This window comes from Calypte anna, chromosome 1 (assembly GCF_003957555.1).
Source record: "Calypte anna isolate BGI_N300 chromosome 1, bCalAnn1_v1.p, whole genome shotgun sequence".
NCBI classification, from domain to species: domain Eukaryota; kingdom Metazoa; phylum Chordata; class Aves; order Apodiformes; family Trochilidae; genus Calypte; species Calypte anna.
This window is the reverse complement of record NC_044244.1, coordinates 105,028,560-105,316,917: the sequence shown is the minus strand read 5'-3', so window position 1 is coordinate 105,316,917 and position 288,358 is coordinate 105,028,560. Positions and strand designations below refer to the sequence as shown.

Genomic DNA, 288,358 nt, shown 5'->3' with positions numbered 1-288,358 from the left:
ATCAGCATTCTTTGTAGAAAAATGAAAGCAGCATAGATTTCTCTTAGGCGTTTACTGGTTTTGTTGCTCCATTTAACTTTTTAAAGAAGCAATATACAAATTGTCAGCTCGTTTTTAATTTTGTCTACTTCAGATATCGGTTTGCTATATAATTTTCTTCAGTACAGACACTGTAAATTTGATGGAAAATCATCTGCGAGATACACAGAATGCTACACCACGGGAAAAATCAGCGTACTACTAAATACTTCAGGGGATGTCTTTTGCATGCGTAGTTATAAAAATTAAGTCTCAGCAAGAAAGATTTGAAATGGCACACAACTGAAACCATCTTACAAATTACTCACATCCCCATTTTGCCACAAATTTTATTTTTGCTTACACAGAACTTATCAAGCACAGTGTACAAAACCAGCATTAAATTGAATGAGTCACGGAGAATTCAGGGAGGGACTTGCCCAATACTGCAGAAGAACTGATGAGCCTTCGGGTTTATTTTTTATTTGGTTTATAGCAGTCTAAATGCCACTGCCCATTTTTCTGTGTATGTGCTGGAAGTGTAAGTAAGAGACAGTTTTAGCTCAAACTGTTTATAGTTGCAGTTTCAGACAAGGAACATCAAATACAACAGAAAGGAGGCACATGAAATAGCAGGGAAGGAGCGGATGAGGCAACAGAGACACTTGTGTAGAGTAGCAAAGTCAAAGCTGTCCTGGTTCAAGGCACAGCAGATGCCTAATCATTATTTGTACCCTATGACCTGAAGGAGAGGTTAAAGAACGGTGAATGAGGGACCAAAGGCTATTGAAATGCAATTATCTTTACACTAGTTTTAATCTGCACACTTTAATCTGCATAAGCTTTCTAGCTAGTCCATCAGCACTTTGCAAGGCAGGGTCAGCCTTACTGGTTGGGTAACACAGCCAAATTAGAGGAAAGGGACAGAGAGATTGTGCTGGAGAAAAGGCATCATCTTACCTCCTTCAGCTGGGTCTGAGATAGGATTTCTTGTTTCCCTTTCTGCTCTTGAGGATCCTGGTACCATGAGAGGGAATCTTTGATGCCCATGGGCAGCTGTAATACACATTTGTCTGCAAGAGCAGAGGAACATCAAGGGAGGCCAAACACAGCAGATACTGTCCCAGGGACAGTGATGAGGTTGAAACCATTTCAGACAGGTCAGGTGGCATGGCCAAAGGACACAGGCAGGGAGAGTTTTGTGCAGACTGGAGATGAGCTGGGCCCTACATGTGGGCTGCTCTCTGATATCAATGCACATTCTGGGCCTTCCAGATGCATCATGAAAATGTGACATGGGGAAAGATTTCTGCCTGTTGAGAACTGGTGTGGAAATGCTGTTTCCAGCTGCCACAGTTGTCACAGGACTCATCACTTACTCTTTCTGTGTTGCCTTTTGGGAAGATTTTGTTTTCCACCTTCATCCTTGCAGAAATTAGAACTCTGTGGTCATGCTAGACATATAAATGTATCTGTCAGTGTTCCCTAACAAATGCTGAAAGAGCAAGCCAATTTCAACCAAATCTGACAGAGAGTTTTTTCAAGTTTTTTTAATTCCCAGTGGCTGGGTAGACAGAGAAGTTCTTATTAATTTTTTTTTTTTTTTTTTTTAATAAAAAAGGCAGCAGGATTAGATCAGTTATTTTAATCCACAACAGTTAGTCAGTATAAAAATAAGTGACTTAATGAATACTCCAGTTACAGCAAGGTTTTTTATCAGAGCTGGTGTTTAAGTCCCAGGAAATACAACCATGTCACAGGAGTTCATCTGGAAGCAGGCTTCATTAATTTAGATGCTTATGGGACTACTTATTTTCTTCACTGACTCACTGGTGCTTGTAAATTGAGAAGTGTTATGGTTTCAGAGTGCCCTAAGACAGCAAAAAAAAAGACATCTGAAGCCCTGGAAAGTCATGCGCTGGACACATTAGGCATTCTGCAAAATTAACATGAACAGGACAGCCAGTGGCACACTGAATTGTGAAGCTGTGACCTGACCAGAAAAATGAAAGGATGCTGAACTTCACTAGGTCAGCTGTAAAATATGCCATAAGCTAAAGATCTTGAAGAATAACTTACAAAAATCATAACTTTTTCAGACAGACACAACTGTGAGATGTGAAGACCTGATAGACAGCAAAGAAATAAAAGGAATGAGTATCAAGTAAGATAAACAGATAAATGAAATTATCTTTCTGCATTTGTTTACCATGGAGAAGCTCAAGGCATTTCCCAGGCTGAAAGCCTTTGCAGAGAATGAAGCAGAGGTTCTGCCTCAAATAAGAGCATTGGACAAGACCAGAAATGAAATGGATGAAAAAAGCAGACACAAATCTCTTAGACCAGGTGGAGTTTCTGTGGAAGTTAATGACCAAACTGTTATGTGAAAAGGTTTGCATGTGGCTATCTCCATACCACAGAACTGTAGGGTGACCAGCAAGTCCCAGTGTGAGAGGGGGGTGTGATGAGAAAGCCTGACACCTACCTCAGGCAACCCCATTGAGATAGACCAAAAAGGATCAGGGAATGAAAAAATACACATTGGGTATTGGAAAAGCTCAGCAGAGCTTTGGCAAAGGGAACTCAGGCCTTACAAAGCTTTTGGATGGGGAAGGAGCCAGTGAGCATGTACAGCAGGAACAGCCTGCTGATGAGGCTGGCACAGATTTACAATGAGAACAAATTTCCTTGCCAGATGCTCTTCAAGAAGCCAAGCAGCCACTGGATGGGAGGGGAAGTTTGCATGTCTGGAGATCCATTGAAAAATACCAGAAACTAAAGGCAGGAGCAAGTGGCTGGCTTCACTCTAGCAGATCATCAGTGGAGCAGTTCCTAAATTGGATGGAAAAGAAACAAAGAGATGGCAAAAGTTGCTGATACTGGTAGCTAGTTTTATAGTAGTGATACAAGTATTTACATCTCCTGGAAAGCTCCAATGTTACATTCTCCCATAACTGCCAAGTTACATTGAGCATACCTAGATGTCCCAAGAAATATAAGCAAAAACAAAGGCTTTTGAGGTACAATATTTTGTCCTTTCTCCAAGACAGTGCAGTCTCACTTGGAGGACTGTACAACAGGTGCTACGGACGTGTAGTAAGCAGAGACTTAGTGCTCCAGGGTGTAGAGAAAGAGAAATACTGGTTTTAGTCTGTGAGCACCAGCAGGATTATAACATATTGTGAAGATGGCTTTCAAATTATAGAATTTTAAGAAGCATAAGATGAAAGGGACTTCCAGAGGTCACCTGATCCAGCTTCCTCCTCAACACTAGATCAGGTTGGGTGCCTTTCTCTAGCCATATCTAGAAAGATGGATATTATACAAATCCTCCATTTCACTTCTATGTTACTTCTATCAGAGAAAAAATAAAAATGAAAGAAAGATGGCTGCATTAAGTTGTTTCTTCTCACTTTGGTTTGTGGTCCTTGAAGAATCTCATATTTAAGCATTTATTTGCAATGCTGAAGGCTAGAATCAGAATTCTCCTTCAGAAAAACCCTCAGCTTTTCCTGCAGAGAGGTGACTTCAAAAGCTGAGCATCTGAGAAGCACTCTTGTGACTACAAGACTCATGGAAAGCTGTGAGACATTGAAATGCCACTTTTATCAACCATTATTTTTATTCATACTTAACTGAAGCTATGTAAGTCTGGTAGAAACCTCTGCTGTTCTAAAACAGTCTGATCTAGAACTACACCTCTAAAGCCTCACCAGATAGACAGATGATGAATGACTGACAGATACCTCATGTCACAAGTAACACAGTGTTGGCATTGTATTAAAATAGTCTTGAGTTTTAAAGAGCCTTTTCCAAACATGAAGACAGTGGTTTGAAACTAAGAATATACCAATACAAATTAAATATTTGCATGACAAAGGTGATTTTAATTAAAAAGCTTTGGTATGATTTAGACCTCAGCCATGAAAATAGTCATTGAAGAATGCAATGTCTTATAGAAATTGATTCTAACAGTTCAACATAAGTGGAAGGGAGTGTCTGGAGCGTCACTCACTGTAGTGATTTTATATCTCTGTAGAAAAGCTGACTGTAAAAACCTTCTAATAAACAGTAAAGTATTTCAGCCAAAACTGAAATATAATTTTGAAAAGTAACAAATTCATATTTGCCTAAACTGAAAATTATTTTGATATGGTACAGGTGTATTTTTTGCACTTTAAATAAAAAGCCCTCAAGTGCATTAGCAGTTGCCATATTCCCCTAAGGTTTACAGGATGTTAAGGAACTCAGCTGGATGAAACTTGTGAATATGCACCAGTTCCCTTTGCTTCAGTCACAGTCCCCAAGAAGAAAGAATTTAAACATATTGCATTTCTTAACTGTCTCTCCCCCTGTTTTCTTCTCTGCACTATTGCCTTTAGAGGTGATATGTTACTGCATCAGCTGGAGCACATCACTTTTCCCTCCTAGAACTAATCAAGATCTGTCAGATCTATTTGGGAATATGGACAGGGGCAAAGGTCTTAGATCACATGCAGGAGCTGAACTACTCTTGTTTGCCATAATTCTGTTTTATAGCTAACAAACATCCTCCCGAGAGATAATATACATTCTCCTTTAAATTTTGGGCCAAAGACCTGCATTTTTAAAGCTGATTTTCTTCAGTATAATTCCCTACTGCCATCTGCAAAACCTCTGCAGTGAATGTGAGTGGAATTGAATAACAGGCGTGAAGCTGGTGTTGTTAAAATCATACACACAATTGTCGACTGTGTTGGAGGCCTGAAAAGGCCCTGCTTAAGCTCAGTGTGTCTTGAGAATTAGCTTAATGGTTATATATTCTTCAGTTAGTCATGAGGAGAGTGTTATTTACCCTTTACTCCTGTCTGACAAGCTACTGAATACTCAGAGAGAAGCAGGCTTTGGGAACTTGGACCATGTACCATAACTACAAAGCAGTGGTTTCTCTTAATCTTCCTTTCTCCTTTGCAGCCACAGCATTATCACCCTATTTCTGGCCTCCTGTGGCTCAAGAGGCTTTAAGACTTGAGCTGAGCACAATGGCTTGGAACATACAACCTGTCATCGGTGATGACAATGTAGAAGATGCCATAATACACAGGGGTAAAAAACAAAGCTGCATCTGGAATAACCCAGACTATTCAGGATGCAAATCAGGGAAGAAAAAGGATGATATGTCACTCTCAGAACTTTTTCAGCACTGTATGACTACAAGAAGTTATAATTATTTATCATTTTGCTTTTCACTTTCTGCATGCAGTAAAGCTCTTACTGACTAACCAGATGCCACAGCTCCACAGCAAGTTCCCCACAGCAAATTTCAACCTTTCTCAAGCAAGCAAAAACTGTGAAGGCACATGGTTATAATAAATTTTATTAATATACTTGCAAATCTCTGGATAGACTCAGAAACACGGGAGTATGGTTTGTGTGGAGACCATTTACATGCAAGCACACAAATATACAGGTTTTCCAGTACAGGCAGAGCACAGAAATTCTATTATGGGTGATTTTAAAGGTATTGAGGAACAGTTTTGAATCCTGCTGAGGTTGATGGAAATGGCAGAGCAAAGGCCTGTCCTGCATGGGGGGGAGCTGTCACTCTTTAGGATGCTGCTTTGGAGGTGGGGTAGAAGACTCAGAGCACCAGTTCTGCTGCTGAACTCCTGGTCAGCATTAAGCTGGTTGATAATGCCTGCAAAAGCACAAAAGTCTTTAATCTCCTAAGTTCAAGGGTAAGAGGAGGGCCTTGGTTTTGATTTTAGAAGTGGGATGTTAGTACTCTGAGGGTAAAGGCACTGAAGAATATGACATGGTCAAATACTGGTGTAAAAAGGACAGGATAAATACTTGAGATTGTCAGCATGCTGATATCTAAAATGGGTATTGGGTCATTAAGCTTTAGTCTGCAATCCTCCCTGGACAGCTGGCTGGAAACCATGTCTGATATAATTTACAAATATACAGAAGTATTTTTTTTTACTTTTCATGCAACAAGGGAACAGCATCAGTTACCTGAAGCAAAGAGGCAAACGGGGCAGTTTAGAAATGAAGGTCTCTGGCACATTTTAAGAATTAAAGAGGCATTCTTGTCAGAACAAGTCACGACTATACAATCTCATTTAGGAAGCTTTCCTATAAAGCCTTACAGAAAAAGTTGGTTCATATGACCAATAATTATTGCATTGCACTAACAGTGCAACCTCTGTCTTTCCCTTTGCTCAGACACATAGCTGATGGGAAAGGAAAATCCTTTTTCCCAAAGACTGCAGATAGGCTGTCTGCCTCCTTCAGAAAGGGAAAAGTTGTGTTTCTCATTTCTAGTCACTCAGCTGGGGCAACCCTGAAGTACACATCAGTCTTTCTTGGTTTAGATTTTCCATTTTTGAATAAATAACTGCAATTTTAATTGTCAGGAATAGGGCCTTAGGTCTTTCTTTCATTACAAACATTTCTAGAGCCCTGGTTGCATTTCTGAGGGTATGTGATCAGACAACCAACACGAGACATAAGATAATTTTGCTCAGTTGTTTTATCAGGCAAAATGACACTGATGTGGCTGACTCTTGCCAGTGGTACCATCGCAGTTCTCAGCATGTGATGAGGAGGACTCTGACTGAACCACGTATGTCCTCACAGTGGCCCTAACTGTATTGGCAAGCTTTGATTCTCTCACACCACAAACTGCATCTAATGCTTTGTAGCGGGGTCCTACAGGAGACCCCTGAAATCTTACAGAAAGTGTCCTTAATATGTAAACAGCCCAGTGCTAGCCCACATACTGTCACTCTCTGTGATCCCCTTTTTTAATGATGCTGCACCTTCCATGTAATCCAAGGGAAAAAAATGGGAAAAAAACCCCAACAAACAAACACCGAAAAAATACCCAAAATCCAGCAGCAAATGGGAAGCTTCCGAACCTGAATATTTTTCTTCCTTATCTTCTACCTTATTTTACCTGCCTACATGCCTACTTTTCTGATTTTCTTTTCCCTACATTTTAGCTAGTTAGGCTAGAAACATGGCTAAAAAGAAAAGTAGTTTCATCTATTGCACCTACAAGACCTAGCAGTGTTAAGATGCCTGTTGGAATAGTCTCCATTTGCTCAGCTAATCACCCATCCCAGTACACACATTTCTGCTGAGCTGTGAGAACTTCTGAGCAGTGTTCCCAGGTAGCAGAACTGCTGTGGCTGCCCTTGTACATGGTCCAGTTACAAACCTGGCACAGATTATGAGCTGAACAACATTAGGTTAAAGCTGTGTGCTACAGCTTCAAGCAAAGACATTTTAGCAGAAGTGGGACAGGCTAAGGCTGTAAGCACATACAGATACTGCTTGTTGGCTGAGAGGCAGCAAAGCAGGTAAGTGCTGTGACACCCATGGGAGGTATTGCTGTCCCCTTGCAGCACCCAGTGGACTTGGGACTTCATCATCACATGGCACTGCAGAGCCAGGTCTCATGCTGCTCATCCAGTTCAGTCCACTGACTTGTGGGCCACCAGTGGCCCTTCTCACTGGTGCGTATGGAAGGCAAGGGTTGCTAATCCTATTGTAATGGCATTCGTGTAGTAGTAAAGTAATTTAATTATCTGCTGCTGCAGCTGTGGCCAGTGTTCCCTTTCCAAATGCTCTCACCAGAGTGTGATGTGCTTCTTGACTGGGTTGGTACTAAAGGATGAGCTGCAATGCTGTTTGGTGCAGTATTATTTGAGCAGGAAGGTGGAAGGTTTTATTTTTCCTCCAAAACCTCAATTTGTGTTTTTTCTGGTGGATAAACAGTAGCTATGCATGAATGTACTTATTTATGTAAATGTATGCAAATATCTCACGTTTCTTTTTAACGAAAAGAACGTGAAACTTAAACAAAGGAATCTGCACTTCTGCATAGCTGTCAGGTCCCTTCCACAGGCACCGGCTGCCAGCCAACCTTCTCTCCCTGCTCCCCTGACTCTTTGGACTACCCTGATTTCTTCAGGGGAGGAATGAATCAAAGCTACTAGGCTAAACCTTGGGATGTGGCAAGGATGAGAGATAAAATGAGCATGTGTTAAAATTACTGGCTGTGAAGATGCCAGGAAAACAAATGTTGCCAGATTTTCCTAGAAGTGAACAAACTGAGCGTATTTTTCAGTGAGCTGTTCATAATCCCTTTCATTAAAAGACTTTCCCTGCAATCAAAAACAAAGCTTTATGGAAAGATTTTTACTGTTTTGTACCTTTATAGCACCCAGCAGATGGGCAACCTGAGCTCCATCTGGGAGCACTGGGTGCTATTATAACAGCCAGTAACATCATTGCCAAGATTTCTGTTGTCACACACATAGCAGAAAGATATCCAATGGAATGGTTTAGGCTACAAAGGAAATTTTACATCCTTTGAATGGGAGAAAAAGCTGAAAACATGACCATTGTCACCTAATAATTTATTTCTCTAAAATTGGTAAAGTTATCCTTTCACTTCTCCTAGGTGTCCTTCCACTTATAAATGGGCACCATTATGCATGAATTACTTTGGCTGCCCTTGTTGGACTGTAGGAAGCTTCAGCTGTGTCTGCATTTCAAGATTTGGTGATTTATTACCTATGCAACCCACACAACCCTCCCAGGCTTGCAGAAGTTATAATATTTTCAGAAGGAGGACAACATATTTTTCATTTTTGCTAAACTCTGAGCGTCAAGTTTGACAAATAGATCTTTTCTGAGGGAGTGGTTAGCCACTGTGAAAAACCACATTTCTCCTCAGTAAGAAGCTGTTGCTTAAAGACAGGCCAATATAAATCCATATGCATATTATGCAGCAATTCTGAACCATGTTAACTTCTGCATTTGCTGACCCAGCTGCTCACTTATTTTAAGTGACATCTAATCATTTCTTATATTTTTCCACTTTCATGTCATCTATTTAGGGCTGTGCATTTTTAATTATGTTTGTTTGTTTGTTTGTTTCGGGTTTTTTTGTTTTGGGTTAGGTTTTAGGTTTTTTCCTGTATGTTAGATGTGTCCTTGAAAACAACTACTAGACACAAGCAAAAAAGCATGACACAGGACATAAAAATATTTTTGTTGCTCTCTTTGTTCTATTTTTCTCTTGTACATGCATAGATGTGCTACAGTTCTGCAGTCTTGTTTGTCAGGAAAAGTAAATGCCTGTTTATTCATGGAACAATGCTGCTAACTTTAGCCTGGAAACTGGTATGTCCAGGATTAGCAATATCAAACTAAGCATGCCTGTTAGAAATAAGCCACTACTATTACCAGGAAGAACTTTGTGCTGCCTTGATCTGAAGAGATGGCTTGTGATGAGTCTGTGAGAGTGGCATTCCCTATGTCACCAAAATCCAAACAAACACACACAAAAGATTTGTTCACACGCACGTGCTGACAAATTGCTTTCCCACCCAAGCAGAGCTTAGTGACAAATTACCTGAAACTGATCAAGGGGAAGACCTGTGAGACCCAAGCGTTTTGCTGCCTGTTGGGGAGCTCTCTGCCTCACTGGCTTCATGGTGCAGCTCGACACTGACATCTGATGGTGGCTCCCAACAGCCCCAGCTCCAAAATCACTGAACAGCTCATTGGCAACAGATGTTAAGTACAGGTGACTTTTTTTTTTTTTTTGGTTTGTTTTTTCCTGTATAGGTTACTTTGGGATAACTTTTCTGTTCTGGCTGCTGTTTGAAGAGGCCACGCTTGCTTCTGGGTATATACTTACCCTAGAGTCTATATTATATAATACACCAGACACTTCAGGTTTAAACAGAATCCTTTTGGCCAAGAGAAGTAGGCCCAAGAGGAGGATGTCCTCCTTTTTGCATTTCCAGTATGGTCCTGAGTGGAGCTTGCAGCCATGCAGGAACGTGATTACCAGTTTCTACCAGGTCCTTTGGATGAAGGATCTGAAACAGGCTCAAGGATGCAAGCCTTGCAGAATGGATATATTTGGGAATATTTTGATGGTGATGAAGGTTGTTTCCTGAAGATACTTATTTTAAATGCTCCTTATGGGAATCTAAACAACCCATACAATATCTGGAAGATCTAAGTAAGAGAGTCATCAGCCTAAAGCACCTTTGAGAAAATGCAATAGCCTGTCATGTTTTCCACCTCTGTTTATAGTGTATTAAAACTTGAAATGTAGTGGAGGAACAGTGTGCCATTTTTTTTTTTTATGCAAAGTTGCTCTCTTGTTTGTCAAAGGAATACTGTATAGATACATAAGGGTAAAATGTTAATGAGGGAACTTTAGGAAGAACACGGACTCAGCTTTAAAAAGAAATTATAGACTAATTCAGAGTTCTAGAGAAAAAAAAGGGGAAGCTGACTTTTTTTTAAATTAGTGTGTCACATTTGCAGAAGAATTAGAAATGCAAAAGGATCTGACAATAGACTGGAGATGCTTATCAGCTGTCAGATTAACTCAGTGTTTTTCAGCTGTTAATTAAATATCTACAATTCCATGTGCTAGGACAAAACTTTCTCAAAAGCAGTCTAAAGCACTCAACAAAATGGAGATACAAGACTGAAAATAATTTATTCACATCCTAAAGATGTTAAGAGACATTTGGAACTCGCACGTTGGGCTGATTTCAGGTATGAACTTCGTAGCACTTAACCTAATTTAGTAATGTCAGGTTTTAAATGGATTTCTACAAGACGTATTGAGGGCTGCATGGCACCAAAGTGTCTTCATCTTCAGTTTTGATGCATACTGATGACATGCCTTAGAATGTAGAGTTTCTAGCAACCAGACATTGCACACATTTTGGGGATTCTGGTGAGACATGATGGGTGACTTCATATCCACTAATGGAATAACAACAGTAGTCCCCGGTCCCTTTAAATGCTCTCTTGTAATTTTCTTATCCGAGCCAGACCATAACTGGCATTTTCTGTTTAAAAGTCTGAGATGAAGTTATAAATATAACATCTGACAAATAAGTGCTAATCTGCTGCTTTAGAAATCATACAATAATGACCACGCAAGCAGCAGTTTTCACCATCAAGGAGATTACTTACACATCATATCTTCAAAGGAAAAAGTATAGCCAGTCCTGTTGCTGACAGTCTTAGTAAGTAGATATTACACATTGTGAAACTAACACATAAAATCTGCATTTTCCTCTTTTCTGTATATTTTCAGACATGAAAAGCCAGATATTCTGGGGCATCAAGCTCTTAAAACTCCAGTAAATTCTGTAGGTTTTTTGTAATCTCTGAGTCACCCACTGTCAAAATACTGGAAATCTGAGGTACCATGCTTGACGGTATTAGACAACAGTTTTGATTCCAGTACCTTCCATTTGTGGATTAATGGAAGACTTTTGTCTTTAGAAACTCCTAGCTGACCACAGACAACAAGATATGTGGGCTCATTGCTCTTCTAGTTCTCAAAAACACTTTCATTTTTTTAATAGTATCTGATAAAAATAAACATTTTGGTGTACCTGTTATATAACACTGGTACAGCAGACAGAATTACAGAAAGTGAAACATGCATCATCCAAAACATGGGCCCAGAATGCTGATATTTTCTCTGGTAACAGCTGAAACAAAGGAAGGGTCTCAAAGTCACCACAAAAAACACAAGGTAGACATTTTTTCACATTATCTAAGAAGAATTAATGGAAAAATCTAGAGGAGTTTTACTCTAATCAGGGTAAACAACCCTTGAAAAAGAAATTTGAGCTGCCTAAATGGTATTCTTGGCTGCCAAAAAGGAATCAATTGTGTTGACCACTTCTAACAAGCAAATTGATTCCTTTGCAGTTTCACCTTGGACTGGTCAGGAATGTGCAAGGCTGCCTCCTTCAGCAAGTTCTTCCCATGGGAAGTGCTCATGTACAGGGAGTAGTACCCAAATTACTGATCTGAACTTGTCTTGCCCCTGTTTCCAGAACTCACCTCTTACTAACCTTGGCTTTTGGTCAGAGCCCTTGTGTCTACAGACATCTTCTGGGGATGAACATTGAAAACAGCAATGAAAACCTTCTGGGAAGGTTTTCCCAGCTTGGGAACTTTTTGGACCAGTCTGCTCATGCCCTTAATGCACTGACAGCTTGGATGAGATCTTTGAATCCTATCACTGCACAGAAGTGTAATGAATCTTCTGGAGAGTGTTGTTTACAGAGGATTATCTATTCTATCTGAGTAAAAAGGAACTGAGATCATAAAAAAACCAACTTCAAATCACAGTAAACATTGGGTCATTAAAATGCTGCAATGAATTAAGAAATTGTTTGCTTAAATTTATTGAATTTTGTGGTTTACTAAACCAAGAATTGTTGTAGTCTCCGTGGAAAATCAAGCTCCATTTGTCAACCTTCATACTTATGTGCAAAATATTGGAAAGGCATCAAAACATTCTTTGCCTGTAATTCAAATTTTTCTCACTTTGAACTTTTACAAATGAAATACATTATTTTGACACCTTTTGTATTTATTGAGGTAGTGAGTCCTGCAAATCCCTTATGAGGTCATAAATTCAAGATACAATGCCTAAAGGCAAATACATTTCAGACAACTTCTGTTAAGGATCCTCGCACCTGAGACAAGCAAATATCTGTTCAGAAGAGATGGTGCTCATGACACTGTCAAAGGTACTGTCACCACCAACTCAGTTTGGGTTTAATTTCTGTTGAGGGAACTTTTTCATTTTAGTAGATTTTCATAGCAGACCTAACTGACTCAAGAGGAATCATCCCCAGGGACTGCAACCATACTCTTCCTCAGGAACAAGAGATATTTGGCTAGCTGCTCATGCCTGGGTGGAGAGACAGCCCTGTTTTGCACTGCATGTCTTCACCAATTCCTGCTGCAAAGGAATTTGGTCCCATGTCTCATTTTAAATGATTCCATCATCATGAACACCGAGTAGAGATTTTTTTTTTCCTCTTCTCAATGTTTTTTTTTTTTAAATTTACATCTTGGTTCATGCATGACTACCTTTGTTATATCAAAGCCTACAGACGAGTTCCCAAGGCAGGACCTGAGGCTATTCCTTCAAGTCTGAGTCTGAGATCTGAAATAAAGTTGCCTGCATGTACATGTTCACAGGTATAGACTGTATTCCATAGCTTTATCCATCATAGCCCTAAAATAAGCAGACAGTCCTCTAGGGAAACAAAAAGGCACTTTTCTACTGCTTTTCTTGTAATGTACAACATAGGGAAATATCCCCTAAATACAGGGTAAATATGTGACCCAGTCCCTATTTCTATTTCAGGTTACAACATTTGTTTCTTCTTACACAGTTGTGGTCTCTGATGACTGATTATTTTTTTCTTTTTCTGTTTTCTAGAGAGGCATATTGCATTTAACAGCAAGCCTCAATGGAAGAGCAACTTTAAACTGCCCCAGGGCCTTGCTGAGAAATTGAGTGGTTGCAAACCCAGCCTATTCCTTCAACTGCCAAAGTGCATTTTCTTCTTATTGCTTTGCCTGCAGAGGCATTTGTCTTCCTTGAAGGGAGAGTTTTTTCTCATCAGTATCAATGATTTGTTTCATCGTAGCCTTAGTAGTCAAAATAGAAAGAAAAGAGGGAAAGGATAGCTGCCTAATTCCTGCTTTTAAAAGTATTGGAAGACTTTTGTGCAGCTGGTCATGGCCCTGGGATACGGAGTAAGTGCAGATATTTCTAGCCACAGGTCAGTGGTGGAAATGCAGACCTGTGAGCAATAACAAGGATATCTTCTTTGGCTCAAGGCCTGTCTTTGCCTGCATGTGGATATTGGCAACTAGCACAGAAAATCTCTTTTTGTAAATAATACCATTTCCTAAGTAATGTGAGATAGCAGAGAGAAAACACTAAGTTCAAAGTTCTTAAGTTTGGCTTATTACTATCAGGCTTACAAGCTTCATATTTAAATTATAATTCAGTGCAGGAGCATTGGGGAGGAATAGAGACATTTAAATTTTGAAAGTATGGGCTACAACAGTTCAATATCTGCTGAATAAACTATTTTCACAGTTGCCCACAAATTCCACAATAAAAATTACTAAACCCCCATGATTAGGTTGCTCAGGTTGAGACTTAAAAAAGCCAAATAGTTGTCCTTGATGTAAGTTACAGGATGACACTCTGGGGAAAACATATCATTCAACACTTTGACAGAAGCATTAGTGTCATTTGTAGCACTAATTGCAAACAAAGGGCTATACCTGGTGGAAATAGTCAGGTTATTACTAAGGAAGCTGAAATTTGTTTCAGAACACAGTCTCTGCTCCCTGATAGCTTTAAGAAATTTGGATACCGTGCAGAATAATACTGGAATAAAAGCATTTATATTAATTGCAGCTTTTATATGAGCACTTAGACAATTAATTAAAATAATTATCTTCAGTGACTCAGCATTTAGCATATTTTTCACTTTTAGTTTTTGTGCTGAAAAAAATCATGCAGCTCACTGACAGCAGGCAATCAGAGCTCTTCATAGCACCATTTTCCTAAAAGCATGCAAAATAGTGGATGAAATTATTTTGAAAGGGTAGTTAGAGGAGGAAACTCTACTCATCTTTTGTGCTTTGAGGCCCACTTCAGCAAACATTTAACCACATTCTTAACTTTAAGTACGTGCTTGCATGCATTACTGAGCAGGCAGAGATTGCTTTTCAAGTGTGAAATGGATCAGGCAGGCTCTCAGCTGGTGTAAATCAGTGCAGTGTCACTGTCTGCAGTCAAGCTGAGAGCATGCCACAAGGTAGCTCCTGGCACAAAAGCCCTGCCTGTAGCCACTTAACAATATGATTCTCACCAACTTCAACAGGGCAAGAGTTTTGTCTGATGAGTCCAGCTCCTGAAAGTACCTTTTAGTCTCCAGGAGGCCTCCTACTCAATAAATAGTTTCGCCTCAGTCAAGACTCATAGTGGATTTTCAGGCAAATAGATGTATCAGTAAAGTATACATGAGACTCAGACCTACCTGGACACATATGAAAGGAATAATTACGTTTGTCATGAGGTAATCAGCCAAGTGAAGGAAAGTACTAAAAGCCATCTGAATGCAAAAAAGCACAAATTTTGTGCTCACACAAGGCTGCCAAGGAATTTGTCAGCTTCTTTGTCAACTGGGAATTTCACATCTTGATTTAAAACTGCAGACTATGAAGAAACAAGCTGTAGGGGCTTATATTTAATGAAACCACGAAACCCCAAATAGAAGATAATTTAGTTCATAAAAAAGTCAGCAGGAACAAAGTTTTGCCTATTGCCATCTGGGACCTCTTACGCAGTTTGTTGGGTTTTTTTTTTCCCCCAGGGTTATTGTTTTCAGGTTGCCTTTTTTCTTTGTTGAACTAGGAACTAATATTGGAATTAATTTGAGCTTCATTACTAGTGAGCAACGCAGAGCCCTCGTGGCTCTGCTGCTTTATTGAAAAAAAACATTGTGCTGGCAGCTTCAGTGAAGATTTTGGCTTGCAAATGGACAGGCTGCCCATCAGAGACCATCATCTGGGCAGGGAGGAGGGAGCTCACACACAGCCCCTCCACTCTTGTCTCCCCAAAACAGGGCACTTTCATATTTGCAGTCCTATGGTGGATTTATTAACTAATATGCTTTTCAGTGACAACTGATTAGAGTCCATGACTTTCCCTCAGGCAAAGTGAGTCCTAAGGGTGTGCTTGGAGATGCTGACTGAAGATGTGGCATGAATGGCAGGGGTGCAACAGTAGAATATTTCAGAGGTTCCTCCAAAGGATGTGTGTGACCCGGCCTGTCTGACAGTAGCTAGATCCCAATAAGCATCACTCTGGCATTTTGTGACTAATTTAACATGTTCTCCTAGCCTCACCTGCTGGTTCCAAACAGTGGAATGTGTGATGGAAAAGCAACTCAGTGAATCTTTTAAAGCCAAATTGCTCATTACTGTGATACAGATAACAGCTGAAAAAACCCAAAGCAAAATATATATATTTAAAAACAAGGTAAGATTAAAATTCCTTTTCTTTCCTTTTCCATGTACAAGATGTTTAGGATAAATGTTTTATGAACTACAAACCTAGCAGAGGAGATAAATGTCAGCCACCAGTACAGAATTTGTGTCAGCATATTTATTGTAGCTATGAATCTAGGCAACTTGCAAGCCATTCTCAGCTCACTGGTGCCCAAAAATATTTTACTAGCCATATTTACTAGAACTCAGGAGAATACAGCTTGGTTTAGCACCTTGGGATCTTAGGGAAGCTCTTGGGGTCATTAAGGAAGTGTTTGTGTGGCTCGGTACATGCACTTAAGTGGGCTAATGAGGCAGCTTTGAGTATCTATAGAAAATTACAAGTCAGCAATATGGTTAAAGTCACAGTTGTGTTGAATTCAAAGGGAATGTTGACTCCTATCAGGGGAAGGTACTGCTTAGTATGCTTTTGCTAGCTTGAGTACAGCTGTGGTATCTCAAATATTTTTATTTCAGAAAAGATAAAAATAAAGAAATGTTAATATTTTCCCCTCTTCAGAAGCATTCTGTTCACATCTCTTAATTTTCTCACATTTCTTCACAGATGGCTGTGAAACTACTCTTTATTTTAAAACTAGCTTGTTTGTTTTTGGTTTTGTTTTGGTTTTTTTGATTGTTTTATTAAAGCACTTCCTTTGGTTCTACCATGTTACATCTATTTCACTATCTTTTAAAAGTATATTTTTAATTAGGTGCAGACAGATATAAACTAGAGGGCAGGATAACTCTTAATCCCTGAAACATTCAGGTTTTGCAAATGGTCATGAATGGCAGAACTCCAGAATTACCAATGGGATCTGAGGCATGTGCAACATGTACTAATTTGTGATGCTCATACAGAGGCACAAGTAGCCTGCTGCATCCCCAAATAGGTCCTCCAAACTGGTACTGACTGGAAGTGGTCACTCACATTGTACACAAGAATAGGCAGTGTCAGACCTGCAGCTAGGGAAATCTGATATACTTCTTTGAGGCTGAGGGAGCTGTGCACATTTACCAGGAGAGAATAGCTGGTTTTTTTGATAGGAGCATTTATTCTTTCAATGACCAAAGATTTGCCATCGTATATGATTCCATTACATGCAAAGCTAGCATTCATAGCTGATATGAGCACCTGTTAGCATAAATAACCCATGATCAAAGCCTCCAAAAGAATGAGAAAAGTGGCTGCTGCTGTGATTTTGGACCCCTTAAGCAGAGCAGAATAGAAAGTAAAATGTTGTCATCAAGACAAAAACACCAAAGTACTCTCTTAGTTATAAGTGGACAATCACTAATGGAAGATGTAGCAATACTTTCTAAAGAGTCTTTCATATGCCCACTGCTTCCTGCTCTATGAATATTCTGACAGGCATTTTTACTGTCTTACACTAAATTTTTGCTTTTATTTCTTGGCTAATGGTAAATTCATTTTGTAACCCTTTGCTCTTAAACCCTCAAAGCTCTCTCTCTATCTCTGCTCTTCAGTTCACAGCCTGTGCTTTTGTTTTGAATCCTAAACTCCATGAGGCCACATGGATGTTCCATGCTACCCCTCTGATCTAGGAACACAAGTCCTTCTAGTTCATTTTCAACTGCTTTCTCCTTCAACCTTGAGGATGCCATGAATCACAGAATCAGAGTGGTTGATGTTCAAAGCAAGCTCTGGGGATCCTTTTGTCCAAACACTCTGCTCAAGCAGGGTCATCTGCAGTTGCTTTCCCAGGATGATATCCAGATAGCTTTTGAATACCTCTAGGGAGGGAGAATACACAGCCTTACTGAGCAGCCTATGGCAGTGCTCAGTCTCTCTCACAGTGAAAAAGTGTTTCCTGACGTTTAGAGGAAACCTCCTGTGTTTTGCTTTGTGCCAATGCATCTGGCCCTGTCACTGGGCACCACTGAACAGAGCCTGGCTCTGTCCTCTTTGCACCCTCCCCTTGGACATTTGTATATATAAGATCCCCCTGAGCCTTCTCTTCTCCAGGACAAACAATACCAACTGCTTCATATGTGGTTTGCTCTTTGCTTTAGTCCCTTACTGTCCTTTTACTGTCCCTTTTACTGTCCCTTTGCTAGACTCTTTCTTTTCATGTCTCTTTTGTGCTGAGGAACACAGAGCTGAACAGAGTATTCCAGATGTGACCTCAAGATGTGAATAAAGGGGAAGGATCACCTTCTTTGATCTTCTGGCAATGTTTTGTTTAATGCAGCCCAAGATACCATTTCCCACCTTTGCTGCACTGGCACACTGCTCCATCCTGCTCAGCTTGGTGTGCACAAGGGCCCCCAGGTCCTGTTCCACAAGATGAAATACTCCTGAACAGCTGAACTTCAGCATCCCCTTCCTGTTATTGTCAAACTGCAATGTATTGTAATTTCTCCTTCTAAAACCTAGGAATCTTTCTTGTTCTACGCTAGAATTACACATTATACTCTAATATATATTCAGTGTGCAGAACACCTCGTGCTTAGCATGCAGCTTCTAAGAATACCCTTCACATTTGTGTGTATAATGGGAAAATATCTATTGTTTGTGTCACTGCAACAAAAAATTAATCAGGAGTGTAAAAATATCACTTTCAGGTCGATGCTGAATCATTGCAGGAACACACTTGCTTTTGTTATTGAAAAAAAGTCCACAAAATACTGTACAATTTTTCATGTCTCATATTATACCTTTTTTTTGTTATTTACAGTTAGTAGGGAGTACAACACATCATATCCCTCTTTGTCCCAACCACAAGTCTTACAAATACATTTGAGAGTTGATTACAAGTATGATACAATATTGAATCACTTGGTTCAATCGTGTAAAATTATGTCTATAGCAATGACAGTTACAAGGAAAAGATTTACACAGAGGACATTTCTCCTTCCTAGGTTATTAAAAGTCATTTCTAGATGGAAAATATTTTTGCCATATAAGCTATAATCCATACGAATGGTTAGAAGCTTGTTTACTACCCATTTTTTTCATAGAATAATATTGTAGCATATAGAAAGCAGTAAAAGGAAAACAATAAAACCCTAGTAAGTGCATTTGTCCAGCAGTGTAATAGAGAGATGCCAAGAACTGATTCCTCATTTTCAGCATTCATTATTCTGAATAGCTACAGTTTTAAAGGACCTTATAAGACTTAACTATGGCATCAGACCAAAGTTATTGCTTCCCCTTCTCTGTTTCTGATGCAACCACCAAGAACACACTTAAAGAAGGAGTATCATAGCAAGTGTAGGATAATATTTCCTGCAGTTTGCTCTCCCCATTTTCAATTGTCTACATTTTAGAGGTTTCTTCAGCCAGAGATTGTAACTAAAGCCTCTTGCTTAACTTCCTCTCTGGATTTGCCTGGTCACAACCTGCAAATGAGCTCCACAGTTTGTGCTCTTTGTGAAAAAGTGCTTCTTGAGCACAGTGCTTGTCTTAACATGCCACCTGATGGTTTCTTCTGTCAAGTGTTAGTTTTTGTGTGTACAGAAGTAAAGGAATAATTATTTCTCATTTACCTCCTTCCCACCATTCATTATTTCTGTTCCCTTTATTTTTGCCTCTTTTCCAAAGGAAAATATCCTGCTAAACTAAATGTCCTTTACAAACTAAAGTGTTTATTCTTCCTTTCTTCTTCCTTCTTCAAATCATTTCTCTTCCTTTGAGCTTGCCTAATCCTGTTGCATACTCTCAAGGTGACAGGATTGTTATATGATATTCAAGACATTGGGTGAGCTGCTTATTTTCCAAGTGACTTGATGACGTTTTCTATTTTCTTCTCTTGGACTTTTTAAATACTTCCTAAAGACCCCATCTGAGCAGTAAATCTAGTTTTTCACTACATTTCACATGGTGATTCCAAGATGATGTGCTGGTGCATTTAGAACTGATAATCTGTGTGCTTGGGTCTGCAGCCATTTAGGCCGAGGCAAGAGCACAGAAAGAGAGAGCGTGTTTGTAAAAGCTGCTTTTATTTTGCATTTTCTCCCTAGTTCCTGTCAGATGTCTTTTCAGCATTTGGTCAATAACATGAAGGGTTGCAATTACCTGACAGCTAAATATCTAGTCTTGTGATCACTACAGTGGCACTTCCATGGAAGCTGAGACCTGCTCTGGCCTATGAAGTATGAAAGTAGCAGACCTCATGAAGCACATAAATGCTCTCTTCAAAAATGATAGGGATAAATGTCAGCAATGTTGCCATGTATGTTGTGGAGATGAAATCTAAGTGTAGGCAGGGAGAGGTGTTTAGGCTTACCAGACCTACATCCAGCAGATAGAGAGGCAGAGACTCAGTGCTACAGGGAAAACATGGGGCAGGGAAGGGCAGGGAAGGTTTATTGCTATCTGGGGAGCCCAGGGTCTGCATAAACCAAAATTGAACCTGGTAACTGATAATTAAAATTTAAAAGTTATGGGGGAATTTTTAAGCTAAGACTGGGTGAAAGTCAAGACACAAGAACACAGTCAAGACACAGAAACTTCATAATGGTGCATTTGACAAGGATAAAGTACAAAAATGCTGTATTCTCCAATAAAGGATAGGGTGGAAACAGATAAAATGCAACAAAGCAATAGCAAATCACAGCTTACAAGTAAATCCCCATTTCAGCAGAGACATAAAAATTGGAGGCAGACCAGAACAGTGTATATTTGTCTTTACTACTGCTACAGCTCTGAACCATACTAAGGACAGAGAAAATGAACCATCTGGTGATATAATGAATAAATTAATATCTCAGAAACTCAATAGAAGGAACTGTTCCGATTTAAGTGAGTAAAATAATTATTTAAGGAGTGGCCGTATTCAAATAAGGTAAATATACTAATGTTGTGTACTGGTTGTGACTGGGGTGGAATCAGTTTCCTTAATAGCAGCTTGCCTGGTGCTACATTTTGGATTTGTGATTAAACCAGTGTTGATACGAGGTGTTGTAGCTGTTGCTGATCAGTGTTTATACAGTGCCAAGGCTTTATCTGCTTCCCACACCATCCCATCAGCAAGCAAACTGAGAGTACAAGAGAAACTGGGGGACAGCTGACCCCAGGGATATTCCATTTTGTATGATGTGCTCAGCAATAAAGGCTGAGGGAAGAAGAAGGAAGAGGGGATACTTCCTAAGCATCTTCCTAAGCAAGTGGTGTGGATGTGGAGCCTGGTTATCCTTGAGGTGACTGAACACTCCCCTGCTGATGGGAAGTGCTGAATGATTTCCTTGTTTTGCATTGTTTCCACACTCAGATTTTGCTTTACCTGTTAAATTGTCTGTCCCAGCCTATGATTTTTCTCACTTCTACCCTCCCAATTCTGTCCCCACGGTCCCACTGCAGGGTGGGAATGAGCCAGCGTTTGTGGGGTGCTCAGCACCTGGCAGGGTTAATCTACAACACTGTGTGAATCATTGCAGAATCCCTTTGGGCTTTAATTCTTTGGCAGTACAGAAAGAGCACAGTCACAGGTCTACACTACTGAGAATCCCACCAAGGTGGGACAGTGGCCATAAAATGGTAAAGAAGACCAAGAGGTTAAAAGATGAGAAATCACAGTAGTAATAGGGGACTTCAAATCTTCCAGATAGACTGCTGCCTGTTGTGACAGAGCATATTGTAGACAATGTTACTTTAACTGCTGTAAAAGATTGGATTGCTTTTTCAATTAATTGGTCAGAAACTCCACAAAAGAAAAGAAAACCATTCCTGGTTTAGTTTCAAGCAAAGTATTTGATCTGTTTTGATCTGCAGCAACTAAAGTTCTTGTTGGTAAAAGAGGACGTGTTCAAATTTTACTTTCTTGTAGGATTCAAAAGTCAAAACGCAAATGCACAATAGTAACATTAAAATTCAGAAGTATAGCTATAATCAAATAAATAATTTTATTGAGAATAAGTTAAAAAGAACCGTTAAAAGCTAAAATATTTTCAGGTAACTTAAAGGCCTCTTCAGAACATCAGCATATTGCAGGCTGACAATAAAACTTTGAAATTGCTTTCAGAGGTGAAAAAAACTCTAAAACATCCCAGGCAAGTATAACCAACAATTCAGTGAAAGAGTTAAAAAAATGTTTTCAGAAATGGGAGTTATATCATCATTTGGGAAGTAGACCAATTAATTCTTGGCATCCAGAATTACACATTTGAAAGAAACTTTCAGAATTTTTCAGACTTCCCAGGAGGGCCACTGTGTGAGCAGTCTGAGGCACTAAAGGAGATCAGTATGAGAAAAAGATGCAATTGGGATTCAGATATGCAGCTGATAGCCCACTAACTGTAGCTGTTAACCTATTCCCTGAAGTAGCCCTGATGCCAGCAGGAGAGACAGTAATACTGGTACAGACAATTTTCTGAGCAAAGTTCCTGGCTAGGAGAAATTGAGGAATGGCAAACAAATAATTCACTTTTTAACAGTGGTAAACTGATCAGAACAACAATAAAACCCAAATTGCTGCATGCATAAATAGATAATAGGCACGTATCCACGTGATTTCTGTGGAGGGAAGAAATGCCTTGTCAATCTGTTAGATTGTTTTCAAATTAGCAGTGAGACTAGTACCTGATAATAAAAGACAGAGGCTGAATATATGTATATCTGATTTAATTTGGAACTGTTTCTAAAAGAGCTCAGCATTTTGGAACTGCCCCAGTGTACCTCAAGCTGACAACAAAAACCTGACACATCACAAGCAAACATATGTCGTCTCTGAAAAACTGCATTTGAGTGTCTAGATACAGCCTACATCTTCTAAAATGCACCACTGAAGTGATGTTAATGTCTTTTAGAAAACACAAAGAATAAAAAATATACCTGAGCAATTTTAAGGTTTGAAAAATTTTCAGTGATAAACTTAGAACTCATCATCAGTTTCAACCTCTCTTTTTTTTTTAAAAAAAAAACAAACCAACTGCACTTTGTAGTTGTTCACTTTTACTATTTTATACCGTAGAGTTTGATTTTATTTTCTTTGTATGTCTGAACTTATCTTCTGACCTTTGTTTAGATCAGGACTTTGAAGAATTCCCATTGTGGCTGAACATTCCTGGAGCTGATTCTTTTTAATTTCCTTGAGAAGACTACAGACTGTTACTCATTGTTTTAATTTGAGGTTTCTGTAATTCCAAATCAAACCTAACTAGACCCTTTAATCAAGGGAAAACAAGAACATCATTCAAAAAGTAAAGTGAATAATGGCAAAAGCAACCAATTGTTTCGTAAGGGGCTTTAAATACTTATTTCAAAGTATGCTGATTGTGCCTCAGAGCAGCAAAATGTAAATTAAATTAGTACTCAAGCTTATCATTAGGAAACAAGCATTAAAAAAAAAAAAAGAAAAAAAGGAGAAAACCCCCTAAATTAAGCCCAATGTGGGTTAGGCCCACAAGTTACATAAGCCACTAATCCACATCAAAAACCTTTTTAGTAACATATGGGCCATAATAATTTCCGGTGCTCTTTACTTCTTAAGCATAACAAGCTGTTAAATGAGAGGGACTTATATTTGCATTTGTAGCTACTAAAGAGATCAAAACTGGAATTTTCCCATAGGGATCATTAGAGCCCATTAAAAAGTCTGAGATTCACAGTTAATGGTACTAGTTAGGAAAGAGCAGTAGTAACACAACAGGAATAAGCAATCCAAATCACAGTCCTGGGTGGAGATGCAATGGCAGATTCAGTGTGTGAGCAGGATGTTTTGGGGGGCCTAGAAAAATACATCTGGGCTGGCTGTGGTAGCATCTGCCTAAGAAGTGCAGTGGTGAGAGGTACTTCCTTCCTCTTGTTTTTAAAACAAGGAAGCATTATGTGAGAGTATTTTTGTAGCACCTAATAACCAGTTTATTTCTTTAGAATGCAACCTTTGTTATTACAAACAATACTTGATGATAGAGTGCCCGATTAATCGCCAGCTTTATATACACACAGCACATAATGAATTTACACGAGTGTAGAAAAACAAAGCAATATTCATCCTTAGTGTAATCTCCCTAATTATGGATGTATTTTTCAGTTCTCATCTGCTGCATCATTCAGAGCATCCATTCTCCTTCCATTCATTCTTTTGGATCTCTCAAACCTTCCATGGTTATTCTGCCCCTTAAAAGCAGCCTCTTGTTAAGACATAACTAATCTTGGAGGCCAAACGACTGAACGAACCACTGTTCCTTATAAGTGCCTAGGATATACTTTAAACTTGGAATACTTGCAAGTAAGGTTTGAACAATTTACCTTTCTTTCAGGCTGTTCACGGATATATAGGTATGTCACTGAAATATACATATATATATAGCTGCAGGAAAGAGAGTACAAGATTGCCTCTTTTCTTTTCATGGTATAATACAGGTCTGAAAATACAGAATTGAGGCTTTAAACTGAAATGTTAAGCTCTGCAGAAAAGGACATGGTCTTTTTATTTGCCTGCAAAGGGCCATGCCCACCTACAGTGCTGCAGGAACCAGAATAATAATAATAATGTTTTTGAAAAAGTAGATGTAGGCTAAAAATTTACTTTAACTAAACTCTAATAGCTGCTGCACTGACTGGAATCCAGACAAAAGAAGTTTAAAACTACTCCTTTTACTGAAGACGAGGAGAGGACATACAAGCACAAGCACTTTTACCCTTTATTGGTATTTAGCTCATTTAAAAGCAAGCTGAAAATAAATAAAAAAACATTTTTTAAAGTTGAAAATTATTCCTTTGCCTCAACAGTATTTTCTAATCTTGTTCAGTTTACTTTGAAACATGGTGAAAAAACAGAAAGAACGGTATGGAAAGTACTTCTTCAAGTGGAAGGGAGATAAACAGGATTGTTTTGTGTACTTGTGTGCCACAGAGAGGTGGTGGAAGAGCCTTTCCTCCTCCATCAGAAGAAGCAAGAAACTCCCAAATGACAGCACTGGTCACATCCTTCCAGAACTTGCTGGGGTCCTCTAGCATCAAGTTGAGCAAGAGGCTTCTTTTCCTCCTTTCCAAAGTATAAACAAAACTCCAGAGACAGTTGATTTATAATTCTGACTAGAAGGGTCTTCATTACTTATCAGAAGTTACACAAAAGCCTTTTTATATATATATTTCACCTCTAATTTGGAGTACTCAGTGTCCCTCTAACCTTCCTTTAGCACCTTAGGAATCCCCTATGGAAACCACAGCACTGTCTAAATAAATATCAGCACACAGAGTGTGGAAATTCGGAAAGAAGAAAAGGTTATGTGCAGTCAGGGAGCACACACACTGCAGCCTACTGTTGCCAGCAACAGTTATTTCCTATGAATTCCTCCAGAACTCTTGTCCCCTCTTCCAAGGCAGGCCTCCTCTTTGAGGTAAGCAAATCCAACGTTACAGGCTCTTCTTGGAGTGATTTCTCAGAGCAGGCAGCATCCTTCTCCAGTCAGAAAGCGTGAACATTGATGCATGGACTGAACTAGCTCCCACAGACTTGATGGATAGAACCTCCATGAGGAACCTCCTTTCATTGAGTTTGTCATTGGCATGAATCAATGCATAATTTATGCTAAAGATGAGTAGCTTGAGGGAGGGAGAAAAACCTGCTTGGCCTGCAGAAACTAAAATCAATAATGGTTAAACTCACTATTTTAATGTACAAGATTTAACATGCTAGTAATCAAATTTACAGTTTTGCAGAATGAGCTCCATCCATTAAGAGTGCGACCATTCTTTCTAGGAGTAAGATTACTTAAATGCAACAATCCACCAAAATTTCCTGACAGCAAATGAGCCAGTGTCTACTCATGACCAGGTAATCAGTGTGAGGATACTGCAGCTCCTATTTAAAAATTTAGGAAGATAATTGTCTCTCCAGATTTTGCATGAAACTGCTGAAGTTATCCTTGCAGAGAGAGGTCTTGCCTTGCAGGGATGCTCCTAACTTTCTCCTGACTTCCTAGGCCTCAGGTGCCACTGAGCAGTAGTGTACTCTGTAAAAACCCTGTTCTGCTTTTCCTTCCGCTCCTGATGGTCTCTCAGAGAAATGCTGAGAGAACCAAAAAGAGGGAGTAAAGTTTTGCCACTGCGTGGCCAAGTGATGACCAGCTGCCACAGAAATAAGACATCTAAATAAAAGTAGGATAAATAACCACGTAAAGTCTTAAGTACAGAAAGTCTTTTAGGAGGATAAAAGAAGCTTTATCTTTTCCCTGAAGTGGTTTATGAGAGCAGCCTGTAGCCTTTAAAGCTACAAAACAGATAACTATCTGAGAAACACTTAATTCAGAAGAAAACTAATCAAAATCAAGCTCTCTGACAAATGTATTCTCCTAGGAGAAGGAAATCACAGTTACTCTCCATTTTAAAGGCTATTTATTGAGCACATAAGTCTTCCTCTCACATATGCTCTCTCAGCACATAAAGGAAAAAACCTAGATACATCAAAACAAATATAATCTGCTCCTTATATATCTACAGCCATGGAAGCAAAATGCTGTGGCTAACCATCTAGCTCAGGATCATAGTGATGTTAAAGGCTTTTGAGCCTGGAAGATTGACAGGCAGATATGAACAAGGTCAAGAACAGTGTGCTTATCTCACTTATACAATGATTTGCAATCAGGTCTTCATCCAAGCAGATGCATTATCACTATTTGGGGAATACTGCTGCTCTCTGCAATGTGTCTTAACAAATTAACACTTGCCAAGTGCTTTGAAGAGAGTTCTCCCACAAGGACTGTCTGGCTGTTTCTTGCTGCTGACACATACCTTATGTCCAATCTCAGGAAAAAACGGGGAGGAGCACTGTCTCATTCTCCTTGTGACTTGGCTTCTCAGCTTCACAGCTCCATTTTCACCACTGAAGAGTGCTGCAGGACAGAGGGTTGGATGGCACTGGTCCAGCTTGTGCAGGAGCTTTCTTCTGATAGCAGTGGTACAGTGCTGGTCAAAAGCACTGGGGACAAGCTGGGGACAGAGTGGTTGGAGAGCAGCCAGGCAGAAAGGGACCTGGGAGTCTGGATTGACAGGAAGCTGAACATGAGCCAGCAGTGTGCCCAGGTGGCCAAGAAGGCCAATGGCATCCTGGCATGTATCAGAAACAGCGTCACCAGCAGGTCCAAGGAGGTGATTCTGCCCCTATACTCAGCCCTGGTAAGGCCACACCTTGAGTACTGTGTTCAGTTTTGGGCCCCTCAGTTCAAGAAGGAGATTGAGGTCCTTGAACAGGTCCAAAGGAGGGCAACCAAGCTGGTGAAGGGACTCGAACACAGATCCTATGAGGAGAGGCTGAGGGAGCTGGGGCTGTTCAGCCTGAGGAAGAGGAGGCTCAGGGGAGACCTCATTGCTCTCTACAACTCCCTGAAAGGAGGATGGAGCCAGGCAGGGGTTGGTCTCTTTTCCCAGGCAACTCTCAGTAAGACAAGAGGGCATGGTCTTAAATTGTGCCGGGGGAAGTTCAGATTGGCTATTAGAAAGAATTTTTTCACGGAAAGGGTGATCAGACATTGGAACGGGCTGCCTGGGGAGGTGGTGGACTCTTCGTCCCTGGAGACATTTAAAAAGCGACTCGATATGGCACTCAGTGCCATGGTCTAGTGACTGTGGCGGTAGCTGATCAAGGGTTGGACTCGATGATCTCTGAGGTCCCTTCCAACCCAGCCTATTCTATGATTCTATGATTCTATGAAAAGGTTGACCTTCTCTTTCTGCAATTTCCAAACCACTTGCCCACAGCTACCAACACATTACCTCAAATCACTTTGGAATGAATGAGTGCATCAGCAGATTGTTAAGTGCCCATGGTACACTGGGAGCCACAAATATGGGTACAGGCTTCTCTCACTGCCTACACTGGCTTGTGATCCTGTCCTAAAAATAAACATATCTATTAGAACAAACTGACTTAATTCACTATAGACTTCTGCATAAATCAAAGCCTAACTGATCTATTTATCAGAAGCTTTTAGTTTATTCCATCTAGATATGGAAAGATTATATATTTAAACTATCTAGGTACACTAATAATAGCCTTTTTGTCTGGAGCAGTGACAGCATCAGCAGTTAACATCCCAAAATTTTTCAATTAGAGGTTACAGAGTCATGTGTCCCATCAGACAAATCTAACTGAGCACCATACACACCTACAAAAAGTCAACAAACCCAGTTTTGTTCCAAGCTTGTTTGGATTTCAGTTGAAGTCGCAAGCCTAATACTTCCCATGACACAACTGCCATTTTAATACATCAAAAGGACATAACTGAATTGAAAGCAAGTAATTATGACATGCAGATAAAATGTATTTTAAAGCATGCAAATCTACTGAAGTTTGATTTTAATGTATGGCATTGACTGAAACAAATTCTGGGAGCATCTATCTGTATTCCCTTCTGCCCTTGCCTTCTGTGTACAACTTTTCCTTTCCCTTGTACACTTCAAACTGAGAAAACTCTAATGAGTAAAATACACCGAATCATTATGATAACATGGTTCATATTTCATTGATTTTTCTACTTGCACTGTAAGAACCACTGTGCTCAAGAATTCAGACAAGAAGAAAACTGAAGGACATATAAAGAAATTTTGTGTATTTCAGTCATTTAGTGCATGAGCATCCTCCTAATAAAATTAAATGATCTCTCTTATCCCTCCTGCTGCAATTTTATTTCTCAGCACAGAATTTGAGATTTCTCAGTCACAGTAAAAATGTCTAGTTTCTGTCTTAACAGTAATGTTGAACTTTAATAGTGATGATATTAACAATTTACACTTTTTTGTTATTGTTTTTGTTTCTAGAGAAATGCTGTTAATCCCCTGTTAACTGAAAATTTGCTTTAAGGGTGGAGTTTGAAAAGACAGCTACTGTATATTATAGATTTTGAGAATAGAAACATATGGTGTGACAATGAAGAATGCTGAGACCAGAGGTATTTATCTCCCCAAAGTAAAAAAAGACTGTGCAGTTTTTAAAAAGTGTCATTGGCCTGATGCCTGCTAGTCAAAAAAAAGGAAATAATTAAATCAACAATGTGAGTTCAGGAGATTTTTTTATTTGGATTTTGGTTTTGCTGCTGGGTTCCTTTCAACTTGATGCTGGACCTATATACTTGATCCCTGTTTGCTTTACATTCTGCCTTATAAAACTAAAATAATAATACTTTCTGCCATGACACCTTTCTTGTCCTGCTCTGTAAACTCTCTGGGACAGGTACTGTCTCCTGCTCTGTATGTGTGTGGTGCCTAAATGTGGGACTCTGAATGAGACTGATGTTATAATAAAATAAAAATTTCTATCACTGCTTTTCTGTAGAGGTTGCTCCTGCCAATAAGATCTGAGGACTTAGTCAATTCATCCTAATCTGTGTCACTCACTGGGGTATTAAAATAACATCTTGCAGTAGATGACTTTAAGTAAACATGTTCAGAGGTATTACAATGCATGTATATTATCCCTAACATTGACTCCTACAAAGACAGATGAACATTGTGTACATACACTGAAGAGCAATTGGTAAATTTAATTTGCAAGTCTGGCTCTTTCATGTAATAGAGAGCTTAAGGCTGACAAAGACCTGTTGGACCAAGAGTGCCTTATGCAGCTGTGGTTTCTGCTGAATGTTGTTTTGATGATGGGGTAAAATCAAATTCTAATTGCAATAGCTGAGCATGTTTGGTGGATGCTTGCTGACTGACTTTGGGTACCTAATTACTAAATTCATCTCCTAGGCTCCTTTTCTGCTGAGAAAGGGCATTTCAGAGTACCTGAAAGAGGTTTCTGTTTTGAGCTGCCCCTTGGGAGAACATGTTTATATGGACTAGCTGCAGAGGGAACCTACTTAATAGTTTAGATATTTCAAGGTCAATTCCACAAGTTATTCAGTTTGAATGCCACAATTCTACCCCTACTCTATATTTGAGTTTTTATGGTTTTGGTTTGTTTTTTTATTTTTTGTTCTGTATCAATCTAAAAATGTATTCTTAGCCAAAAATCTTCACAGTGGTAAACTAAATGCTCACCACTTGGAGTATGAAATATGGATATTTATATAAAGGCTCCAATACCAAGAGACTTACTTTATCAGGATGGCTTTTAATTTTGCAATTAAAGTGCAGCATCACTCTTTCAGGTGTGCTACAGCTATTTTGTGCCAAACACATGATATTAAATGGTGGGTATTCCCTGCATAGCCATCTGGTGGTGGTAGGAAAGTGTCACAGAGCACAGCTGTCATCCTGAGGAGCATGTTGGAGATCTGAAACCATCCCTGCCTTCTCCAAGAATCATGGACCAGTAGGGGTTGGAAGGGACCTCTGAAGGGACTTGGGGTCATCATTCAAACCCCCCTCCTGGAGCAGAATGATCTAGAGTAGATCACACAGGAACAAGTCCAGATGGGTACTGAATGTCCCCAGATATGGAGACTCCACAGCCTCTCTGGTCATCTTGTTCCAGTGCTCTGTTATCCTCACAGTGAAGGTTTCCCTTATGTTTAGGTCTCTGCTGTCGTGAACTTTTAGTCAAAGTCAAGGTTGACAGGTAACATTTATGAGACTCCTGTTCTTAGGTTGCCATAAATATGCAGCTGCTATCGTGGCTGTTGCTCTTCATTACTCTGCTTTCTCAGTGGGACCAGTCTGATATCAGTATTCCTGTAGACTACTAACTCCAGCCAGGGTGTTTTTCTGGCTTTCAACAAGTCTGTTTTGTGAGTAACATGCTCTATGGAACAGTCTTGGCTGTTGACATCTGCTGTGCTTTGTCCAGTAGACTTCCTTTATTTTATATGTTTCAACCTTACTATTAGTTTCACTTAATCATAGAATCATAGAATTGGCTGGGTTGGAAGGGACCTCAGAGATCATCGAGTCCAACCCTTGATCCACTATCACTGCAGTTACTAGACCATGGCACTGAGTGCCACATCCAGTCTCTTTTTAAATATCTCCAGAGACAGAGAATCCACTACTTCCCTGGGCAGCCCATTCCAATGCCTGATCACCCTCTCTGTAAAGAAATTCTTTCTAATATCCAACCTAAACCTCCCCTGGCAGAGCCTAAGTCCGTGCCCTCTTGTCTTATTGATGGCTGGCAGGGAGAAGAGACTGACCCCCCACTGGCTACCCCCTCCTTTCAGGGAGTTGTAGAGAGTGATGAGGTCTCCCCTGAGCCTCCTCTTCTCCAGACTGAACAGCCCCAGCTCCCTCAGCCCTTCCTCACAGGACTTGTGCTGGATCTCTTCACCAGCCTAGTTGCCCTCCTTTGGACCCACTCCAGGACCTCAATCTCCTTCCTGAACTGAGGTGTCCATATAGATTCAGCTCTGTGTTGAAAGCATTGTTAGAAGGACCCAGTGCTATTTGAACATTATTAAGTAACATAAATGACTACATTATAAATGGCCATGGCCTTCCAATAAAGAAAGTGCAGAATAAATTGCAGAATACAGCATTTTAATAAGGTTCTGTGATAAAAAGCAAAGTTTCTTCACTGTCTTAATTTCTTGCAATGCCACCTGCCACTGACATTGAAGTACTCTAAAATAAAGGATCTAACATATTATTTTGAAACTTCCCCCCCAAAATGGGAATTTCACTTGGCTGACAAAACATGAGTTGTCTCATTTCTAGTATTTCTATGGCATGTTGCTACTGACCACTTTTGAGAAAGAAAATATTTCCTTTGACATTTTAGATAAAAATAATGCATTCTGTTTTGTTCTCCAGGTATTTCATGTAAGGGCAGAGTACTGTTATATTCACAAAGACAGAGTTAGATGGGGGCTTACCTTTTATATCTGAAGACAATGACACTATTGCAACAGCATCCAGATTCAAAGAGAATAGTCCTTCTGACATTGCTTCAGATAAAAATAGGCTTATTTATTGAAAAAGTTACAAGTTCTTTTCCTTGGCAGGTTATTCATATAAAAGCACTAAGTATCCTGTAGTGTTTTCATTGAAAAAGGGAAAGGGCAAGTTTTTGAAGCAAGATAATGGAATTACCACTCTAAACTTCTCTTGAGATGGACCAAGAGAGTGAAGAACGGTGTTCACAAAGTAATCAAAGGAGGAGCTTCTAACTCCAGTGCCAACAAAAGTAGCTCTTAGGATGCTATGTGGGAATATAATGGGCTTGGCATGAGCTAATCTAAAAGTCAGAGCATGCTTAGCTTCCTGGCATTAAAAAATCAGGCTCCAAATAATGTCTGACTAGTCATAAGGCCACGTCAAAACCAGTATCTGTCTTGTGGACAAATGAGAAAACATTGAGTGTGATGCTTCAAAAACCTGATAGCAAAAAATATGAATTCTGCACACATATTCTGCCACTCAGTTCTACAAAATTATCCCCAAACTGAAACTGGGAGTAGATAAAGATATCAGTATACTTCAAATTTAGGAAAGGAGATTGAACAGCAATACTTTCTGTTAAGAAAATGACACACCTTTAGTGGCAGATGTAAATACTCATAGGAGCCATCTCTAGAAAAGACAGAATCATCACTTATGCTGCAAGAGAGCACATCTAAGATCAGGAACTGGAGTGGCCCCACAACATGAAGGACAGGGAATTGCACAGTCTGTTAATACATTTACTTGAACTTTGCATTTAACCAGACTGCTATATAAGTAGGCATTGAGGCATAACTATATAATTTCACACCAGTAAATGACTAATAGCATAATATTAGATGACTGCTGTCTGTGAGCAATTAAACATGGGAAACTGTTAAACTCTGAAAACTGGCTTATTAGTTCAGTAAACACCAGATGCTGAACTCATTGGTTTCCCACATACTTCTGTGCAGACATCATGTGCAGAGCAAGTGATGCAGAAGATGAGAGAACTTCATACATTCCTCAAGGACATTGGTTGTACAGCACTGACTGAGCTGGGAGACTGAGGATAGGATTTAAAATAGAGTAAAAGCAAATTGAATTCATCTTTGGATGCAATGTGCTTTGTCCTGCATATGATTTAGGAAAGAGCTACCTGAATAGTCCTGGCAAGAACCCTGATCCTTAGTTACAGGAGCTGAAGAAACCCACCACATCTTCCAGGGGAAGGAGGTCTGAGATGTAATAAATAAAGCATACCATACTACAACAATGGTATCTAGTATAAAATATTCTTTTTTTCTCCTATCAGAAAAAGAAGCATGCACATTTAAATTAGTGGCCCATATGTGTAGACAAATATGGCATTTTTTCGTATAAAAAGGAATCCCAACATCCCAGCAATTTTAGAGGTCCATTTCTCTTCTGCTGCTGCTGCTTACTTTAAAGTGGCTCAGTATTTTATTTTGAAGGTCAACATTCAAATACTTTTTTAAAAAATCTGCAATTTCCTGATCTAGTGGGAGGTGTCCCTACCCATTCAGGGAGGTTGGGACTATAAGGTCTCTTCCAATCCAAACCATTCTGTGTTTCTATGAAATAGTGACCACTCATATCTTAAGGCTTAGCCAAGGGTGTTTCATAGTGAGGCTATGGACATTACAGATCTGTATGCAGACTTAGTTCCTTTCCTTTCTTACTCCTTCCCTGTGAAGGTAACAAGAGCAGACTGATGAGACCAAGCACTGCAAAGCTTGTGGTCTGAAACATGATTGAGCTCTTCAAAGAAATATTTATGAGGTTTGTTTGCTGTTTTATAACCTTGGGAAAATATAATTCTTTTCTCCTGGAAATGGCCAGATTGCTTCTTGATAACATTTCAAGAAACATGAACTTAAAAAAGAGGCAAGACATCTTTTGAAATGTAGTGAAGTCCTAAGAAAATTCATTTTAAGTTCTCTCAGTATTAATACAAGACCATCAGTAGTAACAAAATTAATCTTTACTGTTTCCTGAATCTCTGTTGAAGTTATGAAAATCTGCTCAAATAAAAAAAAAAAGCAAAAATGTGCAATATGCAATGAAATATATGTTTGAAAAGGGATATGAAAAAACAGGAATCTAAGCAATAATTTTTGTTTTCTCCTCAATTTAAGACAGAGAATCACCACACTATAATGATTTTTAGGTACACCTCTGCCTGAAAAACTTTTAACTATGGCTGTTACAATTAGAAATTAAAAAAGAATGTGAATGTTTTTCATATTTTTTTTACAATCTACACTACAGCACACAGTGAATTCCTTTGTTGTATGTGTAAACTGATGGGGTTTTTTACTCAGTCCCTTGTCAATCAATCTTCTTTTCCTTTTCAAGTGTTCATAAGAAGGAGAGACAAGTACGCACCATAAGAAATACTCTTCACTTGCAGGTTATTCCACTGAGATATTTGTCTCCACCACCTTCAGCAAATGAAGAGATTTTGAGATTTGTTATAAATACACTGCATTTATTTGTTATCACTGATGTGTTTTTTTCTGGAACTAGAGTATCAAAGTGATGTTTTAAAGCTATGTACAACATTCTGGCAAACCACTCCCCCAAGGCAGAAAGATGTTTTTCACATCTAGGTCTTTTTTTTCTAGAAAATGTCTTTACTCTTCAAGCTTTCCATGACCTATTTCTGTAGCTGGATGTGGAAGGTGTAACATATTTATGTGTAGCATTTTATGCATGCCTATATCAGATAGTGGGCTTCACATTGGATTAAATCAACCCAACTCCAATGAACTTGGTGCTGATTCTCTGAGATACCCCTGGTCCACAGATGGAAAGGGCGGAGAGGGTGGGGTGGAGGAAATTACCAAACAACATCTTCTCTTACACTTCTTCTGACACTCCTTCCCCATGGGCCTGCTGCTGGTCTTGCTCAAGACAAAACAGTGTTCACAAACCTTTAGTTCCAGTCCTGGAAGTTCATCCCATAATTTTTTCCCTAGTGTGACTTCAAAAGAACGTCAAACTCCCCTGCTTCCACATACAAAGTCTCTGACTTTGTCTCAGAATACCTTTGGGACAGGGAATTTCTGTTTCTTGTACTTTTCTGCAGTTAAAAGCTAGAGAAAAAGAGATTTGTAAAGTCTAATTTTACACAGGACGCTTATTCTGTAAAGACAGGAATAGCCCTTATTCCAGATTTGGTCTTTTAATATGAACGCTTTCCACAAGGTTGTGGTGTTCCCCCCCTGCCACTGTCAAACGCACATATATAATATATAACTGGTAGATAAATTATATCTATAAATTATGTCTATATGTTATAATTGTATATATTTATATTATATTTGTATATGTATATGTAAAATATAATTTAATGTTGATATTTAAGGAAAACACAGTGAATGAACCATTTCTACAATGTGAGGAAAAGTTTTCAGCTCAACAAACAAGTGCCTATGTAGGTCACCTCTTGTCTGGCTCACAATTTTCCTTCTGCATGAAGTAAGAAATGGAAGATTTTTTTGTTTTTACTTTATTTTGCTGTTGCACAGAGGAAGTTCTTTACATATGTCAAAGATTTTGCAGACAAACCTTTTGCCTCGTTATTAATCTTGTTTCAGATGGCTTCTCACTTGGAATCTGATTTCTGAACAGAAGAAAACATTTTTTTTACCGTAAGGCTCATCAAATACTGGCACAGGTTGCCCAGAGGAGTCTCTGTAGATCCTCAGAAGCAGACTGGACATGACCCTGAGCACATTGAGCAAGGTGGTCCTGCTTGAGTAGGTGGAGGTAAACCAAATGATTTAATAGAATCATAGAATCATAGAATTGGCTGGGTTGGAAGGGACCTCAGAGATCATCGAGTCTAACCCTTCAAGGAATTCCTTCCAGTCTCAGCTATTTGATGATTCAGAGAGAGATGCTGCTTGGTTTCAAATGTGGTACACACATCCTAGAACATGTTGCAAACTCTTATTAATTATATAATTAAAAATAAATGGGTTTGAAAGTCTGGTAGAAATACAAATGGGAAAAACACAGCAGTGTATACGCTCTTTAGGTATTTTATTTTCTATATATGATAGTCACTAACATTTTTCTGAATTAAAGTTTTCAACTAAAAGCTCTGCAAATTCCACATGTGGAAAATAAAGCACTGATTTGCTTTTAGGTGGTAAAAGGATGAAGATTTGCTCATGTTCTGGGAACGCTTTCAAGTGTTGGGGACTTGTAATGCCTCTGGAACTGAGAAGTCTCTAACAGTTTCACAAAACAAACATTTCTTCATTTTAATTCTTAGGATTGCCTCAAGCAGAGGGGTTACCCTGGATCTATCGGCCTGCCCCAGCCTTCCCAAAGCAGCTTCTTCTCCTCCAAGAAATCCCAGGTGATCTTCAGAAGTGGACACTAGGAGGACAAAGTAGCTAGAATATTTTAACAATACCATTCCTTTCATCCCTTCCTGTCAATGTTTTTAATCAGTAATTCCTAAAATATTTACACATGAAGGTGGTCCAGCAAGGTTATCAGAAAATTAGTAAAGGTAATAAAAAGCCTTGTGCTGGAGCTAATGCAATCATAAGTAGTATCAAGGGACATGTGCACATTAATCAGCTAATGTGAATAAAACCAGGTCCACTGATGTTGAAATCTGGTTGAGTTAACACCAGCTGAGGATCATGACCATAACAATACCATAAGAATAAGGAAAGATCTTTGGCCTCTGCATGCTTTCTGTACTATATCTCATCTGAGAAGAAAATGAGATTTTTGGAGCCCGGTGTCAGCAAGTTAATCCCAAACCCACAAATGCAAATACCTCATTGATACTACTGTAAGATGTATTTATTTAGGCTGTTTATTGCTCCACAGACACTTCAGCTAAACTTTACAACTATATTAAGGAGCCTGACAATATACAAAATGTGCCATGCACTTAGTAGAATAGACTGACATACATCCATCAAAAACAAAGAGATATACTGAATTATCTTATGCTAGGCTTTATGTACAGTTTTAATACTATCAATGTGGATAATCAAGGAGACTTGCAAGAATATCCACTTTTAAGCATAAAATCAAGCTTTCTCTACTATGATGTTCTTTTGTTACTTGTTTTTTTTCCGCCCAATGTTTTGTTTATAGTGGTGAAAGAGCTGTTCATTCTTCTTTTCACCTCAGTCAAATGTGCAAAAGCAGAATTAATAAAAAAAATTAAAATCTATTTATCACTTATAAATTCATTCATGTATCATTTTATTTATTTTATAATCTATACAATCAACATTATATTGATTACATATGTAGGAAAGAAGCAGGAATTAGTGTTGTGAAGGAAGTAGTGTTGTTAAGTTATCCAAGTAGTAAAAATAAAAGTCCTGATTAATTTCTCATCTTGTGAAAGCATTTTATTCATTCCTAAAAGACACTGCACAAAAGTATCATAGTCAAAGCTATAGTTGTCCTGCATCAGCTGGGTTGCTTTAATTAACCTGTACTTCAAGCTAATTAGGAACAATAACAAGCCAAAAGAGATCTAGTAAGGCTGGCAGTGGATTTCTCAATTACAACATTGTTGTTTCAGGTACAATCATCCTGTCCTGACCCTGTCTTTGATTTGCACAGTGAGCTATCAGTGTCATGGGGAGAAAGGAAAAAGATACAATTGAAGCCAATTTGGGTCTTGCTACATACAGTGCTTTTTCCAAAGGGGCATTTTAGCAGTTGGAGATGTTGACACTAATTTTTTGACACACCACTGAAAAAAGGATTTTGGCTTAGGTGTATTACGTTATGTTATACCAGGTTTCCTACAGAAAAGGGAGAAAAGTGTTTCTAATGGATCAAATAATGGGGTAGTCATCAGTTAGTTGCAGAGAGCGTTCATGCAACAACACATTAGAATGGATAGAATGTGAATTAGGCAGTACAAAACAAAGAACCAGGCAGGAATGGAGAATATAGGGAATGACAGTTTTCAATTCTTCAGCATCCTTAGCTATAAGAGAGGCAAAAAACCAAAACGTGAAAAAATTTGGTTTACAGATGCAACAGAGCAGGTTCATTTGAACACTGCAGAGGACAGTGACTTCAAAAATATATACAAGTCCCTTGCAGAAATGCAGTTTGTGCAAGCTTTGGATTATTAAAACAGCCATAAAGTAATATCACATTAAGTAATAGGTTTTAGAATAGCACAATTTGTTTGTACATCAGAATTTCAGGCTAACTCTGAAAGACCATTTCTTCTTAACTTGATTGCATTTGACATAGAATTGTTTTCAAGCACAATTCCTTTTTTAATTATAGGAAGCATATTATGTGAGAAGCTTACTTCAAACCTTAGAATATTACAAACTCAACCCAAACCTTAAAGTCAATGGAACAGGCTGCCCCCTGGGGAGCCAGACACAGCTGGAAATGAAATGTTCAATCTCAGTCCCAGCAAGAAATTTTAGCTTCAAGGGAAGGACCAGTCGAGAGCAAGCTCCAGACACTGTTCAATTTATCATTAGAGTACAGGGTAAATACCTGCACTGCAGAACCTACCAACATGTAGCCACATGGCATGGGCAGGGAGCTCATGCACCTCAATACCAGACATATGACACATCACATTGCCCCAGCTTTTATGCACTCCTAGGAAATAACCTGAGCAGAGCACTGTGTGATGCTAGACAGAGTGACACAAAGGTGTCTTTACGTGGCCCAGTCTTCATGACAGAGGAGCATGAGTGGTTGTAGTATATCCTGCCTTTTCCATCCACCTTAGCTGGAGCTGTGTCCTCCACCACCCTCTGGGTATGTTACACTGAGGGCTGAGAGGTGGGAGCTGTGTGCAGGGATGGTTCATGTGGACCATTCTGAGGTGGCTGGGTGATGATGATCTTGTACTATTATATTTGCGGATATAAAACTATACGTACACAAATGCATATTGATGTCTGAACATGGAGAAATCCACAAAAAGAAAGTTTCTCCAAGTCCATGTAAGACCCAGTGATGCTGCATCACTGCTGTCTATCTATAGACACTCATCTTGGTGCTGAGATCTGGTCCTGCTGAAAACCCAGTATCGATTAAAAATATTAATAAAGCTGTAGCATAGGGAGAGGCCCAGGTGAGTCCTCATGTTTCCCTAGAAGTAGCACTGTGGGAAGTACAAACAGGATTGCTAATGGAAGCTCCCTCTACAGTCTTCAGGGAATAAAATCCTTCCCCTTTCTATCTGCCACATGCCAGCCTTTCTTCTACTAATTTATGGGCTTTTACATCCCTAGGGTGCAGCCATAAGAACGTAACATTTCCAAAATATATGAACTCGACACATTTTCAGTCTGTTTCTTAGTGCCTCCACTCCAGCCCATAATAAAAATGCCCATAATAAAAATTAAGCATGATCAATATCAAGACCAAAATCAAGCACAAGCTGCTTCTTCATGTTCTCCTTGACTGTGCAGGTGAAGTATGGCACCTGCTTTGCTGCTCACCCAGATACTTGTTCTAATATAAGCTTTTCATAGAGTGGAAAAGATCTCCCTGAGGATAGTGATTGAAGAGGAGAAGCAGCACAAACCATCTAGCATTCAAACAATTCCTCTAACATATAAAGGGAGGAGATGAAAGTCAGCTAATACATAATTATGGAGTTCTGAGCAGGGTTGGTGTGACACAGCTATGTACACTGCAATAATGGAACTTCTGTCTGGGCTGGAAGAGCACTGCATTGACACAAAATAAAAAATAAATATGGATTAGTAACACCCAGGTGATAAAAACCATACACATATATATAATATATGCATATATTACATTATATGCAAGTATGTGATATACAGCTATCAAAATATTCTAGTTTTTAAAATTATGTGTTGATAGCTATATATATATATATATATATATATAAAAACCTGTTTATATATACATATCATCAAAATCCAGTATATATGTAGGTATGTAAAATAGATGATGCAAATGTCAAGTCAAAAATAAAAAAAACACAAAGCAAACACAGTGTCTGTGATCCTTAGAATGCAGAACCTGAAAGACAAAAACTAAATCTCTCTGTGAATTTAATTTTTCCAGGTGCTACATAAATTATGATTTCAGCTATCGAAATATAAATCATACATGTTTAGAATTAAATATTCATTGTTATGGGCAAATTTACAGTCTTTCTTAAGCAGTGGAAGATTTTTTCCAAAATCTTGTTTCGTGTCTGTTGATAAGTGGGAAAAGCCTTAGAAATGCCACTGCTTCTGGCATTACCAGTCCATCTACCATGGGAGTGGGGACATTTTGGGTCTGGGCTGGACTGAGCTTTTTGGACACAAAAAATGAGATGCAGAAAGGAGCAGGATACTTCTGAGGGACCTCCCAAGCCCTCACTAACCCTTAGGGTCTGCTGAGGCATGGAGTTATCTACCGCCCCAGAGCTGCTCCAGTTCATACAAGGAGGTGAATCCTTGCTGCTGGAATCCTTGAGAGAGCAAGCAGAAACTCTCCTGCCTCCTCCTGTGCTGCTGACTGCATCAGAACAGGGGAAAAAATATGAACAAACAAGCAAACAAAAAACAACAACAACAAAAAATATTTCTGGAGAATTTCCCCGATCTTGTCAATTAAAGAAGAAAAGGGCAGAAAATAGCAGGTAGATAGTATCCTTTCTCTCTCAAGTCTATTTTTTGTCAGTGCTGGAGTACTGCAATAATAAAGTGAAATAGTCTCTTTTTGACATTTAAACCTCTCTTTTGATGTAAGTCTGGAAGGGGAAAAATTAGTTAGGACGTATTTAAATAACAATGGGTAGAGATTCGGAACAGTCATTAATTTACCCCACCAGCTTACTCATAATTAATATCTCAATGGCAAAAAAGGGGAAAGAGTGCAGTTTAATAATAAAAAAATAGCATTCATTCATATCTTCTCTGCACTCTCTGCTAAAAGGCTTTTTTCTATAAAAAGGAAATATGACAAGAGCTTCTCAGGGCAAAAACATTGCTCTTCATGAAATGCTGGAAGCTCACACTGACTCCACTCATTTTAGTGGAACTTTCTAGATTCCTACTCATGTGATTAAGCAGAAATTGATAAAAGTTCCTTCTTCAATGTGAAATCTGCTGGATGTTCAATGTAGATACAGTAGAAGATTTCTGTTTCAAAAAGTCTCTAGTGTACCATATATAGGAGAAAATTGTAATAGGTCTTTGGCTGAGAAAGGTTTTCAATGGGTTGCATTTGAGTTGCATGTTATTTATGTCTTCTAGCTAAATAATATGGTGGATAAAAGTATCTACTACTCAGGGAAAAGAAGTTTTGCAGATAAATGCTAGACCAGTTCAATGGACTGGATCAATGTTAGTTTGTTAAGAGATTCGTTGTATCGTTTTTAGTGTGAAGAGTTTAGAAAGAGGAGGACTGCATTTATGGGTTTAGGAACTTAAAGAGAGGACTTAAATCAAGGGGAGTTTTTAAAAATGTGATGTTTAAACTTGGTGTAGTCTTGGTGCTGTTTTTATTGGGGAAATAGTTTATATTAACTTTCATATGCTCCAGTAAAAATACCTGTGTTTTAATATTTTTAAGTTTAAAAATTAATTTAACCTGTTCGCTCAAATGAAATATAGTGGTTTGGTAACATGATATCAAAGAGAGAGGGAAAATATATCAAGTGATGCAAAACTGAGGGCATATCAGGAGAATAAGTCCACTTAAAGAAGTTCTCTCTTCTCCCCTCTAACACCAGCCCAGTGCTCCATCACTCACATCCACCAACTCTGCTCTACAGACTGGATTTCTTGTCTCATCATGTTGCCTTTCACAGATCTCCATAGCTGCTTTCCCAGGACAGCTGCTCTTCACTGGCAACAGCACCCTCAGAGGCATAAAGGTTATGGGTGCTCCTCTCCTCTCCTCTCCTCTCCTCTCCTCTCCTCTCCTCTCCTCTCCTCTCCTCTCCTCTCCTCTCCTCTCCTCTCCTCTCCTCTCCTCCTCTCCTCTCCTCTCCTCTCCTCTCCTCTCCTCTCCTCTCCTCTCCTCTCCTCTCCTCTCCTCTCCTCTCCTCTCCTCTCCTCTCCTCTCCTCTCCTCTCCTCTCCTCTCCTCTCCTCTCCTCTCCTCTCCTCTCCTCTCCTCTCCTCTCCTCTCCCTCTCCTCTCCTCTCCTCTCCTCTCCTCTCCTCTCCTCTCTTCTTCCCTCTACAAGGTTTCCTTCTCAAATACTGATGAAGTGTCAGGACTAGAAGCAAGACATTTGGACACACAGAAACTAATTTTGTAAGGTGAAATACAGGGAGTGTTAACAGTAAGGAGGTGAGGAAGTAACAATAGAAAGTGCTGAAGAGGTCAGTAGACAGATGACAGGAGTAGAGGGTGGGAGATACCAGGATATTTTCTTCAGTCTTAGAGGAAGACAGTGGTCAAGAATGAAAATCTAAGCTGATGAACTGTCTTTAAAAAGTTCATCAGATGAACAGAGTCTTTGTCAGTAGCAGAATTTTTTGGGGTGTATGAGATGGGTTCACTGCCATGACAGCACTGGTTGACCCAAGATCTCTGTGGTGGGGCAGCACCATGGTTGGGCAGAGAAGGTGTGAGGAGGCAGGATGGAGAGGGGAAGTGAGAATGCTGATGGAGCAGCCAAACCCAAGTCTGCAAACAAAGGAGCTGCAAAGGATGCTGAGGCTCAGGAGATGAAGAAAAGTAAAAAAAAAAATCACCTGGGATTTCAGCTACTATCTCCTTTGGAGCAATATTTTTAATTTGCATATGAATGTGAAAGAAAATATTTGATAAAGTGGAAAGAGAAAAGAACAAGGGATGTTTTCGTCTCTTCTTTCAAACCTCAGTTACTTTTTTTTTTTTCTCTAAGGTACATTCAGAGTGAAATATTTTTTTAAGATCCCAGCTATTCATTGGAAGAGAAGAACAATTATTTGGTATGGTGTTTTTTTTTTTTTAGATTATGCTATCGATTTCTGTACTATCAGGTGTTGCACGTAGGTTATGAAAGACCTGAGGAAGTTTGATTTATTATGTTTCCATTTTTCATTTGGAGCTTTTACTACTGCCATATTCTACAGTCTGTTGCTGAATCTTGTACTGCGTGGTAGAAGGCCATTGGGAGGCAAACGTTGAAAACAACCTTCCCAAATGAATCCCAGCTGCATTGTGAGGTCTCAACTCAGTAAGAAAGTGGCTTAGATTGGAAAGGGTCTGGCTAAAGTCCTGAGAACAATGCAACACAGCTAAAATCTCTCAGGACTTGACCAAGAAATTGGAACAAGTTTCAGATTTTCTGAAAACTTCCAGATTTTGTGTACACCTGTCCTTCTGGTATTTTGATCACGTTCAAACTCAAAACCAGAATTCTGACATGGATGCAAGATGTGAGGGGGTAGTTTATATCCCCAGACTCCATCGTGAGGACTTGATCAAACAAGGTTTTAGCCATTATCTCAATAGCCTTACACTGCAAATTGCATAGTAATTGCACATTGTATATAACAAGAATTTGATGTTGTGAAATAAGAATAAAGATTTCAAATTCCTGTCTAAAGGTCTCTGTGTTACCATTAATGTGCTATGTGATAAGAACAGACTTTGATTACACTCAATACCTTTCATTCTCAAGGTATTTCAACACTTTTACTAATAATGTAATCTAAATGTTGGCAATGCAATGAACAAGTAAGCTGCACAACAGCTCACATGTTAAGGGTCTAGTCATTCAAATCTGATTAGATGGGAGAAAAAAGATTGGAAGAGACACAGTCCTTTTTTCCCTACTCTTTCTGATTTAAGTCCAAAAAGAGATTATTGATAACTGGAGATGGGCAAGATGAACTGTATTGAGACTTCTCATTGTAAAATGTCAAACAGAAATAAAAAAACACTTCCTATGTGTTTTTCGTGCTGTGATTTTGTAGGATTGAGTTTGCTGGATGATTTGCTTCATTTCAGGCTACAAGAGAGCTGTATGACTTAGAGCTTACTGTGAAATTAGAAACCTGGAGGATACTTCTAGGGAAATTTCAGGCAGTTTAAATTTTTCCTATTCTTTTGTGTTTCAAAATGGCATCTTTCTAATTCTAAAATTTTTTTTCAAAACTATTTTAAGAAACGTAAATGTTATAAATCTCAAAATTTGTGTTTTCAGAGTCCCTCCATCAGTTCCCCATGAAAACACAACCTTTCACTTCATGTGTGCTCAGATAGATAACCAGAAAAAAATACCAGAAAAACTGAGAAAAAAAAAAAGATTTTCCACGTGAGCAAATGTACATTTTAAAGTCTGCCCAGTTTTTTAAGTGTTACAACCAATTTGAATTTTTTCATACCCATCTGTTGTTTTCTTAAGGTCATCATTCTTTATGTACAAAGCTGGGGAATACAACCTAGGTAACACTTAGCTATATCCTGAAGCAGCAGCTGATACCTCTTTCAAGTCTCCTTTGAGCCACTCCTGACAGCAGGAGATAGAGGAGTTTGAGTTGTTCAAGTTTTTACTAATGGCAGCAAGTGTCCACACAGCTCTGCCACCTTCATGGGGAGAGCATCCACATTCTGCAGACATTCTCTGCAAAGAAGCAGAAGACTAAAACCAGTGGCATTTTCAAAAACCTACAGTGGTTGACTTCTTACTGAAAGGAATGCTGAAGTGTCTGTGACTTTTGCAGGAACCCATTTAGATTGAAGCTGGGTGGTTCTGAAAATATCACTGGGTGTATTTTCCAGGAGAAATATTTTCTCTTTTTTTTCTCTTTTTTTTTTTTTTTTTTTTTTTTTTTCTTTTAAAATACTACCATTTCTCAGTCAAGTGGAACTAATACAATTTCCCTTTAGAAACCAGGACTTGATGTTGTATCGTTGCTATTTGCTATTTGCCATGCTGGTGTGACTATAAAAATAAAACGTGTGGCTCCAGTCAGAGCTAATTCCACTGCACAGTTTTATACGGTGGATGAATGTGTACCTGGAGGGGAGCTGTTATTGGCCATTGCTCAGTGGCTGAGTTTCTTAGATTGGGAGATGTACTCCTTTTCTCATGTATGGAGATCTGAAAGGAAACGAAAGGTTATAAAACTGTGCCGAAGTTACTGAGCCACGCTCTGTAGTCTGGGGTGTGTGTGTGTTTGGGGGGGGGGAGGGAGGGCGGATCTGAAGGATTCTTTTTCTGCTTCCTCCACGAGATTGTACACTGTAGTTATTAACCGTGAGAACGACTTAATTTAATTGTCACCTTTAGCTGGAGATGCGCAGCGGCGGTGGCCCCGGAGGAGGCAGGGGCAGAGCTGCTCTTCGGCACCGTGGCAGAGCAGCAGGAGACGGGGCGTGAAAGCCAAAGGGAAATGTGGCTGCATCACCCTGGGGGACAGCAGGGAGGCTGTGCCTGCCGGTGGATTTTCCTCTTGTTCCAAAGGAAGGATGTCTCTTAGGTAAACAAACAAACAATAAACACCACAGGCGAAAATTCTCCAAGACGTGTGTAAAGCACGCCGTAAGAAATGTAAAGTGGGGCACTAACTAGTATCCTGGCTGGGAATCTCGGTAGTGAGAAGTCATGAATAGCCTAAATTGCTCTGTAAACAGCAGAGGCAGGCTTTTCAAGGGAACCTTTGAGACTGACGGGGAGATATAATGTAGACACTTGCATTTCTATTGCACTTCAGACTGTGACTGCTCCGAGGATTTAATTTCTGGAACAACAGTTAGACATACAAGAGAGGAATACAAAATAAACAAATTTAAATTATTTCCATTTTGGATCTCCACTATGAAATTTTAGTTCTGTTGTTTTAGGTGCCAGCCATTCCATTCTCCTACTGTTTGATTTTTTTTTTTTTGGTTGTTTTTTGTTTGGTTGTTTTTTTTTTTTTTTTTGTTTTTTTTTTTTTTTTTTTTTTTGTTGGGTTTTTTTTTTTTTTTTTTTTCAGATTAGCCCAGAACACATACAAGTGAAGCACTTTGAGTTTCAGGGAACCATAAAAATGAGATTTTAAAAATAATTTGAGAACATCAGGTCATGGAGGAAAGCCATCCACTGGCCAAGACAAGGACAGGGACTGGTATGGTCCCTGTGTCCAGGTGTTCAAAACTTGCCTTAAGGTTTCATCACTTTAACTTTGATCACAGGTGAGCAGCCTTGCAGTCCCCTTGCTGAAGCTCCTGATGTGCCTGGGGAGATGTACTCTGGGGACTTGTCTTCTGACCTTCACTTGGTTGCAGCGGTCCAGGATGGCAAACGCCCCATAGAAAGTACTGCCTTCTCTTCACTTTATCCCTACAACCCCTGGTCCTCAGCCTCCAGATATTGTGCACTGTTGTCTTTTCCCTTGTCTGGCCCCTAGGAGAGAGCTGTGCAAACACAGGGGCCTTCTGCCCCAGCTTCACCTCTTGTCCACATTTCAAACCCCAGTACTACCAGGAGGTAAAAAAAAAAAGCAGGACCTGTGGAGCTGACAGGCACAGGTCAGGGAGGAAACTTCTGTCAGGCCAAGGAGGGACCTCCATCCTTGTTGAAGAAGCATGTGGCATCTGGAACAGCGTGGAACACAACGTGGTGTGAGTGAGCTGGTGGGACTGGTGGCAGGAGGACTCTGGAGTACTGTTTTGGGAACCCCAACATAAGAAAGACATGGAGTTGTTGGCACAAGTCCAGAGGAGGGCCATGAAGATAATCAGAAGGATGGAGCACATCTCCCATGAAGACAGGCTGAGAGAGTTTGGGGCTATTCAGCCTGGAGAAGAGAAGTCTCTGGGTGGACCTTAGCAGGCTTCTAGTACCTGACGTGTAGCAGCTACAGGAAAGCCGGGGAGGGACTTTTTCTTGAAGAGACAGGACAAGGACCAATGGCTTTAAATTGGAAGAAGGTAGATTTGAGTTAGACATTAGGAAGAAATTCTTTCCTGTGAGGGTGGTGAGACGATGGCACAGGTTGCCCAGGGCAGTTGTGGCTGCTGCTTCCCCGGCAGTGTTCAAGGCCAGATTGAAGGGGATGGGGCTTGGAGCAACCTGGTCTGGTGGGAGGTGTCCCTGCCCATGCAGGGGAGTTGGAACTGGGTGATCTTTGAGATCCCTTCCCACTCAAGCGGTTCTGTGATTCTGTGATCTCTGCCCCGTCCCTGCCCCGGGAGGGTCCGGCCGTGCGGGGATCAGCAGGACAGTTTCGCGTGCGTGTGCGACTGTATCCCTATATGCCCGGCGCCCAACCACACCGCCCGTCCCGGCCAGCCCCCGGAGCTCTGGGCTACACCGGAGCCGCCCCGCCTCGCCCGGGGCCGCCCCGCCGGAGGAGCCGCCCCCTCCCTGCCGTCCCCTCCCCTCCCTCCGCTCCCGGCGGGGGCGGAGGGGGCCAGGGCAGCGGGAGCCGCGGGCGGCGGCGCAGCGCGGCAGCTGCGGGAGCGCGGGCGGCGGGCGCGGAGCCCCCGCGCCATGGGCGGGCGGCGCGGAGCGGCGGCGCGCAGCCGGCCCCGCCGGGGGTAGCCGCCCGCGCTCCGCACTCGCGCAACCCGGCATGAACTGAGGCGGGCAAGGAGGATGGCGAGCGTCCTCGGCCCGCGGTGGCCCCGGCGCCCGGCCCAGGGCGGCAGCGGCGGTGGCGGCGGGGGGCTCCTCTTCGTGATGCTCTGCGCCTGGGCCGGCCTGCCCCGGAGCGGCCAGCAAGTGCTGCGGATCGGTGAGTGACGACCCCCGGGCCCTGCGCGTCCCGCTCCTCCGGCTCCCCTTGCCGGGGCCCAGGACTATGTAGGGGACTTCTCTCTCCTGGGCTCTTCCCCTCCCTCCTGCCCCGGGGCGCTGTGGCGAGGGCAGAGAGCCCCGTAACTCCCGCTGGGCTCGGCGCAGCCCGCGGAGAGCCGCCGCTTGTGCTGGGGCAGAGGCTGCGGGCGGCAGCGGCTGGGATGCCCTCAGCCCGTGGTTTTGCTTAGCGGGGCATTTGTCAGGAGAGCAGAGAGCATCCCGCCCCGTTTGCTCCGCTGCCAGGCTCTGCGGGACTCCGCGGGTGCCGCTCCCGAAAGTTTGCCCCGGTGCGCGGCAGCGGGACGCGGGGAAGTTAGGTGTGACGATCGCGGCAGAGGGGAGCGGTGACGGGAACGGGGCCAGGCTCGGGGCGAGCATCCCCGGAGCCGCTCGGGGCTGGCGGCGGCGAGGAGGGTGTCACCCATCGCGGCGGCGGGTGTGGGGAGAGCCCGAACCCGGTCGAACACCACTCTCCCCGCCGCGCAGAGGGGAAGGCAGAGAAGGATCCGCAACCTTAAAATGTATGCCGAAAAGTGATGAGGGGTCCTGAGTGGGATCGGAGAACAAACAAGCTGTAGCATGCGATGGCAGCCTTTTAGGATTTGGGACGTGTTTGCCCTCTTTTGTTTTCTGCCTCTAACCCCTTGGGGTGGGGGGAGCTCCGGAGTCCTGACCATAAGTGTAGCCCCAGAAAACAGGAATTTATTTTTAAGCAGAAAACTCTGCACCATGGAAACGGGGCTCAGTTCACAGGAAGCCTCTCTCCCTACAGTGGGTTTCTTGTGTCAGTCAAGTGAGACAGTGAATACAAAGTATCAAAAGAGTTAGGGGTTAGGAAAAACTGTGGAAAGATGTAGGCAGAATCAGCCACACTTTTGTTTCGGATCTTTCCACTTTCGGATCAAGCCTATCTTTTGCTTAAAAAACGTTGAACATGAAGAGAAAAACAAACAAACCCCCCCTCCCACACAACAATTAAAAAAAAATGTTTATCCTACCCAAGGAGATGCTTTCCTAAAAGCGTGTTCCTGTGAGAAGTAAAAGATTGATGCCTTTTAACCCGACAAGTGTTAATCCTACTCAGCTTTCCTCACACGAGTGTTCCTTTAAATATCGAGTGGAAGGCTTCTCATATGCTTAGAGAGAAAGAGATCCGATGTCTGAAAAACTTAAATGAATTAAGTCCGTCCAAGTGCTGAGCAAAGGCAAGGTGGAGTGTGTGTGTGAGAAAAGCCATAGGCACTCGGCACCTTGTAAGTGAAAATCTTGCAGTACAGTAATAACTTTCCATATTCAGTGTATGCTTGCTTTTTTTCTCATGGGATGCAGGTAAAGTTTGCTGTTTCTCTGCTCACCACTGCGATGTAACCTTGCCCCATTTGGAGCGGTGGGGAATGTCCATGCTTATACATAGAGCTCATGAAACACTTGGCTTTGTGATCTCAATGATGGGTGAATTCAGGACCAAAGAAACTCGTGGAAGCAAGTAAAGCTGTTCATATAACTTAGCCACATAATACAACAGAATGCTTTGGAAATTCACAAGCATCATCACTGCTGCTAGGCAGCCTTAACTTGCTTAGCTTTAAGGAGAATAGCCTCTGAAGTTAAAAGTAGCATGCCAGAGTTTAGACTAGGTTCGAGCAAGTAAGTTTCTCTGTGAACACTTAGCTCTGTGTGGAATGAAACCTGGGGTACACAGCAGACATCAGCATCACAGCGACCCAAGCAGAGATTTAGGGTGTGCGCTCCTCCCTTTGCCAACTTCCCCACTGCATAACTTGCTTTGCTGCTTCTCTTTGACCTAGCAAGGCTCCCCAGCAATTGCCCCTGTTGCTTTTCCCTAAAATTGCTCTGAGTTGTTTGTAGACTCTTTGCTGCAAGATCTGTGCATCTCTGGTGTGGATTCACTCCTTTAGAGCATGCAGTGATCCTAGCACTGGTTAGGCTCTGTTACTTTCACCACAAAGCACACAATTATAAGTGTGACAAAACTGCTCAGCTTTCAAATACGGCAGCCAAACAGACATCCAAAGAGATGCTGCTGAAGAGCAAATTCTCCTTATCTCCTTATCTTACATGGTTGTGAATGCATAAAATATTAAGTGTATTCTTATTACTATGGTTATCCTGCCTATAAATTAATAAAACTGTTCTAAAATATTAATCCTTCACATCCGTTAACAGCAGCAAGCTTCTCAGTGGAATCTGTCACTTCTTCGAGGTGACAAACAGAATTAATGGCAATAGCACCTCCAATACTCTTTGTGGTAACATAATGAAATCATGCCAAAGCTTTTCTTATAGTGGAGAAAATGCTATTAAAGCATCAGATTTTTCTTCTTCATGTTTTAATTAATTAAAGAAAGAAAATCACTGCTCTACAGTGGTGCAGCTGTTTGCACCTGAATTAATACATCAGTAGTTTAATTGCATTTTCCACTGTTAGCGAGATTCTGGGTTTTTATTTCTTTATTTTTTTATTTTTATTTTTTTCCTTAATTACAAATGCTTGGATTCTCTTGCTGGTATTTAGTTAGTTGAGAAAGGATATGTGAGCAAGAGAAGTGCCAGGTATTTCTCAGCATCTAGATAATGTTTACTTTTCTAGTCCTCTAAACAAGAAAATGAGTAATATGCCCAGTAAAACTAACTCATTAATATAAGAATAATGAATTTTGAGATAAGATAGAGTTTTCAGTCTCAGCTAATATAATAATTGAGTTTTAGTGTGTTACTGAGCATTTCTGTAATGTTCACATTGTAAAGCTTTTCCCTTGATATATGAACTAATAGAGCTGTCCAAGGAAATATCTTTGTACATTGCCCACTAGATTATATTATATAAATGTATATTAAAGTTCATGACCCTAGTATGTTTTGATTTACTACCAAGGAATTTCTAATTTTTATACCAACTCAGCCTAACCTTCTTATCTATCCTACTTGTACCACTTGTATAAAATCAGTGAACTCAAGTAACAGAAGGACAAATAAAATTGGGACAAGCAGGCACTAGGTTGCAGAAATGGCCTCCAGGAAGCTCAGCAGCAACAAATTTTGTTAGTCCCAAATGTAGAGCTTTCTAATTTCTTACTGTATCCTTAAAGCCATTACAACTTTTAGCCAGGTTATAAGAATACATTTAGCAATATTACATGGAAACATAAAGTTAAGCTACACTCTGGATTAGAACTAATCAATAGTTGAGAGACTATGCAAGTTATTAACATATCACTGGAGTTAATTAAAAAGACAATGTGGTAGTTTTCAACAAATACTTGTAGGAAGTAATACTTAAATGAATCTTGGAATTAATATCTGAAATTAACAGCTCCTGAAAATGAGCAAATGAGTAAATTTTAGGTTTCATAGAAATTGATTTAGGTAATGAAACTGATACCTTTTAGTTAGTACCAGAAGTAATTTTCAGTAATTTGTGTATTTCTGTAGTTAAATGGAATATTTCAGTACAGTTTCATACTCTGCACTCATTTGTTTCTCACTTGAGCAAAATTCCCAATGGTTTAGTAAACTGTGTTTTCAAAGATGCAGGATTAGCTTCACAGTGTTTCTCTCCAGTGGAGAAATATGGATTTAAAACAGAGGCGTGTAAGTCAACCTGTCCTACAAAATATTATTTTCTAATAGGTTGAAATTTTCAGTACGAATTTCATAAGGAGTGTCTATATTTCTCCAAGTAGAGCTAGGGTTGTGAGGTTTTTTCCTGTGTGATATTACCATTCCCACACTGTGAGACAAACAAGGACAAAAGCCTAATTAATTTCACTGCAAATCTGCTACTTTTGTCAGCCTCTTTCAAGATTTTGTTTGTGAAGAGCATGATATTAATATGCATTTGAACTTCATCTGTGTAACATGGGAAAAACTTTGCTTGCAAAGTCTCTATCATATTTGAATCTAACTTAAAATGGTATTTTTTGGAAGTATTTCTTACTAGGTGTCTACACATTATTCTGTTCCATAATGTTCTAGGAAGTAGGACTACATTTTCTATCATTACATGATTAGGCATTGCTACATTTTTTTTTTCACCAGATCCAGAATACTCAGTGGTTTATCATTTCACTATAATACAATTTGCTCAAATTTCCTCATTCTACACTTATCAGGGAACTGTTTCACTACAAATATTTCCAAAGGATTGCTACCAAAATGTCCAGGCATCAATTTTCATTCATCTCCCTCTTCACTGATTTTGTCAGTATTGCACAAGTGTGAGACAGCACAACATTTGGCTTGCATGCTTTAAATGCTTATTCAAGTTAAAAACACCTGATAAAAGACAGATGAGCAGCCTCAGTATATACAGGGATAATGCTTGGCTGTCTAATGTTTTGCATGGTTTCACCTTAAGTAATTAAAATAAAAACCTCTTTGTTGATTCCTTTGCGTTCTGCCATTCAGGCTTGATGATACAGGGATGGATTACTTTCGGTTCCATACCATTGTATTTCCAGGCTTTTATACCATGGAAGACATTTGCCATGGCGGGTTGCTTCACTGGGGAGTGTTAAAAAGTAGTGAATCCAGTGCTCACCAGATGTAAATTGGATTCTTTGTATTGAACTCTAGGGAGCTATGCAGGTTTAAATTGCCTGAAGAGCTTCCTGGACACAGTTTATATGTTGAGAATGGGGAAACTTTTGTGATTCATTTTCCAGAAAAGTGGCATTTTGTATTTCTGTTGTCAGAGTATACCAACCTCCTAAATATCTGCTTTATCATGAAACAGATGAACTGTAAAGGGGCATGATTGTTTCCAAATAGTCCGAGATACTGATGGTGATGGAGGAGGCAGCCAACTGCTCAAGACTGTATTAAAACCACTGAGCTTGAGTTGCTTCTGTCCATGATGCCTTGTCAACGGATGGTTGGTGGAGAACAGCAAAGAAAAGGTCCTGAGACCAGAAAAATTAAACCTGCAGGAAGCAAAGCTGAATTTGCCTAGCTTGGACCAGAGCTAGAATGGTTCAGACAATAGTGAGGAAGAGAAAAACATTTTAAAAGTACATCATGAATGCATGTTAGTCCTGCATGTCACATTTTGGGAGATTTAACTATGCATTTAACTATGACAAAATTCACGTAGCTACCTCGGTGAAAAGATGGGTTATAGGAAAATGAAATGGGAGGCAATTCAGGGCATTGATATCTGTGCTGTAGCTTTTTATTATTTTCTCTTAACTTATGCAAGATGTATCCTAATGTGCCCCTATGCAAAACAGATCCATAGTGCTGCAGTGAGCTCCAGGTGGGTAGATAAATAGGACATCATGCTGTGGTATAGCAAGGCTTCGAACACATTTATGTAACACATGTGCAACAGTTCAGAGAGTTAAGGTTTTGGTAAAATACAGAATGAAATCTTAAGCATAAGAGCATTGAGGAAATTTTGCCAAAGGATAAGAATTTTTCATCAAGTATTTGTAATTCAAAATGGTTGATACTTAACCCAGCATTTTTTCAATTAACAATTCATGGGCAGTACAGTGATTATTGTACGAGGAATAATCCTTATAAATAAAATAAATTTTATTTGAATTCCCTTTCCTGCTTAATAGCTGATTTGTACTGTTCAGATGTAAGAGTTTTGGTTTTTTTTTGATTCCTGCAACTTTCCCATAATGTCTAATTTCACCTATTCAGAGGACATTTGCCCCTTGCTGTAACTATAAGCTCCTCTGTGTGGCCCTGACTTTAACATTTTCCATTCAGACTGCAAGCACAGTCTCAATATTGTTTTTTCATTACAGTCTGTTTTGTATATCCTTGTCTGTAATAAAGCTTAAATCCTGCTCCCCCCCACCCCAACATTTAAAACAACTGCCTCTAATCCTCTTTTCTCAGAAAGGCTTGATTTGACCAACTAGACTATAGATTGTACTGCAGTAAAAGAAAAAAAAAATCCTCTCCAAGAACTGATTAGTTTTACTCCACAGCTTTGGATCTGTAACCCGCAAGCCCAGTACGTCCTAGTTTTTGGTTGACTTTAGATTTTAGTTCGCAGTAATGATTTTACAATTTTGGGAAAGCTTTGCTGTGGGAATGTTATTACCCTTCCCTCTATATCTGCTGAAGGTGTTACAGTATTATCTAGAAAAGGATTAACTTTCAAATGATGAATTTGCTTTCACTAACCAAAATAAAAATTTGAAATTAAAACTGTTACTTTATTCCAAATAGACATCTTTTTCATTTCAGATGAAAAAGCAGTGAATATCCGTGAGGGCTATTAAGTATCTTTTCTTCTCTCTCCCTCCTCTCCTCCCCCCAATCCTGTGACAGAGCAGAAGGTTCCTTGTGTTTTATCTCTACAGCTTCACCTGTACAAAGACATTAAATTAGGGAGGCACAAACACAGAGAAATGTGAATCATTTATATGGCCCAGCAGTATGGGCAACCAATTAGAAAAGGCCTCAAAGACTCAGTTTGGAGCTTCTTTTGTTTTCTTGGGTCCATCAGGCTCTTTACAATTACACCTTCTAGTTTGGGTTTTTTTTTCCTTCAGCCTTTCAGACCGCATCACCACAAGTTTAAAAGAGAAGCATTACACATTCTGTTAGCACTGAAGTTGTTCCCACATTCTGCCATCAGATCTGCACATGCAACCTTGGCCTGTTTCTAGGAAAATTATGTTTACAGCACATGGATTCTGGCTGGGGTTCAAGACCAGCCGTCCTTCCTTCCATATTGCTAAATGGCATAGAGCAATGGTGCAATGCTGAGTAGGTGGAAGTGCCAGTCAGAGTGCAGCAGTGCTTCCAGAAATATGAGTGAGAAAACTCACTTGTTTTGAGTGAGCAAATGTGCAAAACTCATTGTTCTACCTACACATGAAGGAGCAGAAGAGCTTCCCACAGCCATGGTGTCCAAGAAAAACCTCCGTTAGATGACTTATCACAGATGCTGAGGCTTTGCTTTGGCTCTCAGATGGAGAAGGAGCAGAGGTCTCCCTGAATTCAGTGGTATACCACTGAGACCTTAAGATAACTGTGATTTTGCATGTTTTCCTACAGAGAGAGAAAAAAAAAACCAACAAACAAACCAATAAACTAAACCCAATGAAAGTCCAACATTTTATTTTATTTTCTTAAAGATGTAGGAAAAGCCATTCACTACACTGTAAGTAATACAGGCTTTTAAGTTCTAAATGTTTTGAACTAAATAAGCAGAAAAAAACACTACTGTATGCTGTGGATCAAAGGGTTTGGAAAAAAAAATCTGTTTTAAAAGAACATTATGTAGCTATAAAAAAAAGGAGAAATGTTTGAAAATATGAGTGTATTCTCCCCTTCCCCTGGGATAAGTGATGGAGTAGAATCCTGCCCACATGTTTTTATGCCCCTCACTGCCACTCACTTCTACTAAAGATCACCTCCCCTTTCCCTCCCAGGGAGAGAGGTGTCATTTATGTCCTCAGCATGCAAGCCAGCCCCCCAGGTGAGTAATTAGGCTTGCCTAATCTGCCACTGCTGTTTCTGCAGTTAATGACAGTCTGTGTGTCAGCCTAACATATCCGAAGTATTACTTTAGTTGCTTATTTCTTTAATGCTAAGCATCTTCTACCAAAGAACTTTGGCCTTTGTGGACCATGAAGGCATGCCCCGAAGTCAGTAGGTTTCTAACTCTCTGGATTCTAACAGCAAACAACAAGAGCAGTCCACACATCTGGGCTTACAGCTGTGTCTAAACAGGTAAATCAAATTATGATACTTCTCTTAATGACCCTTGCCTCTCTATAGCTTTGCCAGCTATAGTAACACTACTACTATATATTGCAATGCAGCAGAACAATTAAACAATTAGCAACTACTTTTAATTGTGCTATCTTTAGGGGAAGCTGGATTATAGAAATTGAGTTTAGCATAATTCTGCAAGACACTACTTGGAAGAAAAGCTGATGTACCTTACATTCTTGGATCAAATAATTAGAAGGCAAATCCATGGAAATTGGTGCTTTTGAGGTCTACCATGTGATGAAATGTTGTATTGAATTTGTTTCCTTACTGCTTTGTTGCAAGTAGTGTGAACTGTGTCATATTTCAACAAGAATTGTAATGAACAATAACAGAGCTCTGAGTATTTCACAAAGCACATACAATTTGTTTTACTTTAGGACCAGGGAAGCCAAGGCCTGAGAACTGGTGTGTTTTGTTGGCAAGCTTGTGGCAAATCTGGGAGACACTCCAGGTCTTTCGAAAACCAGCACCCCAGACCTCTGCCCACTGGATCATAGCTTTGACATTCCTTATAATTTGTAGATTAGGTGAAAATTTGCCTAGATTCTTTGGAAATTAGTAGTATGAAGTGCCAAGTGTTGCTACAACAACGGCCTAATTATGTTTAGCTATATAATCTATAGGTAGGTGTTTTATGCCCTGGACAGTTTGCACACTCCTGAATGTGCAGAGCAAAGCAGAAAACCCTGAAGATTTTTCCTGACCCTGGAGTGTACTCTGAAGAAGCAAAGCATGTGCCTTCCTCTACCAATCTGGGTGGCTGGCAAAATTTTATGTTTTGTATCTGACCTTAGCCAGAAGACCCTCAGAGGCCACCAATATCCATGGCCCTTGGAAATATCTTTTTACTGCTCAGATTTCTTCTGTGCTGAAGATTCTTCCAGATTCTTGTGAGATCATCGGTGGTGTTCTGCTAAAGATCAGACATGGGAAGTCTTAGCTAGAGATACAGAAAAGTTTCAGTTTTTCCATCCCATTTTGACACTCCCATGGATTATACGACTGTGGCACACAGGCTCTCTGTAACTAAACATGTTTTGTATACAAAACCACTTTGTTATTTCTGCCCTTTCTAGAAAGCATTTATGTACATTGGTAAGGTAGTTAAATTTTTTACTGGGCTGTAACTCCCAGGTGAATACCATAACCTGTGTGAATTGGCCCGACTTCTTCTCTTGTATAATGTTTGTTTCAGCACCTAGTTTCCCCCTTTTTCCCCAAGAAAGGGTATAAGCAGTTGGAAAGATGCTTTCCTCCACAACTATGCTAGCAAAACAAGAGGGTACGGTCTTGGGTTGTGTTGGGGGAGGTTTAGATTGGACATTAGAAAGAATTTCTTTACCGAGGGTGATCAAGCATTGGAATGGGCTGCCCTGGGAAGTAGTGGATTCTCCATCCCTGGAGATATTTAAAAAGAGACTGGATGTGGCACTCAGTGCCGTGGTCTGGTAACTGCAGTGACAGTGGATCAAGGGTTGGACTTGATGACCTCAGAGGTCCCTTCCAACCCGGCTGATTCTATGATTCTATGAACTTTGGCTTAAAGAACTACACATCTCTGCCTACAGTCCTTTGCTTTCATTGTCGCGGTCTCACCCCTGACAAAGATGTGGAGAGCTGAAAATTACATGCACTGAGATGTAAACATCCAAAGGAAAAAAATCCAGAAAACACAATTTTGCTTTCACAAAAATAATCTTTTCTCTGCTTGTATTCAAGAAAAATACAAGAGAAGCCAAAGCCATTTTAATCCTCCTTCCTGTGGTGCAGATGACTTTCTCCCAAATGTCTTGGGGGCCCTGTGCCAACGCAGTCATTTCTGTAAAGGTTATGAATAGAAAGCTCAGGCCTGACAGAATGTGAAAAGTAGTTTGCGTGAGATAGTTACTTCATTTTTGAGGAACTGCAAATTAATCCTGATTTCTCTGGAATGGTCCCAAGAGATTAATCTCAAGACATCTGAGTCCATATCAAGCTTAGAGGCTCCCATTCAGTAGTCAGAGGAGAGGCCAGGTTACTGCAGCAACAGCATGACATATGTAAAACTCTATTTGATTATGTCAGTATCACAGAGAAATCTGTTTAAAAGTTAGGTCAGGTTTTTTAGCTGGGCTATACTTTTCCAGAGACTGTCAGTCACTGTTAGATTGGCCAATGAGTCAAAAGGCACGCTGTATAACTTCAGTAGTCTCATGAGGATAGCAAGTTTGATGTCCATATAACATATTTTAGTAATAAGCTATTAAGATGTATTAAAGGAACTACTAGTAAGGCACTTAAGAATTCTTCCCTGTAATCTGGAGATAAATAAAATTGCAACTTCTGATTAAAGTATTTTCATGTTTTGTTCTTGAATGCTTTTATTCATTTTAGAATTCAGAAAGAGTCTAGGAAATTACTTAAAAATCAAACAGATGTCTTTGATAGTCTGTTGGAATGGAAGATGAATGAGTAAGTGTTTTGTGCAGGGAGCAAGAAGGACATAGGGTCACTGCTGTTCTATTTTCCCTTATTATTGTTCAAATGCATTTTGTATGATAAACCACTCTCATGCTAAACAAAATGGTTTGTTGATAGAATGCTATATCCCCAATTTATTCATCCATACTTAAAAATATTAAATGCAAAATGTAAAAGTGCAGTAAATGAGGCAGAAATTTTTAAGAATAATGTAAGTAGTTAGGTAACAAGAGATGGGATTTTGAAGTTACTCTGTCAAAATTAGTTTGATATTTTCTGGGCTTTTCCTTTCTAATTTTACATATTTATAGAATAAGATAATTATCTATCACTGTAAAGACTAATCAGAAATGCCAACAATGGTCCCCTCATGTGCTATGGGTCCAGCAAAAATTGCTAGGGCAATGTAGGATGGAGACATGTGCCACTCAGCACCAGTACATGTCACTGATCTCCGTATGGATGTGTCTCTAGAGAGAAGGATGAGATGCCTTCTGTTGGTGTTGTTTCAGAGGTGCTGGCAGCACAGCAAAGGAGCAGTGTAGACTCTGGGGTCAAGGCACCAAAGCAGCCAAGAGAGTGTTACAACCACCTAAAGACAAGGTAGCATAGTTGGGCAGTGTCTGGAGTCCTTTCTTACTGAGAGCTGCTGCAAGATCTTACTGACAATGCTTACAAAAGATGATGTGGAGCTCCCTTCTGGGAAAGCTCTTTTGTCTTTTCTGGGCTGAAGCCCTTTTAGTGCCTATGTCATCAGCCAGCATGAGCCATGCCAGCCTCATAGGTCTGATTTGTGTGGTCCAAGTTTCAGATCTGTTGCCTGGTGAAGGGACATGGAAACTCCAAGTACAGTGACAGGATGGTGGCCTGCAGCAGTCGTGACAGTGGTGACAGTGGAGTCTGGCTTGTCTGAAACAGACTTGCTAGGACAAGCCAACATGGGCTGTTCTTCTTGTGACATGTTACACAGTGAACTACTGTGATCTTTACAGCAATGTGCTGTTGTCTTCACTGGAGCTCCCACTTCTAATGGCCAAGTAGTCCACAAAGGAGAAGTGCAACATTCCCTGCTTCTCCATTTGGAAGATGTTTGGTGAAAATCTCTCAGAGGATGCACAGCACACTCTTGTCCTTATCATGGGTTCCCTAAGCCTGGTGGCAGGGATCTGGGCAGAGGGAGTTTGCTGCAGAGAAAGGCTTAATATTCAGTGTGTATACGCCAGCAGGGGAAGGATGACTTGAAAATGAGATCTATCAGCCTGTGACTACATTGAGCTTCACCCGGGGTGGCTTTGCCAGCCTGTGATCTAGCTCTAAGCCATTGCAGTGGTGGTGCTGGGGTGGCTTCAGCACTGACCCACAGGTTGGTGCTGCACACAAAGCCCCATGGGGCAGAGCAGGCACCATCAGATGTGAAGTTCAGTGTGAACATAAGTAAGGATTTTGTCCACAAAGCCAAAGGAGTCTGGGGTGGTAAGGAAACTGAATGTCAATGCAACTCAATGCATTGAGTGGATTGCTTCTCTGTGGAGCAGCCTTTAAGCTTTGTAGCCTTGCCCCGTCTGTTTCTGTTTCCCCTCTCTAGGAGCTTGGCGATGCTCAGGTCACTTCAGCCATGGCCTCTGGAGTAGGATTTGATCCTGCCACTGAGGCCATTTTCAGAATTTCCATGTAAGAATGATGTCTTTCTTCTTGCTATTTCTGATCCAACAACTTGTATACAAAAAGCTTGTTATTCTTCCAAAGCTGCTTCCTTTCAACTATACGAAACCACCCCAAAAACTTATCAGTGGGGCACTGCAGCTGAAGTCTAATATGAACTGATGCCTTTCTGACTGTAACTATCTTGAAAATTTTCATTTCACATCCAAATTGTTTACTTATCTGCCAGAAACATATGTTAGAGAAGTTAAGGCTCTGTTGCCCAAGGTGTATTTTAATGCGGGGGAAGAACTGCTTCAGATATTCCACATTGCATCTGCTATCTGGTGCTGTAAATTATAAAGCTGCTCCATTGAACTGAAGGAAGATTAAATTTTTTAACACTGTTTTCTGAAGAATGTAGATTTTTCTCTTTGAAATGAAGAATCTGTCCTGCATCAATGTGACTCACTGCATACTTTGCTGCCCAAGCCTTTCTTTTTTCTATTAGGGTACCAGGCTGTTCCCTGAGGACCATGTCCTGTTGTTGATCCATGTACTGACATTAAAAAGCATCTGCAGATGGAGTGAGTGTGGGATGCGTCCTGAACAGCAAGTGGTCTGGGAAACTGTAATCCTTATGCTCTCATCTTGAAATTAGAACTGATATGACGGAAAACCAGCAAGAAACGTTTATCTTCTTGTCTGCATAGACATTTTCTAGTAGATGCCCAATGTATATATGATAGACAAATGTTTTTTAAAAAAAACAGTCCCTTTCAGCGCCCAAATGAAATATTTATGCACTGCTGCTTTACTTAGTTGCATTCCTCTATTAGGCTGAATTCCTGGTTTACAGCTCTCTTCTCTTTACTCTCCCAGTGTGGGGATATCTCATATATGTTTGTTTTCTTTTGTGCTTAACCCAAGCCCCTAGGAGGAAGCTGAGTGGGTGCCTCCTTTAATGCAGCACAATACCAATAGGATCAAATGTTGCAAGAAGTTCTGCTGCCTCTTCAAAAGGATGAATTTAGTCCTGTTTCCTCCTATGAATTGTCAATGAATGTGTGCACACATGCACGTAAAAACTAGGCATTACAGTTGCCCAGAAGTCGGGCTGCTTGCTCCAAATTGCAAGGTGACTCTATGATACAAACACTTGAGGCCAGAGGAACCAACGTGAGAAAAGCAGCAGCAATGGACTTCCCCAGAGCCTCTTCTCTGTGTCATACTCACTGCCTTCATAGGGAGAGCAGAGGGAGAGACATGGTGGCATGGCTTCTCATTTTCAGCCCCCGTGGTGTTGCCCTCCCCACCTTTTGGTAGCAGTGCATGGGGTTGCAACAGGATCTCCTTCCCTCTGAGGAGAAGCCAGTGGTGGCCAGTATGCCCAGGGCTGCCACAGGCAGTGTTTTTCCTGGGTGAGTGGGTTAAGGTCATGTCCACCTTAAAATCATAGAATCACAGAATCATCTGTGTTGGAAGGGACCTCTGAGATCATCAAGTCCAACCCTTGAGCCACTACCGCTGTGATTACCAGACCATGGCACTGAGTGCCACATTCAGTCTCTTCTTAAAAACCTCCAGGGATGCAGAATCTACCACCTCCCTGGGCAGCCCATTCCATTGCCTGATCACCCTCTCTGTAAAGAATTTCTCCCTAATATCCAACCTAAACCTCCCCTGGCAGAGCTTAAGTCCATGCCCTCTTGTCTTACTGGTGGCTGCCTGGGAGAAGAGGCCAACCCCCCCTGGCTACCCCCTCCTTTCAGGGAGTTGTAGAGAGTGATGAGGTTTCCCCTGAGCCTTCTCTTCTTCAGACTGAACACCCCCAGCTCCCTCAGCCCTTCCTCACAGGACTTGTGCTGGATCCCTTCACAGCCTCCTTGCTCTTCTCTGGACCTGCTCCAGCACCCCAATCTCCTTCCTGAACTGAGGGGCCCAGAACTGGACACAGAACTCAAGCTGTGGCCTCACCAGCGCTGAGTAGAGGGGAAGAATCTTGTCAGATTCTCCATCAGCTCAGGGTGTGCAGTGTACATCTCAGCCTTTTCAGGAGCACTGGAGTTAGCACAAAAATCAGAGGAAGAGAACGAAAGTGTTTTCTACTAATTAGATGGCTATATGCTTTGTGTCCTCTGGTTCTTTGCTTTAAATGGGAACATTTCTGTGTGTAAGCAGATTAGTTCTGTGTTAATCAGGGTGTGTCATATCCCATTTTATGTGGGCAAAAGTCCACTTTTCTGTAACATATTGAAATAACGCAGCAAGATAATGAGAAAGTGTGATGACACTTGTCCTTTTTAAATCTGGTGTAATTAATATGGCAACTACTGTTTTAAGATGACTTGTGTACTAATTTAGTTATACAAATCGGTAAGTGATAAGATCCCTCCTTTTCTTTCTCTTACAAAGGTAGCTACAGGAATACATTGTATAAATCTTTGTCTTGAATATTTCTGTGAATGCTAAATTGCTATTATAGGTTGTAAGTAAACAGGTGAATCTTCTTTCTGGGCAGTTGTACTTAACCTTAGCACTTTCTTCCCTGTGAAAAAATTCATCAGAGCCAGTTTTGATCTGTATTCTGGGTTACATATTGTTTTACAAGTATCAGACTTTAGAAATAATGCTTATGACTTACTGAACCTGCTTCCAGAAACAAACATTCAGGCTGCCTGGTAGTGAGTGATGAGAGGAAAGTTGTGAGGAACAGCCCTGACAACACCCATGTGAGGGAAAGAGGAGAGGACGAGCTGCTCCTTATGCCCCAGGATGATGTGGTGGAGCAGCCATGGAGGACTTCAAGGCTGGATATGGATGAGCATGATGTTATGGAGAGCCCACAGTGGGGCAGGTTCATCCTGGAAGATTTCAGCCCATTGAGAAGACCCATGCAGAGGAAACAGTGGCAGAAAGGAGCTGCTGTGGACTGGCCATGTCCCCCCATTCCCTGTCATCCCCGTCCTGCTCAGGGGGAAGAGATAGAGGAGCTGGGAATGCAGCTGAACCTGGGGTAAGGGGGAGATGTGCTTTGTAATTTGTTTCTCACTATCCAAATCTATTTTAGATGGCAATAAATGAAATTAATTTTCACTGAGCTGAGTCTGTTATGCCCATTACAGTAACTGTTAAACAGTCTCTCTGTCTTTTCCTTGACCCATGAGCTTTTTAATCTTAGTTTTCTCACTCTATCTTTGTTGAGGAGGGGGAGGTCTGGCAGCAAGCCAACTCAACTTACCACAACCAGGATGTGGAAAAAGTGAAAAGTATTATTTCTATAGATCTATTTTGGAATTGCTCCGTTTTAGCAACTTCTAGTAAAAATGTTGTGAAGCTCCTTCTCTCCAATGGCTTTTTAATTGCTGTTGTAAAGGCTGAGTTTCTTAGGTGGGAGGCTGGGCTGCTCAGTGATACCAGATAACTATGCATTTGCAGAGTTAGAAACGAGATTTTAAAACAATTTAAAATACTAAGATAGTTTGAAAGATGCAGATCAAACTTTGCTGGGGAGCTTTAATTAATGCTAGAATTCCTGGCTTTTGTATTTGCAACTCAGCTGTTTGCAGTGCCAGGGGCATAGTGTACTACAATTCTTAGAATGATGCAACAATTCATGGTATTTTATAATGAAGTATAATTTATATTAGTAAAGTCTCTTCATTGATTTTTTGACCCCAAATCCCAAATCCACAGGAAAAATCTGAATGAAATGTAGTTGCTGCTCATGCCAAATTGACAGGTTTTATATCTTATCGCTGCTGAATCAATCCATTGGAGAATTAACAAGAATCAAAAAAGCATTTTGAAAGGAATATACAACATATTTAAATGCATATTTTACAATTTTAATACACAGAAGTCTGTTCCTTCATTACTCTTTCAAGTTAAAACAGAGTTAGGTGGGATACAAAGAGATGATGGTCAGCTGTACTTCCAATTTAACCCTTTGAAATCGAGACTTATAATTAAAATGTTGATTCCTGCTAAGTAAAGTAGTGCTGATAAGGTCCTTCAATATGCATTATATATAAAAGGCTGAAGGAAGTGGGAACAGACTTTTTTAAAGATTCAAAACTCAATTCTTCTTGCATAGTGATCAGTTTTAATGAACTTCATTAGCAACAGGTAAAGCCTAATGATTGCACATACAGCTTCTCCAGGAACTGATATGAGCTTTAGACTGCAGAACTTCTTTGAAAACCAAGCCCTTGCTTTTACCTTTACAGAAACCTTACAGTTCTTACAGAAAATCTGTGACAAAATGGGGTACAAAATCATCTCTTGAATCTCTGTCCTTTTTTTTAAGTGTCAGGCCACTTTTCTTAGGAAAAAAAGAAAAAAAACCAAGAACCCAAAGACTACTTCAACTCTGCCTCTCTCAGAGTAAATGGAGATCCAGCAGTTTATAGTGATGAGGTTCTAGCTAGTATATTATTCTGACAGAAAAGAACAATTGGGCAATTTACTGTGTCTCATCCAAACTGCAAATGAAGGATCTGGATTCTGATAGTTTGAGGCAATCAATGTTAGAAGGGCTCCTCCTACTTCCTTTATCTTCAGCTGCTGATTTTGTCTAGGTTTCACTTTTGTGAAAAATTTCCTTCTCTGGTCTAGCTGTTCTCACCAAAGCCAAGGAAAGAATGCCAGAATTCACTAGTTTGTTGTAAGAATAGTTGATATCAGGGGTAAGTTATTCCAGCTTCTGATGGTGCTGGAAGCAGGTTTGATTAAGAAGAGAGATGGAATGTCTTCTAGCCACAGAGTCTAGAAATAATATTATTATTTACAGTCTCGTTGTTGGAGCTAGCACAGCAAACACCAAAAGCATAAACCTTTATTTATATATCAGAATGTCTTATTGGAAAAGAATCTTCCCTTGCTTTGTGCAGCTTAGCACAGAGCTTCGGATTCAGTACACGAATATATCAAATAAGGTCAAGTATGATACAATTTTGGTGTCACACTGAATTCATGGTAGAGCTAATATTGTTACAGTCCTGTTGTGACTGACATAAAGCTGTCACATATTCAATAGGGTGATTCATGAAAGAGACAGAAGAATCGATGGAGACAAAAATAGGTAATGCAATAACAGCATCCATCTCATCATAATTTTGCTTGTATTATACTGAGTAACCTAATTAAAAGGGTCATATTTAAACGTACGCTGGCAAAACTCCTTATAAAAATGAGAGGGAGAGAGAAGGCACCCAAACTGGTGAGCCTTGCAGGTAAGCCAAGGTATAATACATCAATCTTCACAGGGGACATGGGCTCCCTCACTGGCAGTGAGCTCCTTCTGTGAAGTTTGGCAGCATGCAGCCCCCATCAGTTGTAAAACCTGACCTCAACTGGACATCCGCAAGCAGCCTGGCACATTTCTACCTGAGAGCAAAAGTGATATTAAAAGACCCCAAATGATATGCTACAAAGTTAAAAATCTCTTTGTAGTCACACCTGGGATGTTGCAGGGGTCTCTGGGTCCCTGTGGCTGGTGATTCTGCTTGAATATTTTGGGGACATTCTAATAAAGTTGATGGGATTCTGCAGGAGTGCATTCTGCATTTTATGATGGATTACCTTCTGCTCTTCATGATGTGCTTAGTGGACTCTGGAGTGTGTTACTCAAAAAAGACAGCTATGAACATGTAAAACAGCATTACAACCTAGTTATAATTTATATTATAATTATATTTTTTATAATTTATATTATAATTTTTTCCCCACAAGATTAATCTCTAAATGCACAGGAGTACTTCGGGTGAGGCCTGATACAAATCTAGAGCTAGCTAATCTCCAAAGAGCCACAGAGACTTTTCCAAGGATCAGTATCTTAATTTGTTTGTTCTGGGTGCTGAAAAAACTAACATTGCTGCTGGATTTTGCTGGATAATGCTTTTATTTAGAGACACACTAATGCTTATATTAAAATAAAATAAAGAAGAAAATGGGGGGAAAAGAAAAAATGAAAAGAAAATTTAAATAAAAGATGGAGAGGAGAGGAGAGGAGAGGAGAGGAGAGGAGAGGAGAGGAGAGGAGAGGAGAGGAGAGGAGAGGAGAGGAGAGGAGAGGAGAGGAGAGGAGAGGAGAGGAGAGGAGAGGAAAGGAACTTGGTCAGAAGAGTGATCTAATGAAGCCCAGATTTCTCTTCTGCTTCTCCCAGTCCTTCAGTTACTGTAACCTCAGCAGGCTTTCTTGTTCCCCCTTTACATCCTTCCCTGCAGCAGCACGTGTGTTTCTCCTCTTCCTCCAAAATCTTCCTGCTTGTCCCCAAATGACAGGCTGCCACATGGCAGTAGTGTTTTTTCCAAGAGCCACACAGCCAACACAGCAAACCTGCAGGTGACTTGAGAGGCCTTGCTGAGACCATTTACTACATTCCTTAAACTGGTTTTCAAAAAAATTTGTCAGAACTGCATGACTTTGAGACCTCTGACACTTGTCAAACTTGGCTAAAGGTGGTGTAATTATTGGTGCTAACAGGACAGAAACAGATGAGCAGATAGAATGATTTTGTAGAACTTGTTTCCTTAGAAAGTCTGTCTGAAAAAATGACTTTAATTCTTTTTGGCTTAAGAAATTGGATGTGCCTGTTACCCACACACTAGTTATGTCTGGGATAACCAAAATGCAGGTTTCCTCTATTCTACACTCTGTGAAGATATGTAATTAAAGTGTTGCTACTCTTGCTGTGAAACTTGTGCTTTTTTAAAAGATTAGATCTGAGATTTGTGGGTTTTGTGGGACTAGAGTGGATTAAGAAGTGATACTAGTTCCATTCAAGCCATCCTGCATTAGGACAAAAATATCTTTCCTTCCTCTCAAGCCTGGGAGGCAGTGCATTCGAGGTGTAGACAGACATCAAGAGGAAAAGCTTTGATAGCAATTTCTGGAATATCAGGCTCTCAGTGAAGCTCAGCTTTTTCTTCACTACAGGGAAACATGTTTCAAGAAATCAAGGAGCATAGGAAGTTCAGAAGGATGGTAATGTTTGTCACTCAGGAAGTGTGATATACATCCTTCATGCATCTCAAAATTTACACTGTGCTTCTGTGCTGTGGATGATAAGTAAAACAAAAAATCAAAGAGAGACATTTTCATCTTGCTGTAAAAGCCTTTTAGCTGGAGACAGAATAGTCATCGTATACATCTAGGTTTGAATTAGAAGGAAGAGAAAAAAAATCAAACTCACAAAGAGAGCAGAGAACAATTGAGAGATGGTGGCCTTTGCTAACTGAAGAGGTAGAAGAGGAGCTGGAACTTGAGTGTTGTATCCTCAGTGACTCAGACTGCTGCAATATGCAGAAAGGACACAGGGACATTAGGAGAGCAGATGATATATTTGTACAGTGATACCTGCTATGGTGTTACAGCTTGTATGTATGGACCATGCATGGTAACAGGAACAGCAGTCCTTCTGAAGCAGTACTGTACTGTTTGGCTGTAGTCTTTTATTGACACAGGTTATAGCCCTCCAAAGTCCTGCCTGTCACAGTCGTTCAGTCAGTGCTTCTTTCCCCTGCCCTTACAGTCCTCAAAATTGGAGCTGGGGGCTGATTCTGAAGCCTGCAGGCTTGCCTTGTAATGGTGATAATTTTTATGAGATTTAGTGATTGGAGTTCCTCTATAATAGTTCTTTATTGCAGTCTTGCTATCTCCTGTCATCATGAGCTCAAGCACCAGTACACAAAGAGGATAAAGAAAAGGAAATGGAATGAGAAAATCTTAGATAAGAGCAAATTGTCAGGTTAGTGATAATCTTAAGTATGTGGAACTGTGTTTATGCACATTTTCTAGTTAAACTCAAGCATTTTCCAGCATGCAACATGCTTAAGAGATTATGGAGTGAAGGGTTTATTGCAAAAACTGTCATGAAATCCTTAAAACCACTTCTTTTATCCTGTCATATTGCATTGTACCCCAAACTTGAAAGAACATCTCAGTGTAAACTCAAGCATTCAGCAAGTCACATGAATGTGCTGATAGAACTACTAAGACTGGATAAGGATGTGCTTGTAGCTAATGAGGAATAAGGGATTTATTATTTTTTCTTCCAGTAGGGATGCCTTTGTATTAAGTCTCAAGGATGTTCAGTATTTCTGACAGGGTAAGTTAAAAAAAATAAAATGACCAAATGTTAAGAAAGGCAGCAAGTCTCCTGGCTTTGTAAGTCTTAAAAATTTAAATAACTGGCAATGACAAGCCAACAACAACTCTGACTGCTTCTGACAGTCTGTTACTTATACAGTCACCTTCCAGAGCTTGATTGCTTATCATCAGATAGCTCTGTTGGCCCCAGTGGAACAGACAGGTTGCTACAGATGACAGAATCTTTACAATGGGCAATCATGATGGCATTAGTGTTTGTCTGCTGCAGTAAGTGCATAAATCACAGCAAATGGGCTTCCCCTTGGAGTCGGAATCTGTTGTGTTGTTTTTGCCCAGTCACAAGTATTTCATCACCAAATGCTGAAATTGTGAGACAAGCTCCAGACCTACTCCAGTGAGATTACTCTGAGCACCCAGTACCAGGGTGCCACTTGGAGACACAGATGTTAAATTAAAGGTAATTTTTTTATTTATTAAAGAGCTCTCCCTACTATCTGTGAGCTAGAGGTGTTTTGAAATTTGCCAGTGTAAATGAATACAAGGTTTAACTGGGTCCTTTTCCTCTTTGAGGTCTGCAGTGGGGAAGTGAGGTAACCTGTTGTGGGCATGGGGCTGCCTGCTGGCCCCACTTGACTGTTGTCAGCAGCTTAGAGGCAGAAGGTTAATTTTACCTAGGGAAATATTGATATGCAGTTTTAGCTCCACAGTTTATTTTTATAGAACAGGCATTTCCCAGAAAACGTTACATAAATCAGAGGAATTACAATATAAGCATCCTCTGGAGCTTTTTTCATTCCACTTTTCAATGTCAGACAGTTTCCAGAGTTAAAGGTTTGAAAGGAAGAAATTAGAAATCCTGTAATGGAAAATTAAGGAAAAATATCCCTCTAGAAAGCTTTTTCCAAGCTTCTTACCTTTTGTTGTTTCACCTATTATGAACATGAATGAATTTGGCATTTACTCTTATCTGTTGTAATTATAACTCTTCTTATTCTCCGTCTCATCTTTTCTTGAATACCATTGCACTCCCTGTGTAGCAAAACATTCACCAAGTTAGTTATTCTTGGTATCAAACAGCATTTTCTTTCACCCCTTTCAAATTTGGTGCTTTGTTTCAGTATCTGCATGTATCCATACAAGTGAAAAAGATGAACTGAGGAAGATAATCTTTCTCCTCTATCCTGCTTGCTATTTTCTGTGTCTTCATCAAATTTTCTCTGCATGGTTCCATCTGTTGGCTGCTCCATCCCCAAAGGCAGAGCCTGAGCTGTGAGCTAGTCTTCATTCCCCTTAGTATAAACAGTCAAATCCAAATTTTAGTTGTGGTTAAACACGGTGCTGTCTTTTTGAGGAGGAAGGAAAGGAACAGATAAGAAAACAGAGTGCAATTACTTTTCCTTCTGGAGGCAACCTAATGAGAAACTGGTCCTGAGAGGAGAATTCCAAGGTCAAACAACAGCAGAAATTTCACAGCTTGGAACATGCATATGTGCTCTCTTCTCCCTTTGTCAGAAAAGGATGCCTAGAGAGGAGCAGCATCTTCTGATCTCCCAAAAAAGCCTTCCTGTTTCCCTGACTGCCCTGGAGAGGTGAGCTCTCTCCTATAAAATGCTGCTGTGGCATTGTATTGTTTTACATGGCACTCGGAGGTCACCCAAAAGTACTTTTTATAGTGCTCCTCCCTCTGCCCCTGGAGAAGGCTTTCTTGTACAGAGTAAAGCTTAACTTCTCTCCTGTAGAGAGGCTGTGATATTAGCCTCTAGAGATCCAGCTATAGATAGGTATTAACTCATGTATAGGCACTGATGTAAAGGAAAGGGTAATTTTTCCTAATGTAAATTATAACATCAGGTATAACACCTGATAGAGACATGAATGACTGCACAAAAAAATAAAAATGAGGGGTTTCTTTAAGTTCAAAACTGGTACTGGTGCACAAGTAAGAGGCAGGCATGAGTGACCACAAAAGGCTGAGTCTGTCGTCTTATTCAAAACACATGAAAGCTATCGATGAAAATGAGAAAGAAAATCTCTTGTCCAGCTCAGTGCAAAGGAGGTATCACTGAATTATTGCAGAACACAGCAGCCTGTGCTAGCGTGCTGCATCAAGGGAGCACTAGCTCCACAGTTTCAACTCCAGTTCTTGCTTTTATTCACTCACCTTGGGATGCTGATAATATGCTTAATATCTGTGTAGACATGCCTGAACAGAATGTCTACAGAATGTCTGTGCAAGGTGCTATACAAGCACACATTTCCCAGAGAAGCAAATGTGAAATATAATTCAAAATGGGAGTGAAATCCTACAGTATCACATTTGTATGTATCAGGCTGAAATACAAGACATGAGTTCTAGAGGATAACAGGGTGACTATGAGCCACCAATGTGAGCTTGTGGCCAAGAAGGCCAATATAAGCCTGGGGTGCATCAAGAAAAGTGTGGCAAGCAGGTGAAGGGAGGTTGTCCCTCTAATCTGCCCTTGTGAGTCTGCATCTGGAGTACTGTGGCCAGTTCTGGGCTCCCAGGATCAAGGACAGAGAACTGCTGGAGGGGGTACAGCAAAGGGGTACAAAAATTGTTAGGGGACAAGGCTGAGGGACTTGAGTCTTTCTGATCTGGAGAAAACTGAGGTGGACTCTTATCATGCTTATAAATCCTTAAAGGGTAGGTGTCAGGGGGATGGGACCAGTCTTTTTTCAGTAATGCCCAGTGACAGGACAAGAGGTAATGGGTACAAACTTCAGCACAGGAAATTATGCCTAAACGTGAGAAGGAACCCTTTTACTTTGAGGGTGGCAGAGCACTGGAACAGTCTGCCCAGAGAGGTGGTGGAGTCTCTGTCTCTGTATTCAAAACTAGTGTGGATGCTATCCTGTGCTGTAGGTGAACCTGCTCTGGCAGGGGGGTTGGACTAGATGATCTCCAGAGGTTCCTTCCACCCTCTGACATTCTGTGATTCTGTGACTAAATAGTCTAAAAAGTGCAAATCAATAGAAACAGAGAAGCTCATTATCATTTAGGGGCCTTGACCCATGCTATCACAGTGTTATTTGTCATAGAGGGAGTATTGTGAAGTTGCGTAATTTATATCCACAGTAAACAGAATTAACCTTTTACTGCCTAGGTCAAAACTGTTCATTTTGTATGGAAACCCCCCCCATCTTTATATTCTTTCTGTGATGAGGATCTTGTCCTCATAATCAGTGGAAAATGATGCAGGCCTGAGAACATACAAGTTCTAGTGCTGAGAGGCTACCCCCTTGTTAGTTATGGTGTTTTTGGATATGTCTGGACAGGAACCTCTCCCTGCATTAGCAGACAAGGCTGTAGACCCATCTACCCACACAGCTGATAGCCTCTCTTGAGTGGCTGAAAGCATTTCTGGTGGCTGAGCTCTGCTGTGCTCTCCTGAAGATGCCTGCTGGTGGTGGGCTTGCATGCAATTAGGCTTCTGGAGCACATCTTTCCCAGATGCAACTTAGGTTGTGTGCCCCAAAACTGCTCCAAGATGTAAGAAAAACTCTGATAACTAGGAGCAATTAGAAGATGAACTTCACAAACACACTCTGAGCTTTGACTGAGGTAAAAAGCTACACACATGTGCTCCATAAGGAGCTTTTCATTCAAGACCTAATAGCAACAGCTGTGTCATGACTTCTGACTAAGCTGTGTATACCACCTGCATGTCCTTTATCTTAAAAAAGATTATGCTATAGGTTTGTGTGCTCCAAATTTTCTTTCTGCACTAGATCTGTTGCTCACAAGCTTGTGTGCCAAACAATTGATTGGGCAGCTGCTTTATTTTGGCCATCCCACAAACCCTGGTTGTGCTAATAGCAGGACAAAACCTCTGTCATTTGTGACATTTCATACTGCAGGTTTTAACGGAAGCATGGGCAAATCTTTATGGGAGTGCACACATCATCAGCATCATCCTAGCAGCCGGTCCTGCTGAGGAGGATGTGTGACTGTAAATTGGGGACATTGACAAAAGTGCCAGTAAGAGCAGTCAAAGGAAGTGTGAAAAATTGCACACTGGCTGTGATAATGTTAGATAAGGAAAACAGCAAATGAACAAAGTAAATGTACTGTCAGGAGAATAATGTTGTACACAGTGAAAAAGTATAGATGCCATAAAGCAGGGATGGGTTAGAGCCCCCAGGAAAAGAATCTCCAGGGGACTATGGCCTAATTTAGTAAACAGCATTTAAAATAATTCAGCTTTGTTATAACAGGAGCCATTAAAAAGAAACTGTAATTCCTTAGAAGTTTCTGTCCAATTTGAGAGGTGGCAAATGAATCATAGAATTTTCAGGGTTGGAAGGGACCTTTAAGATCAGCAGTCCCAGCCCCTGTCAGAATGAAGCCATTAAGTCCTTCTCTCCTTCTTGTCTGGGCTGGCTGCTTCTGAGGAACCCAGGGAGATGGTTCTACCTATTCACTTTCCAAAGGCCAGCCCTTTTCCAGAAACCTGACAGTAATTCCAGCTGAACAGCTTTGTTCACAATGCCCCTGTGGTATTTTACATACAGTGTGTGACTGAGCACATACCTTCTGCAGCATAATGAAATTCTTGCTAGATTGACACCCCCTTCCCCTCCTCCCATTAATTTCCCTGCAGTCTGAATGATAAAGTTCTTCCTGGAAGATTTTGCTTTATATTTGGATGTCAAGAATAACACAAAAATCGTCATTCCATGGGAAATTTTACTATGTTGAAATTTAGTGTTCTTAAAAAGATGTTTGGTAACTGCTTAAACATCTGTAAGGGAGGCTGTTCATAAGGGTGGGGGAAATTCCTTTCCAAATAATTCCCTATGAAGGCTGAAAGAGAAAGAAGACACTGTTTATTTTTGGTTTAGGGATTAATTTAATACTGCATAGCAGAATAATTGTGAACCAGGGACCCAATTCTGAATCCAATATAGATTTCCTTTCTTTACAATAAACATAAAATACCATAAATTAGTCAGAAGAGACAAAATTGTGTAACTTAGCTTCAGAACCAGTCTGGTTCTTGAAGTGCTTACTTATCATCAGACTTTGAATGTAAGCTCTATCAGTAGAAATTATATTTTTGGCTGTGGACAGGAAACATAAAGTAAAAAGAAACTCCTAGACAGAGTACACGTGATGACACTGAGAACATGGGCTTCGCTTTCTGAGTTCACTCGTTAAAGCAAGTGCAACATCAGACTGCCCCAGGGTGTGCAGAGATGTCACACTCAGCCCCTCTGGAATGGGAGATTTCTTGGGAATTTGCAGCTGAACAGGAGGAATGTGGGTGCATGTCATGACCATGATTCAGCTGCTGTTTGAGAGCTAAGTGTAGGTCAGGGCAAATGGCTTTATATTAGAGCATCCATGCAACAGTAAAACTTCAAATTAATTTCTCCCCCAGCCTGTTCCTACAGGTAACATCTGATAGAAGGGAAGAAACACACCAGTCTACTTGTCTTCATTCACATCACAGACTTCAGTAGTTTTCCATAGGTATTCTTTTCATGTTTAGGGTATTTTAAAAAAATCCTTGTTGGTTTGTTTTTTTCTTGTCACAATGTGTGATGCTGTTTTGGATGCTTTGTGCTTCCTCCCTAAAATAAGTTCATAAACAGATGGGAAATCTCACACACTGAAAATGTAGTGAAATTTTAATACTGATGCAGTTTTTCCTCAGGTCATGTGGTCTTAACTCCCCAGGAAGCCTACTTGAAGTACCATTTCCTGACATGCCATTTGCTGCTCTCTATCTGCTTTCTTTGGTTTAGCCATACAGAAGCTGAAGAAATGATCTAATTGGAAGTTTTATTCATGCTTAAAAGATTAAACCCCTATTTATATATTTCAATCCTGCAAGCTATAAATCTCATTTTGGTTATTTTTTTTGTTTTTTTTTCTCTCATCACCTTTGGTTTTGTCTTATTTTGTGGTGGCAGGCACAAAGGTTTTGATGAGGTGTCATTCAGATTGGAAAGATGTGCAAGAATTATTTGGTGTGTAAGTGAAACGGTTGTGGGGAAATTATGAGATGAGATGAGAAGCTTCAGACAGAAGCACCGTACCAGTGCTTTTTGCACTGTGCAAACATATTTCCCACCGAACCTTTCCTGTATATAGAGCAACAAAATAATAAATAAATAAATTAATAAAAAAAACACTCAGTGAACCTATAGATAACAACCTTTACGTGAAGCCTCCACTGGATGGCTCATCATCATTTGGCCTGATACATTTTTAAGTACTAAAATGTCACATTTTCTTAAAGGTTACCAATTTTTCAAAGCAGAGATCTATGGAACAGAGAGAAGAATGAATTCATGCAAGTGCTGTGTGTGAATCAGGTAATTTGATGACTCTGATCCGTGTTAGTAGGATTGGGGTAAAGAAGAAGTGGACTCAAAAACACCTCTGCTCATGTCCCACTCTTGGCTGTCTATTTTTAAAAAGTTCCTCTAGGAGCCATGAATGAGTGTTTGTGCCTGGTTTATAAGGAGGAACATTGGGGCATAGTGATTTTCCTAAAAAATTGCAACAGAGGTGGGTCGATAACTGAGATGTTGCCTGCTGCCTCAGTGCTGAAACCTCTGTGGTTATAACAATTCACCCTACAAGGTGGATTTATTTTCTTTTTGTGTGTGGTTAGAGATGTATGTAATTATACACTCCTTGTTTTAACACAATTTTTTTCATAAACACAAATATTCTGCCATGGGATATCAATCTACTAAAAGCAGAATTTGTTACATGTTTTATTTACACAGGAATAAATAATGCATTTTATAGTTAAGTTTCCATTTGAGCCAATACCTCATATTTTTATTCCTGAATCAAAGGAAGGTGAAGGGTAAACTATGGTTTTATCTGATGGAGATAAACATGATCCAATGAGGCATTTTCCTAGAGGCCATGTCAGCCTCAAGAGCTAAACTGATCACAAAGGAAGTTCATGGGGGAAAAAAGTCAATTTGACAGGATTCATTTGTCAAGACCAATGGTGTGCAACCTTGATGAAAAAATAGTAACTTCATATTGTCCATGTGGCATTGCAGTGATTTTTCTACTGCTCTCAAAAGAAATATGAAGACTGCCACCGGTACCTGTCCAGGCTGAGGGTTGTTTTAAGTGGCAAATAAAACTTAATTCTCTGAAGAGATTTTTTCATAAAAATATTTGACTTAATATCTTGAATGTTGGAAAATTACTTCAAATTGCATTTCATGCTTATATTCCCTTCCAGATTTTTCTAAACAGATGTGATGTTCAAGCAAAAAATTAGTTGTTTACTCTATGCTGTGTTTATTTATTTATTGTTGTTTCCTTTTTGATACTGTTACAAGGAACTGGCATTTTAAAAATTAATGCAGCTTCTTTTCAGATACACATGCAAGTTAGATACTTCATACCAAGTATGGTGTGTGTATATATATATATATCTGTATACATATATATATATACACCATATATATATGTGGCTATAACTGAATTGTCAGACATTTTCTGCTATAGATGAAAATTTCTTTCTACTTTGGGATTTAAATGGCCAAGGCAGCATGATGGAGTTTCTAAAGGATGCATGATTTTGCTTGGATTTATGGGATTGCCTCCTGCTGCCTTCTGCTTGCAGCTCTCTAGCTGATCCATAGGTAGATTCTCATGAATTGTTTGGTTTCCTTTGTATGAATCTCATCTTTCAGATTATGAAAGCTTCAGGCATCCTATTATAGGCTGCAAACCCAAGCAGAATATTCTGCAAAATTGCATCTATGTATATATACAGCATAAGAAGTTATGAAAATATTGGTTGTCTTCTGTAAGGAAGCTGCTCTGCAGGACCATGCAGGACACCCAGACTGATAAGGAAATTTGGTACCAGTGAGTTAAATCATTTCTTAGCTACATGAAAGCCACCTCAGTAATTTCCTTCCCTTTCTCTTTGCCTCAGCAGGCATAGACACTATGGTATTTATATTAGAGAGGTGATTATCCCGTTTTACTCTGCTCTGGTAGGATCTCACCTGGAGTACTGGAGCTCTGGAGCCCTCAGTACAGGAAGGACATGGACCTGATGGAGTGGGTCCAGAGAAGAGACACAAAACCGATCAGGGGGCTGGAACACTTCTCCTGTGAAGACAGTCTGAGGGAGCTGGGGTTGTTCTGCCTGGAGAAAAGAAGGCTCTGGGGAGACCTAATAGGGACCTTCTTGTATCGGAAGGGCACCTATAGAAAAGCTGGCGATGAACTGTTTGCAAGGGCCTGTAGTGATGGTTTTACATCAGAGAAGAGTAGATTTAGATTGGATGTTAGGAAAACGTTCTTTTCCATGAAGTTAGTGGAAAAATAGAACAGGTTGCCCAGGGAGGTAGTTGAGGCCTCATCCCTGGAGATATTCAAGGTGAGGATTGATGAAGCTCTGAGCAACCTGATCTAGTTGAGGATGTCCCTGCTTTATGCAGGAGCATTGGACTAGATGGCCTATAGAGGTCCCTTCCAATTCAAATTATTCTATGATTTTAAATATACAGTGTTAGTTAATACATTCTTATCCTGAGTTTACATACCATATTGGTTTTGTCTCAGAGAACTATATTATAAGTTTAGCCATATTTTCCTAATCTTTTCTCTTCCTTAGGCACAAGGTCTTTGTAGAACTGGCAGTTTGCTTAACTAGCAGTAGAGGTACTAGCATCATTGACATATCCTGTGATGTGTGTCCCGTTCTTTCCAAAGCTGCAATCTATTTTAAGGAATTAATTTTCTTTTGGGATAGTCAGTAGATTTTTAGTGCTTTTTAATTACACCTACTTGCTTTTTAGACAGTGCTCTCTAATCACTGTACCACTGTCCTTTGTATGAGAATTAGATGTGCTTCTGAAAGAATTTAATATCCTATTCTCAACTTTACTTCTCTTATTTTCCTCTTCCCTGCTTTTGTTTCTTCTATCTCAGCTATCATGACACTTTCATTTTACCAGCTTTTGTTTGCTATTGTATCTATTTGATTGTTTTCAGATTTTTTGCTGAATTTTACTTCCTTTAGTACAATTGTACTGCTCCCCCCTTCTCCCTGCTACACATCCATTTCCCCACATTCAATCTGTTGGCTTCCAAGTGCTGTTTAGTAAAGTTCTGACCACTGCACTAAGTGTTTGAGATAATAAATTTCCTTTGCCTGCCAAAACAGTCCATGAAGAGCAGAGTGGAAGAGAGGAAAAAGATGCAGTAAGCCTTGCAGCTGCAAGCCTCCTCCCCTACACAGCTGCCTCTGCAGAGCTCAGTTGCCCCTCAAGTACAGTATGGAGGAGAAGGGAGCTCTCAGAGGGGGAATGCCACCCCCATCCTTTGCTGATGCATGAAAGCAAGACTTAGGAGACCAAAGACCTTCTTGTTATGGAGCAAAGCATTTTTCCAAAGGTATTTTCTATCATTTGCTAGTTTTCACTACGGGGCTGGTGAACGACTGGGGCAAAGCTTGAATCCGGAATATAATTATATAGATGAATATCTAACATAAAGAAAAAAGAGCCCTTCTGAGAAATCAGACTTTTCTTCAATACCAGTGTGCATGCTTGCAGAAACATGAAAATTAATGTATTAAAGTACCTGAAGACACATAAAACATCTCTTAGTTTTCTTCCCAGAGATGCAATATTAATTCAGGGGAAATGGGAGTAATAGCATAGCTAAGAAAAAAATTATGCAGAGCTAAGATTCCTGCTCATTCTGTCTTTCTAAATGATACAAACTTCTTTCAAAATAGGTTCTCCTCCCTGGTCCTGAATTCCTTCTGGGTCCAAATTCAGTGAAGCATGCTCAGTCTCATAAGAAGCCTCCCTCCTTTAGGGTGACCCCAAGAAATTCTGCCTCCAGCTTGCTTTGAGCCTTGTGCCTTGTCAGGGCCAAAGGTGTGGGGGATAAACAGTGCTCAGGGCAAACTCACCAGCTTCCTATGAGAAGTAGAGATCCGTCTATACTGCTACAACTCACTAGAAAAATATTGTTTTGAATACAGAACTATTTTGACCAGCTTGACCTGCAAGGTAAAAGAGAAAATTAAATCCTTTTGGTAGGCATCATTCAACAGCACCACTGCCTCTGTTTTAAATGATGACTGCTGCAGAAAACACTGATAAAATAAAAAATTATTAGAACTATTCCTTAGTATATTAACCTGTAGTATTTTGCTATGAGAGCTGCCTCAGAGATCTGGAATATTAATGCTAGTTAACACTGGGCACCTAATCTGATGTGGATTAGACTACAAACATAAAGGACACATTGTCAGTGAAGACATTTCTCCTATTACCTGTTATCCACTTAGGTAGCTGCCTCTTTCTATTGACTTTTTAGACTGCTAATTTAAACACCTTAATTAGATGTCTGAAATGCAATGGTGTGAATTTTCCACTTGATCGCTGTGATCCTATTTTTGCATCTATTATGTTCAGACAACACTTTGCTGTTTTGATCTTGTTTAGCAGAGACTACAGGAAGAAATATAAAATCACAGCCAACCTAATCTCTGAGTTTTGAAAGGAAAATGAAAATAGTGACCAAAACATTATTTTTTCTCACACAAACTTCTTATCTGATTTTGTTCCTTTCCTTAAGGAACATGAAAAAAAAAATGAATAAACCGCAAATTCAATCTCTCCTTGTGTTCTTATCACAGACATCTCAATACATAGTGTGTTTTTTCTCACCCTGTGTTTGCTATAAAAAGTGGAAAATTGAAAAGTGGAAGTATCAGATCTATCTGTACTCAAAAGTTCTGTTGACCCAAAAAATAGAAATTTAACATAAAAAAATGAATTAATTGCTGTTGTAGCAAGATAAGGAAATTTTTGTGTAAATAAATCCATGATTTTACATCATGCTTAATAATTAGATAAAATAAAAAACAGTTTCTAAATTAGCAGAATTAATTGAAATGTAATTATGTGTGAACTACCCTGAACTGATGTTCCCGATGAGCTGAGCTAATCCTGCAATACTTTCAACCTGAATGGAATTAAAATGTAAAAGTCAAAACTCTAGGAAGCTGAGTACTTGGTGAATTTTGAGTAGATGTAACCAGTGAAATGATAAAACATTTCCTGAAGTGTTATTGGCCTAACCAAGAGGCTACAGGAATCTTTATCTTAGTAACTCCAATATAGCTTTTGAACACCTAAAAATTAAAGTCTCTTTTGGCTGGAAACTCAGTGTGACTTTGTTAGGTGGCTTACTTCAGAAGGACTTGGGCATGGATCTGAGATCTTACTGTGGAATTGTCACTATTTCTGTGGACAGTTCTCTGAGGGACAGGTATCTGTAATCACACTTTGCATCCTTTCCCAGTGCCTGCAAAAGTTTCTGCAGACAGAGTATATAAAGAATATAATTTCTGTTTCCAGAATCAGTTTGTTGGTTTTTTTTTTTTTTGTCTCCTCACAATCCTGGAATGAACAAGAAAGGTAAAGGTCAGAGTTCAGGCCAAATTAAATAATGTTATTCTTAAATGATGATGGATTGTTATCCTAATAGAGAGGCTGTGTTTTCTCCCCCTCTGTGTAGGAATTCCTTTTTAAACCTTTGTGTTTCTTTATCCAGACTGTCAGAAAGCTCCTCTTTTAGGCGTATTGATAGAAGAGAATTGATCATTAATCCTAGCTTAACATCTCATTCAGGTATTTGTGCCAGTGTGCCTGATAGGCATTTTGGATCCTCTCTTGTGTGTGAAGGTGAGAGATGTAACAGGCTGAGAGATGTAACATCCTGAGGCAAAAAAACAGGCCAGATTATTTTTCAGTGCCTATGCTCTGGGTGATCCTGCTTTAGTAGAAGAGTTGGACTAGATGATCTCTAGAGGCCCCTTCCAACTCTGAAAATTCTGTGATTCTGTGTGGTTCTTTTCTGAAAAACAATACCCTGTGCTACAGGCACATAATGACACTGCTGATATGCAACATTTTTGTTCTGATTAATGTAGTGCATGGATTAGATCATTCTGTATTGCAAGATGTCCTAAATGATAGTTCTGAATGTTTGGCAGGGCTGTTATAAAACATTGTTCTGAAGAGCAGTATATTCAAAATTCACAAAACGTTTTTTTTTCCACTCTTGCTAGACCATATGCAAGTAGACAGTTTGCATCAGGCCCCCAGTGCCTACTTCTGAATTACTGCCTATATGGGGAATATTTTGATAAAAGCAAAAAGTTTTCTGCTGGCATTTTCATGCCCCATTAGAAACTCGAGGACCAATCACTAATAAGGTTATACCAAATGTGTACTTATTAATCTTCTTTTTTCTCACTGTGTGAACGTTTCCAGCCTTCACCCATTATGAACATTACAGTGTACTATGTGGTGAATCAATCCTATCTGTGCAGACACAGCAGAATGAAAGGTATAATGATGTGGGAGTGAAGTGTCAATGCATAATTCATATCTGACAGCGTGCTCTGTGCAGTGCTATCCGGCAGCCTTCCATGGCAGAGAGGTTCTTAAGTGCTCAGGAAATTCATCTGCATCAGCTCATTGTATTTCTGCTTGGGTGGCAAGCTCCTCATTTAGGATGACTGAGATGCCATTCAGAGGCACAGCCATAGTGAAAAATAAGGCCAATGGAGTTCTGCACTACCCTGTTGGGGCCTTTTAGCCCCAAAAACTCTCTACCAGAGTATTTGTACTGTAGCACGGAACAACCCATCTGCAGCAAAGACTCAACTCCCTTCCACACAGTAATTAAGTGCTACCAAATTACAGAATATAATATAATATTTGACTTGGAATGGACCTAAAAGGATCACCTGGTCCAACTGCCTGACCACTTCAGGGTGGACCAGAAATTAAAGCGTGTTGTTAAAGGACATTGCCCAAATGTCTCTTAAGCCCTGACAGGTTGGGTCACCTCACACTGTTCCAGTGTTTGACCATTCACGCAGTAGAGAAATGCTTACTTACTAACTATAAACAAACGAACACCCTTGCTGATCTACCCTGCAAGTGCTATCACCCTGACTTGCTGGTCAAAGGGGCTGCCACAGAGAGGATGTAAAGTTCGCTTTATTGGGTGTCTTCAACCTTCAGCAAAGCAGAAAATTAATGAGCTGAAGTTCTTTCCTCAGCTCACCTGAGTGTGTCCAGGTATTATCTTAGGACCATCCAAATGTCAGCACATTTAAACCAACAATGCGCTGAAGCTAATGGAGCTGTGCCAGTTTGCACCTCGGTGATGATCTCCTGAGCAGTATTGGTGTAAGATTAGGACCTAGAGCTTTGTCTTGTGCTATGAGGCAGCTGGAGCAGATTCTCATTTTGAACCAGAAGATTCGTTTGCAACTGAGTGCATTTTCTGAGTCTCTTTGAGTCTGAAACTTAATTTTATCTATGTTTTTTTTAAACCTTCACTTTTCTGAGTGAATGCTTTTCTGTACCATGTTTAGTGAGTCCTTCAATCGTAATAAAAAGGTTTATTATGTTCTAACCCATCGTGTTTTGACTATATTGCAAAATTATTGTTTTGTTTCTCCTAAAATCAAGACTTTTTGTAACAGTAATAATAATAAAAGACATACAGACTGATGAATTATCTACCATATCAGACTGCATCACAACGGAATCTGAAGTAGGTGAGAGAGTAAAACTGAAAAATATCCCAGTCTCCAAGTGAAACACTAAGACACACTGAACCTCTGCTACAGTGTTCCTTATCTGGTTTTAAGTTGTCTTCACAAGCAGACAAGACTCACACTGCTCAGGTGATGAACTGCAAGTAGATTGTAGGGATATTCAGTGCAGGCTTTCACTGGGATGCGTAAATTGCAATCTTTGTGCAATTTCAGGCTCAGAGGAAAGTGGTATTTCTCAGTCCTGTAAGAGATGTATTTCCAAATGAATAAATAATCACTATTAGTGCACAGCTAGATAACAGCTAGGTTCTTATATAGTATATCAGGTAGAATAAGTTGAAATGAAATTGCTGCTGCTGGCCATACATCATTAACATTTTTCCAGCTGTAATTCTTGTGACGTTTACAACTTCAGTCACAGGAGCTGGGGTGGACATTATTTGTTTTGATTTACACCAGTGGGTAACTGGATCATCTGAAGGCACAGCAGGATATATACACTAGTGTGGCTTTTTTCACCTAATTTAAAGCTTGCTTCCTCCTGAGCTCTTGAGAAGGAAGAGAAACAGAGAGAGACACAGGGCTCCAAGCCTAGATGTGCTCTAGTTTTTGTGGCTGCTGTCACACCTAACTTACTGTGGCCTCCATTGAGGGAAATTCCCCACCTGGGATTCCAGTAATTCTTGGGCAGGAAGCCCAGCTGTTCTGGAATTTTTGAAAGCAGAAACTGTCAGCTGTGCAGTTTTGAGGGATGGTTGGCCTCAAACCCTTAATATGCTTTCTACTAGTGAGAGGATTTAAATCTGAGTCTCCATGTCAGGCCCTGTGGTATAGTGCATCATCTGCCTTCCTCCTCTGAGGTAAAATTCTCATGAACTTGAGGAGCATGGGTAACAGTTATTTGAAGAAACTCAGGTAAAGGTAGTGATATTAATTTTCTGTCACTGTAGCAAATATTTATGTCTTACAAAAGGCTTGTATCTGCTTTGGGAGATAGGACATGCTATTTAACATCTGTTAAATTCTCTGAAATACTTTGTGTTATACTCCACACACCTTTTAAATTTAACCAGTTCTAGGGCACGTTAAAGATGTCAGGCTTTGTTTGCAGTGGACTTGGAGGCAGTCAGCATGTAGGAAACTGTTTCATTTGAAAGAGTTTTCACAACAAAACATGAAGCCTCCAAATAGGACCCTGATGTGATTTTTAAATGCATGTATGAGTCTTTGCTGGTCCTCTGCATGAGGTAAGCTGCAAAAAAAAAAAAAAAAAAAGGCCAGGCTGAGTGGTTATCTACCTCTCAGTTCCTCACACAAGTCAGTGGGTCAACAGTGGGCTTTTAATGCTTTCAGAATTCCATTTCAGCAAGCAAATATATGGATGATAGCATTAAGTGCATTGTGAGTGCAGAGTATAAACCTGGAGACAGTGAGGAACTCATCTCTGATGGACTTTCTGGGACTGTCACTGCCTGGGAGGGTGGCTGCCACTAGTTCAGGCAAAGTAAACGAAGAAAGAGAACATTTAATAGGAAAGGAAAATGACAGAAGAGTTGGTCAAGGGACATTTAAAGAACCAGTCCCACACAGCTGGCCATAAAAAAATAACTTACACAAACCGTTTGCCTTTCCTTTCTATTCATCTGCCATGTTCCCTGTATCCTCACTGGATTCTTTTCATGCTTTTCTGTGTGCAGAATTAACATGAATCCTCACTTTGTACTTCAAAGTTGTGAAGACAATTTAGCTTTGATTAATTCTACTTGCAAGTGAATGTGAACAGACATGAGGGACAGCTACCCTTTAATCTCTCTTAAATCCCAACATTATTATTATGAAAAAATTAATCATTATCTTCCCAGTTGCAGATAAAATATAGCACTCACTGATTATGGAAGAAACCATTTTATCAGTAGCAATTGAGAAAGTAATGCGCAATGTTACTACACTGAGGATACCTAGAATGAAAAAGTACCTTTCTGTGCAAACGCTTTTGAGGAACGTCAGAGAAAAAGCCAGGAAAACCTACAGGATTTTTCTTCCTTTCATCTCTCTCCTCTTTCCAGCTCATTTGGTCTCACAGAAGGCTGTGGAGAGGTGGTGTCTTTGATTTCATCTCCTGTGCTCCTGGGAAAAATAGTTGAGCTCTTAAATGCACAGTCCCTTCCATGTGATTTCATAGTGTGACCATCTCTGCTGTGCCTCTCAACACATCCTTCTTCTAAGTTTGAGCAATAAGGCACCCTGCTAATGAGTTTCATTCCTTAATAAAAATTATTGCAGTTAATTTGAATATGAATTAAATTGTCATTAATTTTCTGATAATGTAAGCAGATTCAAAGTGAAGCTTTGCCAAAAGAAGATGTGATGAAGAGTCACTGCAGGGATCCATACTTACTGTGCCCTCCTGATTCTGTATCAGATTTACCCAGAATAAAAAAGCATTTTCCTGTCCTAACCTCCAGGTTCTCTGTGGATTCTCATGGGGGTTTCTTTCTTCTCACCCATCATCATTATAAGTAGCCAAATTATGCCCTCAGGTCACTTTGTGCAACCCTATTACCTTCAAAGTGAATCCCATGATGTACAGCCTCATTAGATTTGAGGGAGTTTGCATAGGTTTCTCCAAAGGCACAGTCTGAAAGTAATGGAGTTATAGAATATTACATTAACAGCAGAATAGCTTTTTGCTGATGCCGGGAAGGACCCCAGCTATACTAGCAAAGCCCTGGCTGAACTTTCAAGGCAGAAGAAAATATTTAGAAGAAAAATATAATACGAAGTGGGATACAGTAATTATGTGGGTTTGGACCACTTTTATAGCCCATTTGAAGATGCTAATAATTTTCTCTATGTTAGTTAAACATTTCTGTTTAACTAAGGTGAGTAATCTAAGGATTTGAGTAACTAGAGCTTCTGGTGATCTGTGTTTGCGTCTTTTATGTGTCTCTACCACAGAGGGCATTTAGAAGCACTACATCCCAAATGATTCAGGCATTAAATTAAAGAGCTATATAGAAGCACTAAGCAAAAGTAAACATCAGAAGTCACATGTCACAGAGGAAAATGAAGGATATATTGAAGGCAGCTTACTTTTTAATAAGAGTTCTAATTTTTCTTACATTATGTCAACATTGTCATAGGAAATTGAAAGCCTCATCACTTCACGCGTCCTATTAAAAAATGGCCTTTTTGCTTTGTCTTTTCAAACATTTTCTGGAAAGGAAATGCTCAGTAACTTCTTAAAGCCAGCAGAGCTTCCACGGCTGTTCTTTCTCAGTGCAGCCATCACATTGCATGATGCCATTTTGAGCATCTGTTCAGAGGAGCTCCAGTTACGACCCTTGTGGCCATGATGTCCAGTGGAACCAGGTATTGGTTGGTGTCTCAGGAGATTTACATCCATGCCAAGCTGACTGAAGCACCATTTGTTTTTGTTCTTTGAGCTTCCATTCTGTGCCATATCTATTTTTTCTGTGACTAGATGATAAATTCTTTTGTTTCTCTCACATGGAATTTGCAGCGCCTGGTGCATGGAGCTTCAAGGCTTGGCTGGAGTAGTAAGGTAATAGTTAACTTCACTCCAGAGACAAGTACTGGCAAAGTTTGGACACGACCCTAGTTTTGCAAATTTAAATTTTCAGTAAATATTTCAAAAGCTTCAAATTTACTAAACACTCATGTTTATTTAACTTAATCTAATTTCCAAGTAGAATTAAACATGCATATCAATTAATTATTGCCCATTTTTAATGGAGAGATGCAAAATATGAAATGAAAAAAAGGACAGTAATAGCCAGATAGCTGTGTCTCAGATTCAACCCATGTGCAATTTAGAAAGATCTACAAAGAATCATTCTTCTTCTTTTCTGGGAGAATGGAGTAAATACCGATCAAGTTCACTAAAACTTGTCGCTAATCAGACTGAAATAATTTCTCCAAATGGCTCTATAAATTAAAGTATTTGCTCTGTCTTGAGCACCAGGGGAAGACAAATTGTAGCACATTCGCCATTGAAGGTCAGCAGTCCTAAATGAAAATGAAGAAACATCAATTGTTTCCATTCACTAATCATATATAATTGGTCTGGCTCACCTGAACTAGAACACATTTGTTATTATAAAGCATAATTAAAGTTCTTTTCATTTTTCTGCTTTCCAGTTGCAATTATCTTTCTTTTAACAAATGGATGAAAAGAAAACTTCTTGTAAAATTGAAGATACCTTTGATAAATTAGTACAATTAAAATGTTCCTGAAAGAGATAAAAGAATGCAAGTGTGAACATTTTCAGTTCCAAAATACGTATTGACTGTCCTCTGTGAGTTCCATGAGACAGAAGAACTTATGACTTTGTCTCCCCTGGATGCGTTTAGTTTTCTCTTTGATTTTAACGTGCAGTCAGGTGTATTGGGGGATCAGCATTCTGGATGAAATCATTAAAGCACAGGGCTGAGTCTGATTATGACTGAGAAGTTCAGCATTAAAATGACATGTAAAGACAGCAATATACAGTATAAAGACATAATTCCCTTGAGTAACTTGAGAAGATATCATAAAGCAACTGAGCACTAAATGCTTTTGTGTTCAGCAGCATTAGGAGGCCTATTACATGCTGTGCCACAAATAGGATGTTTTATGTTGTCCACTGCTGTGTGATATCTTTTTGAAGCTACACATTTTCTCTTAAGAGGAAGATTACAAAGCTCCTTTGCTGCACCTTACCAGGTCTTTTTTTTTTTTTTTTTTTTTTTTCCTCAGCAGATAATTATGAGAATTAAAACTTTTCTGTGGTTTCACTTGCACAGCAGAGTGACAAAATTGCATAGAAAGGATGAAATTGTAGGAATACCAGTGGTTAAAACATTCACAATATGAAACATTTGGTTTTGTTTTTCACTTTTAAACTTTCTCATGCTTTGGTTTTTCCCTAAGTAAAGTAGACATTCCCCCCCTTTTTCTTGTATTAAAATGTCCTACAAGCACAGTCTCCCCTCATCCCCTGATTTTTACCAGTCCCACATCCTCCTTTCCAGTTCCCTGGCCAAGCCATGTCAATATCTGTCTTCTTATCCATTGAACCCAGACAAAATGGGTTAAACATGACATAATACATTTTGGGGGAAAAATAATCCTTTCAAACTGAACCTCTAAAGCGAGATAATACTTTAAGGCAAAGCTAAAATGATCAGAGGGATGGAGCACCTCCCCTGTGAAGGAAGTTGGGGTTGTTCACCCTGGAGAAGAGGAGGCTGAGAGGTGACCTCATTGCAACTTTCCAGTATCTGAAGGGGCCCTACAAGAAAGCTGGGGTAGGGCTTTCTACATGGGTGTTAAGCGAGAGGACAGGAGAAAGTGTTTTTAAACATCAAGAGGGGAGATTTAGGCTAGACATTAGGAAGAAAATAATTTCCTGTGAGGGTGGTGAGATGCTGGAACAGGTTGTTCAAAGAAGTTGTGGCTGCCCCCTCCCTGGAAGTGTTCAGGACCAGGTTGGATGAGGCCTTGAGCAGCCTGCTCTAGTCCAAGGTGTCCCTGCCCATGCAGGGGGGCTGGAACTGGGTGACCTTTAAGGTCCTTTCCAATCCAAGCCATTGTGTGATTATATGATTAAAGGTATTGCTTTCAGGAGGAGGATAGTGACAGTGAGAGATACTGCATTTTAGCCTTGGAATCACAACTCTTCAGAGCAGCCCCAGCCCACTGTAGCAATGCAAGCTCCCCAGCAGGCCTCTGGGCATCCTTGCACTTTAGGATTAGGATGAGGGCAGCCAGTGTCAAGGCTTTGAATCCAGCTTTCATAGGGGGCTGAGGATGCTCAGCATCACCTGTCAGCCAGTGCTTTAAAGCATGTGCAACGTGGGCTGGGCTTTAACTGCTGAACCAAAGACTCATTATCTAAATCAAATACTCCAGGCTATTTTTAGCTCCTATGCAGCCTTCTGGAGACTTGTGCTTGTGTTTGATACAATAGATTTAATAATTTCTTGAGCAAATAAATCTGAGACTATGGATGCAGATTAGCCAGAAAAAGACCCTTATCATCTATCATTTCACTGCATCTCTGGTGAGATATAGTGAGGTCTGGAAGGAAACCCTGAAAACAAGACCTTTTTCCAAAAGGCACTTGTTCATCAAAGCTGGGAGGAAACTTGGATGTGTCCCTACAAAAGCAGGTGGCTGAGGGGAAAGGAATATGGACACCTCTCTCCAAAACTTGTCTGTGAAGTCAAGACTAAAGGTGAAGAACTCTGACTTACTCAGACCTTGCTAGTCTCAGTCTGTGAGAAACAGTAACTAAATAGTGCTGTGTCCTCTACTCCTTGAGTTGTTTCAGGCTTACCCTTCCCAGGCATGAAAGAATGAAGGCCCCACTCAGAATGATTGGTATGTGCTGGTCTCAAGCTCTGCTATTACTTGAACAAAGGTTCTGCCTGAGGTCTTATTCCCCCCACTTTGTCAGTTTGCTAGTTACCACTGCACACTTCTTTCAAGTCAGCATTTTCTGCCAATATGAAATGATTACATGGCACTAACAGCTACCTGAGTCTGCCAAGCCCATCTCCAGAGGTGAATAAGCTAAATTTGAACAAAACATCCTCTTTTAAGCTAGACCAAAGGAAGAAACCACTGGAGCTGGTCCCAGTTAACCATGTATGCAACACAGGCAATTCATTAACAAATAAGTTTAAGTGAAATCTCAGATTTTGAATGATCTGAATCTTGTCTTTTTGTGATGTATAGCTAGTTCCTGTAACTTAAAGCTAAAGGTAAAATTTTAGAAGTTATTATAGCTTTAAATAGTGATGTTAAAATCAGCGATGGGCTAGAGAATTATTAGTATCTTTGGAGATCTAAGATTAAAGATTATAGTATTAAGAAAATGTATGCAGTCATTAATGTAATTTTGATGTGCAGTTTGTCTAATCTAATTTACCATATTACAGCATGATATATAATTTTCCTTAATTAAATATCTCTAATCTTTTTGCAAGCTTAAGCTTCAATTAACCAATATTTACAAGATTGAAAACCTCAGTGTTTAAGAAAAATCTTTGAAAAGTCTAGCATCTCAATTTAAGCTGTGGCAATGCAGTGCAGAAATACCCAGAACTGTATTAGAGAATCAAAATGCATTCCATGATTGAGTATAGCATTTACCTAAGGGGGAACTATTAAACTGGTAAAATTAATTTAACAGAATGTTATAATAATAATACTGTGGCTGCATGGGTATCCAGAATTTAGGACCTAGAAAAAGAAAATTACTTTATTCTTGTCTGTGCAGCACACAATATAAGCAGGCCTAAGCTCATTAGCAAGACGTGCTCAGGTTCACCTTCCATAGGTATTCACTGCAAAACGATTTCTGTGTGCAAAAGAGGAGGCACTGCAGAAAGAAAATGCAGCATGGCTGGAGGGCAATTTGTTAAATCCTCAGCACTGTTAACTGGAGAATGAAAGTTACATTTACAAACTGTGGAATGCATCAGGCGAGACGATATAATAATGATAAACAAACTAGAAAGCAGAAAACTTCTTAGCGGGAAGAAACAGAGGCATCACAGCAAAACACTGTTTAAAAACGTCTCTGCTATCAGATATTTCATGCAGTGAAGCAGCAATTCATATTTAAGGCTTGTCAAGTATACCTATTCTCTGTATAATAAAATATCCCCAAACCAACACAAACAGTTTTTAAACAGTCACCGAAGGAGAAGCAAGAGCCTGGAAATCATTGCCTGTCATTTGCAGCTGAATGATGACACCACATAAACACAGCTTTTCTTTCCCTGAAGAGTGGCCGGCAATCCTGAGCAGTCACTCTTTTCTGCTCCCTCCCTCCTTCCCTCCCTTCCTCCCTCCTTCAGTCCTATCTTGCCCAGCACTATTTTTAGGAAGGGGAGGAGGTGAGGTGGTGGAAGGGGAGAGAGTTGATTTTTTTTACACTCCCCTCTAAGACCTTATCTTTTAATTTGTGAACAAGAGAGAAACTGATGGGATGGGATGCAGCTCCAGAATCTCATTTCCCTTACCCCGTTTCATTCATTCATGACTACTTCATATCCACATCGCCATGTGCTGCTTGTGTCCTTCAGCTTTTCCCTCCCTATATATCAGACCTCTCTGCCACCAAAAACTGGTCTTAGACACACAAGCCTTGCTCTCTTGCAGGCTTTATTTTGGTCTATGATCAAGCCTTTCTCATCTATCTCCCTTACAGAAGATGGATTTTCCACTTGCTGAGCATTCTGGCAGGCAACCTCTGCACAGCTTTTTGGAATATAAGCCATCCTCCTAGTGAGCTTTCACCAATTCCTAGAGCAATCACACCAGTATTTTACCTCTCTAAGGGACAGAGTTTAACAGATGCATCCAAAGATTTAGTTTTCCTTGCACAGTCATTCAAGAAAAAAAAAAATTCTGCATAAACACCAGTCTATTGCAATTTTGCCACTTTATTGTGAGCCCCAGAAACGGCTCTCATTCAAAAGGGAACATTCCCTTTCAGTAGCATCTGCGGAAGTTCAGTAGTACTCCGAGGTAAATCAGGATGCTTCTTGTCCAGTCACCATCTGGCTACTGATTGCATAAAACAGAATCAGAGGTTCATTTTGTAAGAGCTACAGACAAGAGAGAAGCTTGTACGGAGGAACGGAAGGGAGGATGACTCAGTTATTCATTGAAAAACAAGGTTTCAGGAAAGGCAAAATTGTCAGTAAGTTGGGTTCTATGGTTTTGCAGCATGTTCATTTTAGTATTTTCAGAATTGGGGTAGATTCATAAATTACAACACTGCTAAAAGGAAAGTAAGGCAAGTGCTCTCCCTAGGCTGTCTAGGGCTTGCAGGTGCTGGGCTAGAACCCAATTCTGCCCCAAGTGCAGGATCTCAGCTTGCATCTCCCCCAGAACTGCTCTAGAATCTTCATCCTCAGGAGCATCTCTCAGCAGCTGCCCACAATTCATGTACAGATCCCATTAAAAAGCAAATAAACAAACACTTCTGGTCCATCAGTCAGATCCTAGGTCTCCAGAGAGACTTTGCTGTTATTTAAGAAGTACTTGAAAATGCTTCAGACTATTTTCTTTTGGTTGTTTAAAACGTGTTTCAAAACTGCACTGACAGTATTTGTTTTGTTTTGGTGTTCTTTGCAAGTCCTAGCCCCAAAAGACACATAGTGAAATGCATTTAAACACAACCTATATAAATAAACTCTCTTTGGAAATTTATTATGGAATAACACTTTTTTCTTTGGTTTTTCTCTAAAGCTTACTATATGTATTCCTTTCAGTTTTAACTTACTGACCTAAGTCAGGCTGTGAAGCACAGAACAAGTACAAACAAACCAAAATAAATACTTTTTTAATTTGAAAGTAACATGGTTTAAAAAACACTTTTTAACACTTTGCACTGTAAAATGTACCATTTAATGTGTGCTTAAAATAATTGCTTTTATTTGGATGCTTGATTTAGTAAGGTGTAATGAATGGTAACATGAAGTATTGGGTTGCCTGTTTTGATCACTGCAGTGGAACATAAATTATCAAATTAAATGGATATGATTGCACTTAATATTGCCGTGAAGGAAATAGAACTTAGAGCAATTATTGTAAAATTAAATGAAACCAGGAATAGAATAATTTCTTTACCACAACAAGATTTCCATAAAGTAACCCAGATCTTACACAGGACTTGTGCATAATTTGCAATAGCTGTATCTCACTTTAAAAATGTTGCTTTCACTCCAAAGCACTGTTTAAGAAGTCTTTGTTCATTTCCAAGTTAAACACCTGTGATAAAATGCAAGAGTGACTTGGGTTGGCTGGAGGGAGAAAAAAGATACTGTATCTAATAAAAATGGCCTGGGAAGATGTGGGTGAGAAAAAAACTCACCCATGAATTGAATCTGACCACAGCTTTGAGTTTAATGCTCCTTCAATGAAGATAAGGGACAAATAGCCTTTATTTTTCTTGACCAGTCAGGAGTACTGATATTTTTTGTTTTATGCAAGACTTACCACTACAGAAGGATTCAGTCCTAAATGAGAACAATGTCAGCTCCTGAGTCATCACCACTTCTGAGGAATTGACCTGTAGGGAAGTGAGAAAGGTGTTGGGCCTTTAAAAGAATTTTTGGACATTGCATAGGTCAAAAGTTTCCTGTGGGTAGAAGTCTTGCAGTAACATACTGTGGCTGATAAAGCATATATTTGGGGGAATTATCACTTCCTAATAACAATACATGAAGAAATATGTTTATATGTCATAACGTCAGAAATATTTCTAAATATATTTAAAAAGCAGAAAGGGATAGAGCAGGCAATTTTGCTTCCAGAACGTAAGTCAAGTGTGTGTTATTAAATCTAAATAGGCTGGATTAATAAAATGTCATACTAGCACCTCTAATAATGATTTTACATTGCTTATTCCATTACTTTACCTGACAGGAGAAAAGTTACAGAAGATCAATTAAACAAACAAGAAATTACCTTTTTTCTTTATAGTCCTGACTTCCAGCTCTTACAATAGTGCCAAGATCCCTGAAAATTTAACAGGCATTTGCATCAGATTAATAAGTCACTTGCTTTCCACCCAAGTCACTATAGCTCATTTAGGACCCCAGAGTTATCTAATGACTACTAGAGAGGCAGGAGATGATGAGAGCAAATTAAAACTGTCTTAATATGTCAGAAAGGATCACAGGATTTTAAAATGGGGCTCTCACATTAATAAATGCAGGTGCAACATCCCAGAGCATAATGAGTAAGATCTCAGCTGAATTAATTTAAGTAGGACACTGCCTGCAAGTCCTCACTGATACATTTGCCAGCCCTGAAACAGGCAGTGGGGTCCTGGGAATGGGTAGGAATGACCTTTTTAGAGGCAGGCCCTCTCTGTAAGGAAGGAACCTTAAATTTGGAACTGGGGGACACATCTAATTTTAGGAGGAGCACGAGGCTTACTGTTTTTAGAGGTGATGTACCCTTCCCTATCAGCAGGGAGCTCTGGTTTGAAGCCCAAGCGACCAAGCTGAGTGAGATGGTACATATTAATGTAGGACTCATTTACCTCATTGTATTCTGAGTGTGTTTTAAAGGATGCCACTTGGAATAATTTCTTCTCCTCCTCAGAAGAAAGAGAGGGGTGTATTTTCCAGCCCCCAGTTATCCCTGCCTTCCTGACATCTCGTGATGCTGAGGGCAGGCTGGGACTTCTTGCCACTGGTTACGTGGCACAGGAGGTGGCACTGGGGTACACCTGAGCTGTGCGAGCTCTGAGTTTGGATGAGATTGGGTGGAGAGCAGATTTTAGGATCCTAGATGGCCTCATTTCACTGCCACATCTCTCCAATGACCATCTATGTTCACCTGTCTGGCTAAAAAAATCCTTGCATTTGGGAAGAGAGTGTCAAGCAGCATGAAACTGGTTCTGTCACTGGCACAGGATCCCTTTTATGATAACTGGGCTTATGGAAGATAACTAACTAAATAATTGCTACAGAGGAAAAAAAAGAGAGAAATAGGTTGGCTTGACAATTGGAGCAGAGGGAAATAAACCTTTCTTGTCACTTATTTGACAGTCCTGGGTGCATAATTACACCCCAGAGGTGACTAGGGGATCTTGCTGGACCCACATTAACACAGACTGAGTAAATTATGTAGTTTTTGCTACTTGAGGTGCTTAGCAACCATTTGGGGAAGAGAGTACTTCCTCCTCCTTTCAGAGGCTGGGTCCTAACAGGATGTTTAGCCAGATGGTGTACATAAGATTACTGGAAAATGATTTTTCAGATAAACCATGAGCCTGAACAAACTAATGTAGTTCCAGGTGCATTATCTGGTAATCCATAGCAGAAGATCATTTCAGAGGAAAGCACTACTGAATCAGTCCCTGAAAAACCTGCAGGTTTCTTTTTGTGGCCCTATCTACCTGTATTACAGAGCCCCACCAGAACTCATCCTTCAAAAGTGAGTATGGATAGACCTGGAAGGAGGCACAATTTTCCTCTAGTGGCAGTTCTTTCAAAAGAGGCAGAGAGTGTGGGAAAACAGGGTACATGGGGATGAGGGCAGCAATCCTCTTTAATGAGTCTGAATAAGAATTAAGCTTCATTTAGGGTGAAGAATTGTGGGTAGCTTAATCAAAAAAATAAAAAACCACAAACCTATCATTCTTTCTTTCAGTACATGAAATGAATATACTTTAAAAGAAAAAACAAACAAAACCCCAAATAAAGCAGGATTTGGCAGTTAATTCCTCTATGATTAAAGGATGCAGAAACATATGAGGCAAAAAACAGCTTTTGAGGGTGATTAAATGCTGAAATGAATCCAAAGACATTTGCAAACTGCAGAAGCAATTTACTGAGAATGTTTCTTCTATTTTTGACAGTAGCCATAGTCTTCATTGAAAGAAAATACGCTCAAGAGAACACAAAGCACAGACTATATATAGATATATGTATACAGAACTTGTAAAAGCGGAAGTTCAAAAGTTTTTATTGCTGCTGAGGTTTGGGTTTGGTTTATTTGCATTTTGCCTGTTTGCTACACTGAGATCAGACTCAGCTGAGTATTTATTTGACTGGAGCTCACCAAATGGGTAGCCCTTGAGAATGGGATTAAAAAGCCAAATAACATTCAGAGAGTGATGCTGGAAATGTGCAAGCAACTGTATTGGCAAGCTGCTTTTACAAAGGTCATTTGATCCCAGCATGTGCAGAATGTATGCACATACTAATTGAGAGGCATATCTGAAAATGTGACAGCCTGTTATTTGTGAGAGCTTTGCTTGTATCTTTCAGGAATAGGGGAGGTTCAGGCTAGGGCAATAAAAATAGCTTGAAGCATGACAGGAAAGCGTATGGAGCCAGCCTGCAGAGATGAGGGTGCTGAGACAGAGGGTGTGAAATTGCCAGGGTGGTGGAGAAGGTGAATCAGGAATAAGGTTTCCCTGCTTTTCTGAATAAAAGGACTAAGGGTCATGAAATGAAACTAGGAAAGGCTAAATTTACAAGTGATGTAAAGTGGTTCCTCACACAATGTGCACTTAAACTCTGAAACTCCTTGCCATGGGGCAATGAGGGAGCTAACAGCCTTTCATAGGTTCAAAAAGGAACCGGAAAAATCCCTGTAAAATAATCCAGTGAAGCTTACTAAATGCCCAGACATCACCTCTGGCTCTGGAGCTGAGTGAGCTACAGGCAACCAGATACTGAGTACTCAGGGAAAAAGAAAAATATTCCATTCTAGTAGTAATGCTGATATACCTGAGACTCATGCTGTTTCCTAAACATGCACAGTTTGCCACAGCTGGAGATGGGAGAGCCTGCCCTCTGGTCTGAGCCTGCACAGCTGCCTGGTGTTTCTCTTCTCTAGATTTCTCTAGATTCTCTCTTCTCTCACAAGCAACTAACCACCAGGAGAGTACTGATAGGGTAGTACAGCATAACTGGCAGCAATAAAACCAGATCTTTCTGTCCCTTTCATGCACCCTGATCACAAGAGAGGAGAGCCAGAGGCCCTTGGGTGGGCTGTCATCAGCCTCCAGAGACAACCAGCACAGACCTGGAAAAAGGAGAGGTAGGCTATGAACAGAAAAGGCCAAATCAGAAGCATCTTTTCTTGGAGGGTAGCAATGGTGTGATCATTGCAAATATAAACTGTCCTCCTTTTGCTGAAGCTGAGGGTAAGCTCAGTGGTAGTAGGGATGCCTACACCTTACTCACCATTGGATAATGCCCTGAGCACCAGGTGAATGAGGCCTAAAGATACTTGAAGCAACTCAGCAACAAAGTGACATCAGGCAGGGAAAGACCATGTCTAAAATAATTAATACAAGCAACGCAAGTCCAGAGACTCCATTCATAAATTTGCATGAAACTCCTTTTACTATATTAAGCCATTGACCAAATCCCAGTGTCAAATCACAAAACAAAATGCTGGGGTGTGAAATCAACACAGTGAGGGAGGAGGATTGCAAACCCACTATATTTCACCTGTAGTTTTCTTAGCCCTAAATTCTCTGTCCTTGGACTAGGGACTAGTTATTGTAGGATTTCCAGCTATACTGAAGCATGATGTAGAATAATACAACATCATACTCTTGTACAGAAGTCAGTTTGTCATAGTATTTTAAAACTCTCCTACTTTCCTTTGAACCATTTGATGTTAGTTTGTGTTTGAGAAGGATTTCAGTGCAGGCTAACTGCTCATCTTCTTTGAAAGATTATTACTAATGAAAGCAGGCCTTCACTCTCCCAAACTGCTTATACTTACATTTGGGCATCCATACTACACAGAACCTGCACACTCAAAGAGCAAATGTTAAAGTTACCGTCAATTTTATAGAGAAAATTTTCCAAAACAGTCTTGCTAGCATACATGGGTTTTTTTCTGCAACAGCAGAACAGTTCAGTTCAGTATCACTACTCATGAAGCCATTGGTGCTTTTGTTTATGCTGTCAGAGGAAGGTGTTGACTGCATATGATTCTGTCATATACAGCCTATGAATGACCCACCAACACACTTTGTGTCAACCTGTGTAAAGCTACTGATGACAGAGCCTCGGATCATTTGGTCTGAATTTCAATAGATTCTTAATCAAAGCATGGAATTATCTTACTGTACCTTTCCCAATGCATTTCTCTTACTTCTGTATTTTTGGGTAAATAAAATGTATTTAACCACTGCTTATATTTTTAAGGTTTTTCTTTTGCTTGGGAAAACTTAATGTCATTCTCAAGCTGTACGAGAATTGACAAGAAAGAAAACCCAAAGACATTTTTGAAAACATTTATATGTGATGCTTTGTTTAACCAAAACCCCTCATTCAGCTACAGTTACCCTGAATAATATCTACTTCTGGGGCACCCCTGTGCTGACAGACCAGAACAGATTCTTCAGTTGGATACACCAGGCACAGTGTGCAAATACTCTGCACATTCTCAAAGCAACCCAGGAGCATATTGACTACTACACTGGCAAATTAACTAGAATAAATAGCAATATACACATAGATACTCAAGGGCTTAACAGAAAATCTCAGTTTGATTGTTCGTAGATGAAGAGTGCATTCTCTAACAGTTTTTTTAGAAAATGATCTGAAATCATTCTAGAATGTTTTGTTGAGGGCTAAATCAACTTGGAAATAAAAGAAACCAGGTTCCAACTGAGTGTACCTCATAGCTATAAATTACTCTATAAAGTGATAGCTTATATTTAGATAGGAAGCAGATAGGAACTATAGCTCAATCATATCCTGCTTTGTTAGATGGAGAATGAAAAAAAAGCAAAAAAACTGCACAAACCCAACCATCCACCACCAAAAATCAAACACCAACCCCCTAAACACAAGCGCAAGAAGTCTGAAAAATTTCCTTTGATCTTAATTTTGTTAAGTTTCTATCTTAAACACTTGACTTCTACATAAACTTGTCTCCTTGAGCTCATTCTGCCTTATTTACTGAAAGTGTAGAGATTAGATTAGATTACATTACACACATTACCAAAGAAAACTACACAGAGCTGGGATTTGCTGTACATCTCATGTATCAGAACTGGTAATATACAAAACAAGTAGTGGGTAACATATAGGAATAATTCATATACATTCAGACTTCCATTGGTACTAAACATTTGAAACATATTGTATTCAGAATTGCAAATGCATTCCGAATTAATATATGAATGTTCATATTTGGAAAAGTACAATTAAGTCATTCTAATAAACATCTTGTCTGTTTTAAGATTAATGATATATATACACAACTTTTATGTCATCTTAATACACTTTTGTCCTAACAGCTCCTTGGTTTTATTAAAATTTTAATAACTTCTTAAGCAAGGGAATTATGTCTGATATTGGCTAAGTTATAACTAAATTAGAAGCTAGCAGCTTTATCAACATCTGAAATTATTTCCCCTTGAAATCTGACAGTTTTTGTAATTCACAGTTACATACTAGATTGTCCTAGATTGTCTTTCTTCTCCCTAAAGGTATAAAATTACTTTTATATTTATAGATGTATATTATATCTATTTATATATATAGCTGATTTTAAAAATAATACCAAATAAGAATGCCATCTGATCCCAGTGTTTTTCTAGCACAAGCCCCTGATAGCAAGATGTAAAACTACAAACACATCTGCAAATGTAGCATGTGAATAGGGCTGCTGCAGTAATTTTAAAGTTACTATTAATAAACCTTTTTTAAAAAAATAATAATCAGTGCATTGGTGATAAGATAGAAACTGCAATATCTTTGAAATCTCTCAGTGCTATCAATTTTGATGCTATCAATTTTGACACAGCATTAAACTTTGTTTTTTAATGTAAACTTGACATCTTTGTGTGAAAGCCTGAGGCCATTAAGCATGAAAAACAGTGGCTGAAGGCAGCACCAATGGAGATTTAGTAATTTAGTTTTTGATTACCAGCTCATACCAAAAAATTTTAGTCCAACATCCAAAGGAATACTGTGATGCGAGCAGACATTTAGCTGTTATGTTCTCTATGCTACATATCTCAGGTGCCTTCTAGTTGTCCAAAGATATTCCTTTATCTGACAACAGTCCTTTAGTTTTAATCTGAGACCAAATCATTGCATTTGCTTCCTTGTCACCTAGCAAAACCAAACAAGCTTCTCATGAGAGACAATTACTGATGTTTTCAGGGAACAAAACAACTGATTACTGCAATTTTCTTTTCTATGTAGGGTGGTGGGTTCACAAGTGCTGGCAGGTATTGCTGAACTCAATTGCTGAACCAGACAGTGCCCTCTTCACCTGAGACAGAACCCCTACCCCCAAACTAACTATGTGGCTCCATGCAGAACCAGGTGAGGAACTCATTTAATGAAGTCATAGAATCATAGAATGGTTGTAAGGGACTGTAAAGATCATCTAGTTCCAACCTCTCTGCCATAGGCAGGGTCACCATAGACCAGGCTGCTCAAAGCTCTATCCAACATTGACTTCCAGGAAGGGAGCAGCCACAGCTGCTTTGGGCAACTTGTTTCAGTTTCTTAGTACCCTCACACTAAAGAATTCCATCTTGCTTTTTAATCTAAATCTATCCCCTTGCAGCTTAAAACCATTAACCCTTGTCCTATTGTTCCATGACCCTGTAAAAAGTCCTTCCCCAGCTTTCCTGTACCTCTGTTTAACACTGGCCCAGCAATTAAACCGAAAGACAGATGCTCTCTATTAATGCCCCTCCTCTCCCTGACAAAGAAAGGAGAGAGAATAAGGGAGAGAGACTTATGGGCTGGAAACTAAACTACACAGCTTTAATGAAACAGTAATGATAAAAAGGAAAAATTACTAAATATCTACAAATATACAGGAAAATGGAAACCACATTCCTCCCGCTTTTTCCCCCAATAACTCTCACGTCACCACCGAGGCTGCAGGGCAGCCCTGCAAAAGTCCAGGCTGGACTCCTGGAGTCGGCAGCAGTCGGGAGCTGGAGGCAGGAACACACAGATATGGGCTGGCACGGATCAGGAGCACAGGCAGAGGAATGGATGGAATCCTCCCAGGATGCTGAAGCAAACAGGGAGAGGCGAAGAAGAGGAGGAAAGGAAGGGGTTTGACCCTTGTGATCCCTCAGATTTATACTGAGTATGACGTGTATGGGATGGAATCCTCTATTTGGTCAATTTTGGTCAGGCTTTTTAGTAGAGAAAACTCAATCATATGCAAGAACAAAATATACAATATAAGACCCAATGTGTTGATTAATATTGATTTGGATGGGCTGAAAACTGGAATAAAGTGATTTGGAAGGAAAATGTTGGCAAGGAAAGTAAATAAGTATAAAAGAACAGATTTGAGAATACTCCTCATGGAGAATGAATAAAAGTAAGGATGAAAAGCAAGCTGTTGCACAAAGGGAAGCTAAATGGCTGATGTTGAAAATAATGACCACAACACTGGCAGGAAGGAATGAGAGCACCAGCAAAAAGGAAACATAACTAACGACCACAGATTTGGATATTATTTTGGTAGATATTGAAAAATAAGTGATGGGCTGGGAGGAAGGCTGTGAGAAGCAGTTCAGAGGAGGAGAAGTCTGAGAGGAACCTATATTCAGCTTTACCAGAGTGATGGTGTGAAGGGCAGGGGTGAGGTGATGTAAAGACAGCTACTAAATTCCTGCAAGCACTTGTCTTCTACTTTCCTCCTTCTTGTGGGGGACCTCATTCTGAAGATACTTAACTGGGAAGAGGAGGGCCATAAAAGGAGGCCCAGAGAAGGAAAAGAGCTGTATCAGGTAACATACACTATATGAGAAGAACATTGTCACTGCTCAAACAAACCCAAGAGACAGCTTGAGACCCATAAAAGCTCACCACCTAATGGGAAGTAATATCTCATGTTATATGGGGTAGAAGCTGCAGCTAGGACTCAACTGATTTTATGGCTGCTGAACTCCTAGCACTTGGAGGCCATTTTCAGCTCTTGCAAGGTGAGGCAGGATCACAGTCATGATTTCTGAGAAAAGGTTCAATAGCTCATTAGCTACGTGAGCGCTTATATTATACCTTTGAGAATAAGGTTTATTTTCCAGAAAGATAAGGCTGCTAAATCAGCTTCTGACCTCCCTGAGGCTTACACAGATGAGATTATCTACTGCTTGGAAGCAAACACACTCTGAAAATTCTGACCTGCCACATCTTATACAAGGGACAACTCACTTTAAATACAGCAGCACAGCCTTAAACAGCCCATTCTGGTCCAGGCACAAGTTCACACAAGTTTTTTTTTGAGATGTGGATCTACAAACTCTTACAAAATTCCAGCACTGAACTTCTGTATTTTCTTTTTCAATAAAGCACTGTAAGTCACTAGTGAAACTTGAACATGTGAATCTGTGTCAGACTCAAAAGACAAACTTTCTTCCATGGACACTACATGGATATGCTGAGGGAGAAACTACCCAGTAAAGGTAGATGGAACATTCCAACATTTTTCCATGGGCTAGAGGCCATCTTTCTTATTTTCTCCTTCTGTCTATGAAAACAGAACACAGACCGGTAACAGCAGAATACACAGTTAAATGTATCAAGACTCATTTGATCTGTCTCTCTATCAAAATTTATGAGTTTTTTTTTTTGGTGTCCAAAAGATGTGTAGATGTGGCACTAAGGGACATGGTTTAGTGGTGGAACTGGCAGTGCTTGGTCAATGGTTGGACTTGAAGGTCTTGAAGGTCTTTTCCAACCAAAAAAATTCCATGGTTTTATCAAAACACAAACCTCTATCACTTATGATCAAGATGAGGAGAGGCTAGTGTGAACAGTCTACTTTTTCCTGTGTGCATAGTCACTGGAATAACAGTTTCATTTTGTTCACATGATTTACATAAACTTGGAGTTAGCCTTACATACTGTAGCAATGGATTAGACTTTACTTTCTTATATTTCAGCTGCCCCCCCAGATCTACCTGAAATGATCTTTCCGTGATTTTAGGAAATGTCCATATTAAGGTGTGGAGATCCGTCCACACAAAGCTTGCTCTGATGGTATGTTTCAATAAATATTAATCAAGGGTTAAACTGATATTGAGGACAGATATTAGTTATAATTTTGTCATTTTTACTGGTAGTCTGCTGACAGTCTGGTGGTGTAAGTAGCATTTACTGTATTGCTGCCTCCTTAGAAAAGGGATGTCTGTGTGTTTGAAGAATGTCTGGAAAATGGAAGAGAGTATCAGACTAAAATACCTAACCAGGACAAACTTAGTGTTGCTTTTATTATAGGGACTTCTTTCTGACAAAGGGAACTCAGAGCAATGCTCAGGAGACGTTCTGGGTTGATGTGGTGCCATTTTTGGTAGCAGGGAAGGGGTATTCTAGGGGTGTATCTCATGTAAGTAGCTCCGATTAGCTTTCCCTGCTCCAAAATGCCTGGCCTGCCTTGGGCAGACAGTGAAAAAAATATTTTGCCTCTGAGATTATCATATTCAAGAAGGGGAGATACGTGGTGATTAAGAGCAGGGCAGGGAAGATGGGGAGGTGGGAGAAAGCAACACGTGGAGAGAGGGAGCACCACCAGAAGAGAGAACAACACCAGAAGAGAGAACAACACCAGAGGAGAGCAATGCCAGAGCAGAGAGAACAAGATGGGTAAGGAGGGACTGGAAGAAAGTGCCTGAAGAGCTTTTCCTCTGCATCCCATGGTGAGAAGGCAGACTGACCCCAGCACTCCATGAAGACTCACGGTGAAGCAGCCCCTGAAGGATCACGGCAGAGCAGGAGTTGTGAACCTGGAGCCTGAGAAGGATCATGGAGCAGATGTTGTGGGTCTGCAGCCATGGAGGGGCTGTTCCTGAAGCAGTCCCTGGCTCTGTGGTCTGCCCGCACCAAAGCAGTTTGCTCCTGAGGGACTGTCTTGCAGGAGGGACTTGTGTTGGAGAGGTTTGTGAAGGGTTTTTTCCCTTGGGAGGGACCTCATGTTGAAATAGGGAAAGACTGTGAGGAATACTTCCCCCTGAAGAGGAAGGAGTGGCAGAAAAAAACCAGTGACATCCAGACTGTAAACCCCACTCCCTGTCACGCCGCTGGGGAAAAGAGGCAGAGATACTGAGAACAAAGCACTTTAGGCTCAGAAAAAAGGGAGGGAAAAGTATTTAAGATCTGGTTTGTGTTTTCTCTTTGCCCTATTTTGATTTGATTAATGGTGAATTAAACTAATTTTTCCCCCAAGCTGAGTCTGTTTAGCTCGTGAGCATAATCAGTGAAAATCTCATAACCCTTGTCTTGACCCACAAGATTCTACATGGATTTCGTCCTCGCCATCCTGTAATGGGGAAAGGGAATGAGTGGACCTGTGGTCCTTTCTCATCAGCCAGGCTTAAACCTCTACAGGAGAAAATAACCATCATAAGCAGTTACAGTGGGAAGTGCACAGCAGAATGTCATTACTGTGACGTTGCACATGTAAAAGAATATTACTCAGAGTCACTGTAATTACATTTAAAAAAAAAAAAAAGCAAAAAAAAAAAAAAAAAGCAAAAAACAAGATTCTATTTCTGCTGCTAGAATTTTACTCCCTTTTAATATTCTACAGTTTTCTTCATGTGCTTTTCCCACAACTGCAGCAGCTGCCCTGTCAGTGAGTGAAAAGTGGGCAATGATTATGTGACAGCTTTAGGGTCTTTGCAAGCATAAAATATTTTATAGATGCTTTTATGACCTTTGCAGGAAAAAGGCTGAAGTCACAAGAATAAAACTTGCTGTTAAAAGCCTTTCCTCTTCCCTACCTCACAGGAGAAAGCTAGCACCTCCAACAAGCATGTTAAGGCTCTGCAGAAAATAGAGCAGCAGCCTCATTGCAGGAAGACATATGTCTGCCACAAGGTTATTATGGCTGTAGACACAATCTGTCACAGTAAAAATGTGGAAGCCTTGGTAGCCTTCTACAAACCTGAAGGATCTCATTTCCAGATACTGCCAACCAGGTGCTTGCCTTGTAATGACCCCATCAGGGACAGCGTTGGGGTGCTTGTGGACCACACTGGCACATTATTATCTTGCTCACAAAAGTAGGCAACATTGCTGAAGGAACTGTAACCACATTTGCAAATTTCCATACATCCTTTCCCTTTATGTTCATGTCAGTATGAGCTTTCTGAAATTTCATCTCTGAAGGAAGTTTAGCCTGTAGTTTAAAATTATTTCTTAGAGGTCTGAATAAAACATCAATTCACTCTCCTTCCTGGATGGAATTCCTAATTATTTTACACATTTTTTATTGATTTCAGAAGTATTGCCCAGAAGTTTCTCCTGTCTGGCATTCTCTGGAAGTACCAAATGGAAGACATGGTGAAAAATGTTAGTGAAGTCCTACTCCAAATATTTCTGAGAGATTAGTCAGAATACATCCAGTAAATCCTGCCTTAAAATAAGCTGTTCCAGCAAATGCACAGTATATTTATGGTACGTGACATTATGCAAGCTTACGTATACTACAATGTCTTTATCAGTACCATGATATTTGCATTGAATTTCACAGTAGCCACAACTTCTTCTGGAAAAAAAAGTCACCCACTTTGAAATCAAAGACAGGGCCAAGTTTCAGAATGGAAGCACAGTAGGAAATAAAATTCTTATTTGCATAATTTAATTAACCTGTAAACGTGGACCCTTGTCATTACCAGTAGTTTGCAGATATCAGGACAGAGGATCTGTCAGGAAATAAAAGGTGATTTTGACCAGATAACATTTTTCTGCATCTGAAAGAATGCTGCATCACTTTGGGTTGAGAGTATCTCTGTACCTCCAGTCCTTTAGTGTTTCTTCTGAAGCATCCTCTTGCTAACCTCTTAACTTACTGTCTGCAAACTTGAATGATTGAACCCACCTGAATGATTAAGAATCTGATAATTAACAGCCCTGACAAGTTTTTTTCCGCTACATGGTGTCTCCATACTGCAGGGTAAACTTTAGCTCCCTTTTTCAATTTCCTGACTCTTTTGGTTATTAAACACTGCTGCTTTGAAGGGAGGCACAGACAGTCTCTACTCCTATGCAGAAAGAAGACAGACATTTTCAAGTCACAGCTGCAGCTGCTAAACCTGGCTGGCCATAAAATACAGTGGGAGGTCTGGTTGCCCTAACCACTTACCTGCCATCATCTAAGGTTACAATTACAGTCTGCCATGAAATACCTTTTACCTACTGCCAAAACCAACCAAACACAAAGGAGATGTCAATGAGCAGAAATGGGAATAGCCCTGGTCCAATGGCTCATAACCAAGAAATCTGAACCTTGTAATTTCTTGAGCCACCAGCTGGTCCTAATTTTGAGGACAGTGGTAAATGTTCTGTTTCACAAGTTCTTGACAAAGTCTCTCCTTGTGAAACTTTATGATGAAGGTGACATCAGTAGGAACATTAACTAGGAGTGGGAAGACCCAGTGTGGAGGCCCTGCTGCATCTACCTAAGTCTCTGGAGCCTCACACTCTGGGTGATGGGAGTCTGTGGGCTACTGGACATGCTAAGTGTTTTTTAACTCCTGAATTTCCCTGATGGTATAATCCACTAAAATATTTGCCAAAGAGATGTTTGGATTACTGGTACAGAGGAACATTTTTCTCTAAGACTGCTTTAGATGGTACTTGAGAGGCACACAGCAGCCTGATGGGTTTTGTGCTGCCTAGGTGTGAACCATGGCTGCCAGGGTAGAATCAGGCACTCTTTGGGATGAGTTGACCCTGGCTGGATGCCACTAAAGCTGCTCTGTCACTCCCCTTCTCATATGGACAGGGGTGAGAAAATATAATGAAAGGTTTGTGAGTCAAGATAAGTACAGGGAAAGATCACACACACACACATTACTGTCACGGGCAAAACAGATGCCATTTGGTGAAATGAATTTATCAATAAAAATAGAGTAGGGTAATGAGAAATAAAAATTAAGTCTTAAAACACCTTCCCCCACCCTCTCTTCTTCCTGGGCTCAAATTGATTTTCTCCCAGTTTCTCTACCTCCTCCTCACCAGTGGCACAGGGGGTCAGGGAATGGAGGTTGCATCAGTTCATTACATGTTGTCTATGCTATGCCCTTGGTTTGCAGTTCTTCACAAACTGGTTCTTTCCATGGGATGAAGTCCTTCAGGAACAGACTGCTCCAGTGTGGATCCCCCATGGGATCATAAGTCCTGCCAGAAAACCTTCTCCAGTGTGGGTTCCTCTTTCCATGGGCTGACAGGCCACATGTTGAGTGCCAAAAAAATGACTGTGGTAGGTTGGTTGACCTCGTCTGGATGCCATATGCCCACAAAGCCATGCTATCACTCCCCTCTTCAGCAGGACAGTGGGGAGAAGACAACAAGATGGAGAAAAACTTGTGGATCGAAATAAAGGCCACAAAGAAAGGAAAGGAAAGGAAAGGAAAGGAAAGGAAAGGAAAGGAAAGGAAAGGAAAGGAAAGGAAAGGAAAGGAAAGGAAAGGAAAGGAAAGGAAAGGAAAGGAAAGGAAAGGAAAGGAAAGGAAAGGAAAGGAAAGGAAAGGAAAGGAAAGGAAAAATTTGTTCTCTACTTCCCATCAGTGGGTGATGTCCTGTCAGTTTCCAGGAAGCATGACTTTAGCATGCATAACGCTTGCTTCAGAAAACAACATCTCAATGACAGCTGCTCCCTCTCCCCTCTTTTTTTCTTAGCATTTACTGCTTTGCAAACATCATATGCTGTGGAATGTAGCTTTGGTCAGCTTGGGTCAGATCTTCTGGATATGGTCCCTCTCACAACCTTGCCCACCACCAGCTTACTTGATGAGGGGGGGGCAGAATGTTGGACAGTCAGTCTGAATGCTGGATGAGCACTGCTCAGCAGCTGCCAAAAAGCTGATGTCTTACAAACACTTTTCTAGCTAACAATATGAGTTTAGCACTATGAGGGCTGATATGGGGAGAACTGACCTCATCTCAGTAGGACCCAATGAGCTTTTGCAGATATTGCAGTTCTAGATGGAAAAATGTCTTCATCAAAATCATTAGAAATCTGACTGGAACTCACTTGCAGCTGTGGTCTTCAGTAATAGGGATCAAGAAGCACACACTTTTTATAAGCAGCTAAAGGAAGAGATAAAACAGTAAGATAGTAATAGGTAGTAAAAATTACTTGCAGATATTTATATATAAAACTCTCAGCTTTATTAGTTCATCAGCTGTTCCACAACATACCCGAGTCTGACTGGTTCAGCTGCTCACACCCACATACCCACTACTTCCAGAGTATCTCATCCATATCTTTACTTCCAGAGAGCACACTGCTTTAGCTGTGGCTCATTTTAAGTACAAATATGGAATTAATCAAAATAACCTCTTCACCCTAGTACTCCTGAGATTTAGATGTAAGCTGTCTCAAGCTCAGGGAGAGGAGTGGAAATTAAGCCTTATAAAATCCCTGATGTTTTGCTAACATTTTTTTTTTTTCAGTACTTGATGGTAGCCTATTTACCTTTTTTTGTCTACCACCTATAAAAAATATATAATACATATACACTATGCATCATAAATCCAAATGCTGGAACACAAAAATAGTTTTTATAACAACATTAAGGAAGATCTATCTTTCTTATGTGTATGAAAACCATCACACTGACATTTTTAGGTGATGGACCATAAGTTTGCCAGTGCAGCAGACCCCAGGGAAATTATGATAACAATAAAGCACATATTTAAAGAAAGATTTTAGAGATTTTAAAAGCTGTGTTCTACAAAGATATGCAGTAATCATATAATTACTTTTTAACTTTGGTTTTTTTGAGAGGACTTCAACTTGGGATCCAATTTCATGGAAGCAATTTGCCAGATACAGATTACTCTGGGAACACTTTACAGCACATAGCCATCTTTTTGGGGGTAATCAGGTAGGCAGAGGTCTACATATCACAAAATGTCCTTGCATCTATTTGCTATAAATTGTACCTGTAATTATTTGGAGATACAGAACCGGAGCCTAGTTCTGAAGAAGAGCTTTAGTATCTCAAATAATTTATAGCAAATGAGTCTGGATAATCCGCAAGTTGTAATGCATCATAAAATCTAAGTCATTTCCTATATCCATCTGGCATATTGTTTAATATGGGCCAGCTTTGTCAGGGTGTAAAACCAATTTCAACACTAAAGAGGCAAGGGGACTTTTCCTATTTTTATCAAAGCCACACCAAGTCCCCTAGGCCTGCTCTTTACTGACACTAGATAACTATAGCATTTAACTATTGTAATAATGGGTGACATGCATAAACAATATCAAAGGGTAGCTCTTTCTTCGTGCATAATTCTCTTCCCTTCAGAGCATATACAGCTTCAGTTTCATCATTGCTCTTGTCAGTCAGCCATATATGGTGGAAGCTCAGCTACAATGGCTTATGAATAATAGAGAAAATTCTGTACAGATGCACACAGTACTAGCACAGACAGTTAAACAGCAGTTTTAAGGACTTTAATTATAATGAGTTTCACTCATCAATATTTACGTGAAACTGCAGGTCCTTCCATGAAACAAAAGCTGGTGTGCATGGCAATGCTTAAAATACATGATGGGAAACTAGCCATGAACAGGTATGAACTAGCTGTGAATATGTTTTATGTAGGACAGGAGATTAACACCTTGGAAGGCTTCTGCAACACGTACAAAGAGTCTGAACACGGCAGTCTGTCTGCAGTATCCTGATGCACCATCGGAGCTGATCTGGGACAGTTAGTTGCTATAAAATCTGAATTTAGCAACTGCATGATTTGCATCTCCCCATTGCATGTCATAGCAAAGCAAGGTGCCTCATGTGTGCAGTTGCACACACAGTTGGTCTGTATCTCAGCAGGCATAACCCTCCTCCTTACAGAAACAAAACCCAGTGACTGTAATTCCACATACAGAACTGTCTGCTTGTCCAAGTCAGAGCAGTGCCTACAACCTAACCTCAATACTCAAAAAATTCTCATTTGCTGTCTCTAGCAGATTACTTTCCCCACTCCCAGCAAGTTAATGCCTCCCAGCCCTTGTCCTGGTGTGCTGATGCCCAAACCAACATCAGAGCAAAAGGTTAATGAGGCACTTCTGAATACCCAGGGCAAAGTTTCCTATCTCTCATGACCACCTGTCACAAGCTGAAAAGAAACATTTGGTCCAATAGTGAGAATATCTATGCCTACACTATGAATTATTTGCCATTAAGAACTTTACAGCCCAGTGTTTAAGCTCCTGGCACTGTAAGGCAGCACTGTCCAGCTTGGTTTGTTACATTTTTCTTAGCTATGCTGAAACAGAAGGAACTGTTTAAGTCTTGTATGTTATGCTATTTGACACAGCTTTATGTAATCTGCATGACTGTGTAGAACAACAAAAAAGAAAAAAAAAAGCTTCTGAGATGAGATAACATGCTGGAGGCAAATTTCAACTTGTCTTCCAGGAGGTGTTACAGTAAATTACCAGCTGGGTGCTTCTACCTTCTTCAGGTACCTATAGCAGGAAAGAGTTAGGAAATCCAAGTTTTTTTCTTCTTCCTTAAGCCATGAATGTGACGATATCCACTTAAATGCCAAGTTCATACTTTTTCTCCAAAAATTCAATGCAAATGAATGGAACAGACAAATACGGAGGTTAATATTTGAATCTGTAAATGGAAATGAGTCACTGCAATTCTTCCCACTTTCCTGCTTCTTTCCTGATGTTACAAATGGCAATACCAGCCTTGTCAAAAATCATAAGCTAGCCACAATGCAAAAGCAAAAAATAGAATAAATAAAATATGTAAAACACATATTCCCATTTCAGAACTGAACTATGCATTGAGATAGATCCTCAAAGAATATATCTGTGATTAACTAATCTGCAAAAACTATTCTGCTTTCTGTTTACTCCTTGCATAGTGAGGAGGTGCTAGATACTGCAGGGAATTGCAGAGCCAGATTCACAGCACAAACTAGCCAAACTTTGCTATAAATGTTCTCGTATTACGAGAATCAATCAAACCAGCACTCTATTTGCTTTGTACCACCAAAGGAGTGCAGAAGCATGAGCAAGCATGCAAAAATGGAAGAAGAGCTTAAGCAGTAAACTAGAAGAGAACATCATCTGCATTATTTTGGCTAAAGGCCACTTTCCCAAATTGTGCTGGCTTGCTTCTGTCCTAGAAAAACTATCCAGTTCATACAACAATAGGATAATTCTGGGATCAGAGCAGGCTGCTCAGGGACTGTCTCCAGGGAGGTCCTGAAAACCTCCAAGGACAGGATGGATTTCTTTCCTGGATGGTACACAGTACTCATCCATAGGCAAGAGTAGTAGTTGAGGCCATTGCCACAGGACAGCTATGCCTTGGGCCACTTATGTCCACCAGATATGAGCCAATTTCCATTCACTTGCCCCAAAACTTATGGAACCTCATCCCTCAAACACATGGGCTTAGAAACTGATGCAGCAGGACTGTGGCAGGACATGCCGTATTTTTGCATGAGGATTATTCCAGTTGGATCCCATCATCCCAAGTATTAAAAATGCAAAGCCTGGACTGACTGTTTTCCTCTTTGTTTCAAATGCTTCTCAAACATGTTTCTGGGTGTTGAATAAGCAACTACCAGATGCTGCAACATTAGAAATACACAGTTTTATATTCATAGCAGAGTCTGAAATGTAGGTCTCTTCCTCATAAGCGAGACTGATTTTTCTTTCCTTTTCTGCCCAGTTTGTTGGAGAAGAGTGCAACAACAATCTTCTCAGGAGAATTTCTGAATGCTGCTTTGCAGCAAGTTTTAACTTCAATTTAATTCTCATAGTCATACCTAAAGCTTTTAATGAAAACAGAACTGTTTTCTGTTGTATTCTCTGTGGTGAACATCCTCCCATAGAGCACAGCTCATCCTTCTGCATGTCCCTGTACTTACTGGAACTTGAGAGTGTCTTTTAAGTTTAAAAATAAGAAGAAAATCGAAGTGTCTAGCTCTGTGTCTACCTTATCAGTGATGTACAGTAATACAGTACTGTCTAAGGTCTTTTTCTGTGACTTTTTAAGAAGCCCTTCTCCCACCTTTCATTTGTGAACTTTGAATGATTTTAGCTCTTTTGTGGAATAAGTACTCTTTGGCAGTTATCATAAGATCAATGGCAGTCAGCTGCTTCTACCCATTAAAATCTACTACTCATGAAAGGCCTTCTGCTGCCCTAATCCCACTCATAAATCCTCACAGGAAGGGGCAAGTGGACATTGGCATGTGGCGCACTGTGTCTCTAAGCCATTTCATCACGAGGGAAATTTTGAACAATGGGCACTATTCTGGGTGTGACAATTTTGCAATTAATTATCACCAGTTCTGAATAATCCAAAGGAATTTCTTTCATAACAAAAATCCTAAAAAGAATAAAAACTTGGTTTCTTTTTTTTTTTTTTTTTTAAATCTTTAATCAAGAAACCCCAGTTGCCTCTAGCAGATGATCCAGATACAAGCAACCAACTCCAACACATGCATGATTCAAATACCCTTTTCAAAGAAAATCTTTTTGATGAAATAAGGGATTTAAACCTCAAAACCAGTGTCTGCCAATTGCAGAAGACAGTTCTTGGTGTGACAGCTGGTCAGTTAAGGAGAAGACAGATGAAAGCTCTGTAACACAGTTCATTATCCAAATGTTTCAGAACGTGAGGTTATTTTATTAAAACTTTGATGTCTAAGGGTTATTCAGAAGAGTGAGCAGAAAATGGTCCTTGAAAGAGAAAAAGAAAACATCAAAATGTGTTTATCAGGTTGAATGGAGCTAAGCTTTGCTACCAGCCCACAGGAGCAAAAAGCATGGTGCAGGCAGAATGGTGAACCTCTTGGTACTTTTTGTAATTGTACTCACAAGCATTCTCCTTTGAGCAGAAACCCAGTCATCTGCAGGTTCCTGCAGCTTTCTGAAACCCAGTTATCTAATGAAACCTGGTTGTATATAGACACAGAACCTGTTTGGCTCAAAACCCTCCCTGGTTCAATAACCTTCACCCTGGCAGTGGCAGGGCTGGGCCAAGAGATTGGCAGCAATCTTCAGCTGGGACAGGCAGAACCTGGCCTGCCAGCTCACCTGGGACTCAGGTCTACCTTGCCTGCTCTGCCTGTTCAGCCTGGCCCTGCCTGGCCCTCTCTCTGCTCCTCTCTCCCTGCCAGCTGCTCCTGACAAAGTTCACAGGAGAAAAACTTATCTTTGGGAAAGCTGCTGTTTATTTTGCTGGGACAGATTGAAATGACTACAGATGGACAGAGGGCTGGTTGGTGTCATCTTGTCCTCAGAGAGAAGCTAAAAAGTCTTAGTTTTGCATGGTGCATGCAAGATAAATATCAGCAAGTGGGATACTGGTGGAACAGGCACATCTGTGTGAATTTATATGAGCAGGACATATTGCCCCCATCTACTTACTGTAGCTGGCTGCAGCATTCAAGTCTGTGTGGCATTAGGTGCTGGGCAGAGGGGGTTAGCAGGTATCAGCATCAGCAGAGCTCTCCCTAAGTAAGGGCTGAGGAAGACTGCACTTCCTCATCCCCCACCCAGTATGAACATTTGCAGTATTCTGTGTCTTGCACATTTCTGAAAGCTTTCAGGTGACACTTGCAGCAGAAAAACCAGATGAAGGGGCAGGAAAAATAGATGCAGTGTCATCTATCAGGAAGGCAGGCAGGCACAGTATGACAGTGAGCCCCACAGACTGGTTTCTCCCTTCTTCACATCTGTGAGCACTCTGCAGTTGCCTGGTCACCAAGAGATTAGGTTAATTTATTTGGTTGTTCATTTGGTTCATATTGCAGTAAATTGAATAAAATTGCATTCTTAGTTGGTAAAAGTTTTTGTGTTCCCTTTTAAACCCCAACTGTGCTATGCTGTTAGCTGCCCTTCAGAACACAGCTCATTCTCACCACATGGGCTGAGGAGTATTTCAGCCCCTGAGGCTGCCAGCAGATGGGAAGCTCTGCAAGCTACTTTGGGAAGGAGAGACTCCCTGGGTGCAGGAGGAGCAGGTAGAGCCCTGGCACTTGCTTTCCCAGATGCAGGTTTGTGTCCTGCAAAGGAAGATCTAGCTCCAAAGGTTCATGGAGGTTGATGCACACCCCCCGGGTTGTGTGGTAGCCACTACTCCTGTGGGGACCTGGCAGAACCTTCCTGTGCTTTGCTCACCCCTGTCCTGTAATTATTGGAGGGGAAATTCCCAAGGGCATTTCCAACTGCAATGACCTCTCTAGCTCTTAAGACTGTTTGAGAAGTGGGAAATCAGACACATGGGGGCTACTGCCACTAACGCCATTAAGTTACTTTTCCTGGCTGCCGAGTGACCTTCCTTTGCAAAGTGGTTGGGAAGCTGGAAAATGAGGATGCTCTGCTTAGGAAGAGCATGCTGTGCAGTATGCACCAGCCACCCTCTGAGCTGAGCAGATGTGAGCAAGCAGGGAGAGACAAGCATGAGAAGACAAAAAAAGGGAGAGTTGGAAAGGCATTTTAATTAAAAACTCCAAACAAGGGGTCAGGAAAATCCGCCCGTGTGACTTTGGATCATCACACAGAGACATATTTGTGCCCCACAGTGCACAAGCAAAGCCTGTGCTAATGCCACAAAGCTGGGTTTTGGGACCAGGTGGGGTAGAGCTGTGTCAATGAGGTGCTGCAGGCGATGGGCACACTGGAGTTCATATCCTGCAACTGTGAGCCAAAGCTGTCATCCTGCCCAGCACCCACCTCTGCAGAGCAGCAAACAGCAAAAATCTGACAGAGCTAAGCAAGGAAGCCTTTAGCGTCGTTCTCAGATTTGTACCTCCATAAAATGAACTTCATCCAGACCAAGCTACACTTTCTGTCTTTGTTTTGCTGTGGTTTTGTTTTTTTCCTAGTACTGGTAACACAATTTCATGTTCTAAGGGCATAAAATAGTCTCACTAATAAGATATCAAAGCAAACCCAGGCCATGCTGTGTTTTGAATAAAAAGGCAAAGCAGTAGTTTCTCCATGTAATTTTCTTCTTTGCTGTGAATCTACATCAGCAATATTCAAAAGGTGGGAAACTTGGAAAACTCTGGGTTTTTTGTGGGTTTTTTTTCATCAAACCACCATAATTCATTTATAATGCTGCTGTAATATTAAATTATGCATATGGAAAATGTGAGACCATCAAGGTCAAGACTGAGCCCCTGCCTTCATTCCCAGCTATGTTACCCTGCATTCCCAGTAGGAGATCCAGAGAATCAATAGGAAGGTGCCATATCTTTTAAAAGCTCCCTGTGGTTTACGTTGAAGTACACCTAGTTCCTTAGTGCTCTACTTGTGTTTGTTTTTTAAAGATCTTAATGGTGACTTTAAGTTTCTGTCAAAGCCACTATTCTCTTCAGTGAAGTGAGTTCCTAATTTGTAGAAAGGCCCTTTGATCATTGAGGCATCAAGCAAGCCAAAAATAAATAAAAAAATAAAAATTGCTTGTAATGCAAAAAACTTTGCTATAATTTATAAATGGAAAAAAAAACAAGTGTCCAGCATCTGTGCCCTTTTTTCCAGGCAGCCCTGATCCAAAACTGAAACTCTGTGCAAAGTATTGAGAGTAAATTGAATTTCACATGCAAGTCCAAGAGGACTGTCTCCAATCTCCATCATGGTTTTAGTTGTATTTGCAGCCCTTCTTGTCCGGTTATTGTCTTGATTTGAGATGCATATGGTATCATACCTCCAAAGTTCTTGACTCTCTTTGGTTCTCTTTTTGTATTTAGAATGAAGTAATTGCTTTCTTCATCAATCTCCTTCCTAATCTTAAGTCTACAGTCAGTGTTCTAGAAAATTAGGTCTGGAGTTATGTCTAACTTTCAGAATGCTCATTTTTTAAGATAGATTATTATTTCCATCAAACTGTGAATCTCTTGTAATAGCCATTTATAAAGACCTGAAAAAAGTGAGAATTTTCTTCTACTGCTGAGAAAATAAATGTAGCTGATTTTACACACACATATAACTTCCAAGATCTGGAGAGTCACACTGGACATTCATCCGCACAGAAATCTCTACCACGAGGAGAATATTTTAGCTCCATAACACTTATCATGCAAAGAAGTGTGCACTGGCATAGTTTTAGCTTTAGTCCCATTGAGCTCAGCAGGAGTGGTTATATACATAAATTTAGACATATGAGTCTTAGCATAATGAGACAAAACATTGCTGAAGAAACCACATATGAAACTTTCACTCATTTGGATGTCAGTTACGAAGTCTTCATGAGACAGGATTTCAACCAGTGTGATTCAGGCTTATTCTGCAAGAAATTTATAAGTATGTCATCTGTCTTGTCTTACTAAGAATTAAAATCTGAAAACATGAAAAGACTATCCCACCATTTTTCAGATAGTTCCCACATCTCTCTATTTTCAGTGAAAAAACAAAGAGAAAAAAAAGTCTGTTTGCATCCCTTTCATACAAACTCTTGATATTCAATTTTTAATTTAATGAATGTCATAGAGAAAGGTAGGTAAAATTCATGTCACTATTTCCTAAACTCATTTGGTTTTATATATGACATACGGCAAGATGCCTTCCAAGACAAATGACATGAAAGTGGATTTTACATGTTTTTGTAAAAAATACACCACCTCCATTCTAAAACATTTACAAACACTATGTGCAGTTTTCAGAAAGAGAGATTATTTTTCTAGAAAATGCCATAATAAGGATGCTATTCATTCATAGGCTACACATGGAAAAGTTAAAGAAGTCACTGCTGAAATAAACCATTTGCCACATTAAGCAAGGAGAAATCAGCTTTCTCACATCTTGAATGAGATGGACATGATGAAAAGTGCAGACTCCTCACACTGCTTTCAAGAAGTCCTCTTGGGTAGCCCAAGTGTGATTCTTACATATCCAGAAATGGGAAAGAGGGATTGTGCAGCTTTGTTCTCCTTGGAAGACAACTCCTCAGGATACCTTGTCTCTGACATGCTGCCTCCTCCTTGCTCATTGCTTCAGAGAGAAAGCCGTCCAAATGCCCTCATCTAGGGAGCCCAGTTGGCCTATAGCTAATGGGTTGCAATGCTGCAACTTTTTCACTTTTCGTCTGACTTTTTTCCCTTTAAACATTTTTCCTTTTCATGTTTTTTCTTTTTGCTAGAACCATAGAATGGTTTGGGTTGGAAGGGACTTTTATAGATCATCTAGTCCAACCTCCTTTCAGTGAGCAGGGACATCTTCAACTAAATCAGGTTGGTCAGAGCCTTGTCCAACCTGACATTGGATGTTTGCAGGGATGAGACATCCACCATCTCTCTGATAAATTGCTTAGTTTTTCACCATCCTCATCAATAAACCTTTACCATCTTTGTCCCCATTTTGTTTTCTTTTCCCTTCTTCCCCTTCCTCTTTGGTTTTTCCCTTTTCCCCCTCTTTCCCCTTTCCCACTGCCTTTGGCAGAGGGCATGTTGGTAGGAGATGAAGCTGCAGTGCCTCTGCAGCTGGCAGATAACTTGCTCCTGGCTGTCACCAGCTGGCACAAAGTACTGCAGAGGGCTGGCATGTGATGCAGATCTGGAGCCTGTGTCACACCAGGAGCAGCCACATGTGCTGCCCTGGCTCCCCCTGTCTGCATCTTCCTCCAGTGGCAGGAGTATGGGCAGAATAAAAGCAAACTCCAACACAGTAAGACCCTGGTTTTCAAGGCTGAGCAAGGGTTTTCAAGGTCTTTCAAGGTCTGCTCAAGAAGTGTAAGGAAGGACTCTGTCAAATAGGGAAAATTTTTCATCTAGGGGAACTGGTGGATGGAAAGCTGAATGTGAGCTGGCAATGCATGCTGGCAGCCCAGAAAACCAACCATATCCTGTGCTGAATCAAAAGAAGTGTGTCCAGCAGGTTGTCCCCTTCTATGCTGCTCTTGTGAGGCCCCACTCTGAGTACTCTGTCCAGTTCTGGGGCCCCCAACATAAGACACACACTAGAAATTGTCCAGAGGAAGGGTCACAAGGATGATCAGAGGGCTGGACCACCTCTCTTATGAAGACAGGCTGAGAGAGTTGGAGTCATTCAGGCTGTGGCAGAGAAGAGACCTTGTAGTGGTCTTCCAGTACCTGAAAGGGGCCCACAGGAAAGCTGAGCAGGGACATTTTACAAGGACATGTGGAGATAGGACAAGGGGGGAATTGTTTCCAATAGAACAAGGGTATATTTAGATTAGGAAGAAATTCTTCACTATGAGGATGGTGAGACACTGGCACAGGTTGCCCAGGGAAGTTGTGGCTGCTTCCACCCTGGAAGTGTTCAGGGCCAGGAGGGACGGGGCTTTGAGCAACCTGGAGGTGTCCCCCCCCATGCAGGGGGTGATCTTTAAGGTCCCTTCCAACCCAAACCATTCTGTGATTCTCATTGGCAAGAGCAGGACTCTCCTCATGGCAGCTGAGCACATGGTACACCTCAGGCCATAGCAAGCACAGCCGCACCAGGTGCTTTCTGTGTCTTCTGCATGTGGATGACAGCAAAATTGTCAGGCTGGAGATGGTGTCCTGAAACATGAGGCTTTCCCTTCTAAAGAAAGTGTGTGTCCCCTCTAGTAAGCAGGAGGGCTGCTGCTTTTGATCTACACCAACTAGGCCAGCCCCAAGTACTGCAGAGAGGTGTCCTGCAGGAGGGCAGCACAGGGTGCCCAACAGGCTGCAGGGCTGGCATCTGCTGCTCTGAGTCAAAACAGGGCTGCTGTTTGGTAATGATGCTCAAAGTTGGACCTTAGATACATTTAGAGGGATCTGACATTGTTTTTCTTCATCTAAATGGACAGGGGCCATGGAGAAAATGTTTGTCCTGCTATTGTTGTCTGTTCTGGTCTGTATTGCTTGGTCTGTATTGCTTCTCTAAAACTCTGACTTGTTATTCTGTATTGCTTCTCTAGAACTCTGACTTGTTATTTGTCTTTTTGACCTTTGCTGTGTGCTACACCAATATTTTCAAGAAGCTATTCACAGGAGTTTTGAGGTGCCCTTTCTGAATAGCAAGAGTTAATGTAATTAGTTTAATTTTTAAATTAATTATGTATAACTCAGGCTGTTCTCATCAGTCATCTTATAAATTCCATATTGGGATTTATTCTTTCAATCGATCTTCCAGGTAATCAATTTGCTAGGAGTTCTCAACATCTGTCCCAAACCCCTTTTTCTAAAAGCTATTAAAACAATGTTTGCTGCTTCTGAATCCTCTGGTAATGGTTCCTAATCCTAATGTATTTTTTAGCAGCTCAGCTACTTCACTTTTCTGCTGTTCTGTTATTTTTTTCTCCAGGACTTCTTGAATACATGCCATCTGGGCTCATTTTCTATTTAAAAAATGTCTAGTTACCATAAAAGATTTTACAGGTACCTTTGAAAAGATCCAAATTCTGCTCTAATAAGCTTAGCAGCTATAGATATCATTTGAAAAAAATAAACCAAATATTAAGGAAACAGGAATTTCTCAGTTGGGAAAAAAAACTGTGATCTTTGTCTTTCTCACTTTCTTTTATTTTCTCCTACCTTTCATTTTTGCAAGTTCTTAAACACTGAGTGAAATGTAGCAAGGACCAGCAACTTCTTGTATCAATAAACTTAATCAGGTTACTGCTGAAACTTTATTGAATGAAAATTAATTCTAAATGCCTAACAATACATTTTTACTGCCTTTTCCAAAATTCACATATTCAGTCTACCTGCACTCACAAAATAACGCATATGACAAAATTTTAGCTACAATAGAGAAAAACTATCTGTCAGAGTTCACAAAGGACAAATTTAAGAAAACATTTCTTGTCACGCTAGAAGTACGTTTGAAATCATGTCAAGATAAACTGGTATTATTTTTGGTAGGATTAACCATATGAAGATATAGATTGAAAGGTAGAATATCTCATGATTATTTATTTAGCAAAAGATCTGAGATAGGTATAATTTTATTTTAGTGGAACTATTTATTATACACTTGCTTGTATAATATAATCCTGCACTTTGGCCACAACAACCCCATGGGGAGCTCCAGGCTGGGCACAGTGGCTGAGAGCAGCCAGGCAGAAAGGGACCTGGGAGTCTGGATCGACAGGAAGCTGAACATGAGCCAGCAGTGTGCCCAGGTGGCCAAGAAGGCCAATGGCATCCTGGCCTGTATCCGGAACAGCGTCGCCAGCAGGTCCAGGGAAGGGATTCTGCCCCTGTACTCAGCGCTGGTGAGGCCACACCTGGAGTCCTGTGTCCAGTTCTGGGCCCCCCAGTTCAGGAAGGATATCGAGATCCTGGAGCAGGTCCAAAGGAGGGCAACCAGGCTGGTGAAAGGACTCAAGCACAGATCCTATAAGGAGAGGCTGAGGGAGCTGGGGCTGTTCAGCCTGGAGAAGAGGAGGCTCAGGGGAGACCTCATCGCTCTCTACAACTCCCTGAAAGGAGGGTGTAGCCAGGTGGGGGTTGGGCTCTTTTGCCAAACGACTTTCAACAAGACAAGAGGGCATGGTCTTAAGTTGTGCCAGGGGAAGTTTAGGTTAGATATTAGAAAGAATTTCTTTACGGAGAGGGTGATCAAGCATTGGAATGGGCTGCCCAGGGAAGTAGTGGATTCTCCGTCCCTGGAGATATTTAAAAAGAGACTGGATGTGGCACTCAGTGCCATGGTCTGGTAACTGCAGTGACAGTGGATCAAGGGTTGGACTTGATGATCTCAGAGGTCCCTTCCAACCCAGCCAGTTCTATGATTCTATGATTCTATGATTCTATGCTATTGACACTTCCGTAATACCAGTTCTTGGTATTATTTCATGACACTCCTGTTTTCTTGAAAGTCAGTGGTTATCCCCAGAATGACCAGTTACTTTTCCAGGACCAGAACTGAGCAAAGGATCACCTAAAGAGGTGTCTCCAAAGTCCTCAAAGGGAGTTGTTCTGGCAGCCACTGTTCAGGAGGTGCTGTAATTTGATAACTCTTATTTCTTTTTAGCTTATAGTTAGTACCATAAAACTATAGGCTATAGTTTAACTGTCTGAAACATAATATTTCAAATATTGTATTTGTTACAGTAATTATAAAGTCAAAGCTGTGTCCAGGAAGTACTCTAGTTTTTGTGAAAGGGGAATGTAATAAACATTAGGGAGCAAAATAAAATAAAAAGTAAGGTTCACAAGATATCCACAGACTAAATACCATGAAATTTCACATGTAATGTGTGCAAACTGCTATGGTTGTTCCTTAAAAACAGTTAATGTTTCCTCTCCTCTAAAACTTTTTCAGCTAATTACTATTTAATACTCTTAAATCACAGGCTTTCTTTTAGTTTTTCACCATGCATTCAACCTATATTTTACATCTGCTTTAGCCAGATGTACCTTCTCTTCCTGCAAGAAATGTAATGTACCCAGAAGCCATGTATAATTAGTACCAAGTCATCGGAGGGAACATCCCAGTTCTGAATCTATGGAGTCTCAGGCAATCTGCTGGTGCTTGGTCTCAGACTGCAGCGATGGCTCTGGGTGTGGAATCTCAGTTACCTGCAGTGGGGTAGTGCCAGTTCATCATGTTGTCTGTAAAGGCTTTATATGATGCACAGGGTTTAAGCTAGCTCACTTCCCGTGGGGAAAAAGGGTGTTTTCAGGATGTTTCTAGGCTAGTAAAGAGACCAAGTCTCTCAGTGGCTGAGTATTATAAGTAAAATAGTCATTGGCACAAACAATGGGATTTAGAACCAAAGTTCTTGAGTCCTTGTTTGGTCAAGACTCAGTGCAGCAGCTTAAGTTTCCATGTTGCACTCTTCCCCAGTGCCATCACCCGATGACAACTGCTACTGTTTTCATTGTATACAAGCAGCCAAAAACTGGTTTTTTTTTTTCCCTCTGTGCATCGAGGGACTAATTAATACCATTAGCCATTCAGTTTTCAAACATTATTGAAAACACCATTGCTTCAGTTACCCTCAGTCTTTTCCAAGCCAGCTGGCATAATGCTGCAGGGAAATGACACATTTGTTTTGATTATTTATTCTTTGCACTCTGTATTCCCCACCCACCACCTAGATTTAACAATCATTAGTATTAATAGGGGCCATCCCATTTAGTGCTGAGGGGCCAATCCAAAGGCCAAAAAAGTTAACGGGAAAACTTACATTTCAGATAAAAATCACACATTCACAGTCTGACAACTTCAGTGAAAGCTATGCACTCAGCTCCCTTATAATTTCACCAGATGATGTGCATCTGGAGATGTTTTATGGAGACCATGTGGCTGCAAAACACTACTTAGTGAAATTATTCAGCACGGGGAGATAATATCATAATGCATAGGGAAAGTTAGTGGTAGCTGCAAACCTCAGATTAAGTCTATATTACTGCCAAATTTTACAGTGGCACTTCTGGATCCACAGGTTCCTAATGTCAGCAGTTCATTGATGATCAGTTATATAGGTAGACAGAAAAGTGGAGAATTTTAAAGCTTTTTAAGGAGCTGAATGACCAGTTCCTGCTAATTTGTGTTAGACATCCAGAACCTGTTGCTGGGGGAAATAGACGGGGAGGCCTTAAAATTCGCAGGACTAATATTTAAATAAACAATAAAAACAGGTACAGGAATTCAGAAATTATGTTGTTCTCACACCTGCTTTTACAGCACTGGCTGATTGTGATGGAAACTGTTTAAACAGTCTGTGTGGAGAGAGAAAACAGTGGCAAAAGTCCACAGCTGAGATCCTGTAAGAGAGTAATGAAATGTACTCAGCAGATGATCCTTAGCTGAACACAAGCTACAGCATAAAATATAAGCTTCAATCAACTCTTGCAAATAATTCGAGCCCAATGCCATAAGTGCCTTAAATTAAATCCCTCTCAACAGGAGCCAATCTAAATCATTAAACATATGTCATATAGAGAGCTATAATCACTTGAAGTGTCATCTACATGGCATTTAATTTACATAGGAAATGTATTGCAGTTGTTAATTTGACCATTTTTCATTGCTCAGTATCTCACAGAAAACATACATAGTTAGAAGCAATGCTTGTTTTGTCACCAGGCAAAAAACACATGTGCACATAATTCTGTTACCCAGTTGGTTGTGACATACAGAACTGTGAAAGAAAGCCATCCTGCCACATAGGAGCATCCCCCCTTTTGTTTGAGACCTCCAGCATGATTTTTTCCTGCCCTTAGAGTTTCATTAAGTTTTGGGCCAGGCAGGATCATTAGAGGATCCACATCTACCTTTCATCATAAACAAGCAGTGGAATTTTGTCCCCTTACCTCAAAACTGAGACCAGTAACTTCTAGGTGACTGTGGCACATCTTTCAGAAAGGCAATCAGGGTTGATTTGAATAAATGACAACCGGTTATGGAATATCATTAAAGCTGATGGTCTTTAAGCTGTATTTGCTTTTTAAAATCGTACAGCACTCTGCCAAGTGTCACATCCTTGGGATAAATCCCTCCCTCTGTATATATGACGTTCCATATGAAACTTCCACAAATCTATGGGCAGCCGGGTCTTTGGAGGCCTGTCCATCCCTGGGTGGCATGTGCATTGGTGTTGTTCCAGGTCTGTGTGTTAGGGAAAATAATAACTAGATACTACACATCCTGTACCAATTGTATCTTTTAATATACGTCAATATTTTCGCTCACTTACTTGAAGTAAGTCATCTGGGACAGTGACTGGAGGTAGTCTAAGAAACCTCAGTGATGCTGAGATCAGCAGGCACCAGCATTTTATAAACACAAAATAAAGAAGCCAAACATGAAAAGGAGAAAGAATGTGTAAATAGAAGTCACTTTACTACATCTGTACCACTCAGCAAGGGTTTAAACAGGAGGATTTCCCTGTAGTAACTTTGTTCTTGAATTAATGAGACCGATGCGATGATACTAAAGAATGTGCGTAGGGGGTTAATCCCTCATTGTATTGAATGAAGGGGAAAAAGTTGCATTCACATCATGAATTGCATACTCCAAGAGATACAGTTCTTTTCTTCCTATGAGTGCAAGCCTGAAACTGATGAGTTCATATGACAATCTGCAGGACAGGGATGTTCCATTTCAAAGCCCCTTTTGTCAGCTTCTCTTTTATACCCTGCTTTCCCCAAGCTCTGCTACCTTCCCCTCAGAAAGCTTCTTAAGTGACACTGGACATCTGAAAACCTTAGTCCAAGATCTCTTTTAGAACTGCAGTTCATGCTTGACAGGAACTGGTGAAGTCACTCAGGCATTTCTGTTTCTGCAGTTTCCACAGCTGCAAACTGCAGCATCTTTAGCAATCTGAAACAACCCCCATCCTCTTGTTATAGTAGTCCTCCCTCCTCCCTGAGGTTTTCAAATGCATCAACATAAGGAGCTCAATTCAAGCTCTGTTTGATTTTCAGGGGAAGACCAACCTTGGTGTTACTTTGAAAAAAGACGTAATGCAGAGGTTCCAAAAAAACTGTAAGCCTGTTCACATGTAGAAAATGTCAAGAAAAATCTAAGTAACACACTGTATAGGAAATTTTAGATACAGAAAAGAAAAGTGAATCACTGAGCAAGAAAAATAATTCTCGTGTCTCCTGAGCTGGATTTAATTTTGTTTTGAAACTTCAGTTTTTTCTCTCCTGATTGATGGTAACACACTGAAATTATGGCTGTGTGTAATGGATTTCAAGCCATACTTTATGCACTATACTAATTATAAGGAATTACAGTTTCCTGTTCATGGCAAGGTTATTTTATGGATTTTTGATTGAAATTTCTGACAATGAAACTGTGAGGCTAAAAATCCCCACATAATGGCTATGCTTAGTCATATCAGCTTTTAGATTTTAAAAAAGTGAGGAATGATTTAGTAACTTTGACATTTACCTCCTGAACTCTGGAGATGTTGTATCCATGATTTTTTTAGAGAACTGTACCTTCCCTTCCCTTCCCTTCTCTTCCCTTCCCTTTTTCATATTAATTTAATATTATGCCACAGTTTTAAGCAATTGATAACATTTTCTGCAATAAAATTTTCCCATCTTTTTTCTTTAAAAGGACATATCTAACTTTCCTATTAATAACTATGATAATTACAACTAAACATAACTATAATACAATAAATAAATGTAATATTATAATAAATAGTGTCTCTGACTGAATTTCTTACGAAGCTATTCCCACTAAGGAGATCGAGTAGCTAATGCCCTACCACAGCCTATAAGAATTATTCTTGCAAAATCTGAACTTGATCCATGGCTCAGATAAGTAAATGGAAAGAGCTGGACTTCAATCACACTGATTGCCTATGACAGTTAAGGCTATAAAATGGGAAATAGAAATTTTAAAAGGAAAACAATAGTCCTGCAGAATGTTGGATCAAACAACCTAGAGATCTAGAAGTGTATTTTCAGAATAGCACAATTTTAAGTGTGCGCTGCCTGTGTGTGCACAACTGCTAACATACCCCTTGCACATAACAAGCAAATATTTTCAAGAATGTAAAATATGCATATGTACAGGACATAGTCTTTGAACAGGATACATCATTACCCTGTGGGCTTGTAGAGGTGCCTGGTGTTTCCGTTTTGGGGTGGGGAGAGGTGGTTTTGAGTCCATCTGAATTATCAGTTGGTATCAGCTGAGACTCCAGTCCAGAGGAGATCATCCTGCAGGTCTTTCTAGCCCATCATTCCTCATTGTTCACACAGGATCATAGAATCAGATGGGTTGGAAAGGACCTCTGAGATCATCAAGTCCAACCCTTCATGTCCCTGTCCATGGCAGAGATAGATGATCTCTAAGGCCCCTTCCAACCTAAACGGTTCTGTGATTCTATGAAATATATACCAGCCTGTGCACTTTGCATGTTTGTGTTGTTTCAGCCAAATCACTGCTCCTGAAATCTTGTCTAATCCAAGACAGACTACTAGACCAGACTATTAGACTTTGCAGTGAAAATGGAAGGATCACCATAATTTCATTTGTAACCAAATATATACTAGGGTACATTTTGAATTTTCACTTAGGGCTTGCTGATAAGCAGGGATGTGTGCACATAAGAGGGGGTTTGTTGTTAAGAATTTTATGAGTCTTTTACAAACCCAGTTCAGACTTATCACATCAGTTGCAAGAAGTTCTTGTAACACATAAAGAAGTGCTATCTGCAAAAACACTGTGGAGAAGAAACAAGAAAAATAGATGTGATTACTAAATTTTTTAAACTCAGTTGTATATGGAATTCATCCCTGCAAATCAGGTAGTAAGTCCCAGAACAGGAATGCCTCATTCTGAGCATAATTCTTATTGAAAATCATTTCTATGTATGCACAAGGTATGAATGTTAAACATTTCATGTCTGGGTTTTCATCTGTTTATATCATTGCTGGCACAAGTATCCTTACATTTGCCTAAGGAGCATGAAGGTGACTTACCTAGAAGATACCACTTCTACAGATTTCTTCAGTGATTTGAGTAGGAGCATCTGAAGTCCCCAGATTCATGTGCAAACAAAAAATTTGGCTTCAAAGAACCCCTAGGGATATTCAGCATTAAAAAAATTCACATTACCAGTTCCCCCAAAAGGAAGAATTTCTGGAGTTCGACCCCATCATGCACAGGAATTTCAATACCATATGCTTGTCCATCAGACTGTTCATCACTCCTGGGAAGTCTTGATTTCCTCTGTGCATTCTAAGTATTTTCAAATCAATCTTGCTGGAATAGAGGTTTTATGAAGAATATATGTTCTTTTTTGGGGAGGAAAAAAACCACAAGCAAACAATATTACATGAAAACAGCATTCCAATAGTTGTTTAAGTTAAAATCCAAATTTATGTTGAAGTTGTATGATTTAATACTTAATGTAAAATTGGGATTAGGTGCAGATGCATTCTGTTTATACTTTTTACTTTAACATTTGCAAATGTAGATGTGAATAAGATATTTTTCAGACACAAATGGCCCTCAGTAGATTGAGGAATAGAATGTTCCAGATTGATAATTACCAATAAAGCTTTAAATTGCAGGCACCTCAACTAAGTGTCTTTTCAAGAGCCAACCATCATTATTATAAAGAAATATGGCAACTCAAAGTGTAGGTGCTGATAAAACATTACTTGCAAGAGTGGATTGGTTGCAAAATCTTCAACCCCTCCCTTAAAAGCATAAACCTAAATGAGTCTACTTAGATATTATACTTTCCAAGACTGAAAATGGGTCTTGCTATTTTTCTTTAAAGCACCTGCTATGCTGAGGCTGCAATATAAATAATACCTTGTTAGAAAAATGTCAGCTCATTTTCTTGTCCTCCTTTTTTTGTAACTTGAGGATTTAAGGATGAAACTACATTAATGGTAGAAAGAGAGCCATAGAATAATCTAGCAGGATGAAAGAAAATATATTTATATAAAGTTTAAAGAAAAACAGGTAAATTCTGAGCAAAATGTGCTGATTTCCTTCCATCTCACAAACTGTGGGGGATCGTCACTGAAGTACCCCATTCCAGTGGTGTGCTTGGAGTTTCAGCAGAATTTATCCAGTGGGAAATCTGCCAAGATTTTATTTATTTATTTATTTTATTCACTTATTTATTTTAATAAATGTCAATTAAAACACTTAGGTCTTTATTTTATTTTCTATTTTTAAACTTCAGGTTTATACTAACTTAATTACATACCTGACATGATCTGAATGCCTTTTGGTAATCTTACCTATTTTTTTGTCACTCTTTGTAGAAGGCTGTGATTCTTGCTATCACATTACAACAGGTTCAGCTGTACCTAAGAGCAGTAAAAGAGGCCTGGGAAAATCTTCCACTGGTTTAGCTGCAGCAGGAATATACAACATTCACAAAGGGGTTGTGTGGGGTACTGGAGCTTAGCTTTTTTTTTTCTTTTTGTCAAAGGAGTGCAAGGACTTCTTCAGCAGAATAATCTTTTCCTAATAGACATATTACATAGTTATTCTGTAAGCCAAGACAAGCTCAGCACGAAATACTTCAAGCTAGCTATGTTTTATTAATGCACATCTTTTGGGTCCTGAGCATCCCCCTTTATCTACTCCCTATAAAGCATAGCTGATGCTCCCCTTTGCTGAGACATTACAAGAAATGCCATCATTTCAGTCTGATGAGGACTGAAGCACACTTGGCTCAATGATCTATTTCAGTAATAGCTGTGTTTAAATGTCTGTTGGGCCAAACCCAGTTTGAATCTAAATGAAGCTGAGCAGATCTGAGGATAAAAAAGGCAGTGAGGCTGGGGCCACATATTGGGAAGGTGCAAGTTCAGGCATAGAGGAGTCTACTGTGAGCAGTTGTTGCATAGTAATAGGAAAGCAAAGTAAACGTTCACTATTACTTCATGCACAGAGTATGGCAGCAGAGGCTAATGTAATCTTTGAAACCTTAATGTTTACACTCATAATTAGAATATTATTTTTTGCTCGCTCAAAAGTGCAGCATGTCCATAATAATCTACAAAAGGGGATCTCTGCTGTGGTTTGCAAGCTGTGGGCTTAAGTCATCCCTAGATTGAAAGGTAAATCTGCCTTAAGGGAATTCCTAACAGATAGATTTTAGAAAGAGTGGCTGACTAAAGTTGAAGTGTACAATGCCCTCCCTAGCAACTTCAACCTCCTTCTACTGCCACCTCTTTTCTGAAAGGATGTACTTTTGGATAGTTTGTGATCTGAGTTTATCCATGCTTTTCCAGGATAAACTCAGATTTCTTCAGCTTTAGTAAAGACCTTATGTTCCTAAGCATCTTACAAATAATAGTGCTTAATGGGCACTCACGAAAAGAAAGAGTATGTAATTTTTATAGATGTAACCCTCATGTTTATGCATAAAAATGCTGTTTACTGAATAATGCACATTTCAAACTACAGGCTAGAATTCTGAAATGTCTTTCTATTTCTGTCGAACAGCTTGAGAAAAATGGCTAATCCTGAAGCAGTTTTATTGCATATGCAAACTCACAATTGCTTTATAGCAAAACTACATTCTCACATCTCAGGACTGCTCTCCTGTTAGAATAACCTATTTCAGACTTGCAGTCATATGAAGCTCTGCATCTTTCCGTGGGTCATCTGCTGTCACAGTGCAGGAAAAACAAGTTAAATGGATGCACATAGTGCACTGATTGCTACTTTCTGGGAGATGTAAAATCTTGTAGTCACTGCAAAGGAAGGTAGTGAAGGGCTTTTTCTACACATATACCTCCTGCTTTAACTAGGTGCCCGCATAAAAGCAGGTGGTAAACCCCCTCTGAATTAGATTTTCCTTACTATTGTTTTTAGATAGGGACTCCATTGCTTTATTTCGTTCAAGGTTTCCTCAAATGAAAGATACAACTACTTTGTATCTGCAGCAAATCTTACTATATTTTTAAGCAGTCTAATGTTTCTGAAATGTAACCAAATAAAATCAGTAAAAAAGGTCCAAGTTCCACAGCTCACTGTCATCAGTCTTTTAATCATCATTCAACCAAGTTTTTCCTGTTCTCCACATCTCCTTTTTATTTACGTGAAATTCTTTTTCCTTTCCTTCCTGTATTCTTTAATATAAACATTAATTTTTTCTATAATTTTTCTGTAATTCCTTCTTCTCTATTTTCGTGTTGCTTTTCCATCCCTTTCCATTTTTTTAGAAGTGCATTGTAGCCCAGATTATGATCAGCAATTAATATATCGATTTGTCTGGAAGTTTCAGAAAAAAATTCTCTGACACAGACAGATATGTAGGAAAAACATATCTGTGAAATAGTGCTTAGAAAGATTTAAAAATACACCAGAAAAATAAATTTCTCTTCCAGTGGGACTACTTAAATTATTACAGAATGGTGGGAGAGATTCTCATCCATAAGAGAATTTAATCAAAACCTATTGAAACTGGGGAAACGTTTACTTCTTTCGGTAAGGTTACTGGGGAGCTCTGAGGATGGCAGCTCCTCTCATACACCACATTCTGATTGGAACATGGTTCTGTTGTAGCTGGAAGCATGATCTGCCACATACATGGCAGAGCCATGCAAAGCTTGGCATGCAAGCAATACTTGTCCAAGCAGGCAGGATTGTTATAGCAGGTGGAGAGGAAAATCTGTGTATGCTACTTTATAGTCAGTGCCCTGATCCTCTGAAAAACATCTCACACAGACTCTGAGCCTGGTCTCTGCAATGCTCATCTGCATAATGCTAACTCCAAGAAGAACAGAAAACCAATTCTTATTCCCTTTCCTTGCTGCATGACCAAAAATAGCATCAGATGGGGCCCAGTGTTGCGTGTATAACTGGGTAATTAGAACTAGTTATATCCCTCTTCTGCTTTTTTTTGTTTTGTTTTGTTTGAAATTAGTGCTTCAATTCACAGATAGATAGTTCTTCCCAAAAGGTATGGTTATGTGGGGGGAAGAATAGTGAACAATATAAATAATATATGTATTACACTACATTTTTAGTTCCTCCTGACTAGACTCTGCATCAAGTGAAAACAATAAAATACAGGCAGCAAAACAATAGTTTTTTGAATATCTATCAGACAGAGAGTTTGCATCTCTAAAATGATCCTTTAGTTGCTGGCTAGTACTGACACTGTATTGCAAGAGATACCTAAATCAGGTCAACCATTTTAAAGAAGTTAAAAAAAGAAGTTGTTCATTACTTAGAAATTCTATAACATGAATCATGCCAACTGAGCCTATGGGAAATATCTCCAAACTCATAGTCTGAATTCAAATAAATCCCATTTGAAAAAACCAATTGTTGTATCTTAATAAACTCAAACTTTTATAAATGTACATATATACACATGTATTTTTACCCCTTTTCTGTCTGCAGAAAAAAAGCACTGCTGAATGAAGCACCTTGCTAGTGTGCAGATAATTATAAATCTCCAACCTGGCTCCCATAGACACGATTTTGGATAGAAAAAATTTTAACATTTTTCTGTGTAATATCCTTTCCCTCTTTTGTAGTCTTCACCACAATCTTTAACTAAACCTTCTTTCCAGCGAGTTATGTATTCAGACCCAGTAGAAGGGCCTGCAGCCCTTTGGCAATTGCAGAACTCGCACCTGTCCACACAAGGGCTGAAACTAAGATGTTATATCTACCAGTTTCATCACTGTGTAATTAGGCACTAACCAGGTTGCATGGAAATAATAGAATAGCTGAGCCCCTGTGAGGGTTTAATCTGAATCAAGGAAATGCTGAACCTAACTGCAAAGTTGACTACAATCCCTATGTCATCTCTTGTTAAATCAGAGCAAATACATGCAGAGATGGGGTTGAGGGAGGCAGGAAATCCAGGGGAGCACCAAACCAAGGTATTTGTCTCTTATTTTATTTTAAAATAACATGGCTGAAAATGTTGAGGGTAGAGTGCAGAATAGGCAAGGTTTTGTGCCCCAAGTTTTGTTTGAAGTGGCTCCTGAAAGAGGAGCCCAGAGATAGATGATGAGTTACAGAGGGGAAGTAATCCGGCTACAAGATGTGGCATAGGCAATGAAACGGCAGTGACATTTGGCAGGGTACAACAATGAGGAATAAAATCAAATGCACGCTGGACAAGAGTCAGGTTTGGTGAATACAAAGGTGAAGAATGAAAAAGTGGTGAATGCAAAGGTAGTGAATGCTGAGATAAAGACAAGGGCTTGAAAAAGAGCAGGAATAGCCTGAAAGAGAGCACAATGTATGGAAAGCTTCCAAAACAGCTACTGAAGAGTTCGAAGAGAGAGCGATGGTTGGAAAGTCACTCTGAGTTTCACTGTCTATAAAATGAAGATGATAATAGCTGCCTAAATCAGAGGTCCCTGTAGCAAAGCTAAATTCACCAGTGCGAAGAATGCTAATGTGTTCCTGTTGCATTCTGTGAGCCAAATACCAAACCCGTGCACCTAATTTCACAAAGACCTAGGGGAGTATACCCACCTCAATCTGGCTGTGTAAATGTAAAATGTAATTACTGTTTGTTATAAGATTGTGTTCGTTAATGGTTCTTCCTGAGAAACTTTTTTTTTTTTTTAAAGTACACTCAATGTAACAGAGTAGTTTATGTCATGTATAAATTAGAGATAACAGCCAATTTCTAGAATCATCTTACAGTCAGTGAGCTATCTTTAAAAAGAAAGATACTGCTAAACTGTCTAAAGGTAAGATTTTATGTAACAATTCCTTTGATTATTCTTTTCTGTTAAGATGAACACCCAGACCTAGCTCTGTAATGAGTGTACTTACAGTGGTTCTCAGACACCTCTTGGTGCACCTCTGCTGAGAGGCAAGGATGGAAAGAAATGCTTGGAGAGGGTTTTCAGTAGCAGGTGCTTTCACTCCAAGTGGAATATTCTTTAACTCTGTAAGTGGACATTATCTTGAGATAAACAAAAATCTTCATAAGCACTGTTTTGCTCTGCCCTGTTCCTTTTTGAGCCATCAGGTCTACCCTTATGGTGTTGCCAGCCTCACTGAGCTGCAGAGGGGTGTGTTGTGTGTCCACCAGCAGTGTGGTGTGAGTCCCTATTCACACAGACAGAGAGAAAGGGTGAACTGCATGCTAATTTGTCTTTATGAATCTCTTACACTAACTTGGCATCAGCAGCAGCTTCTCTTTTTGGAAAACAGTGGCACATAGCTGCATAGTCATTAAGATTTAACTCTTTTCCCTTCAGTGATTGACAGATGGGTTTTAATGAGGTCTCATGGACCTCCCGGTTGTCAGACGGTGCTGTGGAAAGGAGGGGAGGCTTCCCAAAGCATAACCCCCTCCAGAAGATAGATGTTCAGATGTTTCTGGAAATTCTGCTAGCAAATCACCAGCATGTCATGACACTGGATTGCCTTTGAAAGCCATTGGTGGCTCACATCCAGTGAGCCCTCTGCTTCCACAATGCCTCCTCCTTGTGTTATCCAGAGCAACAAATGCCAGGTGGATGAGAGTATGAAACTAGGATATTCTTTGAGCAAGGAAGGAAACCTGGATATCAGTGTTGTAGAAGTAAAGTTTCATCCTCAGCTGGAAAGAGTGTGAACCATAGAAAGTCCCCCTTTTCTCTAGTAAAGGGGAAAACACCTGTGTCTTTATGAGAATAAATCTTAGTTGTCAATCTTAACTATATTTTTCTCTGTCATTCCTCTTAGTCTGCATGTTTTAGTATTTCGTATGTTTCTAACTGTGTGGTCAGCATGTTTGTTTTCAAACAGCATTCTTCTGAAGTATAGAACCTGACCAAAACCATAATGCACAGATTTCAGATTTTTTAACACCTTATGTTTCTCAATCAAATTTCTGCCAGAATATCAAAATACATGATTTTGGTAATATTATGGCTACTCCTGTAGTCATATGTATATATCAAGAGCTAAGCTATTGTCTTTAAATTGCTGGGATTGTTGCTATAGGAAAGAGATGATACACTTTGGGGTGAAAATCTGGCTGCAAGTTACAATCTGAGCAATATATCTTTTAAATTTCATTCTATCTGGTGGCTTGATTTATGGTCCTTGAACACTGTATCTAGTATTCAGCAACACTCTCCTCTGTTTTAACAGTACAAGCAAATGACTTCCCTACATTGCCAGTGCTTTCCACTGTCAAAGAGCAGAGAGAATGATGTTAGTGATAAAGAATTTTTTTAAATCTCTGGAGGACAGTCAAATAGCTGATACACAGTGACTCCTGATGTGCATGGGAGGTCATCTGTGTAAGTAGGACATGGACTAAGGCAGCCTCACACGGTCACCAGTGAGCTGGAGTAACTTTTAACAAAATTAATTGAAAAATATGACATTTATGCCTAGAGATAATGAGCCCAAAAATGTCTCAGAGCAACACCTGAGAAATAACTGCTTTTTTTGACATGTCTGTGGTGACCACTCTTTTCTCAGACTGGTATAAGAAAACATGTTTTTTCCCTGTCAGTCTCCTTTAGGTGTTAGAAAGAGATACAGACCACCCTCAAAAAGCATAGCACTTTCACACCTCTGTTTTGCAGGCTGTCAGTACCATCTTTTTCTGTAAACCTGCCTCCATTTCATCTGGCTTTCTGTAGTATTTTACAAGTAACAAATAACAAAAAAAATCCCAAACAAATAAAAAAAATTACCAACCAACCAAACCCAACAAAATAAACAAAATAACCCTCAACAATAATGCAGTAAGAATCTTATGTTTGCTACAGATTAGGTAAGGAAAATTTCATTGCAAGTGGGATATAGCTTTTTAAATATAAAGTTAAGATTTTACTCTGAAAGCATCAAAGTGATACTACTGACTGAATCACAGAAATTCTTTCAAGGCTTCTCAGGCAATTTTACATACACATGGCTAAAAAATTATACTACATCCACTGTATTGGGACTGAAATATATTAGTGAGAGATTTTGCACTGAGATAACTTGACCAAAGAAGCCCAGGCAGACAGGTTGATTAATGCCATCAGAAAGGTCAACAGTTTTTAACTGTTGTGGTTTATGACTCGTTTTAAAACAGGGACAGAGAATTTTCCCAATAACAAGCTTTAGAACTCTGCCTTGTCTTGAAGTGAAATGGTCAGACCCATTGAGAGAGATGAAAATTGATTCAGCCATGACCTTTTCTAAAAGTCTTTCAGTCTGTGATGACACCTTTAAATGGAAACATTTGCTGGCTCCGATGGGCTGGAGATGCTTTTTCAGGTGTTTCTACAGAGGTGTGCATTTATATTTTTGACATTTTACTTGCTGTAGGATTTTTTTATCTTCATTTGATGAATGGGGCTGATGCTTTGTCATAACTGTCAGTTTGACTCTTATCCCTCACTCCTCTCTGCAGAGCAGTCACTCCTGTGGCTCATCCCTGATTTCTGACAGAACAACATCAGCCAGGCAGTCAGTCTCCTCTTACTTTCCACAGCTAAATTCAAAGTAGGGGCAGACGCAGCTTTTTTCCTTCATCCTAAGAGACATCACTTTATAAAATAAATGCTGAAAGCAAAAGGCTTCCTCACACATCTGCTGGAGCATGATTATTTGTGAAGTGAATGTGACTGCCAATGATGTGCCACAGATATGGCTGGTGGAGAGTTACCCCCTGCATGCAGTAGGATCAGGGAACCCAGGTCTGTCATTGCTTCTCAGCTGCATCTGATAAGACAGCTTTTGGGAGTCGCTGACATCTGTGTGAAACTCCTGACTCGGGTGGGAATCATAGGGATTTGTAGGATCCCACTCATCAAAAGCCTGTGTGGAAGAAAGGGCAGATCTGTTTCTGACCAGGACTAAGTAGCCTTGGGTTGTCTGAAGCTGCTGCCATGGATTCCCTGTCTAACTGAATAACTGGAGAGGGGAGAAGGGAGGTGAAAAGAAGGACTCAAGTTTAAGTTTTGTCTTATGTAAGTGCTACCAGCAGCCTACTTTATAAGCCAGTGCTTTTCTTTTTTTGCTTTTTTTGTTTGTTTGTTTTTCATGTTTTTGTTTGATTTTTTTTTCTGTGCTCAGCAACAGAGTAGTCTCGTTTCTGGAGCATCATTTATATCTTGAGTTAATGTGTTTGTTTTTTTTTTCTTCCATTGTAGAAACCTGTGGTTAATTTGTTTTTAAAATGTTGTACAGTAATTACTTTATTGAAATGAACCATCTAATAAACCAGTTTTTCATCTAATTTGTCCCTTCATCTGCTAATTCTCTTTTAACCTGGACCTTGCAATAAATTCTAAGCTTGGCTTTAAGTCCCAACAGAAAAATCAAGCTCAAATTCAAGTTTTTCACAATGCAGCTATCCCAATCTTTACTCATAGTAAGCAACAATTTATTCCATAAGCTCTCTTGGACTTTGCTCATGGGCAGCAAGGAATCACGCTTTTTGCTCACTTTGGGGTTTAATCAAGAGAACATTCAGAGTAAACATTTAATGACTTGAAATAAAGACTTCTGTGGTCTGAATATTTCCCTGTTCTATTGGAGGGTAGAAATGGGGTGGACTGCTTGTCCTGTTCTTACACTGGACCTATCCAGAGTATTGTACCTGGAAATGAAAGTCTGTAGACAAAATTCTCTGCAACTGCTTTACTGCTATGTGAATGTATGCAAAAGAAAAATAGAAAATATGTTGAAGAGATAGTAACATATTGATTATACAGCTGGCTTTCAGAGAGACATATCTGAATACATTTGAAGTGTACGTGATAGTGCATTTGCAGTTTTGATTAGTTTGCTTAGCACAGGCATCCATGCAAAACTTTCAGACTTCTCATCCCTCTTCCTTTCCCTCCACTCCTTCTATCTGCCCAGTGAGATTCTACTGTTTCTTAAAGGGTACAAAGAAATCTGAAAAATTCTGCTAATGAATTATAAACAGTTCATGGAAATGCATCAGTTAAAATTAAATTCTATTTAATAGTCAATTGGTTAGAAGTCTGGAAAAATTTCTAGTCCTAAAATGAGAAAGTGCATGTGTATGTATAGGTATCAAGGGTTTCGAAGCTGTTTTCAGTTATGGAAAAAAAAAAAAATTAGCCACAAGAAACAAACAAACAATCCTACCAAAGCACAATAGTAGTTTTGAAGACAGAGAGGATTTTTTGTCATGACCAAATGGTAAAGACCTATCCTATTGGAATTGGAGATAGTTGGTGGTCACCCTGCCTTATCAGAAACATGTCTCAGGTTATTTATTATACCCAGTGACATCCACCTTGTCCTATGAAACAACATTTTGCTAATTCTGCCAGGGGTCCAAGCAACACAGAGCAGTCTCAGTGATTCAAGCACAAGCTGGCATTATAGCTAACTGAAAATACTTGTCTTCCTCAGGTAAAAAGAGGGAAAGCAAATTTTATTTAACTTGAAAAGTAGTCAAGTTGTTGGTATCATCATTGGCATGATGAGTTATAGGATCTGAAAGAAAAGACATTACATTTTTTTCCTTCTGGAAATGCTATAGCTCTCCAATCTGAAAAATCCTGCTGACTCACAGCATTCCATTTGAGGTTTAACATTTGAATTCAAAACCAGCACTTAAACTTTTTCCCAGCTGTTTCCATGTGTCATAGTCTCCTGTAATCACTTTTATGTTTTATGGCGGAGGAGAAAAAAATAATATCAGAAAGTCCTTAAGGGTCTAATACATGCATGTAATAAATGAGAAATATATATATATACAGAAGACAATTTCTCAAGTTGGCAAAATTTTTTGTCATTTTAAGGTATTGTTATATATAGGTTTGAGAGGTAATATAATGTTGCATATTCAAGAGTAGCTAGCGACTACATTGCCAACTTGGGTTTGATAGTCTTCAGAGTTTTTATTGCTGAGTTAAAATTCAAAACAGGTTTTAATTCCACAGTGTTCCCATTTCCTGATTGTCAGCTAATGACTGCACTATTCCTCCACTGGTGACATCAAAATTGCAAGAGATTGCAGTGCATTAGCTGTATGCATTCTCATGCTCAGAAAATATAAAGCAATAGCTGGGGCTCAAATTTCACGTGGAGAAATGTGAAAATATGTAACTGAGAAATCCGAAGTATTCTCCAGTGACTTGCACTAAATGAGGAAATTATACTTGCAAAATCAAGCACTGAAGCTGGAGATTGCTGTTTAAAGGAGCTATTTTTTTTTTCCAAATTAGCTGTGTTTTTATACATTCATCAAATCCCAGTGCTCTTAGACAGCCTGAATGTGTTGTTGGCATAATAAAGTCTCTAGAGGCTGGAGGGAGTTGACATTCCAGTGTAAGTGGGACAGCCACCTTCCCCATGGCAGAGTGTGTGCCGAAGAAATCCAGAATGCTTACAGAATTCAGATGGGTTCTTTACAAAGCATCCACTGGAAAACTTGATTCCAGTTTAAGGAAAAGCTCATATTTACTGCAGTTGTTTTATAAAGGAGCAAGAAGTGTATACAATTACAGTTTGAAAGGTAGAAAACAAGTTTTGACAAATTGAACGATACTCAAAGAGTAGGTGCCCAGCTGGGATTGCACTGAGGGGTTTGGGACATTGGGCTTGGAATTACCTCTTCATTCAAATAGATTAAAACAGATGTTGGAAGGAGAGACAATGATAGGAGGTTGAGAGCAACTGTGCTAGACACAGCACTGTCCTTTCAAGGAGACTTTTAAACTAGTGCCATGGTGGTACTGATAGGTACTGTACCACTGGAGACAGCACTCAACACAGAAGTTTTGACACAGAAGTTAAATATTTGATGGGAGCAGCTTGTGGCTCATCTGTGTTCTATATCAACAAGGTTAATTCATTTAGCAATGAGCTCTGAAAAACTAAAAATACTCACCTTTCCCTGGCCAAATTGAGAAATGGCCAAGAATGTTGCCTAAGTTTTATTGAAAACCAAAACCCCACTACAACACAGACCTTGCTTGTAAACTTTCAGTCCATTTCTACTTAAACTCCTAAATTGCTTCTGAATAGGGAACTTTCCTGCCAAGATCTGAAGCAACACTTTAGAAAATGTCCCCCAAAACACATCCAGGTTTCATCTCTAAACAGATTAGACTGGAGCAAGTGAATGAGACCTCTTAATATCAGTACTTTCATTAGTTGAGAGCTTGATAGAAGTTTTAACAAGCTTTTAAAATTTTATTTTGAAAATCCTGAGTAATAAACATGTATCACCTTTCACAGATGTTTGTCTCAGCAGCATTCATAATATTGAGTTAACCTATAGTGACACTGCAGATAAAAACTAATGATCCAATATGCTTCTGCTGTAGTGCTTTTAACAGTGATTTTAACTGTTTTCCTTTATGAACACTCAGATTATTGTTGCTATAATTTATTTTTCTCTTTTTATGAACTGTAATGAAGAGGTGAATAGTAATTCTCATTTATCTCTGTTTCAACAGGAGGGATATTCGAAACTGTGGAAAATGAACCTGTTAATATTGAAGAATTGGCTTTCAAGTTTGCCGTCACCAACATTAATAGAAACAGAACACTGATGCCTAATACCACATTAACCTATGACATCCAGAGAATTAACCTTTTTGATAGTTTTGAAGCCTCAAGAAGAGGTAATTATCTCAATTACTCTGTCAGTAGCATACATGTTCTATACTACCTTTCCCCAGCCTGATCTTGCCCTGATTGTAAAGTATATATGAATGGTAACGTAAAATTCATCTTTCAAAGTTAATTCAAATGAAGAATGAAGTTGGACTTGGACTTGTCATCTAGTTCCTGATAGAACACCTACATACTGTCGGCATGCTAAGAGCCCCAGATGGAAGGTGGCAAGTCCCAGCCCATTTTTCTTTCCAAAAAATAGATTTGCCACCTGGAATTCTGCAGAATATGATCACTGACTAACAGGGAGCACAGCGGGACATCACAACCCATAATTAGCACATGCACACAGATATCCATTATTCATAACAAATTATTCTACTGTACTCTAGAGAAGGGAGGCCAGTAGTCTCCCTGTTCTGAAATATAAATTCTTCAGTGGGTTAGAGACAGAAATTCCTCTATTATAAGCAACTCCAGGAATTGGTGTGGACAAATTTGGAAATTTTTTGCCTATTATTAAATCTTTCTAAGAGGGAAAATTATGGTCCAGTTTACTTGCATCTAGTTTACCTGGAGACCAAAACAGGAAGGGTAAAAAGGTCACAACTCTCCTAACCATTGTGCATTTCTTCATCTCTAGGAGGCAATCTTCAAGTTTGCTAAAATATTATGTACAGCAGTCTGATTCCTGGAATGCCAGGGCATGCACACATTCTCATGCAAACAGGTCTGCAGGTAGATCCATAAGTCCCTAAGACTTTGCAGATGTGTTTTGCAGTTCACTGTAACATCTATCAGTGTAAATGATACAGGGTAGGCTTGCAATAAAGAAAAAGATTTGTGTGCTATAAGACAAATGAAGGCTGGAAAATAAACATGTTTCTCATCATGGACTGTGCTAGAATGCTGGTGACCTTCCAAACATACAACTTATTAAATGCTCTTTGTAGTACTCTAGTTTTTATGAAAGACTGAGAAAAAGAAACACCAAAAATAGCTTAAAAATCTCTTTATTTTTCAAGTACCAGATATATGCTGGAACTATATGCTATATTCTATAAAACTATATGGTCTAGAAAATCAGGTATACTGGATTTATAATCCACGTAATCCAGACTGAAGTAGGTTTTTAGATTCCCTGTAGAGTAAAAATCTGTTCTGTGATTATTGTGTACGTATCTGAATCTGTAGGAAAGAATTAATTATATTTTTGTAAGTCTATGTGCAAGGAATCCATGTAGACAGTAGTAATTTCTTCTCACCATTAATTATTATTTATGCAATTTATAAATTAAAAGCTGTGATCCTTTGCAAAGGTTTCTGAATTAAACTTTGAAATCTTTTGCACTTTGTGCTGCCTTTAAATCACTCACAGTAGACTGAAAACATGATTTTTTGTCATAGTCTATAACTCTCAGAGAACTAAATATTAATTTAAAACATTTGAGCTCATTGTGGTTGTTTCTGTACTCAATTTTTCATCCAGTCACAGTAATTTCTATATTTCCCTCAAATAAGACCTTGCAAAAATACATTGCAACTCAGTGCATGCCTTTGTCCCAATTGATAAAGAAAGACCTTATTAGAAACGTTTGCAGTAAATTTTACCAATGGACAAAACTAATTAATATTACTTCATCTTCCATCTGTTTGCCTGGAAAGACATGGGAGGGAAAGAAAAATGAAAAAAATACCTACAGGTGGTATTCTTTTGGCTGAGATTTAGGCACAAAGAGAAAAAAACCTGTATTGATACTAGCACTTGAATAGTTTGGAAAGGTATTAAAATGTTGGGGTTCTTTATTTCACTTTGTTGTTAGTGAGGACTTTAGGGTTTACTGCCTGTGTTGTAAACACGGATTATGGATCACCAAGAATCATAGTGCCCTTTACTGTTTATGTTACTTCAGTAGCCTGAAATTAAAGCAATACACATATAGTAGAAGCTTGCCAGTCATGAAGGGATTTCATATAGTGTCTGTTGTGACTCCATGAATATATTTCCTGACATGCTGCCATGAAATCTAATTAATGAGATGCCCCTTTGGCAAGCCTTTAGTCAGAAAGCCCCTGGTTTCTCTAGGATAATGCCATTCTGAGAAAAGTAATTTAGGAATCAACATGATCTGAAGGTAATAAGCAGAGAAGTTGCTTTGTTTTTTATTTGTAGCAAGCGGGTTCTAGGATATAATGCTTATTATTAAAGCCATTTTCAGGAACCAATTGCAAATCTCCCAGTGGGCTTTGGAGTAGCATGATTATCCATTAGCACTTTGAAATTATGGAGATGGAAGGAGAATAAATTATCTCAGTAAACATCAGAAGTTACTTGCTTTTGGTGACTAACAGCTTCTTCCTCTCTGTTCCTCTCCCCACCAGCATGTGACCAGCTTGCCCTTGGTGTAGCTGCTCTGTTTGGACCTTCCCACAGCTCCTCCGTTAGTGCAGTGCAGTCCATTTGCAATGCACTTGAGGTCCCACATATTCAGACCCGATGGAAGCACCCTACAGTGGATAATAAAGATGCATTTTATATCAACCTCTATCCAGACTATGCAGCCATCAGCAGAGCAGTTTTGGATCTTGTACTATACTACAAATGGAAAATAGTGACAGTAGTCTACGAAGACAGCACAGGTAAGTAGCACCGGTGTGCTGCAGGTCATGCGCTTCTATCAATGAACACATCTGAATAAATTCTGAGAGGGTGTCTGTGATAGTTCAGTTTTGAATGCTTACAGTATTTTTCCCCAGAATATGAAGAAAAAGGTCTCATAAGGTGAAGCTATCCTGCTGCTATGGCATTTGGAAAGTTGTTTATTTCCTCAGGCCTTAAGAAGTCACCAGGAGGTAGCTCTCAGAGTCTGAATACTAAGCTACATATTCTGCTTATTTGTGGAACCAACAACACAGCTTCAAACTGATAAATATTCTAGTGTAGGGTTGATTAGGGACTCCTTCTGTCAATGAGAGGTTGATCCTGAGAGGAAACACATCTATAACCTGAAAGTTCAAACTGCAGCAATTTTAACATAAAGACTGCTCTCTTCTTGAAATTGTCTCAGAAACAGTCAACACACTTGTCAGATGGGTACCAAAGACTGAGTCTGAAAGTTGCAGTTAGTGTAAATGTTTCCAGCCTGGAACTATTAACTCAGATATCATTCCCTCTTTGGGAGGAGAACCCTCCTCTGGGCAATACAGTAGTCATAGATGTCCAGCGACATACCATGGACAACCAATATGTGTAACACAGATACTACTCACACAACAACAACAGCAAAGAAGAGAATAATAAAATTGTTCCTGGGAACAAGTGATTTAAGAGCTTATCAGAGAGTAGGATTTAATTTTTTTTTTAATACAAAGAGACTTTGGAAAAGTATTAGTTGAAGTCCAAGACACAGTCTGACATCTTTACAAATCTAGGCTTTACTACCCCTGTGGCTGATACTATATATACTATCACCTCCATCCTTCAACACTGTCTTTTTATGGTGAAGGTGTATCTGAACCACATGAATTTCTGAAAACTTGTGTTAGGCTTTGGTGGCCATTAATACGAATGAAGTACTTTGCTGTCAAAGCCACCCTGAGGCTGCATTGCTCAGAGAACTAAAGAGCCATCTAGAACTCTCCACATGTTCAGGTAACATTTACCTTGATTCTTTGATAATCGCATAAACCAAAATTAGATGAGCCATGAGCTGTCTAAGCTGTTAAAGGGAATATGCAAAAGAGTAAGTATGTCTATTAACATAATTTTGTAAAAACATGTCTGAAAAGCAGAGCTCTGCTAAAGAAAAATTCTCAAAACTTCAATTATAACGCTAAAAATGTTCCATTTATTTCTACTCTCTTGACAGTACAACTCATGTCCTCCTGGATCCAAGAGGAGGACAATGCCTCAGTGCCAATATTCTGTTCATCTTGGACTCAGAGAGTTTGAGGGCTGGAGGCAGAAGGAAAGGAACAAGTCAGGCTGGGTTTACTGTAGTGGCTTTCTTGGTTTTTTTCCATTGCTGTGCTTTAGTTCAGCAGGATTTCTTCTGGCTTCCGAGCACCATATGACAAAAAAATACTTGTGGGTGAATTAACAGAGGTCTTTTCCAGCCTACCCTGTTATCAAAATAGGGTTTCCAAACACTAAGTGCTGGGTACATGTTTGGATACAAAACCAACTGATATTAAAGAGACTTCATTTGCAGAGATTTTACAAAGTAATTCAGTCATTAATCATCTTATTAACTTGGAGTCATTAATTTAAACAGGTCAGTTTTCATCAGTATATTAAGTCTTTGGATTTTGGGTTGGAATGACACCATTTAGCTCAAACTCTTTTTATTTTTGATGCCGCACGTTTGACATTGTTGCACTACAAGAAACAAAAAACTTAGTAACTTTTATTTTTCTTAGAGGCTAATTTTATGTGAAGAGCAGCTTCGTTCCTAAACAAACAATGAAATCATAGCTGTAACAATAAATTTACAGTGATCCATGCCCGGATTATTCAGGTTGAGATTAGCCCTCCTCCAGGTTAAGAGACTACTTGGAAGATTAAGCATGGAAAATCCTGGTTTCATCCTCCACACTACCCTAACCCTCCACACTCCTCCTAGCCCCTGTGCCATCATGGCCAGCTCCTGCACAGAGACCACAGAGAGTGCCAAGCTGAGCTTTGCCCCACCTCCTATGGTTATGGTTTTCACTGCTGCATTGACACCTCCATCAACAGAAATGCAGCTACGAGTCTGGACTGTGCAATGTTAAAAAAATCGGTTCATCTGAGTGAGTTTATGTTTCCAAATTATCCAAATCACTTGTGCCTACCCTCCTTATCTCAAACACCATTTACCTTGCTGCCAGCTTTTGTAATCCGAATGTTTTTTCAGCCATAACTTTTTTCCAGTCAATGATTTTGGAGTGCATATAGAGACAAGAGCACTACAGATGTCTGAATGGCTTAGTATCAGCCTTCACAGACCTTTGCTGTTTAACAAGTTGTTTTTTTTTTTTAACTGACATCTCTTTTTTTAAATCTACCAAATTATTATTTTATAGTCCCATGTTTTTCATGAGCAGGTTGTATGACATATGAAGATAGACACTTCCAGGGGCCAAGTGCTTTACATCCAGGAAGTGACCTGTGTCAACAGAACTTGTAACACCAAAGGCACTTTGTGTGATACAGAACTATTTTCCCTTCATGGATTAGCATCTCTTAACTAATAGTCCCAAGTTATATTTTTTCAGCATTTTACCACTATACAAGCTTTACTCTTAGCTTGTCCAGTACTTCCACTTCCATGGTAAAGCTTCCATGGTAAGCCATATATCCCTTCTGAAATCAACAAAAACATTATCTTTTTTTTCCAGTCTTCTAGAATTCATTCAGGGTTCCAATATTTATCAAATTAGTTGTTGAGTGTTAGTAATCCAGTGAATGCATTCTATAGGACTGTCATTAATAAACAAATTTTATATATGCAGGTCTAGAAAACCTGCAACCTATAGTGCTAAAATTACATTTGGAATAGGAAGTACTTAGTTATCCTGCTTTTTATTGAATGTCATGTTAAGCAGTACCAAGGGCACCATGTTAAACAACCTTACTGTCTTCTTCAAAGGGACCTGCAACAGCTATAAAACTTGGATTTTGTTCCTAAAATACATTTGCAAAATTTATTCATGTTCCCTGAGTTCAACTGGTAAGATTTTCACCCTCTTGTCTCTTAGACTTCAGTATAAATAGGTATTCTAAAGCACACGAGAGCTGGTTTTTTTCTAATTCCTTTTTTTACTGTACCACTGATAGATGTACTTTCAGCAAAGTAATTGTTATTGATATTAAATTAATAGCTTCTGGCTATAGAGTAAATATTTATCTAAATATCTCATACTTTTTTCTTTCTGAAATTCTCATTGAGTTTATTAATGCCTAGAGCTTTCCAGTGCCAGGGAAAAATAAGACTAAGCAACTGTATTTATTTTTCAGGTTGACACTGCTCCTTTTTTCCATATCAAGCATAATCAACAGTATGCTCAAAGTCCCGAGGCCATAATCACCCTTCATTCTGATTATTAATTCCTCTCTATTTTTGATCAAGATGTTTAAAAAAAGAGTGTATATCAAGTGCAATGTGTAAGGCAAGATACTTGTCTCCTGAAATTTAAAAATAATCTAAAGAAGTCTTGCGATAGGTGTCATGACACATTGAGCATGCATTTCCCAAACACAGGAACCATAAATTGTAGTTTATCTTTTCACATGCTAGAACTAAGTAGGCATGTTGTTCTTTGATTCAATTTGATGGTTTGCGACAGATTTCTTCCAATATCCCACTTTTTCACCTTTTTTATTTGGCACATTCATCTATAGCAGACACGTGACATTGTGTCAGGTACCAACAAGTCAACCAAAAGCAATAACACTGCCTTCAGTGCAGGGTTGGCTCTGCTTTACATCTACTTTGTCTTCCCTGAATTCAATAAGTTTAACCTACCAGGTGCTGAGAAAGGAAACTACATCACATTCCTCATCTTCTTTGAGAATTCCATGCTTTCCCCACTTCATAGCCAGCTCTCCCAGCATTTGTTGAAATTCAGGGAAACCAGATATTTTCATCAGACCAGTTCAATTAGTTTGCAGAGGGCAGAATTTGAATTCTTAACAGAATTTTCTTTCTTTGAACTTGGAGTTACAAGAGACATCTAGCTTTACTAACTCTTACACTGTTTTCTAATAAAAATTACTTTTCCCAAAGCAGTAGCAGAAGCATTCTTCAATTTTAAGTCAGAATGAATCAACTATAAAAACTTTAATTAAAAATAAAATGGAAATGAGTAGGTGAATACTTTCTACTGATGCACACTACCACATTTACTGTGAATGTGCTTAGGGGTTTTTTTTGCCTGTTGTAATACTGTGTTTGTGATCTTGTGAGTTTGCTACAAAGGATTTGCAGTAATTCTAGATATCTCAAAGGAATATGAAATATTGAGAATCTTTCAAGTATTTAAACACTTTTACTCAAGTGCTGAAGAAAACTATCTTGATCAAACCACTACTTGTGATTGGAGATCCAGCTCCAAAGCTTACTGAATCCATCAAGGTTAGAGACCACAAGATACTTCCTCAATAACGCAGAACATTCCCAACTTTTTTTTTTTTTTTTTTTTTTGAAGGAAAAGGGGAAAGTGCTTAGATGTTGGGGTAAAAAGCAGCAGAACATAGACTGTAGGACAAGGAGGTTAGGGATGCAAGTCTAGTTTCCATCCTTACAGATTTTGTTTCAAAGACCAAGGTTAAGCCTTTCCTCTCAGTAGGTCTGGCTAATACTCTTGAGGCATTTTACAGTTCAGACTCAGCCACTGCAGCTGCCACCTGGCCGGACTCTACAACATCTTTCCTACTCAAGTCCCTGCTCCATCACAATCCTGTGTCAACATGCAGGTTAAATCACCCACTTAGCAGAGAAGGGGATGATCATAGTATCACAGAATTACAGAATGGTTTGGGTTGGAAGGGACCTTAAATATCATCTACTTCCAACCCTCTGCCATGGGCAGGGACACCTCCCACTAGACCAGGTTGATGAAAGCCCCATCCAGCCTGGCCTTGAACACTTCCAGGGATGAGGCATTCACCATCTCCCTGAGAAACCTGCTCCAGTGTCTCACCACTGTAGTGAAATGAGGCAACCAGGCGCCACTAATTGCCAGGGAGTGAGCATGAGCTTGTGTCAAGCCCACCCTAATTAGGTACAGGTGGGCTTGACACAAGCTCATGCCCACTCCCTGGCAATTAGTGGCACCTGGTTGCCTCATTTCACTACACACCATCCTCACAAAGAATTTCTTCCTAATATCTAACATAAATCTTCCTTCTCCTAGTTTATAGCCATTGCCCTTTGCCCTGTTGCTACACACCCTTTTAAGAAGTTCCTTTCCAGCTTTTCTGTAGCCCCTTCAGGTACTGGAAGGTGCTCTAAGGTCTCTTAGGGAGAAATACTTTCCTCTGTACTTGCTCCAACAGCTCCATGTCCTTCCTGTGGTAGGACTCCAAGGATACGTCACTTCTGGGCACTTCCCAACTTGGATAACTAGCTCCCTGACCTTGTGGAAAGTCAGCAATGCCCCCTCCCTTCTGCAGCCTGATCTCCAGATGGTCTCACCAAGTGAAAGAAAAGCAACTGCTGTACAAACTTGCCCAGGCCTTCCCCACCCTCCAGGAGTCAGACTAAGCCCTTCACATTTAAGATTTATTCCCCCCCAAAAATTGCTGATATCATGTCTGATGGTCTGGGGTTGTCAATCAGGAGGAAGAGGAAGGATAGTTATTCCCCTGTGTTATTAAATATTCAGGGAGATAGTTGACTCAGGCTTTTGCCTGTTCCTCTAAACAAAATATATAATGCTTCTTTAATTTCTTCAGTAAACTATAGCCAGGCTTTGTCTTCATTTCATGTCACAATAGAAACTGATGGACAAGGTCCAAGTCTCATGCAACTGAAGTAGGTGTTTTAAGGTACACATCATTTTCCTTGCCTGGAAAAGGAGATGAGAGTGCATGTGCAAATCTTTTTCTTTTGCTCATGCAACTCACCACACTTGCATTTAAGCACTTTTTGTTTCTGGAGAGAGAAACAATACTCGGTCTCAGGCTGTGGGTAGTATGCAGGATTCCACTCATGCCGGGCTCTTCATCCCAAATCTCAGTTTTCCCTCTTACAGTTGCCATTCATTACAGTGGTCAAGGCACAGCAGTCAAGAGATGAGAATTTCAGTGCATGGTACAAACAAGCTGGAGCTTTAGAGTAAGATAAGATTTTTAGTCAGTGCTGGACTAGTTGGCACTGTTGGACAGTGTTGGAATCATGTGTCCCCTTCTCAAAATAATGAGTTTAAATTGTTTCATATTTACACAGACTGGCTTCCAGCCAGCCTCTGATCTCACAGCACGTGCCACAATTTACATTTGAATACTCATAATGCTTAATATTATATATCAATTGTTGATACTTGAAAATCTGCAAACAACAGACCCAGCATTGCAGTGAGAGGGAAAGATAATGTTTTTCAAAACACATTGCCAGTCCTTGGGTGAAAGCCAACAGCCCTCAACATAGCAATCACTTCCAAACCTCAGAAGAAGTAGGGATGCTTCATCTTGCTTTACCCATACCACTGAACCACTCAACCAAGGATACTCAGACAAAAGAGAAATATATACCCACTCCCAGCAGGAGTGTGATGAGGGTTTTCATATTAATAATTTGCATGATTTTTGTTTAAGAAGTGCTTCTAGCCTGTATTCCCTCTCTTTATGCGTATTTTTAAGTCAGTGTTTTACTTTCACTCAGCAGGTGATCAGGAGTTTTTTGTGGGTAAATTACATTCATGGATAATGAGAAAGAGATTGTAATGAGACACCTCAAAGAACTCTTAACAATCTTACTTAGTTCTTGCAGGCAATACAAATGACATAGGAGTGATGAATTAGTAGAATTGCACTGTGTTTAAAAATCTAGGCAAATCTTCAACTGGTTGAGCTCCACTGACTTCAAAGAAGCCATGTGGATTTGTACCAGTTGAAGATATGGTCTTAGAAATCATATACTTGTGTTGATAAAGATAGAGCCAAATCTCAAAATATTTTGATTATTTATAAGATCTGAGAATTGCTGGGTGACCTTAGGCAAGTCATTTAATTTCACTATGCCTTCAATCTTCTTTTTTCTAAACCAATTATAAGAAAAAATTAAGGCTCCTCTTCCAGAGTATTGAAACATATCCTGGAATGAGGACAATGAGAGCCATATGGATGGATATAAAGAATAGTTATTGGTAAGTGCCACTCAAGATAACCACTGGTTTATAAGTGAGCCATCATGGGGGTGCTGGCCATTGAACCTTTTTTTCTTTTTATCTCCCCACATCTGCTCACACTTAACATTAGATAGGAAAGGTGGTAAAGAAGTTTCTTCAAATCTATGTTCTTGCTGTTTAATATTGAAATAATAATTAGCTGCCAGGGAAGAAACATGGTATCATTTTCTGCAATAAACTGTAGCAATATAGCATTAATAAAAATGTATCCTGTAGTCAACCAAACAAAATATGCTTCAGAATATTTATACCTTGAAGCCAAGCATAACCAGGAAAAGCTATAAGAAAATTAGGAGGCTGGCAAATATAAAGCCAACAACTAACCTTTGGGTATGTGAAATATGTTGGAACTGATAAGAGACCCTGTTTAATAGATACTCAATTCACAGAATGGTTTGTTCTTTAATTGCATATCATTTTTCAGGTCTGATTCGCCTGCAAGAGCTCATCAAAGCTCCTTCTAGATACAACATTAAAATCAAAATCCGCCAACTGCCCTCTGGGAATAAAGATGCCAGGCCTTTACTCAAGGAGATGAAGAAAGGCAAGGAGTTCTATGTGATATTCGATTGCTCACATGAAACAGCAGCAGAAATCCTCAAGCAGGTAAGGGGAAGGGTTGGAAGAGCATGACAGTCATTTTATGTCCTGAAGGATGCTATCCCCTCTGTTTTAGCAGTTGAGGCCATAGACTGGTGATGCTAGGGCACAGAAAGTGTTACAGAATGTGTAGCAGCAGCTGAACACTCAAGAGGAATCCAGGGCTTCACAGAACCATACCGATATCTGAAGGGAATCCAACAGATGCCCTGCAGAAGGAAATATGCATTTCTTTTTAATATGTCAGGTTCTGCTTGACTGGAAAGATTGTTGCATTTATTTCAGCTTGCTCTGGTTTAATCAATAGAGTTGATATGTTTCCCCCCCCAAAAAAAAGAAAAAAAAACCCGAAAAAAAAAGAGGAGCCTGTTTCGGAGTGTTTAGGGAGCAGCCATTGAGCTGTTGTCTCCACAAAGGCTGTGTCAGTAACACCAGGGTGTTCCAGGGTGATCCACTGTGGTCAAGGGCATAACTCTGTGTTCATGTCCCTCTAGCAAAGCAGGATTTGGTCAGCTGGCACTGACTCATTGGATTTTAAACTCCAGTACATCAAGAAGGTGGAAAAGAGAAAGTATGAGAAGAAAACCACATACTTTAAAACAGGAAGTGAGTCTATTGTGCAAGGGTTGACATAGTGCTGACCTAAGCTTGAGAGTTGGACAGCCACACAGGCAAGGATAAAAGTCACAAAGCCTGATGTTAATATGCTGGGACATTACCAGGGGCACACAAAGAGTGGTGTAAATTAGAATTTACTGTTGTCACTTTCTATATAGTTCAAGACAATCAAAGACTAAAGCACTTGCTCCTGTAATTTATTGACCTATAAGCAATAATATCAAGAAAGTAATATATTGTGTATGGCATTTTCCTTTTTGCTGCAATTGTACCTATAAGACATTTTGGGTTTACTGTTAGTCTAATGGGAAACACTGAGCCCAGAAGGTCATCAGAGAGGTTCCACTGATCTAAATATACAGATATGGACTGTTCCATAAAGGTTAAAACCTATGCTTTCATCACAGAATATTTTGCTGAAATATTTGTTATGTAGAGCAGCATTCTGTACCAAAGTAAGACAATTTACTGGTTGCATTAGTCTGTGGAGCCTGAATTTGCCCTCTTCAGACTGGAAAATCTTGGACTTTGAATGCACACATGCAGGATGCAGTATGCAGGTTTAGAACATCTAGTGTCCTAAACTACATGCACCGCAGATGTTAGGAAAGTAGGAGTTTACTAAATTTTAGTATTTTTTCTGGGTACAGAAAAGTCCCAAGTCCCCAAGTTATATATTTAAGCTACAGCAGGGCCAGATGCAGGCATGATACTAGGAATGTGAAGGAAGAGCAAGAAGAGGGTGTGCTGTCATGTAGCCTTCTCACATAAAGGTGAGAGCACTGCAGCAAATGGCAGTAACTGGGAAGGAGGGTGAACAGGAGATCTGCTGTCCCCTCTCTCTGCTCCCTGTGGGGCTGTCCAAAAGCATTAAAACAGGACAGCAGGAACAAGCTGCTCCAAAATGAAATTTGTGGGGGAAGAGTTAAACTGACAACAGAAATTTTCAAGGCTCTGGAAGAAGAAAGTGTAAATGTCTGGCACACTGCAGGAGGCACAAAACTTAAAAAAATAGCATGCAGAGTGTGGGAGGTAAAAAAAAAAAACAACAAAAAAACCCCCAAAAAACCCAGAACCGTAGTGTTAAAAGGAGAGGAAGTACTAAAAGATGCACTAAGACAGGGCAAAGTGGCAGAATATGCTTTTGTGGGAAATGGATCAGGGTAAAAACTAACAGGCAGCAGGTACAGGTAATGCTTTCCTCAAAAACTCAGAGGAATGCTGAATGGCCATGTGGGAGAAAACAGGAATATTAAGAGAGGTACACCTGTGGGTCAGAGCTTCAGGAAAGGAAGCAACATCAATATAGGTTAGAAAGAAAGAGAAAATGATTTTTGCATGAGATAGCTCTATGGCTGAATCTAGATACTGGCAGCAGTAACTGAGCTGCTGAAGCTCCTCACTGTCAAAGGCATCTGTGAAAAATGGGAAGGTGCAGAGGGCTCTGACTTCACATGTGATTCACCTGATTGTAGGTTAGCGACATGAAGTATCATGGTTTGCATTCTCATCACTGCACACAGAAACCTCTATATTTATATAATTTTACACTGAATGAAAACAAGATATTAAAGGGAATACAGTAGAAATTACTTTACAAAAACATTGAAAGGTTAGTAGAGAATATTTTTTACTTTATAAATGATCCAACAGATATTACAGGAAAAACCATTATCATTAAATAACATATGACTTCTAATAAAAGCAGGAATTAGAGCCAACAATCACCTAAAATTGTTCCCAAAGAAAGATTTTCTTGTCTGCTTACTGTACTTACAATAATGGAGCAGGTAGTTAGTAGACCATGAAGGAGAAGATAAATAAAGGAAGTGGAGATTCATAGTGGCTTGGGTGGTGGAAGGTATTTTACAGATTAAAACTTCATTAGGGTTACACAAGCATAGACCATGAGTGCCTATGCTGTTTCTGTGCCCTCCTCGCCCTCTGAGCTTGCACAGGTTCCTGCCAAAAAGCTTTACACAAGGGTTTGCATTTGCCCTTTTCCAAGCCCAGGGATGTCTCCTCTGTACCAGGAGCAAGAGGCCACCTTCTCACCTGCTCTGGCCACATTTCCCTGTTGTGGGGCAGTGAGTCAGATCACCAGCAGCATTTCTTCTGCCTGCCACCAGCTTGCCTTGGAGTTGAAGGCACAGGCAAGACGGAAAATCTGCTGCCCTTTTTCTTCCAGCAGTGCCTGTGGTGCCAGGGCTGGTGGTGTCACCGATGGCTCTGCAAGAAGGGGATGCTCATGCCAGCACTCAGGGGACACAATCTGAAGCACAGTTTTTTTCCCAGGAAGGGAGGACAAGGGGTGCCTAAAAGTTTTTTGTGAGAGCAAAAGGACTAACACATCTGAAATTATGTCCTGAAAGAGTCATCAAATGGAGCTGGTCTTAGGACTGCAGAGCCCATTCTGCAGCCCATTACTGAGCTGTGGGACTAGGGGAAGTAACTTCTTTACTTGCCTCCTTCAACCTCTTGTTTACAGAAGGCACAAAAGATATATTTCTTCTAAATGAGGCTATCTTTTCCTTACTTATTGCTTCCACTAAAATACCACTGAGCCACGCTTCTTCCTTGTGCACAACAAGAATGGGTGAATCAATAATCTAATTTAAACAAAATGCGAAGCCTGCACACAGCTGAATATCCTATTACCTAAACTCACATATTTCCCCTTTTCTCTGAAATGCCACAGAAAGTACAGGCTTTTTTTTTTTCATATTCCAAATCCCAGTTCAGCTTAATGAAGACTGGTCCTCTGATCACTCAGATCTGGAAAGAGCAAGAGGAAATTGTGGTTATTAGTTGCTGCTTTCTCCAATAGTCACTGAATTTTCTGTCTATATTCCCCCACAAGGGTTGGTGACCTCATGCACATGACCACTACATGGTGGCTAAAGGAGTTTTCCAGCTCTGTTGTGTGTCGCAGGTAACCACCTCAACTCGCAGTTCTGCTGCCCAAAGTGACCCATCCCACAGGGATCAGGAAATTCTGAAATTAGTCGGATGGGGAGGTTATGCCAGCAGGGTTTTCAAACCAGACACACACCACCAGAAGCGAAGGAAAATGTTTCAGCTGATCTGACACTCCCATAGTCTACCTGAAAATCTTGGCTGTTGGAACTTTAAACCTCATGAAAGCTGGACAAATCACCTGACAAAGAGAGAGATCTAATAAAAATTAGATGCCAAAAATAGGAGCTAGGTGAAACTGTGGCATCTTAGAGTAAAAATGTCAACTCCAAAGTCTCAAGATCTGTTAAGCTTTGTAGGAGCCTCCCTTTTTCACTTCAACAGTACCTGTCCTGCTGTGTTCCAAGGGTGCTTAACATCTCTTTCCCTTCCAAACATAAAAATAGACATCCCTGGGAGAGGTTGAGAAAACCAGGCACTCTCCAAACTTGCTAAAGTTCAGCAGGACTGGTTCCCTAACACAGGAAAGCTGGAAACATTTCCTGACAGAAAAACCCGGTGGTTATCATATTAACTAATAGTTTGTAAACAGAGATTTGGTGTTACATTTGATTAAATACTACTATGTTTAGTCCAGCATTACCTTTTTATATGTTGAACTTATTACAAGAAGTTTAGTTGTTATAGTGAGCCTTCAGTTTATTCTTCTAACACACAAATATCTGACGTGTTTTGTTGCTTATATTATGTTGTTACTAGCCTTAAATTACCCATGTGTCCCTCCACACCTTTAAAATAAACTTTATGAAATATACTGTATATTTAATCAGGTGTAGGACTCTGATAAAGCATCTGAAAAGTCTAATGTGTTCACTTTCAGTATTTGGCACAAAAGTACAAAAGCTAAGTGTCATTGTAGTATACATTCAGGTACAATAATAAATGTGAGAATATAAATACAAAACCTCATTTCTTGAGTATGCTCCCTTTAGTGACTCAACATGTAGGCTGAAGCCCACTCTCCTTCTGGGGAAATACCAGTAACAAAACCTCTCAGATCCCCAGGTGCCAGATTGAGAAGCATTCAGCTCACTGATTTTATCTCTTGCTCATTTATAAAAGTGTTTTGCAAGGGAAATATTATCTTTTAATCACCTGGTTTCTGCTGACCAGCATCAGGTGAGCAGAGCAGTGGATTAAGGCAGTAGTGAAGACACAGGATTCAGAAATGGTGTGGCAGGGGTAATTCACCCTGAAATCTGGCAGTCTACTTCAGTTCCTAAGTCTAGCTGTGGGTTTCCGCAGAATAAAGCTGGTCATTGCCTCAGAAACTTAATTTTGATCTTGGAAGATACTGGAACAACAGGCTATGAGTCAGAGTACAGTTTTTTGGGGTCCTGCCTGTGTAATGTCACAGCCGAGCCATGCTGAGACCTCTGCTTCTCTGTTCTTGCAGGCTGTGCTGTTTAGATGAAAGCTAAACTAGTTACATAAACTGGTGTGTTTAGTTGTTCTTTCCTGCCTTGGAGCATTCACTTGGTGGTGCAAATGCAAGGAGATTTTCAAGCTGAGAGAGTTCTTTTGGTCTTGGTACTGTGAGATAATGTCCAAGCTGGAGTTTGAAAGATAGGGCTGCTTTCCTAGCTTCCTGGGATGTCTTCAGGAAGCAGAAAGACACAATTACAGCTGGCTAGGGCCCTGGGCCAACTCATTCATCCTGCCCAGTTGCCATGGACCTCTTTCCAGCTGGGCTGCAATACAAGCAAAATATTTACAGAATATATCTTATTTCTTGGTATGGCACAGGCCCATGTTGGAGGAACTCTACAACACTCCAATGGGACTGTTACTGTGACTGAGTGTAATGCACATTTCCAGTGGGCTGTCACATCCCAGTAAGGCTGCCTATACAGAGTCCAGAGATCCACTGTAACCACAATATAAACCTCTTATATAGCACACTTGAGAGGCAAGGAGGCAGAGAGACTTTTCTTAACAGTGCGTCTTGCTGGTCTTACAACAAAAACAATGTTTGTGCCAACTAACTGGATAATTAAATGCATTTATTTAATGCTCATGAAATAAAAAAATAGCATGAGTGAGGAAAATGCAAAGCAACAACAAGCAAAATATTTGATGCAGTTCCTGCTGATATGTTTCATCATCATTTTTATTTCAACCTGTCTTGAAAGAGGACTGACAGTAGCTCTAAATGAGGTAGTGATTTTTCTACATGATGAACAAATGTAGGCTGAAACCGGAATGTGATGCGAGCCAGCAATAGTGCACTCAGAAAGATTTGCAGATGTAAGAGTGAGTACTTTTATACAGTGTCTCTCCACTTGGCATATATATTTTGACCACTGATACTTTTCAGATTCACATTTCAGTTCATGACCATGAAAGTACAGTTCTGTGAAAGGCATAATCAACTCATATCTGAGTTTGACTGAAGAATAGGATTCTATGCAAGACAGGAAAAGTAGATGTACAAGGAAAATGTAGAATATATTAGCATGATTTCAGTAGTTTACATTCATCTAAGCTCAACATTAAGTAAAGCTGTTATTATTTAAATAGGGTATTTATGTCAGATGTATAATTATTTAAATAATTGCATGCAAAATTATTTAGATAGAAATGTGCGATGAAATACCATTCTGTTTTCTTATGAGCAGCTATATACACATAAACCAATCTTGTTGCCTTCCCTTCTCTCTCCTGGTCTGTTCTGCTCATTTTGTGGAGTGGGGAAGATACTTGCTCTATGGGAGGAGCTGGTGCAGCTACTTTGATAGGTACTTCAGAGGCATCCCAACGTGAAAGGAGTCTTTGCTTTTATTATTGTCTCTTTCCTGGTAGTGTCTATAATATGCTTTCCTATTATCTGCTATGTTGCAAACACACAGCAGAAGATGAGTCCTTGCTGGTGAGAGGGCAAAAGTGCAACTGTCCCCTTTCTACTTAAGCTTCTGAGTAATTAACACTTTGGGGTCTCCTGCATGATCCTTAGCATTCCTCTTGCTTTTGCTTTAACTTTTCTTCATCTTCTGTTTTCCTAATGCCATCCTCTAGAGTAGTCATTTGGTAATCAAATCTTCCTTCATTGGGAATTTTATTTAGTGACCATGTTACCCCCAAACATAATGAATTTATTATTATAAAATCTTTACAGTCCATAAATGAACATCACTCTAAGTTAACCTACAGATCTAACATGTCACAGCAATGTCTAAGTGCCATATAATTGTTAAATAGTTGCCTTTATGACTAAAGAGTGAGAACAACCAGTTAAGACTGGTCTTGTGATCAATAATAAATGAGAGGGCAGCGGCAGCCCAAGGCCCAGATTGGGACAGATCCAGCATCACATCTTATTCCTTAATCAGACAAGGACATGAGTAATGTGTGCATGACACTTACAAACTCTCTTCCAGCTGTCTGCAACTTCATATCTTAATTGAGCCATCACTAAGAGGGAAAATACAAAAGTACCACATTGATTAAGCCTTCCTGGCCTACTGCAATACTTTCTTTGGAAGAATTTCAGCAAGCATTTCTCATGGAGCCCTCAGGTGCAGGGTCCTTGGCAAACCCATGGCAACTTTCCAGCAGCTGCCATCTTCAACTCTCTGTGTTACGGCAGATAAATTGCTGGCTGAACCTTGCTTTTCACTTGAAACTGCCTTTGCTTTCCAGGGGGGTTGGTTCTTGTTTCTTTTCTAAGACAGTCCTGTAGAGTGACTTTTAAAATCATTATTATTCACAGGTCTGTGTGTTTATTTTATTGCCATCTCTGTTTATAGCACAATATCTGGGAATCAATATTCTCATAAAAACTTTTAATGAAAACTGGGTTCAGGAGGCAAACACTCCTCTCAAGCCACTGCCATTGGATTTGTGAGGAAAGCAGTAATGGGGCTACCTAGGATTAGCTAGCAGGATTTCCAGTAGCAGTGTAGCTGCAACACAGCTTAGTCAATGCTTCCCAATCATCCAGGCTACACTCATTTAAATCATTCTATGTAATGTATCTGTCTAGTTAAATGTTGTATTTTAAGGCATTATGTGGTTCTCCAGTGTCTTACAACCTCTACACAGGCAGATTGCAGTTTATTTCTTCTGATAACACAAGTGCAATAACTTGATGCCATCTCTTCTATCTCAAGTTGTAATTAAGACTGTGATGGTTCAATAATTTTAACCTTGGTATTTGAGTCCTCTTCCATTTATTAGTATAATTTTGTGTTCCTACTAATGTAAAACCATGGACTAGATGAAGACATCCTGCAGAGGACCAAATAAATTTAGGCATACAGAGGCTTACCTCAGCTCAAACCACATTTGTATAAGCTCACAGATGCTCTGTTACCCATGTGAAATAATTGGGTTATTTCAATACAGCCCCAGCTCAAAGGAGACCTGCAACATAAAAATCCTGAGCAGTACCTCCTTCATATAGGAGAGACCTTAGACATAGAAATTCAGCATCTTCAGGGAGTAGAACTGAGCCCAGCCAGGTCAGCTGAGAAACACAGCACGCAAAAGTTTCCCTTGATACTAACATATCATTTTCTGTGTGTAAATAGGGAATGAATATAAGTCGCCAGGACTGCTAGGTTGCTCATTTCTGCAGGTAATAAAATCACTCTAAGAAACTGGATAAAAGATGTTTAATAAAACAGGAAATAAAAAAGGCAAATTTGACATATAAATCCAGTGGAGCATTTCAATAAAAAACATACCTCCTGGCTTGATTTTTGTTTGGTGGCTGGAAATGGATTAGTTGTTTGTGATTAACACTGTGAATTTTTTTATTATATACTGCAGCACTTTAGAAAGTTCAGGTTCTTTTTTTTTTTTTTTTTTTTTTTTTGGTGAGAAATTGCCATATACAGTCACAAAACTCTCAAGGGCTTTTGACTAGAGAGAGGATTTTGGCAAGCCAAACCAAACAGCTCTTCACTGTCTTCCAAACAGCTATTAAGGAACTGCTAAAAGTGTCCTAAAATACTTATCATATCATATGCTTATGCTACTGTGATCAAGACTGACTAACATATAACCTTTGTCAGTGTTACTGTCATGGTAATGAATTCTTCGGTGATTTCCTAGCTCATAACTCTTCCTCCTCTTCACAATATCCCAGAGAGGGCAAAATGCTTGCATCATGGTAACAGCATGTGTGGAAGAGTAGGTTATGCTGGGCTGGAGCTCAAGAGCATCCTGTTCTCTATCACAGGGGATGACAGAAGCCTTCCAAACGCTTTTTGGAAAGGAAGTGAGAGTACAAAACACAACCCTCTGAAAGGTTTCTGCAACATGGGGGCTAGGAAATAAAACATCATCCTCTTCCACCTGTGGTGACCAGTCAATGTGCATTTAACTGTCATCCTTACCCTGCAGACCTTAAAAAAGTGTGACTTTGGAAAATTAATCCAGACCAGAAATTCTTTTCTACTGGTTGTTTTGACAACCCCCTGCTGACTTCTATTCCCCATGTGGAGCAGAAGGAATTTATAGAAGCTTTCTTTTTGTTTTTCTTATTTACTTCAGTGAGCACTCACCAAGTGTCTTCTTCTCAATGGTAATGCAGAATAAAAAACTCTTCACCTAAGCACTTTTCCCTAAAAATTCTATTGTCTGTTAATAAATTCCTTTTTAGCACTTTTAAACTGCCAACTAAAGAATTTCACTTTTTAAAAAAATAAGTTTCTACTTATCACCAGTAATTTTTCTTGTCCTGGAAGTTTTGAAATCTTTAATCTCTTTGCTGAGCAGAGGTGATAAAAACATAGTTTAAGTACAATAGGCTATATTTCTCTTCTAAAGAAAAATGTAGGTTGCATTGTAATCGGGTTTCGATGACCTGTAACATATTGTTCTAGATTCACCCATACTTTCATTAAGACAGTGCAGAACACTGAAAGAATTCAGAGTGAAGTACATTCACCTTTCAATCTCTTTCAACAGATTCTTTCTATGGGGATGATGACTGAATACTACCACTACTTTTTTACAACACTGGTAAGGAACACTGATGATTTTTTGATTAATTTTCTCTGTTACAGAAAGGACAACTAAATGTTTCTGCTTTAGCTAGATCAAGAGAAACTCATGGAAGACGAGTATCAACATTTCTTGGTAATATCAGGAGTCAGAATTTTTTAGGGAATCTGTTTCACAGTATCTGTGGCACTGGCTAGCACTTTATTACAATGAAAATTAATTGTAATATTGTGTTTAAGGAAGAAACATCAGTATGGATTGGTCAGAGTGAAACAAAATAATGAATGAGCTGACATCAAGCACTGCTGGTGGTGCAGCTCATTGCGAAAAGGTTTATTTTTAACAATGGAAAATAACATGTATAAAATCACTTGGGAATTTTATAGTAGAAAAAACCCCTAAATTTTCTTTTACAGTGCAAATCTACAAATACTTATTTCAGCACATTTTTTTAACTTATATCCAATATATAAATATATCTCAATCACTGCTTAAGCTCCATTTGCATCATAGACTGAAAAGAAAGCAAAGAACCAATATTACTAGAACAGTCCTAGAGGGCTAGGTTATATCATGTACATCAGTTTATCCTTTATTTGCTTTCCATATATACGATTTTATGTGGAAGTGAAAAATTGCTGTGAATTCAATTGTCAATAAATTAGTCAGAAAAAACTCTCTCGATGTTTGGAACTTGAAGTAGTTTTATTCCAGGCCATTTTAACATTAGGTGAAGCATGAAAATTATCAGATCCACTGTGGAGTTTACAGTTTTATACAATAAACAGTCTAACATAAAATGGTAAGCACTACCAATAGTATGAATGAGACAGTACAGATCATATATTAAACAAGAAGTATGCAGTGCTGGTGGTATCTCATCATTGTGGTATTTTAAATGTTGACATTTTGGTGGTACTCTGGTATTAAACAATGACCAACACATTTGTCATTTTACTGGCTAGCTGGGATCAGCAAAAGGTTATTCTGAATAACAGCCTTTAGCAGTTATCATATTCCCACTGCCTGATAAATAAAGCTGTGGAGCGTGGTACACAATTATACCACTTGGAATACCCATTATTTTCCTGCACTGTAAACGTGGAGCCCTAAAGCACATGGCCTTACTGTGCACTGTCCTGGAATTAAAATTAGATACTGCTGTGCAGTTTTGTTGCAAAACAGTGTTGTTTTGAGGAACTGATTTTTATGTTCCTAAATGTGGATGCATGGTTTGTCATAAATTTCAAAAAGCTTTGGTTTATTCGATTTTATAACAGAAGCAGTCGTGACCAGGCTTTGAGGACATGCAGAGCATTCACAGGGAAAACAAACAAACAACAAATGGAAATGATGTTTGGATTGAAAATGAAATACAACTTCGGCCTAATTGTACCTTCTGAACATTTTGCTTTAAAAATACTACATCTGGTGTTTTGGGTTTTTTTCTTACTGGTGATTTAGGATCTATTTGCATTAGACCTGGAACCCTACAGATACAGTGGAGTGAATATGACAGGGTTTCGCCTGCTCAACATCGAGAACCCTCAGGTTTCATCAGTCATTGAGAAATGGTCCATGGAGCGTCTGCAGGCACCACCAAAACCAGAGACTGGGCTCCTCGATGGCATGATGACAGTAAGTGAACAACAACAATGATGTAACACTGCTTTGCACTGTTGTACTGGCAGATGTGAACCCATCCAATTACTGCTTTATTTCACAATGCAAATGCTGAAGCAGCATCCCCAGAATAGAATTCCTTTTACATGCTTCCACGGGGAAATGTGTTTGCCCTTGAAACAATGTTTTACTCATCTGTGTTACAAACCTCTCCTGGGCAGCTTTAGAGGTGGGTGACAATCCTCCATCGTGGTTCTGTCCAGGTGACATCATTCATCCTATTGTTGCCAAATGTATACACTGCTGCTTCATTTTTCTAATATGTTCTGCATGGAGTGAAGAACATAACAGGATATAAAAACTTTCAGAGAAGATATGTGATTTATAACCTGCAGGGAAAGATATTATACATGTGGACAGGTAATAGCATTTTTAAATTGGAAAAGTGCCCTTTCTCTTCTCTTCCATCATCTAGAGCAGCCCAGGCTTTTAAGATATAATTTAAAGATAAATGAAAAGTATCATCAAGGCAGGAAATTAGGATTTCCTCCCTACCACTCCCTCATAAAGTAAAGGAAAGAACAGGAACAGTTACATGGACAGTGTGACTCCATACACTTTGGTGAGGTGAAGAGCTGTCATTTTTTTGCAATATGAGATAATGTATCTTATATATTGAATGGAGTTAAAGTGATATGAAATAGCCTTTATTGCAGATGATTGCAGGGAAAATTCTGAAACATCCTAATATCCTGAAGAGAAATGCATTATGTGTGCTATCTCTAGCACTTCAAAAAAGTGTTGCTTGTTTGGGTAGTGCCGTTCTTACTCATATACAAAGCAGGAGAGAAACCTGTCCCTGAAACTTCTGATATGAATACCCAAGGCCTGCAAAGGTAGCTATTCACACGTAAGCTGTTCATCTCCAGCACTCAAGTGTAAAACTAGAGAAAAAAAAGTTCTCATTGGATTTCATGCTCTCCTTAGTATCTGTGACTCTTATCCCTTCCTATGCATCTCCATAGTCTCTCGATGTCTTCAAAGCTCTGAAATGGCATGAGTACCAAGGAAAGAATCTTTCTAGTTGGCTGTGATCATTTAAGTATTCACAGCAGGTTCTGCTTATTTGGTTTGATGGAGAGCTGTGATACTGCTATATTTCATTAGACAATGAAGCTATGACAGGCTGCACAGTATAAGGGGATAAGGATTACATGCCTTGTTGTTAACTCAGGATTTCTCCCTTCTGGTTCATGCTATATTGTTTGCTAGCTTGTTTCCATAAGCTGAAGACAGATTGTGGAAGGTCAGCAAGGCATGACCAAGACAGTTTGGAGTTCACATACCACTGTATGCCCAAATTTCACACAGAGGCATGGTTGTTCTAATGAGATCTTTGGCTTTCTTTGCAACAATAGGATACAAAAATCAGAAAAAAAAAAACAAGTTCAAGGACCAAGCCTTAGTCCCTTTCTTCACAAGTACAGATATCAATGTAAGGTGGTTTGCTTCAGAAAACAAGGTGATCTTTCTTCCTCCATGCAACCGCAAGCCCTAAAACAGGGCAGTAAGGGGAGAAATAAAAGACTAAGCAAGGTAATATAATCTCCCGGTTGCTGGATGCTGCATGGCAGGATGGATGTGTAACAAATGATACAAACAGGAGAATCAAACAGCCAAGTCTGGCAATGCTGCCAGCATACAAACACTGCAGGCTGTGCTATGTTATGTAAAAGCATCGGTGGTCCCAGACAGTAGTGCAGTGAAGTCCACTGGAGTGTTTTCCCCAAGTATCTCCAGAGTCTCTAAGACTGGGACATAGGCAGACTGCTCAACTTTATCAGGATCCCAGTGATGAAGTAAAATTCAGTCCTGAGTGTACATGTCCTCAGTCTAAAGTAAACACCAATCTAAAGTCCATTGACATTGATGGGAATCTTTTCATTGATTTTGAGTGATTTCACATCAGGCCTTTAATCTTCAGGTCTGCTTGGAACAACTATGTGTTTCAGGTCACTTAACACTGAGAATATCTGCTACTGTCTCCTCCTGCTTGCCTCACCATTTATCTTGTCTTCAATTTGCTCTGATTGTGGAGCATTGTTTTGGGCAGATCCCAACTCGTGTGTCAAGAACAATTCCTCATCTGTGGTGTATTAAAATTAGTTGATAAATTCAGATCAGTTTTGATTGCCAGCAAAAATCTCCAATGCTGATAACACTGATGCTCTTGTAATTTACTTAGGTAAATGAAACAGGCAAAGAATCAAAGCTATTAATTTCCCAAAGGTATTGAATGAGAAAGGAATAAAAAATGGATTATCTTTGCAGTTCATATAAATTAGTTGAGTTTCTCATCTGCAGAGTTAGTACTTGTTTTCAAGGCCATACTGAATTATTCAGTAACTTTACAAGAAAGGTAAGCACTTCATTGTTACAGCATCCCTGTGCATTAGGTGAAACATGGCTATTCCCCCTCACAGATGAGAGCACTGAGAAATTGTGTAGGTGAAGGTGAGATTTTTCTAAAACTTCCCAGTAATAACGGACGACAATGTGCCATTTGACTCTGAGGCTTACTGTGCATGCTTTTAAACCAACAAACGTATTCTCAAAAGAAGCACAAATCCACAACCAGCGTTTTAGTAGTATTTAAGTATATAAGGGTTCATAATATCAAGGAGTAGTCTGGGTTGGAAGGGACCCATCTGGTTACAACAATCTTGCATGGGCAGAGGCACCTCCCACTAGACAAGGCTACTCAAAGCCCCATCCAACCTGGCTTTGAAAAATTCCAGGCAGGGGGCATCCACCACTTCCCTGGGCAACCTGTGACAGTATCTCACCATAATCACACTGAAGAGTTTCTTCTCAATGTCAAACCTAAATCTACCCTTTTCCAATTTAAGTTAGATGAGTAAGTCCAACATAAACACCAGAAAAAACACCTTGAAAGGACAGTTCACTTCTTCCTAAGATGTCATGAGAAGTATGGCAGCCATATGCTTGCCAAATCACAGTGAGGCCATTTTACATGTTTGTACCAAAATCCAATATCCTTGAGAGCAGCAGATCCTTAAGAAATAGGAGATACTTCTCACATGGGATAGGTCCCATGTACTCAGTGGCGCTGATTTCCCTGAAAAGCAGGGCCTGCCTCTCCCTTGGAAAAGAAAGCAATCCCACAAGTGCCATAAGAAGAGCTTTGATGAGGACATAGCACAGGCTTCAGTCAGGTAGCCATTCCACATGTCACCATGATGTGCCAACCTGCAGTGTGGGCAGCTGTAGTGAAATGAGGCAACCAGGTGCCACTAATTCCCAGGGAGGGGCATGAGCTTGGATTGGTGCTGTCGCTCCAAGAGCAACTGACCTCTCTGCTGGCTTGCTCAGGACTGAGCTGAGCCTGTGGGTTTGAGCCCCACCTTTTATTGGCCCCCTGGTCCTGCTCATGCACAGTGGGGGCCCACCCTAATTAGCCACAGATGGGCTTAACACAAGCTCATGCCCACTACCTGGCAATTAGTGGCACCTGGTTGCCTCGTTACACTAGAGGCAGCAACTGGCTTGAGAAACTGCATGGTGCTTTCATGTGGCACACCTCAAGGTGCTGAAAGTCTCTGACAAATCTCATGAGGAAGCTATGGAAGGCTGAGCACTACAAAGTGCTTGGCCTTAGGACATGACTGGAGGACAGGACTTGGGCTGCTGTATCACCTGGGGCTTCTTAAAACTCCTCTCCATGTCACAGAGCTGCCTGTACACTGCTTCCTATGCTGGACCCACCAGCCTTTCCTATGTACCTACCCAATGTAGTTTCCTTCCCAATAATCTGAAATTAATGTAAACTGCAAATGTAATAATATAAACAATTAATGTATGAGTAATATGTATATGTATAATATGTATATGTATAATACGTATAATAATGTACAAGGTATAAATAATCTGAAATTAATGTAAGCTGGGCTCTCTTCCATGGAGAGCCCAGTAGTGGCCTTTTCCATAACAACATCCCAGGGAAATGCTTCTCACTATATAAAAGGAGGGACCATGCACAGAGATGTATATTAAAGAAAGCCTTTGTTTTTTTTTCATGCAGACTGAAGCAGCTCTGATGTATGATGCTGTTTACATGGTAGCAGTGGCCTCCCAGCGTGCCTCCCAAATGACTGTCAGCTCCCTGCAGTGCCACAGACACAAGCCGTGGCGTTTTGGACCCAGATTTATGAACCTGATAAAAGAGGCAAGTGTAGACCATCTGCTTATGGTCCACATAATCCTTCCTTTAATCTTTACCTCCCTGGATTGTGTTGTTGCTCCCTGATCTTTGTCATATGCTATGCTCTGGTTTCTGGCACTTGGATATCCAATTCTTCCTCACCTTCCCAACAAAGTAATATTGATTTACAGACACAAGGTTCCATTTTGGTAGAGACTGAATCTGATCTTGCAGAAAAGAAACAGCTAAATGCTAGGTGTGATGAAATCTCAAACTAACACATTACAAGATTTCCCAGGCTGCTTCTTCATGTTTATCATGGATGGTTCTGATTTTTAAAAACATGAGGTAACTAATGGCCATTCTGTAACTTGAAAAAAAAGTGAGTCTGTAGCTCTGACCTTTTTTGCAACTTAATTCCAATTTTTTTGCAAATGGTTAGATCAGTAATCAATGTCCAGAAAACATTGCAGCCAATATTTCTAAGGAAGTAACTTGCTTCATGCAGCTATGCACTATCTCATAAGAATATATGTTTGAGCTATATTGATCCATAAATGTTGTAAAAAAATAAACATTTCATCTGATATGCCTTCACTCTTCCAAAAATTCAGTCAATTATAAGTTTCAAATGGAAACTTTTCCTTTAGGGAAGTATATGGAAATGTACAGTGAAAATTACGTGGAGTTTCCTGTATGTATTTCATCTTTTCCCCAGTTCTTGTCCATGACAGTGTGACTCCTATCAAGTCACATTCATTAAGGTTTGTGTAGGTGGAACAGGACCTGTAGGCTGAGGTACAAGGTAAGTGGTAGCAGCACATAGAGGCAGACACCTGAACCCAGGAATATATTAGGAGCAAGCTGAAAGACAAGACATGTGGTGGTTACAGAACATGTCAAAGAGCTGTCATCACCTTCTCCAAACCTAAGTACATATTTTTAGAATTGCCATAAGCAGATATGGTATTCTGATTCACCTACCTAGAAAGCACTGAAAGTTATTGAAAATGTACTCCCCACACCAGATGTTTTCTGAATTTTAATGTTTCCTCGTAAGCTTCTGTCTCTGAAAGTATAAAGAAAAGACAAGAGTTACCCCAATACCCAGAGACCTGACTTAGGAATTAAGGAAGATTTCAGATGTTTTCCTTACTGCAACACAATCATGGGTACTCCCAGAAGAGACAGGGAAGCAGCAATGGTAAGGATTCTTTCTCTCAAACTGACATCATCCATGCTGCACCCAGCTCCCCTGCTGAGGGGGAGGTAGGAAAGTTGTAGCAGGAATGGTAAAGGACAGGAGAAAATTGTCTGACAGGTGTCTGTAATGAAGATGAACTTCTTCCTTCCTCCCTTCTGATTTGATCTAAGTGTGAACATCTCCTCTTGTATTTCTCAACCCCAGTGCTCCTCGTACAGTTTCTGGTGCATTTTGAGAATAAATATAATGAAACTGGAAGCTGGAAAAAAATATTGTGTCAGTGAGTGCACATTCATAACTCTACAGTGATTAAATGCTTATTTTGATCTACATACCATAAGAGTCCTGAATCCTAAGGCAGAAGTTCTTTGATCAGGAGCATCAGACATATCCCAGAAGATCAAATTCAAAGTTTAAACAGTTATACAGTTCACATTTATCATGTACAGCTAGCTTTTCTTGCATGGAGGGAGATATGTGAGCAAATTACTGATTGCTTTGCAGATAGTGTCATTCATGATCAGTAAAACACTGATTTAAATACTCCAGAAGTCTTATCTTCCTGTTCCTGTTCTAATAAAAAAATATCGTTGTTAAAAGTATAGGATATGGTTTAATAAGTCAGTATTGTGTTTCCCCTGGAGGCTATAAAAGATGCTGGAAATTAAACAGAAAATATCTTTGGACCTCCTCAGCTCATGTTGGGATTAGGTTTGTGCAGCAAGGATAGGCAAACTCTATAAATTAGGACTCAAGTGAATAGTTATGGAGGATAAAGGTCAAGGAGGCAGAATGATAGTTTGGGCTCACTATAAATGAAATTTAATTTTACTGGTATTGTGATATGGAACTGACAGTCTGCAAAGGCATTTATAGACTGGTCTGAAGAAAGATATTCTGTACTGTAGACTAAACAACTCTCAAAGAGGTTGTCTGTAATGACTTGCAAGTACTGCAATGGCTCTGCAGTGGATTTTTGTGCTTTATTTTAGTGGTAATGAGAACTGAAACCATCTCATTCACTTGTGGTTCCATTCTAAAAAATGCCAGGTTTATGGTAATACAAAGGGCCTCAGAACCTGCAGGGACATGAGCAGAGGCTAAGGTGTAAAACCACTGACTTGTATAGCAATGTACAGGCTGCTTCTTTCTTGACTCAGTAGATGGTAAATTAGGTTTTTTCAGCCTGTCTATGTCCTGTTGGGAAGTCAAGGTTCAGGTCATATCTAGTTTTAAGGAACATGCAAGTTAGTTTCTTCTTGAAAGCAACTGGAAAATGGAAAGCCTAGGGACAAATACTGCCTTTTGATTTATGCCAGTCTGAATACATGTACACTGGAGTCAGTTTCTGAATTTTCAGAGCATGTGAAAACAAAAGATTACTAGTTTATTGTAAGAATATTCCTTTCTTGTCCCTAGGACTTCAGGTAAAAGTACCAGGTAACAGCAATAGCAGATCCACTCCCTATTTTTCTTAATGACCAAGACTTGAAATGCTACCAGAGAGAGTATAAGAGAAAAGCACTAGCAATAATGTTTGGGGCTACAGAATAATCAATTACAGTGACAAAGAGCATAATCTGCTATGCTCTAAAGATCTTAGGAGCTAATGCTGATTGTAGTAAGCATTTGGAAATTTGCAGGCAGAAGCAAGCCTGAGCAAAAGCCCCCAGCCCTGAAGATGGCTTGAGGGTCAGAGAGGTCATCAGCTGGTTCCTGCAAAGGAGCATATTACATAAAATACACTGCCTGGGATCAAGACACTTCTGCAATAGCTCATGAAGATCTTTTTAATGAAAAGTAAATCCTTGTCAGAAACTTGACTTTCTCAGTGACCTAATGTCACTGATATCCAAATGATTTTTTAATCTTTTAGTCCCTGTGGAAGTATTTGCAGGGAGTACATCTTACCCATGGCTAGAAAGAAAAAGGAGGTCATTCTCTCTCTTCAGAGGGAGAATATGGAGAGAAAGCATAATTCCACTTCTCCTTAAAGAAAAATATGCCTAAACATTAAATAGGTGTTTATAACTGAATTATCAAATTTCTTGGTCATGTCCCCTTTAGAGCATGCAACAAACCCCAAATAATGATTGTTTGTTACTCAATTATCACCTAAATCAGTGTGAGCCGCCCTCACTTTGATCCAGTAACAATGAGAACTACTTACAGAGAAGTGTTGCAGAAAGCAGAGATGCAAACGAGAGATGCAGACTTTGTCTTTAGTGACTTTGTTAAATCCTCTTAAACAGAATCTCACACACACAATATGAAACATTTACTTCTAAAAAGAAGTTTATATTGTATTTTCTACAAGATGTATTTCAAGCATGCCTGGTTTGTAGAGACCAGGAGTGAAAGCAATCTGCTTAGATTCTGCATTCATTGAACATAACATTCCTTTACAGAATCATAGAATCACAGAATTGCCACAATTGGAAAAGACCTCTAAGATTACTGCATCCAACAGTCAACCTTCTCCCCCACCCTGAATAAAATATGTATATCGATATCTGTATCACCTACTACAGCATATCCTGAAGTGCCTCACCTACATGGTTTTTAAATATTTCCAGGGATGGTGATTCCACCACCTCCCTGGGCAGCCCATTCCAACACCTAACTACTCTCTCAGTAAAGAAATTCTTCCTCAGATCTAGTCTAAACATCCTCTCTTCCAGCTTCAGGTCATTTCCTCTCGTCCTATCATTGTGCACTTGAGAGAAGAGTCCAGCACCCACCTCCATACAACCTGAGAGAATGTCTCCTCTCAGTCTCCTCTTTTCCAAACTAAACATTCCCAATTCCCTCAGTCTCTTCTATTCCCAATTCTCCTCCAGCCTTTAGTGGCATGACATTAAAAGCTCTTGAGAACCCTCTGAGCTGAACCAATTCTTTGTGTCAGTGAATGCACTGACCTCAGAAAGCAACAAGATAAGTGGCATTGGTCATACAGGCACTGCCATGACTGTAAAACTTTTAAGCCTCTGTCTGAACTTACCCATAATAATTATTCTTAGTGGGGATGTCCCCGTTATATTGGAACGCCAGCCAGACTTAAATGCCTTAAAGCTCAAGAAACTCTTTCCTTATAATTTATAAAGGTTTTCCAGCTCTCTGTTAGCTGATTTTCTTTTCTACAAATAATAAATCATACATCTTATAGAATGTCTCAGCCTGCAACAAAGACTACAATTTGTAAAATTAGTCTCCAAAGAAGCCTTTTATAATTATCACACTTTTTCATTCTTAAAGACTTTAAAAAAGACTTCCATAGTCAAGGACCTTAATTTAGCTTATTTGTATATGGGAAGAAGACCGTAAATGTTGAAGGCATTCTACAGTTTTTAAAGCATCTAACATTGTGTGACTCTGGTCTATGGATGCCACTCGGCTTCAGGAGCAAAATTAATTAACAAAAGGAATTTTCCAGTCCTTCCCTGTACGAGAGGGCGGCAACTGGCTCAGCATCAAGAAATGAAAGTATGCTGTAAGGACATCTTTATTATCTTAGGTTGTTATTTTATCTGCTTTTTGAAATCATTATGATAATTCAGAATCTTTTCTTCCAAACAAGGCATTTAAGCAAAAGATAGACTTTCTCTGTAAAGAAAGAAGCCTTTCCATCAGCATAATTAGGGAGACTGGGAAACAAGAAGGCATTAAATTTTCCAGTCACCACAAGAAGAGGTGGGAAGACCTGTGCCACAGGAAAAAATATTTGAGAATTCTTCATATAGACTAATGACCATAGAAAGCAAGATGATGAATGGACTTGGTCACTTTGGGACTATCATGACTGCTTATCTTTCAAGCCTCTAGCTGAAATGATTTTTAATAATTCTTCTGAGTGAAAATGACTCAGTACATTAGTCACTTGGTAGCCTATATGGCCTCAAAAATCAGCTGCATGTCTCCTTCACCTGTGCTGAAAGTGGACAAATGATTTAGAAACTCATGTTTGTCCTGAGCTACCTCTTATATATATGCTTCGTTTAGACTGGTTGTTATCCAAAAAGAAAGCAGTAGATTTCTCTATTTTCCCCTATTTTAATGCTGTTATGCAGCTCTCAGATACTGGCTTTCTTCCAGTACTTAAATACTGGAAAGTTTATATCCTTTAAGTTTTTTTGATGTTTACCCAACACTTTAGATGGGTGGCGAGTTCCTACTCTCTCATTCTTGTTCACCAGTGCAGGCGAGATCCTGCCAGTTTGTTTTTCTCTTGGCATGTAGGAAGCAAGCAACCATCCTCAGGACTTCTAGATTTCCTGGGAAGCTCTGGTGCAGGGAACAGAAGACACAACTAATGAGTTGGCAATGTCACAACCATATGCGGATTGATTTTGTCCAAATGTGATGAGCTGACTAACATTTTGAGAAAGGGACAGGAATGCACAAAGTCTTGATTAGCTGGTATCAAATCACAGGACGCAATTTTCAGAGGATAACTAAACCTAAAACAAACTCAGAACATCATTGGAAGAAGAAGGAACTGAATATTTTTCATTACAGGAAAAGTACAAATTTAAGATAAAACAGAAGGAAAAACAATCCATCTGGGGTTCTATTAATCAATTTTTTTTTGTTAAAATTGGCAGCATCTCCAAACAGAGGAACACAAAACATATTGTAAAAGAACAGAACATTTCTTTTTGTTTCATGGTCTTTTATTACTATCAAAGCCAACATATATGAATGCTTTCATCAGACTAAAAGTCTACAGGGTGGAACAAAAAATAAGTGAGCAGTACAAGACTCTGAATATCAGAAGGCTGAAGAACTCCTCATTTACCATGCTGTCTGAGGAAGGAACTGTGTGTCAGTCATTCAGTCTTCCACAAAAATCTCCATGCCCATAACTGGGCAAAGATTACAGTATTTCGGCTCTAAAACATAAATTAGCATCTCTTCTGCATCTTTGTCATTGTGTTTTACTGTTTGGTTAATACAGCATCTATAGATAATGTTTGCAGTTATTGTCTGGGCTCTGGTGCTGCAATATTTAGTTTACTCAAATAAAAACAGTCAATTACTTAGGCAGGACTTCTCTCACCAAATAGTTCAATATTAGGATTTGGTTCACTGTCATTAAAACAAACATTTTTTTTTGTTTTACTTTTTGAAAACTTACTTCTTGTCAATTAAGTAACGGATGCATTTTCGATATAAAAGCTTTTGCACAGACTGCAAGATAATGGTCCCAGAACTTGCATAATAAGAAAAAATACGTATTGAATTTATAAAAAATACCTGCATGGTTCTGATAGTGTGAAATTGAAAATCAAAACAGGATATCTGACAAAAATATGATGTATATTTTGTTCCATTCTGGGTTTACTTTCTTAAATATTACCTGGAAAGTAGATTTTTATAATAAAAATTATCTAAAATTACTATAAAGTGATTTTATCTGAATATATGGAGGATATTTTGTTATTTGCTAAACAGAACCTTTTTTCAGAACACACTTTATATATCCTGGCCTACTAAAAGTGCTTGTTATTTACTCCACACTGGTATTTTGATTTAAGTATTAGTGCATGACCTAAACTGGATGACACTTATTTGCACTGTAAAATCTCCCTACTCACACCACCATTGAGCCATTGACTGTGCAGAGTTTTTGGTCCAAAGAATTCATGAGATAACTGCTCAATTCATGTGATTTATGTTTTGGAGAGGTGTTCTCTCACTGGAACAATCTGCTCCTCAACTACACAGCCTCCTACTTACTCTGAGATTTGCCAGCACTCAGGTCCCATTATCTCCGATGGAAATGAAACACTGCTTTGCACTGCACTAGGCCTTCACACACTCCTTGGCATCCCTGTTGTTCAGTGTGTTGATGTCACTGTAACAGGACAACACTTCAGCTGGGGAGGACATTTCACACTCAAGATGATGGGTGGGAATGCCAGAGCATTGGCTTTGGCTCCTGCCATGGACTCTGTGCAACCATGAACAAATCATTTCAGGACAGCTCTGAATCCTGTGGTGCTGTGGTTGCCTGATAAGGAAAAATTTCTTGTTGCTTGATAGGCACTTCCAACAGGCTGACATGATAAAGCTGTTCACCATCCACACTTGTAGCTACCACATCACTCTGAAACAAAAGCAGCAAGATCTAAAATCTAGGTGAAGAAGTCCTGCAGCTGGGAATGCTGTGATTTGCCTCTGCAAAAGATGGATGGGGGCTTTTGTCTGGTCAGTGTATTAGTGTGTTAGCTGTATGGAACAGGAGTTCTCTATGCACTGTCTCACCTATGCAAGCAGGGTCAAACATACGCTCTCAAATGAATCCACATAAGTCATCATTCTCAAATATTAATTTGTTAAATTTATCAGACCAAAAATCTTTCATATGACTGTCCCTGGACATCATTAAGCTCAAACACTGCTCTGGAAGCAGTGCTCTCGATAAGATTGCAGAACAGCCTGTGGCTTTCCTAAGACAACCTCCTTCTTTGTTTCTTCTTCATCTTAATCTCTTGTTTCAAGGCAGGAGTGTGCTCAGTCTTACAGCAGCTGCCTAAACCCCTTTCTAAGAATACATCTCTCCCACACCCTCTTTTTTTTCCATTAAAGGGCTGCTTAGTAAAAGCAGTCCTGGACTGTTCCAGTCCTGGACTTTTTCTGAGCAAAGAGATTATGAAACATCCTGATTTTCAGTGCAGTAGATGAAACTCAGTAATGGTGAAAGTTGAAATTCTTTTTATTACATCTGTTATGGTAGGTTTGGACCAGGATAATGGAAAAGTCATGCACTAGCACACTATATTCCGTAATCCTTGAGGATCTCTTTTAATAAGAGGATTAATTGTAGGAGCTGGTAAGTCCATGTGTGGCTCAGAGCACATTATGATTTCCACTGTAACCAGAAGCATTTAAATCTATAAACTGTCTTTGCAATTCCAATAATGCAGGAGCTTTCTTTTCCTAAAGGAAAGAAAACCGAAGGAAAATTAAACTTTTCCTTATTCGTTACCATTTTGGTTTGTGTATAGTGGTATTGTGATTTACACTATTGGAGGATTTCATTGTAAGAAAGTGATCTGGGGTACTCTGTGTGTGTGACCACAGTAGGTTTAGGTATGCCCATGTCTTATGAGTTTTTCAGATTTTTGATTTTGGAGTCAAAATGCAAAAGTTGGGAGAGAAAAAAAAAAGTGTCCATTGCCACCAATCAACACAATCAATATCCTCTGCATGTGTGCATTAATCATGTTCAGTAATTCTGTTACCAGCAGAATTTTCTATTAATCTAAGACCCAAAGCAGGAGATCTCATCACCCACCTTTGCATTTGGATCTCAGTTAGCACACCACAGCCCTTATCAGAAATTGTGGATTTGGTAGATGTTGACCTTCTCTAGAAGCAGTTTGTGCTGACCACACAAGCAAATCTGTCACTCTTGTATGCCTGATTTGCTGCTTGAACTTCCTAAATGTATTCATCTGCAACCATTGCTTAAAAACTATAGGATGCCATACATGTAGTAGCATGGAGACACTAGGACATACAGAGGTTCCTTTGCTGTCACTCACTCTATGTTGTAAATGTTTTGCTGAAGTAAAATGTTCTAGTGAGGTGGTGCTAAAGGAAATGAGAATGTAAAATCTCTTTTCAGAACAAGACTGGTTTCCTTTTAAGTTGTTTATTTTGATAAACCAGCACAGGAGCAGAATGAATTTCCTAATCTCAGTCTGAACACACAATGCATTCATCTTAGATGATATTTAGTTCCAAAAAGACTATGATGGTAGCAATTGCCAATATGCAATGCTGAATGAGCAAATGTGATTTGAGGAATATATACTAATAGCTTCCTGAATTCCAGGTCATATGATTGCTAATAGTTTTTTTCTAATGATTCATTCATCATTACAAAAAGAAAGAAAAGTAATGACATCATGGTGGTGTAAGTTAATAGCTTTTACTTCACAACTGTTGTTAATTAGAAACGTGCATTAATTCAATAACTGATGTTCAATTTTCATAGAATCATAGAAGGGTTTGGGTTGTAAGGGCCCTTAAAGAACATCTAGTTCTGGCCACCCTGCATAGGCAGAGACACCTCCCACTAGACCGGTTGCTCAAAGCCCCATCCAGCCTGCCTTGAGCATCGCCAGGGATGAGATATCTCCCACTGCCCTGAGCAACCTGTGCCACTGTCTCACCACCCTCACACTAAAGAATCTCTTCATAACATCTAATCTAAATCTACCCCCTTCCAGTTTAAAGCCATTACCCTTTGTCCTATATCTACATGCCTTTGTAAAAAGTCCTTCTCCAGCATTCCTATAGGCCTCACTCAGTTACTGGAAGGCCACTATGAGATCTCCTTGGAGCCTCCCCTTCTCTGGGCTGAACAACCCTAACTCTCTCAGTCTGTCCTCATAGGAGAGGTGCTCCAGCTCCTGTGTCATCTTCATAGCCATCCTCTGGATTTGTTCCAACAGGTCCAAGTCCTTCTTGTGTTGGGGGCCCAAGAACTGGACACAGTACTCCAGATGTGGTCTCACCAGAGTGGAGTAGAGGGGACAATCACCTTCCTCGACCTTCTGGCCACGCTTCTTTTGATGCAGCCCAGGATATGGTTGGTTTTCTGGGCTGCAAGCATCCATTGCTGGCTCATGTTGAGCTTCTCCCCAGCCAACACCCCCAAGTCCTCCTCTCCTCAGAGTTGTTCTCAATCCATTCTCCACCAAGCCTGTACTTGTGCTTGGGATTGCCCTGACCCATGTGCAGGACCTTGTGCTTTGTAAATTTCATGAAGTTTGAACTGCCCCACCTCTGGATCCTCTCAACATCCTTCTGGGTGGCATACTAGTAACTTCTGATAATACATAAATAGTGTATAATGGTAGGAATTAAATATATAAGTATACTTGGCCTATATATATATCATTTTTAAAAAATCCATTTGATTACTATCCTTTGTAGGTTACCTTTGACATCCTTGTGAAAGCAATCTATCATAGGTCAACATAAGCTCACTGAAAAAAACCTAGGTGGTCAAGAAAATATCTTTATCTTCTAGTAGGGTTCACTCTAGCCTCTGAATGTACTTCTCCCACAATGAAGTGTCCAGTTAACCAATGTCTGTTCCAAGATCCATTAAAACTGTAAAACCCCCTGCTGATTGCATGCCTTTAGGTTAAGGTTTCAAAATATTCAAGTTACAAATAAACAGCAAGAGAAGGAGAAAAAAAAGAAAGAAAGGAAAAAAAAAAAAAGGAAATGAAAAATACAGACACCATTAAAAAAAAAGACTAATTATGGCCCATTGTGTACTTGGGAAACTTCTCACATTTGTAGCGTTGGGGTTTTTTGTAAGACCAGATGCAATTGTAAGGCTTTTGATTGAAGAAGACTGTCATGAGACAATGCATTTATATTAAAAAATAGTCTTAACATGAGATGTTTATTCATCAATTTACGATACTTCATATTAAATAATAATTCAGGTCTGAGTGGCAGATTCAAAGAGTCTGAATAGCTTGCACAAGGTAGGGATTGAATCTGATATTGTTAAGAGTTTAAGAGCTGTAGAACAGAACCATTTGTTTTCTGTCACAATCCTGTGCTAAAATAGCTTTTCTTCTTGGCTTTTCGCTTAGAAGCTTTATCAGCTCATTTTGCCTATATAGTTTACATTTTTTAAAGACATGACAGTTTCTACTTGTATGCATTAAAGCAGATTAAATATGTACACATATTTTGTAAATTATGTGGTCATAGTGGTTTTTTGCCTTTGGGAGTACATATACGTACCTCAGATATTTGCTAATATGAGTTCTGGACATACGTTCAAAATGAGGGTTCTTGTTTTTTGAACAGTGGAGACAATAAAAAGTCGAAACTTGTGTTTGAAACTGCAGAGATTGCTTGATTAATTGTGAGTGGAGGTCTGAGAAACAGGTTCATAAGAACTACTTTATTTCACAATTTATTGGAATAGGTGGAGTATTAGTAGAGGAGTAGAAATGTGTGCACATTATGAAACATGATTTTAAAGTAGTAGTCTAAAAAGGTAAAATAAGAGTACACTTTTCCATTTTTTAATTGCCATGGCACTTTGAAGTCTTTAAAATGATTGCTGAAAAACTTTAAGTTTTCTGATGTGAAATACAACTGCCCGGTATCTATGACTGTGACACTGGACTAAGAAAGAGAAAATATACCATAGAAAGATGAATGGTTAACTAAAACATTTGGATAAACTTACATGCAGTAAGAAAGAACAGATATACAATAAAAATACAATCAATTTGCCTGAGAAAGGTTTGTATGCACTGTAATATACACAAAATTCACTATATCCCTTTGTGGCTATATCATAAGGATGAATATTTACTCAGTCAGTGCCTCATATGCACTCTAAATTATGGTTTATTGATCTCATTATATCTGGCTAATACAAATTTGGAAATATAAGTGAGGTCTGGTAGAGTCAAAAAAACAGAATATGAAATGTACTTGTTTTACTTTAGTAAGTCTAGTAGCAGATGAATTAATTGATCCTCTGAATTGTCAATTGGCTTTTGCTGAAACTAAGGCTGCTATACTAATTGATACAAGACGATGAAGTGGAAACTGATATAAAGATGTTATGATGGTGGTATCAATTGGTAGCAAGCTTCTGGAGTGTTTGCTCTTAGAAGCTGAGTCATCTTCATTTTCCTGTTGTTATAATTTTCCATCAATGTATTTCTATGGAAATCAGTATTATATTTTGGATATTAAGTCCCAGACTCCAGTTTGTAGTTTATACACAATCATTTTTTTGAAGTAGTGAAAATACAAACTTTCACAGTTTTAATTAAGTTACTCTGGATATTTTTGCCATGTCAGGTACCTGACAACCTTCAGAGATGACTGAAGACTTATCTGTAATCTATTTACTACCCTCACAAGGCTTAGTAAGAGGATCTGAGTATCTGTTGGTTCTGTATGGTTTGCTTCTCAGCTACCAGTTGAAAGTAATAAATATATCGGATTAATCCCCTGTTTTGTTGAATAAAGAAGAGAAAGTTATCAAATGTTTACAACTTAGGAATTATAATTATCTGATAAAACACAGTATTGAAGAATGTGAGACCTTAGGTGAACGCTGCACTGCCCTACTACTGCAAACCAGAACCCCAAAAGAATAGCATTTTCTCATGGTTTTGTAGTCAGAGGCAGACTGCAAACTGGCATAAATGAGATCTAAGCCAAGCAAAGGATGTTACAAAGAGAAGCCACTGAAAATCACATTTTTTAATTAAGCTGTAAGCTCTACTCAAAATTACACAAACAAAATAGAAAATACATCCTCTCCCTAAGAGTTTCAAATTGTGCCATTGATTCCTCTAATATTAAAGCAAGGACAGAGTGCAAAAAAGCAATTTCTTTTGATGAATTACATGAGTAGGTTCCGATTCAGCTTTTATTATATCCTGTAGCATTTAACTCGGAGTGTCATTAGAAATATTAAAATTGCTATAAATCTTGCATATAAAAGCATGAAATCTCATTGCTGTATTAAACAGTTGTGTGGTTTCTGACTATTTAGAAAGTTCTGCTTCATTTCTGTTCATTAATTGCATTTGAGAACTGTGCAACTTTTGCCTATTCTGTTTCCCTGAACACAGCTCCCAGCAGAGATTTGCATCCCTGATTTACCTGACAGGCATCTAGAAGCAATGGCATAGAGCTGCTTTCAGAACAATGATTCATTTCACTGTCTTTGCACGCAGCAGGCAGTTGTGTTTTGAGACTCAAACCATATTAAGAGAGTTTTAGCTCTGGGATGGACTGTAGGTTCCTAACTCATTCCTCGCTTTGTTTCTTAAGGAAAACTTGGGTTTCTGATCAGGAAGAAACATCACCCATGTGTCTAGACTTAAGTTAATGAAAGGTTTTCTTCACTTCTCTGCTATCTTGAAGTTTAAGCCTATACCGCTTATAGCATCTTTTCTTTTAATTTGTTTGTTGGTTGTTTTTTGTTTTTTTTTTTTTGTGAAGGTAGAAGCACAGATGCCTGTTTTCAAAAGTGAGCTAGCAGTTCACCATATAAATGTTTTTATGAGAATGGAGATGTAGTCTCCTGATACCATTTCCAGAAGTAAGCTGTTGGTTCCTTTATTCAAGATCATATCATGTTAGTAGAGAAGCTAAGCATCTGATATATACCCAGTAAATGTGAGTGTTTCACAGAAGCAAATTGCCCTCTGTAAGAGGAATTGATCTCTCAAGATCATGTTTTAAAAAGTGTTCCATCTTTATGAATAAGAGACTGGGGTCGTATCAGAGTAGTGAAAAGACAGACTGGAAAAGAGATATTATATAATGAAATATATGTGTCCCCTCCTGCTATCATAATATATCAGCATAAAAAACTACAGGTGTTTCACTATTTAGAAACAAGATTTTCATATGTTTACCTGTCATAAAGATGGAAAGTCTCTTTCTATGTTTGTTGCATTTGTACTTATTTGATTTAAGCATGCTTCAAAATCCTGTTACATTTCCACTGAATTAAAGATGCACCAGATTTGTCTCACACCCCTGGTGATAACACCCCAGCATCTGAGAATAAATCCTTCAGATTCAGAGTTAGAATTTAGAATTAACAAGTAGGGGAGACAACATTGTGTTTTCTGGTTTTTAATGCAGCTTTCCTTATGTCATTGCTTTACAAAAAATTGAATTAAGCAAATAACAAAGTGCAGTAGAAAAGCTTGCAATTTAAGAATTATATGGCTGAAAAATAGAAAAAAAAATTACATCATTTATCATTAGTTTTTCTTGTATCTTTGAAGGATTTAATCTAATGTAGGTGTTCCCAAAAACAGATTACAAACATTGTCTGCACTTTGAAATCCAACGAGCACTTTTTTTTTTTTTTTTTTTTTGTAGATAAATGCTTCAGCTTTGGGGACAAAGAGAAGGTTATATGAAAGACAGATAGGTCTCATTTAAAGGAAAGTGAGTTTGCTGAGAAGCTTACGAGATACAGAAAAATTTAATTGCAGAAAAAGTTAGTTCTGGACATTGATTCTGCTGCAAGCAGAAGCATTCTCCTGCACAGGGAAACATTATGACTATACTGACTGATGCACAAAGTCCACCACATTAACTTTCTCCTGGTGCTAAAGTTCAGAACAAGAAAAAATAGGTTTAACTTAGAACAGTAAAAAATAGCCAGGACCAAAACCAATCACCTGTGACTCATGTGACGTAATTCAAGCACATAGATAAGACTTCTGTGTATCTTACACTACAGAATTTTCATTAGCTGCCTGTGCCTGGCTGATTTTTTCCTGAAAACCATGATTTAAAGCTACCAGAATGGTGCCATCAACACCTGTTATCACAGGCAGTGGCAGTGATCCCATTAGGATGATACACCTACCTCCTTGGCTTACTTGGGATCTTGGGTTTACTTCCTCAGGGATTCAAACTGAGTAGGGATTAGTGAAAAAATTCAGCAAAGTTCAGGACATTACAAGTTCAGTGATGGTGGGAGTCATTTAACTGCAAGTGTGAATGACAAAAAACCTTCTTTTGTTTGTATCTTCCTGGAAAAAAATCTGGGTACTGAGTAGCAGTGGCAGTATCTATCTCTCTAGACTAGGAAATGTACAAGTGAAGTGCAGAGAAAGCTGTGGTGGTCTGGGATGGTTAGTTACCTTCCCTCATTGAGGACCTTCTGAGGATTCCCACTCAGCACCAATTGCCATTTGTTGCCAATTTTTCACAGAGAAAGAGAACTTAAAAGGTCCTGGACTGGTGTAACGAGGACCATTCCAGTGAGGTTGGTGGATTTAGACTGTTGTACTTTAAGGTTCAGCCCCAAAGTATGAACAGAACAGACTCTTTTTAAGAAAATTTTTAGTGAATTCATATGCAATGCAAAATATCCGTGTCTTTAAGCACATATAATATTTATTTTATTCTCTCTTTCTCTCTCTTCAGTGTATCTTCTACATGCAGTACTAGACATATGTAAATCAATATATAAACTGTCACAAACATGTGCCTGGTTGTAAAATACAAAACATATTGAAGAGGATCTAGATAACAAAAAAAAAAAAAAAGTTGAAGAAATTGTTTTTTATCAAAGCAACAAAGCCACGTGTTCAAACACTATTTGGAAGTGATTCAGTGCTACAGTTGATTTGAAATGCAATATTTATTATGGCTTCAGAGTAGTTACTACTGATCACTAATGGGAAGGGTGTTTTTGTGTTCACACAGGCACGGTGGGATGGCCTGACAGGACGCATAACCTTCAACAAAACCGATGGCTTACGGAAGGATTTTGATTTGGACATTATTAGCCTCAAGGAAGAAGGAACAGAAAAGGTAACCAGATCTTTTGTAAAACAGTGACAAAAATCTAATTTGACAGAGACATAGGAAAGTCCATTCTCAACAGCCTCAATCTCCTGTCCATGGGGTAAACCCCACCTGTTCTGAAGATTATTTAAGTCAAAGTTAAAACAGAGCTACTAAGACAGTTTTAGTATTTTACAACGTGTACCCTGCATTCCAAGGTATGGGATAAGGATGTGGGAATGTGATCTGAATGGAAATAATTATTTTAAGTGCACATTATTCTCATCTCTTGCCAATGTAACTTGGTGTGGTAAATTCATATCCATAGGCAAAACCTAGACTTACCTTAAATGTTACTAGTTGTAGTAAATGTGATGTGAGGGAGAGAGGAAAGTTCTTGAGTCATAACTTCAATAAGAGTTGAGATGTTAAAAATCCTTCATGTTCTTGAGATTAGATCATTCTTTTCCCCTCATATCCCTAATTGATCCAAAACTGTGAGGCTACATGGGACCACTTGAGCTGTAACATCTTTGAAAAGAGATCTTTCTGCATGATAAAATTTTAGAAACTGGTTCTTCATTCCAACAAAAGGCAAATAAAATTCACATTCCCTCAGGACACTGGGGGAAGCACCGCAGGGTTTCCTCCACTACTGCCTACAAGGTGTCTGCTGGGAGTGTCCAAAAAACCCTGAGGGAGGTCATGTCATCTGGAGAAAGAGTTGTCCCTTGCTGTGTGTACAGTGGTTTGATTGACTCCGAATGATAACTGATGACGGGTTAATTGAGACTTTAAATGTAATTGCTCCCACAAAGCTCTCCAGACTGATTCTCTTTTAATTTTTAATGAAGCACTCTGTTTATTTTTCTCTGTACCAAGGCTGCTGGCGAGGTTTCTAATCATTTATATAAAGTGTGGAAGAAGGTTTGTACACACACAGGTGATGCAGAAAAACCTTTGGGATGGGTCTTCAGACTCATCCTCTGGGTTTTGACAGTGACTCTCATTTGCAGTTTAGAGACAACAATCTATCTGAGAGCATAAATTTTTTTCTGCTGGAATAAGTTTATTCCCAACTTGAGACACTCTTAATTCCAAGTAGTAGGAAGATCTAGCTTTTTCACCAAAGCTTTTTTTTTTTTTTAATTAGTATTACTTTTCTTGGGAGTTGTGCCTTTCTCCTCCTTGAGCAGAGGATCCTGGATGCAGCCAAAGCATCCTTTTCTCAGCTGTTATCCTTCCTGATTCAGCTACAATTCACCATGAGCTGTAAATGTACACCATTTCAAATACCTATTACCACAAGCAGCAAGGACTGCTTTAACATGCAGAGTGGTCTTTTTCTTTGCTTCTCACAAAACATGTCCTGTGCAGGCAGTGTACCAGCACTGTTGACTCAAAATTTTGACAGGTGTGTTATTAACTCCTTACAGATAATAATAAAGATGAATAAGTGAGTGCTGTCATTCACTAACACATGGGAACTGGAGCTAAGCTTGTTTATAAAAGAACTAAATTAACCCAGGAATCTCAGCCCTCTTTTAACATGAGGTGCCTCTGCCTGGTGGAAAAGGCACCTAAGTGGGAGTCAGACACCAGCTCCATGCACTGGTGCCCACTGGAAGTACAACCCACAGCTGCCATTCTCTAAGAAGATAGCAACTGCATTCACTCTATTTAAGGTGTTCTGGAGTAAAAAGACAAAAAATTCTTAAAACACTTAGAATTATACTTTGCATAGATTTCACACAGTTCTTATTATTTCCCACTGCTCCCACAAACACGGTTGAAAAGACTGGGTTTTTGTTGTTTCGAGAGGGATATTAATGCTGCAGAGTAAACTAGTGCAAAACATCCTCAGGCACTCTTCATGTTCTTATACAGCACATCTTTAATAACCTTGTTTTAATCTTCAGTGAATCAGGCTAAGGCACACAGGCCCCCATTTCCCTCATTACTGGTGAAGAGATCATCCTACCTGACATGCAGAATGCTATGGAACCTCATTTTTTATTCTTGGCATTTCGTACGATTCTGAATTGATTTAAACCAAATTACAATTGGTTCAGAGCACAGGCGTGCTGAGAAGGTCATATGACACCTCTCAAACTTGTCACTAAACTGCAATAAATCCCCCAGATTCACCATGGTGATGTACTACCCTAGCCTCATTCTTCCAGTGCCCCTCTGATCTCCTCCATCACTCTAATCAAGGTTGACCTGCAGTGTTATTCTTTTATCCAGACACAGAGAGGTCTCCTGGTGTATTTTGTATGCACTGTGACTGTGTTGCTCCATGTTCTTCATAGTTGTTCTCCTCTTCCCTGCTGCCAGCAGAAAAAAGCCTATCATGTCAGTAAAAATGATCAGAACAGCTTTTTCATTAACTCTGCCACCTTTGTGCAAATTCAAGGACACTGGTTATTTACTATATTCCTGGCACAGGCTGTCATAATATCCCACATTCTATTTTGTGTGTATTTTCCAGATCAGTTTCCCAACCTGATCTAGTTTTGGAAACAAAGGGAATGATTAATAAACACTTGATAAAACAAAACAAAATGAAACAAAACAAAACAAAAAGGAATTGCTATCCCCATTGGTCATGCTTTGGAAAAAAGTTTGTGAAAGCAATGGCACCCAGGGACACAAACCCAACATTTGTTCAATAGACAATTACACCCAATACACTCATCAGGCACAAGCTAATCTGCTAGGTTTGATACAAAGGCAACACCACTATCTTTGCTCCAGTTAACAACCAAAGAAAAAGAGTCTAGGCTGCATCTGAACTGACTGAGCATCTGACAGAAGATAGAGACCTTCAGTACACAGAAGAGGTCAGTGGGGTTTGTTTTGGGCTGTTTTAGCTGCTTCAGTGGCAGTTTCATCAGGGAGGATCTGAAAGCAGATCCTTCCTAGGTATAGCTGAGACATTCTGGCAGAGCAGCTCAGTGATGAAAATGGCTCTGTGGATGGCCAGTGTCAGTCCCTTAAACCATACCACTGGTGCTCTCCACAAATGTCCAATACAAACCTAATGAAAATGCAGATCCAGCCCTTTGCCTGGATTTTTCTCACACCAGCCCTCAGCCATGTAAATCCAAAGGCAAAAAAACCCCAACAAAACCAAACCCCCAAAACTAAAACAAAAACAAAACACCTGAAAAGGCTTTCTGACTACATTTATGTTAAGTAAATATTTGCCTGAATAAATCAACACGGTTATAATATCTGCCCTCACAAGGTCTAGATCCAAATCCATTGAAATCATGAAGATCTTTTCCTTGAGGCTTTGGATTGGGCATTATTTGTTGCAATTCTTCTCTATCTTTGGGGCTAGAAAGGAATTTGTCTTTGATCACTTATATTTACTGAGCAAATACTGATATGTTGGTGAAATAGTATCATTTTGCTAGCCTGTCATGTACAGTAGACAAGAAATGACAGAATAATCTTTGCTAAACCTGCTGAAGGCATAGTAGAAGCAAAAGGACAGTGCATCCATCCATCAGCTTCAACATATTTATTCAAGATTTTAATCTGCTGTATTGGAAGAGAGAGGTCTTGCCGTGTGTTTGAACTCTATCTTGTGCAAAAAAAAAAAAATCATGAAAGTAAACATTTGACATTTTTAGCTGGACACAAAATCAAGATGTTCCACTTTTGTAGCAAATTGGCTAATACATATCACTGTATTGACCTCCCTTATACTCTTACAGCTTACTCATTTCCACCTGCTTTTGAAAGGGCAGTGTGTTCCCTGTGTTTTCTAAACCAGCCATTTGGTGTTGTTGCCTTACACAGATCTACAGCCGTTTCCCTCCTCTAGCATTTCGTGCTGCTGGTATCTCTTTCTGTGTTGACCAGAACCAGTGCACCCTTCCCTGGCAGTGAACCTTTAAAGAAATGTTTCAGCTAGCATAGGCCAGGCAGCTGCTCACTGACTCTCTTCTGAACAGATTGGGGTTTGGAACTCATACAGTGGCCTTAACATGACGGACAGCAACAAGGACCGATCAACCAACATCACCGATTCCTTGGCCAACCGGACCCTTATCGTTACCACCATCCTGGTGAGTTTCTCTCTGTGAAGGTGACACCACCTGACAGGCTGTAGGTGGCCTCCACAGCCACCTTTGCTGTCTCCACCCTGCACTCCATTGCTGTTTTCCACCACACTAAACAATGTTTTGTTAAACTAGGCTGTTTTCAAGCAAGATTTTTGATTTAGACTCAGAATCAATGGTCACATTGATCTGTCCACAAGATTGATTCAAAAACATCCCACTGTCAATTAGAGACTCTCAGGATCCTCTGCTCCTAAAATTGTTCAATTTACTTCAACATTTCAGAGACAAACACTGCATACTTTTTTCCCCCAGAACTAACACATGCAAATACTCAGCTATATAGGCAGTACTTACACATCCTTCCTTTTTAACTAAAATGAGATGAAGAAGAATGAAAGAAACTAGCCAACAGTGGAGAGGCAAACTGAGCTATGTCCTTACTATGATAAGTGGAAAATATGCACCTGGGTATTCACCAGTTGTTCAGCCTCATAGTTTCTCCCTAGCCAGTAATGCCACTTTTTTTCAATTATTCGGCCTAATTCCTCAGGAGGAGGAAAGGAGATCAAAGGCTCCTTCCACATTCCTACTGCCACAATAAACTGCAGAAGCCTGCTTTCTCTGATCTTCTATCCAAAACCTTTTAACAAGAAAAGTAACAAGGTACCTCGAAATCTACCTATGCTATTCTCCGTTCTCTCATGTGAATGCCTGCTTAACTCACAGCTATTTTATACATTTGAAGACTCAGCTCTCACTGAGTATCTGGTCTTAGGTTCTCCTTTTTCTGTTATTTAGGCTTTTCTCACTTAAAAATTCCTTATTTTCCCATAGGGTGGGACAATGTAGAGTACTGATCTTGGATCTGATTTTGGAGCTGCTAAGCACTACTTTAATTAAAGCCCCTGGGAGCTATGAATGTTCTGTTCCACTGAAAATTAGGGCCCTTATGCTTATCATTGATTGATTCAGTCAATTTGTTAACACATCTAAAAAAGCTTTCAATTGACTTGGTAAATTACTGGTTTCCATCTAATTGCAATTAATTCATAAAATATTCACATAATTTAGAGAAACTGATATAATCTGAAACAAAAATTATTTCTCTCACTGTATGTCTATTGGTTTTTTCTACAGGAAGATCCTTATGTTATGTACAAGAAATCTGACAAGCCCTTATATGGAAATGACAGATTTGAAGGTTATTGTCTGGACTTACTGAAGGAGCTGTCAAATATTTTAGGCTTCATCTATGAGGTCAAACTAGTTTCTGATGGTAAATATGGAGCCCAGAATGACAAAGGAGAATGGAATGGGATGGTCAAAGAACTCATAGATCATGTAAGATTGAATCTTTCTCTCTTTATTTTCCTTTCACCTGTTGTATTTTATATGAAACCAGACTAAATGAAACATCTGGTTTAGGTTTTGGCTTGGTTTGTTTTTTATAAATTTATTTTTATAAATACTGGTCTGTATTTATTGCCATTTGTCAGAGAAGGAAGTCATGTCAGTTTGTCTGAACTGAGAACATACTGGTGTCGGGGGGAACCTCCATCTGTGGTGGGACAATGGGTCCTGCCCACTCCCTGGATACAGCCTGGCAAAGGCTGGGTTTCCAGCTCACTCGAAACCCTGTGAGCAGCCCTGTGGCAGCCTCTGAGCTGTGAATGTAGTCCCTGACCAGATGCACTGGCAGTCCTTACCCCATTGCACAGGACCAAGCCTCATGTCCCCAGTCATACCTCTCCTACTGCCATGAAAGTCACGAATAATCCCTCTGCCTCCAAAAAGAGGAGACAGACTTTCATGTGCCAACTAATATCCTAGCACTGTTAAATTCTGTCATGCACTTCAAATTTATAGTCAAATTTCATTTAATTTTAATGCCTGGGGGGAAAATTGGAGGAACAGTAGCATGTTTCTGAACATGGAAAAGAATAAGTATTTTCCCATTTGTGTTTTCAGAAAGCTGATCTGGCAGTTGCTCCTCTCACTATTACCTATGTAAGAGAGAAAGTAATCGATTTTTCCAAGCCCTTCATGACGCTGGGAATCAGTATCTTGTACCGGAAGCCCAATGGGACAAACCCTGGTGTTTTCTCCTTTTTAAACCCTCTTTCTCCCGATATTTGGATGTATGTTCTCCTAGCCTGCCTTGGAGTCAGTTGTGTCCTCTTTGTCATTGCAAGGTAAGTTGAAGACACAGTTTTATATACATCTACATTAATTGCCTCTTCTCCCATAGGTCCTCCCATGTCCTCTGTGAAGTCAACATAGTATAATGCTATCCTAAGGGTTTTATCCAGTCCTAAAACATAACGTTCTAGCAGGTCTTTTGGTATTTTCACATCTACACTTCTATCACTTTTTTATATTGCGATGTGATGAGATTTTACTTTCCTTAAGGGCTGAACAGAGGAGAGATATCTGATGAAATATGTCAGCTTTTTTTGTCAGTACATGTGACCTCAGTACACTTCATCTTGAAAAGCAGCTCGCCTTACTTGCATGTAGAACTTCTCTATTCCACTAACAGTGCATACAGTTAAAATGTAGGAAAGAGGATGTGAGCAGATTTTTGCTGAAGGATGTTAATTAGCTCCATCATTTCCCCTTCCAAATACAAGACGACGTGCCTGGGAACCTAAGAGGACAAGTGACAAGGTGATGTATACCCAAGGCTCTCTCCTAGCACTGTCCTGAGATGAACCCTGCCTGTCAGTTGCAGGGTCCCAGTGAAGTCCCTGTTCAAAACCAGCAGCAAATAAGTATATACACCCTGCTTTTCCAAATGAGGATATAGCTCATAATATTCTCAAAGGCAGCTGCAGCACAAAGTTTCTGGACCAGTGAAGTACAGTTACAAGTCCAGAGGGCCAGCAGAGCACTCTTGTACCCTGTGGCTGAAATTTACCTGAAAAATGCTAGACAGATGATACTATTTCACAAACGGGATACAAGATACTTACCATGGCCTCAGAGACTGTGAAACACAGTATTGGGTGTTACTTGCTCTTGAGTTGTGAATAAGAGCCAGTCAAGCATACCAGAAAAAGAGCTTAGAACTTTGTAGGAGGAAAGTGATCATTTGAAGCAATCTTTTCTAGATACTCCTTAATAAACACACCAAGCTGGCATACTTACTATCCTTCAAGCAATGGCCTTGAATTTCATTTCTGACTGTTTCATTTTACGTCATCTTGTCCTTAATTTTCCCTTTTCATAATTTAAAATGGAAATATTTTTAGTTGTTTGAGTTTTGGTTTGTTTTACTGAGGATCCCTAATTAATCTTTTCCCAAATTCTGTTATGGATTGGTATACATATACAGCAATGACAGATTCCACATTCAAAAGTACATGAGAAAACAGGTTGGGAAAATATTTATGCTATGAAATATAAGAAGCTAAGTGATGTATCATTGGAATTCCACATATTTCATCACAGCAAAGGTAATATTAAAATGCTGTGAATTTTATTGCAAATTATGGCATTCAACTGTAAAAAGTCAGAAATAATATATATATTCCAATATACACATCACTTGCTCAAATGCCATAAAATAATAGTAACTGTAATTACCAATTCTGATAATTTAACACGTTGTGCCTCACTTCCACTACTTTGTGAGGGAGGCCAAATGAAGCTCTTGCTGTTTTTTCACCAGTTCCCTGTTTTCTTTTAACCAAAAGACACAGCCCTGCAAAACCTTAAGTGACACAAACAGTTCTGCTGAGGGTGTCTGGCCTCAGACATACATTTCTCTGTGATCCACTGAACAACCTGTGTTCCAGGTGGACAACCTATGTGAATGCTTCCCTCATTTGCACGTTTCAACACTGCTATAAAAACATAGAAATTTGTGGCATTTCCCTTTTCCTTTAAAGTCCTGAGAATGTGAAGAAGGAGGAGAGAATTAGAGGAGGAGAGGTGATGGGTTAACTTATTAGTGTTGGCCTTAGGTAAAAACAAGAGTTCCTCTATCCCTGGCAGCTATGGGACTGTATACAATTAGTCATGAATTTCCACAAGCTCTTGCAGTGGCTCACTGTACCATAAATAATAACTCTTACTGTACTCAAATCATGATCTCATTGATGACTAATATTAAATCTGCTTGACTGTGACAGATTGACTTTTCTATTGTTGTGTGCCAAGACTAAAAACATCCCATAGTCTTCTCCACCTCTGAACAGGCAGAATGGAAAACAAAGCCTGAGTGAGTTATCCTCAGAACTTCTAATTTTTAAAATAGCTGCATCAAGTTTGCAGGAATAAATAAGCATCAGGGTCCTCTGCCTGCTTGTGGAGCTGCCCACATGCAGATACGTGGCCAGAAGCAAACCAGAGGGACGTCACAGTGCTCACAAATCATCAGCTGTGAAATTTGTTTGCTTTTCTCTCTGGACTGTTAAATATTGCTCCAAGTCACAGTGTAGCCTTTGGGTAAATCCATGGGTCCGCCCTAAGTAAATGTGTTGTGTTTTGTTTCCTAAATGTTTCTAAAGAGCAGTAGATCCAGGAGCAGTGTAACTAATGAAGCCTGATTTCCCTACAGATTTGTTGTCTCACGGTGGATTGTGATTGCCAGCTGAAGTTTGTTTGTCTGTGTGTTTGCTTTCCCTGCAGCTGAAGGATTTATAGGCGATTTTTCTCATGCGGATTAACGGATACATAATGAGCTGTGAGCTCATCCTGCAGCTTCTCTCCTAGCGGGGCTACTACTGCAATGTTTCACAACACTTGCAGGAGCATAATAACCTCTAAGGCCTCCACCTATTTGTCAAATATGACTAAAACTATCTAAAAGGCTTACTTGTCACTGAAGGCATAGACCCACACACATTCATAAGGCACAGCACAAAACCGGACTGTAACAACTTAAACATATCAAGGTTTCATATTCTTATAACCCACCTATCAGAAAAAGAGGAAAAGAACCCCCTAGTTCAGCCAAAGAGTTTGGCTGTACTGTAGTTTTCTGAATATCTAAAAGTTTTCTGATATAAATGGTTTTTTTTAACTTATGTTTAAAACTAAGAAGATCACAACTATATAGGCTGAAGTACACAAAACTGTGTTCATGTGCCATCTTAATTTACTTTAGACTTCGTACACTTTAATTTACTACAGGAAGTTAAGCCATTCTTAGAGACTATATCTATATCTGTTCATGTCTCCAGGCATGTCAAGCTTTCTGTAAGATTTGCCAAGTATTTCAGCAAATATGGGATAGACTGGTTTTAACCCCAAGAAGCATCCACTTTTTAACACTGCCACAGTAAATTGAATGGTTAATAGTATTTTGACATCAGTTCATGAAAGACAAATACTTGTGAGTAATAAAAACACAGGGGAAAATGGCCAAGAAAACTGAAGGCTTCAACAGTGAAATATAACAGCATTGTAAGCCAACCTCTTCCTAGAGCTCAGCACAGCAACAGACACACGAGAACAAAATTAGCTTTCATTTCAAGGTGAGAAATAGTCAGTCTAGTACCACAATAAAATATATCCTCATTGCTATAAAGATCTCTCCAGTCTGGCAGAAAGAGTTTTGCTGCCAGAATTTCATTGCCACTTTCTATGAAATGCTGTTTTACTCTTGGTGATGGAGAGAGACATTTGTGTCCAACCAACTGAATATGGTAGTTGTCTGAAATGATGCAAAACTCCAGGGTTAGGCTTCCCAGCCAGGTCAGGCAGAGTTATTTGTCTTTTCTCAACAATCTAGTACTTTGTGGGTGAACATTTAGCATGGCACCACGTCACCTGTATGGTAGTTTAGAACCCAGGACACCTGCAGATCCTAATTCTGGGTATCTTGTTAAAGATGTGTTTTCCTCAATGTGAACAGACTGAGCTGGGAACAATTCTGTTACTACATACCACTTGCTTCCATTATTCTGGCACAGTTTTGAAACATGTAACGTGGTTATTACTTTTCTTTTACCTGGTGTATGGAGAACTATTGTATCTTGAACCTGAAAGCTGCTTCTTTTGTTATGATGTTTAATACTATCATACTAGTAATGGTAACATTGCACAGCTAATGGCATCCTAAGCTACACTTTTAATTTGTAGGTGCATTACTATCAGAGCTGATTACTACTAGAGCTAAGCAAGACACTCACCTTGCAAATGTGCATGAATTCAATGCTTAATTATACTGTTAAAACAGTAATTAAAATGTGTTGCCATGACATTGACAACTAAAGCTATATTCATTAAGTTCATGAGGAACTCTGCAGCAGTGGGAAGCAACAGTGGGCAGGGTACCACGGAGAGAAAAGGTCCTTGAAGTAACTCCGAGCATTGTACAGAGCAGAAGGGGCATGGTTTGCAGTTGCAGGAAATGTGCATGGGGAATAGAGCAAAATTCTTCCATTAAAGGCAATCCTCTGTGTAACTGTCTCCCTGCAATGCCAACAACTTGGTTCTCTCAGGCCCTGCAATTGCTCCCGAATGCCTTCCAAGGATCAGCAGCCTTTTCCTCCACTGCCATGGCAGCCTCACGCAGGGAGAGCACGTTCAGCATCGAGCATCACATCTGCAGGCAGCAAACAATGGTTGCCTTTAGAGGGCTGCTGCTCCTTCTTTGTTTTCTAAACCCTTCCCCAAGGAGCAGCTACACGGCTTCCAGTTGTACCCCCACCCCTGCAAATGTCTGTCTGTCTGTCAGCAGTGCGGGCAGGCGGGGCGTGGGGCATTGCAGCAGCCCCAGCCTTGAGGGCTCTGACCCCGAGAGCGGGAGGAGCGAGGCAGTTTCCTGGGGCTAGATCCAGATTATGAAAATGGTTCCTGGCACTGCAGCACTGCTCCACATCTTGAGTGAGGCAGCTGTGAGACGTCCCGTGGACAGCCTTTCAGCAGAGGTTTTTCTTTTTCTTGTTTCCTTCATTAACCTCCTTCACTTTGTGCGTTGTTCAGCAGGTTTGCTGCCGCTGTGTGTACTCTGCTTGATGTTTACAGGTTGTTTCTGTTAACTGCCACAGGTTTACACCATATGAGTGGTATAACCCCCACCCGTGCAACCCAGACTCAGATGTGGTGGAAAACAATTTTACTTTACTAAATAGTTTCTGGTTTGGAGTTGGAGCTCTCATGCAGCAAGGTACACCGGTTACACTTCGTTATCGCACACGTCCCACAGTCTGCTCAAGGGCTTCTGTGCTGGTAAACTCCACCCTCTGTAAATACAGCATATACTGTAAAACCTGATCTCAGACAGAAAGCAATAGAAGAAAGGAAGAAAACGACGTGCCACTGCAACTGGGAGCAGACAGAGGAGGAAAAATGTGAAAGCCAGAATAGGGCTGCAGCAGGAGGAGGAAGGAAGGGAAGCACCTAAGTGAAAAGGAAGCAGACAGGGCCACATGGGAGTTTCTGGAGCTGGAAAGGAAAATAACTGCAAGAAGATTATGAAGTGTTTCATGCTGGAGTTTATTGGTATAAGAGAGTTTTGGCAACAGGAAAATGTTGGGCCCCATCCCAACAGAAACAGTAACAGCCTTAGCTACCCTAGAAAAATTGCTTTAACTGCCAAACAAAAAAAGGATGCTCTTTCTTCATAAAGGTTGTTAAGTTTGTTGGCACTTGTCAAGCGCTTTGTTTAAAACCCAAACTAAAACCAAACCTTTTTTTTATGGCTTTTCTGCAGGTATGAGTCCCATCATTCTGTAAATACACCCAACCCATTAAGTTAACCCAGTCACAAGTGCCTGTTTGCTGATGATTTTGGGAACAGCTGACACTTTACTCAGTTGACAAGGAAGGGAAGTGGAGCTTACTATATTTGGGAAGTCAAACAGATATGTGTACTAAACACATTTGTTTATGGTGTGTGTTCTAAGGTTTCCAATTAAATCACTATTCACCAAAGCTTGGGGCCACTGAAAAGAAGGAAAAGATTTTCTGACAAACATTTCAAGTTGAATCAAATCTGAAAAAACAACAAACCAACCAACCAAAAAAAAAAAAAAAAAAACCAAACCAGACCTAAAACCAACCCACCCCATGAATATAACTAAAAAGGTAATGCAGAGGAAACTCCAGAAGTACCTTCGTGTTAAATCCCTAAATACTTAAGTAAGGAATATAAAACCATCTCTGCATTTATCCACATACAGTTTATTCTTCCCTCTTTAACGGATATGAGTAGCAATTAAAATTATCTTGGAGCATTTTTTCCTAGATATGGTTGAGAGCAAAGTTGGTATTGTATCTAAGATGCACGTTGTTTTATTGGTGCACTATGTATCAACAGGATAAAGAGCTTCCTCATAGAAATTACATTGAAGGAGTTTGGATGAAGGAAGAGCTGCTCTGTTTTGCCTTTTTTTTTGTTTTGTTTTCTTTCCAATCTATCAATAAAGCACAGGCTGAGGTTTTACAGTATCAGGCAGGTGTGTGTACATAACTGTGATTGCCCTTTGTGTGAAAGTGCCCCAGGATTTTGTGTTTTGATGTACTGCCTTTTTTGGAGTTTACCATCATCCACAGCAAACTGTGGGATGCAGTGTCTGCTCGTTACCACTACCTTGGGTACATGACAGTCAGCCCCAACCAGACTCTGCTTGTCTTTCAAGAAGATTAAAAACAAAGAGAAAGAAAGAAAGACAGACAGACAGAAAGAAAGAAAAAACATTTGTAAGGCAACACAAATGTTTCCATGTGCAAACTTGTGGTGCGTGTGATTGTAAGTGCATCATCGTTAATGTGAAGAGTTTGAACATGATGTGAATGGTTGTGAAACTCTGCATCTAGCATTACAGTCTTTCTTGTTGGCAGCAGCTGCTTGTTATGCTTGATTGGAAGCCACTTGTTATTAAATTTTAAAATGTGATGATCAGACTTTCTCTTTTCTACAGAGCGTGAGCAAAGTCTGGATCAGGATTGGCTGTCATGTCTGCCATAAAAAGGCACTAGAGAGACTTCAGCAAGTATTGTCTCTGACCCTGAGTCTTGCTAGCAACACTTTTATTTAGATGTTTCTTCCCTTGTTTTTCCCCTGAAAGTCTCGGATGTGTTATGCATAATCTGAAAGCATCCAAACAGGGCACATTTCATCCAATCCATTCAGAGAAACTATCACTTTCAGAAAGGCAAGCTATCTATCAGAGCTCCAGTTCAACTAGGTGATGGGTCAGACCAGAACTATCTCATTATGGAGAGCACTTAGGAAGTAGTCAGTGAGCATGGAGCATATATTAATGCTTTTTGCTGGAATCAAGGCCCTCGAAAAGGTGAACATTGAAATAATCATGGGAGTGATCAAAAGAGAGACTGGGGCCCGCTTGGTTCAGCAGGGATCGGAGCGTGCTTAGCACCTCACAAAAAAAAAACAAAAACATATCTCACTGCATAATTAATAGATTCTGGCATCTTGAGCTTAATTGAACTGAATGCATTCTGCTGGTTTTTTGCAAACAACTTTTTGCTAGAGGAAATCACAGGAGATCCGGCATTTCGCCCCACAGATTCAGCACACAGAACTTCTCCGCCTACTCTCTTGTGCTGCCATAAGGCTGAAGTGGCAGATTTTATGGTTACTTGTTAAGATATCTGCAAGGTATCTGGCTATTATGCATTACTGTAGTGTACTTCAGGTCCAAGTGTAGAGATCATATTTGTATAGGTGCCTAAGCTTAAAAAAGTAATACCTTCAGGATGACCTAATTCAGCCTTCCTAGAAGCCAGTTTTTGCAGTTCAACCTCAACCTAGAAATGAACATGTACTTTTCCTAAGCTCAACAATACAAAAAAAAATAAAGAAATTTAGTTGTACTGAAAAAAAATTAATGTAAAAAGCAAGAAAGTACAACTGACCACAAACATAAATCCACAGAGAGCTACAGCTCTTGAAAGATGTACCTTTGAACTTCAAAATTTCAAGTGACATTTTTCTCCTTTAGACTGCTAGCTTAATTTGAAACCCATGCAGCACCAGGGCTGTAAAGGCAAAGAATCTACTCTTGCAGTTTGGCAGTTCTGTCAGTCTACTCAAACCCTTGGGCTATGCTTAGCTTTGACCTTTAAGAGACATGCCTATATGTTTACGAAGCTAAGTTGAATCTGTTTACTGGTTTCTTGGAAAGTTTTTGCCCTTTTGGTTTTTACCCCAAAAGTTAAATTCAGAGTTTTTGCAAAGTCTGAAAATGTTCTCTGCAATATATTTAAATGTCTTAGAGAAACCATTAAATAGATGGAGAGAGATAATATGTCAACACATTTTTTCAGTAATAGAAAAATATTTGTCATATCAAAAGCTTTTCATGCTGAGATTTCACAGCACTTACTTTCTTAAGTCCATCCTTCATCAACAAAATAATAATGCCTAACTTCAAAGTCAGTATTCAAGTGGCTAAGTGCTTTCCTGAACCACATCCTTGAATCCCACCAAATGAGTAAAGTTCAGTGAGGAAGCCTCTAGAAAAATAACAGCACAAAACTTGTATCACATTGCTTGGAAATACAAGTAGCTGTGTGGCTTAAAGACAGTTTGTTTGAGCTGTTTACATGCCATTTTAATGCACTTAAACACCTGCCCGTGCTGTTCTGTGTGGTCTCCTGACAGTGGCAGACCACTTCAATACTTGTGGGTGGTGACAGGCTGATCTGCTAAAACCTTTTCAGCATCAATGACTGTTAAACACTCTGTCCAAAACTTTTTGTTGCCCTGTAGACCAAAGGATACATCCATTTATCCTCTGTGTTTTCAAGTGTAAACCACACATTTGTAATAAGATGTGTTCTGGGTTTTGAGCTTGGTTTCACACAGCCAGTGTGTTCATTGGAACCGTATTGATTGCCCTGTTTCTGCTTTGGTACATCGATAGGATGCACGGGGCAGGTTTCTCTTGTAAAGTATTTCTGTCAGGTAGCTTGTAAGCAGAATAGCATTCTGCTAAAGATCTCTGATTAAAAGATTGATTACCGTATTCTGTCAGAAAGGGATTTAGGAAATGAAGAAAAACACTAGCATAGCTTTCTGGGGATGTGAAAGGTTAATAGCACAATGAACATTAGCTCAGAGATGCGCTGGGGCTTAGACCCAAGGATAATTCCATTTGTCATGTATCATGGCATACATCCCCTTCCTAGTGTGTTACCATTATAAATGTTAGCTATGCATCTGTGCGATTATTGTTTAAATCATTTTATCATACTACAGCTCATAAAAGCATTTTGTGCCTAAAACAGTCTGTGGTGTCAGTAAAAGCATCTTTCAGCATCATTTTAATATGATTGTTTTGATGATATTGTAACAGGATCAGAGCTGATGCCCAAAGCTCTTTCTACCCGAATAGTTGGAGGAATATGGTGGTTTTTCACCTTAATCATAATCTCATCCTATACTGCCAACCTGGCTGCCTTCCTGACCGTGGAGAGGATGGAATCCCCCATCGATTCAGCAGACGATTTGGCAAAGCAAACCAAGATAGAATACGGGGCTGTTAGAGATGGATCCACGATGACCTTCTTCAAGGTAAGATGGCACCAGCCAGCTCTGTGCAATCAGACCCTGATGATAAATGGTGAGGTGGAATTACAACACTTGGAAGGATTAAAGTAGTAGATAAATACATTGTTTTCCCAAATCCATAGAGGAAACATGGCTTCTGTCCAGGGTGGCAGACAAATCTCTTCTCGGCCTCCCCCACCTTCCGAGTTGCCCTTACACAAGATATGGGACTCTAGAACTTGAGGGCCAGGCAGATGAGGATGTAGGTGAAGATCTATCCAGAATGTTGCCTAATGTGACTCACAAATTATGACTGAGTCTGTTAAGAAAAAAGGATGGTAATTGTTGTGGGCAATTCCCTTCTGAAGCGAACAGAGGGCCCAGTATGCTGACTGGACCCTTCCCACGGGATACTCTGTTGCCTCTCTGGGGTCCAGGCTAGAGACATTACCAGGAAACTCCCTGGTCTGGTTCTGCCCTCTGATTGTTACCTGCTATTGGCAATGCAGATTGGCAGTAATGAAGTTGCAGGAAGAAGTCTAAAAGTGATCAAAAGTGATTTTAGGGTTCTGGGATGGTTGGTTGAAGGTTCAGGAGCACAGGTAGTGTCCTCAATCCCTTCAGTGGCAGGGAAGAATACTGAAAGGAACAGGAAAACACATTTGATTAACACATGACTGAGAGGCTGATGTCATTGGCAGAATGACAATTGTTTGTTTTGGTTTGTTTTGTTCTTTTATCATGGGAGGTTTACATGGCACCAAGCCCCCTGGCAAGAGATGGAGTTCAGCTGTCTCAAAGGGGGAAATGGATTCTAGCTTATGAGTTGGCAGTGCTCATTGAGGGGGCTTTACACTAGGTTTGGAGAGGGAAAGGAATAAAAGTTGGCCTACTAGAGATGATCCTGGAGCTGGCATGTCAAAGCTGAGGGTGAAACTGATAGACCAGCTCAAGTGCATCTGCACAAATAATTGCAGCATGGACAACAAACAGAAAGAGCTGGAAGTCACTGTGTGGCAGGACACCTGTGATGCAGATGCCATCACAGAAACATGGTGAGATGACTCTTATGACTTGAGTGTTGCAATGGATGGCTATAAGTTCTTCAGAAGGGAAAGGAGAGGAAGGAGAGGCTGTGGGGTAGCTCTATATATTTAGGTAGTGTTTTGATTGTATGGTTGTACAGAGCCCAACGATTGTGACAATAAGGTCAAGGTGAGAATAAGGGAGAAAACCAACAAGGCAGATATCCTGTTGGGAGTCTGTTACAGGCTACCCAACCAGGATGAAAAGTCACATGAAATATTTTACAAGCAGAAGTCTCACCATTTCTATACCTTGTTCTAGAAGGAAACTTCAATTTATCAGATGTCTGCTGGAAATAAAACATAGCAGAGATGAAGCAGTCTAGGAGGTACCTGGAGGGTGTGGAAGATAACTTCCTGGCATAGCTGGCAAGTGAGCCTTGTTTACAAACAGTGAAGGACTTTTGGGAGACATGGTAGTCTGAGGCCAACTTGTTCTTGACCAACTTGTTCTCGTGACCGCACTAGGCAATGATAGAGTTCTCAATTCTTGGCAAAGTAAGGAGGGTGAGCAGCTACTAGTCCACTACCATGGACTTCTGGAAGGCAGATTTTGGCCTCTCCAACATGGTGGAGGGAAGCGATGCCATCCAGAGGGACCTTGAGAGGCGGGAGAGGTGGGCCCATGCCAATCTCATGAAGTTCAGCAAGACCAAGTGCAAGGTCCTGCATCTGGGTCAAGGCAATCCCAAGCACTGATACAGGCTGGGCAGTGACTGGATGGAGAGCAGCCCTGAGGAAAAGAATTTGGGAGTGATGGGGGATGAGAAGTTCAACATGAGCCATCAGCGTACACTTGCAGCCCAGAAAAGCCAGCCAGATCCTTGGCTGCCTTGAGAGAAGTATGGACAGCAGGTCCAGGGAAGTGATTCTCCCCCTCTACTCTGCTCCTGTGAGACCCCCCTGGAGTACTGCATCCAGTTCTGGAGCCCCTCTTACAGGAGGGACGTGGATGTGCTGGAGTGTGTCCAGAAAAGGGCCATGAGGATGATTAGAGGGCTGGAGCAGCTCTGCTATGGAGACAGACTGAGAGAGTTGGGGTTATTCAGTCTGGAGAGGAGAAGGCTCCAAGGAGACCTTATTGAAGCCTTTCAGTATCTGAAGGGGGCCTACAAGAAAGCTTTGGGATGTCAGGTAGTGATGGGACTAGGGGGAATGGATCCAAACGAGAGGAGGGTAGATTTAGATTGGATGTTAGGAAGAAGCGGGCTGTCCTGATGCACTGTGTTCAGTTTTGGGCCCCTCCCTACAAGAAGGACATTGAGTTGCTGGAGTGAGTTCAGAGAAAAACAACAAAGCTGGTGAAGGGTGTAGAGCAGAGCTTTTATGAGGAGCAGCTGAAAGAATTTGGATTGTTTAGTCTAGAGAAGAGGAGGCTGAGGGGAGGCTCTTTAAAATTACCTGAAAGGAAGTCGTAGTGAGGTGGGGGTGTTGTGGAAACAGTTCAGAAATATACAGGTTGTGAGCAATCCTGACTTACTTCAGGCCACATTGGGTTAATGGTTATTGAGGCCTAGTTAGAGGCTTTCTGAGAATGAGCTACTGGGAAAGAGATAACTTAATTGGCAACAGAAGAGGAAAATAATTATGTGAGAAGATGGCTCCGTAAGAATGTAATGTGTAATTGGAATACAAAGCCACCTGCATGATAAGATGGTGTAAACAAGACTTCTCTATATAAGTGAGTGCAAGTTGTTAATAAATGATTTCATACAATCATATTGATGTGCACATGGAATCCTTAAGCCTCCACAGACTGTTTTCCCACGTGGGGATTGGTCTTTTCTCCCATGTAACCAGTGATAGGATGAGAGAAAATCGACTTGCGTTGGTCCGTGGGAGGTTCAGGTTGGATATTAGGAAAAATTACTAACAGAAGCAGTGGCCATGAATTGGAACAGGCTTCTCAGGGAAGTGGTGGAGTCACCATCCCTGAAGGTGTTCAAAAAACATCTGGGCACAGCACTTGAGGACATGGTTTAGTTGGTTGGTGGTGTTGGGCTGATGGTCGGACTTGATGATCTTAGAGGGCTTTTCCAACTTTAATGATTCTATCATTCTAGGATACTTCAGCAATATTAATGTAAAAGATGTGAGATTTTTTGCCAATACATATGGAGAAACAATATGATGCTGTACTGCTCTGAGAGGCAAGCCCATGCCTTTGATGGGAGAATCTGAAGGGAACCAGAGCATGGATGTGAGGACATTTTCCTCCAGGTCTTTTCTCAGGGCAGGATCTCAGCTTCTTACAGCAACTTGGCTAACATAGCTTCTGAAGGTCACATTTGTACCATAAAAATACTGCAGGCAGTGAACATGCAAGGTTACTTGACCCTTTTTAAAAAATGTCCATAGTCAGTATTACACAGACTATTAATATATAGGCTGTATACACACATGAGTATGTTTCTAAGCAAAAGAACATCTTTTGTGAGTACTTGCTTTGTAGATAATAGCATCCTTTTTTCCTTTTTTTCCCCTCCTGTCCCCCACTATTAGTATTACTTACCTCCAAAATGGGTTAGTATCATAAAATGTCAGCAGAAAAGCCAGGAAGATATAAATATAAGATGTATGTGCAAAAATCCTGTGACAATTATAATTAATTAGCAGCTTCATTGGTAATCTCAGCAGGGAAGTTAAGCACTGGATGAACTAGTACTATTTTTTCCACAGTAGCCTGTAGGAATGGTGTTCATAGATAATGAAATATGCCTTTGAAGAGGATGGGGCATCAAGGGGAAGCATTATGTGGGGTAAAATAATATTGGTGCCACACAATTGTGAAGGAGTGAACATTTACACCCCCCAGTGCTGAGAGGCCAAGCCCCTGCTGCTCTGGCCCAAGGTTTAAGCACAAACCCTTCAGCTTCCACTCAAGGCAAAGTGCTTCCACACACACAGACAAAAAGGATCATGGCTAAAGTATTTGGGTCATCTCTCAAAATGAATAATGCTTATCAAGGATGTTTCAATCGTGTAATAGATCTGGCCCCAATGGAGCTGGCAAGGGTGGATTGCCCTTGTGATGACTCTCGTGGCTGAATAGAAATGTTTCTGTGCTGAAAGAAATGCACAAACTGCAGCATTTTTCAGACACTCATTATTAGTCAGCTCTTGAAATGATGAGCAGACATTTCCATTATGGTATGCTGGGAAATGCATCTGGAGATATTCCTGGAAATTGCATAAGGCAAATGCTGGACTCTCATCAGGAGCATTGGGCAGTAGGACCTTCACCTTTTGAAGGCCCTGAGATACTCTCTGGGACTAAGAGCTCTTCACTTCCTAGTCACTGTCATTGCTATTCTGAAGTCATAATAAATATCAGAAAGAAATCTTCAAAACCTGTTTCTTCCATGGCTTTTCAGGGGAAACAGCTTTAATTTCAGCATAAGAAGTTTAGAACACATTTCTAGTGCTATTCTAATGTTACATGGTTTGTTTGTTGGTGGCTTTTTTTTTTTTTTTTTTGCACCATTAATCCCCAAGTTTAAAATTTACAGTCATAAAAGAGTGTAAGCCTTTAAAAATGTTTCACACAAGGTGATTAAATATTTATAGGCTCTACATGCTTCTTACTTCTGTCTGAAATACACGTGTACACAAACACAGATGAAATTACACTTGTTTTTTTGTGTAGAATGGAGATGGATTCTCTGGCAGAGTGAGGGTGACATAGTGAAAGATGCATGAAAATTACAATTTATCACACTTGTGAACCAGTAAGACACACACAGTGTTATATAAAAGGTGTTATTATTTTTATTATGGAAGCTCCTCAAGATCCTTACAAGATTTGGATTTCATAGAATCATAGAATCGGCTGGGTTGGAAGGGACCTCAGAGATCATCGAGTCCAACCCTTTACACTGTTCAAAACTTTTAAAAAACCCCAAACAATCAAGGTGGAGGTCTCTGTACAATAAAAAGAACAGATACTCATGTATGCAAAAAGAATACTGTGTGCTCCATGGGGGCATGACTTTGCTTCTGGACTGTAAACTACTGTATATACTTCTTGAGCAAAGTAAGCACACGTACACACACACCAGTGAGCATAGGGCTAAGGAGGGGTCATTATTTCAGGTGCTTCCTGTGTTGCAAGAGTTGATTTATCAACAATGGGCTATGCCCAGTACTTAAACCAAGAACTGCCAAGAGAAACAGCAGCCTCTTTCAAACCACTTTTTTAAAGCAAAACCATGATACTCTGGGTGTTCCTTGCTGTGGAGGAGAGAGGAACAAGGAAGCGCCTGTCATGTACAACACAGACACAAAGACCAGATGAGTTTGATTTTCAGGAATGTAAGAGACAGGCAAAAGGACTACTGAAGATATGTGCAGAAGAGCTTTGATTTAGGACTTTGTGCTTAAAAGCAGCAGGAGGGAGCCCTGGAAGACGATGTTACACAATATACCTACTAGATGGGATGCAGGTTGGGGACCATCGGAGAAAAGCAAGGTACTTCCACTACTTTTCTGAAAACTCTATTTGTATTTATTCCAATTTGTATAACTTTTTATTTAGTCTTATAATGCATATACTAACAGTTGCGTTTTTCCACTGATTTTGAATGCCTTACACTAGTAACCTTTCTGTAATAGTGTCCCTTGAAAAACTATGGCTAATGAGGTTGTCTCTATATAGTAGACAATATAGTATTGTCTACTATACTTTCAAGAAAGTTTCTACAGTGACTATGTCTTTGAGCCAGGTAGTGGGGGAAATGAAAACAAAACCAGTTGAAATTTTCTGTGGGGAAAAACAGAGTTCTGACCTTGAATGTACCTCAGAGACAGCTTCTTTGTAAACGTGTCTCAATTCTGGCCATATGAGTTGAAAATACCTAAAACATAGGGCATGGACAGGTAAGGAGTGCTCCAGAGAGGGCATGCAGCTTTAGACAGGTGAGGCCACAAGATCTCAGGTGATGTTCACCATTTGTGTGCATGTCCAAATTTGAGAAAAGCTCAACTGAAGGCAAGATGTTTCACATCCACAAATCATGACACAAACATATTTCTCCAGACTGTTGTCCTGTTCTGTTTCCAACTTGCCTATAAATCTTCCACTGCTTGCCTGCTCCTTTGTGATAATAGATCTTAATCTCATGTTGCAGTTCTCTCCAGGTCCTGCCTTCTGATGTGAAGACATTTACACTGCAATCAATGAGAATTCAAAGGCCAGAATTTGGCATAGCATCTATCCTTAAAAAAATGGGAGCTGGCAAGTCAAGAAGACCTTTCTCTCAAGCTCATATGAATAAGAGATACAGTCTTCCAGTAAATTCAATATTAGACTCAACCTACTGCATAAAGTTATCATTTAAAAAGCTGTTCCCAACTGAGCAGTAGAAATGGTTTCTACTAGTAAAGAGCCACTTAACCATCTTCAGAGTTTAGAGGTATCTTGTGGCTTGCCATACTTAGGTGGAATTTAGGTGGCATTCAGAGATATTGAATTTACAGTGCATTAACAAATAAAGCCCAAAGCTTCTCACAGGAATACCCCAGGTAGATTAAGTGTTTAAGTAGTGAGGATATGCTGCCCTAGAACCAGGGCAACATATGTGTATGGAGTACCTTCAGTTCATATTTATATTCAAAACTCTGTGTGTGTTCGGCTTGTGCTAAACTGCATCAACAGCAATTGTTGGCTTTGCCATCTTGAGATAAAATAATTTCTATTGGCAGTTTCAGGTGGTCCAGCTGTCTGTAGGCCCACCTTGATATTTAATCCAAGAGCAACATATTGTCCTCTGTGTTGTTTGAGACCATACCAGGATTAGAGAGGTATAATCATGTTAGTTATCTATGAGCACTTGAAAGTTTTTTGTTTGTAAGTAACATATCTTGAGGTGGGCAGGCAGCTGTCAGGCACAAGGTGCTGACACATCTCTAAGCAGGCTCTGTTTTTCTTTTCTTATCTTCCAAGTGTGAACAAGGGGGCACAGGCATTCCTGCTTTCTGGAGAGTGCCTGGGTCCCCTGGGGCTCCTCTGACACAGGGAAAAGAGTTGGATGGAAGGAATGTTCAAGACTGTATGGAGGTAGATGGGGCTTCTGGCCTTGTACAGCTGGACATTGACACGGGACATGTGCATGTTTGCCTCCTGGAAAATTCCCCCTGAACTTGAGTGGGAGAAAGATGAAGTTCTTTAGTCGGATTGAAATGGAAAGCAGAAAGTTGAAATTTGCTTAGAAGCTGCTTTGGGTTTATGTCTCAAGCTTTATCCTTGGAATACATGACTTTTAGGCAAGTGATATCCGTACGGAAGAGCCAGTACTGTATTTGTCATCAGGCTTTTGGGATAGCACGTTTGCCCTGAGAGGCAGAAGCAGGGCTTCTGACTGCAACTGTTTCAGGCTGCACTAGTATAGCCGGGCTATGTGCTGTAATCCCTGTACCAGCATTAACCTAAAAAACTTCAAAGCACTTCACAGTCATGCCAGCAATTAAATCCTTGGCACTCCAAAGGAAGCAGAAAAGGGAATCCTCAGCATAAAGCATAGTAGGAGAGAACGCTTGTGGGAAGGGAAACCCTGCTCCCATTTATCTTTCATTCAGGATGTGCCATCGGCGTCACACTCAACAAAAGGCTGAGGTGTATTTCACAAGCGTGCTTTGGGTGATGGTGTGATTCTGTGCCCTCCTTTTCCCTCCTTAGAAATCCAAAATATCAACATATGAGAAGATGTGGGCATTCATGAGCAGCAGGCAGACAGCACTGATGAAGAACAACGATGAGGGAATCCAACGTGTGTTGACAACAGACTACGCCCTGCTGATGGAGTCAACCAGCATTGAGTACGTGACCCAGAGAAACTGCAACCTCACCCAGATCGGGGGGCTCATCGATTCCAAAGGCTACGGCGTGGGAACCCCGATTGGTAAGATGCTTTCCAGCACAGGTCTTGTAGAGCACAGCCCGCAATGTCCTCTTTGGAAATTTAAAAAGCCATTTTTAATTGTGCCCCAGGGTTTTTGAAACCTTTCTCTTCAAAGCAGCTGTAAGCGACACATAAGAAAAGTGGGGAGCAATTGCAAGGTTCTGCACTACATCCTGGATTTCCATGTTTAGACCTAGGCAGAGTCCTAAGACTCCCAGTTGCTGAACTCTTTTCCATGTTTTTTTAGCATATCCAGTGTTCTTTTCAAGATTTTCTAATTGCAGAGAATTAGAAAAAGTATCGGGTTTTTTTGTGCTGGTTCCTTGCCAATAATCAGCACTGGGCAGTCAGATATTTTTCCTGTATAATATACTTCTCCATACTGCTCTCATATGCATTTACAATGCCATGCTCAGTTAGTACTGATGCAATTTTATTGTCTTCAGGGGAATTATTCAAGACAAATTCAGTTTACACAGATAAAATAGGTGAAATATTTGGTCCATCGGTTGCTTGGTAGGCCAGATATAAATAAAGAAAAAATACCACTGCACTTTGAACTGTGGTTATCTATTTTACTGAGTACCTCAGACAGATTGTCATGTAGATAACATTTAAAGTATATTTTTCCACTGGCTGTGTAAGAACAGATATCTTACCCTGAGGACAAAGATACAAAAGCTAAAATCCCAAATAAAAACAAATGTATGGCAAGAGTTTCACTGCAGCTATAAAGCTGCCACAGTTCAAACCAAGAACAATGAAGGAATAATTGGAACAGATGGTAATATTCAGAGAGGGTGCATACATTGGAAATACAGCTGGGAAATATATTTATGAGATGTTTCCTGTATGATAAATGTGCCTTTATTTTTTATTTAAGGAAAACCAGCAAGATTCAGGGGACTAGATAATTCCAAGGACTATGGAATAATTCAGTGTGATTGGGCCTCTCAAATTTTTATAAATGTTTGGTTTCATAAACATGATAACCCATGGAGATTCCTGTATTATTCAGATGGACCTCAAAGTCTCTGTTATTTTAATCATAGCATTCAAAATTATTGATAGCAGAAGCTGCATCAAAATAACCCCCTCAAAAAAGAAAACAAAAACCAACATCCCCCCCCGAAATAAAACAAAACAAAACCAAACATAAGACTTGTCTTTGAGCCTTAACACCAAAGTTTCAGCAGCTCTTACCTGGTCTGCATTCCTTCCTTGAGGAGAATTCACAATATTGTTGGGGTTTGCAACAGCAAAATTACACCTCACACTCAAAAATTTCCAGTGAATGAGATGAATATCATCACCATTTGTTTCCCAAAGAAATAGAAAGAAGATTTTTTCAAAGTTCTTCTATGAATCCAGGAAAAGTGTTGTTTTATCAGCGAGCAAAAAACTGCAAATATAGCTATCTTCCTGTGACTTTGTGCTGAGTTAGGTGAAAGGATATTTAAGCATATCAGCAAACATATCTATTTATTTTTATTATGGACCCAGTGGGTCACAAATAGGAGGTTTTTCATCAGATTCTTGGCAAAGACCATTATTAAGGAAAAGTATGCAGCAATGGTTGGTGGTGAACTTAATGTGCTCTGGAAGTACTGCTTTAGCAAAAGCACCTCTAAGCAAAATGTATACAAAATGTCACCTTGGGACAAATCTGGTTGAAGAAGCAACCTTAATACAGGTGTCAGGATAGGTATAAATTCTAGGATCACTGCCAAGGCCAATGCTAGTACTTCTAAACACTAAAGCACACCTGGGAGACTGCTAAGAAAGTTGATAGAGGCATTTCTTGGTCTAGGAGGTAGGTTGTTAATAGCTCAGAGACCACAAAAGAATATGCTGAATATTCAAAGAGATGTTGAGGTGGTTTTGTGTGGGGGTTTAGTGCTCAACAATAAAACATCTCCAATCCAACATTCAGGCACACTTGACAAACTTTAAAGCAGGCATAGAAATATAGATGTACCTGTTATACTCAAGATGAATTGTGATAATCCTGATGGCAACATAAACATCACAAGAGAAAATTAACATCCCCACAAATCCTGTATTGTTACTCAGGCTGCTTCTCTTTGCCCAGCAGCTGTGTCCTTTCAGACAAGGGAAAATAGATGAGTCCTGCAATCTAACAGACTCCAGCTATCAGAGCGACAAAACTCTCCTAAAGTAGAAATGATTCTGCTCTTGCTTTCAAGAGGCATTGCTGTTTTCAGTGGTAATAATTCACTTCTTTATGTAAAGACAGTTTGGGAGGTGTTTCTATTTTCTTTTCTGTTGTGCTTTTTTTGGTTTTTTTTTCATCATCTATTCTTACAACAAGCATATTTTCCTTTCAAAGCTGGCTACCCCAAGCAGGGGCTGATGATTGCTGGCTTCCCAGATGGACTTTGTATAGTCTGACACATGTCTCTTGGCATCTGTGGTCACAGCATGTCCTAGTGCTGGCAGTAAGATACAATGAAAAGCAGCTGACTGTTGGCGCAGTAAATGAAGAACTTTATGTTTTCCACACTGGTTCTCCTCAGACAATGCTGTGGGCTAAAGGAAATAAAAAGCCAAGCAGGGAACTTGTATTCAGAGTACAATTATTTTTAATAGTGTCCTGCTTAACAATATAAGAAAGAAAACTGAAGCTGTGATGCCAAGTTTCCTAGGCTATTTAGATGCATAAAGACACAGAAGTGCTGCCCGGGGAGATTTTCTCGAGTATGTGTCTATCTGAACCACTCTACCACTGCAATTCTGACACACATTCTGCCTTAAGTTTTGTTTACCTTCATTGGATTGAGAATTGAAGCTGCTTTATTTTGCAGAAAAATGTAACTTTTGGTGAAATAACAGTGAAAGAAAATAGTCTTATTAATGTGCTGCAGAAAAGGATAAATGGTACTCAGCTACATGGACAAAGGACTGGCAACACAGTTTCAGCCCAGACACTGAATATTTTGAAATTTAAGAAGCTCAACATAGCAGGGTTTTGGGAACCAAACAGCCTTTCTTATACCCCTCTCATAAAATCCTTGCCCCATAAAGAAAAGTCTCTCTCACAATGTCAAAACCAACTCCCCACTGCCTATTAAAATTAATAATGGGATTGCTGCTGTTGTCATTGATCACTTCAGCTTCTGGCAACATAGGAAAAGACAATTGGTACCAATTTCCTTTAACTAGATGCTGCTTCAGAAGGGGGGTGAGGAGCCAGCCTCTCCTTTGTCCACCTCTGGGGCTATGAACTTGTGCTTCTGCAGGAGCACAGGCTGCCTGAAGGGATTTAGTAGGCAGCAGAGAGTTGGTGAAATGGAGAAGCAGAGCAGATCACATGAGAGGCAAACGTGAACATATTGAACTGCCCAGTGTGACCCTGAGACTTGCCAGATACTGTACAGGCCAATTAATGCTACTGAGCCTGAAGACACATCATTTGGAAAGCTGTTGCCCTGTAAACAAAACACATTAAAATGATTGCTATTTTCAGCCCGCACTACCAATATTTTTGCAAGTCCAGGAGAAAAGACTGGGCCATCTTCTGCTCTTAAAAGCTGGAAGGTAGCTGAAGTGGAGTTTTGGGCTTAAACAAGTATAAACAAGAAGAAAATGTATCTGACTGACTGTGGGATTTTCTGAGACAGCTACTCATTTTACATGCAGTAGGAAAAATAAACAGATGTTGAAGTAAATGGAAGAGATGCAATGTGAGAAGTCTCAAAGGATGCTGAAAGCAATATTCAGACATGATATGGAGGAATTGCATAGCAAGAAAACCCACTGCCAGGGCTTAAATAAACCTCAGTAGGAGACCCTAGAAATTATAATGAATTCTCAAACAAATAACCGCACCAAAGGAGCCTTCTGCTTTCCAGTCGCCTGGGAAGACATCAACAGATAGTCCTCTTCCCCCTTCCAGATGCAGAGAAACCAACATCTTCTAGCTGGACTAATGAGTCTTGTGATAAGGGAGCACTTTTGCTTCATATAGCAAAAATATCTGCCCTCTCTGCCCTCACTTTGCTGCAATCAGCACTGACAGGCCTTGCTCTCACCTTGCAGGGTCCCCTTACAGAGACAAGATCACCATTGCCATCCTCCAGCTCCAGGAGGAGGGAAAGCTGCACATGATGAAGGAAAAGTGGTGGCGAGGCAATGGCTGCCCCGAGGAGGACAGCAAGGAAGCCAGCGCTCTCGGGGTGGAAAACATTGGGGGCATCTTCATTGTGCTTGCTGCAGGGCTTGTTCTTTCAGTGTTTGTAGCCATTGGTGAATTTATATATAAATCAAGGAAAAACAGCGATATTGAGCAGGTGAGTCATCCATTTCCAGACTGCATATGTTTCTGGGAGGCTGAGGTTTGTGGATGTGGAGGTGACTGCATTATAAGTCTCTGCTGGAGAGCAGATTTTGTATTGCTGAACTCTCACCATGCATTGCTGGAACTAAAGACAAATAATTTATTAATAAGAACAGGGAAGTACTCACCCACAGTCCAATTAGTGCTGTTTAGTATGGCAGTGCAGAACAAGAGCAATTAATTTTGCAAACACTTTCTGCTTTAACTTCAAGACTTCAAGTATAAATTACATTGGAAAGGAGTAAAGCACAACTCGATTTTATTTTTTACGTATAGCATTAGCATAAGCTCTTTGAGTAACAACAGGAATATACTTCCAAATCCCCAAGGATAATATTCCTCTTGCTGTAGAAGGCATTTTTGTCACAGCCAGGGGTTTACACACTGTGCTGAAGCATGCACTTCAAAGCAGGGAGGCCTAGTGAAAGGTGATGGATGCCACAGTAAAGTAAGATTATGGAGCCAAAGAAATTCTGGTTATAGCTCCACTGAAGTGTAATGAGTGATGTAAAAGGGCAGAGGAAAAAGAAAGGAAATGCTGTACATAAATCATTCCTTGAGTATTACAGCAGTTTGTGAAATAGAATCAATCATTAAATTAGAGTGTAAACATCCATTTACCAAACCACCAGCAGCTGTAATAGAAACAAGGCATGAGCAGCAACTCAGAGTATATTCATGAAGTTATCTGACAGCACTCTTACTCTGCTTGCCTTCTCTTTGTTGGTTTTGTCCTGGAGGTGTCCTAGGCTCTGCTGTGGCCCTGTTTGGCTCATTTTCTGTGGCTGCTCTCATCCTGTTTTCTTCAACAGGGCTTACCATAAGGTCAAGGGTTGCATTTCAGGGCAGGATAGGTGGCCCCAGAGGCATTCACCAAGAGTTCATATCACCTGACTTCAGCTTTCTAGACACAAGGCATATACTTCTAAGCAAGCTGATTAAGCTCAATTTGCACTTTCAGACTGGAAAAGCAGAAGCTTTTCCATGAGCTGTCCATCGTCTTCATTCAAGGTGTAGCCCTGCAAAGATGATGGCATAAATGCCAGAAACTACTGTCAAGAAAAATAACCTTAATGAAGGCAGCAGGAGTGAGTGGGAGGAGGAGAACATACTGAACTTGGTCTCAGAGGTGCTGTTTGCACTGCTTACAGTAATGGTGCTGGGACATGAAAGAGGTTGACACCTTGAGTAAAAACAAGCAGCCAGGGCTGAGGGTCTCAAGAGGACAATGTCTGATTTTGGATAGGATAAATCACCTGCATCTTCTTGCTGCCAGAAGGGGGTCACTGTAAGCTAAGGCAATGCACCTGCTGTTCAGACAGATGAGAGGAAGTGAACTGAATCCTATCATGCATCTTCATTTTCCAAATGGCACTTGGTGTTATTTTGTGTTCGTGACGCCAAATGTCAATGTCAATGGAGTTGCCCTCATGGTATCCTGCAGGATAGGGCAGCTCCCAGCCATGGAGAGATCTCCACGTGTGTCTGAGCAAGCCCTTATTAAAGGCAATGACATTGTCTCTGAACAGTAGATGCATCTCATATTGAAGCAGTTTTGTAGGCCATATTAATGGAAGTGTCCCTGTTTTGGAAAAAGTTAGGGATAAAGGGTGAGTGCATTTTACACACATTGCAGCTTTACAGTTAGTACTTTAACCTTATAAAAGAGTTTTAGCACAAAATGCATAAAGAATATATTGATATTTGTTTTATTGATGTCTCAGGAGATCTTTCGATAAATATGTTTTGAAGAGCAGTTGCAGCTACCTAAAATGTTTATTATAAATGCTAAAATGGTGCAGAAGATCCTGAAAACTCTTCGGGAATCTGGGAAAAGCAATGTGTTCCTGCATTAAAGTATACCTAAAGCTTTATGTCATGAGGGAATGTTAACTTACTAAGCAATATGTTGGTTGAATAACAGTATTCAGGGATACATGCATGCATATACACGTACCATTTCTGAAACTGTCCTTCTGTTTTGCAGCAATATGTTGCTTATTATAGGCAGTCTCTTCATAATTAAAATCTTTAAGTGGGTTACTGTGGCAACATCATACTTCCTCTCCAGAAGTAATTTTAGAGAAAGTAGAATCCTGGAGATTCCAGAGTTTCTTTCTGATTTCTCTTAGTTTGTTTTATTTTTATTCCGTTGAAATCAGCTTAGATGGAAAAATGCTCTACAATGTATATTGTCACTAAGCTAATCCAAAGCATGAGTTGTGCACAATCTATGACTTTTCTGTTTCCATAATTAGTATCTCTTTTGATTTGAATAACTTTTAAATCTCATTCTCATGTTTGTTTTTAATTCTTCAATTTATTTATTTTCTCCATTTTTCTTTTCTTGCATGCAAGGCCTTTTGTTTCTTTTATGGACTACAATGTAAGCAAACCCATCCGTCCAATTCCACCTCTGGCACCACCTTATCTACGGAGTTAGACTGTGGCAAGTTAATCCGAGAGGAGCGAGGGATTCGAACACAGCCCTCAATCCACACTGTGTAGTCAGGAAGGAAAAGGTGTGTCTGATGGAAAGCATTAAACTTAAACACTGCACGTAATGGCAAAGGTTGTACTCAGCAACACACAGTAAAGACTTCAAAGTGCCTCTTGCTTCAGCAGGAGATAAGCTTAGCTAATGCAAATTGACAAGGTCCTGGAAATTTGGGCAGTTTAAATGCATATCACAGGAAATAATTACACCTACAGTGAGGACTGAGTGCAGTAGGCTGCAGTAGGTTTTAAGAATTATCGCAGTCTCTATGTACAATTGTCATCATTTGATTTCATTGGGTAATTCTCCTTTTTCAGGTAAGAAAAATTATTTCCCTCCTTTTCATCTTCTACCAAACCTGAGTAAACCAATGACACTCTCATTACTTAAAGCACGGAGAAACATTTTGCTTGGTCTCTGCTGAAGCATTCAGCAAGTGGGCCGAGCAGTTCTTTATAAAACTCAGAAAATAACCTGCAGGGCTCCATTAACTTTCTGAACCCCTGTTACAAGCAGACAGAGATTTTTAGCTGGCATATCTTATTCCCAGTGTCAGTATTTAATGAATTTTAATTCACCCATTTAAAATTCATTAGCCAAAGCCTCCAAGTAACTATCATAGCACAAAATCATATCTATCAGTTAAATTTTATGCCATGTAACCATTAACATTTACGAACATATTCAACAAAAGCACCCTCGGGCACTCCCAGTATATACCTTTCACAGAATAGCTGTACTGACAGGGCTTGAGCAAGTCATGATATTCAATATTATAAGGCTTTATAACATACAAAATTCTTTTCCAGCAAAACCAGGATATTTGCATATTTAAATACACAAGGAGACTTCTGTGTAGGAGCTTGGTGCTGGATACTTTTTGTATCCTGGAATGACACCACTTTGATTTTCTCTACTCTTCAATAGTCTGGGGACTGCCAGGGCTGGAGACAATAGAGTGGATCTGTAGTTGTCACTGGAAAACATGTGACAACAATTTGAGATACACCAAATGTGTAGAAATGCCATTTTGTAGGACGTCATGAGCTGTGGCAAACAATTATGTTTTGAAAACCCAATTACCTTATATCTGTGTTTCATTATATCCCAGCTATCCATCACTTTCACCAGTCCATTTCCCACCCTTCACACCTACTTGATATTTTCTTACCCACTGCAGTTCATCCTCATCAAACAAGTTAATGATCTGTTTTATTGAAGGGCCATTTCTGAACTCTACTGCAATTAGAAAACTTATCCGAGTGGGTGCTTTCCCACTCAAAGTGCTGCAGCCCATGTTCTGCTCTTGAATTTTTTCTCTTACATCGGGCTGCTGAGAAAAGCTGGTGCATACAGTGACCTGTGTTTTCCTTCTATTCATGTTATGATTTTTGATCAGAATTATTTATGCTGGCAGTCGGCTTAAGCACTTTTGTGGTGAAGAGATACTGCTCACAGCTCGGCTGTACCAATTCTTTGCCATTGATCATCCACAGATGAGTGTTCATGCCTCACTCCAGATGCCACAAGAAATTGTCTTTCCCCAAATTGCATTTGAACTTGTTTGAATAGCACCTTGAAAGCTCTAGTTCTTCATATAATGAACCCTTTTACCAGAAAAGACCTGAATTAGCTCTTCTGTATCCCTGATTTAAGAAAGCACTTTTGTTTGCAGTTCCCCAGTAAAAGAGACTTAAAATTAATTACATTCAGCTTCTCTCAGCTCTCAGAAGAGAAGAAAAATTCCTAATGTGTTTATCTTCATTATTACTCTGCACAAGAAATCCTTCTTGCAGTTTCAACCAGTTTTCTAATCTCTTTTTAGACAAATGGGGAGTACATAAATTTTCTGCCACTTTTTGGCAAAGCATTTTCACATCAGTCAAGGAAATAGTCACATTGTTAGTAACAGTACTAGCTTCCCCATGTTCACCTGTCCCCACAGACAACCTCATAGGCTTTGGCTTGCCTGTGGGAATTGCAAACCACATCCTCCTTTCCCTAACAGAGCTTCATACCTAGCTACAAACAGAGTTATTAAAAAAAGTTCTTTCTCAGCAGCTATGCCAGTGGCTGAGGCACTGAACAGCCAGCATTCCACTCAAGTGCTAACAAATCCATGCTTTTAAAGAGAGTTTTTGCAAGGTTTGTCATGGCTCCAGGAAAAAGCAGGTGCCCACAGGGTAAGGGTGAGGCTTGAAGAAGGCACATAAGAGTACTCCTGCACAGACATAATAAGCTTCAAGAAGAATTGTTAAAGCAATCAAAGATTCTCCACTTATCAGCACTCTAAACTTCTGTGACTGCCCTACTTTGAAAAAATACCCTGTTCACAAATACAGATGATCACCACTGCATCTTCCCAACTTGCAGCCTTGCAGCTGCATCCAGTACCTAATAATTAAACTGGATCCCTTCTCAGGTGTTTGTTAGTGTGAGGACTTTGTTGTGCAATCAGCACAGAGCAAACAGCTCTGCCTGTGATGCATGAGCCACAAAAGACTCCATCAGTTCTGGCACTATTGTACCAATAAAGCATAGCTAGAACTACCTGGAGAGAAAAATGAATATAAACATACCCTTTTGCCAGTTTCTATTAATTTTTGTTTTGCTGTTGTTGCAAAATATTTGCTGCTCCCAAAATATTCAAATTAAGAAATGTTTGGGGAAAAAAAAAAAAAAAAAAAAAGATATTACATCTGATTTGAGACACAGAAGCCACTTACCATGGCTGTGAATAATCTAGTCCCAAGCCATTGAGAAGTTGATTTTGCTGGGGTCACTGTTCCTAGCTTTATTGAGTGGCAATTTCTACTGTCATCAAGCAGTCTGCAGCCCTGTTAAACAAGACTGAAAGGGGAAGGAGGGAGAAAAGACAAAAGAGGAGAAGAATGAGGAGAACAAAGGCAACATGACCACCACTTCAGAGAGCCAGGATTAAGGTGGACCAACAACACTGGCCTTCACTGCAGGACTTATCCAAGCACAGTGATAATGCCTCTCCCAGCTAAAATTGCTTTTCCTCAGAGTACTGCCATGAAATTGTGAGTTTGTGCTGCCTCTCACAGCTCAAAGCCTTGAAGTTTCACAACTTTAGCTCTTCGAAAACAAAGGAGGAAGAGAAGAGGGAGAAGGAAGAAATCTTCTATCTCAGTGAAGTTCTTGCAAAATAAAAATGTTTTGAGAAGTTTTCAGCTCTCCAAATTCCCCTTCTTCAGGGAACATCAGCTTGAGGCCCTCTATTTTCAGGCCATAAGCCCACATCCAAACACAGGTGTGGCCCTCTGTGTCTTTACTGAGAAGGTCAACTTGTGTTTAGATGGTTTGGAAGACAGCTTTGCTGTTTTTTATTCTTGTAAGCAGGAAACAGAGGAGCAGTTTATATAACTGAGGAAGAGTTAAAATAATCCATGGATTATTGCCATACTGTTTTGACAATCACTGTTCAATAGACTGATAGTTTAAAAGACTTAATTCGGTGATCTCCTCATGCAATTAGCCATCAGTGACAGAATACTCAAAGAGATTCTTAATGTGCTGCAATAGCAGTTTACTCACTAGGGGAGACTATTTTGGATATTTTTCCTTTGGTGCACTAGGCACAAACACATCATATTGCTTTCAGCAGAAGACATATGTCAATGTCCCAGATATGAGTCCTCCACAGTGATGAGGGCACTGCAGAAGAAAAATTCTGACTTCTGCACTTTCCCTTCTGTGCCTGAGTTCATCTACTGTCCTTCCAGAATAAAATCTGGCCCACATCCTTCATGATTCAAAGTTCTCCAGCACAGTGCACTTGGTTGTGGCTTTTTTTGTTGTTTTTCCAAGGTGTTAATTAAATGCAATTGAAGTCTCAACCCCAGTGGTAGGTCAGCAGCATGAGCAGCAGATCAATAAAGCCTGATTATAATTTTTTTTTCAGTCTTGTTTCCACTTTATGTTATTTTTAAAAATTCTGAATATGTATATCCTAAAGCTTAACACAGTCTTCTGCATGGAAGTGTAAGGAAGGATTTGTGTGCTTCATGACCAAGCTTTTATAACCTGTTGAAATGATAGGAGGGCAAAGAGGAAGAGTATCACATCACGAAGAGACTGAAATCTATTCTGTTTTTAAAGGCTGATATTTCCTCTTAGCCTCATATGCCATGTCCTAACACATTTTGACACTGCTAGAATGAGAAGCAGTAACCAAGAGCAAAATGTGAAACTTATTACTGTGTTGTTAAATGTATTGTCCTGTGCCTACTGCTCTCATTCTGGGTGAGACCTTAAAAGTGGGCTTAACAGAGTGTAAAAAAAAAAAATCTTTTTAAAGAAATCCTTTCATTCTGGCTATTCAAATACAAAGCTAAAAGAACATTATATCACCCTTTTATGTAGAATTTTAATGTTTCCATCCCCATTTTAAAGGCTACTGTAATTATGCTGCAGATGTGGTGGTACTGTTCAAAGGGCCATCTTTGGTGTTCCTTGTCTGTGATTTTCCTGTAAGCCCCACAGCAATCTGGCTGACCTTGTACTCTGTACCACAGTTTTCTACTGCTTGAAAAGTGCAGGGCAATTCCAGTTTTCAGTTATCTGTTCAGTTTCCTAACTTCATGAACGCACTTGGAGATAAATCTGAGTTTTGAGCTATTGACATGTAACTAACCTCCTGAATGATTAACCAAACCCTGAAAGTTCATAGGACCACCACATTCTCTTTTAGACCATTTGAAATTGTATGAAGGCAGAGGGAAAGAGAAAGTCCTGTGTCTCCCAGGTTCTTAATGCTCTTTGCCACCTCCAAATGGTTTTCTCAAAGGTGGTAGGATCTCAGACAAAGGAATATGCACAAAAGTTCGTAGTTACATCCACAGTCACTGAAATACTTTTGAAGAACCAGTCCAGAGTCTTAAATCCACATTTGATCTTTCAGGTTTGAAGTGGTCTGCTTCTATACTTCACTGATCACTTTACAGAAAAGGTCATCAAGAACAGTAATGTTTTCATATTTTATATTAGATGTAACTGCTACTGATGAATAATTATGCAATAAGTTCTTAGATAAGACCTAAACATCAAAGCCATTCCTAAGAATACCTTGAAGTCTTTCTGATAATATTTGTTTTAACATGCAAAACACAGATTAAAGTGGAACCAGTTAGGCACTTCACAAATCATGTAGTCAGATATAAAGATCCTCACATTCTTAATGTCAGCAATATCTTTTAAATTTCTATCTGCAGATGTAAAATGATCTTCATGGGACTATTTCGTTGATATGAAATTGAAAGCCATTATGGTAACTGCATAGTCTGAATAATGTGAGTCAGATTGGCCAATTAAAATACAAGCCTATTAAGAAGGCAGTAAAATGTACTATTTCATCCATAGAAATCATCCCTCTATGCATATTGCAGAGACCAATGCCTAATATTAATATATCCTCAATATATAGTTTATTAAGAACAGTAGGGAAAATAAATAAAACTAAATCTGATCAATCCTATGGGTTGTTAATATAATCCTTTCCTTATTTACCATGAAGTTTTGGAATCAGTTTGTAATTTAGTTTTTGAAAACTCAAATAAAACCAAGGTAGTAGAGAAAGAAGACATCCTAACAGCCATTTACAGCATATTTTATTATTAGTTTTGATGTAAGTAGTGCTACTCTCTAAAAAAAAGCCCAAAGCAATAAAAAAATAATGTCTATATTAGGATGATTCCTGTTTCACCCATTACACCTTGAGGGCATGGGGCTGCAGGAGGAACCCTTTGACTTTAACTCCAGTAACTCTGGAATTCCTATATTACCTTGTCAAAGGGGCTATTTAAATGATAATTGCACCGTCAAATTCCTGGCTATTACCAGACAGTAAATAAAAAAATATATTTTAAAAAATGCAGTACACTGCCCTAGCCTGCATCTATTACATTTTGGGGCTGGCATGAATTAATAGTAGTTTAATTTATGTATACTTTAGACGAACAGGAATTAAACATCTCAAAGAAAGAGCATATTAAACTGTAGACAGGACATACCATGGGATCTTAGTCTGAGTGCAGCCCATCTCATAAATGGACATGATGATATATGCAAGATCATACACATTTTAAAATACACCCACTCTCTGATTCTCTGATGTTTTGAGCTCATTTGCAGAACCAGAGTTACACAGATTGTAGGGAGGGTTTATCCTGGAGAGGAAGATGCACAGTGTGTGGTATTCAGTCCTCTGGGATTCCTTTCCTACCTCAAACAAATGATTTAACCTTGATCCAGATTACTCTCATATTCTCATGAATTTGAAAATATCCCTCTAGAATATCTGGCTACTAGGAAAGCTTGGATTTTCTTCTTTTGAATAATGCATCTGTTTTTGCTTTTTTTTAGCCCTATATAATTGAGGTCACTATTGGACTATTACTGGTTAAGAACTGAACACTGCTTACATTGCATAGGTAACACTCTGGAAGAGAATTCATATCTGATACAGAGAACCATATCTGTGTGCTGTTGCTGCCATTTTACAAGAATTGCAGTTTTAACCAGTTGATTTAAAGTTGGTCAGTTCTACAGTTCTGTAAGGGTTTGGTAGGAAGGATTTTTTCACCTTAATGAAGGTAAGGTGGTTAAAGCTTTGTTTCACGTTGCTTCCATAATTTCATTTTATATATAAATAATCTATTTATATATATTTGCATGGAACATTTTTTCTTGCATTGTTAGAAGCTTCCACTTAAAGCCTCCTTGTGGCTTTTTGTGTTACATGTAATTATTCCAGCTGTAGATTTTAAAAGATGTTTCGACTTACCAAAAATGTCTTTGTTAATGTTGTGATGGTGGGAAGGAAAAGATTTGTGCTTTCTTCCTAAACTATTCAGCTTCCTTATTCATGTGGTAATTTTCTCCTTTCTTCAACACACAATATTTGAAAAAGATTCTTTCTAAAGAAAGAAAAGAATTGAGGACTGTGATGTATTTTAGAAATGTTTTAATTTCATGAGGGAAAATTAACTAAACCACAGAGAAATGTTCAAAACTGTTGTGGTTTGTTTTCTCTAGTATTCCCAGGTTTTTTTGTGGTTAAAGTACATGTGGCTTTGAAAAGAATTTTTTTCTTTTTTTCTTTTTTTTTTTTTTTTTATTTTGAGGCCAGGAGGAAACTTATCTACTGAAAAAGAGGAAGTTTTATGATAGAAAACCATCAAAACATCACAAATGCACCTGTGTAGAATTTCAGAAACATTCATAATCAGATTTTGTTAAGCCAGACTTAAATTCAGTGGAAACCAAGTCAGGCAAAAAAGCATGAATTATCCAGACTCACCTATTATAGTTTAAGGGTTTGTTCAAAGCTGGCAGAACTCAGCAGAGAAGCTTTCTAGCCTGCCAGCTGGAGTTGAAGTCATTACTTCTAAAATCCACCATTTGTGCAAAGGTTATGGTCTAATTTTGCCTCCAATGTGAAGAGTTTAATTCCATTTCTGTCTTCTACCAGTGTCTTTCTTTCAATGCGATAATGGAGGAGCTTGGAATTTCACTCAAACATCAGAAGAAGTTAAAGAAAAGGTCAAGAACAAAGGGGAAATCTTCATTCACAAGTATCCTTACTTGTCACCAGAGGCGGCCACCGAGGAAGGAAACCATAGCGTGAGCAAGAGAGACCCTTTTGAGGAAATATCAGGAACAACAAAAAAACCCCAACAAAACAAAAACATTGCTGCCTCCAAGTTGGTTGTGGCAGGATTTCTGAAATACAGACGTTTACCTTGTTCTTCAGAAATTCTCTGTGGTTTCTCTTTTTTTAACCTAGAGGTACAACAGTTTAAATGCTCACATAGACTGATGTACTACTAACCATCTGGGAAGTGTCTCACTATTTCTTTTGAGATGGATTTGTATGCTCACCTGTTTTGCATCTCTCTTCCCCTCCCTGTGCATCGCTGTATGTGCTTTCTAAATAAATAAATAAATAAGAGACAGGGTTCTTTTTTCCAATAATCTGGGAGTGGAAATTTTTTTTTTGCTTTTGAAGAAATAATTGCAGTATTGTTGAGATCAGTTGTTTAAAAAATAGGACCCAGAAAACCAAAGTAAAAATTCAAACAATCAACCCATAAATTATGACAACTAACTCAAACAATACAAAAATACTTTAAATATAAAGGTATCCATCAGTGAGCTATATTTACTTCCTCTGATACTGTAAGGAACACTCTTCAGGTTCTTTTCTATGGGAAATGTGTTTTTCCTTATCTTTTCTCTTTTAAATTTCTTTTAAAACACATTTATTAGGTAATGCCAAGGCTCCAGATCCTAGATGTTCAAAAAGAAAAACCAAAATCACAAAAGAAATGTTCAGTGAAGAGGGGAAGACAATACTGACACCGTCACAGTGCTGTATCCTCTAGCTCCTGTTACTAATAAAACCATTCTTGACTTCAAAATGAAAATACCTTAGAAATTAGAGCCAAGAATATTCAACTGAAAACAAATCTTGACCACAAAGATAACAACATCTGACAAGAATACAGCCAGTTATAGAACTGAAACCTTTGGAAATGGCTGTGGGGACCAGCAAAAAGTTTTAACAGTGAAGGAGAAATTAAGTGGGTTTTGTGAAGAAACTTCTTTTTAAAGAAAGTGATGCATTATATCCCATTATATCCCTGCCACCCCTCTCCCCAAAAAATGTTCCTTTATATTGCAGTGAGGTGAAGCACAATTATATTTATTGCTGTGTTGTCTCTGTGATTAATTGTGTTGTTCCTGGGGCTTGTGCTCACTGGTTAGCTCTGAGGGCGCCTGCAAAGGGAAATGGGGAAAATGCAGGCACATCCACACCTCAAGGGAGGAGGGTGGGGTAGGGGATGTGTACCCCTGGTGCCCAGCAGTTGCCCTGTACCCCAGCCTTCCCACACTCCAGGTTCTGTGCATAGTCCTGGTCTGTCCAGGGCTATCCCACCACTATGACAACCTGTAAGCCAAAGGCAAGATTGGAAAAACTGAACCAGAAGACTGGAGCCACCAATCACTCTTCTGTGCAGCACATGGAGCCAGGAAAGCCCAAGAGATACCAGGAGTATTTGCTTCAGCATGTGGCAAGGTTTGTTGCCCTGGACTTCAGCAAAGAATTGTTTTATTGTCTTATAATCCCCCGGGAAACTTTCTGCTTACCACTGATTGCCTTTGCCTTGTATCCTTGTTTCCTCTGCAAAAGGAGAAACTACTGCGAAAAAATCTCTCCTCCACCTTCACCTCACACCACCTTTCCCTGCAGCCCCCTGGGAGCTTTTATGCTGTGTTGCATGGCAAGGTCAATCTAAAGAGAATGGTATTGCTTACAAAAGCTCAGATCAGAAGTGATATATTTTGATATTATCACAGACTAGAAGACAACTCTGTTCCTTTAGCCTTTCTGCAGGGGTCAAGTTTCCTAAAGCTCTTGCCACCACTTTTTCAATATCACGCCTTTCCCTAAGACTTTCTGTATCTTTCTCATCTCTTTCTCATAAGCCCATATCTTTCTCAGAAAGTGATGCCCAAAACCAGATCTGCTTTTCCACCTGTGTTGACTCAGGCAGAAAAATCACTTCTTGTGTCTTTAAGGACATACTACTGCTCACACATGTTGTGACAAGGTCTCCTTGCCTGATGTTGATAAACTGGGTGGCCCCTACATTATACAGGCTATGACCAGTCCAGCCTGAGTTTGGGACCACGGCCATATGGTATTGAACATTTTTATGATTTTTTTTTTACCTGACTGTTTTACCATTTTGTCAAGATCAGTTTGTTCCCAGACATCCTTGTTGCCTGAACCTCCCTGGCAATACCACAGATTTAGCATGCTTACTTGCTAAAAAAAACATCCATAAAGGAGATCCAGTGAGTGGAAGGACTCCTATAAGTCTCTTCCACCCCAAGTTTGAAGTGAAGCTCTGAGAGCTAAAGGAAAGTTAAGAGTACTTTTGGTTAGCATACAGCGTATGTCATCTGACCTAGTGCCCTGATTGTTTATGAAAATGTCATGCAGGACAGGGTCAAAGGCTTATTAAAGACCCCTTCTCTTACCCACAGGGCTCATTAGGCTGTAAAAGAAGGAAATTAATCATGCTAACAAGACCTGGTTTTGACAGATTCGTATGAACTCTTACTCATTTTCTACCAATTACTTGCAAAATAGTTACTTTATGCAAGTGTTTACTGGGCAACTGGAGTTAAGCTGACTGACCCCAAACTCCCTAGATTTTCCTTTTACTTCCTTTGAAGATAGAAAGTATTATTGCTCCTTTCCAGTATTCCTTCTGTACTGCATTTATCCTCCATGAGTTTCTCTCAGGAGATTTGGAGCAGTCATGGTGTTGGAAAGGAAGAAGATCCTCTTTTAAAGGGATTACAGTGGGAAGCTCTACAGTGAGACACTGGGCTGATAAGGAATAATTAAGAAAGACTCCTTGGCCTTGAGAGCTCATAGAGGGTATTATAATAAACTGCTTTTGTACTTTCAAAGGTAGTTACATTTAATTACATCACCACCGGGTTACAAACAGGCCATTCAGATCACCAGCAACATTCTAATACCATGCCTAAAAAGCAGGTTTCTATTTTTTCAGTTACATAGTTTCATCACTCCACCACCCACACTTTCATCTAGGACACTTTTAAATAAGAGTTGGCTCAAAGTAATAAAAGATTAAATATTTAGCTTTTTTGTTTGTTTGGGGTTTTTTTTGGTTTTTTTTTTTTTTAAGGAGAACTCTTCTGTGGACTAGACCTTGAGGTTAGAGGATTCCAAGTTCTAAAAGACAGTACTTTGCCTGGTTGCTTTTTACCTTTCAACTTTCCCATCAGTATTAGTGGCATAACACAGTAAGATACTGGGGAAAAAAAAATAGGCTCTCTTTGCTGTCTAGGAAGAAATATGTGATAGTGGGGAAACAATAAATAAGGGATATTTGGTTCTTCTTTTATTTCCTTTTTTTTTTTTTTTTTTTTTCTCCATTTTAGTAGCTTGCAAGAGTCACAGTATATCAGGAAGTTTCTGCAAACTTAGATGGCACCTAAACTGTCCATACTCGCTGCAAAGGAGCAAACTAACCTGCTATGATTTTTATGAAGCAACACACTATGATGTATGGCCTTGCCTTTCCCTTTCATCTTCAGGAATTTGGTAACAGGTTATAAAATCCCCCACAATATAAATTTTCCCTAATGACTGGGTGGATTTCAGATGTTACCTACCCATGAAACGTGGGTTCCTTAAACATCCAAGCAGCCAAAGAGCAGTATCCTAAGCCATTGCTGTGCCCTGACATTTTTGGTGACTCAGAAACAAGTTACCCTTGGCAGCCTGACCTGCTACCCCAGGCAACCCACTGTCTACATATGTATATAATCAAGAATACAGCACTATTTTGGTGGCCTATGGCTCTCATGTTGATTAGCTTTCTTTTAAGAAACTACAGAAAGGATTAATGAAGACTATGAAGGAGTTGAAAGGACACTTGCTCCCAGTGCTTGCTCCAGACTCAGGCTCCCAGTGACCCTCTGCCCTGAAGAGACATTTTACAGGTGTCCCCCATGTCCCCAGCACTGGCCATGGTAGGAGAACCATGATTTAACAGAATGGTTTAGATTTTGGCTAAAATTGTAGCTGAGGAAAGTGATTACAGATGCATTTAAACCCCACTGGCATTTAAGGATTCAGGCAAGTGCTGCCCTGATTCAGACCTATGATCTCTTCTGCCTTCCTCTAGACATGCTTAGGTCACTGGTTAGAATGGCCCTACACTGCTTGGACAGGTCTCAGCTCTACACATCCCTGCATGTATAGTCCACTGTATTTTATATTCACAGCCATGCTACTCTTCATATTTTCTCTATGTAGGCATGCTTAAAGCAAATCCTTTTCTAAAGCACCTACCCTCCTGCAAAGTAAGCTGTGCCACTTTTTTCCTGAGCTTCAGATGCTACTTGTAAATTCAACCCATGACTGAGGAAGCTACTTTGTCTTGAGGGAATAAGGGATAGCCACAGGACAATCTTACAGATCGACATAGCAGCAGATCTGATTACTCTGACCTTTTCATTGTATCCCAGCAAATATTATTTCCCTGCCTTTTTCCTGCATGGCAGCATGTGGTAACAGGGAAGCCTGATTAGAGAAAGCAAATGTCCTCATTAGATCTCTATCTTGGCAGCAGCAGGCATGCATCCTTACTGTTTATAAAAGAGAAATACAATATTGACAGATTCTGTTGAACAGCTTTACTGTGTTTAATTCCAGGAATGGCCTTGTTTCAGTGCCGGGTGATCTTTCCCACACAGCTACCCAACACCAGTCTGTGGGCTAAGTAAAGATTATTTGACATCCCTTAATTTTCTTGGGGGAGTGGGAAGCCAGGCTCAGTGAAAAAGAAAGAATATGGGAAACATGTAAGCGATGGTTTAAGCTGTGTGCTCAGGGCCCAGCCTATCAGCTTGGGTGGTAAGCTACTGCAGAACAAATGAGGATCAGCTTACTACCTTCTGGGGCCTTTTTCACAGGACTGCATCTCATGGGTCTGCTGTGAACCTGTAATCCTGTGGGGTATATATTGACCACTGAGCTTATTCCTTAATTACTCTCTGTCAAGCTTGCAGGAGTCAGGATTTCTCAGTGGTCAGTGCTGCCACCATTTAGAGATACATCACTTTCAGCTGTCAAATGCCTGAAATTTTATTTTTGCCCCATTGATTGATAAAGTAATATATGTTTTTGCCTGACAATGAGTTCTGACTCGAGTCACACTCATGTTCACCTCTCGTCACCTCCCCCTAATCCAAAATCTGTTACCATTAGCACAAACATTAACCTGCAATCAGTATTAAGACATGAAGCTCTCCCTTGCATTTCTAGATTTTTATAGCAGTTGCATAGCCCAGGAGATGAGACCTGTAGTCAGGCAACTTATTTATAGTGCATATGTATGGCCCAGACCATATCTTCAGCCAAGGCTGTCAAACATAAAGGGGAGCTTAGATATGTTTTCTAGAAGCTGGACTCCCACGAAGCCTGGAGATCTCCCCTCCCTTAGCACTGCACCCTAATGTCCTTTCTGGTTTCCCCATCATGAGCCCCCTGAGGGGGCAACACATTCATCCCCAGGCAAGTGTGGCCAGCTTCCTAAATCTCTCCTCCCGTGGACTGCTGTGATGTTGAGATCTGGGGAAAGCTATATGTCTGCAATTCACTTTTCCAAACAATCCCCCAACTCCTTTTTTCCTAGGAGGGAGGAGAGGGCTGGCCTTGCTCAGAGGGATACCCCAAGAGCTTCTCAGCCTGCAACCATTCTGCTTGAGTGCACAGTGTGTCTCCATCACCACCACCATGAGGTATGCCCCTTGTGTTGTAGCCCCTTGTGTGTCCTACCAAGCAGACCATCAGAAAGTAAGTGTCACCCTTGGAGAAGGTCTGAGTGCCAGCTGTCCAAGAGGTGCTCCTAGGGTCTCTGAGGAAGGGCTGAGCCCATGGGCACAGGAGAAGCATTGCCCGAACTCTCTGAGCAGGTCTCCCTCCTTCTGCCAGAGCAGAGCATCCGTGCCTCTCTCCATACAGGCTTGTACTTCCTCAGGGTACTGATGAACAGGGGGCAAAACTCAACAGAGAGGGACAAGGCTTGGTCTGACTGTGGCAGTCTCCCGTATTTCAGACCAATGCAGTGCCAGAAGCAGCAGGGACACAACACCTGGGCAACCAAACAAGGAGGGGGGGCAAGATGCCATGACAGTCCTGCATCTGTAACACCTCCACCCACGAGTGCACTTGAGCACCTGTAACAGAGATGGGGATTTTGTTATTAATATTCCCAGACCACTTACTGCAGGAAGGACTCTTCACATTGAAAACTGCAAAGAAAATTACAGGAAGGGGTGAAGTGCTAAAATCTGGGATGCTACTGAGCTTTGCAGGGGAATAGTCTAAGGAACATTTACAAGATTACTGGGTCTGCACTGTCCCCAGCTTCTAAAGGAGCTCCAGCCTGATGAATCATCATTCAGAGAAGTAATTGGTTCAAATACATCAAATGACCCATTTTATCTCCTTTGGGTCTGCCCACAGCTGACATCAGACTCTGATAGTAATAAAATATATAGCAAACAAGACATTGTGAAAGGCCTAGATTTTTTTTCTCCCCCTGCATTGCATTTTCTACAAATCAATAGTATACAAAGCTGCTGCATCTGAGCTCTTTTCCTTTCCTTTCCTTTCCTTTCCTTTCCTTTCCTTTCCTTTCCTTTCCTCTCCTCTCCTCTCCTCTCCTCTCCTCTCCTCTCCTCTCCTCTCCTCTCCTCTCCTCTCCTCTCCTCTCCTCTCCTCTCCTCTCCTCTCCTCTCCTCTCCTTTCCTCTCCTTTCCTCTCGTTTTCTTCTTTTCTATTTTGCTTCTTAGTTCTCTAAAGAACCGAAAATCAAGCTGAAAATCATGTTTCTGCAGCAAAATATTCCATAGTTTCTGAAAATTACGAGAAAAAACAACCCTGATGCAAAAGTGCAAAAGTTTTTCAAGTGATTTCTAAGGATACCCTAAGAACAAATATAGACTTTTTTCCCAGAGATGCCTACCATCTCTTCCAGAAATTACAAGAGTAGGCAAATATTCTTTCTTCAAAAACCAGTGAGGCAGGACCAGATGAAAGCTCTGTGGAGAATGTTTTAACCATGTGAAGGGTGCAGTGAACTAGCACAACTAGAGGAAGAAAAGCCACTTACGGGGAAACTTGCTCCTGTTTGTTGTAGGATAGCAATTGAGACAATAAAAACTTGAAAAGCTTTGTTCTGTCAAGCTGGTCGTGAGCTCCTTTGTTCCCAAGCAGTGACAGTGGAAAATTTTTAGTGAATTATCCACAGATGGAGTTGAAATTTCTCCCCACAGGCTTTTACTCATCCACACACCACCATGCTGCTGAAAATAGTGACTGGAGAAACTGCTCTGAGTGATGTCCAGAGTGCTTTTGTCACACCACATGAAATCTTAACTCTTCCTGTCTGTGTAAGGAAAAAAAGATATCTTGGTTTTAGCAGGAGTGAGCCACGAAAGGCTATCTAGCAAAAGTCTCTGTTAAATCAAGTGTGAGTTCTGTTTAAAGAATTTAGAAGCCCAAAAATACAGTCAGGTATGAGCAGAATGTTTAGAAGCAGTTGCTTAAATCGTGGTTGTTGGTGGTTTGGAGGGTTTTTTATATTCCAAAATGACATCTCTGAGTGTGATTTACCTTCATTCTAATTACTTACCTCCTATGTCTCTGAGAAGGGAGAAACATGAAAAATCACACTTAATGCTTCCTGTTAAATTTGTGATTAATACATCCTCTATGAAGTTGTTTTTTTCCTGTTCTGCATTTCCCATTTTCCTATTTTAATAACCTTTATTCTGTAGAAAAAGAGAACTTGGTATAAACACACATATCCCCAAAAGCTTTCAGTTCAGCTTTCTACAAAATATTAGTATTTCCCTGTCATTTAGCAGTTACTACATTTTCAGCTTAGATCAGCAGAGTGCCAAACTCTCACCTGTTACTTGGAAAGAAATGCAAAAATGTTTGCAAAAATATTTATAGTATGTTTTCTAAAGCTCCCACTTGCCATCTCAAAGCAAAACCTAAACATAATGTCTCTACTGCATTAAACTAGCCAAATAATTTGACTGTGTCTATTAAAGCATGTATCACATTTCAACAATTATTTTTTTTAATTAGAGCTTCTGCAAGTGCCACTAGAGTAGACTACTGCAATTTTTGACATTCACTGGTAGATTTGCAGCAGGCAGCACATTGAGGGGAGCCCTTTGATTTTACAGCCATACCCTTCCTTAATAACTATGGTCCCACCTAATGAAATGATACAACCAAACAGAGAGACTTTTGCTCCTTTCAGTAGCTAGCATTGATTCCCCTTTTTCTTCAACAAAACCAGCATCTTTTTAGAAGGCCCTTAAATGTCCAGAGAAAGAAAAAAAGGTTGCCTAACAAGAAACAGCAAAAAATATTGCTACCAAAGTTATCTTAAGCTTCAATCACCCTTCTGCAGGTCAGCACGTTTACAGTCTCCTAATTGCTAGTGCAGTAGTTTTTCATGGACTACTGGCTCTAAATGAAAATGGTGGCTTTACATCTGAAAGAATGATGTCTTTAGCAGTTAATCTCTCTAATCACAAGGTTTCCTAACTGCTAATCTAGCATTTTGTTATCCAACAGGGATTTACTCCATTCCATTCAATCAGATTGCATGTCAGATTAATGGCCTACTCAGGAGGCAGAGGCTGGGTATCAGTCCCCCACGGACCAGGGCAGAGGGATGTGGAGAACATCTGCATCCTGCAAATCCTTCTAGAGGATTTCACACATGGAGGTGTTGAGGAGGCTGCCATTTATTTGCAACAAACATTTTCTACGCCCATTAATAAACATCTCCACCAGAACAACAAAATTAAGTGGTTCTACTTCTGCTGAGAAGAAAGAGAAAGCACAAGAATCAAGTCTCACATGTACTTTTCTTGTCAAAAAGCTCACCACAGTGAGACCTGAGAAATGACAGCTTTCTTTACAGACACACTTGTTTTCTGCTTCCTCAGCTTTGCTCCAAAATAAATAGAAAACTACTTAACTTAAAAAAATAATACCCAGGTTCATGATAGATTAAATAATCTTCCTGTGATGATAAAATAAGTCTGAGCATCCCTAGGGCATGGTCTGAGGCTTGAGGAAAGCTTTTCCACTATGCTGTCACTATCCCAACATTTCCCAAATTGTTAACTATTTTCCTCCTCTAAAAAAATGTTACCCCAGACAGAGATTGAACCCTTCAAGATAATATTTGCTCTCCACTGAATGTGTGTGTTTATCTACTCCTTTCAGTCCATATCCAGAGCTCAATAGCTACAATCCATTTAGAAGGGCCTCAGCTAGTGTGGTGGTATAAAGTCAGATATAAAGATTTATCTGACTTCTTAATTAAAGACAGCAAACTTGTCCAACTACTGATGGCTAAATTATCTTTTCCAGTTTCAGTTCCTAACATGCAAAATACCCACATCTCCATGAACCTGCACAAAGCTTGGCTGTACACCTCATTTTCTCTCTGGAGAGGAAATACTGTGCCGTCTGCAGCACAGGGACAAGAAGAAACAGATTCAGACTTTAGTGACCTTTATGACAAGAAGGCATGAGAACAAGTTGCCTGGAGAGGATGGAGAAGGCCTGAAATTGAACAGGCCAGACCTTTCCTAGGACTGCCTTGGTCAATGTGAACCTGCCTTGGGAAAGACAGAAGGTGTCTTAAGACACCATTCTCACAATAAGTCAGAAAAAAGTTGTCAGCACTGCCTGCCATACACATAACATAACATAACATAACATAAACTTTCTGTCTGTCCAGCAGGTGGCACACAGCCTCAGTGGAGCAACCTCCTGGGCTTCTATTTTTCCTAATGCCTGCCATTGCAAAATGCCCTTACAGAAGTGAAAAAAAAAAACCCTGCAAGGTGTGTACCTCAAACACAGACACCTGAATATCCTGCTGGGTAACCCACAGCACCCAGAGGGTCCAAGGGAAGGGCTTGTCTTAGGACCACCAGACCCGCCATCCCCACCTGTCCCTCTCCAGGGCTCTGAAGAGAAGAATAGGATCGACCTAGGGGCAGAGGTAACCAGGGAGAAGGAGGGGACAAAACATAACCAGCCAGAGCTGAGCCAGAAGACACTCTATTTATTTAGTTGTACACAGTACTGCAATGCTTGTGGCATGCTGTAAATTCCCAGCATCAACTGGAAGAGCTAATCACTAGCTCAAGTGCTAGAAAGAATGGATAACATACATCAGCACATACTTTGACCCAACTGCTTATGTCAGACTATTGAGCTGAAATAAAAGCGGTTATGCTGATGACTAAGGTGCTGTATGGCAATTAAAAATCCTATGCCTGCACATATAGGGAAAGGACTGTGGAGAAAATGGACTCTGAGTGGCAAGGAAGCATCCTAGCTGAAGCCAGTGTGGCGAAGGAGAGAGGGAGCTGAAACACGAGAACAAGAAAGAGAAGGAAAGAGAGGCAGGTCACAAAACTACTGATCTTAGTGCAACTGAGAAAAAAGCTGGGCTTGCTATGACCTCCAGGGTTATATTTTGATAGAACTAGAGAAACCACACAACTCCTTACATGCCATTCTACACACAAAAAAAGAAAAACAAAGCAGAGAAATGAAGGTTATGCTACACAAATGTTTTCTTTTTCAAGGTTTGACCCAATGTCAAACCAGATCCTAATGCAGTGACATGGATCAGCAAAGAGGTCAATTTAATGCAGCAAGGAATCATTGGGTAGAGCAACAAAGAGTACAGATATGCTGGTAAGATCAAGTATGACTTTTCATCATAACCCACAATTCTAAAATTATTTCTATCAGAGCTTTGCTCAGTTTAAATCATCCAAGGCAAGTGCGTAAAATGACTTTCTACGAAAAATATTATCTACATTTAGCTGAGGTTAACAATTTCCCCAAAGTTTACATGAGAATCTGCATGCCATTTACAATTGATTAACTATTGTTTGGCAGACTATTTGTACAATGAATTGCTGACATTTTGAAAAGAGCTATTTGATGATTTAAGATAGATTTAAAACGTGACCTTTGGTTTATACAAAATGCATAGAAAGAAGGTAAAATGAAGTGTTGAACTTACTGCATAAGTCTTGATAGCTATGCATCCTTTCTGTTTCTGTTTTCTTTACCTCTAAGGTTGCTGCAGGAAGATTCTGATTAATCTTTTCAGTACAAATTTGAGCATCCTCCATTTTTGCAGTGCGACTTCAAAATGTTAATAAGCAATGATGCTGATCCAGAGCCAAAGCAGCAGCAAGATGTGACATTCTTAATAGATGATCAATGTTTATTCAATTTAGCCAGAGTGTTTTGGGTTTTTAAATAAATTACTGGACTTCTGCATTTATTTAAAAAATCCATTTACTCTGTAGGCAGCAACTTACCATTCTATTTAATGTCAAATATTATTTTTTTGTCTGAAAGTAGATAAAGAAAAGTGAAGGTTTTGAGGTTAGATTTAGCACTTGAGGTGAAAAGCAGAAGGGGACAATCTATTCTGAAGCACTTGCCAAACTGACTCCCAGCCATACCATCTGAAGGACCATGATATATAGCACTTGAGGAAACAATAACAACTTTGGTTTTGTATGCATATAAAGATTTGTATGCATTTATTCTTCTATATATTTGATTTTATTCTTATTGACCCTAGCCTGTTATCCCTGTTTCAGTGGTTCTGTGTACTTCTAGGTGATCCCAAGCAAAAATGCACCTTGCCTATATATGAAGTATTTCTGCAGAATAAGAGTGTGCATTTCTCTGCTGTGCAAGAGCTCAAATTTCTGCTTTTGGTGAAACATTTGTTGGAGTTTCCTATGCTACTGTCATACACCTGCTGTATGACTACACTGCTGCTTTTTGCTTTGTTGTGATCTTGAAAAATATAGAAGATTAACATATTAACAGCAACATAATAGTTAAATGTTGAGTGGGGGTTTTCCCTCCAAATCTGATATTTCCTGTGTTATTGAAAAGAAAAAGGGCACAATAATGGGTTTTATGTAAATATATATATATAAATACATAAATATGTGCAGGATTTTTTCTGCTCTTTCTGCTATACAGGGAAACCAGAAAATTGAACTGGAAGGTGTTTAAGAGGTCATTTAGTTCCCCTGCAGTAAAGCACAGCTGCAGATATCTACATATTTCTGCCAGATGCTGATCTGTAATTCTTCCTGTCAAACAGAATCCTAAATGTCTCAGGGTGGTCCCCTTCTGTGGTTGATATAGGAATATTAGTGCTTTCCTAAGGATATAAAAACAAGAAAGAAGTTGTTACTTTTTTGTTGCTGTTGATTAGATCAATAACAGATGAGGTAAAAGAGACTGGGTCAGAAAACTAATCCCAATTAAAAAAGGAAGGTCCATGGGAACAGAGGAACATAACATCAACCTCCACCTACTTATGAAAAGCACTATGTGGAGGCAACTATCTCAGTTTTTCCAGAGAAAGAGTTTCAGCTTTAATTTAGATTGCAAAAAAATATTGCAGATTCAAGGATGCATGCAGTAATATTTTGAACTGTTACAAGCCAAGAATTCTTCACCAGTACTCACATCCCGTCCTTTCCATACAGAGCTCCATGGACCAAGTTAGTCTTGGATATCTTCTTTATTAAACAACAGAAGAATCAAACAGGTTTCTCCACAATAATTTTTGTGGAGAAACAAAAGTAGAGATATTGAAGTTTTTTCACTCATAAAAAGAGGTGAGACAAAACTTGATTTCAGAACCCAACAAATGACCCAAGAAAGACCCAGAAATAACCAGCTGAGCATGGTGGATTTCTACAGTTACATGAAAATCTCAGAGGCAGTAATTATTGGTAGACATATGGCTTCTCATGAACTCTCAGAGGCTGATAAATCATGGAAGACAACTTCTTCTTGAGATTTTCTGTCTTATTTTGGCTTGACCAGAAAGACCATGATTGATAACAGCCTCTTAGAAATCTGGCACTTGGAACCTGAGGGCTGCTCCAGCTTGTTCAGAAGCATGAATTTACACCTTGTTATTAATATAGGCATGCATAATTTTTTATACATTTTTTTCAAAGCGGATTAAAACGTGGTTGTCTCTCATAACAAGGTTTCAAGCACTCATCATTAATTACATTATGTAAAACAAACTGCCCAGTCCCCAGTTTAATAGTGGTATAAGACTACCAAAGGCTCCAGCTGAAGTCAGTTCACATTATGCTAAGCAGTGTTCATGAGTAAAATATAGAACCAAAGTAAGCAGATGACACCTCCCATCCACTTTAAATAGAAACTGCATGTGAAAGCAGAGAGAAATCTATTGCCATTAATTTACACAAAGTAACCCATTTTGTAGGTGTTAAGCAATTTGATCAAGGTCACATAAGACATGTCAGAGCCAAGATCCAAAGTTAAGAATCACAGTCTCATAGGAATTTCAGAACTCATTTCTCTTCTCCTCATTTAAGTCCTTAAATAATAAGGACAAAAGCATAACTAACATGCCCAAAGGTAATAGATACACACTGACTTCTGTGTTGAATAGGCTTTATATCATACAGACAGGCATGCTTGTGCTGCATCCACTGAGAAAGCCTTCTAGTTTAGATTGATGCCTCTTTAAACAATTATATGAGCAGCACAAACCCGAAAAAACACATATTGTCACTCTTATTGACACTACACAGTAGTCTTCAGGACTGATGGAGTACATACATCCCTCCTAAAGAACATGTACCTGTTAGCTTACTTACAATTATAAGTACCCGTGTAGCAAGACCAGAGAGAGGATGCTCGCAGAGTAATGTGCCTGATGCATGAATCCCCCTCCCCTGGCAAGGAGGATGAGGGAAGCACACGTCTGTGTGGATGGCTGTGTGTATACATAGCATGAAGAGGTGCCCCCACAGAGCTGCAGTTGCACAAATCCCAGGGCTTTGCTCTGCAGAAGGGGTGACCCAAGGTCCCCTTTTGCTTGGGTCAGCACCGCAGCCTCAAGGGACTAGGGGAGACTACTGACATTTGAGCAGACCAGTGAGTTTGAGGGAGAGATTTCATATGTGCTTTATGTAATATAATTGGTTTTTCCCCTACAAATAAAAGAACTGCTCCCCAGAGAATGGTGAGCTCAGATACTACCCCCAAATATGCATGGTCCATGCTGGAACATGGCAATGAGTCAGCTGGGAGACAGAAGGACATTTTGCACATACTCATCTCTAACCATGCATGTAGTTCTCTTTCAGCCCCTGGAACAGCATTTTGTTAGTTCTTAAAACTAACTTTTCCATTAAAGGCTGCCCCAGCTGTTAAAAAAAATATTTTTCAAAGAAGCTTCATTTCTGAATGCTCTTTTTTTGCTTTCTTCCAAGCTTGTCTCTTCTATCAACACCTTTTCTGAGGATGGAGAATTTTTTAACAGGTATGGGTAAGAAAAAGGTGGGAGGGGAAGAGAACTTTTCTAAAAACTTATGAGGAATGTGTAGGCATTGTTCATCTTGCTGTAGGTAGAAGGTGTGACAGGTGAAGGGAAGGATGATGGAAGAGGAAAACAAAAGAAATCCATGCCTCTTTTGTTTTTTTGTTAAGTTTTGTGGTGGGTTTTTTTAATACCCAAAAGGCTAAGTAACTATGAAACTCAGTAGTTTCTTGTAAGAAAAAAGAATTTGACTGTTCTACCCCTGTGATAACAGTTCAGTACAGTCAATCCTTAATCCCTCTGTGTTCTACAAGTGATAACTCCTTCCTTCTCCTCCTCCTCCTCCTCCTCCTCCTCCTCCTCCTCCTCCTCCTCCTCCTCCTCCTCCTCCTCCTCCTCCTCCTCCTCCTCCTCCTCCTCCTCCTCCTCCTCCTCCTCCTCCTCCTCCTCCTCCTCCTCCTCCTCCTCCTCCTCCTCCTCCTCCTCCTCCTCCTCCTCCCTCCTCCTCCTCTTTCTTTAACCACCATCCTCAGTACTAAAATCCCTCTTAATTTCATACTTTCTCTCTCCAGCAGCCTAACCATCAATACAAGGTGTGTTACACTCAGAACAACTGTTCCCAGTTTCTATTTTACTTCAAAACTGAGCATTTTCCATTTTGGCAAAGTGTGTGAAAATATTTTTACATTTCCTAACTTTAACAGTTGTTTTATAAAACAGTTTATCTCTGTTCCAAATGCCCACCTAGATAATGTTCTTAGCTCTTGATAGCCAGAACAACACTAATTCTACCTCATCCCAAAATATTAGCAGGGAGCTCTTTATGTTAAAATTGAGCAACACTTGAAACACTTTACCATTTGGTGGATAGCTTTCATTTATGGGTACAAAGATGCTTGGAAGAGACAGATTCAATCATGTTTTTTAGTGACTGAAGCTCTGCTTCAAATATCAGATGATAGTGTCTCTCTTAAAGACCCATCTGTCAACATTTTTCATATGACACTTCTCACTCTACCATCTGACTCCTTTTGATGGATCACTTCCCATTACCTTGTGTGGAGTCTGGTTATCAAAAATGCATTTCTTGTTCAAATTAATTTCTCTCTTTCTTACTTTGATAAAAATAAGGAAGGGAATTTCAAAAAGTAAAGACATTTTGACACCTGTCATTTTTTTTTTTTTTTTTTTTTTTGTCATAATGTGATTTAAGAAATGTGGCTACATTAACTTTTGTAGAGGAGCACAAAGTATGTTGTTGTTTCCTACCTATGAAAATGCAAAGGGAATGTAAAATATTCTATTGTAAAGGTGGAGTAAAATGCCTTTGTCCAACCTCAAAGTCCACGCACAAAAATGGATTTTGCCATCCAGCAAAGAGGACAACATTTTTCAAGTAGAAATATTGATGTTCCTGGCTCTGGCTTGAGAGCAAGCTGTCTAGTGAAGGCTACAGGAGAGCCCAGAGGTCTTGAGACAGGCTGCTGCCTGCTGCTTTAGCTTGCTTTACAAAACATACTTTTTTTTCCAGAAAACCTCCATCTACTTCAGTGATGCTCACCTCTCAGCTCTGCCATGCAGAGCCCTGGCTTTTGTGCTGCTCCCTGTGGGTGACAGAGCCCAGGTTTACACTGTGTGGATCCACACCTGGGAAAGCTCTAGCAAAACATATTTTTAAATAAGTTCTAACACTCGAATTTATATTTTGGGGGGAAGATCTCAGGAGTACAGAAAGCTGATTACTTCTTTTGAACTGGTTTTCCTCAGTATTTTCATCATCACCCCCTCTTTCCCACTTTCCCCAAGGCTGTGTGTCTGTGTACAGTAGCATGAATAGGAATAACATTACATTTTGTAAAATGTGGAGAGATCTTTTTGCTAGAAAGTGGCACATATGGTATATAACACAGTCTAAAGATTCATCAGCTTCTATTCTGGTTGTAGTTAGCAAAAAAAATATTCCTAAAAATAACAAAGCTGGTAGGGAGCTCAGGATCTGACCTTGTGAAAGTCCAGGAGCTGGTATGTTACTTCTCATGTTAGTAAAAAAAAATTATAACGAATTAAAAACAACTTTTCCTGGCCTGAGACAGTTTGCTTCAATAGAAATAAGAGGTGGAAAGCATAGCTGACCTCCCAGAGGAAATCCTTGTTTATTTTATGTCAGTGTATGTACATGCTCTGCCCTTCTACCCTTCATATTATTCTAGGTCCATGATCAGCAGCTCTTAAAACTGTGATGTGAGATATGCTAAATTTTTCACAAACACAAAAAAAAAGTCTGTAAAGTTAATAGCTTGTACAGTCTCTACTTTTCTTCTCTAGGTTCAAAATATGCAGATTGCCAGCATGTCAACAAATCAAACAAACAAAGAAACAAACAAACAAAAAAATCAAATAAACAGTATATTGGCTGTAAAAGCCAATGATAAGTTTGGCTTCAACAGTGAGTTAGTTCGTCCACATGCTTTCTGGGTGACACTTGTAAAGTCATTAGTTCTTCCTGTGACATCTGATGGCAGCAACCATCTGTTTTTTGTGTTCTCTGTGCTTTGTCCTCATTTAAATTTTATGTTTTTAAGAAACGTAATTTCTCCCCCACAGTCTATGTCTATGGTTTCTGGTGATAAAATAGGAACAGGGAGCCCAAAAAAAGACACAGATATTCAATCTCAGCCCAGGGTCCCAAGTAACACAGTGCAGGCAATAAACCTTCCAGATTTAGGCTACATCTGGTAGAACAGGGTTATGTTTAAGTAAAATAAAATTTTAAATCCACAAAATATAGTGGCCATTTAAGATGACAGAAGCTGTTCTAGACTCAGTGATTCAGTACAGCACAGGGAGGTCCCTGAGCCAGCTCTGAGGCAGCCTGGCCCTATAGCACCACACAGCACCCTGCCAGCTATGGGCTGCTGCACTGCAGCCATTCAGCAGGGTAGAAATGTCCTCAGTGTGTTTTCATGACAGGGACTGAGGCTGGATAAACATTAGAGAACAACTAGAGATGTCTTGTTCAAACAAATTGATTTTTGTTCCCATAATACTCAATTCTCCCAGTTCTTGAGGTAACTCTCCTGCCCCTTTTGTGGCATCAGGCTGGGACCTGTTCCCATTGTCCCTTCCCCTGTAAGTTGTCTTGGGATGACTGGGGAGCTTCCTGGGAGAACAGGAGATCCTGAGATGGTAAGGACTCCTGTGGTTCCCTCATAAGATTTGCCTCCTGAGCCATTTTAGTGGCAAGCAGGCTCATAAAACTCAGTTAACTCCATCTCACTCTCCCTGATACTCCTCCATCTGCTCGCCTCCTCTCTGAGCTCCATCACTCCATCTTGCAGCATTGCAGGGTAGATCATCCCCCTGCTCAGACACAGCCTTAATCGTGATCACTGCTGTCCCCAGCTGCCATGGAAAGGCTGTGGCACTCCCAACAATCTGTGACCTGGATAGCCACATCCTAGAGGCATCCTAGGGTACATCAGAGCACCCTCTGAGTACTCACATCTATTTTTCTGGGTGGAGCAGTCTTCTTTCTCCAAGTAGACTCCAGCTAACTACTCCCCTAGAAAACTGCTTCCCTAGAGTGTCCTGATCTCAGGAACCCTCCCGTACAGCACGATCTCGCCCTGACAGGGATTCTGATTGGACACAGGAGGAAAAGTTTTACAATGAGAACAATTAGATGTTGGAATAAACCCCCCAGTAGTGTTAGACTCCCCAACACTGGACACTTAAGTTTCAGCTAGACAGGGTGCTGGACCATCTTGTCTTGACTGTGCTTTTGCCAAGAAAGGTTGGACCAGGTGGTCAATGAGACCCCTTCTAACCACGACTATATTCCATCATACCTGGAAGTGTTTCCTCCGTGATTTGTCCTAACTACCACCCCTGCCAATACAGTGCAGGACCTAAATGCTTCCCCGTGAGATGTTTCCAGCTCCACCCCTGCCCCATCAGTGCTCTGAGGTGCACAGCCAGAGTGAGGAGGGCAGCCTTGATGCCAGGTTCAGGTGGAGACATCCCCAGACTCACACCTCTGAGGGGCCACGTCTCGTGGGAGGCCACTCCTCTCCACCAGTGCTGGCACGGAGGCTCTGCCTAACCAAGGAGCAGAAATGCATTCCTGTTACCACCTGGGAGCTGGGTTGCTTTGGATTTACACTGACAGCACAGGACTGTATTTTCATCCCACCTTTCAGCCAGGCCATATATAGTCTTTGAGGCCCACAGGAGGCAGGATTAGCAACTCTGATGAGATAAGACTGCCAGCAGCCCTTTTCAGCTGCCCAAAAAGGAAAGTCTATTGATTTACTGTAGGGTAAAATGTAGTACAGTGTCCTAGACCATTATAATCCCATCCTTTCTTTGCCAAGGTTTTCAACCTCTATGTCTCATGCACTTTTTTTAATTTTCTTTTTTTTCTTTTCCTAATCTTCTTTCTCTCTCTCTCTCTTTTATTTTTTGTTTATTTCATTTTCTTGTCTTTTAGTTTTTGTTTGGTTGGTTGTGATTTTTGGGGTGTTTGTTTGTTTGTTTGTTTGTTGGGTTTTTTGTTTGGCCGCTTTGGTTTGCTTTGTTTTCTAATTCCTCTAAGCAGAATCATCTTTATTCTAAGCACTGGAATGAGCTTCACCCGCAGGATTTTTAACCCAGGTCTATACAATTTAGGGAGGGGAGGAAACTAAAAACCTAATGCATTGTACTTGTCTGACCAAGAAAAGGCTGTTATTAGGGCATCTTGTAATCCAAATAGCTACTAACTATCCTCTTCATTCTACACATGCAAAGTGAAAGCATATATTTCTTGTATTAAATTATATTAAAATGAAGATGGTTTTGGAGAAATGATCGCAAAACTTTCAGGGATGAGCTTAACTGGCACTTTTAGCAAAGCAAATTCTTTGTTATGCAAGATATTACAGGTATGTAAGGAGGAACTGAACACAGTCATCAGAAATCAAAGCGATCACTCTACAGCTGTGTTCCTTGTATTTTGCTGGCCATGAACTTGATTTGCTTGTGTTTACTCAGAGGCTTAAGAAGAAAGGAAAATAAAAAGCTGAGAAATGCAGATGTGATCTGAATTTCTAGGGGGCTAAATCTCTCGATAAAATATTGCAAGAAATTCACATAATCTTCTTTTCCTATCACATATCATTTCACTTTGGGATTAATGTTTCACTTACAATTTGAAGCTCCCGTTTATTTTAATATAATAATTAAATTACTAGGGAAAATAATCAGAAAAATGTATTTTAAGGCAGCTTTTCTTATTTACAAATGTAGTAGTAATTAAAAGAACCTGACTATTCCCAGTTAAAGGACTTCACACTGCAGCATATTACTGACATTTATCTAGCTATAAACAAACACCCACTGAAGAACAGCACGTTATGGTTAATTAAACAACAACAGTTGGGTGGGGGAGAAAGGAAGAGGAGGAGGAAATAATAGCTATAGTTTAACTGGAAAAACGTGAGGAGACTTCTAATGCAGCTACAAATTCAGTCAGTCAAAAATATAAGTCTTTAAAGTTAGAAATGCTGCAAATAGCAAACAGTGGCAGCATCCCAGGACACAATCCCAGCTAACTGATCAGTCTACTTTTGTTAGTGGTGCCAGAGAGAGATTGGTAGCATCTGTGATTTAAAAATTGTTATTTTAAGAGGAGATTAAATTAATATATCTAGTCAATATTGGTCTTTCTACTGAAGCTCTCTCATTTCTCTTTCTTCCAAATGCTTCAGGGTGGGCTTCCTAGTCCATCTCCTCATTTCTGCCCAAAGAGGGAGATGCAGCCCTAGTGTCAGTATCCTGGGAAGGGAGCACTCAGTATTGCCCAGGGATGTGCCATTTAAGTTCATGTTCAAACTCATTCCCAGGTACTGTCAGGGAGATGTTTGCTGCCCAGGACTGCTGCTCAGCTCCTAGCTCTTCTGCCACAGTCAGAAAGATCTCATTTCCAGGGGGCCTTAGCACTTATCCATGGATGGGTCATGGTCTCGGGTCCCTGCACTGGTGGGGTATATGGGTGTCATAAACCCATGGTCCATGTGCAATGAGCCAGATGCCTTCAGCACTGAGCTGCTATGGGAGCCCCTTCCTGTCAAAATTTGAGATGATACCTCAAGACTGCTTGGCAAGCCCCAGGTTTGGGTGATGCTGAAGCTGTTAGCTCTCATTTTTTGAACTTCAGCCAGCTCTGGTGCAGTAAGACAAAAGCAGACAAAAAGACAAATATTTGTGGGCTGGAATAAGCACTTCTAGCCTGCATTTATTCTGAGCTCATGTCTGCCCTTCTTTTTACATAGCACGTTAAAGATACAATATCTAGCAATTCAACAATGAGTCTTCATTCCTAGAGTAAACAAGTAGAATTTTTCAGCTTTTTATAGACCAATAAATAGGAGCAGAGGGTAAACATAGCACAATGCTGAAAAATCATCCCAGGTTGCCCTGCCCTGGACTATGCCTCTTCATTGTAGGACAACGAGATGTGTTAGTACTTACTTCACCCCTTTTGGTTTCTACCTTGCCTGCAAATCAGGCAGCCAGGGGGAAGAACAGAAGTGCCAGTGGGAAGGCAGAGACTGACACCTTGTGCCCATGGCACCCAGACATCTCCGCACCCTGCATTGGCAGGCACAGAGATGGCCTCCCCACAGCCATCTCTGGAGCCCAGAAATGCTCTATAACCATCATGGAATTATTTGGATGAGAAATCTGGAAGTCCTCTGGACCCACCCCCTGCCCAAATCAGTGTCAGCTCTGGGGTCAAACCAGGCTGATCAGGACTTTGCTCAGTTGGATTGTGGAAACTCAAGGACAGACACTCGTGGGTTGGGCTGGGCTGCTCTTGGGCACTGAACTCAAGGTTTTCAGCATAGATGCCCAGTGAAAAAGAAAATAAAAACATTAGGTGAGAAACATGGATGCTAGCTCTGGGTGACAAGGGACCCAGATCATAACCCTACCTTTATCAAAGGGTTCATGCACAGGAGCAAGGGTTGGGCTTTGAGTGTCTCAGCTGCTCCCTCTAGGAAAGAGGAAAGCTCAATCTCAAGTGACCATTTAAGCTTTGTTGTTTCTGTCATTAATGCTTGGAAGAAATTCTTAGATTTCACAGTGGAAGGTGCTACAGATCAGATTTTTTCTCCTGTGATAATGAAGTACCAAGAATACATCAGAACATTTCTACCTTCAGAGTCCCCTGTTAAGCTGTAGCCAGCATGCATTTTATTTGTGCTTTTGTGGAAAATACCCATTTAAACACTTTTTCCAGAACTCATTAGCTCAGTCAATTTTAATCCATTTTTTGTCTTCCCCCAGGCTGAACAGAGGAGGGAAACATAGATAAAGGGAAGAAATATAAGCAATATCCACAGATGACATCTTCCAGCAGTAGCACTTGTAGCATTTGATAGCCTCCCACTGACAGCCTTTCTTGTGGTAAAGGCTGTAACAAACTGTTGCTGGGCAGAAGGAAAATGTCAAGCACATCATAAAAGTCATAGCAAACACACATCTCCAAGTGCTGGAGGATTTATTGCAGGTGTGTGTTTCTCCTTCGTACTGACGCATTTTTTAACTCCCTAGATCTTTGATCTAAATTAAAGAGTCATAGTTGTAAGACAAAAATATACAGTTTTGTGAATAACTTTTTCAATAAATTATACACACCCAGTTATCTAGAAGTCTATAAAGGCTCAGATGCTCAGCACTGTGCTGCTAGTTAAGGAAGAGAACTTCAGACTCCTCTTCCCAAAGGCATAATAAATAAAGAAAAAGCTTTGTGTTCTGTTTTGGGGTTTTTTGTTTGTTTTCCTGAAGACAAATAAAATATTTTTATGCATTATTTCAGTTAGTGAAGCTGTACTGCTGCTAGTATAGGAAGGGGAAGAATTTGATAACTGGGACTTTTAATTTGTGCTAATATTTTTTGGTCTATGCTATGTGACATATGTTTAGTAATAAAGCAGCAAGCAAGTGCAAGGTGGTAAGTGCTGTATTCAGAATACAAATGAACTGGTATTCTTTTGAAAAAGAGTCGATAAGAGACCTCTAGTGCCCAGCAAGATTGAGGGCTGTAATGTACTTAAAAGAGCCAGCACAAATGCTGAGTTGTGTGGATGGTGCAATTATGAAAATAATGCTATATATTTTTTCATATTTTTTTAAGAAATATTAATAAGAACTAGACTTGTAAACTGTTTTTTGAAAAAAGAACAGAAGGTCATTTATTACATCACTCAGCTGGTCTGCTCTGACCAACCCCAGAGTGAAGGAGAGCTCAGAGAAGATGGGGGAAAAATGCAAAAAAACCAACCAAACAAAAAAACCCAAGCCTAACAGCAAGCTCAGGAAATATCATATCATAAAGAAGGCTAAACTTGTCTCAACATCAGGAATTTGGGAGGGCAACCTCTGTTTTAGGTAAAACACAAAAACAGTGAGCCATCAGATTCATGCATGGGGCAGGGAATCCACACATGGCTTAGCCACACCGAAAGTATAAAAAATGAACAAATAAAGCCAATTTGAAGAGAATTATTTGAGCTGCCATCAACCCATGTATTAATTCCTTGCCATCAACTACAGATGCCCAGTGTGGTCATGGTGAGCATGTAGAGACTGGTAATGGGAATCAGGCTTGTGTTGTGTATTGTACTTGTAGATATTTAACATAATATTGCAATTATTATAATACACTTGTGTTGTGATTTCAGTATGTGTCACTTTGCTAAACTGAAATCTCATATAATACAAAACAAATACATGACTTGACATTAAGTAAATCTGGTAACAAACACAATTTGATAATAAGAACACTTGAAAATAAACTCTTTTTCTGTGGAATATAGTGTGTGGAATAATATATATTATATATATATTATATATATAATATATATATATATTTCTGTGGAATAAAGTGCCTGGACAGAGACTATTGGACTCTGGCATCCACTGGTCAAGTGTATTCTGCAGAAACATAAGCTCTCATTTGTGTGTCTTCATCTTCCATATTGAAGATGACGCTTTGTGACAGCCCAATGTAACACATAATGCTCATACATATGGTTTTCAGAACAGCCTGCCAATTACTATCAGAAACACCAAGATGCATGAATGAAGAGTTCTGTATAAAAGTAGAGCAATTGCTCAATAAACCTGATAACCATGATCTAAATTTTTAAATTATTTTTTAAAAATAATTTATATATTTTCTTCTTAATTTCAAATACACAGGAGCCCACAGGCCACACAGCAGTGCTTTTTCTACCTTAGGAATACTCAGATTGAAATTGAGCCTCCAATTGCTTCTCACTGATGGGCATCAACTGACATAGAATTGAGAGTAGTAACCTGATGGCATCACTTATGCCTTAACAGCATCTCCTCTCCTGATTTTGAAATACTCAGAGAAAGCAGCACTGGTAATGGTGAGAAAGCAAATCTTAGTGTCATCATAAAGTTCCTACACACGTGACATGTCTACAACAGGAACAGTAAGAATGTAAAAGCAGCCACAAAGGATCAGACCAAGAGCCCACATAAGATGCTGTCTCCAACAGCAGCTACAGCAGATGCCATGGGGAGAAGAGTGCACAAACATATGAGGTGCTTCTCCTAATACTCTCTTAATAAACTCCACACCACTGTTTGAAACTAGGAACTTTTCTTATCTAGATGTGGCTGTACAGTAGCATTCCACTGAGAGTTACTTCTCAAAGCACTTGTCCATGCTCTATTTCAGCATGTGTAACACTTTAAAGTATACATATCTACACCTATCATGTCAGCAAGAAGACCAAGCCCTCCATTAAGTGAACACCCACTTCTTGTTTGCTTTGACAGACACATCTTCTCATTTTCATTTCTGTCTGCAGTGTGAATACCAGTAAGTGAAACCATGAACAAGGGAAATTAAGACACCAAATAACTGACAGTTTGTTAGGAGTGAAGAAATTCCTAAAAAGTTATTTTTCCTTCTTCAGGATTCCCAGTTCTTCTGCATTCGATCTTTCCCATCTTTACTCAAAAGGCACATGTTAGGTTCATTCAGGAAACCTAGCTATCACGAATTTTATTTACAGACTGAAAGCACTGTCAGGATTTTAGTATGTTCAAAACAAATGAGATCAGTAAGTTGTGTTCAAAAATATTATGGGGAAAAAATTATTTTTTCTCACAGGCAAGGAATTTATCCCTAGTGTTCCATTATAATCAAGAGTATTTCTGAAAGATACTAAGTACTAACAACAGTTACGTTCACATAACTTTCAATGTCTCTTAATGTCCCTAGAAGGGAAGCAGTCTCAGAAATCACCACGAGACAGAGCAGAAAGGGGAGAGTCATTAACATACAGCTGGAGATACTGTATTAAAATAAAGAAAAAAAAATCATTTTCCTTTTACAACAAAGATGTAATTTAGCATAAAAGTTTGATGTGGATGAAACATTCCACAGAGGTATATATGAGTGTTAAAATACAGGTTCAAAAAAATGCAGTGTTGTTATTAACTTACAAAAAATTGTTAGCATTAAGATGAAAATTTCTCAGTAGGCCACTTGGCACGCTATCTTACAAGGGGGAATAACTTCAAATTAAAGTTTTAATTGTTACAGCATCTAGTAACATTAGTAAGGTATCCTTTGTGGTTACAAACTTAGAAAGCATAATCTTAATGGAGCTGAGACATCTCAGATTCTATAAATAAAAAATGGAAAGAGCTCAATTTATTATCCTGAAAACCAGAGGGAACATTTACTTTAATGCATTACAGCATGATCTTTAAATAACATCTATGACAGACTGCAAAATTTATTACCAAAATAGTTATTTGCCATTTGCAGATTCCTGGATGTAATTACCCTCCAGGCTTCTGCCCTCCTCATCACAGGTTTTCACTAATATCAGTTGAAATGATTTGTGGTTCCAAAAAGATGTGAACATCAATTAGAGTTTTAAAACTCATTTTCATGGCCCTGATGGTGGTGACCACAGTGGCCTTACCTCACTCTGGTCTCTTACGAAGTTCTTCCTGGATCTTTGGAATCAATTGGCTGAAGTGTACAAAGGAAATGGGAAGTATTTGCTTCTGGAGACTCATAGAAGTAGCCTATAATTCTGTGAGTGACTAAGACCATTTTCTAAAACAGCCACATTTACTAAGCTTTAATGCATTTTGTGACAGTGCATTTTGTGACACAGAGCAGTATATTGTTGCTGGAGTATAAACTGTGGGTCACAAAAAATGTAGGGATCCTATATCAATTGGGACAGGGGTATAAAAAAAAAGTCAAAGAAGGCTCTAGGTGAGGTGCACTCTATTTATAAGACAATAGCTGGTTTTATGCTGAGAGCACAGAACTGCAGGGAGAATAACATTGTTGAATGAAGGACATCAAATCAGAGTTCAGGGGAGCTTTGCACTAATCCTGTGTTGTAATGACAGCTTAAAAATGTGGTACTTTGATGAGTTCTGAGATTGACTTAAGCCTCTTTAATTTGGCTTGCTGGTATTTAATCTTTTAACTTTGCATTCTTAATCAAAACTCCAAGCAGATCTTTAATCTTGTATGTATGAAATGGAAGATTAGAGGACCCTGACCTGCCTCTGGTAGACAGATGTTTGCTTCCCCTTTTCCTTATCATTCTAGCTGTAATATCAAGTGAGAGTCATTTCAAACCAGTAGGAAGGTCTCACAAGTGTGAGTCAACAACATGCTTTGTAGAAAGCTAGGAATTGTATTTACTAGAAAAAAATTTATTTGTGAGATTACTTTTGCCAAAAAGTTCTGGGTTTATTGTGAAGTCTTCTGTGTGAACAGAAGTTTTTTAAGACAGAGTTTTTTAAGCAAGCAATGCATGCATCAGCTCCTTTAAGATGGTTGGGTGCCTTTATATACCAAAAAGTGCCTTATAAATCTATTTAGCATTTGAAGGAGATGATGGTGGCATTCATAGAATCATAGAATCATAGAATTGGCTGGGTTGGAAGGGACCTCAGAGATCATCGAGTCCAACCCTTGGTCCACTACTGCTGCAGTTACTAGACCATGGCACTGAGTGCCACATCCAGTCTCTTTTTAAATATCTCCAGAGATGGAGAATCCACTACTTCCCTGGGCAGCCCATTCCAATGCTTGATCACTCTCTCTGTAAAGAAATTCTTTCTAATGTCCAACCTAAACCTCCCCCAGCACAACTTAAGACCATGTCCTCTTGTCTTGCTGATGGCTGCCTGGGAAAAGAGCCCAACCCCCCCCCCTGGCTACCCCCTCCTTTCAGGGAGTTGTAGAGAGTGATGAGGTCTCCCCTGAGCCTCCTCTTCTCCAGGCTGAACACCCCCAGCTCCCTCAGCCTCTCCTTATAGGATCTGTGCTTGAGTCCTTTCACCAGCCTGGTTGCCCTCCTTTGGACCCGATCCAGGACTTTGATATCCTTCCTGAACTGAGGGGCCCAGAACTGGACACAGGACTCGAGGTGTGGCCTCACCAGCGCTGAGTACAGGGGCAGAATCACTTTCTTGGACCTGCTGGCCACACTGTTCCTGATCCAGGCCAGGATGCCATTGGCCTTCTTGGCCACCTGGGCACACTGCTGGCTCATGTTCAGCTTCCTGTCGATCCAGACTCCCAGGTCCCTCTCTGCCTGGCTGTTCTCAGCCACTCTGTCCCCAGCCTGGAGCTCCCCATGGGGTTGTTGTGGCCAAAGTGCAGGACCTGGCACTTTAGTTGGCCCCAGTGGCAGGGAACCTGTATTGGGAACCAAGATGAGTTAACAGAGGACTTTGAACCAGAACTTCAGCAAGAATGCAAGGCATTAAAAAGTGCTATCATCTCTCTTTTCCTCATCTCAAGGTGTTTCTACCCCTCTGGAGGACCTCTTGCAACCTCCATTTTCAGAGCCTTTAAAGAGGCAGTGGACCTCTGGACCCAGGTGGGTGGGGAACTGGGCTAGAGGCTTCCCAGGTCCCCAAGCTGCTTTTCCTGGAGACCATATCTGGTAATTCATCTCACTTGGCCACAGCAAGATGCCTCTGCTCCAGGGTTTTGGCTCAAATTTGGCATAAGAAGGACCACTAGTTTATGAGTGATTTAGTTAGTCCAAAAAAAAGCACATACTGGGCATTGCTAAATGAAAGAGAGATCTGACATAAAAGGGAAAGTCATCTCTCCTGCTAACTTCATTTATTCCCCCTGTGCTGAGTTCCCAGTCTTGTCTAGAAATTTCTACGTCTGAGTCACCTGAAAAAGTGGTTGTTGATTTTCACTGCACATGGTGGAGGTGAAACCATTTATTGTCACAATTGTGACACTATGTCAAAATTGTGCATTAGGAGAACAACAATCTTGATTTCACAATTCATTTTAAATTCTTTCCACTTTCTACCATAGTCCTGGAAATACTTGACATTATTGATGGTGATGGTTATCCTGGTTTATCTGTTCTTGAATTTTTCAAGTTACTTAAAGAGAGAAAAAGTCCACATAAAAGTCATTTCCTGAAGTTCAGTAAGAGTTTTGAACTATTTCCAACTTAGTTTGATGGCAGTGAGCACAAATTAAACTTTCCTTAATCTGGGTCGTTTGCTTAAAGAGCACAGAAAAAATTATTTGGGCTTATATTTAAAGGAGGGGGAAAGGTCAAAAGGAAAAAGACATTTTCTATGGGCCAGCAAATAAACACTTGTAAAAATTTCCCAGTGAATAAAAAGAACATTTTCTGTATGACTTCTGCCATCATGATTCTTTGCTGTGCATTTTTAAGCCTAGATGTTATTTACATAATCCATGCCCTAAGGTGAGATCTCCCTCCTCCCTTGAGGAAGGTAGCTCAGGATTAAGAAACTTTTTAGAAACAAGCCTGACCAAGACAGGTAAGATCTTTCCCCATCATCTTCCCAAAATAAAGCATATACAGCTCCACTTAATAAACTCCATATTTAACCAAAGGTCTACTACTGCCACCAAAATTTTAAGAGGTTTGTTTGATTGTTTGTTTTTTGCAGCTGCTGCTGTCACAATTCTTGGTCTTTTAAAGGAATCAGTGTGAATTACAAAGATCTTTAATTCTCAAGTTTAATACTGGAACAAAAAAAAAGTGGTTCAGCAAAGCAGAAGTTTATTGTTCAGTTTTTTTAAAGTTACAATTGCTATATGACTATGAGAAATCAGTTAAGTTGAAGTGTTCTATAAATATTCAGAAATATCTTCCCCACATCCTCCTTATGATTTCTGGAGGTGTTATCAGTGAAGTCAGTAAATCATCATGTGATCAGGCAGCCTCAAACAGGACCAAGCAACAGCTGGTAATAATTTTTTTTATTTATTAGCAGTTGGAACACTGTTATTGTTCTACTGCTTTTTTTCTTAATTAAGATGAAAAGTAAAGCCTGTCACACCAAATTTTTAGTAGCTTTTATCAGCATTATCCTCAAACAAAATATAATATTTTAAAAATTTATAAATCAGTGGCTGTGCATACACAAATTGATGCAAACACATGCAAGTACTGCAGTGTGCTTGAGCAAAATGTACCCATCATCTGCAGCTTGATGGAGAAAGAACAGAAGGTGTCAAACCACCAAGAAACCAGGCTGACACCAGTCACCCCTTTCCTCTCTCATCAGTCAGAATTGGCAGGGGTCTTTCACTTTCAACTTCTGAAACAAGACATTTTTTTGAATTCAAGTCCTACTATTACAGACATTTTCAGTACTCAGTGATTATTCCTGGCTGTGAATGTCATCTACACTTCCACATTACCACTGGCTCTTTTTCTTGAGGATATTTTTACTAAGCAAGTTTCTTTGCAAACAGGAGGCAGGAGTAAGAAAACATCTTTGTTCCATTCCCTCTTACCTTCAAATAAGCAAGTTTTTGGTTGGTATATAGGCTTTCAGTTAGACTAAAAGATTAGACTTACCCATTTCAAATGACTACATGAGTCTTCCTTATCTCCACCTCTTTCTTATCTGAAAACCTACATTAAAATAGATACATTACAATAATTTTTTTTCTTTTTTCCATTTTTGTTTCTTTGTCTAAATGGGATGCTGCACAAAGCCAACAGGGAGTAGAAGGTGGAAGTCAAGCACTGAACTATGGAATCTCTCCCCACAATCTTTCTTGGCCCAACTTCAGACTTGTAGAGTGGGATGATGAGGGTCAAAATCAGAGCTTCAGCAAAGCTTCTAGGCTCAGCTGGCCTTTTAAATGCAACATGAAAATTGTATGTGTCAAATTATACAATACAGGAAGAACTGCTTCCTTTTAGCAATTTGTAGGTTCCTCTAATTTCAACCTTATTTTCTGATTCCTTTTTTTCTGAATGAAGAATTCTTGTTTCCCCTCACAAACTTGTTTTTTCTTATTTATTTACTGACCATAATAATCTGCCTCTTTGTCTCACCAGTATGATAGTTCCCAGCTTTGCTTGGTTAGCTATTGGTTTTATTTTAATATACAAGGTGAACTTTATTGTCTAGTCCTTTGAGGTGTCTTCTTTTAATCTGAAGTTCCCATTGCCCAAATTAGTTTTACTGGAATAAGAATTCTTCTGAGAAAAAAACACCCCAAAGCCCTTAACCTCTACTACCTACTACATACATCTATTTCCAGCCTTCCCTGTGAGAAGCTGGAGAGCTGCCAAAGCTTTCAGTACTATCATTTAATGTTACCTTTTCTAATTTTGCTAGGTTGATTAGTGACTTTCCATTTCACTAGGTCTAAAGGGTGTTTTGATGCCCAGTGCTGTGAAAACCTTTCTTTTAATCATGCACCCATTTCAAGTATAATAGTGTCATAAGGTATATGACACCATATGAGCTTAACAGTATGACATGTGGGAGATCCATGTACCTGAAATAGTGCTGTATGCCTATCTTTAGGCAACCAAATCCTCCTGCCAGCATCACTAATGGCAGTAGTATCACAATCACAGGAACTTTATCTTGGGAGTTTACTAGGCATCAAGTCAGATAGAGATATTTCTGCACAGCAATCAAACTACTTACTGCAATTGCTCTTCCCACAATGAGCCCCATTCCTCTGAATTCAAAAAGCATATCCATCAAGCTTTTCAAGCCAGTGTTAGTTCCTCCATTATATCTCAAAACCAGGAATTCTTGCCTGTTAGCAAGATGCTTTTATTTGTCTTAACGCTCAATATGCAATTTCATGACAAAGATTTGTTACAACCTGCACTTTTGTGTTCTCCTGCCAGACCCACCACCACTGCAAACACATTACACTCCTTAGCAATGAGACAGTTCAAGCCTCAGAGCAGATCTGAAGAAACTCCCTGGCATTCTGATTTCCATGCTAGCATCCTTCTGCAGAAGAGAGCTGCAACCCACGCATCCCATGCACCAGGGTCCAGAGGAGAGGTGCCCTTACAGAGCAGGTCTGGCCTCAATAAGCAGAGTACTTGAGGAGTAGATCCTGAATTTTGGTTACAGCGACGTCTGCTGGCTTCCCTGCTTCAGACTGTCTGTGAAGGAGGTGAAGACTTGGGATGCTGAAGTTGTAACTCTTGAGCTACACAAGCAATTTGCCCTGCCACAGGAGTTTATCCATTTAGATTCCTGGCTGCTCAGTGTTAAAGCTGAAGATGAGGAGAAGGATGGAACATAATGGAAAAGCACTGATTTTTTGATGAGGAAAAGATGCACCATACCTAGTCTAATTTGCAGTTTAGGGTTACAGATGTGAAAACCTGAAATCACTAAGCCATTATTTTAAAAACTATGTGGCAGGAATCATGACTAATACTACATCACTTTTTCATAAGTTTTACTTCCTATCTTAATTGCACAAAATAGATTTTAAAGGGGATAAAAATAGCAGAAGAAAAGCACAGGATTTTTCTTAAGTCTTGCACAATATTTTTCTGATTTATAAAACCAAATAAACCACAAATCACATTCTGGTGAACAGGGAGGAAAACATAGTCCTGAATCCTACTAATTCATAGACTTGACTGGTGATGCTGCAGGATTGTGGTCCTAGAGCACAAACAGGATTAGGATTCTTCTTTGTATGACTAGCCACAAACTGGGAGGAAGAGGAAGGCAAAAAGGACATTACAAAACCAAGAAGATTGTGCAAAGGGTCTTGTGTTTTTTTTCCTTCATTAGCTGGTTAACAACACTGAAGCAAGGTCTGTGATCTATCTGACTTCTCTCTCTTCTTCCCATCAGTGACTGTAAACATAAAGGATGTTGCAACGCAGAGAGACATCACACTTATTCGTTAACATTACTGAGTTTGACTTGAGATTGAAGGGGAAAATTAAGACTGCCACTGCTCATGAAAAATTTGATTTATAAAGGATTTTTGCAAGCATTTGTAAATGCATCAGCAGGAGTGCCTATGACTCCAGCTGCTGCTATTTTTGTTTTTCTAATGGGAGAACAAAATGCAAGAATTGTGGGGTTTTTTTAAGATATGAATGTAATACTCATAAGTACAATGTATCCAGCAGTAACAAGACTATTATCGAGTGATGGGCCACCTGCAGAAGATGGGTATGAAGGAACAATTTTAAAAGTGCAGTGCCTGCTGAAATGGTATTTGAGGTCATGTTTTTCCCTGAAAGGATTTGCACATCAAAAAGTTGTAACCAAAATGCCAACCCCAAACAGCAGAAAATGGATCTTTAAGCCACACCACAAAGCTCCTTTGGGAAACAAACCCAAACTCAAAACAATCCACAGCAGCTGCATTCTCAGTGCAACATTTTTTTTTTATTATTATTTAATTATTAATTGATAGATTTTGTCAGTTTGTGAGCCTGCAAGAAAAATCTCAGCCATAAGACTATCTCTGAAGGTATTGGAATGACTGCATGGCAAGCACCTCAGTTGCAGCACTGAGCCTACTGAGCTCCCATTTTATTATTTTTCCCCATTAAGAGCTCAATGGGGTAATCCACAGATGGACCAGTTTTTGGGTTAAGAACTGGCTTGATGGCCACACCCAAAGAGTGACTGTCAATGGCCCAGTGTCCAAGTGGAGGCCAGTGACAAGTGAAGTCCCACAAGGATCAGTGTTGGAACCAGTCCTGTTTAACATCTTTGTTGGTGAAACGGATGGTGGCATTGAGTGCACCTTCAGCAAGTTCACTGATGACCCCAAGCTGTGTGGGGCAGCTGACACGCAGGAGGGAAGGGATGCCACCCAGAGGGACTTTGACAGGCAGGAGAGGTGGGCCCATGCCAATCTCATGAAGTTCAACAGGATCAAGTGCAAGGTCATGCACCTGGGTCAGGGCAATCCCAAACTCTGATACAGGCTGGGCAGTGACTGGATTGAGAGCAGCCCTGAGGAACAGGACTTGGGAATGATGGGGGATGAGAAGTTCAACATGAGCCATCAGTGTACACTTGTAGCCCAGAAAGCCAACCTGTCCTTGGCTGCATCAAGAGAAGTGTGGCCAGCATGGAGGTGATTCTCCCCCTCTACTCTGCTCCCCTGAGATCCCACCTGGAGTACTGCATCCAGTTCTGGAGCCCCTCTTACAGAAGGAACATGGATATGCTGGAGTGTGTCCAGAGAATGGCCACGAGGATGCTCGGAGGGCTGGAACAGCTCTGCTATGAGGACAGACTGAGAGAGTTGGGGTTATTCAGACTGGAGAGGAGGAGGTTCCAAGGAGACCTTATTGTAGCCTTCCAGTATCTGAAAGGGGCTACAAGAAAATAAAGGTGGGACACACACCCACAGAAGGCACCCTCAGCTCACTCTGGTGTGAGGCATGGAGAGGCCAGCAGCTCGTCAAGCCTCTGGAGCAAGAAAGGCTCCTCCCACTACACTTCTACCCTGGAAGTGCTGTGTGGTGGCTGGAGTCCTGGAAGAGACCAGCAGCTCGTTGAGCTTCAGGAGCAAGAATGGCTCCTCCTGCTACATTTGGTGGAAAATGCGGGCAGGCCTCTGGAGCAAGAATGGCTCCTCCCGCTACAAGAAAACTTTGGGATGTCAGGTGGTGATGGGACCAGGGGGAATGGATTCAGACTAGAGGAGGGTAGATTTAGATTGGAAGTTAGGAAGGTCTTCACCATGAGGGTGGTGAGACCCTGGCACAGATTGCCCAGAGAGGTGGTGGAAGCCCCATCCCTGGAAGTTTTTAAGGCCAGGCTGGAGAGGGCTCTGAGCAACCTGATCTAGTGGGAGGTGTGCCTGCCCTTGGCAGGGGGGTTGGACCAAGATTATCTTGAAGGTCCCTTTCAACCCTGAAAATTCTGATTCCATGATCCATTCAACATAGAATATTTCTGGAATCAGATACCAGATCTGCACATCAACCTAAGAGGGAAAGAGTAGAGAAGGACCAATGCATTGCCTAGTTTTATTGTTTGATTTCATCAATGTTTCAGGCTCTATTTGCAGAGTCCAGTGTTAAATACATGCTGGGCCAATGCATAATCAATCTTTCAAGTTTCAGACGGGGAAGAAAAAGTTTTTCACAGCTCTAAAACAAAAAAATTTTTAAGCAATAATATGAGATGGGAATCATACACTGGTCAGTTTCCATTACTAAGAAACAGCATTTGACATACTTGGAAATTTCTCATAACTGTAAAGTAATAGAGGAATATATCACCTTCAAAATAAGAATTTTCTTTTTATTATGTTTGTACAGTCTTGCTTCTAACATTTACATTTTAATACATCAAGAACAAAGACTGTTCAATATATTGCTCAAAGAAAAAGCTGTTTTCCAGTTAAGCTTTGCCATTTTTCAAGCAAATTTATATCCTCAAGAGAACTTCTATTACTATGTCTATAGAAAGAGTATATAAAATGATAACTATTTCTGGTAATATTGTGGCAGAATTTTTTTCTGCATACGTGTGATCTAACAAGTTTGGGGGTTTTAAGCTGACGAGGGAAAAAAGGATGTGGGAAGAATGACTGTTAGCATCTGGGTGTTTCTGAGTTTTCAAATGCTTTATCTGTGTAAGTAATTAAGAACTACACAAAGCTTCACAGTTACACAAAACTGTTACACAGTTACACAACTGAAGTACTAGCTTACAATTTCTTCATTCTTTAATAGACACTTAGGCTTAACTTAGCATACACACATCAACATGAATGATACTACCACAGTTTCTCAGCAAAATAATTGAACAGAGACATCTATTTTATTTCAACTAATTCTCCTTTCCCCTGTCTTTGTGGGCCAGGTTACATGGTATCAACTGAGAGGTAGCTGATACTGTGTGAAACCTGTAAATGCAAATCTTTTCTCCCAAAGCTTGGTCTGTTCTGTTTGTTTATAACATACACTTGGTATCAATTGATGCTTCCTGTTTGGTTTTCTTAAGACAGCATTTTTCTTCTTCAGAGCAGCACCCAAAAAGAAGAGGGTCCACAAAGAAGGAGTAAAAATGCTACTATCCCCAAGTTCATTTGTGGAAGTTACCTTCCAATACCTTACTGAGCTGTATGCACAAACTAGCAAGATCATAATTTCTCAACCATGAAATAGGGATGCTATTAGACCAAGTCTCTTACAACAAAGTAATTTAATTTAGAAAATAGTAGTTTGATTTTTTAAGCATAATTTCTTTCCCTATTTATATTTAAGATCCAATGCTGGCACAGAATTTAAAATACTATTCTCTTTTAGCAAGTAATGTAAGCTCTTTGAACTGACAGCACATTTAATATTAAAAAGGTGTTAAAACACTGTTAGGCCAGGTGTCATATTAGGCCAGCGTATTCCCCAATTTAGGCACATTCACAATGCACAAAGCCTTGGGGAATAATTCCTTAAATATTTTTACTCTAGTTTTCATTTCTTTTTTGAATTCAAGTCCATAAGATATGATATCCTTCAGGAATTAAAAGCTACAGGGAGAATGTATACTTTTGTAATTCAGACAGAATTCAGTCTAACAACATCAGTAAACAGCACATTGTTTTTGCATCACTAATCTGTACAAATTAAGGTGTTAAACATAAATTGTAAGATGAAAAGCTAGATATTTAAATTTACCTTCTAAAACTGTTTTTTTTTTTAATTTAGATTAACTTTTCCACAAGCTTCTTTGGGTTTTTTTAAAACCAACAAATGTGGATGGAGCTCTTTGCACTTTGAAAAGTCCTAATGCAGACAGCATGCGGTATCATGCTGCCATCTATAGCTTAAAGAAGAAAATAGACTGCACAGTTCAATTTGTAAGAAAAGCTACTGGATCCTCAGCATTTGTGGACTGAAAATGATCCAGTGCTCCCAAGAGATTAGCAATCAACAGAGATGCACAGACATTTGCATTCTTGCATTCTAATGTGATGAGCCAGAGTCGCAAGACCTCTGCAAGGAGTCCTATGTTGGACTCAGTCCTAGTTGGCTGCCCTTCTCCCACCACCCTTATCCCAAATCCATGGATCTTTTTAAAGAAAAAGCATGTGTTCACATCATGGGCACAAATACAGGAAAAAGCAACACCACATCAGCACTCTTGAAACTCAGGTTTTATTTCACTGTATGAAACAGATTTGAGAATCTGAATTAAACCACATATGACCCCCACTAGAGCCTATTTCCATGGCAGCTGTTAGCAGCTTGGAAGAAAAAAAAAAAGTTAGAAATACAGTCTTCATCAGATATTTACAGAAATAAAAGCTTCAAAAGGAGCTGTTGGAGCAAATCAAGAGAGTCATGATCAGAGGACAGCACCCTCCTATGAAGGGCAGGCTGAGAGAGCTGGGCTATTCAGCCTGGAGAAGTTTTCAGGGAGGCTTTATAGTGGCCTTCCAGTACACGAAATGGACATATAGGAAAGCTGAGGAGGGACTTTTTATAAGGGCATGGACTGATAGGAGAAGGTGTACTGGGTTTAAAATGGAAGAGGATAGAGTTAGATTAGACTTTAGGAAGAAACTCTTTACTGTGAGAGTGGAGAGATACTGGAACAGGTTGACCAGAAAAGCTGTGGCTGCCCATCCCTGAATGCTCCCAAAGCCAGGCTGGATGGGGCTTTGAACAACCTGGGCTCCTGAGAGGTGTCCCTGCCCCTGCAGGGGGGTTGGAACTAGGTGACCTTTAGGGTCCCTTCCAACCCAAACCATTCTATGATTCAATATGATTCACACCTCTAATTATTCAGATACTGAGGTTCTTCTGTTTTCAAAGTGTCTCTTTGAGAATTTGTATACTTTTGCATACAGATGAGTTTAGAGAAAGTCAGAACCGTTATGAATTTCCATTAAAACGAAATTGGAAATCTCTTCCCTTTAAGAGAATGACAGAAATTCCTGTAAAACACTGACTTCCATCTTCCAGGATCTAACACTTCCTGGGTTTTATTTCCTTTGGTGGTTTGTTTTTGTTTTGTTTATTCTTAAAGAACAGATAACTAAAGGTCCTTGTTTAATTTGGTTCTGACTGAAATCTCAAAATAAGATTACAATTTTCTGTTGTCCTCTACAGGTAAGAGTGCAAGTTACAGGAAGTCTTGTGGCGGTATTTGTTTTTTCCACATCCCAAGAGACAGAGAAAGCTGGAAGCTTTTGACTGGATGTACTGCTCAGAAAAAGCTTTCACCAGCTGACAAGGGGAAAGAAACCACTTCATGCACATAGATAATACTTTTACCTGCTAGCTGCAGTTCAAGATTATTATCTGCAAGCAAATATTCAGCTTCTAATGAACTTTATAAGCATAACCTCAAAACTTGCCTAGTGAACACTGACAATGCAGTGTGTTTTTCTCTGCTTGATGTTGCCAGAATGAAGTATTGTATGAGCTGTTCTGCTCCTCCACTTCCTCTCAAAACCAGATCCAAATACAGTCAGGAGAACAAGGACACATGTTAACTCCTGCATGGATAGCACAGCTTAAAGAACTCCAGATACTCCATGATGTGTGTCAATCCAGCTGGCTAGCAGATACCAGCATTTTGAGTGATTTCAGGGAAAATATTTTTGTTTTCCTTTATATATAATTTCCTTCCAAGTAATAACACCTTTAACTGTGATGCAATATTGCCAACTTAAGCAATATAGGCAATATTTCAACAATATAGCCTACCTCCTAAGAAAGTTATGTTCAGTCATAGTTCAAAGCTATTTTTACCCTCCCTGAGTCATGCTATGCCTGCTGATAGCACAGAATGCCAACCTAATGCTTCCGTAGGTAGCAAGTCAAAACACTGCCCTAAAAGTAAAAATAAGATTGTGGTGCCTCTTTTACTTTGCAAATGCTGTTATTATGTTATCTTGCATCCCTTAATCATGGCCTCTGAAACAAGGATGATTTGTATTTGTGGTTACAATATCTAGCATATATGAAAGCTATCTTTATAAACAGTACCTTTAGAAAGCTACACTGTATTCTGAACAAGAGTGATTATAAATATTGTTTCCTCCATTTTTCTTCACAACAGTGGAGAAGGCATAGAAAAGTAAAAGAAATACCTTCTCTAAACTAGAAATAAATTGGGTTCTAGCAGTCTTTGAGCAACCTGGTCTACTAGAAGGTGCCCCTGCCCTTGCAGGGGATTGGAACTAGATGACCTCTAAGGTGCCTTCCAAACCACTCCATAATTCTATGTGCTCCTAACAAATTCTGCCCTGGACCTCTCCTGGCTCAACAGGAAAATAAACACTTTTCATTCTTTATTTTTAAACCTCTGGCATGGCATTTGTTGCTGGGAAATGATCTGCCATTTCCTGGATGCTCATACAACAACCTTCTCTCAGAGAGGTTTGTTTAAACATCCTGTTCATTTCTAAAGCTTCGATCTGGGAGATGAACACAGCCATCCCTGTCCCAGTTATCTAAAGCTTGAGAAAAAATATTACTAGTGTCTGTCACATTAATATTTACAATTCAGAAACAGTAATAAAAAAGCTTAACTGCAGTGTATACAAATTTAAGATGTCTGGAGAGCATAATGCATGCTTAAATGCCCTTTTAAAATATCCATATTCATCAAGTTTCTCCTATTCTACTAAACTAGATCATTTTCCTTTAGTTCTGTCCACAAAAATTCAACTGGTAGCAAGTCTTCAGGTACTAATATTAAAATTCTCCTTTATACATGCTAGAGAATTGCAGCTGTGTGCTTTTGAGATTTCTTTTAAAGAAAAGCAAAGAAGAAATCAATATGCAAATAATAGAATATCAAACAGGCATAAGGGTCCAGCTTGTATTTCAGTGCCAAAAAGGGACTACAGTCACTATGCTCTTTAAAAATCAACTATTCTGTTTACTCTGAAGCATTTGTCAGAAGCATATTGAAGACATTTGTTCAAAAAACTGCTTGAGTTAAGGCAGTTGCTTTAACACCTTCTTTTCAGTTTTTGGAGGTATTTTGCTATTTTTCTTTAAACAAATTACACTTAGTTCAGTCATGCTCAGAAAACCACACAGAGCTCACAGAAAGGCTGCCAACTACCAGTAGTTCCTCATTTCTTACTTCCTAAAAAAGACCCAGAGGCAGAACTAATTGTACAGTACTGATCTCTGGCACACGTACCTTTTAGCTTTCATTACTGTTGTTTCTTGCTGGATACTAAGAGAAGTTTTAAACATAACACAGACTCTGGAGTCATGATTTTAAATTTCCTCAAAGGGGAACCACGCTACATCCTGGCAGTGCAAGCTCATGTTTTGATTCTTAAAATCAAGCAGCACACACCATGCTAACTAAATCCAAGTGACTAGAAATTCCAGGGACAGAACTGGCCTAAAGAGACAGCTTTTACTCCCTTTTACTCCCTTACCAATCAATCAATCCTTCGCCCTATAAAGGACAGTTTTAATGAAGAATCTGTTGGTGGGATCGAACAATTTCAGACTTGAAAGCATCAAATGCACAGATTACAACAACTTCTAATGAAGAAAGAATCTGAATGAAAAGTTCTGTGCAAGGTAAAACAAAATACTACAAGGCTAGATCCAGTATCACAGTTTACTGTTTGAGGTACAGAGTGAGTTGGGATAAATGCACTTCTTCAAAGGGCAATTTTTCTGCAGTCTCAACAGAGCTACATTTACAAAGACAGTTCCTGAGATGCTTAATAAACATACATAACATTACACTTCCTCTATGATAAAACCTCAAGTCTCATGCACTGACCTACACTATGCACGTAATCATAATCTCCATGGTTTTTCTAGACCCAAGAAATTAGCAATATCCCATTAAATATCCTCTCTTCCCTAAAATTTTGTTTTAATTTTAGAAAAATTAAGTATCAAAGTTCCCCAGGAAATAAAACCTACTCAAACAGAAGACAAAAAAGTCAAATACAACTTACAGGAAATTTATTCTAGTTCAGCAATATTTGCTAATGTGTGTATTGTTCCAGAACTTAAAAACTATCTAGACTACTTTGCTACTGTTTCAGAACTTTAATAGCACTTCTTAAGTGAGTAAAGCACCAGGAAAGACTTCAACTGCACAATATTAATACAAAAAAGAAAAGCCTTTGTAGAAAGCATAGTGGTTTTTTTATTGAAGTCTTAGAAAATACTGAATTATGAAATATACAAAATCAACTGTTGTAATTATCTGTTTATTTTACAATCTGTATGCCATCATACTCTTATGGCTTTAAGATAGTCTGTCCAAAGTATTTGAAAACATGCTTTAACAAAGTATTTTACAATTTCAAAATTGAGTATTTCTTTACTGGAAAAAAAAAAACCAACCAAACTCTGAAACATTTACCTGAGAATTCTGTATCATAAATTTGTCATTCATTCTTAACTTTCGCAAGTTGATGATATAGGCTACAGAAGTCAACATGCAACTTGTAGGTCTACTGTATTAAATAAATATTTTAAAAATTCTTTAGATGCAGCTGGTTAGGAAAAAAAACCCCCCTTCCCTCCAACTTCACCAAGTTCATCATAGGTTTAAAAACACAATATAAATTTTTTTATCATATGTCGACAACGACAGTCACGACTTCTGCACTGGAAGCCCTGCACCATTTGCTGGGTGGAATTCAGACCCTGGCTGCTCACCAGACTGCAGCAGTGGAGAACAACTCTTTGGTGGAGAGTCTGGCCTCTGAACCTGGTAATCACTGACCTTGTTTTCCAACATCCACAGCCAAGTGTGTCGGGGTTTGGCCACTGGCTATGCTGAAGTTCCCAACCAATCATTCCCTACACATATGCTCCACCCCTTTATAACAAACATTAACCCTAGGAATTCCACTTCAGAATATGTGTACTATTAGGACAATGCTTTAGGAACACTATCCACGTCATTACAGATTATCACCAGTTTTAAAAGTGGTATTATGTATGGACAGTAGAGAGGTTTGGGGCCTTCTGGTTTTTTTCTTTTTTTTTTTTTTTTCTTGCTTGCTTTTTAAGTAAAAGGGAGCCTTAGGAACAAAACACTGCCCAGAGTGGCAGCAGGATTAAATTAACCAGGCATATACAGACACTGGATAAAAAACCCAGAAAGCTTCATGAGAAATACATATACAGGATCAATATATATAAATGATAGTAATTTAAAAGAATTTCAATTCAATTATCTGAAAATACATCCAAAGCAGTAGAACTCTCATGATATCTGCCATATAGCATTTATTTCTGAATTTCAGTTACTGCATGGATTGTGATTTATACAACCTATACTCCATTAACATAAATTTTTCCCTTAAAAATTTAATTACATATTACGAAAATCCCAGGATTTCACTAGTTACTTAAATCAACTTTCAATCCATTGGTGAGGTAGTGTAGTCACTTGTATTACATGCTGGTTATAAGTACTGTTGGAATCTGTCAAATTTTAAACTTTTGTTTTAAATAAGTGGCTTAATAGTCTTAGTATAGTTATTAATGCTAGGTTACCTAAGGGAGAAGGAAAAAAAAAGAGCACTGAAGAACAAGTTTTGCATCACTGCAAGACAGAACTGCAAAGCAGTATATACAATAGTCCTTTGCTTAGTTGCTGCCTACTGTACATGCACACTAAAGACACAAAAAGCTAATATAAATTCTGAGGTAGGAAATGAAGAATTCCACTGGCTTGTACAAGATTCTTCACGTTTTGTAAACCAGTAAAACCAAAAGTTTTTTGTGGTGAGGTTCAATACTTATTTCTGGTGTGAGAGTAACATCTAAATAAAAAAGCATGATTGGAATACAATATGCATATAACTACCACGTAAAAACCTAAAAAATCGGGATTATTTTCAGTGGCTGAATTTCTCCTTTGCAAAGTAGAGGAAAACCCTTCAGCTCATTTTCTTATGATACTTTCTGTATGTTTATACTTGCAGCACAAGCCATTGAAAATGTTCTACAGGCTAAGGCATAAAAGTATCCTGAAAACTAAAATTCTGAAATAGAGCCTTACTGGTCCCAGTGATCAGAGGACAAATACATTTGTTGATTACTTTAGGTAATTAGGCACTACAGATAAAGAATTTGGTGCCTTAATATCCTTAAAAATCCTTAAACTTCCACAATACTTTGATTCCAACTTACCACAAACAGCAGCAGGCTTGAAAGTGCTAGGACAGTAATTCACAATACAGCACTGGATCTCAACAAGCATATGGGATTCAGATGCCAGAGAATCCAATGCACACTAATCAAGAAATTGCATCGGTTCCAAATTTTGCCTTTCCCAGTATGTTGTTATTCCTGACACATAATTTAGAGACTAGAGCAGTATGCTGTAGCACCTTCACTGTTCAAGTTGTCTTGACTACATACTGAAGAGCTAAACCAAAGGCATATATTCAATAAAAGCTGGCTCTGGTACAAGGATGGGAACAGTAGGAAGCAATAAGCCATTCCAGAGTGCACTTGCCAGAATCTCCCCATACTGTCATGTTATCCTAACTCATCTACAACAAAAACTTACAGAGCTATACAAGCTTCTTTAAGATTGCCTACTGGGAGAAAAGCTCTTAAAAGAGCTAAGAAATCCAGGTATTGAAATCATTGTGCATAAACGCTTGTTGGGAGGCTTTTATTGAGATGCAGAGTGGCATTAGGTACTATGGCATAAAGCAGAGCGAAGGCTGCTCTGTACCTGAATGAAAGCTTCTTCATAAACAAACATCTGTGTGCAGAGTTTATACTTTCCAAGAACTTTCCTAAACTCTCCTTGGCATCACCACACAGAAAAAGCTCCAAGCTCACATACAAATTACACTCTAGAACTACAAAGAGCAAATCCAATGCTCGCCAAGTAGTAGAAGGACCATGTAATTGTCAATGTAGTTTCAAAAGGTAAAATTTCATCATCTTTTCATCACTAAGTTACTTTGCAGTAATGTTCCAATCTCACTTTTAGTTGCAATGTCGAGAGGCTGGCAACAGTAAGAACATTGATTCACTCATCTGTAGTGCATTTGTCAGTCATTTGCTGACAGAAGTCTGTGATACCACTGCTCTGTCCACACTGTTCCTCAAGCGAAGTTTTCTCCAGTGGTCTTCCAGAAACTGGATGCAGATCTTGTGCTTGATCATAGGTTGCATCACACACACTTTTCACACACTGATAACAAGAACTCTGCTCATTTGTAGATGTAACACCTGAAAGACCATCTGCTAATTCTATACATGCTGGTATCGCAAGCTCACTATCAGATGCAGCTGTCTGGTCTCTCTCCAGGAATAAAAATGAAAGTGGACAATCTGAGGAAGAATATTTTGCAAGTATTTGTATTTGCTCATGACTCAAGGCTGCTTCCTTAAACACCTGCTGGCAAAGTCCAGTCAGATTCTCCTTTGTCTCACCCAGAGTTGACAAAATGTGGTTTCTTTCCTTCAGCAAGTTCTCCTTCTCATTTTGCTGCAAAAAGAAAAACAGCCTTTTAGTCTGCATTTTAACACAAACCTATGGATTGTGTTTCTATGAAAGCTAAAATATGACTAAAATAATCTGGTCTGTTGAAACAAACAATTTGGCAGAAGATTAACAAGCACACAAACAAATGCCTATCAGAAGTACAATTCCAACCTCCTGAGTGTCATCAGCTCAGCTATTTGAAACTATTTTGCAGACATAACTTTTTCAAAAGTGGAAACAGAAACAGCAATTTGTAGTTATGAAATACATGCTTCACTTACATACAGCTTCACTTACTATAAGTATTCCTGCAACACTAATTTAAACCATTATTGCTGGGTCAACACAACATTAAGCAGAGCAGTCTTTATAGGGATTTATAATTTAAAAGTTAGATGTTGAAAAACAGGCATCACATTTTCATACTACTCTGCTAGATGAAAATAAGTTCAGTTCTCAAACTGCCAAGTTCCCTGCAGACTTAAGAAGAATTCCTAAGGTATACAGAAAATATAGTAAAGAAACAAAATATTCTGAAATTGTGAGCAAAATATTCTCTCTGGAAACAGCAGTGCAGTGTTTTGAGGCACTGTCTAGAATACTAAGTTTAAGAATTTAAAAAGAGGAGTGACAGGTTAGTGAATTGAAGAGACAAGAACAGAGGTGGCACTAAATAGGTAACCTATTTCTGGAACAGAACACCTGCTGAATGCTTCAGTTTTATCTTCATAGCTAACAAGCTTAAAAGTGGCAGAACTCTCTCAGACATGACAGAAGACTGTCCTTAAAGAAGCTTACAACCTAGCTGTGTAATGCAAAACTATCTTCCAAACACAGCATAACAAAAGGGATGGCAGTTCACTAATGGATATCAAGGAGCAAAAAAAGTACCATTCATTAAAAATCAGCTTTTTTTTTAATTTTCATTTACTTAAATGTCATGATTTTTGCTGAGATTTCCGAGATACAAATGGCTGAATATGAAATTACATTGATAACTGAGAGGTCTAATGATGGAAACAAGCAACATCTGGAATAAAGTAAAATAAGGAAATGGGAAAGGAGAGGAAACAAGCAAAACTGTAATGAAGCAGTTGAAAGGACAAAAACAAAACAAACAAAAAACCATGCTACACATTGAATTAATTAATTGAAAGATAAGGCAGAGCTTTGAGAACACACACAATTTTAGATTTTAAGAAGTCTAAAGTAGATTTTAAGAACACAGATACAGATTGTGTGTTACCACTATTCCTGTCAATTCACCCTCAGAAAGTTCCATGATTTTGAGTCTTTCTTGCACCCCCATTTGCCAGAGAAACTCACATGGCAACCTCTGCAACTTCTTTTTGAAAGAACTGACTTAACTTTAACTGGCACTTCACAAAAGAAGCAGAAAAAAAAGCTCGTCCCTTTTGCCTAAAATTATTAGAAAGAGTGCTTTGGTAACAGATTTCTGTTTGTCAGCATACTGGGAGCAGCTGTTGCCAGATCTGAGTCTAAAATCACTCCATATACATTTTGTATATGTAGAGGCACTCAGTTGTGTACTACAGAATCATCAAGTTATGCAGACTGCTGTTTAACACAAAGTTATTGCCAAATAAATTCCTTTCTTACCATCTGAAGTTGTTGATGGATTAATATACTTAAATATTGCTTTATTTTAGCAGCATTATCCTAATACTGTAATGTCAAGCTGAGCCCTCTTAATTCTTCTGGTAAAGGATCTATTTAGTTCCCACACTTCTCTCCCTGCTATAGTATATATAATGAGATATCACTATAATTTGTGATTCAAGAAGGGTATGTAGCTCCTCCTGAGCTACAGAATCTTCAGGAAAGTAGTGCTTCTTGACATCAGTTGTCCTTTACTCTGCCCCTTCCAACAGTTACCCTCATTTGAGGGCGAGAAAGCTACAGGGAATGTGAATATAAACTCCTAAAAACTTTGTTTCTAGCAAGCTAATATGGAACATTAGAGAAAAACAAGAACACATAGAGTTCATCTGAAAGATCAGTAAACAGACTGAATGGGGGTCAAAAATTACATTATCCATATAGAAGATGAGAAATTATCAAACTTAATTCTCCCAGGTAACAGTCAGATTAAGTACTAACAATACAGATGAAGCATTTTTCTTCAGTGCAAGTAGAGCTTAATGGAAGACTTCCAAAACTTCACTCAGGAAGTCAGCAGTCCCACCTCCTGCACAAAACAAAGTCAGTTCTGCATAAGATCAGGCTGCCAGGACTTTGCTCAGTCATGTCACAAGAACATCCAAGGACAAACACACACAACCTCTGTGGGGAAACTGCTTCATTGCCTGCCTTCCCCCACTGGAAACCTCTTTCCTTATATCCAGTTGAAACCTCCCATTTTATTAACTATAACAATGTCTTGTACTTCTACTGTGAACCACAACCCCTGCAAAGCTGAAGATCTGCCACTTCAAATGGCTACATGGTCTTGAGGACTCCCCCAGAGATATGGGCAGGTGGCTATTAGGTGTCCCCACATCTCTCCTCCATGCACAAGCCCTGTTTCCTCTGCCTCTCACCACAGAAGTACTCCAGGCCCAACCATCTTGGTGGCCTTCTACTAATCTTACTCCAGTTTGTCCATGTACTTCTGATACTGGGAAGAAACAAACCTGGGCAAATGATTTAGTCTTACACGTGCTAAACATATATAGGAGTACAATCACTGTTCTGGAACCACTGGCTGTGCTCCTGGCAAAGACTAACAGGTCTGAGATACACAAGCAGGAACAAGTCAGGAGTCATCATTCACAAAGCAACCTGGATATACCATGTCTCACAGATGTCTCTTCTTTCACTCACCTGGAAATTCTACCTAGACAGATCAATTTTCTGTATTTGTCCACAACTTAAGACAAATTTGAGGGTACATAACGTCACTGTCAGACATGCTCAACAGATCTAAACAAAGCCTTTCCAGGAAGTTCTGAAGAAACTTATCTGCACAGCTGTAAAAATAAGTGACTAGAGCATAGTTATGCCTAGAGAAAATTCATAACTTGGACCTCACCTCACAATTCTCACTCGTTCTCTAGACCTTGCTCAGTGATACCTGTTCAAGCAGCAGACCCTCAGTCTTTCCTAGCACAGTTCCACAGAAGAAAGTCTAATACACTATCAGTCACTTAGTCAATTACAGGTCTAATCCTGCAGATCAATCTGCAATTCCCACGCTCCCCCCAAGTGCTCTACAGCATTGACAGTTACAAACAGAAAGGACAATGTGACAACAAAAACAGGCAGAAAGTTCTGAACTGTCAGCAATGCAATTTCTCTTAATTCAGAATAATAAATCTTTTATTAACACCATCTTCCAATTTCCCTCCCAGAGTAGCTTTTTCATTCAGCACAGTGAATGACTTGCTCTGTTAACTCATGAGGGCTGCAAGGCACTGCATGCCTGCCTTCAAAGTCTATCTCCTTTGTTGCTTAAGTGGAAGTACATGTAATGACAGATGATGGACCACTTCAGAAAACTTTCTAGCCCATGGCACTTCAATTTAATTTTCCTTTTCACTCTTAAGTCTTAAGGGGAAAGCTGCAACATGATCACATTTGTTCCTAGCTGGTGCAGATACCAAATCCATGTACATAAACACGATGTCTACAACACTCAAACAAAAATTAAGAGCACAGTAATCCCAAACAATTGGACTATTTAGTGAACATGGTATGATCAACCATGAAACAGAGATGAGCCCGTCAGAAAAAAAGACCAGAAAATAACCATTCATGATTATTGTGAACTTCAGATTATCCACATTTCTCTAAGTTAAAAATATTTTATGTGTTTACTGCCTTTTAAGAAGGCAAAATTACATTAGCAGATGGTTGCAGAGAACACTGGATGCATCAATTCCTCAGCTACAATCTTGATATAGCTGTTAAAAAGGCAAGCAGCTTCCTGAGTTATGCTGTACCTTTTGCCTTTCTGTAAGGGTCTCATTTTTAGGATTCAAGACTCAGGAAACATTCCACCAGCCTATGTTGATATGTTAGAAGAACAATATATACACAACAATGGCATATGGTAATCTTGATCATGAGCAATACCACGAGCTGCAAGAAGAAAAGCACAAGGCAAGAAAGAGGGAAGAGGTAGAAACAAAGTAGAGTGGGATGATGGTTGGGATATCAGTCTGTACAATTAAGCCCCATAACAACAGACTTCAGAAACACTATTCACCAAAAATTATGCTGTGATGCACTTTTACTTGAATGAAAATAACTCCACAGAAGGGAATATGTGTTTACGAAAGAGACAGAAAATCTAAGCTCAAATGGGAAAAGTAGTAAAACACCTCATTCTCAAACTAGTGCCAGATGTCCAGTCGAGTGTTTAGAGAAAGACTCGAGTCAACAATAATGAGTATTTATACGTACCAATTTTTCAATTTCAGATTCAAGATTTTGTATGCAGTCAAGTTTCCTCTTACGACATCGCTGTGCTGCAATTCTATTTTTACTTCGTCTTCGGATATCATGAATACAGTCCACTTGTTCAGGGGTTAATTTATGCATTTTCAGAAATGACTGGAAATCATTTCTGGAAAGCGAGATAATCCTTTGCGCATTAAATGGCAGTTTAACCTAGAATATAAGATACAGTTGTAAATCAAAGGTGAAACTGATATACACAAGCACCAACAGGCCAGTTCAAGTTTTCATTTTCAGCATTCTACAGTACATAACCCATCTTTCTTCCTAAACTTCAGAGACAAGAGCAAGCTAATACAGCTATCAAGTAAGGTGGATAAAATCCAGGGATCTCAACTAGATGAGTTCAGACATGGGTGAAATATCTGAGTACTTTGCACATTTACACCTGATTCTCTGAAGCACATCTGGAGTAGAATGAAATCTATATATGCATGCAGCAAATGATTAGGTGATACACTCTTGGAAAATAATTTATGATTAGACAGTACACAAAGTAAGTGTCCAGAACCACCAACAAGAGTCTAAAAGTTCCCCTAACCTGCTACTAAAACTATATCCTCTATTTTTATACCTTTAGTTTTCTGCAGGAAAAGTTAATTTGAAACAGATATTTACTTAAAACAGAAGTTACAATATTTGCCTTCTAGTTCTTAATGCTGGAGAAGAGAGGGCATTGGGCTTTCTCCACTGTCTGTACACCTGAGTTTCAGAAGCAGGAGCTTCTGAAAACATGCATAGATCATGAAGTCCTGATTAATACTAAAGAACATCTTTACCTTTACAAAGTAATTGCCACATTTTTATGAGGCATCTGACTAAAGATACTTTATTTTCAATCCTTATATATGAATATATTAAGTAGTAGACTATGTTACCTTGCTTTGGTCAGAGATCTGAATTTAGTTTAAAAAGATAATAGAGGAACCACATCTGTGTTTGGCCACCACTGGTGACAAATAGGAAAAAAGAACAGAGTATTGACCTCAGCAATGACACCATCTATTTCTTTGTAATGTAAAGAATGTATTTAATCAGTTCTGGCCTGCCAACTTTCTATATGGATGTTAGCTTACATTTATTTAAAGACAATAAGGCCCTGCATCTTGAAAATAATAAGAAAAAGAAACCTAGTGTTTTCACAACAAATGAATTTTCATTATATTAAATAATCCATCGCATACAGAGTTACACTGCAATTCTACAGTTTTTAAGAACTGTGACAGAAATCAATCAAGGTACATAGGAAAATCTTTAAGAATTAGACTAGTTATATATGGCATCTGTCTGAAACACTATGAAGGAATTACATAAAGTGCCAAGTAATTCTGCAGTTGGAGGAACAAACATAACCTCCGTTTTAATGAAAGAAGTATTATTAAAGCACTCTTGAATACATAGCTACTGAAGCCATTTTGAAAAATTTATTTTCATTGTACAGTAAAACTGGTACCAAGAAAACTGTTAAGTTCCTTTAGAGATTCCAAGAAGTTAAGGTTAAGTTTAATTGAAGAACATCAAGATGATAAAAAAAATATCTAAAGAACTCCCCTTGCCTGGCCTTGGTTTAAAATTTCACAATCACTTCTGATAAAGATGTTCCAGAAAAATGAGAAGAGACATAAGCATCTACCACCTCAATATCCAACAAAACAGTATTTTTTAAGTATCCCTGAATGAACAGTCATCTTTCATATAAACCAACAACCACAAAACCAAACTAAAACAAACAAGTAAGCAACAAAACAAACCAAGAAAAAAAAGACTGAGAATTAGGTATTTGAATAGACCCCTAAAAGACAGGGAAGCAAAGGATACCCCAGGATGTTCTTACCTCACATTCTTGCTCTCTTGCTGAACAGGATTCACTGTCTCCCTCGGTGTCCGTTTCTGAATCCTCTCCTAAACTTATCACATAATTATAGGGACACTGTTCTTGTTGCTGACCCTGAACATATTCTCCACTGCTTATTTCAGAGCTGTTGGAGCATCCTTCAGTACTAAGGTTGCTTATAAAGGGGCAGTTGACAGAATTCAATGTTGTGAAAGTTCGCTGAGAACAAGGTTCAGGGCTTTCACTGATCCTGATACCCAGCCATGGACACTCTGATTTTTTCCCTGAATATACTGGCTCCAAACGCTCTTTTGGAACTGCAGGTGGTAGATGTATTTGACAGGCTTCTGTGCTGTAAATATCACTCCAGAACCCTTGTGCTAGGTGTTCTGCTACCTCTCTCTCCACACTGCTTCGATCACCAGCTGTCGTAATGTTAGTGGCTTCCCTAGCGCACAAATCACTGTTTGAAGGTGTGTCACCTTTACTTTCCATTTTGTCATTCCCAATTCCAGTACCTGATAGAGTTTTTTCAGCTAAGACTGTGTTGTTTTGTATATTACCAAAATTAAAGTTACCATATTGCTCACAAGTATGTAAAAAAGACACAGGATTGAGTCCATGAGGTGCAGCAGGGTTTGGGGGTAAAGCAGCTAGATCCATTTTCTCCACAGGACTTGAAACATTCTGGGTCACACAATCTCTCCTTGAGTCTTCCTTTTTCTCAATGCCCTCTTCCCCTTCTTCCATTTTTACCTGAGTCTCTTCACATTTGGAGACCAGTTGCAAAGGTATACACTCCTGAGCTTTTTGCATCCCATCATGATCAGATACTTCTTTCTCAAGCAAAGCTGCAATTGGTGGCACCTGAATGTCTTTAATATTGGAACTGGACTCTGAAGTATGAACTTTGTCATTTCCAAAAGCTTTCTGGAACTTCCTATACTTTGGGCATTGGGAAGGTAAACTGGAAACACTACCCCTTTCTGAATGCCCAGGATCACATGTTAGATTGGCGTTATCTTGGACAGCAGGTGATGATTTAGCATTTTCTTCATCTTTACAAAGCTTTGTGTCAGGAGTTTGAATATATTCCTTTTCTAAAAGTTCTTCTGCTTCATCATCTATTTCTAGGTCTCCATCATCCACGTTGCTGATTTTAGGGTTTGCTTTCCGACAACGCTGTGTACAACACTTCTTCCTAGGACATTCCAGGTGATCTGATTTAAAGTCCAAAAATTTGAATTTGAGAAACTGAAAGCAAGACTCTTCAATGTTGTGTACACCCAAAAATTCAGCACATTTGCAAACTTCAGACACATTGTCCTTGTTCAAAATGAGTTTACCTGTGTACGCAAACTGAAGCAAAGGACTAAATCCTTTAAGTGTCACCTATTAAAAAAAAAAATAAAAATTAGTATGGCAAATGAGTTTAAGAAACACAGGATCCAAATTTATTTGTGAGCAAACCACACCAGCAGGATACAGTAAAAGACAAAAGCAGTTCTACTTTCATTTCTGAAGCAAGATTTGTTTCATGCTCATTCTGAAACAAATCTTCTGATACTATTTTCTCCTGTACATTCTCAGGTAATTATCTTCCTTGTGCTCTTATCTCTTAATAAAACATTCTGACAATACAGTACTAACAAGTGAAAAATACTGCTGTGCATTGAAAACCAGTAGTTGGACTTCAACTTTACAGAGGTACCTTTCAAACCCAAGTTGCACATGAACTACTCTAGAGTAATATCAAAATGCTGCCAGTATTTAACAGTTAACTCTTTAAAGAACAACTACTGTTATTTGCTCAATCTTATGCATCACTGATATTAAAAGGTTTGAAATAATGGAATTTGACCACACATGATAATTTATTACTATAGCCACCTAGCCTTTTCTCCTGTACAGAAAACAGGACACCAAAACAAAATCATTCTCAGTTTAAAGCCTCTTTGTAGTAGGTAGTTTTAACTGAACACTTCCATCATTATAATATGTTTTTAGCAAAGAATAGTTGCCTAATCAAGAATCAGAGAGGAAACTACTGATTACACTGCCATATTAATTCATCTGTAGTAGTGTCAGGAGGGGGGTTGTAAATGACAGCTTAGCCATAAACTGGCATGAAGTCTTTAAACTTAATTCCAGTCAATAAACAATTTAAGTAGGTTTACAGGAAGATTACTTTCATAAAAGAAAACAAGAAAAATAGAACATTTCAAAACTGCACAGTTTCTCTATGTAAGGTAGAAATGCCTACTGTTAAAAACTGAAAAGATGAAGAGACAAAAAAACCCAGTTCTATACTCCTTTCACTTTGTCTTACATTTCTAGCTGGATATCCTCAAACAAGACAGAAGCTAGAAAGATTTAGTCTGACTGACCTATAAACCTAAAAACTATTTACAATTTAAATTTATTTATATTTGGAGTTAAAGTCTAAGTCTTGAAAATGCTGACAAAAAAATCCCAACAAAACAATACAGAACAACACCAAGATGTCATTAATTACTCTAACTATATATATATATATATATATGAACAACTGTATTCCAAAAATATTTTGGAATCTCAGACTGTGGACTGGTGCCTTTCATTTTAAACTTCAAATACTTTGTATTATTAAGACGTTTTAAAAATACCACATGTCAAAACATGTGATCAGTGTTTGCATCTCTTAAACATGTAACTTCAAAAACTGACTCATTTTAAAATAATACTTAACAGTTCCCAGAAGAGAAGCTCAAATTGCTGAGTCTTCAAATACTTTTACCAAGTGATCAGATCAAACTATTACAATGAGATTCACTGGTACTGTTTTTCCTTATTGCATCAGTATATTCAGTTCTTACATCAGTAACACTAAATTACATTAAAAGTCCCCTTAAATCTACATTGTAGTATCAGTTCCTCACTTTCTTTACAAAGTCTGGTCCCTTTTACCTCTGTTTTTCTTCACAGGTTCATTGGAACACTGTTGACTTGCACAGAGACTATTTTTCCCTTCTCCAACTTTGAAACACATTTCTTACTCTTCTAATATTCAATTTTTCTCCATAATACTAAAGCAAAATTCTCTCTTTAACATTTTAAGTTTTACATGCCAGTCCTCTTCCTCTTCTAATCCAAGTCATCACTTTGAATCCCTAAGCATTCTTCCTCCATAGATTATTTCACATTAAACAGTTCAGATTCCTGCTACAACTGGACACACAGCACTTGGGGGCCTTCACTTTTCATCTACAAGCACAGCATTTCATATAAAAAAAATCCAGTCACTTGCTTGCCTTATGCCTTTTGAATAAATACCAAACTGAGTCTTTAAACACCTTAGATGTGTCAGATACGTAATAATGATTTTTCTTTCCCATGGATGTCAAGTTCTGGTTCATTCCTACTGAATAACTTTGAATTTAATCTTACTCAAGATCATGTATTTTAGGGGTAAAAAACCAACCTAAAAAAAGTAATTGCAATACATTTTCTCAGTCTTAAAAGTACAAAAATGCTGTAGGGGGAAAAAAAAGGCTGCTAATGTGTGTAAAAAGGAGGGGGAGCTGAGTAGAAAGAAAATTGACACCAGCAAGCAAGGAATATAAGCACAACTGTAGTACTCAACCATACAACACCAAATCTTCACAATGCTGATTTAAAGGTATTATCATTTTAAGCTTTAAATTTGTTCATTCATTACTGCGAAAGTATCCTCATTTCAAACAGGAGGACTAATTCTGCAGTACCTCTTTACCATTTAAGGCCTACTCTTGGAAAACTCGCATGCTTTGAAACAGGTGACTTATTTTAAAAGTAATATTTAATTAATTGAAAAGATCTCCCCTATATCTTTTTCAAGACAGCATTCCCTATCTTCAGACTGTGATATACACTCTGCTCTATCAAGCCTTTACTTCAGCCAGCGGCAGCTTTGCAACTTAGACATTAAGTTCCCTTAGTTCTTAATTCCCTTATCTTTACCTAGCATTTACGCACCTATTTTACAACCAAATGGAACAAACCAGATTAGAAGCACTGGCAGGTAAAATGCAGAAGGGAGTGACACTCACCTCTTCCGGTAAAGTGATGATAAGATCAGCATCCACCTGGCCCACAATTCTTGAAAGGAAGTAACTGCTGCAAGCAGCAAGCACAGCTCTGTGAGCCCGAAATCGCTGATCCTCCGCTAAAATAGTAACATCACAAAGAATATCTTGCTTTCTCTGATCATCGAGACTGAGAAGTACATTGGTACTGTGCACTGAGGATTCATATGCAAAAACCACACTATTCTTCTCACTTAGAGACATTCTGTATCACAAGTGGTAGGGTGACTCTCAGCGGAAAGCATGCTTCTGCTCTTCAAACCTGGGGGAAGAAATAACAAGTTTTAGATGTTTAAGTCATATACGACAGGAATCTACTTATTCTCAGCATAATAAGCAAGCTGTCAGAACTGCATTGCCTGTTCTAATTCTAATATTCTAAGATTAATATTCAATATCTCATGCAGGTTAATAAACAAATACATTATTATGTGATTTGAAGTACCCAAACTTTAATAGGTACTTAAAATAATGCTTTAGTAGTTTCTCTGATCAGAAAAAGAGAACTGTTTTTCATGTGACTTCAGCAATAAAAATTTTTCCTCAGCAAGCGATTAAGAACCATAACTTTACTGTAACACCTACAAATTATTTAGGCTTTCATTATTTATTTATCATTATATACTGACTCCAACATTATGAAAATGTAAAGATAAATAAAAAGCAGATATATTAAGCCAAATTTCAACTAAATTCTATGTAAGCTACTTCTGTTTGCTGATTCACTTAGTACAGACTAACATACTCATGCTCTACCCACTATGGAAAGTAGGTTTCCTGCTAAGCCAGTCAGGCATCAGTAAATTACTCTCATTTTGTCTCTAGTAGGTTGGTGCTTTGTTTTTAAAGTAGATTGGTTCTCTGATTTCCACCTGCCTTAATTCTCTAGAATAGCCTTTTTTTGGTTTGTTGGGGTTTTCTTTTTTGCTCTTCCCCTCATCCCTAATTGAATCCTTAAGGTTAAGTTTTCCTTTCCTAATCAATCACTATGATTCAGCTCACATGGCAACAGAATCCTTTTTGTGAAAGAGTGAAGTTCTGATAATTATGATCTGTTGGATAACAAACAACAACAAGAATCATGACATGTAACACCTTGAAATAATATAACCTCTAAACTGTCCTAAAGCTATTCCTCAACTTATAATATTTTTAAAAAATTAAAATTAACAAAAAAACCCTAAACACTAGGAAGAAGTTCTTTCCTAGAGAGTGAAAAGTTTAACAGCAATTCCCAGCAGAGGTTGTGACAAAATGCCAGCTCCCAACAACAATTAAACTGTAGCTGTTGTAAATCTTCATTTTGCAAATATAGGAAACTTTCACAAGGATGGGAAGACAGCAGGGCACGGTCATCTTTAAACACAGTGGCAAAAAGCCAGTCACCCTGTCAGCTATCCTCCTGGTTACTCACCACTCAACTTATTTTCATGGCATACAAGTGTTTTTTGTGATCTTTAGAACAGAAAGATAACAGAAACACAGCCACATTTCTGGTGATATCAGTAGCACAGTACTGGTGCAAAGGAGTGGATTAGTTGCTCTTCCCATTCCCAATCACTTTAAATGGGAATTATGAAGTAATTCCCCATGAAAGTTACTAAATTCTATTCTTGTAATAGCTTATGAGAAATAAGCAATGCAATATAAATAATGCATTTCTATTTTGTTTGCTCTATGTCCTTAATTTGTCCTGTTCCTCAGATATTACAGCACACACAATTTTGAACAAAGCATGATTCTGTATTTTTCACCAGGTATAAAAAAAATAATTTTTTTTTTTTTTTTTTTTTTTAAAAATCAAAACAGGATAGAAGATGAAATGGAAGACTAAATCAAGGGTGCTAGGGAATATTACAGGGAAGTATTACAGATAAAGACAATTTTGGTTGAACACCGAAGCAAAACTTGTGAGGGACACACTTACAGACAGGCCTTTAAACATTCTTTTTTCTTAAGAATCTTAAGTCCCAAGTTCTCCTAATCCTCAGATGGACAACCCATGTACTACATGTGCTGTTCTTGGGTTCTCTCTTGCAAAATAATCAGTTCCAATATCCAGTTCAGCCAATTAAACTTTCATATTATGGAAGGCTAAGAGGAACAGTACTTAAACAGAGTACAGTCAAGAGTACTTAAACAGAGGACTGTCAGCCCTCCTTTACATTTATCTCCTCAAGGCATACAACATGCTTTCAAAAGTGTCTGGTGTGCAACCTACTTCAAGCACTGACAGTGAGCTTCCAGAAGCCGTTGCTGCCAAAAAAAATAATTAGTTTAACACTGAAACACTACCTGTTTCTTGAGAAGTGAAAATAGTTAACCTGAGCCTAACTCACTTTAAAACTTTACTCTGACAAAATGCTGTACTTCCTAATGTGAAGATTTCATCAGCCAAGTTATGTTCTCACTATAATCTAAAATGCAGAATTTCATTTTGCATTTCAAAACTTAACTTTTTTTTTTTTTAAAAAAACACAAACAAAACAACAAAGCAAACCTCACACATACCACACTCAAATAGTAAATTTACCTGTCTTCTTTGGGAATCTAATAACTACACAAATGACGAAGAGAGAAATCAAAAGGAAAGTAACCAGAAGACTGAAAATGCTGGTTAAAAGAAAAAAAAACAAAAAACAGGAAAGGGAAAATGTAACCACTGTAAAAAGTTGTATCACTTTAGAGAAGTGTGAATGTCTTAATTCTGTTTCCAGTTGTGTAATAAAGCCATGGTACATATATGATAGTATTTGTCATCAGCCAGTATTTTCCACAGCAGCACAAGTACAAAATACATTTGGTTGATAAGTAGATTTGTCACACCAAAGAGAAGAAGTACAACTCTTTCGTGATCTATTTAATTTTTCTTCTAGTTTAATTGTTCTCCTGGACCACTCAAATTCTTCATTTCATTTATGGATGAACAAAGAGAGGAAAAAATGTAAAGTGAAGAAAACAATTCAATTATGCTCTTTAAAGAAGCTTTATAATTTACAAGCTCATGCTGCAACTGTCCTGCAAGGACAGGCCCTTCTAGGCTTTCTTCCTGCAAATGTAGGTATCTATTTCACATAAATTAATTTTCTACAAATATCAGCTGAGATTTCCTGCTCCCAGACAATTCAAGTGAAAGGAACAAGTTAATAAAAAGAAGAAAAATTACAAACAATGATAATAAAATATTTCCTTGGGAACCAAACTAAAACTCCTATCATGCTATTTTTATCTTAAAGCTAACATTTAAGTAAGGAAAATTTAAATCATGCACAGATAACACATGAAAGTATTCCAAAAGTCAGCAGATGACTGTACAATTACTGTTCACTAAGACAGTGTCAATAAACAGCCATGTGATCAAATGCAAGAATATGCTTTATGATTTAAGATATCTGATACACCAGTTTCCATCAAAATAAGGAGAGTCCAAGAACATCTTCCAAAACTTAAAATAGCCCTTACAGTGCAAGCTGAAAGTATTAAAGAAGAGCAACATGAAAGTTCACTAACTACAAATCCTTAGTGGAAGAAAACTAGTACTGTTAGTAAAAAAGCATTCCTTAGATTCCTCTCATTAAATTTTATGCACCTAATAATCTCATGTCTTGAGATCAGAGAAAGAAAGGGAGAATGTATATAAGCACACATGCTGGAATAAAAATTATATAGAGGAACACTTGCAGCTGAATTAATCCAGTTCTGCTTTGAAAACACAAACCATACTACTATGAAGTTTCCATTCTTTATTGGACAGCAATTTTGAGGGGGGAAAAAAAACCCAAAACAACAAACTACACAAACGTTTGATTTAAAGGCAGAGACCTTCTCCTTAATACTGGCTATAATATTTTATTCTACTTTATCAAAATGAAGCACTCCATTTTTTTTCTACTAGCATACAATTCAATAGGAAAAAAATGCTTAACAGTTACCTGTAAATCTACCCCATATTCGGTAAATGAGATCTCTAAATATTTATATATGTAGTTAGTTAAAATTACTTTCAAATAACAAAACAATCCTATCTTGAATGAAAATTAGCACTACAACAACATTTTTAAAAGGAATATACATTTGTTTAAGTACACAGTGTACAGACCAGTGCAAGATGCCTACCAAGACTTGTTGGCAAATCCAAGGCTTATTTTTCTCATGCATTTGAAGTTATTTGTTTGCTTATATTATTAACACAGAGGTAGATGTGAAGTACAGTGTGAAGTATAGCAAGTGTAAGGTACTTGAAAATCAGGCTGCAGGCTTGTACATCTGATTCCTTACACCTGGCAGCAATTACTGCTCCTTAACTACAAGCTGACTGCAGAATTAAAGAAGTTAAATGATCTATTACTTTGTCCTCACACAATCTCTGCTTTAAAATAGTCATATGGTGCAGACCTTCAGGTAAATTATAGTCTCCCCATCTTATTCTTTAAAAAAGGTACATATCGCAAAAATGACAATCATAATGGTTGAGACCAGGTAAAACTATAAGGAACCATTGTTGCTAAGTTACAGAAGGAAAATAATAATAGATTATATCATGGAAGTGTTTGAAGGCCAGGTTGAACAGGGCTTTGAGCAACCTGGAGTAGTAGAATGTGTCCCTGCCGATGAAAAGGGAGTTGAAACTGTTTTTAAGATCCCTTCCCAATCCATTTTATGATCCTAATATCACCTTAAAATAGATAGTATAAAAGAATAGGAACATGTTACCAGGACATAATTCATAACTGTGTGGTATTTTGCATAGACACACACACAAACCTGGTACAAGGCAGACTAACTTTCAGCAGACTAACTCAGCAGCATCACCTCAACATGTGTAAGTCTGCACTCAACATCCTGTGGTCAACAAGGAAAGTGTAATGTGGGAGGAGGTGAAGGAAGCATTGAAGCACTGAGTTGTCACCAAAGCTGACTAAAACCTGTATATATAACAGCTTACCTACATACATTATAAGGCAAGAGAACTGCTTGATGTTTGTCTCTGAAATTCAGACTATTATACAGTTCTGGAAAGTTTTTTATTGCCTTTCACAAAAATATAATTTATATGTAAATATATACAATATATGTAAATATAGAAATAATTTATTACATCCTGTTCTATATAATATAGTTATATATTGAAGTAATAATAGAATAATTGTGGCAGGCATTTACTGGTTTTATTTTCTCTTACGCCACTCCTAGTGGTCAGGATTTTACACAGCACCACTTGAGAAAATATTTAATGCTGAGGACTTATTTTCCCCATTATGCAAAGGACAACACAACACAGTGTATGTATATTGACACTAAACATCCAATATGACTGGGTTTTGTGTTGTTGAGCCTATACTTCACAATTTGCTGCAATGATTAAGTCATTTGTGTTTGCACGCACAAAAAGCAGATAACAAACAGAACTCCTATTCATAGGGGGAAATTACATGGCTAACTAGGAGCAACAGTGATAAGGTGCAGATGTTAGAAGAACTTTCAAAACTGCAGAACAATAAAGCAACTGTACCACCCATCAGCTCACTGCAAATACAAACATCAGCACCAAATATCCCAAACCCTTGCCACTTATCCAGATGCTCGCTGGATAAACAAACTTTCAGCTTTTCTGTAGACAATTTCTAAAACACTAATGCTCAGTCCAAAATACTGTACTAGTAATGAATGGCAAACATACAGGATCATAAAAATCAAACAAAGTGACTAAACAAATAAAACATACTAATCAATGAAGTGAATTAACAGCAAGATTTTTTTTTTTTTAGATTTTTAAATGAAGATTTAAAGATAGTATCCTGCATTTTTTTATCAATGTTAGGAATTCCCCCCAAATGCCATACAGTTTACAAAATTAAGCTTTCCAGTATCTTAGAAAACCAGTACAGGTAACAGCAACTCTGTATGCTTATAGCTGGCTTACTGTATACCTGCATCATTCTTTCAGAACAAAGACAAAAACAACAGCTGAAGATGTCTCTTCCTGCCTGCCTATCACAGCTGCCAGGAATTTTACCACAGAGTAACTTAAAACAACAGTCAGATGGCTAACAGAGAGAAATTCAGTGTCCTTTAGTTTTTCACTCAAACACCACAAAAACTGAAAAGGGTGAGATTTCAACATGCAGAGAGGCATGCTTTAAAGCTATTGTTTTAAATATTGGAACAGCTGACGCTTGAAGAGATTCACCAGTGGCATTAGAAGAAACTTGACAACTATAAAGAATGAATAAGTCACAGAAATTAACTCCACAGACTGAGACACTTTAAGGCAAACAACCAAAGAATACTAAAATGGCCCCTAAAACCAAGGCACAGGTTTGAGAGTGCAAAACCCTCCAATTTCTCCTTCTACTTGTATTAGGATACACCTATGATTTGCGTACACGTTTACAGAAATGATTTTTGAACATTCTGAGTTTGAATGTTTCAAGTGTAATTAAGAATACTAAATCAGAGCACAGAAATCCACAAAGATCAGTAACGGTCAAACCTTTACTAGTTAGAAGGATTGCACTTTCAGAAAAGACGTAACTGATTTGCCAAATTTGCAGTCTAAACTATTGGTGGTAAACCTAAGGACCTGGAAAAGAACATGGTCACCAAGGTAAGATTGGAACCCAGACTCATTTGAATTCAATTGAGTCCAGCACCCAAAGCTAATGATTGTCTGTGATTGTCAAATAAAACTGTACTTTGTTACCATCACCTTTAATAGACTTAATAGCAAATGGAGCAATAAACCAGCACGAATCGACCTGCAGTTCTGTTTTAAGCAATAAGAGTTGGTACTACCAAGAGCCAAGCAAAATTACAAATTACATCCTATTGAGCTGGTGACTTCTTTTAAAGAAAAACCTCTCACTTAGTTTCCATCAGTCAATAAAACCGTATCAAATACTCAAAAAAAAAAAAAACCAAACAACAAAAAACCCCTAACATTAGATTAGTCTCCGATACCAATTTTGTGGCTTTACCATCCCAGTCCAGTCAGTCTACATGTATGGGTTTCTTTGGTTTTTTTCCTCACCTTCAGCTACCATTGATTTCCTGTAAGTGATTCAGCCCCAAAGTTACCCAATTTAGTAAAAAAAGTAAACAAAACTCTATAGACTTTCTTTACTTAGGGAACATCTCTTTGCTAATACCATACTGTACATCAGTCCTCTGTAGCAAACAAAGTAACACTTACTTGTACAGGAGTAAAGTTTTTGAAATAAAATAAAGCAGAGTGAAGTTTCCCTTCAGTAGGTGCAGAACCCAAAGTGGGACACCAGTGCTGTTACTGCTATCTGAGATGGTTGAACTTGGACATCCAGGTGCAATTTCAGTTGTGATCACCACCACGATAAAACTAGCAAGACTAATCTACCACTTAGCAGACCATAAAGGTCTGCTCACCTATTGCCATCTCATCCCATCTGTACTTCTGGAACACTTTAAATTCCTAAACAGCTGAGAAAAGGCATTGTATACCCCCAAAAAATAGCTCAAAGAAAACAAACTCTGGATGCTATTCCTGACTCCTATGCTGATCTACTGAGTAACTTCCAGCAGGTCACTGAACTCAGTCAGTTCCCTTAGGGTGGACATTTACTTTATCTTATAAAAAAATTCTGTCATCCATGGATGTGAAGTACAAAGAGACAACTATGATTTGCTACTGCTAAAACCAGACAGTTTAAATGAGAGAGTTTCTTTTAAATGCACTGCAAAGGCTTTTTTCTGCAGTTTTATATCTATGTCCTTGCCCACAGCTACCTCTCCTTTTAAGGAAATAAAGTTATGTTACAGATGAATGGCTACAGCGGGTAATAGCTGCTGATTCATGTTATGCTGACAAGGAATGAACAAGCATTTTAGTGTTAGTGTTTACTGCTCTGCATCTTTAGTTCTAAAAGACTTCAAGACAAAATAGTGATTTAAAAAAGCAGAAAGTAAGCTTTACTTCCTAAGAATGCTTTCTCTTCTAGAAAAAAAGCCTTCGGATGATTAGGGCATTCATAATTAAAATTCTAAATTGTATTCTTTCTAGTCTAAACACCTTTATGATATTGTCCACAGCTTAATTACACAAATGAGCTTTTTAAAAATCATTAAGTTGTACTTCTGAAAACTAATTCTTACCACAGAACTTGGACTTTTGTCAAGTCACAAGCAAGAATTAAAAAGAATCACGGGAAGTCTGGCAAGTTGTAAGTCTGCACTGAGAGTCTTAATTTATTTTCCAGGTTTTATGCTGGAATATTCACTTTTTTAATATTTGCAAGCTATATGAGGGTGTGGAGGAGGGATGGGGTGAGGGGTGGAATCCGAGTTTCCTAGTAGTCACGAGACTCAAAAAGATGGGATTTTAAAGAAAAGAAGATAAAAGATTGATACCATGTAATCATAGAAATTATTCACACAGTAGAGGCTTGAATAGTTTCCCTTAGAAGATGATTTAAATCAGTCTATATCAAAGCCAGAAAAAAAATACTACTACTTTGCAGTTCACCATTATTGTTCACATTTTCTCTGTTTAATTTTTGAATTAGGGATAGAAATCATGTGCTATTTTGGTTTTTCCACTGCTAGAATCAAAACAGAACTGAAGGGACTTCAGAGACTCCCTTACATCAAAATCCCATCATTTAGAATTCTTCAATTCTGCTTGTATTCAAAGTTACTCTGGGAAGGTAACAACAACGCACAGACTTCCTAAGGGCATGGTTCACCTAGAATAGCCCCAAAACACCTAACAACAACAACAACAATTTCCACAAATACAGCATTTAAAAAAAATACTAGTAGAAACTCTTTGGGTTTGTTTTTTTTCAACAAAAACTAGGTGATATAATAAAACATTCACTTACAATAAAGGGTACACTGGCATAACGTGAAGTTTGACCATTTACTATCAGCTCTTAAAGAACCTTTGCATTTATAGCTACATACTCTACTCCTTGCTACAGTTAAAACAAACCACATTAAGTACTTTGTTTTAATTACTGTCAGAATCCATTCACAAATATGTATGTCAAAATATTTATAATGAACACTAAGTTAACCATCTGTGGTTCTAATGTATTTTACTCTAAATTAAAAGGACACAAGAACTGAAAAAAATGAGAAGCAAACACATTGGCAAGTCAGCAAAATGTTTTATGGAAAAGATTTTCATAATGTTTTAGTGTTTTAACTCCAATTTGTTTCCATAACTGTACTTCACAGTATGTGAAACTGAAACAAAATTATGCAAGAATTTTATACATAAATCAGGAAGGAATTCAGAAACATTTCTATGAAAACAGAAAAGCATAAGATCACTAGAACTGGTAATGTTTATATTATACAGAAAAAAAGAAGATGCAAAAGGCCAGACTCCAAATGGTAATTCTAGTTAAGACCTCCACCAAATCACATAAAGCTTTGTTTGAGTTTTCCCATAAGGAAACCATAGACTATTTCCTTTGTGACATACAGTGTTAAAAGACATGGCATTACTAACTGAGCTGTATTTCTGGGATGGTATCATATAAAATACTGATCTTAGAAGTATAAATAAGGATAGCAAATCCTTAGTGTTTAGTCAATAGGCCAAAACAAGAATCCAAACAGACACCTATAAACATTATCTTGACAGTTCAAATGAATCCACTCACAAATTTTCTCAACATGATTCTGAAGATTAAATGAATATTCTCTAAGATGAAAGCTCTCACTTAAAGACATCTTGACGGACTGATACCCTAGACTACCTCTTCTAGTCTCCAACACATATCTAATAATTAAATTCAATTTATATGTATTTAACCGATGCTTCTGAAGTGAACTTGCCCTTCTTAGTGCACTTCCCCCTCTTTTTTAAAGCTTCACTAGCTGACAGGTCAGTTAAGCCTTACTCTGACCTGCTAACTTATATTTATACATAATACTTGAGGTTTCTCTTTCCATTACCTAACAAGAACAAAATTTCCCATCATCCTGAAAAGGGCCTTAAATGAAAAATAGAATGTACTGGTGGAGATGGTGTTACAGTCTATGTTTTGTCACATCAAAGCAAGCCTTTTCTACTTTTTTTTTCCTTTCCACACTGCTAATCTCTGAACTGGAGGTTGGGGAAAGGGAAAGGTGCAAGTGGGTCCCTCACTGTGGTCATTCTAAGCAGAATTCATACAACTCTGTTTCAGCTGTTATTTTTTTTCCTCATTTAAGGTTCTGTTCCTAGCCACATCAACTATTCCGATACCCATGTTTAACTAAGGATTGCACATGAACCAAACTTGCAATACAAAAACTGCGAAGAAGCTCTAAAAGCTCCCCCATGAAACTTACAGTAGTCAAATTCTAGGGGACAACTAAAATGCCAGCACTCAAGCCACAAACATAAATCCTTTGACTGCCCGACCACACCTCCTGCTCATGCCACCATGCATGCCCAGCACAGGGAAAAAGACAGGTGTACAAACAAGATCTATGAAGAATTCATCGGAACACCTCATCTGATAAAAGTGGGAAGGTGGGGGGTGGGAGGGGTGGAGGGTAGAAATGATATCACAAGGAGACTTGTTGAGCTGGGTTTCCCCAAACCATAGGGCCAAGTTATTTGGGCCTTACACAACTCATGTGCACAGACATGTCTAATCCCAATGAGAGTGCCATCTGCTGCAAATGAACAGGTAAAAAATATGGGGTTTAATACTGGACAATTCTTGTATTAACAGAAATTGGTTAATTTTCAAAATATCCTTAGCATAAGGATTTTAGAACCTATTAAAAGCAAATAAATATTTAACACACCAAGATCTGGCACATGCTTTTAGTATAAAACATTAAAAAAAACACTGAAAGTAGTTACTCCCTCCACTTTAACATCTTGGCGACAATCACAAGTGTGCTAGAAAAGCAAACTTCCCAAATACACCACTTACTGTGCTTTCATTCACTTGACAAGATGGACCCAGACAACAAGAGTAGGTTCCTTTTTTACACTAAATTAAACCGAGAAAAATACTCTGTGAGTGCTTCTAAAGTAGTCCAAACACTAAGAGATTTGGCAGAGTCAGCTTGAAGGAAGCCCTTCTGAAAAGCATACAATGTTGATGTTCTCTTTTAAACTACAACTGTTTCTCTCAGCAAATCTGCCACTTGTGGGCCTTACTGCTTGCTAACATATACACAGACTTAGTCACACATGTTAGGGCATCCAAGAGTAATTATGCCATTTAAGTCATCTTTAAATTTAAACTCGTAAACCATGAAGTAAGAGTTGGAATATCTTTGTTGCTTTAATTTGGACTCCTCATGTTTGACAGGAATACCTTTTTTTTTTTTTTTTCTTCAGTGTGGCATAATATTTGAGTGCTGTGTAACCTTAGTTTGAAGTGTTTCTGGACTGCAGTTCTTCCATTACTACAGCCTAATGCTTTTCATACACTGAAAGCACCTTCCTGAAGTGCCTCAAATTACCCTGTCAAAAGTTACCATGTGATGAAACTGTACAGTCACCTTCACTTTACCTTTACCTGTAACTTACTGCTAGAACGTTTGCTTTTTTGACTTTCGATTCCACAAAAATTTAGAGGACCCAGATATATTTGTATTTAGGATTACTCCTGTACTGCCATGCTAAAATGGAGAACGTACAGTTTGACAGAAAAATAAGTGGCGATTCTCTTACAATTACTACATTATCAGCATGCCCCAAAGCATGCCAAGTATCTCACCGTACAAAACAAGACGGACAGGATTTGGATCTCCTTGTTTACGGTCTAAAATAAATCCTCCCCAGCTCCTCCAGAGGGTAACAAACACTCAACACGCCAGTTGCACGTTTCACCCCGGCAAAGCGCGATCACCGCCGGATTCCCAGCAGGGCTCAGTTGACCCTTTCGCACAGGGCCAGCCAGGGAGGGCGGCGCGGGAGAGTCACGCCTGTGTCACCGGGACAAACGGGCACATGGGCACCCAGGGACGAGACGCCGCGGAACGACCTCCTTGCCCAGCCCCGCGGCGGCGCAGGCCACGGGAGAAGGAGGGTTGGGGGAACACCTGGAGCAACGCGACCGCTCGGTGCCCGACTCCGCCGCCCTGCAGCCCTCCCCCGACGACAGCGCCCGCTCCCGCCGCGGCGGGCCGGACCACTACGCCACTGGGAGAGTAACCGTGAAAGGAGAAGGGGCGGGAAGGAGAGGGCCGGCTGGCTGACGCTGCCCCGGTCAACGCGCCTCAGCCTCCTCCACACACAAACACACAGAAACCCCACACACCCCCTCCGCCCGAAGGGTGCTGCCCTCGCCCGCCTTCCCTCCCCCCCCCGCCCAGCTCTAAAGAACACCGGACGGACGGGCGCGCCCGCACTACAGCTCCCGACAGCGGCCGGTCTGGCTCTGCTCGGCTACCACTCACCTCAACGCCTGCCGCCTCTCACTGAGAGCCGGTTGGTTGGTTGGTCGGTCGGAGGGCAGCGCCGTCCCCGCCTTCACCCCCTTCCCTCTTGCCGCTCCCCGGGCCCCGCTGCCACCCAGCTCCCGCTCCTGCCCCGCCACAGGGCTGCGGCCCGACTGCGGCGGGAGCGGTCAGGTGACTCCCCACAACATTACCCGCCCCCTCCCCCTCGCGCACACACCCCGCACGCTGATTGGACGCGGCGCTCCCCGCCGACGCGCAGCCGCCCACGGCCCTGCCCAGTGCGCACTCGCGGTGCTGCCGCCGCCGTCGCTGCTGCCTCTCCCGGTGCTACCCGGAGCGGCAGCCGCTCCCCGGGGCGCAGCGGCGCTGAGCAGCTTCTCCCCTCGTGCCCCCCGGGGCAGCTCGGAAAGCCGTGGTTGCTGATCGGAGGGCTGGGCGGGTTCTACCCCGCCTCTCTGAGTAGAAGGGGCTCCACGGGCGGGAAGTTGTAGCTGCCCCCCCTTCCTTCCTCGCTCCCCCAAAGGCAGCTGTTGCTGACAGGAAAGCGCTGTTTGCCGTGCCGGCCGCGCAGCCGTCGCTTCGTGTGTCGTCTCTGGGGGAGGACGGACGGGATGTGAGCAGGGTTCTTACGTTTTACTGGTGTAAAAGTCTTGCCCTTGTAGAAATGCGGAGCGAGGCCTCTGCTGGGCAGTGCCATCAGTTGACAGGCTTGACCTGTAACTTCATTTCTGACGCTTTTGAGCCAGGAAATGTCAAAGTAAGGTTTTGTGAAAGTACCATCCTGAGGTGACAGGAGGGGGGGGGACGACCGGTTGTCGCTGGTCAGTCTCTGAGCTTGTGTTGGCTGGTCAAAAATGGTCTCTGGAAGCTCAAGTTTATCGGAGGGTGATTTGCGGGAAGTGTCCCGCTGACAGACCTTGTTCCCGTTCTGGGTCTGATTTGTCAACAAGCTATCGAGCTCTGTGCTACGCTATGTACCAGGAGATTAAGTGTCAAGGCACAAAAAAATAAAAAAATACTGCTGAGCAAGTTGTGAATAAGAGATAGCCTTCAGCTAGCAACAGAGTGCTAGAACTGCAAATGATGTGATGTTGCTGTTCAGTTAGCTATTGAAAAACAAGAGTAGGGTGTCCATTACTATGCATATGTGTTTCTGTGTGATGCCATCTGCATGTACAGATTCAGTCTCTAATAGCTGAGATGATGTCAGGCATTGAAATGGTCTCCCAGAAGAAATGGTGGATTCTCGCACTTTGGAAAGTTTAAAGTCTCAGCTTGATGGGGTACTGAGACATGTACTATAAACAATAATACTGGAAGGGCTGGACCAGATGATTCTCGAGGTTCCTTCCAACCTGGCATTCTATGATTCTGTGTCTTAAAAACTACTGCTGTGTGTTACTCTGTCCAGAACCAGAGAGTTTTCAGTACTTTTGGGCTGTGATAGATACTCCTCCAAATCGACTTAAAGAGTAGCAGTGTGGTCTTTACTTCTGTTGAAAATAGCCAGAGGGGAGCTTGTTCTTATCAATATCATCTCGAAGGCCTTGCAAAAGGACACTGATTGAAAGATGGAAAAAGGGAAAAAACCTTCCCCTCTTTTGCACATTAAAGGGGAAAAATTATCTGTTGGCCAGATCAGAAAGGGTAAACTGCATGTACCTGTTTATACAAGGCACCATTGAAGGCAGCTTTCTTTCAGAGGCTGATACCCTCAATAAAACATTAATGACGGTAAAAGATGCACTGCCAAGAATACTAATGGGAATTTCATTGTTAAAGCATTACAACGAAGTTTAACATTTTTGTTTACATTTGAATTATAAGTTTGCATTTATGCCTCATAAAATAAAGCAGATAAGAAACGCAGAGCCTGTCTTACACTGTTTAACTGACACGTAACTTTCTCATGCTGGTTTTACAGTAGACATTCTAAAATTCATATTAGTCTTCCTGATAGCTTTTTGGGAAGGTAGGAGCAAAGATCTATTAGTAATGATAGGTGTGTATAAAAGGGGAGGGAGTTCCCCTCATGTTTGAGTGCAGTGACTGACCTTGCATAATTCAGAAACATAAAACCATGTGGAAAAATGCCTATGTTTGAAAAGGATGAAGTGTCACTCTTAAAAACATACTTTTAATACTACTTTACTCTTACATGTGTTGATACTCTTCTACAGACTAGAACCATTACAAGGGCAATTGGCAGTGCCAAACCAGTTGAAAATGACACAGGTAGGGAACTGACTTCACCCCGTCCAGTGATCCAAATGGTTTCATTTTCACAACAGACTAGTTGTAAAAAAAAAAAAACACAAAAAAAAAAAAAAAAAACAAACCCAAACCAAACCAAAAAAAACCAAAAAAACCCAAAAACAAACAAACAAACCCCCAAAAAAAACACTTCAATAGTTTTCTTCAAAAGTCATACTAGATTAAAACTGATAGCAGGCAGGAAATCCCAGCAGCTTTATTTGCTTGCTAGCTGAAAACAGGGTTCAGAATGGGATTAGTTTCAAGTGGGGAGTGGCTGCATTTCACAGGCTGCACTTGGATCATTTCTAAGTCCTTTAGGCTCAGCTTTGTAAGGTGCATTTTCTTAAGATTTCTTTTACTCCAGTTCTTTAATGAGATATCTTCATTAGCACCCAAAATAAAAATTGCAACCCAAAGCACTGTAAAACCATACGTCAAGTAGCAGTTCCAGATTACTTACTCAATGCTTCCTAGTCACTCCTGGCTCTGAGAATTCATAGTACTTGCTCTGAAAATTGTGCATGCAGGTGGAAGAGTTTGAGAAATAAAAGCTATCGTTTCCTTCGGCAACAACATTCAAGGCAGATGTTAACACCAGGTGATTTCCACCAGGGGTGAAAGTCTGTCTTCTTGTCACACCTGCTGTAGACCTGGCACATAAACTGCAGGCATCCTCCAGAGTGACACACCTTTCTTTTTACTTTTACGTGTGCCTGGATTCTTGGAGGCTTTATTATGTGCTAATACAGCTGAGTAACTGTTGTCTTTTATACCTGACAATCACACGGAAGAAATAAAAGCAGCATCAAGAAAGTCAACAATCTACTGTGTTAGCTGTACATGAGATTAGTCAAGCAATGCTTTCTCTGAAAGGCCTGCAGCAAACAGGATTATGTACCCAGTGATTATCCATGCCAACAGCCAGGGCGAAAGTGTTGCACCTATGCCATGCTGGAACTAATGAAGCAAAGAGGGTATCACATTGAGAGATACTGAGAGAACATGAAGAATGGATGCAACCAGGCAAGGAATGGAAGATTCAAAAACAATTGCTGAATTAAGAGTAAATCTGCATATTCTCTTATTAATTTTAAGAATACATACACTTGTGCTCTTTGCTTGTTCATTTTACACACTGGTGTTGTTTTCTGAAGGAGGCATTGTGCCTCTGAGGTGAAAAGAATTCCCCACTACGAGGAAGGATCACCTTTCTACTCCCCCCTTTTCCTTTGGAATTCTCCAATGAATCCATTCATGTGTATTTTTGCTAAAGAGACAAGTTATACCCAGTGCTTCATAAATCAAAATAACCCCTCTCACAGTCTTCTTTGTAACACAACTGTTATTCCTGTGTTTATACAACTCTTGTATTTTGATTAGGCAAGAAATAATTGGCTTCAATTTGCTAAATACCTCTGCATTTGAAAATTAACATCTGGGATATTTCTGGTCCCACATGAGATTTGGCAAAATCACACATGTTGTAGGAAGGTTGTGGTTCTCTCTGCCATTTATACAATAAGTGTATTGGACAAAATTCTGCAGCTTTTGATTTTGATAGATACTAAAACATTTCTTTCAACAACTCAGCTGCTCCTCACCTCATTAAGAAGGCAACATTCAATTATTTTTAGTTACTAGTCAATATATTTCTCAATACAACCAGCATTTCTTTACAAAATAACATAAGCAGTTTGTTGGCAAATAAATTTGACATGTATCTGATAATGATATCCAAATAAGTACTTTTTTTTTTTCTTGAGATTTGGGTGCTACCAGTTCTTAATGTATTCTGAATCTAAGTTTCTACAGCTGCTTTGTATGTTTTCTATGACTTGTCATTCTCGTGCATGAATTACATGTTGGAAATTCCCAATCTGATAGTACTCAAATGTGAAGAAAACTGCTTTAAGATAACATTTAGATGGTAAAAACTGAGTTGCAGAAATCCTGGATGTACTCAATGTTTAAGCATAAGCAGAAAACTCAAAATACCCCCTATTAGAAAAAGAGAGAGAGTTTTTTTCTAGTCTTACTCTTAAGTTTTATGTGAGGAAGAGAAGGGCGCAGAAGAGAGAATAAATCAAACAAAAAGAAAAACATGAAAACAAAAGGAACTCTTACTGTGAAAACTGGCTACCAAATCTTGAACTGCACCCACCAAGTAGGGATCTTCATTGCTTGATCCTAGGGATGATGCAATGCTCACTACCCACACAACAGGGAATGAAATTATGGCATAATAGCTTGCTTCTCACTCATAGTCAGACTGAAGAACCAAATAAGTACTTTCCTCATTGAAATTAGACACAATTGGAGAGAGAGAAAAGAAAAAAAAGTTCTTTTTTTTTTTCCTAAAAAGGAGAAGTAAAACCAGAAAAAAAGGAGATCTGGGAGCTAAGCTGAAAAACAAGGAAGTATGTCTTCCTGAAGATGAGTAATGAATGCTTTCAAGATAAAATAACGACTGAGATGATAAATGTTCACAGAATTAGCGAGCATGAAAACAAATACAACAATATAATTAGAAGAATACCAAAAAAAAATGTCCTTTTTTATTGCAATGCATTTTTTTCCCCGATACATTGATGACATTAAAGGCATTCCAAGTCCCCTTATATCAAATGCTGTAATTAGCCTAAGAAGCTTGGCTATAGCTGTCTGTTTGCTAGTGCTGTTCACTGCTTCTGGCACACTAGATGCAGCACTCAGCTAGCACTTCCATGGCTTGATTCCACAGGGCTCTGGCTCATCTATGGAGAGGTAATGACCCAGAGAGATGAGAGTGGCCTTATCTCTGGAGATTAGTTGTCTTGACTGCAAGGCACAACCTTGGAACACTTAGGACATTTGTAACATAAATAAGGAACGTTTAGGCCATCTTTTGTATTGTGTGTGATCTCTTCTGACCTTGCCCCTCTTCCTATGCTGAAGCTGATTTCATTTCATATAAACCTGGCTAATATATTCTGCAGAGGTAAATTGCAACATATCCCAACACTTAAGGTGTGATTGATCTCACCTATCTTTATCCATCTGAAAATTTAGCTGTCTAGTCTAAGCTACTTATCTGGGCTCCCCTGCAGTCAATGGGACTAGATAGGCATCTCCACAGGGTAATTCTTCCCTTCCTATGGTAGAAGTCTGAGACAGGTGTGATGAAACTCCTTTTGGAGATGCCTGTCTGGCATCATTGTCTGCCGAGGGATATCTGGGCTAGGCTAGACAGGTAACTCAGAGGGCTATGCATTAACTGAACCTGTGCCCCCATACTGCTACAGGATGCTGGGATCCAAAATCTCTGGAGCAAAAGCACTGTGGAGTCATTGAAGGGCTAAATAGGTGTTAAACACCCATCTTTCTTTCATCATGAAATGTCCAATTTGTTTTCTGGCTAAGTAGGCACCTCAGTGTCAGAAGTGTTTGTCTTTGGTCCCTTACCTACAGTGTGCCAGAATGGTTTCACATCCATAAGGAAATCTAACTTTGTTGTTCATAAGCCACATAAGCATACAGATCACTTCAGTAAATCAGATGTAGCAGACACACTGTTGTCCTAGATGCACCAGGGTTACATGCACAGATTGAATGCACTGCACATACGGAGTGGGTCTGATACTGTCCTGGAAGCACTGGCCACAGTGTCACAACCAGTAAATTGCATTCATGTGCAGCAATAAGACCATTTCCCCAGAGCAGCAGGTTTTCCATACAAAGGTGCAGCAGCTGCATTGCACATCTGCAAGACATGCATGCAGTGATAGCAGATGTAATGGGAATAAGTCCCAGCTGGTCTCTCTGGAACAACTACTGTAGCTCCTCTCCTGTTTCTGTTGTACTCCTGCACTCACTGACAGCATGAGCCGTGTCAGGTGTCATTTAGGGGAAACTGCCACCCTGGCTTCACTGGGCAGAGGCTGAAGACCTGGCTGTAGACATTAAAAAATTCATAGCAAATTCATATATTAATTCTGTAGGAGTCACATAGAGTAAAAGTCCACGTATAGTCTGGTAAATTAATCACAGAATCACCACAGTTGGAAAGACCTCTAAGATCACCACATCCAACTGTCAACATTTCCCCTGAATAAAATGTACATATCAATATCTTTATCACCCACTAGAGCATGTCCCAAAACGCTTCATCTACAAGGCTATTAAATACTTCCAGGGATGACTCCACCACCTCCCTAGGCATCCCATTTCAACACATA

General features: G+C 39.6%; 2 protein-coding genes across 9 annotated transcripts; one reads left to right on the top strand and one right to left on the bottom strand.

The window, feature by feature from the left end:
* The first annotated feature begins 47,238 nt into the window (after positions 1–47,238).
* On the top strand, positions 47,239–216,899 carry GRIK1 (glutamate ionotropic receptor kainate type subunit 1). 5 transcript variants are annotated; one of them, XM_030464444.1, is made up of 17 exons: positions 47,239–47,377; positions 136,300–136,467; positions 138,842–139,099; positions 146,775–146,956; positions 156,458–156,511; positions 157,958–158,131; positions 162,219–162,362; positions 177,790–177,897; positions 181,836–181,949; positions 183,084–183,287; positions 183,915–184,138; positions 188,945–189,063; positions 193,220–193,437; positions 201,172–201,394; positions 205,454–205,704; positions 215,741–215,843; positions 216,538–216,899. In XM_030464444.1, exons 1-17 carry the CDS (start codon positions 47,239–47,241, stop codon positions 216,651–216,653), a joined length of 2,799 nt encoding a protein of 932 aa, XP_030320304.1. In that variant the 3' UTR covers positions 216,654–216,899. The 5 variants fall into 5 exon arrangements, 4 of the variants coding, with proteins under 4 accessions (XP_030320304.1, XP_030320319.1, XP_030320310.1 ...); XM_030464459.1 differs by lacking the exon at positions 216,538–216,899 and adding an exon at positions 208,110–208,273 and having other exon boundaries at positions 215,741–216,175; XM_030464450.1 differs by lacking the exon at positions 216,538–216,899 and having other exon boundaries at positions 215,741–216,227.
* A 38,869-nt stretch (positions 216,900–255,768) lies between these two features.
* On the bottom strand, positions 255,769–282,712 carry BACH1 (BTB domain and CNC homolog 1). 4 transcript variants are annotated; one of them, XM_030468057.1, is made up of 6 exons: positions 281,886–282,018; positions 269,460–269,757; positions 266,739–266,784; positions 265,393–266,612; positions 263,505–263,711; positions 255,769–259,082 (listed from the first exon to the last, which is right to left on the bottom strand). In XM_030468057.1, the coding sequence occupies exons 2-6, from the start codon at positions 269,697–269,699 to the stop codon at positions 258,621–258,623; spliced, it is 2,175 nt and encodes a 724-aa protein (XP_030323917.1). In that variant the 5' UTR covers positions 269,700–269,757; positions 281,886–282,018; the 3' UTR covers positions 255,769–258,620. The 4 variants fall into 4 exon arrangements, with proteins under 4 accessions (XP_030323917.1, XP_030323765.1, XP_030323683.1 ...); XM_030467905.1 differs by lacking the exon at positions 281,886–282,018 and adding an exon at positions 282,519–282,712 and having other exon boundaries at positions 265,393–266,784; XM_030467823.1 differs by having other exon boundaries at positions 265,393–266,784; positions 281,886–282,101.
* Positions 282,713–288,358: the final 5,646 nt, after the last annotated feature.

Excerpts from the sequence above, each read along its gene's own strand:
- BACH1 (XM_030467905.1), bottom strand. The coding sequence starts at position 269,699 with ATGTCTCTAAGTGAGAAGAATAGTGTGGTTTTTGCATATGAATCCTCA. Across the intron at positions 263,712-265,392 it reads CAAGAGAGCAAGAATGTGAG|GTTAAACTGCCATTTAATGC; the intron begins GTAAGAACATCC and ends CTTATATTCTAG. Across the intron at positions 259,083-263,504 it reads AATCTGAAATTGAAAAATTG|CAAAATGAGAAGGAGAACTT; the intron begins GTACGTATAAAT and ends TTCTTTTTGCAG.
- GRIK1 (XM_030464444.1), top strand. The coding sequence starts at position 47,239 with ATGGCGAGCGTCCTCGGCCCGCGGTGGCCCCGGCGCCCGGCCCAGGGC. Across the intron at positions 136,468-138,841 it reads TTTTGAAGCCTCAAGAAGAG|CATGTGACCAGCTTGCCCTT; the intron begins GTAATTATCTCA and ends TCTCCCCACCAG. Across the intron at positions 162,363-177,789 it reads TTATGAACCTGATAAAAGAG|GCACGGTGGGATGGCCTGAC; the intron begins GCAAGTGTAGAC and ends GTGTTCACACAG.